Source organism: Pelobates fuscus, chromosome 10, assembly GCF_036172605.1.
Source record: "Pelobates fuscus isolate aPelFus1 chromosome 10, aPelFus1.pri, whole genome shotgun sequence".
Lineage (NCBI taxonomy): Eukaryota > Metazoa > Chordata > Amphibia > Anura > Pelobatidae > Pelobates > Pelobates fuscus.
The window spans coordinates 123,737,703-124,026,060 of NC_086326.1; positions in this window are offsets into that span (position 1 = coordinate 123,737,703).

The window sequence follows — 288,358 nt, forward strand, 5'->3', positions numbered from 1 at the left end:
AATAATAAAAAAAAAAAATGTGCGATGCAGGATAGTAGACAATGTTTAACTTAGACATAATTTTATATTAATTAAAAACTTTTTTTTTTTATCTGTATGGGTGTATAATTAGGCATAGTTAACCAAGTAATTAGCCATGTTTACAGCGGGGGGATATTAGAAACACTAAGAGTCAGATTGGAAGAATTGTATTATACCATTATTTGTTTGTATTGAATTTCTGAAAACAATGGTGCAAATAGACTGGAAGGTTGTTAAATAAACAATCTTACCATATTAATAAAACAACAAAAAAATAGTAATAAAATAATATAAGAAAAAATAATATTAAAATAATAATTAAATAATAATAAAAAAATGCCCACCCCCCACCAATGCTCTCCATCACACACACACACACACACACACACACACTACCCTCATACACAACACACACTGCACTCATACACAACACACACTGCACTCATACACAACACACTGCACTCATACACAACACACTGCACTCATACACAACACACTGCATCCATACACACACTGCACTCATCCATACACACACTGCACTCATCCATACACACTGCACGCATACACACACTGCACGCATACACACACTGCACGCATACACACACACTGCACTGCATTTATACACACACTGCACTGCATTTATACACACACTGCACTGCATTTATACACACACTGCACTCATACACACACTGCATTCATACACACACTGCATTCATACACACACTGCATTCATACACACACTGCATTCATACACACACACACTGCATTCATTATATACACACTGTAAATAAATATTCAATTAATATAATTTTTTTAGGATCTAATTTTATTTAGAAATTTACCAGTAGCTGCTGCATTTCCCACCCTAGTCTTATACTCGAGTCAATAAGTTTTCCCAGTTTTTTGGGGTAAAATTAGGGGCCTCGGCTTATATTCGGGTCGGCTTATACTCGAGTATATACGGTACTTTTGCAGCAGGTTTAAGTTACCTCAATGATAACATGGCAATCTCCTATCTGCCAATCAAGTTGTTTAAAGTGACCCTGGCAATAGCTAGCCAGCTAGATCATAAAGTAAGCAAAACCTAGTCTTACACTAGAATCAGAGACCCAGACTATCAGAGACACACACTGGGCTTGGCCAGTATGTTTGTCTCTTTAGTCAAGGGATGTACCCTGGCAACTTCATCTAGATTAAACTTGGTTAATTTTAACAGGAGTTTTTACCCTCTCTATTTATGTTTCATATTTACATCCTCCATGCCAGGCATTACTCCTTCAATTCTTATAAGTGTCACTATGTCAGGTGGGTTAATTACAATCATGCCCAGTAACTACATAGTTACATAGCTGAAAAGAGACTTGCGTCCATCAAGTTCAGCCTTCCTCACATATGTGTTTGCTGTTGATCCAAAAGAAGGCAAAACACCCAGTCTGAAGCGCTTCCAATTTTGCAACTTGACCCCAAAATAGTAGTCAGATATCTCCTTAGATGAAGCATTACCAGGGGCGGACTGACCGGTCGGGCACTTCGGACGTGGTCCGAGGGCCCGGCCGGGAGGGGGGCCCGCCGCAGCCGTGCACATAATGTGCACGGCTGCAAAGTTATTCAGTGTGGAGATCGGGGCCCGGGCCCGGCGCTATAATATTCACTTACTGCTGTATCAGGAGGAGGAGGAGGAGGGGCCCGGTCCTGTGCGCGGAGGCGCGTCGACGTCACTACGTGACGAGATGATGTCGACGGGCGCCGCCTGCACGGGACCGGAATCCACATGGGTCGGCCATCTTCACATCGTAGGCCCAGCAACCAGCCAGGTAAGCCACAGACCCCCCGGCCAGCCACAGACCCACAGGGCCCCCGGCCAGCCACAGGGCCCCCGGCCAGCCACAGGGCCCCCGGCCAGCCACAGGGCCCCCGGCCAGCCACAGGGCCCCCAGGCCCCCAGCCACAGGGCCCCCAGGCCCCCAGCCACAGGGCCCCCAGGCCCCCAGCCACAGGGCCCCCAGGCCCCCAGCCAGCCACAGGGCCCCCAGCCAGCCACAGGGCCCCCAGCCAGCCACAGGGCCCCCAGGCCCCCAGCCACAGGGCCCCCAGGCCCCCAGCCACAGGGCCCCCAGGCCCCCAGCCACAGGGCCCCCAGGCCCCCAGCCACAGGGCCCCCAGGCCCCCAGCCACAGGGCCCCCAGGCCCCCAGCCACAGGGCCCCCAGGCCCCCAGCCACAGGGCCCCCAGGCCCCCAGCCACAGGGCCCCAGGCCCCCAGCCACAGAGCCCCAGGCCCCCAGCCACAGAGCCCCAGGCCCCCAGCCACAGGCCCCCAGCCACAGAGCCACAGGCCCCCAGCCACAGGCCCCCAGCCACAGGGCCCCAGGCCCCCAGCCACAGGGCCCCAGGCCCCCAGCCACAGGGCCCCAGGCCCCCAGCCACAGGGCCCCAGGCCCCCAGCCACAGGGCCCCAGGCCCCCAGCCACAGGGCCCCAGGCCCCCAGCCACAGGGCCCCAGGCCCCCAGCCACAGGGCCCCAGCCACAGTAAGCGCACAGCCTTCCAGCAAGCCCACAGACTGCCAGCCAGCAACAGTAATTAAGGTAAGAGGAGCCAACTTGGCCTAGGTATCAGCGAGCTATGTTGTGTTGCTATATTGTGAATAGGAACCAGAGTGTTGGAGAGACCCCCCTCCAGGCCCCATTGGACTCCATTGTAGTCTCTAATGGGACCTGGAGGAAATTCTTTCTAACACACTCTCTAAAGGACACTGAGATAGCCTCTGCTAGAATGCTCCCCCCCTCCATGGTCCATTAGCCCTCAATTGTAGTCTCTACAGGGGCCTAGAGGCGACTGTTTCCAGCAGGGACACTGAGATGGCCTCTGTTAGAAAGACCCCCTTCCAAGCCTATTAGACTCCATTGTAGTCTCTAATAAGGCCTGGAGGGGATTCTTTCTAACACACTCTCTAAAGGACACTGAGATAGCCTCTGCTAGAAAGACCCCCTCCATGGCCCATTAGCCCTCAACTGTAGTCTCTACTGGGGCCTCGAAGGGATTATTGCACTTTTGTTCCTTGTGTCTAAAGATTGTGTAGGGTGTGGATGGAGGCGGGACATGGGTGGCGCTTGCTGCGGAGTATGGGTGGGGCCTGTAAGGGGGCCCTTGATTCATTTTGCCCGGGGGCCCTGAGGGTTCTCAGTCCACCCGTGAGCATTACCCCACTAATTAGAAATTATATCCCTGTATGTTGTTTTGGAAAGTGTTATCCAATTGCAGTTTAAACATTTGTATGGACTCTGATAAAACCACCTCTTCAGGCAGAGAATTCCATATCCTTATTGCTCTTACTGTAAAAAAACCTTTTCTTTGCCTTAGATAAAATCTCCTTTCTTCCAGCCTAAATGCGTGACCTTGTGTCCTATGAATAGATTTCCAGATAATGGTTTGTACTGGTCCCGAATATGTTTGTATAATGTTATCATATCCCCTCTGAGGCGCCGTTTTTCCAAACTAAAGAGATTTAATTTTTTTAACTTAACTTCGTTCTTCGTAACTAAAATGCTCCATTCCTTTTATCAATGTTGTAGCTCATCTCTGCATTTTTTCTAGTGCCATGATATCATTCTTTAGAACAGGTGTCCAAAATTGCACAGCATATTCAAGGTGTGGTCTTACCAGCGATTTATAAAGAGGCAAAATTATATTTTCATCCCGAGAATTTATACCCCTATTTGTACATGACAAAACCTTACTGGCCTTAGCAACTGCAGATTGATATTGCATATTGCTGCCTTATTTGTTGTCTATAACAATTCTCAAATCCTTTTCGTGTGTGGTTATCCCTAATTCACTACCATTTAGGGTGTAAGTTGCTTGAGTCATCCAATCACAAGTTGTCTGCACGTTTGTTGCAGCAATCATTTGCATATCTCTTGCCATAGGATCCTCATTAATATATCCTGAATAAAAATAGTTGTTTAAAATGTCTGCCTTTTCCTCGTCTTCATTAACTAACAGACCAATTTCTGTTTTCAGTGTACCTACACTTTCATTTTTTGTTTTTCTAGAATTGATGTACTTGAAAACATTTTTGGGGTTGGTTTTGCATTCTTTGGCTGTGAATTTCTTATTTTCTAGCTTAGCCACTCTAATTGCCTTTTTGTAAGCATTATTGACTTCCTTATATCTTATGTGTCACTGTCAGGGTAATTAAAATCTCCAATAATTAACGTGTTACCCCGATTTGCAGCTTTCCCAATTTGCTCTAAAAGCTGTTCTTCCTCGTTAATATGTACATTAGGTGGTGTATAACATATCCCAAACAATAATTGATTTCCCTTTGTTTGCCCCAAGCCGATATCGTCACACTTCACATGCCTGAAATTTGACTTTAACTCATGGTTGATATACAAACATACCTCACCACCCTTCATGTTTTTCCTATCCTTCATAAATAACATGTACCATTTAAGTTAACTGCCCAGTAATGTGTCTCATCCCACCATGTTTCTGTTATGCCTATTGTGACAAACTGCCATTTGCCACTGGGCATTGGAGAGGACTTATCGCTAGCCTCCTGCCCTGCGACTATGGCCCTGGAATGTATTGCCCTTTAAGACTTACATTTATGCATAATGGATTTGTGTATGCTGTTCCTGGCCCTTTAAATGCTTTGGAGCAGGGTTACAACTTTTAAACTGGCACTTCAAATGCAGTCGAAGTGCCGAAGTCGTCGAAGTGCGGAAGTTGTCAAAGTGGCCGCCATTCAACAAACAAACACGTGGCGGTGGCCATTTTAACTTGCTCGAACGCAGTCAGCGGTGTGTGCAGCCAAATCTATGGAACTGTTTGCAGCTACCCAAATGCACGAACACCGCTGACCCGTACCTACTTCGACATTGCGGCTGGAGACTAAATCCCGTTCGAAGATTCAAACTCTCGTTCGAATGGGACTTAGTCGTTTTCTCGGTGTAAAATAGACCGACCGCACAGCCCAAATCCATGGAACTGTTTTGGGCATGAAAATGTGCTTGCGGTCGGTCATAAAGGACTTATACCTATCTCCCGAACGGCTGGACAGATTTGAATGATTTTGGGGTATGTTTGTATTTGGAATGTGCTGATTAATAATATGTAACTGTTATTAATATTGGATGTATAGTTTTAGAGTTATGAAAGTTGGGTAAAATGCATGTTTAAATTGTACGTTATAATTGGGTTACCTCTCAGGCTAAGGGGAGGGAATCTGTGGGATGTAACCATTGTGTGATTGGGTAATGTTTACTTGGATGTGGGCGTCTCCCTTGCAGGGGAGAATTGCATAAAAGCAGAGTGTGTGTAATTAAACCAGAGTTCTTCTTGACCCTCAACACGTATTTTTGTCTCGTGATTGGAGGGGACAGCTATATTCACACTGGGGATTGCTATGCTCTGCATACTCTCTTGAGCTTTAATCACTTGGCTCTTTTGAGAACTTGATCCTGTTACGCTCTCCTTGGAGGAGAGGTCTTCCCCACACGGTCCTGAATGCTGGAGGTTCATTCCAGGGTGGACGGAAGACGGCGCGGCTCCAGTTAAGCTACGGCGGTTGTGGAGTCTGCGGTGGTTGTGGTGTCCGGTGCGGTGCTTGTGGTCCTCGGCACAAGCTAGGAAGCATCCATCAATGGAGGGTACTCAGTCGGAGTATGGGGAGCTCCGTTACACCTATTATATCATATTGTTTAGTGTATGCTATTCCCTCTAGTCCCCCCATTTAGTTATATATGCTTCTTGCATTAGTAAGCATACATTTAATATTATCATGAGTCATTTGTACTTTTTGTGAATTGTTATCAATATTACATACCTCTTCTGTTCTGTGCTTTCCCTCCTCCCATCTCCACCCCCTTATACTGAGCTAAAGCCCATCTCCTTTCTATTCTATTTCCATTTTCTTGATTGTTTTCGACCCTTCCCCTTACTATTAGTTTAAAATCTCCTCCAACCTTCTAGCCATCCTATCCCCCTGCACAGCAGACCCTTTTCCATTTAGGTGCAATCCATCACGGCTATACAGGTTGTACCCAAGCACAAAATCATCCCAGTGCTCTAAAAACCCAAGACCCACTTTCCTGCACCAAGACTTCAGCCACTCCTTGACCTCTCTAATCTCCCGCTGCTTTTTTGCTGTAGCACACGGCACAGGTAATATTTCTGAATATATTACTAGTGATGTCCCGAACTGTTCGCTGGCGAATAGTTCCCAGCGAACATAGCTTGTTCGCGTTCACCATGGACGGTGAACACATGTGCTGTTCGGTCCACCCCCTATTCGTCATCGTTGAGTAAACATTGACCCTGGCCTGTACCACACATTCCAGCCAATCAGCAGCAGACCCTCCCTCCCAGACCCTCCCACCTTCTGGACAGCATCCATTTTACATTCATTGTGAAGCTGCATTCTTAGTGAGAGGAGGGACAGTGTAGCTGCTGCTGATTTGATAGGTAAATTGATAGCTTGACTAGTGTATTCAGTGTCCACTACAGTCCTGAAGGACTCATCTGATCTCTGCTGTAAGAACAGCACCCCAAAAAGCCCTTTTTAGGGCTAGAACATCAGTCTGCTTTTTTTTTCTGTGTAATGTAATTGCAGTTGCCTGCCTGCCAGCCAGCCTGTGTGTCAGACTCACAGCATATACTGTGCCCACTTGCCAAGTGCCACCACTCACTCACTGGTGTCACAATAGCTTGCATTTAACAAAAAAAAACTTTTTGGACTGTAATATAATAGCAGTCAGTTTCCTTCACGAGTGTGCGTGTCAGGGCTGGCCAGGGCACAGTGTCACACCAGTGCAACTCATATCTGGTGTAACAGTAGTGTACATTTAAAAAAAAAAAATACAATTTTGACTGTAATTGAATAGCAGTTAGTTGTCTGCCAGCGTGTGTGTCAGGCTCATAGCGTATACTGTGCCCACTTGCCCAGTGCCACCACTCACTCACTGGTGTCCCAATAGCTTGCATTTAAAAAAAACAAAACTTTTTGGACTGTAATATAATAGCAGTCAGTTTCCTTCACGAGTGTGCGTTTCAGGGCCTGCCAGGGCACAGTGTCACACCAGTGCCACTCATATCTGTTGTCACAGTAGCTTGCACGCATAGTACCACTAATCGAAAAAAAATGACAGGCAGAGGCAGGCCACCCCGCAGGAGCCGTTGTGGTAATGGTGTTGTGATTCCCTTTGGCCCTAGAATAATGCCCAGTGTTCAGAGGCCACGTACCCTGAACTCGAAAAGTTCTGAGGACATAGTTGACTGGCTAACACAGGACACCCAATCTTCTACAGCTTCCGCTTGGAACCTTGACGCACCATCCTCCTCCAGCTTAGCTTCGGGCACCTCTCAAGTAACCACTCGCCCGCCTGCCACCGCCACCAACACTAGCACCACAGCCGCTTTACTTGATCTGTCAGAGGAGTTATTTAGACATCAGTTGGAAGAAATGAGGGATGCGCAACCATTATTGCCAGAGGATGTAGATAACAGGGATATGTCTCAGTCAGGCAGCATTACACTCATGGACGTACGGTGTGATGATGATGATGTTGTACCCGCTGCTGCTTCCTTTGCTGAGTTGTTAGATACAAGTGAAGCGGTTGATGACGATGCGTCCGTGGATTTCACGTGGGTGCCCGCTAGAAGAGAAGAACAGGGGGATAGTTCAGATGGGGAGAGAGAGAGGAGGAGACGAGTTGGAAGCAGGGGGAGGTCGTCGCAAGGAACTAGTGGCACAGTCAGACAGCATGCATCGGCACCCGGGGTCAGCCAGACAGCACGCCAATCAACGCATGCTGTTGCCACCACCAGAATGCCGTCATTGCAGAGCTCAACAGTGTGGCATTTTTTTTTAGGTGTCTGCCTCTGACAACAGCGATGCCATTTGCAACCTGTGCCAAAAGAAACTGAGTCGTGGGAAGTCCAACACCCACCTAGGTGCAACTGGTTTGCGAAGGCACATGATTGCACATCACAAAGGCCTATGGGATCAACACATGAGTACAAGCAGCACACAAACTCAAAGCCGCCATCCTCCTCCTGGTCCAGCATCTTCAGCCACGTTAACCACTGCTATCCTCCTTGCTCCTCTCAAACATCCGCCCCTCCGTCTCTTGCCTTGAGCAGTTCCTGCTCATCTGCCCACAGTCAGGTGTCTGTCAAGGACATGTTTGAGCGTAAGAAGCCAATGTCACAAAGTCACCCCCTTGCCCGGCGTCTGACAGCTGGCTTGTCTGAACTCTTAGCCCGCCAGCTTTTACCATACAAGCTGGTGGAGTCTGAGGCATTCAAAACATTTGTAGCTATTGGGACACCGCAGTGAAAGGTACCCGGCCGAAATTTCTTTGCACAAAAGGCAATCCCCAACCTGTACTAGATTGTGCAAAATGAAGTAATGGCATGTCTGGCACACAGTGCTGGGGCAAGGGTCCATCTGACCACAGATGCATGGTCAGGGCAGGTATATCACCTACACTGCGCATTGGGTAAACCTGCTGACGGCTGCCAAGCATGGAATGCGTGGCTCTGCAGAGGAGTTGGTGACACCGCCACGACTTGCAGGCAGGCCTGCTGCCACCTCCTCTACTCCTCCTACTCCATCTTCTTCCATAACCTACTCGGCTGAGTCCTCTTCTGCTGCTGCGTCTTGCTCCACATCAACTGCACCCCCCCAGCTCCCCAGGTACTGTTCCACATCCCGGATACAGCAGTGTCACGCCGTCTTGGGGTTGACTTGCTTGAAAGCAGAGAGTCACACCGAACCAGCACTCCTGTCCGCCCTGAACGCACAGGTGGATCAGTGGCTGACTCCGCACCAACTGGAGATCGGCAAAGTGGTTTGTGACAACGGAATAAATTTGTTGGCGGCATTGCATTTGGGCAAGTTGACACATGTGCCGTGCATGGCACATGTGTGTAATCTGATCGTACAACGCTTTGTGCATAAGTAAGCAGGCCAGGAAGTTGTGTGGCCATTTCAGGCGTTCCTACACGGCCATGGCGCACTTTTCCGATATCCAGCGGCGAAACAACATGCCAGTGAGGCGCTTGATTTGCGACAGCCCGACACATTGGAATTCAACACTCCTAATGTTCAAACGCCTGCTCCAACAAGAAAAAGCCGTTAACGAGTATTTGTATGACCGGGGTGCTAGGACAGCCTCTGGGGAGCTGGGAATTTTTTTGCCACGTTACTGGACGCTCATGCGCAATGCCTGTAGGCTCATGCGTCCTTTTGAGGAGGTGACAAACCTAGCCAGTCGCACCAAAGGCACCATCAGCGACATAATACCATTTGTTTTCTTCCTGGAGCGTGCCCTGCGAAGAGTGCTGGGTCAGGCCGTAGATGAGCGTGAAGAGGAAGAGTTGTGGTCACCATCACCACCAGAAACAGCCTTATCAGCATCGCTTGCTGGACCTGCGGCAACGCTGGAAGAGGATTGTGAGGAAGAGGAGTCAGAGGAGGAATGTGGCTTTGAGGAGGAGGAGGAAGAACAACCACAACAGGCATCCCAGGGTGCTCATTGTCACCTATCTGGTACCCGTGGTGTTGTACATGGCTGGGGGGAAGAACATACCTTCAGAGAGATCACTGAGGACGAGGAACAGGACATAAGTAGCTCGGCATCCAACCTTGTGCAAATGGGGTCTTTCATGCTGTCGTGCCTGTTGAGGGACCCTCGTATAAAAAGGCTGAAGGAGAACGACCTGTACGCTACTAGACCCTCGGTATAAGCAGAAAGTGCCTGAAATGTTACCGATCTACAGCAAGTCGGAAAGGATGCAGCAGTTCCAAAATCAATTAAAAAGTATGCTTTACACAGCGTATAAGGGTTATGTCACAGCACAATGGGAATCTAACAGGGGAAGAGGTGAAAGTAATCCTCCTCCTCCCACGACCACGCCGGCAAGGACAGAACGCTTTACAGACGTATTGTTGATGGAGGACATGCAGAGCTTTTTAAGTCCAACGCTTCGCCTCAGCCCTTCGGGGTCCACCCTCAGAACGACTCGACCGACAGTTAGCAGACTACCTCGCCTTAACTGCAGATATCGACACTCTGAGGAGCGATGAACCCCTTGACTACTGGGTGTGCAGGCTTGACCTGTGGCCTGAGATATCCCAATTTGCGATAGAACTTCTGGCCTGCCCCGCTTCAAGTGTCCTGTCAGAAAGAACCTTCAGTGCAGCAGGAGGTATTGTCACTGAGAAGAGAAGTCGCCTAGGTCAAAAAAGTCTAGATTACCTCACCTTTATTAAGATGAATGAGGGATGGATCCCGAAGAGACTGACAGTGGGCGATGCATTCAACTAAAGGCCTGAAGAGGGGGACTACTTAACACACCACTCCTATCTGGTGGCACATTAGATTGCACGCGCAGTGCCCCAAATTTGAAGTAGGAGGACCAATCAAGCATCCTTTTTCCATCTCCCGCTTCCTAAAATCGATGCCATATACACGTCCCCTGATAGGGGACGTAACAGGGATTAAACTGATAGGAATAGTACTACTTAACACACCTTATAATAACGCAGAGAGAGGCAATGCAGAGAGAGGAGTCAGAGGAGGAAGGTGGCTTTGAGGCGGTGGAAGACCAAACACAGCAGGCGTCCCAGGGGGCTTGTTGTCACCTTCCGGGGACCCTTGGTGTTGTACGTGGCTGGGTGGAGGAAGAGACCTTCAATGACATCAGTGAGGACAAGGAACGGGACATGGCTAGCTTGGTATCCAACCTTGTGCAAATGGGGAGTTTGCGGTTGTGCAAATGGACTGTCTGCGGTTGTTTGCGGTGCGTTAAACGGGAAGTTTGGTCTTTCACTGTGAAGCGGGCGTAACCCTTACACTACCTGATCGATACAACATCATACCTGATGTTTTAAAGCATGTTATTCCAAACAATTTAGGAATGTTAGGTGATTTATGCCCTTTATGGATTAAAACCAGACTCTGCATCAACTATGTAATTTTCCATGGGAGTTTTGCCATGGACCCCCCTCCGGCATGCCACAGTCCAGGTGTTAGTCCCCTTGAAACAACTTTTCCATCACTATTGTGGCCATAAAGAGTCCTTGTGGGTTTTAAAATTCGTCTGCCCATTGAAGTCTATGGCGGTTCGCCCGGTTCGCCCGTTCGCGAACATTTGTGGAAGTTCACGTTCGCCGTTCGCGGACCGAAAATTTTATGTTCGCGACATCGCTATATATTACCTTGGAGGTCCTTTTCTTTAGCTTACTTCCTAGTTCCCTGAACTCATTCTTTGGGACTTTCCAGCCCCTCCCAATAATCCCTCCACTCTGTCGGCAACATGCCCGACCCAAACATCCAGGAGACAGCAAACTGTCCAGTTGAGATAAGAGTGGCAGATTACCATATCTACTCTCTTAATAATAGAGTCCCCTACCACCACAACCTGTCTAGCCTTCCTTACTCTCTCAACCCCACCCGTACAAGAGGGGCTGTTCCCACTGCTGTTAGAAGGAACAGCTTCCTGCAGTACAGCTACTCCTGCTTCCAACATCTTCACTCAAACGGGCAAATCTGTTAGGCTGCACTAGATCAGGACTAGCTAAACCTTCCCTCTTCCCTTCCCCTTTGCTTCCTCGCCCCACTGTTACCCAGCTACGTGCCTGCTCACCAACTATCTCATCTCCTCCCACTCCACTACCTGCACCCACTAAACTCAGCAGACTCCTCTCAAGATTGTCAATCTATCTCAGTGTTGCAATTTGCCAATCCAGATCTTTAATCTGAGCTTCCAGAAAAGCCACTCTCTCACACCCACCACAGAGGTGTGGACCCTGGACAGCAGGATGTGCACTGAGTAAAACTCGCAATCTTGGTAGCACTCATCCCGAGTTACCAAAAACACAAGTGAGCAAAACAAAATTTACCCTCTTGGTTTAAACTCCCTTGTAGTTTAAACTCCTGTTGTTTCAACTCCTACTTAAAAGAGACTACTTTTAAATAGCCTACTTTCAAGCAAACTCCAGTGAGCAAGCTCTGTGAGTCAGTCGTGGGCTTATATTTTCAATACATATCCCACACAGGTGGAAATTAAGCCCCTAATTAGCTCAGCAGCAGCACCCACCAAGAGGGGAATATAAACAACAAGAGAAAAAAAAGAGGGAAAAGGTTTTAAATAAAAACAGCAAGGAGAAAAATATAAATAAAAAAAGAGACAAAGTTATAAATAAAATCAGCAAAGATTAAAAATATCTATAAACATTTTTATAATATCTATAAAAAAAATTGAAATAAAAAAAATTAAACCTGCTTTTTCACTTGGTATGAACTAATACCAACCACAGACCGCCAGTTCTCCGAGAAACTCCTCTTGTTTCAACTCCTACTTAAGGGACTACTTCAAATAGCCTACTTTCAAGCAAACTCCAGTCCTGTACTATTAATTACCGATTTATAGTCCAACACATACTATTAAGTTAAGTAATTTCACTCTTCTCGTATACAGTTATACTTGCAGGTCTGTTTATACTCACCTGGCCAGGGGGTCAAGATGATTTTGAATGGCAGATGGTTACTTCCTGCCTCTCTCTTAAATCAACTCCTCCATAGGCGAATCGTCTTTCACAGGTCCACCTGCACATCAGTTTCAGGTACACCTCTATCCATCTATCTATTAAGAGAGAGATGCATTCTAAATAGTCACAATTGTACAACATCTTAAAACCGTTTTAGTGTTTCTTTTGATGTATAGTACACCGGCCAATCCAAATAAAATCTAATATAATGAACCAGATTAAGCACTGTCTCAGAACAAAGATAACATTGCAGCTAAATTACAGTGTTTCAGCCCCGTTGACATTTCCACACTTTGGATTCTATTAATCCAAGGTCTTAACGAGAAATGCTATTGAATAGATAAATGTGAATTGGTTCAATTGTACTAATTGAAATCTGGCCTCCGAAGTATTAGCTCCCATGGTTCTCATTGATAAGAAAGAAAACATTATATTTCATGCTCACGTCTCAACTAAGCTGCTTATCATTTATATAGTTTCAAACTTAATGCCATTTGGAAGATAGTCAATTAAGAAAATAAAATGTAAATTAAAAGAATACATGTACATTGGGAAATCAAGTTTATAGACTTTGCAATCAGATTAGCACTCTTTTGCACATTTAGTAGAATTCTTTGCTGAACATTAAACTACACATTGAACATTAAAATATAAAAAAATCCTACAAATACATTTATAATTATAGTCATAAATGTAATGATTTGGTAGAAAGTGATGCAAATATCTGGTTGAGGTGTTTTATCACGATGAATATCTCCTTTTCAACTGTTGTCCCAGTCAGGGGGTATTGACAGGGGCTATTGACAGGGGCCAGGCCTGTGCTCTACAAAAAGTCCAAATTAACTGCAACATAACTGTTCAGTTTTTTGTTACTTTTTCAGTTTTTTTGGGGGGTATCTGCTGTTAAAGTGACATTCCACTTGTTATGTATGTACACATATCCATATCCACTGCAAGCAATAACCATCATTTTCACCAAAATCTTACATCAAGACCTTAGAAGCCTCACACAAATATTTATATTTACTGCAAGCAATACCCTCTATTTTCACCAGTATCTTCCTTTAAAACGCCAAGGTGCTGAGGGCTGCTTTGAAGACACCGAACTGGATGTGACCTGGACTTTGATTACCCTAGAAGGCTGTGGTTACGGTAAGATCTGTGACAAAATCCTACCTCTAAAAGAGGTGGTTTGTTACATATGGTGGAGGATGCGGGCAGCCATGTAAGCCTGAGAGTAGAAGCCATTTAAAGCTCAACATGGAGGATGTTATCAAGACTCTGATCTAATCTACCTCTGTGCAACAGAAGGCTAACAGGAGAGCTGCAGAAAACAGTGAAGCCCTGCAGCAATTGGTGCTGGGCCAGGCATAGTGTGCCAAAGTCCTGGCCAAAACACAGATGGAGTGCACTTAGTCTTTGGTGAAACAGATTGCTGTGACACAAGCTGAGATGTTTAAAGTAGCCCATGAGGAGCAGCAAAATGCCACTCTGGGACTACAACAGGAAATCCAAGCTATCTCTGAAAAGCTGAATGGAGACCCTGATGGAAGATACCAGGGGCCAAAGGTGATTTGGGCGAGTCACTACCTTCAGAAAATGACTGCATCAGATGATGTTGAGGCATACTTTCTGGCAATTGAAGGCACTGCTGAGAGGGAGGGATGGTCGGCTGATGAGTGTGCAAGCATACTGGCACCCTTCTTAAGTGGTGAGCCGCAGAAGGCATATCATGACCTAGAACCAGCGGATACAAGTAACTACAGCAAATTGAAAGCTGAAATCTTGGCATGACTGGGTGTAACCTCTGCAGTACGTGCCCAAAGGTTCCACTAATGGTCATATTCTTCTGACAAAAGCTGCGCGTTCCCAAATGTTTGACCTCATACACCTCGCACGGAAATTGCTACAACCTGAAATCCATTCAGCTAGCCACATTGTGGAAACTTTAGTAATGGACCAGTTTTTGCGTGGTTTACCAGCTGCCCTGTGCCGCTGGGTCAGTCAAAGTGATCCCCATACAGCAGACCAACTTATTGCCTTGGTGGAAAGATATGTGGCTGCAGGAGAACTGCTACGTCCTACTTCACAGGAAAAACCCCTGCAATCCCAAGTCCCAAGATTCTGCAAGACCTGGTAAGACTGTTCAAGGTTTAAGGGGAGCTGAAGAGCTGCAGCTCTATACAGAAAACACCAGGGGGGCATCCAGGTCTAATAGGCCTGGGAAAGGAACTAATTGGTGGTCAGATTATACTGTCAAATGAGGATGTGCAAAGAGGATGGTCATATGGCCAAAGACTGTCCATTGAAGGATGAACCTATGGAATGCAATATGTGCAAAGATGAGGGAGCACATTCATTTTTGCTCAACTGTTATGGTGCTGTTAACAATGACTATGATAATAACCCTCATAAATGCTGTGTAACTGTGAATGGAAAAATGTCTTAAGCATTACTTGATTCAGGTAGTATGGTTACGTTGGTAGCAGAGTCTATAATACCTTGTGTAAAACCTGATCATGTTCAGAAAATAGGCATTATCTGTGTTCATGGTGATAAAAAGAGAATACCCCACTGCGGAAGTAAATATTGGAACCCAGTATGGGGATTTAAAGTACCGAGTGGGTGTAGTACCTAGATTAGCCCATGAGGTAGTGATCGGTAGAGACTTTCCTCATTTTCTAGAATTATGGGCAGCTGTACAAAAGACAGACCAAAGTTTATCTGAAACTAGTCAATCTGCCGAGGATAATGTGTTCCCTTTTTCCGATATTGACTTGGGTTTTAACCACTGTGACAGAAAAATAAGAAAAAGTAAAAGATACTGCCCTAAACCAGTATTAATAGGAGATAACCCAGCTCAAACTAGTGAGGAGCCTACTAATACTGCAGACAAGGATAATGACTTAATTGATATTGGGATCAGTCCGGGTAATTTTAAAAGATCCCACTTTGGTGACAGCTAGAAATGATATTAAAGTTGTAAATGGGGTTGCAATCAGCCAGGAGAAGCACTGCTGTTCGCCTATTTTGAAGTACAAAATGACCTAATTTACCTTGTAGAAAGGAAGGATTCAGATATTAGTAAGCAGCTGTTGGTTCTCCAGACTTACCAAAACACAGTACTAATGTTGGCTGACAGCCACATATTAGGGGGACATTTGGGAGTCGAAAAAATTAGAAAGAGAGTCCTTAGAAAGTTTTACTGGCCTGGAGTTTTTGCTGCTATAACAAACTATTGCTCCTCATGTCCTGAGTGTCAGTACAGGGCTCCTTTCAAGACGTTTCATAGTCCACTTCTACCCTTACCCATAATTGATGTGCCTTTTGAAAGAATCGCTATGGACTTAGTGGGGCCACTGGTAAAGTCCACTAGGGGGCACCAGTATATACGAGTCATCTTGGACTATGCAACTCGCTACCCTGAGGCCATCCCCTTGTGTAATACCTCTGCAAAATTAATAGCTAAGGAACTTATGTTGATGTTCAGTAGGGTGGGTATCCCTAAAGAAATCCTGACAGACCAGGGGACCCCTTTCATGTACAGAGTCAGAAATGAGTTGTTCAGGCTCTTACAGGTTAAACATCTTAAGACCTCAGTATATCACCCACAGACTGTTGGTTTAGTAGAGAGGTTCAACAAAACCCTTCCGAGTATGCTATGTAAGGTAATTGATGCAGATGGGAAAAAGTCAGATTTCCTTTTTTTTTTGCCATATCTACTGTTTTCCATTAGGGAAGTTCCACAGGCCTCCACAGGCTTCTCCCCTTTTGAATTGTAATATGGAAGACATCCAAGAGATTTCATCAAAAGAAATAGTAGTTCCAGGAAAGACTAAGGTGATCAAACATGACATAATAACCGAACCAGGGAAAAGAGTTAATCTCAAACCCTATAGAATTCCTGAGGTCTGGAGGGAGGTTATAAACTTAGAGGTTGAGATCATGTTAAAACTTAGAGTCATTGACGAATTCCAGAGTGACTGGAGCAGTCCTATTGTATTGGTGCCAAAACCTGATGCCACATGGAGGTTCTGTAATGACTACCACAAGTTAAATGCCATCTCAAAATCCAATGCTTACCCAATGCCCAGAGTTGATGAGTTAATAGAAAGACTGGGTAAAGCTTGTTATGTGACAACCTTAGATGTAACAAAGGGTTACTGGCAGGTCCCTCTCACTGAAAGAGCAAAAGAAAAGACAGCCTTTTCAACACCCAGTGGCCTGTTTCAGTACACTGTATTGCCTTTGGGTTACATTCCAAGGAATGATGGACATAATTCTTAAACCTCATGATCGCTATGCTGCAGCATACTTGGATGATGTCGTCATCAACAGTGCAGACTGGGAATCCCACCTCCCCAAAGTTCAAGCGGTGCTTGATGCTATCCGCTCAGCGTGCTTAACTGCCAATTCTTGTATGATTTGGTTTAGAGGAAGCAAAGTACTTAGGATATTCTATTGGGAGGGGTTTGGTTAAACCACAGGAAGCCAAAGTGGAAGCCATACAAAAATGGCCACAGCCCCTCACAAAAAAAAAAAAAGTAAAGGCATTTTGGGGTTTAATTGGTTACTAGAGGCGATTCATCCCAGATTTTGCTACCGTTGCTGCACCTCTAACAGACCTTGTTAAAGCAAAGTCCCCAGTTATAGTTAAATGGTGCCCTGAGGGAGAAGTTAAACCCACATGAGAAGAACTACTCTATTTTTGAAAAAGAGTGTCTTGCTATTAAGTGGGCATTAGACTCTCTTAAATACTACCTGCTAGGCAGAAAGTTCCAATTGGTAACGGACCATGCACCTCTGACATGGATGTATCAGAACAAAGAAAATAACTCCAAAGTAACCAGATGGTTTTTGAGTTTACAATCTTTTAATTTCACTGTCGAAACACAGGGCTGGTCTAAAACAAGAAAATGCTGATGGGCTTTCCAGGGTACACTCTCTGATTTCATAGACATCATTTCGGAGGATCGCCCCTTTGTCCTTCCAACTCTGTTTTTCTTGAGGGTTTGCTGCAGCTTGCTGTTCTCTGAGAAGCTTGAGATCTGTAGGTAGGGTTTGCATAGTGTAAATAGGGGTCTCTTCAGAGGCCACTCTTCTGTCCACTTTCCATCCTTGTCGTGCTGCTTCTTTAGCAGCCTGGTCAGCTAGATGGTTGCCCTGAGCTTCTGTTGAGTTCAATCGGCCATGTGCTTTCACCTTTAATATAGCCACCTCTTCAGGCAGTAACAGGGCATCCATTTGCTCTTCAATAGCTGCCCCATGTTTCACAGGGGTGCCAGTAGCTGTAAGGAAACCTCTGGTTTTCCAAATCAGGCCAACGTCGTGTGCTACGCCCAGGGCATATCTTGAATCTGTGTAAATATTAACACGTGTACCTTCAGACAGCTTACAGGCCACAGTAAGTGCTGTTAACTCTGCCTCTTGAGCTGATTTTGATGGTGGGAATGCAGCAGCCCGTAATATTTGGCTTTCTGTAGTGACTGCATACCCAGTATGGTATTGTCCTTGTTCATCAGCAAATCGGGAGCCATCCACAAACAGTGTACAGTCTGGATATGATAAGGCGGTTTCATGCACGGTTGGTAAGTGGGTGGTTTCCATCTTCATCTGTTCAAAACAATCATGGGGGGCCTCTGGGTCCTGCCCCGTGGGAGGGGGATCCTCACATATCTCAGTGTGATAACGAGGATAACTGACTGTATTGCAGTTAATGATCCTTTTATTAACTCCCATCAACGTGAGTTGTTCTTGGGTTGCGGTGCTCCAGGATTTGGCCAATGGGCCAATGTAGATTTGGTGAATGAAACGTGAGGAACAGCCACATCCCAGTGGTGGTAGAGGTGTGACTCTTCCATTGGCAGGTGAACCAACGAGACCATGTTGCCGTTGGAGTCCCATAATAAATCTGTCAGTGTGATTTGTATTTCCACCAAGTGGAACAACTCTTTCTCATAATATGGGTCAGGTCCTGGAGTATCTTTAAACCACGGGGTACAGTACAACAGGTTCTCAGGTTGCTCATCATGTGGAGTTGTGGACATCAGGGTTGATGTCTAAGCTGTACCAGTAGTGTGGCACTCCCCCCTTGGGAAGTGGCAGAAGAGTGACCGGATTCAGGGAGTAACATCTTTGGAGAGTAACGTTGTCATGGGAAGTGTGGCATGAGTAGAATTAGATCCGAGAGCAGCAGTAATGGCAGAAAGAAGTGACAACAGTGCAGTAGGGGGAGAAGAGGTGGGAATGGGAGGAGGAGTGGGAGGACGGGCCAAAGCGATGCAGGTAGCAGAGAGGGGTGGCGGAACAGGAGGGAGTGGAGGGGCGTCAGTAAGCATGACAGAAGCTTGTGGGACGGGGTCGGGGACAGTGTGTATGGGACTGACGGGAGAACAATAGGGACAGGTGGAGTCTGTGGGAGAGGGGGAGAGCAGGGAGGTAGCAATGGGGATGAGGGGATATCAGAGGGGAATGGAGGATGGGGCATTGGCGAAACCAGGTCGGGTACAGGGGGGAACTGGAGAGGCAACTGGACTGGGGATGTATGAGAGAGAGAGTGCAATGGGATGGGGTAATAGTAGGCTCCATCAGCTCCGAGTACAGGACACAAGGGAGTCGGGACGTGCCCCATGCATGTGGGGGGCGGTGGCTGGGCGTTGATGGGGGAGGCGGGGCGTGAGTCATTCAGTATGCTCTGGGCGCCATCATAGGGTGGTGGCCGCGGGGCAACTGGGGGTACATCATCATTACTCTCATTTTGGTGATGCGCATAAATTGTTTGACCCTCGAAATCTAGCTCTTCCTTTGTCCAACTCTCCCGTTTGAGTCCTCTAGAAACTCGATACCAAGCTTCTACAGCTTTAGTTAGCCCGTTGTCTAATAATAAACCCTCCTTGTCAATGAGTAACTTCCTCCAAAACTCTGGTTGCAATCTACCGCTGGGTGACATTTGGAAACCGCAAACCTTAGCTATCTTCTTCATTTTCAAAACTGCCTCCTCTCCCGCCCTCTCCTTCACAATATCACAAGCCAAAAATCCCTTAGCAGGTCTAGCATGTTCCTGACGCATTTTAACCAAACAAAGTGCGCCAGAGGGAGTGACAGAGACAGAGGGAGGGAGAAGAAGAAGAAGAGTCTACAGTGCTCGACTGCCACGAGGACCGGAGTCCTGTGCGTCTTCCCTAAACGTAGACCAGTCACAGGGAGTCCATTCACCCAAGATGGTGGTCACGGACTGGCACGGGCGAGCATGGGTGACTAACACAGCTCTGGGCAGCAAACACAGGAGAGATATAGTACAAAGGAGAAGATGATCGTGGCCAGGCTGAGCAAGAGACATTTACAGAAATCACATACATAGAGATGCGTGTAAACCCCAGAATCTAGAGCAAACCACACAACACATATACACACACCTAGGGTACCCACACTGTAACAGCAGTTGAACAGGATCCACAGAATAGCAGAAAGTAATATGGCCATGTACATATTAGCACAATGTACATAAAACAGTGAAACACAGCAAATAACCCCTGATCCAGTCAGGTCAACACATGAATAATCCCAGCCTTTCTCTAGGCTGTCACCCGACCCTTCACCGGGTCGCCAACAATAATACAATAATAATACAATAACCCCACCCTTTACCAGGTGGTCCCCAGCCTTAACCGGCTGTCACAAAATAAAACCCCAACCCTCTCACTAGGGTGGTCCCCAGCCTTTACCGGCTGTCACAAAATAAAACCCCAACCCTCTCACTAGGGTGGTCCCCAGCCTTTACCGGCTGTCACAAAAACCCCAACCCTCTCACTAGGGTGGTCCCCAGCCTTTACCGGCTGTCGCGTTCCCTGCCCGCTAGGCTGTCAAGCTAAAATTTTTAAAAAAGGACAAACCATATATACTGGCTATCATACTTAAGCATACTAACACTCAAGAGGTAGACAATCGACAGGTTTGTTTAAAGAGGCACCGGATAAGAATTTACCTGTCTTGTAGCCTTGTTGGTTTCCGGCCCTCCGAACCGGCAAATCCGGAGCTCCACGTTGGGCACCAAATGAAGTGGAAATCAATCAATCAATAAATTGATTATTTTGTGTATCTGCCCCATGTCAAATTAAAGAAACCGTGCGTGCCTGCTCCCTGAAGTAATTCACACCAGACACAAGTTTCGGGTCAATGAAGAACTTGAGGAATGTTTATTAGAGGGGGTGGCATGTCCCGTATAAAGCAAAATTACATCATAAGCATTGTCAGAGATAACATTGATTTATACATCAATAATTGGTTTGGGGTTAAGTGGTTGATTCATTGCTCGTCCTACCGGGTGTGATGTCACTGGCATCTTGCGGGTCTCCCCCAGATTCCAGCGCCATCTTGTTAGTAAGGGTGTTATTCGATGACTAAGGGAAACTCCCTGGCCCTAGCGGCCATTTTAGGTAAATCATGTGAAACGATAAATGCTGATCAAAGCTATATTAAGTAAATAGACATTTTACTAACTAAAAGAAATCAGGATAATATTTCATATCCACAACATATAATACAAATCTAGTAGTATAAATAAAGCTATTAAGATGAATAAACCTATATAGCTAAATGGGCAGCAGATAAAAAAAAAAAAAAAAAAAAAGATTGAAAATAACTTAATTTAAGGTATATTAAACAAAAAATTAATCAAATAAACATATAGGATTATCTGCATATTTACAAGAGAAGGTGAATATAGTTTTGACTGACAAGCGTGAGTGGTAAATGGTGGTGACTGTGGATTTGCTTGCTTCTTTTACAGGTTTGGATGATCTAGAGTCATACAATGGTTAATGAGGTGGGGGGAGTGTCAGGATTACTGCTGATCCAGCACGCAGAATTGTATCACACCTAGGACTAAGGATAAAGTCTAACCGGACCTTAGAATGGCCGGACTTAATGTACCAGAGAATATTAAAAATACTTGCCGAGGTCAGGGACACAGAACGAGGAACAGCGATAAGGAAAAGCCAAAGGTACCAGAAATCAGGGAAGTCAGAACGAAGCTAAAATAAAAAATCAGATATACACGATCAGGTACACACTCTCGGATAACCATCAAAGGGAAACCACGACAGGGCACTTATAGAAAGGTAATTTGGGTTTAAATATCCATCTTTTGGCTGTAATTGGCTGTCTCTGACCTCTGACCCCAAAAAGTGTGTGCGCGTCTATGACGTGATGTCGCACGCACGTTGGCGCCATCTTTGGTGTGGGCAAAGGTTTACAAAAAAAATCTGAACCGCAGCGATCGGCGCTCCTAAGAGCATCGCACCTGCTGGGGACCGGACCGGAGGGAGATCGGGCAGTGGTCTGCCGCGAGCAAGGTAGTATGAATTGTTTCTGTTGGCGTGGTTGCTTACTTTATGTGCAACCACGCTGGCAGAATCACCAGGAGCCGTGGCAGGGAGGCGGTTGCTCCTCTTCTGCGCTGGAGTGTGTGCTGCATGAAGATGACAGGGCTGCTGTAAAGAGACTCTGCTGTGGCCAGGGTCTGCTCTTGGGGTAGAGGCGTATTACCATCACCCATGCAGTTTCCTCACTTGCTGGAAATGCCCCTCCTAGACCCCAGGAATCTCTGCAGGAAGTAGTCCCATAGATGGAACAGAAAAGCTGTACAAATATACTGCATCCAGCAAGTCCAGCCTCCAAGTAGGTGCCCAATGTGCATATGTGGCACCTTTGTTAGCCAAAGACAGAGGGCTACTGACACTTATAATTTAATTGTAAGTGGCATTGTGTGACCTTCTGGCTCACATGATATATATATATGAAGTGGTTTTATATGTGCCCGCAACATCCAATTTATCTGCATGTGATTATTTTACCATTGACAATAGTTCCTTGTTACTGTGTACACATAACAATAACTCTTCATATACTTGCAGTGCCTTCTTAGTGTAAATATGTACATATATGTAGTAATAATTGCTATTCATGTAGCAATTTCCTCTAATTTCTATGCAATGTTCATCATATAAATGGGAATTGTAAGCGTAATAACCCCTGCATGCCATTATAGTACTTATGGCGCTTGTATTCTGCAAACACCATCTTACCGTTAAGAGTGAAATTGTTTAAGCAGTTTGGTCTGCATGTTTCTTCTATAAAAACATCTAATGAGAGCTCTCAACCTAAGGGCTGTCTTGGCACTCTAACCACAACAGCTCACCATGATGGTGGTTCCTTTAACACACATTTAATTTTGTAATTCTACTTTCAGGTGAGTGTTGGATCACGGTATTATCTTAAGTGAAGGATATTTTTATGTGCAGTCGTTAGTTGGTAAGTTAGAAAAGTTATTGTCCCCATGTAAGCACATGTACGGCAAGCTGCATACAAAGTACTTCGCAAATATAATTCTTCCTGTTAAATATATAGTTACATGTTTTGTGGACTGCAGAGCCAAGAAAGTATTTGAGCATTTTCCTTATTTTGATGTTTGATGGGTTGCTATTGATTAATTTGGAACAGAACAGCTTGTAAACTTCAAAGTCACAGATGGATACATTGTGAGGTTATAATTCATAACCAGGTGTGTATAAAGAAATATTTCTCAGTGTATTTACACATGACAGATGTGGCAGAAATCACTAAAAATGTGAAACTCTATGTCTAACTCAGCAAAACAAAATGATTTGGGTTATTGTCTTACAGATTAATACATTAATTTTCCATAATGTCTTTTAACAGATGGTTATCATAGTCGTATCAATCTGCTTATCTGGTTCCAGAATATATTTGTCCAGGAAATATCTGGTTTTACTTTCTGTTTTTGTTTTGCTATGTAGCTTACTAATATATGATTAGTAACAAAAATCTTGCAACCGAAACTCAAATACACACACACACAAATAAAAGGTGTGTAAATGGCCGTGCACAACTATTAGAAAAAAAAATGTGAGTTTATGTATACTGAAAGGTGATCTAAATTTAGAGACCTTTACTAGGACACCCTTGTAATATCATGGCAAGCATCCATACAAAATATAATATTGGCTTACGGCTTTAACATAATAAAGGCAGGTGTACTTCTTGAGTGTAAGCGATGAAATATGTACGTTGTTCCTAGTCATTTTTTTTAATTTTTTTTAATGGAAGTGCAAATGAAGTTTATTGAAATTTTAGTTATTTTTTATGGAATGAATGTGATTATATATGTATACAAATCCTTTAAATTCCTGTATTGTCTATATTGCTGCTGCTTTAGTGCTGTGACGTTTTCCCTTTTTAATTTATCCTACTCTAAATGGTAAAAACTAAATACAGAATCAACACTTATAATACACAATAATTTGAGGCAAATGATTAATTCTCTAAAAAAAAAATAAAAAAAAATAACCCAAACTAAGCTTTTACCATCATCCAGTGAGACACCAAGCAATATTTTAGTAAAAAAAAATAGCAAGTAATGAAAAAGATCTGACAATGTTCAACAAAAGCACACATGCTAGTTAATCATTTATTTGCAGCAGTAATAAAATATGACAAGGATTTCTCATAGGATAAAATACTGCTGCAATAGGTCATAGGTAATATCATACAAACCATTGGTCAGACGTATTGCAATAAATCAATGTGATAAGGACAGGTTTCACTAGAATATACCTTCCCTTTAATCAGTTAGGTAAAAAAACACTGATACATACTTACACAAATATACATAAAAATAAACACACAGATACACATATATAAACACACTGACACACACACAAATTTATATACACATGGACACATGCACACACCATGACACACAGATACACACTAACATATACACACAGATGCTGATGCACACCATGACACTTGATACATGCATACTGACACACACATACACACCCTGACATACAGATACAGATACACATTCTGACTTACACAGATATACATTAACATTAACACACAGTTACAAATATATACACACTGACACATATAAGCACAGGCACAAAGATACACACACACTATGACACAGGCACACACAGTCTCATATAAACACATAAATATTTGCTGCCACCCTCCTGTTAACAACCTTTAGTTTCTAGGAGGGTGGCTTGGTTGCTCCTTCTGAATGAGGGGATAGAGTGCTGCAGCTCCTGCCTCTCCCCTCACACTGCCTGTGTATCTCCTCTTCTGCAGCTATCTACCTAACACACAAAGCTTGCTCTATGTAGCTTGGAGGAAGTGATTGGCAGTCACTTCCTCCCAGCTGGCAGATATTACAGTGGCCCGGTTAGGCTCTTAAAGGGCCACGGCACCCAACCGGGCTCCTGTTCACAGAAAAAACATCAATACCCATTGGTTAGCCATAAGTCTCTGGGCCACCTAATGGGCCTCCTGAACCGGTGGGCAACAGTGCAGCAGCACCGGCTGCACCAGTGGTAGTTCTGCCAATGCCACTGCCTCACTTCCTGCCAGTTGGCCAATTTTACTGGAGCCCTGTCAATCTCCTAAAGGACCGCGACACCTGACAGGGCCTCTGTTCAGTAATATCCATCAGATGGCCATAAATCCCGATGGATCCCTCCAAATTGTTGCTGGCAGTGAGGTCCTCACCAAGAGTAACTGGGCCTGGGGCAGCTGTCCCTTTTGCCTCATGTTAAAGAAGGCCCTGCTTACTCATGTAGAAAAAAAGGAATTTGATTGGAAAATTTGGTTTCAGATTAATTGCAATTGGCCAATTGTCTCTCCAACACATATTAACCTAGAAGGGCATTTGAGAACATAAACCACAAACTAAGAATTCCACTTGAAATATTCATGCATTTATATCTGTAAAGGTATCCCCATGTATAAAAGATTTGCAATAGTTACAACTTAGACAAGCAAAAGTTTCATTTGTGGGGTGGATATAAATCTTATCTTAAAACAAAAGAATTTGTCTTAATAAAGACATATCTTCTAATTATATTTCCTATAGGATGAAAATAGTGTGGGGATTATGGAAAAAAAGGTATTATGCTTATGTTTCAGGATGGTTCATTAAATGTTATTGCTATTGGGAGTATAAGGAAAAATTAAAGGTATTCTTTCCATCTTTTCTGTACACAAAGGTACAATTCCAAAAGGGTAGACCTGCTCTCTTGTTTGACCCTATCTTTTTGTTCCTCAGACAATCCGGGGTCTTACACCCTTTTTTAAAAACTGGAACTTCAATTTTGCCTCCACTAATTCAGGTTATGAAACTAACCTTTTGACTCTTGGAATTTGATGGTATGGAAGCCCTTTCTTTAGATAGTCCAGGCAAAAACTGTTAAATAGTGGATTTAGTGTAGAGAGCAACAGGGCTGGCTTTGCCCAAGGGCCATGGCTACAGCCCCTGTCACCCTAGCATAGCCCCTGTCACTCCTCTGTAGCCCCTGTCATCCCAGTGTAGCCCTATCACCGCATTATAGCTATTTTAGTCCCACTACAGTCCCTGTCACCTGACTATAAGTACTGTGCACACCACAATAGTTCACAACCTCCCACTACAGCCCAAATTTCCCTGATACAGGCCTTATCCCTCCACTACAGGTCGTATTCCCCACTATAGCCACTATCCTCTCACCAAAGACCTTATATTCCCACTATAGCCAAAATCTTCCCACTACAGCCCCTTTTTCCATACTAGATTTGGATTTCAGTCTATTGTATTTCCTTCATATTATTTTTGACCCCTCCTTTTTTGTTGTCTTGCACTTGTTCTTCTTAAAATTAAAATAGCGGGAGACATGTTGGGATGTCTGTTTGCACAGTTCTGAAGAGGTAAGGCAGTAGGCAGATATAGAGGAGGGGCATTGCTAACCCAGCACTTTATAGGTTTTTTACATGGGCAGTTGGCCTGTGCTCTAGGCTTCCAGACTATTTTAAGTATGTATGTATGTATGTATCATGTCCCTGGAGATTCTGACCTGTAACCACAGAATGAGAAAAGACAGTGAACATGTTAATCATAACACATGCCTGTTTTAATTGGTGGCAATATCAGTGGGAAACAGAGTCTAAATCTTTTAGGCATGAACTGATCTCTTTAAGTGTTTGTAGACCATGCTAATAGAGTATACAGTGATATATGATGACACGCATAGCAACAATGGGCTCCACATTTTTATAAAACCCATGCTAGGACCAACTGTATAAAAAATAAAGGCAGTTTATGCTTGTCCCCCAAGTAAAACATTGCCAGGCCCATAAGGCTAAAAAATAAAGTACCATTATGATTGTTTTCACTTTTACTGTTCCATTGGCCTTTATATAACGTCAAACCATATTTGTTCATTATGACATGGTAGCCAATCTTGCATGCATTATTTCTGATTGATTTTAGCTGAAACATGCTTATTTGCATATCCATCATTGCTTGACTTGTTGTATCCATGAGGATGTTTAAAAAGTGCAGAATGCCATAATGTAGATTTTATATTTAGCATTGATTTGCATTTTATTTTTTTCAGTGGGGAAGATGCATTGATAATGTGTATATGTAGTCATTCATAGGTATGAAGAGCCTGTAAGCTATTTTATCAAAATAATTGAATGAACCTAAAATTCTGATTACTAAAGTTTTGATTTAAAAAAAAAAGTAAAGAGTAAGGTATAAAAAACCTTAATGTCCAAGGCTCAATATGATGTATTTTATCACAAAATTATGAAAAACTATCTAAAATATTAATGTTTTGAAAGGCAATAATACATTGACAAGTCATTTTGCACATGTAGAAAAAAATGAGTTGAATCTCTGGTTATCTAGTTGTGTATCTAACATTTATTTTGCTATAAGTCTAAATGATGTAAATTCTATAAGGTATCTAAAGGCATCCGACTCTCTTTCAAATTAAAACGACTTCGGGGGGCGGAGCTTGCCCAGCGAGCAGAGAAGACGTGCTCTGCAACAGCTCCTGGAAAACCGGCACGAAAAAATCAAATAACTCGGGATAAAGTGCGCTCACCCTCCTGCAAGTGGGCTCACCGGATCGGGGTGGTCGACCCGAACCCTAAGATGCCAAATCCAATGTCTGGGACAAACGGGTACCGCATCAGCGGATTGAGGCCTACCGAGGGAGGTGGCGGAGAAAGGCGGCCGCTTTCCCGCCAGACGCACTCATCCAAAAGTAAGCTGGGAACACTACCCTCCCCCCCCCCCCTATGGACCGGTGGGGGACATCCCGGTCCCCGCCAGTCGGAGAACCCAACACCCGGCACTCTCCGGACAAACCTGCGGCCTCCACAAGCAGTACGGGGGCAGGGGCCTCCAAAATGGCGGAGAACGCACCTCAACCCTGCGACTCAGTCTCGAACCTGCATGGTCGGACACTACTGCCCGATCCCCGCCGGTAAAGTTGACCCCTATACGACTAAAGGGAAATACAAAGCCTGTGACGAACCGCACGCTCCACCAACCGCCCAAGAACACAGAGGAGTTTTACGACAAGCTCTATGCCAATCTGTGGACTAAACTTTCGGCCCGAAGACAGGCCTTCAAGATGGCGATAAAAGAAATGGCGGCATGGATCCGCCCGGCAACCTGGCGCCACATAGGCGGTACTCCCCCTCGCACCCCCAAAGCTGCCCCCAGACGGAGCAGAAAACGGAGACCTACATGGAGGGAAATAACACCACAGTTTGTGGGCGCCAATACTCACATCCCCCTGCCGCAGAATGGGACTTACCAACAAGCACGACCTGCATATCCCTCAGCGGCTCCAAACGCTGTTCCCGAGCAAGGCGCTATCTCACGCGGGAGAAGTGGACGGAGGTCCCTCGCACGACCCGGGGGAAAGACGGCGTGCTCCGATGGACGAGAGGTCCTGCCACTGAGACCCCCACAACTGGACTTGTTGCCGACACACTACCTGCACGCCCTTGATGACTGCTTGCCACGAACCGGCATGGGCTGAACGAGACTGGTGTGAGGACACATAACCCACATAACCCTCTTTAAGTCTTTCCCCTCACTTCATGTCTAAAAGGTTTAAACGTTGAAATGTTGAAATGTTTTGCCCCCCAGTATAGTCTCAATTGCAACCAATATTAGCTTCTGACAATACCCTGGCACTAGAGAGGGGAATGGGGTGTAATCAAATACAATTTATTAACGTGCTTTACCCTTCATGTCTAGCCAGCCTCTCTGAGTTACCTACATAAGTTCCATAGCTTAGACATGAAGAACTAGTCTATATTCCCTGGCTACCCAACCTAATCTTACTGTACTTTTACCCAGTGTAGCGCAATTAACCCACCAGCCTGTATCACAACAGACAACCGAATTACTCACACTAAAAGGTACAATACACCTAGAATCATATGCACGACTAGTTGTGGTGAGCGCACACTTAGCCTAGCATGATTTACTGCAATGATTATATATTGTGCAAACTCTAAAGAAGCAAAATGTTACTATATCCGAAGCATGTATGGTTCGTATAATTATTTTATGTTTGACTAGCTTCTGACACAACGTAAAAACCCACTATCCGGAAAGTTACAAGCAATGTTATTTTGTGTTATTTACTAAAATGCCTAAGCAACGTGAATATATATTGTTCATAACCTAATCAACCTAAAAAATGTGCTAGACCCACTGTTTACCCCTATGTTTACCGCGCGCTAGAGGACTGCCTTTGGGGTACCTCACAAGCGACTGTTATAATTAAATGCACAACTAAAATAAAGAATTTAAAAAAAAAAAAAAATTAAAACGACTTAAAACAAAAAATGATCAGATTTTTTTTTTTTTAAAAATCTTTGTTCCCTTTTGTTAAATAGTTTGAAAGAATCTCAAGGGCATTAAAGTTTGTGACATATGTATTTTGCATTTTTTTCCCCATCAAAACTGTGTCTCACCTTGTACGTATCTAACCAATTAAAAACACATTCATGTTTTCATAAAAAGTTCTAAGCCCACTGCAAGTTGTATTGTGCAACATCAAGGCCATTTTCCTGGAGGCAGATATAACATTTCTAAAACATTTATTTTATTTATCATTGTATTAAACACTTACTTGTTGCTTGTGTGAATGCTTCTGTTTAATTAACTGTAGACACACCATTGTCTTGGGAAGCTATTACAGACCATCTTTTCTGTGTATGTGTAAAGCAAGACAGTCTAACACAGGAACTATCGAAATTAAAGGGACACTATAGTCACCAAAACAACTTTAGCTTAAAAGGAAACTAAAGTCACCAGAAAAACTACAGCATATTGTAGTTATTCTTGTGAGGATAACCAGTCCTTGCAGACTTTCTGCTGTAAACACTGTCTTTTTAGAGGAAAAGCAGTGTTTACATTAATTATACCCTAGGAAAACCTCTAGTGGACACTCCTCAGACGGCCACTGGGTCAGTGGCGGCTCCTGGGTCAGTGCTGTTGAACTTTCCCCATAGAGATACATTGATTCAATGCATCTCTATGAGGAGATGCTGATTGGCCAGGGCAGCATTTGGCTCTGCTCTCCCCCCCGGCCCGCCTCCTTGGCTGACATAATCAGAATTGACAGTCTCAGTCAATCCAATCAGTATCGTACATGCCTGAGATCATCCATTGCCATCTTACATTAAGCGGAAAGATGTCACAGGTCAGAAAATAGTGGCTACAGAGTTAAAAGGTGGAGTCAAACTCTAGGGAAGGAGTCTGTTGCCCCACCATCTTAAAACTCCACCAGCCATCAGTGCTCCCACTCCCCTGTCTTGTAACACATTTAGATTTTATTGTGCTTGTTTTTTGTCTTTATGCTACACAATACTCTCATGATTTATGTATTGTTTTACATTTCTCACCATGAGTTAAATGTGGAGTTGTAAAAACCTAGACCCAGTTTTAAACATGAAAAAAAAAAAAGTTAAGAAAAACTTAGAGAAGAATAAAAGACCATGGGAATGGAGTGCTATCATTTCTTAATGCACTATCTTCTACTAAAAACCACTAAAGCATAAAAGGGCAATTCAATAAAAAGACAATTAATAAGGCAGGGAGTTTTTGTTTATGGAATCATAAGATTAACAAATACCTTGCAAACTAAATTTTATATCTTGTCTTGACTGTATTATTCTAAAGGTTTTCAGATGTACTTGTAAATGACCAATGTCTTGCTACACTGTAGAAAATGTGTTATTTTATTCCTGTCTTCCAGTTCAGGTATGTGGAAACTAATATTGTACACTACTGCTCCAGTAATCTGGAATAGTTCATATCAGTATATCATTTTTAAATTAATACCTTTTGGCTATTAATGTGAGCTTTATGCACTCTGCTTATCAGTTAGAGCTGTAAACTGCAGTGCATTAATGGGATATACTTTACTATTAAAGATCAAATTGATCATACTGTAGAGCACCATATATTTTCCATTTAGTATTTTCACATTACTTTAACAAAATACAATATATTACAAGTTTTATTTTGTTGCTGGTCATGCATAAACCAAAATTATTGCATAGTAAGTTATTTTTAATATATATTTAAGCAAAAATGATTTGAAAGACAAAAAGAAATAACATAATAAATGTAAAAAATAATAATAATAATAATAAAAAATGTGTTTGTGTGTGTGTGTGTGTATATATATATAATTATATAATATGAATGAATGAGGTGGCAAAAGGATATGCACGCCACCAAGGAATTGATGGACCACGGATTGACAAAAAGGTGAACCGAAGTGTACTTTGTCAGAAATGGTCAAAGCTCTGAAAATTAAGCCAGCCAATTTAAGTATGCGTACAAGGAAGGTTGCTGTGTTGTGAGTCCAGAAGCTTTGCAAGTTACAGCTAACCTGTGAGTGAGGAAGAAGTTACATTGTTTCTTATGTGGGAATAACAGGATGTGGAAAATAGACATGACTTCCTGTGAGAAAGTAAGTTCAGCCACCTGAACAGGTCTGCTAGAACTGGCATGATGAATGTCGCAGCGTAATGTCGGTATGTGACCTGGGGGCGGCTAAGTAGTCTGAGTTAGTCGTAACCTTACAGTATGACATGCATGACAAGGTTTAGAGAACCTAGGAGACCTTGGAGATTCCTATAATAACATGCATTTCCAAAGACTGACTCTACGCTACCTGGCACGCCTGACCTACTGCCTTCGGGGAGGCAGAACTGTATCAAATTGCCCGGTCTCATTAACCTGTGTGCAAGGGCGGAGGAGCAGAGCAGAGACAGTTTCCCCTGCAGCCGCCATCAGAGCTCCCCATGCGGCCGCCATCAGAGCTCCCCATGCGGCCGCCATCAGAGCTCCCCCTGTGGCCGCCATCAGAGCTCCCCCTGTGGCCGCCATCAGAGCTCACCCTGTGGCCGCCATCAGAGCTCCCCCTGTGGCCGCCATCAGAGCTCCCCCTGTGGCCGCCATCAGAGCTCCCCCTGTGGCCGCCAGCACAGCTCCCCCTGTGGCCGCCAGCACAGCTCCCCCTGTGGCCGCCAGCACAGCTCCCCCTGTGGCCGCCAGCACAGCTCCCCCTGTGGCCGCCAGCACAGCTCCCCCTGTGGCCGCCAGCACAGCCAGCTGTCTGCCCTGCATGACCCCCCGGCCGGTTGCCCACAGGTAACAATAATGTGTGTCAGTGTGAGTGTATGTGTGTGTCTGTCTGTCATGGTGTGTGTGTGTGTGTGTGTGTCATGGTGTGTGTCTGTCATTGTGTCTGTGTCATGGTGTCTGTGTCATGGTGTGTGTGTCTGTCTGTGTCATGGTGTGTGTGTGTGTGTGTGTGTGTGTCTATATAAAAAAAAGAGAGTGCACACTACTGCAGTAAGGTGAGATCAGGCTCTACACTTAAGTGGAGGATTCCCTTAAAGGAACACTATAGTCACCTAAATTACGTTAGCTAAATAAAGCAGTTTTAGTGTATAGATCATTCCCCTGCAATTTCACTGCTCAATTCACTGTCATTTAGGAGTTAAATCACTTTATTTCTGTTTATGCAGCCCTAGTCACACCTCTCCTGGCTATGATTGACAGAGCCTGGATGAAAAAAAAACTGTTTTCACTTTCAAACAGATGTAATTTACCTTAAATAATTGTATCTCAATCTCTAAATTGAACTTTAATCACATACAGGAGGCTCTTGCAGGGTCTAGCAAGCTATTAACATAGCAGAGGATAAACAGAACTTTCAATAAAGAAAGCCTAAATAGGGCTCTCTTTACAGTAGGTGTTTATTGAAGGCTGTGCAAGTCACATGCAGGGAGGTGTGACTAGGGTTCATAAACAAAGGGATTTAACTCCTAAATGGCAGAGGATTGAGCAGTGAGTCTGCAGGGGCATGTTCTATACACCAAAACTGCTTCATTAAGCTAAAGTTGTTCAGGTGACTATAGTGTCCCTTTAACCTTCACAATATAACACATGCAAAAGAACAAAATATAAGTGGAGCTCTGAAGTACCTGAACAAACGAATGCGTAGTATATGTTGATAGAATTGCTATTACAATAATCTGTAAATGATAGACAACCAAATCATAGTGCAGATATTTGTTGCAAAATATGAATAATAAAACAATGTAAATTGGCAACTCACAAATATAGAGCCAAGAGGTCACCTGGCTCTAGTGGTAAACGCCTTGGGATCTTTTGAGGGGGATCCACTACCCTTTCTTTGTCTCCTCCTCATCTCCTCCACTCCCAATAATAGAGTTGAAGTATGGATAGGGAAGCTCCAAAAGTAGTTGAGACGAAATTTATTGAGTAAAATATAAAAATTCAATATAGAATAACATAAAAGATTTCAATGAATCAAAGTAACATAAAATATGTCATAAAATGAGTCCAAAACGCGTTTCGCCAATGATTGGCTTCCTCAGTTGGTGTATATGTCCTGCTGTATCCTTCTCCTATTTTATATGGCCTTGATTTGTAAATTGCCGGCATCTGTGAGGTCGGAAGTTCGTTCCGTGGAACGCACATGTAGCTGGTTGGTACGTGCGTCGGTCATGTGACTTGGCTTCTTACTTCCTGCTTCCTTTTCCACTTCGTTCTAATAAGTTCTATTGTCCATTGAGTCTCTTACATTAATAGTAAAGCAGTCCTCACATTAAAGGACGAAGAAAGGAACAATAAATAGAGACATAATTAGGCACAATACTAAATATATGATAACTTGCTTTGTACTATATAATAAACATTAGCAGCATTTAAGTGAAACTTAACCCATTCACATGTGGTTTCACTCTAATATGTTGTAAGAAAATGGTGGAAAATAGTATAAAAAGGTGGAGAGGGTGGTGTGAAGCAAATAAAATTATTAAAAAAGATTATAAAACTGTCAATGTGAGAAATAACAAGAAAACTGATAATTGGAACAAATTAAATAGGGGAAGAACACATAGTCGTCAGAGAAAATATAAGAGAGAGAACCCCAAGCCAACAGAGGTATTACCAACAGAGAGAGACTATCAACAGAGAAATAAAGGGAACAGAGGCCAACAATACTAACAATCAAAATGACCACCATCATACCTATAGGAAAATGGAAGGAAGAAATTAGTATACATTCCATCGAGAACTTAAAAGGCAAGAAAGAAAAGTTGGAGATCAGAATGAAGCCACCACTCTCCATATACCCAATACTTCTAGACAAAATATAAGGAATGAGAATAACATTAGAAGTTATAGTAGAGTAGTCGCTAGTCCCTCAAGGAACCATCAGAATAGAAATCCTCCACGTAACATCCAGAAGTCCACCATGAGGAGACGTAAACCGTCCGACGACAGACCGGAATGTTACCACTTATAACCGCTTCCAGATACTAGAACAAAACACCTCCCCTAGGTCTTCTCCTTTTCACAAGAGCCCAGCCCAACCCAGATTCAAACAACTACAAGAATCACGGGAGTGGGATTCCCCGGGGAAAAGGAGAAGATCATGGGAAGAGGGAGAAATAGAAGACGAGGAAAAAAATTACAACAGAGAGAAAAGAGGACGGATGTAGATCATAAGGGGATTTTCAATCTCTCAGATAAAGAATTGAGTAAAAATGAACTTGACATTTTAAAAAGAGGATTGAAGTTTGCTCCAACAACAGACTTCAAACCCTTTGAATTTTTTATAGATCTTAATCGTTTTACCATACATCTATGTCTGAAAAAGTTTTTTTATAATAAAAAAACTCAGTAGAACAAAACACCACTTCTCCGTACATACATAGCAATCTTAAAGAAAAATCTAAATTCTTTCCGAAAAATATGATCTCAAGTGAGATCCAAACGTTTGAAACTATGGTGATGAAAGAGGTTAGCAAAATAAAACATACAAATAAGTACCAAAAAAATCTCTCACAAATTGAAACAAAAGCTTTAAAAAAACATGCAAAAAAAAGACTTTATCATTAAACCTGCCGATAAAGGAGGGGGAGTGGTGGTTTTATCTAAGGAGAAATATGTAGGTGAAGCTGAAAGACTTTAATTAGACACAAAAACATATAAAAAATTAACATCTAATCCTAGTCGGGAAATTACAATTAAATTTGAGGGATATATCATTGAGGGATCAGGCAATAATATTCTATCAGACATAGAAGCTAAATACTTTAATATTCAGAACCCCCACATCCCAGTCTTCTATTGTTTACCAAAAATGCACAAGCACTTAACTAACCCACTAGGTAGACCTATAATTTCTGGAGTGAACAGTATCTCATCAAGGGTATCAGAATACATTGACATTCTTCTTCAACCAATAGTAGTGAAAAATATAACATACTTGAAGGATACAATACATATTTTACAGATCTTAGGAAATATCAAATGGGAAGAAAATTATATATTGGTCACTTGTGATGTCAGTTCCCTTTATAGTATCATTCCACATAATAAAGGAATTGAGGCGGTGCAATATTTTTTAGAAAAATCAAATTTTAAACAGGAACAGATTTTATTAAGAAGGTATATTCTTCATTTTAACCAACATTTTTTTCTGGTTCAAAGACAGTTTTTTTTTTATCTACAAATCAATGGGACGGCGATGGGGACCAAGTTCGTACCCATTTACGCTAATTTATTTATGTTAAATATTAAGAGATGTTTATTTTACATAGCCACTTTGTTGCGAACTTGGTCACCTATCGCCGTTACATTGACGATATATTTTTTATTTGGAAAGATGACGGAACAAGTCTTAAGGACTTTTTAAGTTTTCTTAATTGTAACGACTGGGGGATTAACCTCACCTCCACTCAAAGCAAAACAGGCATCACATTTTTAGATTTAAAATTTTTTATAGAAGATGGGAAGATCCATACTAGAAATTACTTTAAAGAGGTACATTGTAACGGGTATATAGATTTAACAAGTTGTCACAATACCCCGTGGCTCACAAACGCACCCAAGAGCCAATTTATGAGGCTGAAAAGAAACTGTACACAGGAAAAAGATTTTTTTAAAACAAACACAAGTGATTAAAGACCAATTTTTAGAAAAAGGATATAAGGACAAGGACCTTCAAGCAAGTATAGAAGAAATAAAAGAACTTAAAATAAGCGATTTACTTACCTATAAAAAAAAAGAAAACACAGGATATAGAAAATAATACGTTTAATATCCCTTTTATTTGCAATTTCTCTGCTAAGAATAAAAAAGTACGGTATGCCATCAACAAATATTGGCACCTGTTACAAGATGACCCAATCCTTAAAGAAGTCCTACCATCAAGACCTAAAATAGTACATAGGGGGTGTAAAAATAGAATTTTTTTTTTTTAGTAAATAGTAGTCTAAAAAAACCCTCTAATAGTAATGAAAATCTCTTGTTAAGAAGTAAAGGCTTCTACGGGTGTGGAACATGTTTGGCATGTAGGGAAACAAATAGCAAGAAAAGAAATATTAAAAACACCAAGGAAATTACCAATAAAGACTTCGCTATAAGATACCAACTGACATGCTTTTTTAAAAACATCATATATCTCCTAATATGCCCATGGAACAAGATGTATATAGGGCGGACGATCAGATGTCTGCATGTCAGAATTTCTGAACATGTAAGAAATATTAAAAAGGGAGTAGAAACACATAGTGTTCCTCAGCACTTCAAACAGTATCATAACCAAAATCCACAGGGTCTCACATTTTGTGCACTTAAACTAGTTAAGAAAAAATGGAGAGGTGGAGATTTCATAAAACAAATTGGGATTGAGGAAATGACATTGATCTATAATTTTAACACTCTAGTTCCTCGTGGATTAAATGTAGATTTTGAGTTATGTCATTTTTTATAGAAATTTTATATACAGGTTTTATATAAGAATTTTTTTTTTAGATTTCTATAAAGTATCTTACTAATCATTTTATTTGCTTCACACCACCCTCTCCACCTTTTTATACTATTTTCCACCATTTCCTTACAATATATTAGAGTGAAACCACATGTGAATGGGTTAAGTTCCACTTCATGCTGCTATTTTGCACCTTTAGGTTTTCCTAAACAATAAATAAATTTTACAACATAATGTTTATTATATAGTACAAAGCAAGTTATCATATATTTAGTATTGTGCCTAATTATGTCTCTATTTATTGTTCCTTTCTTCGTCCTTTAATGTGAGGACTGCTTTACTATTAATGTCAGAGACTCAATGGACAATAGAACTTATTAGAACGAAGTGGAACGCATACATTTCGTTCCACGAAGAGAAAGGAAGCAGGAAGTAAGAAGCCGAGTCACATGACCGACGCACGTATGTGCGTTCCAACCAGCTACATGTGCGTTCCACGGAACGAACTTCCGACCTCTCAGATGCTGGCAATTTACAAATCAAGGCCATATAAAAGAGTAGAAGGATACAGCAGGACATATACACCAACTGAGGAAGCCAATCATTGGCGAAACGCATTTTGGACTCATTTTATGACATATTTTATGTTACTTTGATTTATTGAAATCTTTTATGTTATTCTATATTGAATTTTTATACTTTACTCAATACATTTCGTCTCAACTACTATGATTTGGTTGTCTATCATTTACAGATTATTGTAATAGCAATTCTATCAACATATACTACGCATTCGTTTGTGTGTGTCTGTCTGTATCATGGTGTGTGTCTGTGTCATGGTGTGTGTCTGTCTGTCATGGTGTCTGTGTCATGGTGTGTGTGTCTGTCTGTGTCATGGTGTGTGTGTGTCTGTCATGGTGTGTGTGTCATGGGGTGTGCCTGTCATGGTATATGTGTGTGTGTCTGTGTGTGTTTAAAAATAGTGTTTTTACTCACCTTCTGCCCCCCCCCACCACCCCCCACCATGCTTGTCTCCCCTCAACTGGCCCTGTCTCTATGGCTGAAATCATCAAGTTTGATGATCTCAGCCAATCCAATGCTTTGGCATAGGATTGGCTGCAAAATGCTACAGCAAGCAGCATCTCCTCATTGAATCAATGTATCTCTATAGGGGAACATTCAGCGCCTCCAGAGCACAGAGGCTCTGAATGTAGGTGCTGCACACTGTGCAGGAAGCACCTCTAGTGACCGTCTGAGTGACTGTCACTAGAGGTGTCACTAGGAAGCAATGTAAACACTTCCTTTTCTCTGAAAAGTCAGTGTTTACGTTGACAAGCCTGCAGGGACAGACTATAGACACCAGAACCACTACATTAAGCTGTGTGTGTGAATGCTAGTGAGTGAGTTTGCTTGCATGTGTGTGTGTCTGCTAGTGAGTGAGCGTGTGTTTTTATTTCAATGAGCTTATGTATATCTGTGAGATTGTTTGTCTATGAGGCTGTGTATCAATGAGCTTGGGTGTGTCAGTGAGATTGTCTGCCTGTGTCTGCATGTATGCTTACTGTATAATTATGTATATAATGTTTTACTCTGAAAGGACCAATATTTTATGTTAGAAAAAGCAATATATATGAGGTGTGTGTGTGTGTGTATATATGTGTATGTATGTGTATATATATATATATATATATATATATATATGTGTGTGTGTGTGTTTGTATAAACAAAAAGAACCTCTTGCACTCTTACTTAAATAATGTTGCCAGGTCCCAATAATATATAAATCAAAAAAGAATTACCGGCACTCTTGGAATAAATTAATCCAGTTTATTTGTAGGTAGAACCAGTCAGACTGGTTCTACCTACAAATAAACTGGATGAATTTATTCCAAGAGTGCCGGTAATTCTTTTTTGATTTTTTTATATATATTTATATATATAATTACTCAATCATCTGGGGTGGCAAGACATAGCCTTACATATTACATGCGACAATATATGGCGCAATGACTTATGGGGCTGGCATAGATTTTTTTTTCCAGGGCTGTTTTGTATCCCCAGTCCGGCCCTGGTGAGAGTTTCCACTGTGCATCCTGGAATAATCTATGAAATATGTATGAAAGTATGTGGGACACCTCTAGTTTACTAGCAGGAATCTAATATTGGAGATCCAGTAAGTGTCTGTGGCTGGAGTTGTAAATGCAGAGAGAGGGCTGTATAAGAAGGAATTGAGTGGCCTAACGTGATCGTGTTCATATGTAATTGCCCAAATAAGGGGCCGAAATTGAGTTGTAGTGGATTGCCCGCAGTGGGCAACATTTATGAGAGTGATGGCCTAGTGAGGGCCACGTGCAGAGGCATTGCTGTGGCAGGCTGTGTGTCAAACACTTGCATGCGAGTTTGCGGATCAAAGGAAGTATGATTCCCAAACCCTAACCTGTGCCCATTGGGCAGCGCTGCTTTTCCTGTGGATTTGATGTGTACTAGAGAATAAAACAAGGCTTTTGAAAAAGATTCTGTCCATGAGTATAGTCATTTGCTATATAAACATAGGGAACAAAATCAAAGAGTAAAGGTGTCCCTTCCTGTAGTAAAAGCCCCTGGGGTTTTGTATGCGTTTGTGTGTGTGGTGTTGGTGTGTCTGCATTGCGTGGTGGGAGGCCATCATGCTGGTTGATGGGTCAGCACTCACACTGGCTTCAGAGTCCCTTACAGTGTGTGGAAAAGTGGCACCATTCACCCTGGTTTGGAGTAGCAAGGCAGCTAGACTGCTGTAAGTAACAAAAGTAGGACATCATCCTATACTTAAACGCTTATGCATGCATGTCTCAGGCTCTTAAACTATTCCCCTGTCCCCTGGGGTAGTGGGGGGCGGTGTGGGGGGCAATATCAGAGGGGTTTGAGTAGGGGCATTCGGTAGCTGATTATTTGGTTTGCCCTTTGATGTCGTGCAAACTATAGTGTCAGGAGCATTATAGGAAATCAGTAATTAAACCTTCAGTGAATAGAACAAAGCTGCGTACATAGCAGTCAAAAGAGCATTAACATGCGTAAAGGCAAAATGTGAAACAACGTAAATGTTAAACTTGCAAAGGTATGTGAGCATGTTCAGGTTACTGAGTCTCGTTCCCCTTCAGAAATAAAGGGAGTTATGCTGTCAACATCCCAGACTCGTCGTGAATGTGTTGCCGGATCTGGCGCCAGGAGACCTAGGGATTGTAGAAATTTTGGCCCCTCCGAGGGGTTTGTGGCTTTGTAGGTCTTCCCATCCTTGGTACACACCAGCGATCTTGGGTTAGTTCATCTGTAGAGTAGGCCGGCTGTTTGTACTGGTTGCGTGATGGGGCGCATTGATTTGCGCCACATTAGTGTGGCCTTGCTTAGATCCTGGTAGAAGGTAAGTGAATGAGTCTTGAATAGGAATGGGGTTTTCTGCTGCATCGCCTGTAGAAGCCTTTGTTTGTCCGCATGGGACTGGCAGTAGAGTATAATGTCCCTCGGAACGTTATTCGGTGTTTGCGAGAATGTTGCAATGCGGTAGAGTCCATCATATGCGAACTGTTTAGCATGTTTGGCTGGAAAGATAGCTGTGATAAGTCATGGATGAGATGTGGTAATTCGTCAGTGGGGATGGAGTCATCCACACCTCAAATTTTGTTGTTCTTTCGTCGGCTCTTACCTTCTAGGGTATCCATTCTGGCAGCTAGTGGAGAGTGGGAATCTTGCAGGTGCTGTATTGATTCCCCTTGAGTCATCATGCCTTGCCGCAGATCAGCAGTGTCCTCCTCAGAGGCGTTCTGTGACTGCTAGTTATTCAGTTTTTACCAGGTTGATTTCTGCAAAGAGCATATCCTGGAAGTGTGCAAGTAAGTTGTGTATGTCCTGCTTTGTCACAGGTGTTTCTGCTTCAGGCGGTATTTTCTTTTTCATTGTAAAAATTATTGTTATTGTAAAAATATATCTCTTAAAATATATTTGAAGAAAAAAAGGCCTTAACCCCTTAAGGACACATGACATGTGTGACATGTCATGATTCCCTTTTATTCCAGAGATTTGGTCCTTAAGGGGTTAAATGAATGATTCTACTTACCAGAACAATTGCAATAGGCTGTAGTTGTTCTGGTGACTATAGTGTCCTGTTAATGTCTCCATATGTGTGGATAATGGTGCATTCATTTCAATGCCTCAATATCTGTATCGTTATAAATGTGTTCATGCATGTGTCTCAAACACATTTTCTATATGTGTGTGACACCATCACCCTTTCAGATTACAACATAGTTATAGATTAGAACACTAACATATGCCCTTGTCAGACATCATCCCACAAAAAGACTTTCCTACATGTGCAATATTGTAGTTTAGAGGCCAAATAAATGTGAAACTTATGGAATTGTTCTGACAACTTGTTATAAACTTATTTTTGTCTATTTTACTAATTCTTATATTGAGTAAAGATTATTTTTTTCTCTTTTATTCAGTCACAAGATCCTGCAATTTCACTTAATAATTTAAGCTTCACTGTGGTCGAATTAACAAGGCGACACAGGTTCTATTTTAGGTTCATATATGTTAAATGTCAGTCTTCTGGTTACCATGGTGATCGGTCCTTATTTAGCATTTTGCTCCCAAATAACACATGTTCTCGCCTTTTATAAATCTACCCTTATGTGGAGATAAGTAATATTGGTGATGAAGACTTCAGAGAATGTCTGTTAATATGCTTCATTTGTTTAAGTTTTATTTTAAGGGGCCCATTGTGTAACTAAATAATACATTTTGTGTAACTTTTAATTAACATTCGTGTACCCAAGATTTAGCATTGTCTTCTTAGTTATGTAGGTTTCTGCTTTATACCTTTTTATATTCTTCCAATTGTTCTTGCAGCTTCAGGGAAAAAGCTAAATAAGGTTTTGTTTTAGTTTAGTTCAGAAATTATTTGTTTATTTGCGTTCTTGACATCTTAACTGTATTTTTTAGAGTATATATTCAAATTGTATTCACTTTAACTATATACATTCAGCCGGCATCTGGTTAATTGACATTCAGGTGTATATTCATTAGGCAATCCTAAACTCAAAGTTGTTTATCATGTCAGTGAAGTAACAGAGAAGCCATCTACTCATGAGGCTTTAAACAGAAATGATTAGGTACGATGACATTGTAAAGGGAACTAGATTGAATGACAGGGTTGAGATATAAATGATGAAATGTTTCAAGTCAGGTGAACGTTATTAAGACTTTCAACCATCCCCGCAGGCTACAGCCTGCCTGTGTAAAATGTTCTCATAGGTTTGACAAGGATGAAAATATAAAGAATACATAACCATTAGTTTTCAATTCTCATTTAGTCTGGGAATTAACTAATTAATACAACATTAAACTGAGAGAACTGTTCACTTAAAGAACATTTCAAGAAAAACATTTAAAAAGCTGCAACTGGTACACTTTGTTTTCCAAAATGTTAAAATTAAATGTTTTTTTTTCATCGTTAGACAGTATCCTTAGTCTTCTGTCCTCGGGTTTCTTCTTGTTCAACTGTGAACCTTCCATGTCCAGTGCTTCAGTAAGTAATGATTTTTTAGACCAATGCATTAAACAAAATAACAAAAAAAGAAAACATAGTAGCCAAAATGCAATTAAATGTACCATAATTTTTTAATAAAATGTTCAACATCATACCATTAATCATGTCTGCTTTATGTACAAGATGGATGGCAAGGCCTAAGGTTGTAGGATGAAAGAAGAGCCCTTGGCTAATGTAGTATCTGAACAAAATGAGTATGGGGATTCCCACATCTTAGTGATACCAGAATCATAGAAGTGTTTTGAGATATCTGTTTAGGATCTTTTATTTTGTAAGATTGATCTACACATCCTGGTAAAAAAAAAGATAACTGATGGCTTTTTAAAAGTGGTAGGGTTTCCTGAATAGTCTCTAACACTGCTGCCTTGTCAGTAATGAATTTAAAGAAAATAATATCCTTAGGCACAGATCCAGGATCTCTGGTGGATTTCAGCTGCCAAAAGACTCCATAAAGATGAATCATTTGGCTTGTTTATGTGGCAAGGTAGCCACAACTAATCTAAAAAAGAGCTAAGGGTGTTCACAAGCATCACCATCCTCTGCCATACCTTTAATCTTAATATTTTTTTTTATATTTTTGTCTATAAAGTCAGGTCAATGTGGAGGTTATGTAGAGAAGCCATCTGAGCAGCAGTAGATACCTGCTGTGAATGGATACACAAGATATCCTCTCCCATAGCTTTAATCAAGGCACTAATGTATACTTTCCAGCATTTCAATTGGATGAAGACGCACACTTTAATTTTAGGGGTGTGAGCAGTTTGAGGGTGCTTTGCAACAGATTTGCACTATAATTTTTTTTGCTGTGCATTTTGGTAAAAATTTTCAAACTAACTCATATAACAGGTTTCACAAGTTAACTGTTTACTAAGTACCAATTTGAATGTCAGTCTGCTTACTTGTTCATGTTAGATGTCTCTGATTGCATGCTCCTGATGAGTCATAATCGCAATAACTGCACAATGATAAACAAAGAGAAGGGAACAAAGAAGCACATATAACCAGTACCAAAAAGGGCATATTACAATAGAAGCTGTACAATTCTATAAATTAACCAGTCAACACCTTCCTGGCTGTCAACAGGAAAGCGACCACCCAGATCACCTGCCTCAAAAAGATTCCTCACCCTGGAAAAAGTGTTGCAGCCATAAAAAAAAATGGGGTTAGAAGTGGAGGAAAGCAGACAAGAGAACTGCAGCCCCCACAAGCTGACCCTAGATCTAACCCTGATGAAAAAAATGCTTAACCTAATGCATGAAGTTTTCATCTGTGGTACATCGAATAAACAGTGCTTTCCATCCATTTTGCACTTGTGCAGTGGAGTGTCCTCTTATTGCCAGGAATAGTATATAACCTCTACATAATATAGAGGGCCTTTAATATTAGTAACTATAACATACATTATGTACACAAAAGCTGAAGGGTGAATAGATGTGTCAGCCCTTAGGCAAGTTGGACTTGGATGTCTAGGTAATATACGATTAATTTAGCTTTGTGTCTTACTGTGGCAGGACAGCTGCTATTTGTGGGTTTTGTCCTTCTTTAGTATGTGTGTTGCCTGTATATTCGCGTGCTGTGCCTGCTCAGGAGTGCTTCCACAAAGGGAATCCATTCACCTCCCGGACGGGGACCACCTCTAGGGACCGCTTAGAATGTCGCTTATTATGTTCACACTTCGTAACAAGGTGTCAAACCCCTCGTTGGCCGTCATTTTGTATAGACAAACGCCAACCAGGGGGAGCATTCGCGGATGGTGTCTCACCTCGTTTGGTTCACGAATGAGGACCTCCCCAGTACCCATTGGAATGTTCACGCCAATTAATTAGAATGTTAACAACTCGCAACAGTGTGAAACCGCAAGGGAAGTAATTAATGAGTGCCACCCAGGGGGAGTATTCGTAGCCTGAAAGGAGACGCATCCCTTGCCTGGTTTCACACAGGAATCCCGCGAACGGAGGTGGTTCAAGTCAGGTAACGTTTTGGGGGTCCCTCGGATTGGTGTGGGCATCCTTTGGGGACAATGGCTGGTTTGGCGGGCTTTCTGTAATTGGGAAAGGGATGCTCTGTGCAAAGAACTGGTCTGGCCCTGGAGCTGAACAAAGAGACTCCCTCTGAAGAAGCCATGACTAAGATTCTCTCCGAGGCACAAACATATGTACTGGTGCAAAAGAATGGAGTGAACCCCATGCAACCCAAAGAACAAGGTGAGGGAGAGAGACCCCTGGGAAGCCCTGCAGCCCCGGTTAAGAAGTTACCCTTCGACACTTTCAAGGATTTCAAGGAGGCAGAGAAGGGCATTGACAACTTCCTGCAGGATTTTGAATGGTAGTGCCTCCTGCAAGAAGTCACCCCGACCTATTACCATAACCCTGAAGGCATACTGCAAGAAGTTCATGGAGACAAACAATGGGGAGGAGGACTCCCATGCGGAGTGGGCATGCCGCATCACCCGAGCCACACAGAGCTGGATGAACTCGCAGCAGGTGAAGTGCCCTGAGGAAATACTCCAGCATTTCATGCTGGAACACTTTTATAACTGGCTCGCTACTGAGATACAGGAATGGGTGCAAGAAAGGCAGCCAAAGACTCTCACAGAAGCAGCCTAGTGGGCTGATGAGTATGCCGACACTCGGCGGTCCCAATGCCCTGAAACTTTCCCCAGCTATCGACCCCCACCTGCGCCTGGCAGCCCCGACCTTCCCTCCACACAGGAACCCAACGGCCCCCGGGTCACATCTGAAGGGACCAGGGCCGGACTGGGAAAAGAATTCGGCCCGGGCATTTTTTTATTACAGTGGCCCACTAAGAAGGGGGCGGGGCAGAGAGGGTGTAATTTGTCATCATTAATGACAAACACGCCCCCTCTCAAAGTGAAGAGTATACTGGTGCCCCTAAGGGAACCGTGGGTGTGTGTAGGGAACACAACAGGGGGTAACCCTCACAAATGTGTGATAAACTAGCGAATGATCCCTGGAGGGAAAGAACAACCGCCAGGGGTCACGGAAAAGGTCCCTATGGGATCTGTGTTATAATTTACAATTCTGTAGTGTGATTAAAAATTTACTTGCCTAAGTCAAACGCTGTGGGCATTTAGATTGTGAAAAAATAATAATAGGGGCTAACCTATCCAAATCAACCGTGGCTTCTTCTAGGGAAACCTGGGTAACCAATTGCTCATTCACTGACCGCAATTATATTAAAGGGAATGCTCAAAATATGTGCAATAGGAATGGGCTATTGAATATGTACACTATATACAGCAAAAGTGGGCTCAGAGGTAGCTATGATAACCTGATCTGGGGACCATAAAAAGTGTACCCTGTAGTCCAATTGTGGATATAATTGTGGATTGTGTGTGAGAGTGATGTGTGCGATGGGTGTGAGGGTGCTGTGTGCGATGGGTGTGAGGGTGCTGTGTGCGATGGGTGTGAGGGTGCTGGGTGTGAGGGTGCTGGGTGTGAGGGTGCTGGGTGTGAGGGTGCTGGGTGTGAGGGTGCTGGGTGTGAGGGTGCTGGGTGTGAGGGTGCTGGGTGTGAGGGTGCTGGGTATGAGGGTGCTGGGTGTGAGGGTGCTGGGTGTGAGGGTGCTGGGTGTGAGGGTGCTGGGTGTGATGGGTGTGAGGGTGATGGGTGTGAGGGTGCTGTGTGTGATGGGTGTGAGGGTGCTGTGTGTGATGGGTGTGAGGGTGCTGTGTGTGATGGGTGTGAGGGTGCTGTGTGTGATGGGTGTGAGGGTGCTGTGTGTGATGGGTGTGAGGGTGCTGTGTGTGATGGGTGTGGGTGCTGTGTGTGATGGGTGTGAGAGTGCTGTGTGTGAATGTTAGAATGGATTGTGTGTCAGGGGGAATAAATAAACAAATAAAAACACTGAGTAGCGATAATACCCCGCCCCCCCCCCCCTTCTTACCTTAAACCTGGGAGGGGGGGCCGGCACGGTGGTGAGTGGGAAGGGGGGTTTAGTCACTCGCACAGCATCCCTGGAGGTCCAGCGGTGAGTGAACTCTAGCCTAGGCTAGAGTTCACTCTCGCGAGATCCGGATCTCGCGAGAGGAACCCGGCGGAGCTGCAAGATAGAGCTCCGCCGGGTCCTCTCCCTCCCCAGCTGCAGGTCTATTTAAATGGGCCAGTGAGGGAGAGCTTTGATCTCCTCACCGGCCCTCCATGGCACGCAGCGGGGCCGGCGCTCGGATAGTGCCGGCCCTGCATAGACCGGCAGAGGAGATCCTGGGACCTTCCCTGCCGGCCTCGGCCCCTGGCCACCGCGGCCCACCGGGCATTTGCCCGGTGTGCCCGATGGCCAGTCCGGGCCTGGAAGGGACCAGCGCAGGCCACTTCAAGAGGGAAAGCCCCCAGCTCAGAAGCCGACCCCAGTTTTTGCGCCCCATGGCCGCCCAGGCCCTACGAGCCACAGCTCACTGATATCAGGCTGCTCCCAAGTGCCCACCGATCCCCAGTGAAGATGCCTGGCTCATATTGCAAGAGGCGGACCACTCCAAGCTGCCAATGACAACAGGGCCCACCACAGGCAGCCAGTCCGGTTGAACGGGCGCACTGCTCAGGGGCTACAGGACTCTGGCGCCATCCTGACTCTGGTACAAAGGCCAGGAAGAACGGTGGAACCGTCATGGTCTGGGTAGCAAGGGGACAAGTCTACTAACTGCCCATGGCCCACATCCACCTCGACTGGGGCAACAGAGACAAGAAGGTGGAGGTTGGGCTCATGTAGGATCTACCTGCAGAAGTATTACTCAGAAACGACCTGGGCCATCTTACCTCCACTTCTGTGCAACCCTGGACCCCAAAGAAGACCTATCCCGTAATGATCAGGCAGCAGGCTCGCACCACCTGGCACGGCTCACACTCTGAGGCTCAGGTAGGCACACCAACTCATAACTACTCCAACTCCCTGCAGCCACCCCGGTTGGAAAGGCCCCCGAACTAGTCCCCAGAAACCCCTTCCCCATAGCCAAACCCATAGAGAGGCTACCCGTGCCACTCCCCGTGCCATTCCCCGTAAGCAGGAAGATCCCCAAGCAAGCTCCTGGTCCCCGGTGCCCAGTGACCTTCCCCTTGCCATGGGATAACTCCACTGAGTTTGAGAGGGAGGTAGCCGACCCTCCAGGCATACAGAGGTAGGGCCGACACTGGCCAGGTAGGGAAGGACGGTGAAAAGTTTATCTGGGAGGGGAGCTTACTATACCGCATAGAGGAAAAGAGAAAGTCAGGGACAGCTCGTACTACCACCAAGCACCCAGGAAATATCGTCATGAGCTGTTGAAGATAGCTCACGATATTCCCCTGGCAGGGCATTTGGGAAGCAGTAGTACTGCGCATCAGCTCTGGCATTTCGAAGGGTCTGAGGCAGTATTTATGGCAGTTAACTGTGTGGTGTAAAAAACAACCCCAGTCAGAGGTGGAGCACTCAGAATAAAAAATCTCACTCCCCCTTGATCTCTTCATAACCTGAGGGAGGGTGGGGGGATGAAATAGCAAATTGTATAGTACGTTTGGAGTAGGAAAAAATTTGAATAGTTCTTAATTGGATTCACTCACATGGTTCTGAACCTAAGTGAGACAGAATCAGATCACTCTTGCGGGCGTGTATTTAGGATCATGAATCCTTTGGGTGATATATCCTGATTTTCCCTCTAAAAATTATAAAAAAGCAATATCTGGTGTAATATGTTTAAGGGTGTAGGGGAATGGACAAAATAAGTGGAACCGCTCACCTTGATTAGTGCCCATAAACCTGGCTCTAAGTATAATAGCTTGTGTGTCAATCAGGGGACACAAACCCTTCTTTTAGATAACTGGAACACTGGATACTGAAGTCCACAGAAGAAGGTATAGTTGCGGAGTAAAATAAAATTTATTATGATAAAAATACTTTAAATATAAAACAAAAAATATAAAACAATATTCAAACTTCAATCCTGTGGGTGGTCCCGAGACGCGTTTTGCCGTATCGGCTTTTTCCATCGGTGTGGAGATCCAGTGTCCAGTCTTCTTTTTAAATGATGAATGGAGTCTTTATTGGGTAATTGGTGTGTTGTTTCCGCCAACCCGTGTGTTGATCACGGCTGTGTTTCGTTACTGTGTACTTCGCAGGTTCCGGTTACGTCACCCGGAAGTGACTGGCGCTCTCCTTGATCATGCATGCGGCTGTGTCCGTGATTGACATTTTTCTTAATGGCAACAAGGTCTATATAAGCATAAAGCCTCTCCCATAAGAGGTAATGGATAAAAGAATGGGAACAGGTAACGGAAAAAAAACGTTAAATTGGCAATATGATATTGATAATGTTACAGATAAAAGTAATTCTCATCCTCCAGTTTATATGTTAAAAAGTCCAATACTAATCAGGAAACATACAGCCTAATCAACATATTAAAAATGTATAACATAGTATTCTGAATATGGATATGGATTTGGAGATTTGAATTAAAAGGCATAGTAATTTACATAATACCTAACAGAGTGAAACAGGGAATAATATATAAATAAATAAAAATGCATATTAGCAATCATAAATATGGAGAAGGTACAGTAAAATACAATGTTAAAATCTTATAAAAAGTGACAGAGTTCAAAATTATTATTTAACCCATGAGGTATCATTGTATTCAAATTAAAAATCCATCTAATTTCCATCTGACCTATTCGTTGTATCAAATCTTCACCTCTCCAATTTGGTGTAATTTTTTGTATACCCATAAATTTGGTTACTTGAATTTTTATTATGCATTTTTATAAAAAAAATACTGTGACTGTGCTTCTCAAAACAATTTTTAATGTTCCTGGTATGTTTTTGTATACGCATATGTAGGGGGAGAATGGTACGTCCAACATAAAAAGACCATGTGGGCATACAATGGAATATAGAACTTTTTTGGAATGGCATGTGATTCATTCATTTATTTTGAAAATTTGTTATGGATTTTTTGGGTGGCCAAAGTCTTTGACATGTCTTTTTTTTTTTTTTTTATTTAAGGTGTTTTTCCACAAGTTCCACAACCAAAAAAAACCTTTTGACTAATTTAGAAAATGTGCATTCTCCTTCTCTTTTATGTGGTTATGTACCAACGTCCTATTCAAGCTAGGGACTCCTCTGTATACAATGGTCTGTTTTTCAGGAAGTGAAGTATTTAGTACATCATCCTTTTTTAGGATTGGCCAGTATTTGTTCAAGATTATTTTAACTTGCTTATTTTTAAAATTAAAATCAAATATAATAAACTAAATCATTCCCATTTTCAGTTTTATTTTTCTCCTATGCTTCAGTTAATAGTTCATCTTTGTATCACTTTTACATAAAATCATATATTTTCTGTGCTTGGTCTTGGAACACTTGCTCATCTGTACAGTTATGTCTGATCCTAAGAAGTTGTGCTTTAGAAGCATTAATGAGCTAGGGTGAAACATGACAACTATTCTCTTGTATGTAACTGTTTACATCCACTTTTTAAAAAACATATTTGTTTTTAAAATTTTATTTTCTATATATATTTTAAGATCCAAGAAATTTAACTTGGGATTTGCAACAATTGGTGCTAAATTTAATTCCCCAATCGTTGTGATTGAGATGAGCTAAAAAAGATTGCAGAGATTCTTCATCACCCCTCCAAATGAAGAACAGGTCATCAATGTATATGCGATAGATCACAAGGTTCGTCCCCCATCTACTATCTCTATGAATAAATTCTTGTTTCCAATGGCCATTGTTGGGGAAAATATTATATATATATATATATATATATATATATATATATATAATTTTCCCCAACAGCCATGACGAGATTAGCGTAGCTAGGGGCAAACCTTGTGCCCATCGTAATACCTTATACCTGAAGATAAAAATTATCCCCAAACCAGAAGTAGTTGTAGTGAAGTATCCAATCAATCCCATCTATGATAACGTTGATCTGGTCTGGATGGAACTTCTGAGATTTGTCTATAAATTCTCTTGTTGCCAGGCAACCTCTATCATGAGGGATTATTGTATACAGGGAAGTTACATCGGATGTCACAAGATAAGTCATCCTCCCACTTAATATGTTCTAAAACTTGTAGAATACTGATCGTGTCTTTGAGGTAGTTAGGGCATTGTTTAACAATTGGTTGTAAATTCCAATCTATGTATTGGGACAGTCTACTCGATACTGATCCAATACATGATATTAGAGGTCGCCCTGGAGGATTTTTCGTATCCTTATGAATCTTTGGGAGATAATAGAACACTGGTATTTTGGGGTGTGATATACTCAAAAAAACATATTCCTTTCTGTTTAGTATGTTCATAAGTTTTCCTCTGTCTATCAGTTGATTATAAATTTGATGTCATTAGTAGGATCTCTCTTGAGTTTGACTTTGTATGGGTTTGTATCACCCAAAATTCTGTTTGCCTACTTGACGTAGTCAGTGTTTTCTAAAAGGACTATCGCTCCCAGTTATCCACTGGTTTAATGATAATTTTTTAACTGTTTGAGGGCTATTCTCTCTTTATAAATCAAATTATATTCATATTTATTCAGTACCTTGATCTTACTAATATCTTGCATTACCATTCTCTCGAATGTTATAATTTTTTCAGAAATGCAAAATTTGGGGGAAAATTTTGATTTCTCTTTTAAATCTGTGTGGATAAAATGTGATGTCTGCCAGCAAGTAGGGAAGCAGGGCGATCGGTATAAGGCCAAGATCCAGCATCTCCCCATCATTGAAGACCACTTCGGCAGAGTAGCTGTCAATATCATAGGCCCCTGGCTGGGCCTAGCACCTCTGGGAAGAAGTTCATTCTGACCATTGTGGACTACGCAACTCGTTACCCCGAGGGACACTATCTATGTGATCGGCCCATGCTTGGGTTCCGGAGTCCGACGCCTGTTGCATGTCTACATGCTGGAGCCCTACCACGAGCGGACGGAGGATGTAGCAACTATATGCATGCCAGGCTCAGAAGATTTTGATAATCTTCCCCTGCCTGACCTCCTGGAGGATGGAGTTCAGGCCGGGTCAATAGACTAAGTCCACCTAGGGGATCGTCTAACTGAGGAGGGGCGCAGATAGGCACAGCAGATGCAAAGAAAGAGACATTGTCCAATCTGCCTGGGTATACCACACTGGCCACTCACCGGGTGGAGACCCCTGACCATACCCCTCTATGGCAAACCCCATACAGGGTACCAGAGGCAGTGCAGTGCAGGAAGGTTTGAGCCGAGAGATCCAAGAGATGCTGCGGCTGGGGAGCCGTCCAAAAGTCCTTGGGCTTCCCCGATAGTACTGGTCCGAAAACGGGATGGGTCACAAGGTTCTGTGTAAACTTCAAAAGGCTCAATGACAAGACAGTATCCGATGCCTACTCCATGCCTCATATAGATGAGCAGCTGGATAGAATGGCTAGGGGCCGGTACCTCACCATGATAGATCTGTGTAAGGGACACTGACAGATCCCTCTAGCGGCCATGGCTGTTCCCAAGTCGGCCTTCATCACCCCATTTGGCCTGTACCAGTTTAAGGTAATGCCATTTAGGATGAAGAATGCCCCAGCCACCTTCCAACGGAGGTGGATCAGCTGTTGGAGGGTCTCCAGGACTCGGCCTGTGCATACCTGGATGACATTGCCAAATAAAGCGACACTTGGGAAGAGCATCTGGAACATATAGGAGCTGTACTAGACCGGATTAGGGATGCAGGGTTCACCCTAAAATGCAGCAAGTGCCACTTAGGGATGGCAGAGGCACAGTACCTGAGACACCGGGTGGAGTGTGGGAAACAAAAGCCCGAGCCAGCTAAGGTTGAGGCAGTAGCAAGTTGGCCCCGTCCCTGCACTAAGACCCAGGTACTGGCTTTCCTAGGGACCACAGTCTACTACAGAACATTTTTCCCCAATCACAGTGCCCTAGCCAAACCCCTCACAGACTTGACCAAGAAAAACTTACCCAGACAGGTAGCCTGGACCCCAGATTGTGAGCAGGAGTTCCAAGCCCTTAAGAACGCCTTGGTAAATGCCCCTGTCCTGGCTGTGCCTAATCTGAAAAAAATATTTTCTCGTTCACACAGATGCCTCTATGTTTGGATTAGGAGCAGTGCTGAGCCAGGTCGGGGACGATGGCGGAGAACACCCCATAGCTTACCTCAGCAGGAAGCTATTACCCTGGGAAGTAAGCTACGCCACCATCGGAAAGTAATGCCTGGCAGTGGTGTGGGCACTCAAGAAGCTGCAGTCCTACCTTTATGGACAGCAGTTTACCTTGCTCATGGATCACAACCTGTTGGTGCGGCCATAAATCCCTATGACTTCACTATCCACTACAGGCCCGGTAAGCAGAATGCGAATGCTGACGGGTTGTCCAGGCAGACTGCCCTAGAGAAGTGATCTGTGAGCACTCCCCTAGACATCCCCAAGCTGATCAGTTTGGATCTGACTGTGTATGCCGGCTTGTGGTTAAGGGGGAGCTGTGAGGCGGGACCGCCGCTATTCGTGGGTTTTGCCCTTCTTTAGTGTGTGTGTTGCCTGTATATTAATGTTCTGTGCCTGCTCCCCATTCGGGAGTGCTCCCACAAAGGGAATCCATTCACCTCCGGAACGGGTACCACCTCAATGAACCACTTAGAGTGTTGATTAGGACATTAACGCTTTGCAACAAGGTGTCACACCAGAAACTGCCAGAGAAGCCATCGGCGTGTGCCGCCCCTGGGTGGTCGCCATTTCGCATAGACTAACACCAACCAGGGGGAGCATTCACAGATGATGTCTCACCTCATTCAGTTCCTGAATAAGGACCTCCCTGGTACCCATTGGAATGTTCACGCCAATCAATTAGAAGATTAACAACTCACAACATAAGTGTGAAACCGCAAGGGAAGTAATTAATGAGTGCTTCTATGGGTGGCCACTGTTCAATTAAGCGAACGCCACCCAGGGGGAACATTCATAGCCTGAAAGGAGATGCTTCACTTGCCTGGTTTCCCACAGGGACCCCGCTAATGGAGGCAGTTTGAGTCAGGTACCATTATGGGGGTCCCTGGGGAATCCCCTTTGGGGACAATGGCTGGTTTGGCAGGCTTTCTGTAACTTGTAGACAAGGAGGCGGGAAGCTTTCCCACGCTGTGTCTCCCAGGTGCAGAGAATCATGGGATGAGGACCCTATATTTGGGTGGCAGGAACAAGGGACAATGGGGCTCCTGGGAAGAAGACCCTCTGTCACCAGAAGTGGGAAGCCCCGTGGTTGGGTGGTGGGAACAGGGATAAAGAGACTGAAGTTCCATTTCCGCAATACGACCCCTGGGAGGGGGAGGATCCAGGGGAGTGGACACTGTCGTTGTGGGGTGTTTACATAAAAAGGGTTGTTGTATCTCCAGAACTGTGTCTCATCCTCCAGAACTGTGTCTCGGTTACCAGACGGTCCGCTACACTTACTATACTTCATCCTTACAGGTTGAGCCCTCAAAATTAAATTAATACTTAAATTTAAGGATTTGCCAGGATTAGTCTTAGTTTTTGATTTCAGCAGCATATACCCACTGCATATTAACTAAATAGTAATGGAATATAACAATCTGACTTTTAATTTGAAAGACATTATGTATACCCCATTTTCTGATAAATGTAGAAACGTGGACGTTGAACGTATAAGTTTCAAATGAATGGCATGAAGGAAAAACCTTAATTCAAATCTTTAGACTCAAATGTTTGATTCATATAAGGGGTACTCAGGGACAGTGGTAGTTGTAGCATGACTAGTAAGTATAGAGATTGCAAAATGTAAACTGTGCCGTTTGTACCAACAGAAATATAGGAACCTGGTTAAAGCAAATAGATCCAGAAACAATATGGACTTTCAGTATCTGGTGCAGAGGTGAGTCTCAAAAAAGAAGAAAAGTAGTAATAGTAGATTTTTTACTACCTACTACTAATGCATAGTATTGTGCTACTGTGGATGAGCTCCTCTTCTGTCTTCAGTAATTTCTTCAGCAACCAACCTTTCAAGACCGTGACATAGACATTGAAAGCAGCAATTCTAGTTTGTCTAGGAGCATGAAAAAATAATTTTCTCACTTAAATCTGACAATAAATGGTACCGATCTGACAAGCACTGCTTATTTTCTTACAAGCCAGTACCTACATCGTTGGAAGTGAGGCAAGCAGAGTTGAAAATAAAGAGAAGAGTTTGACAAGAAAATGCATAGACTCATTTCAGCCTTTTGACAAACAACATTGCTTGCAATAAATTACTTTAATTTAATAGCATTGGATTGGGCACCTCCCAGAGCAATATTTCACGGTGATGAATATGCATTGTGAAGGCCAACACCGATGGTGATTTTAGATCTATATTTTTTAAGTAAGAGGTTTGTCTTTTTCAAACATAATAATGCTGTGCGTCCTCATTCTCAAGGATATTTAAATGTTTCTCTTGCAGTCAGAAGCTGCCTCTGTAATGAATTGTTCATTTCATTTCTGTTTGAAACCTTTGTTGAGAGATCTAATCGCATATTTTGAACTGCCTCCAATTTTTCTATGCTTTTATCTACAGAAATGGATCCAGAGTAACTATATCACTAAGTTACATCAGAAATATACAGTAGCCCCATGGAGAAACTATGTGAAGTGTTAGCCAGCTGCTAACACACGCTTCAGAATTTATTGTTGTGTTTGTAGAGTTAAATCAGTATTGATTATATCTGCAGCTGTAATTGAACCTTGAGGTCTTTTGGGAGTCAGAGTAGTGAGAGGAGATACAGGTACATGACACCAGAGAATAAATATGACTTCATGAGCAAAGAGAGATTAAAGTGAGTTGTCTTTAGGGGATAAATAGGATGGCACCTGCTAGTCCAGTTTCTCCCCCTCCCCTCCACCTGAACACAGATTGTTTTATGTTTTATATTTTTTCTTTTTCTACCAGCTTGGAATGACTTACTCAGAAAAAAAGTGAGATTAGACCATGATGGTTTATAAATTTGAATATAAAATTTTATATTCTAAATCTTCTTTCTTCCAGTCTAAAAGCGTGTCCAATGTGGAGTCCTGTTTTATGAATAGATTTTTCAACAATGGTTTGTACTGGCCCTGGATATATTTATATAATGTTATCATATCCTCTGAGGCACCGCTATTCTAAACGAAAGACGTTTAAATTTGTCAATGTTTCTTCATAGGTAAAATGTTCCATTCCTTTTATTATTTTGTAACCCACCTCTGCACTCTTTCTAATGCCATGTTATACTTCTTTAGAACAGGTGCCCATAATTACACAGCGGATTCAAGACACAACACTAGGTTGAATTAGATGGGCTAACTCCAGATGGGGAAATGTGGTACTGTTGGGCAAATGCCTTAATTAGGTTACCGTGCACACTACCACCACAGAACTGCAAAATCTCTGGCTGAACCCTACAAGGATGTCCAAGTGTTCGCTGATGTTTCTTCTGCTACACTGGCCGCCAGGCGACTTTTCACCCCAGTCACTACGGCCCTAAGGAAACACCAAATCCAGTACAGATGAGGATTTTCCACCAGGCTGTTAGTCACATGGAATGGGCAAACATCCACAGTACTCAACCCAGAAAAAGGCCTACAACTCCTAAGAAAATGGGACATTCAACTGACGAACATACCTACCACATCTCAAGATCTACACACCCTGCTTCCTGAATGGAAGCAAGCGAGACGCTAACCGTTATACGTAACATGAACTCTCGCAGTTACCACAAGTTTTTCTTTCAAGTTTTATTGCACTCTAAGGACTTTGTTTCCCTACCACAAGTCTCCCAAGACAGACAAGTACCCATTTCGACTGCTTTACCCAACCCCTATGTGCTCTGAGAAGGTGATGCCAATACCCTGGAGCCCACACGACACGACTGAGTGTGCGGTGTGCTGAGCCGCTGGGAGTGGCAGTTTATCTCTATTCTCCATGCTTTGGTAAGCTCTATCAGTGCATTTTTTTTCACGGCCCTCACCACTGTGTACCTGTTACCTAGCAACCATATTCCCACGACACACCACGTTGTCACGTTACGTGACCCTCTGCAATCACTTCAGGGTCAGCACAGTACAGGAGAGGTTCACTCACTATTGAACTTGCAGATTGTACAGAGGGGAGTAGTTGTATTTTTAAGCTCCACCTATTGTGTCATTTTTTTGTTTAAGTGTAAGGTGTGGATGAGGGTATACCCCACAGGTGTTTTGAGCTTACATTCATTGAATTTTGTATTTTGTATCTGTGTGACATGCAGTAAATCCTGCCCGAAAATCCCTACAAACTCTACCCTTCCCCCATAGCCCCTGAAAAGCCTACACATTACTGCAATTACGCTACAGCAGACACAACACTAGGTTGAATTAGATGGGTTAACTCCATATGGGGAAATATGGTACAGTCGGGCAAATGCCTCAATAAGGTTACTGATGCCCTGTATGAGAGGTCAGGTACAAGGGGAAATGAATGGAAAGTTAATTTCAATATGTTTTTTTTATGTTTTACTCTGTTAAACTACGTATTCACAAGTTAACCGACATATACAATGTCGAGTTGGGACCTGACAAAATTGTTGATATGTCCATTGATCCGCCTGTACAGGGTGTGGCAAGCGGACCTGAGAACTCACACAGTATACCTCGACCCCCAAAAGGAACTGCGTGTCACACTCAGTACAGTCGAATCCAACTATTATTCACTGGAGGGCGAAATTGGCTGATTCCATGAGGAACAGCCTTGGGCTATCCACAGGTGCCCACTTCTACGGAACCTGTCCTTTATATTTAATTTTCTATCTTTCCTTCTTCTATCCTATTTTTCTTTTTCTTTGCGGGTGGATTGGAGGGAGAGGGGAGGAGGGAAGGGGTAAGACTATATGGGTATTTTTATCTCACCTGACTGAGAACACGTTATGCGTATAGTGTCACATAATGTTAAAAGGTTGAATACCCCTTCAAAACAACACACTCTCTACAAAGAAATTAGACAGCTACAGGGAGACATTGTATGCTTGCAAGAGACAAACTTTTGAAAATCTGACCCATGCCGTTTTGGTAAACAATTCCCATATCAATTTCATGCAACCTCTGACACAAAATCAAAGGGAGTGTCAACACTTATTAGTGGCCAAGTATCCTTTTCCTTAATTAAAAAAGTGGCAGACCCAAAAGGACGCTTTTTAATATTCATAGCTCTGATTAACAACGTCATGTATACAATAGCCAACGTGTATGTCCCAAACGATCAACAGAGAGACTTCTTAATCAAGGTCCTACCAAAATCGATAGTATACATCAAGGTTTCCTTATCTTGGGGGGGAGATTTCAATTATGTCCAAGACCCTATACTAGACTCTACATCTGACAAAACACCCATGAGACTCAAAACACTATCAAAGTGGCCAGTCAACTAACCTCCCTCTTTAACTCCTACAATCTCTACGACGTCTGGAGTTCACAAAATTCTTCAGAAAAAACATACACATATTACTCCTCAGTACACAATTTCTACACTAGGATAGATAGATGCTACACCAAAGGCACACACCTATCACAAGTCACAAAATGTGAGATAGGAAATATTGACTAGTCGGACCACGCTCCTGTTATCCTCACAATATCAGTCAAATTTGCCTTCAAAAACAAACTCAGACTCTTTGCAGACAATGTCCTCCTCACCATTACACGACTTGAAACATCCTTCCCCACACTCACAGACGTTCTGCATAAATATAGCAAATTTTCATATTACAAGTTGAACAAAACCAAAACACGGGCCATGCCGATTAACCTAGACCACAAAACAACACACAGCTTCAAAACATACCACAACTTCAACTGAAGAGATGACAATATGTTTTCCTGGCTAAAGAGCCCAAACGACCTTGTCAAAGCCAACTACCTTAAAGTAGCCTCTGAAATCCTCTCATTTATGGACAAATGGAAAGACAAATTTCTATCCTGGTTGGGCCGAATCGCGGCCTTCAAAATTATGTTGCTCCCAAAACTGGTGTTTTTTTTTTTGCTTCCTCGATGTCTCAAGGTTAGTGATGTCGCGAACATAAAATGTTCCGTTCGCAAACGGCGAACGCGAACTTCCGCAAATGTTCGCGAACGGGCGAACCAGGCGAACCGCCATAGACTTCAATAGGCAGGTGAATTTTAAAACCCACAGGGACTCTTTCTGGCCACAATAGTGATGGAAATTTTTTTCAAGGGGACTAACACCTGGACTGTGGCATGCCGGAAGGGGATCCATGGCAAAACTCCCATGGAAAATTACATAGTTGATGCAGAGTCTGGTTTTAATCCATAAAGGGCATAAATCACCTAACATCCAAACATAAATTGTTTGGAATAACGTGCTTTAAAGGGATAATGTATAATAAACACAGGTTACTGGCTATGGGAGGATAATGTATAATAAGCACAGATTACTGGCTATAGGGGGATAATGTATAATAAACACAGGTTACTGGCTATGGGAGGATAATGTATAATAAACACAGGTTACTGGCTATGGAAGGGATAATGTATAATAAACATAGGTTACTGACTATGGAAGGGATAATGTATAATAAACATAGGTTACTGGCTATGAGAGGGATAATGTATAATTAACTCAGGTTACTGGTTATGGGAGGATAATGTATAATAAGCACAGGTTACTGGCTATGGGAGGATAATGTATAATAAACACAGGTTACTGGCTATGGGAGGGATAATGTATAATAAACACAGGTTACTGGCTATGGGAGGATAATGTATAATAAACACAGGTTACTGGCTATGGGAGGGATAATGTATAATAAACACAGGTTACTGGCTATGGGGGGATAATGTATAATAAACACAGGTTACTGGCTATGGGAGGATAATGTATAATAAACACAGGTTACTGGCTATGGGGGGTAATGTATAATAAGTACAGGTTACTGGCTATGGGAGGATAATGTATAATACACATGTTACTGGCTATGGGGGTAATGTATAATAAGCACAGGTTACTGGCTATGGGAGGATAATGTATAATAAACACAGGTTACTGGCTATGGGAGGATAATGTTTAATACACACAGGGAGGATAATGTATAATAAACACAGGTTACTGGCTATGGGAGGATAATGTATAATAAACACAGGTTACTGGCTATGGGGGGATAATGTATAATAAACACAGGTTACTTGCTATGGGAGGGATAATGTATAATAAACACAGGTTACTGGCTATGGGGGGGGGGTAATGTATAATAAACACAGGTTACTGGCTATGGGGGATAATGTTTAATACACACAGGTTACTTGCTATGGGAGGGATAATGTATAATAAACACAGGTTACTGGCTATGGGGGGTAATGTATCATAAACACAGGTTACTGGCTATGGGGGGATAATATATAATAAACACAGGTTACTGGCTATGGGAGGATAATGTATAATAAACACATGTTACTGGCTATGGGAGGATAATGTATAATAAACACAGGTTACTGGCTATGGAAGGGATAATGTATAATAAACATAGGTTACTGACTATGGAAGGGATAATGTATAATAAACATAGGTTACTGGCTATGAGAGGGATAATGTATAATTAACTCAGGTTACTGGTTATGGGAGGATAATGTATAATAAGCACAGGTTACTGGCTATGGGAGGATAATGTATAATAAACACAGGTTACTGGCTATGGGAGGGATAATGTATAATAAACACAGGTTACTGGCTATGGGAGGATAATGTATAATAAACACAGGTTACTGGCTATGGGAGGGATAATGTATAATAAACACAGGTTACTGGCTATGGGGGGATAATGTATAATAAACACAGGTTACTGGCTATGGGAGGGATAATGTATAATAAACACAGGTTACTGGCTATGGGAGGATAATGTATAATAAACACAGGTTACTGGCTATGGGGGGTAATGTATAATAAGTACAGGTTACTGGCTATGGGAGGATAATGTATAATACACATGTTACTGGCTATGGGGGTAATGTATAATAAGCACAGGTTACTGGCTATGGGAGGATAATGTATAATAAACACAGGTTACTGGCTATGGGAGGATAATGTTTAATACACACAGGGAGGATAATGTATAATAAACACAGGTTACTGGCTATGGGAGGATAATGTATAATAAACACAGGTTACTGGCTATGGGGGGATAATGTATAATAAACACAGGTTACTTGCTATGGGAGGGATAATGTATAATAAACACAGGTTACTGGCTATGGGGGGGGTAATGTATAATAAACACAGGTTACTGGCTATGGGGGATAATGTTTAATACACACAGGTTACTTGCTATGGGAGGGATAATGTATAATAAACACAGGTTACTGGCTATGGGGGGTAATGTATCATAAACACAGGTTACTGGCTATGGGGGGATAATATATAATAAACACAGGTTACTGGCTATGGGAGGATAATGTATAATAAACACATGTTACTGGCTATGGGAGGATAATGTATAATAAACACAGGTTACTGGCTATGGGAGGATAATGTATAATAAACACAGGTTACTGGCACTGGGGGGATAATGTATAATAAACACAGGTTACTGGCTATGGGGAGGATAATGTATAATAAACACAGATTACTGGCGCTGGGGGGATAATGTATAATAAACACAGGTTACTGGCTATGGGGAGGATAATGTATAATAAACACAGGTTACTGGCTATGGGAGGATAATGTATAATAAACACAGGTTACTGACTATGGGGGGATAATGTATAATAAACACAGGTTACTGGCTATGGGGGAATAATGTATAATAAACACCGTTTACTGGCTATGGGAGGTATAATGTATAATAAACACAGGTTACTGGCTATGGAGGGATTATGTATAATAAACACAGGTTACTGGCTATGGGAGGATAATGTATAATAAACACAGGTTACTGGCTCTGGGGGGATAATGTATAATAAACACAGGTTACTGGCTATGGGGGGATAATGTATAATAAACACAGGTTACTGGCTATGGGGAGGATAATGCATAATAAACACAGGTTACTGGCTATGGGTAGGATAATGTATAATAAACACAGGTTACTGGCTATGGGGGATACTGTATAATAAACACAGGTTACTGGTTGTGGGGGGGATAATGTATAATAAACACAGGTTACTGGCTATGGGGGGATACTGTATAATAAACACAGGTTACTGGTTGTGGGGGGGATAATGTATAATAAACACAGGTTACTGGCTATGGGGGGATACTGTATAATAAACACAGGTTACCTGGTATGGAGGATAATGTATAATAAACACAAACACAAAAAGAAAAAAATAATACAAAAAAAAAGAAAAAAAAGAATGCAGCTTCAGAATTAATCTAAATTGTATGCTGTCTAGGAGGTGGGAGGGTCTGTGAGGGAGGGTCTGCTGCTGATTGGCTGGAATGTGTCTGCTGACTGTGAGGTACAGGGTCAAAGTTTACTCAATGATGACGAATAGGGGGCGAACCAAACATCGTATATGTTCGCCATCCGTGGCGAACGCGAACAAGCTATGTTCGCCAGGAACTATTCGCCAGCGAACCGTTCGGGACATCACTACTCAAGGTCCTACTTCACCCAATTGCAAAGACACATCGACAGGTTTATTACCAGCCGCTGCAAATTCTGCATCCCAAATTCCCCAGCACTAGGAAACTGGGTGATGGGGGAGTGGGTAGACCAGACATTCGTACAGACATTCGTACCTACTATACGACCACACTACTCAATCATGCCATTGAAGCTCAGGATACAAAATACAAAACCCTCTGGTGGGCGATTGAGTCACACTGGTCTTTGGTAGAGGGGCTCTTTTTTTTATTTTGGATTCCTAAGTCCTTATGATCAAAAATGTAAAACATACTGCCCACTACGTCTTTGATGCTAAAGGCTCCTGGAGCCCGATCTCATTAGCTACACCAATTAGATGCTTCAAATATTTTTTGACAGCAGGGGGTGGGAAAGCAGGGGACTAAAAGTTTCTCCACCAACTATGGAGCGGAGATGGTTTGACTCCTTTCCCCTAACTCAGTTCAACATATGATCTACCCCAGTCGGGCTGCCTCTGACACAAAATCAAAGGGAGTGTCAACACTTATTAGCGGCCAAGTATCCTTTTCCTTAATTAAAAAAGTGGCGGACCCAAAAGGACGCTTTTTAATAATCATTTCAATAATCTGTTGAAATCCCTACTGAAAAACATTAACCAATCTAGATATCTCACTCTGCCCACAGTGCAAACCACGTCCATTATAGAGAAAATGTGTACATGTATGACACCAAAGAGGAAGGCTATATCAACTTGTTATGTGGGATGCCAAACTCCCCATGCCTAAGTACACCAAAGAGGGGGGAAAATACTTGGGCAATGCGATACCCGACGCCGCCTGGTCTCGGGCCTTTACGATACACAAAGCATTTACGAGATGCAACTCTTACGTAGAATTAATTAGGAAGATAGCTACTATATGGTACCTAACACCACCACGGTTGGCACATGTGTTCCCAAACACTTCTGACAAATGTTGGAAATGAGCCACTGAAAAGAGATCCATTATACACGTCTGGTGGGAATGTTCGTGCGTTAATCAGACCTTTCTCAGAAGTAATAAATAAACCAATACAGCCAGTGGTGTATCCTGGTTTTGTGCTGCCCTAGGCAGGACAAAACTCAGGCACCCCCCCCACCCCCCCCGCGCCACCCCCACCCAACCTTTACCCCGTCCCGCATTCTAAATACACACACACACATTCACTGACAGATACGCATACACTCGCTAACAGACACACTCACACTCAGTAACAGACACGCACTAACAGACACGCACTAACAGACACGCACTAACAGACACGCACTAACAGACACGCACTCACTAACAGACACGCATTCACTAACAGACACTCACACTCACTAACAGACACTCACACTCACTAACAGACACTCACACTCACTAACAGACACTCACTAACAGACACACACTCACTAACAGACACACACTCACTAACAGACACTCACACTCACTAACAGACACTCACACTCACTAACAGACACACACACTCACTAACAGACACTCACACTCACTAACAGACACTCACACTCACTAACAGACACTCACACTCACTAACAGACACTCACACTCACTCACTCACATTAACACTTTTTTTTTTTACTTCAACCCCCCCCCCCAGCCTCCTTACCTTTGGGAATGCTGGGGGAGCATCTTTTTTCCCTGGTGGTCCAGTGGCTGCTGGGCGGTCGGGCGGCGCTCTTGGGCGGCTGGCGAGGGAGCACTTCATCTGAGCTGTCTGCTCAGCTCCCTCGCGCGCCGCACAGTGAGGCTGGGAGGCGGAGCCGGAATATGACGTCATATTCCGGCTCCGCCTCCCAGCCTCACTCTGCGGCGCGCGAGGGAGCTGAGCAGACAGCTCAGATGAAGTGCTCCCTCGCCAGCCGCCCAAGAGCGCCGCCTGACCGCCCAGCAGCAGCCCAGCATGTCTGTTAGCCGCAAGGCTAACAAGACATTTGCCTTGGGCATTTGGGGGGCGGCTTTTTTGCCGCCCCCTAGAAAATGCCGCCCAAGGCAAATGCCTTGTTTGCCTCGCGGCTAATACGCCCCTGAATACAGCCAAACAATAAACCACTAATAAAATCAATCTTGTTGTAGACAATATTAGTATAGTATATTAGTTGTATATTCCTCAAGGAATTATTTTATGTCCGTTGGATTTTATACCCATTGGTCATGTGTGTATTTAAAACATCCCCTTTAATCTGCTCCAGCTTAGGTCATTCCTTTCATATGAGACAGAGCATGCTACAATTTTGACTACATCTCAACAACTAGGAATTATCTTGTCAAACTTATTGATATGTGAGGGGACAAGGTAAGCCCAATGAAGTAACTTATAATTAAATTAAATTAATATAATGTTCACGTTTTCTAACCATTATCCACATCCTCCACCAGCTATCTATTGTAATGGTCCTATTTAATTATAGAAATAGTTGTTGTGATATGCTGACAGCATTCTGACAGCAAACGTCCCCTCTCTCCATGCTGCTCAAGCCCTCCCCTCTGCCTGGCCTTGCTGATAGCATTTTCTTGCTTTTTTGTTGGAGTAAACCTTTAAATGTGGCATAATTGCTACTGAAGCACTACACATTTGTAGTGATCATTACTTGCTTCAAAGTGTACTTGTAAGTATGATGTTTCAAAGAGAATTTTGAAAAAAGCTCAGAATGTTTGTGTTTGTCTACTTTATAGAAAAATGTTAACCTTCTATTTTAATGTATTTTTCATTCTGTACATGTTTTTTTATTGTATGTACTTCATTTGTAGTTGTATTTCTTCACTATATAAACATATATTGTTCTTTTCTTCTGTATACACTTTGTGGCTACTTAATTAGAAACATGTTTGCCCTGCATAAGTTAAATGCTTCAATACATGCTTCAATAATAAGGAGCTAGAAATATTCGGCAAACTAATTGATCAAGATCATGATTTGGATAAATTGCACTAATAAACAAGCTGAGACAGCTTACCACCTAACAGATGTCCAACTTAGCAAAACTAAGCAAAGGCAAATCAGAACAGAACCAGTCTCCAGGGCCGGCGCCACCTGTAAGGCTACCTAGGCAGCCGCCTAGGGTGCACCTTAGCAGGGGGCGCCGGATCCCTGTGTCCGGAGTCCCCGCTGCGGCTCCTCATGCTGCGCCGCCTGAGCACTTTAGCAAGCCCCAGGCGGCGCAGCACTGCTGTGTGGAGGGCGGCCCCTCCTGCCGGTCTCTTAATGTAGCGTGGCCGGGCGGTGCGGGACAGGAACCTCTGTTTCCTGTACCCGGCCGCCGGCGGAATGACAGGAAGTGCTCACTGAGTGAGCACTTCCCTTCAGTCCACGGGCGGCCGGGTACAGGAAACAGAAGTTCCTGTCCCGCGTTCCGCGCCGCCCGGCCACGCTACATAGGCAGATAGGAGGGTAAAGACCATTGGGGGTGTAAGGACCATGAAGGGAGGGGGGTGTAAGGACCAGGGAGGGGGGTGTAAGGACCATGAAGGGGGGGTAAGGACCATGAAGGGAGGGGGGTAAGGACCATGAAGGGAGGGGGGTAAGGACCATGAAGGGAGGGGGGTAAGGACCATGAAAGGAGGGGGGGGTAAGGACCAGGGAGGGGTGTGTAAGGACCATGAAGGGAGGGGGGTGTAAGGACCATGAAGGGAGGGGGGTAAGGACCATGAAAGGAGGAGGGATAAGGACCATGAGGGTAGGGGGTAAGGACCATGAAGGGAGGAGGGGTAAGGACCATGAGGGTAGGGGGGTAAGGACCATGAGGGGAGGGGGGGTAAGGACCATTAGGGGAGAGGGGAGGGGGGTAAGGACCATGAGGGGAGGGGGGGTAAGGACCACTAGGGGAGAGGGGAGGGGGAGTAAGGACCACTAGGGGAGGGGAGGGGGGGAGTAAGGACCACTAGGGGAGGGGGGGAGTAAGGACCACCAAGGGGTTTGGGAGAGGGAGGACCACTAAGGGGGTGAAGGACCACCAAAGGGGGGTAAGAAGGGAGGACCACTAAGGAGAGGGGAGGAGGGTAAGGACCATTGGGGGGGAGATTACCACTAAGGAGTTTGGGAGGGGGAGAACCACTAAGGGGGAGAGGGGGGAGTGAGAAGACCACCAAGGGGGACTGCAGATGGACAGGGGGCCAAGGGAGAGCACTAAGGGACAGAAGGGGAGAACACGGAGGGACAGGAGGGAAGGGGAAATCAATAACTGACAGGAGGGGAGAGCACTATGAATTTTTTTTAAAAAAGTAAAGAGCTGCTCCCCTCTCAGTCCCTATCCTACCCCACAAACCCTCTCTTTTACACTACACACACACAGAAACATACAATGCATTCCAACTCACACACAGACACACCCGAAACACACAATGCATCCCTTACATTCACACAAACACTCATTCTCTTACACACAGAAACAAAATGCATCTCTTACACAATCAATGCAACCCTTATAGACACACACTGCATTCAATTACATACACAGAAACACACCTTGCACCCCTTACACACACACACAGAAACATACAATGCATTCCTTACACGCAAACACACACTGCCTCCCCTATAAACACACTACATCCCTTACACAAATTGGTATCCCTACACACTACATTCCATAAGAACACACACACATTGCATCCAGTCTACAAGAACACATAAAACATCCCCTACACACATACACTCCACTTCCTGTGAGAGAACTCATGGGTGGGCCATGTAGGTATTTATGGGTGGGCATTGTAGGCATACTCACAGTCAAGCCCTGGGGGCCCAGACCTTGAGCTGTGTAATGGGCCCTGTTCGTTAATTGTTGTCTCCAGAGAGCCTCTTCTACACCAGACCTGTGGAGCCAGACTGAGCCCATCATCAGCCTCTTGTCCACATCTGGTGGTAAGTAGGCAATCCAATATATTATTAGTGGCGCTAATCTCTAATTTACCTCACATTAAATGGATACTATAGTCACCAGAAGCACTACAGCATAATGTAGTGGTTCTGGTGTCTATAGCCTGTGCCTGTAGGCTTTTAAATGTAAACAGTCTTTTCAGATAAAAGACACTTTGTGAAGAATGACATGGCCCATATGGCAGAGCATATGGGCGGGGCATTGTGATGCCACATGGTGGGCAGAACATATGGAGGGGCGGCAATTTTTTTTTTGCCTAGGGTGGCAAAAATCCTTGCACCGGCCCTGACAGTCTCCATATTCTTTGTGTGTTCAAATACATGATACAAACTGTATTACTGTTCTTAAAGCAGGAACATAGAATAGCAACACGGGGTAGCCAAACATCTATCATGATTCAGATTATACGTTATAATTCATAAAAATTAACCATGTGTTACTATTCTACGTGCCTGCTTTAAAAACACTAATAACATTGTACTGTGTGACTTTGAACTCATGTGTACAACAGTATGTATCTTGACATGTGCACAGTCGTTATTCTGCATGTGCTATATAAAATCTTAACTTGAATAAGACACAGACACCGTTTATTCTGTTGGAGTATAAAGTCCACAGCTTTGATAAATTATTATATATATAAATAAATTAACATATTTAGGGTCATTGTCACAATTGAACATTAAGTTACTAACTCCCCGCACAATACCCCTGTCAATGACCCTACTACTTGAACAATAAATAACATCCAGATAACACTTAACTTATAACACACAGCCTACCAAAGAGACCCCAGATCCATAAGGTTAACTGTAGGGGTGTACCCAGAAATTACCTCAAAACCTAGGAAGGGTGGGAGGGATTAAAATGGCCACGCTCTAAGATGGCTGCTATTTAACTAACTATACTCCACCCCCAAGCTGCATTAACCTAATCCAGCCCCTAACTCAATAGCACCTGCCCACTCCCTGGCCCTTTCAAGGCCCACTCCCCCACTGCGTTGCTCTATGGGCTTCAGTTCTTGTTTGCCTGTGCTTTAAATATTCTGGTTCATGTTGGCATAAAATAATCACATAGTTGCTGAATATTCATACTACATGTCTACAAAAACATTCCTGGCACCAACAATGAGTCCTCAGTTGAAGTTACTAATATCACATTTCTTGCCATTCTGATGTTTGATTTAAACAATTGAAATCCTTGATAACATGTTCATGCTTTTATACTTTGATTTGCTTGATTGGTTCATTAGTTTACTTAAATAGCTACAGTGGCAAGTATATATGCATTTAACCCTAATAAAATGGCCACTGCGTGTATAGTTACATGCGTATAATTACCATAATAGATACATCCACCCGAAGCCATACAACCACTGGAAGGATCAGACAGCCAGGGAGGTTTACATCCTCTTTCCGTTAGCTTTATTGAGCTATTGGAAGTGGCTGGTGTACTGTACTTGAGTACACCTGCTTCTTCCCCCATTACTCCTTACAGACCTCACACAAGGTGAGCATTTTTCATTGAGAAGCCTCTGATTGGTTATTTCCCTTGAAGAGACTGAAAGTGTCTTCTGTGGAAGAAGGGGTGACCTTGCAAAAGCTGCCATTATAAGAACTGCAGATTGTTAAAGCTATTTTTAGATATAACCCCAACAACATTCAGCAAAAATGCAGATGTGTTCATTGGGGATATATCTACTAAATAGTGATTACCCCACCTCCATTTTTTTTATTTGCAGCGTTCCTTTAAACTACCTGTGGTAGAAGAAACTTAAGTGCCAGGTGAAGTTGCATCACAAGCTGTTGCAAAATGAAAAGGTTTGTTAAAAATAATTGTTTGGTGGGTAAAGGACATGTTGCTAATCCCTAGACATAAAAATCATGCTGCTAATCTCACTCCCTGGAAGATGACAATACTACTTATAGTGGTGGTGGCAGTGGTGGCATCAGCAGTCTTCATGTTGAAGGTATTTCAGCTCTCAGTGTCACGTTTATAACCCAACACGCAAAATATAAACCCATCAAATAGAGACAGAGAAAGTACATATACCGGTTCTTAGAGTGGCTGGTCTAAAATAAATAATATCAGGAATGTCAGAACAAGCCAATATCAAAGGGAGCCAGAATATCACAAGAACGAAGGTCAAAGCCATGTCGAGGGAGCAAGAGAAACAGAATAGTCAGAGAAAAGCTGGGTCAATACCAAAAAGAAAGAAGACAGATATATAACTCACTCTTGGGTCACTAGGAACCACAACAGGGCACTGTGCACTGGGCTAAGTGAACTTTTATATGTTTGGGGGCATTTCTGGTATAACCATGCCCTTAAACTGTGAGAGTGCATTATCTTCTAGTGTAATTAGCCCCACTGATACGATGCCACATTTATTATCATTTTCATAGAGGAGATATTTGATATGCATTGTGAGTATATACAGCAAATCACTATCACTTCAACTGTTTAGTTTTGACACTGCATTTTTTAAATTGAGTTTAGCACATTATGTATAATCACAACACTTTAACAACAGATTATTAAAATACACTTTTGATTATGTAGCACAAGCACTATTTAATGTGTCTCCCACATTGGAATTAGTGTAGGACCCACCAATATTGGGGTACTGTGAAGTAGTGGTGGCCGTAACACAATATGGCCATATGTGGAATTAATCCCCATATTTGTTTGCTGAGATAGGAGATGCTAAGTAGCCTTATAAAATGTGAAAAAATATTTTTATGTGTGTGCTGTTCCTTAATCTGTATGATTTATAGACATGGAGGACTCATTTAAAACACCCATGGCCTGTCATTCAATGGACCTTAGGCTCTAGAGCTGTTTGGCCTTTCAGCACAAGATAAGTGGAGATGACCCCTCTTTCCACAATACATTCCTTTTATGCAATCTTCCTCCCTCGGACAATCTTGTCATACCTAACTGCATGGGCAGTTAGCAGTTCTTTGAGTTATGCTAGAAAAGTGGGTTGGACTCACAGCTGTACACAAGGGCTTTTTAAAGAGTAATGTGGGAGCCAATATAGAAAAAAAAAATCAGACATGGGAACTTTATCAGTGTTGTCTGTGCAGCCCACTGGACCCAAGAATAATAGGCAATCAGGTTGACTATCCATATCTACAGGTTAAAGGACCACTATAGGCACCCAGACCACTTCAGCTTAATGAAGTGGTCTGGGTGCCAGGTACAGCAAGGTTTAACCCTTTTTGCTGTAAACATATCAGGTTCAGAGAAACTGCTATGTTTACAAATGGGTTAATCCAGCATCTAGTGGCTGTCTCATTGACAGCCGCTAGAGGCGCTTCCGCGCTTCTCACTGTGATTTTCACGGTGAGAAGACGCCAGCGTCCATAGGAAAGCATTGAGAAATGCTTTCCCATGGACTGGCTGAATGTGCGCGCGGCTCTTGCCACGCATGCACATTCAGCCAGGGGCGTCAGAAGAGGGAGGAGAGTCCCCAGCGCTGAGGGAGCCTGGAACTGGAGAAAGGTAAGATTTTAACCCCTTACTCCCCCTTCAGCCCGGCGGGAGGGGGACCCTGAGGGTGGGGGCACCCTCAGGGCACTATAGTGCCAGGAAAACGAGTGTTTTCCTGGCACTATACTGGTCCTTTAATGCAGATATTGATTGCAGAGGAGTCATTAGCCCACAGCTTAAATGCTTTTTTTTTGTTTTAGAGGCGTGACCGCCACTTGTTCCCTGAGCTCACATCCAAACACTGCTGCTGTTCTGAGTTTTTTTAAGGATTGCTCATTTAGTGAGAGGGTGATTGGGCACTCTCTGGTTACTTTATGTTTTGGGGCAACTGATACTCTTCTCATCTAGAAATGCGGTTGTAACAGAGTGGACCTTGTTGGATGAAACACCAGCAAAGTAAGTATTTTTTGCAGTTTCTTAATTTCCTCAAGGTATGAGGTTATAGGTCATCATTTTTTTATACAAAGCATATTCAACAAATCTGTCATATACACAATAACTGAAATGATAACCACAATCTCACTGCTATCAACTTATCACTAAACTTAAAACCCGGCTCCTGGGAGCTGCCATTGTACTGCATGAGATTCACAAAATTAACCTTCACTGCCTCTTTTAAACAACAGTAACTGCTAGAGCAAGAACTAAATAGCATCGGACTGACAGACAGCCTCGGAAAACCACTTATACCCACCATTACATTGGTATACGTTGAATTCTACATTTGAGTAATGTGGCCAATTATACTGTATTAGCTCCAATATTTTTGTGTACTTGCTAGTACTATTTATGAAGGCTACCATGTTTCTAGTACATTCTTGTGACATACAAATATATAAAAGAACTCCCCAAGCCTTATAATCACAACACCCCATTGGAGTGCAGGCCAAACAAACCAGGGTAAATTGTAAAACTGTTCTAAACTGTTATGACACACTGGACAGGGAGGGCATCAGAAATGTATTGGTTATGGTGTTAGTGTTCCTTTAATTGGTTAGAGAATTACATATATTCTGACCCATTTCTTTAATACACATAGCCCAGAGAAACAGGAATAAAAGGGGAGTCGAGTTAGAGGACTCAACATTACTTTTTGTTAACACCTAAATTACTTTAGCTAAATAAAGCAGTTTTAGTGTATAGATCATTCCCCTGCAATTTCACTGCTCAATTCACTGTCATTTAGGAGTTAAATCACTTTGTTTCTGTTTATGCAGCCCTAGCCACACCTCCCTTGGCTATGATTGACAGAGCCTGCATGAAAAATAAACTGGTTTCACTTTCAAACAGATGTAATTTAACTTAAATAATTGTATCTCAATCTCTAAATTGAACTTTAATCACATACAGGAGGCTCTTGCAGGGTCTAGCAAGCTAGTAACATAGCAGGGATAAGAAAATCTTAATTAAACAGAACTTGCAATAAAGAAAGCCTAAATAGGGCTCTCTTTACAGGAAGTGTTTATGGAAGGCTGTGCAAGTCACATGCAGGGAGGTGTGACTAGGGTTCATAAACAAAGGGATTTAACTCCTAAATGGCAGAGGATTGAGCAGTGAGGCTGCAGGGGCATGTTCTATACACCAAAACTGCTTCATTAAGCTAAAGTTGTTCAGGTGACTATAGTGTCCCTTTAAATTAATTGCTGCAATGAAAGTGGTTTCTTCATATTTGGTAATGTGATTGCCGTTATGTAGTCAAGGAGGATTTTCACCCTTTTTGTGATGTAATTTACATTCTCTGTAAATTGAGTTGTTTACCTTCTTTTGGGGTAACCGCATAAAACAATGTGCTTACAGGTGGGACTTGATTGAATCTTTTTTCAATCTACAGTAATGTGTGACTGAATACTATGTAACATTTTCTGCAGTGCTTTTCAATTATAGGATGAGATATTTGAAAATAAGTAAAGTAATTGACAGAGACAAGAGGTGAAGAAGGCCCTGCTCAAACAAGCTTACGACCTAGGAGATTTATGCCTCGTGCTGTTTATCTATCAGCTTACAAGACTTTATAGACGACTGACATGTTAGCTCAGGTGTGAAGTATAAATATATATAGTGCTCTTTAGATTTTGAGGCTCATTTTTTGTCTCAAGCTAATGTAGCAGTTTCTTCTTTTTATATTATTGTACTTAAACAGAGAATTTGCTTGAAGGAACACTATTAGGAACAGAAACACGTGTTCTACACTAAAACAGCAGCCGTGCCTCCCGTGCTGAGATCAGTCATCCAATGTTTCCCCACCATATGGAGCATTGGGAAGTTAGGGCACATGTACGGCCAATCAAGTTGATGTTTCTCCATGGGGAGTTTTCATTGTCTCGGTCCTGCAAAAATTGAACCCAGGAAGTCCCTCTAATGTTTCCATAGACAGCACAGCAAACATGGTCTTTTTCAGAAAAGGCAGAGTTTACAATGTTCAGCCTGCAAGTGCAGGCTATATGCTCAGAATCAATACATTGAGCTGAAGTAGTTCTAGTGCGTCTTTGTCACTGTCAGGCAGTTTAGGTTATATTATTTTTTTACTGAATTGAATTTTGTTGTTAAAGAAATAAATGTATCATGATGTCTGCAGTATTATGCTCCACTGAGGATCCTTGATAGCTCTACACTTTAATCCGTTCACATAATTGATACTAGATTTCTAAGTATATCATACCTAACTGTGACAGATCCATCTGTATAGACTTATATTGCTGGTTTGTCTGTTTGCCTTTATTTTCGCTGGATTTCCTGTCCGTATGCCCCTGTTCGTGTGATGCTGGAATACCGATTGAAACTACCGAACAAACGGCCACCCACGAGAGGAGTGTGCTGCTGGTTAACCTCTTGGCCCCAATTAGAACGTTGTGGTTAACCGCAGACACCTCTCCATTCCATTCGTACGGGTGGTCGTCGTTCGTATGCTGACCACGAGGCGGCGGCCATTTTGAGACACGAGGAAAATCAGCGGTGGTCGTGCAAATCCTATGGAACTAAAAACGGAAACCTTATCTACCGAACACCGCTGGAAGTTGCCGCCCACCTTCTATTTCGTCGAGGCGTATGAACACCGGTCAGTTCGGGAGTTTCTAACCTTTGTATGGACTTTACCCAGATAGCCGTCCCATGGAGTCATTCGTATACCGAAGGACTTGTGAAAGACTTTGACTCCATGGCGATTGAACTAGGTACATCGAATCTGAGCGCTATTCGGTAGAACACCAGCACACTGGAAATACTGTAGCAGTGAGGGTAGCAGGAGGTGCCGTATTCCGTCTACCTGTTGCCCGGGTGCATTTGGATTGGGGAGTGGGCTCTGGACATGTGAATGTGGGGGTCATGAAAGACCTACCTGCTGATGTTTTGCTCGGGAATGACCTGGCCCCTTTGGTTTCCGCTTATGCTCCAACCCAGTGACTACCCGGGCTCAGACCTGTGCTTCTGGAACCAGCCCACCTGCTGCTGAGACCCAGGTAAGACCCGATTCCTTGACTGGTACCTTAGAACAGACCTTTGTTAGCTGGGATTCCCCAGAGGAGTTTGGGAGGGAAACTCAGGCAGATCCGACTCTCCAGAAGTACAGAGACAGGGCAGATACTGGAGAGGAAGGAGTAGATGGGGAGCAGTATGAGTGGGTGGGGGACAGGTTGTATAGGATCCCTAAGCCTTCCCAGAAAAGTGTTGCCCCTCCGCCGAATCAACAGCTGGTGGTGCCCGCAAAATACCGGCAGGAGATTCTGCGGATAGGGCATGATGTTCCGCTAGCTGGACATCTAGGGTCCCGCCGCACAGCCTATAGGATCATGCAGAACTTTTTTTGGCCAAATTTTAATCAGGCTGTGCGGATATATTGTAGTACGTGTGACACTTGTCAACGGGTAGGAAAGCGGGGGGACCACCCAAGAGCCAGGCTTATGTCTATGCCTATCATTGGGGAGCCCTTTGCCCTCATAGCCATTGACATTGTGGGTCCACTGGCCAGGGCTAGTCCATCCGGAAAGAAATATATTCTCACCGTGGTGGACTATGCCACTCGCTATCCAGAGGCAGTAGCGCTGTCTAACATAGAGGCAGAGACAGTTGCTGATGCCCTGGTTAGAGTTTTTACCAGGGTCGGGTTCCCTAAGGAGATTCTCTCTGACCAGGGAACCCAATTTACCGCTGTGCTCACCCAGCAACTGTGGAAGGTGTGCGGCATTAAACCGCTGCTTAGCTCACCTTACCACCCACAGACTAACGGTCTCTGCGAGCGATTTAATGGTACCCTCAAACAGATGTTAAGGACCTTTTCAAACACTTGCAGAGACTGGGAGCGATTCCTGCCTCATCTGTTGTTTTCCTACAGAGAGGTGCCCCAGGAATCTACTGGGTTCTCCCCCTTTGAGTTGCTGTATGGGAGAAGGGTCCGCGGACCCCTAGATCTCATTAGAGGCCACTGGGAGGGGGAGACAGAGCAAGAAGGGACCCCCATCGTACCGTATGTCCTGGAACTCCGGGACCGCATGGAGAAACTGTCTCTGATGGTAAGAGATAATCTCCAGGTGGCCCAGGGGAGACAGAGGAGATGGTACGATCGGGGTGCCCGGCAGCGGGTCTTCCAAGTTGGGCAGAAAGTGCTAGTGCTCAAACCTGTGAAGGCGAACAAGATGCAAGCATCTTGGCAGGGCCCGTATAAGGTGTTAGCTCAGGTGTGTGATACTCCCTACCTTATAGCCAGCTGTTCAGATGAAAGGATCCAGCGATCCTTTCATGTGAACATGCTAAAGGAGTATCAGGAGAGGCCGGAGGATGTCGCTGCAGTATGTGCCCTGCTGCAGACTATACAGAGAGTTTACCCTTACCCGATTTATTAGAGCGGGACTCCCAGACTGACCTTACTAGCCTTGTACAGCTAGGGAATAGATTGAGCCCCACAGAGAAGGGACAGGCAAGAGAGCAGGCAATGTTCTCCCAAGAGCCCGGCTACACTACCCTAGCTGTACATAAGGTAGAGACCCCTGGACAGAACCCTCTGTGACAGCCCCCTTACCGTATCCCTGAAGCAGTCTGAGAAGGAATGTGGAAGGAGATACAGGAGATGACCCAGCTTGGGGTCATCGAACACTCTGATAGCCCTTGGGCCTCCCCTGTAGTCCTGGTGCCTAAGAAAGATGGGACCACCCGGTTCTGTGTGGACTACAGGCGGCTCAACGAGCGGACCACCACTGATGCCTACCCGATGCCCCGGGTAGACGAATTATTAGATCGCATTGCCAGGGGACGCTATCTGACCACCATAGACCTGTGTAAAGGCTACTGGCAGATTCCCCTGGCCGAGGATGCTATCCCCAAGTCGGCCTTCGTCACCTTATTTGGCTTGTACCAATTTAAGGTCATGCCATTTGGGATGAAGAATGCCCCGGCTACCTTCCAGCGTATGGTGGATAGACTTCTCGATGGATTCCAGGAATTTGCTTGTGCATACCTGGATGACATTGCGATCTACAGTGGGTCCTGGGAGGAACACCTGGTGCATGTAGGGGTAGTTCTGGAAACAATTTGGGCCGCTGACCTGACATTAAAGCCAGAGAAGTGCCATTTAGGCATGGCTGAAGTGCAATACCTGGGTCACAGAGTGGGGTGTGGGAGCCAGAGACCGGAGCCAGCCAAGATAGAGGCAGTAGCCAACTGGCCCACACCTATCACTAAGACTCAGGTGTTAGCCTTCCTAGGGACAGCAGGGTATTACAGACTCTTTGTCCCAGACTACAGCACTATTGCTAAACCCTTGACTGACCTGACAAAGAAAAATCTCCCTAAGCAGGTCCTGTGGTCTCCAGCTTGTGAAGCTGCGTTTCAAGCACTTAAACAGGCTCTTGTAAATGCCCCTGTCCTGGCTGCCCCAGTCCCTAACAAACGTTTTACACACAGATGCTTCCATGTATGGACTGGGGGCTGTGCTGAGCCAGGTCGGGGAAGATGGAAGAGAGCACCCTGACGCATATCTCAGTAGAAAGCTGTTACCCCGAGAAGTGAGTTATGCGGCAGTGGAGAAGGAATGCTTAGCCCTGGTCTGGGCATTGAAAAAGTTAAGCCTTATTTGTATGGACAGGAATTTTCCCTTGTGACGGACCACAATCCCCTTGTCTGGCTTAACCGGGTCTCAGGAGACAATGGTAGACTGCTGCGGTGGAGTTTAGCATTACAACTATATAACTTCACCATCAGCTACCGACCCGGTAAGCAGAATGGGAATGCAGATGGATTGTCTCGGCAAACCGACATTCTTACTACCTCCTAGTCCGGTCATCCCCAAGTTGACCCGCCAAAGGGTCAAGCCGGGTCTGCCGGAGTCTCCCACAAGGGGGGAGCTGTGTGACAGATCCATCTGTATAGACTTATATTGCTGGTTTGTCTGTTTGCCTTTATTTTCGCTGGATTTCCTGTCCGTATGCCCCTGTTCATGTAATGCTGGAATACCGATTGAAACTACCGAACAAACGGCCACCCACGAGAGGAGTGTGCTGCTGGTTAACCTCTTGGCCCCAATTAGAACGTTGTGGTTAACCCCAGACACCTCTACATTCCATTCGTACGGGTGGTCGTCGTTCGTATGCCGACCACGAGGCGGCGGGCATTTTGAGACACGAGGAGAATCAGCGGTGTTCGGTGCAAATCCTATGGAACTAAAAACGGACACCTTATCTACCGAACACCGCTGGAAGTTGCCGCCCACCTTCTATTTCGTCGAGGCGTATGAACACCGGTCAGTTCGGGAGTTTCTAACCTTTGTATGGACTTTACCCAGATAGCCGTCCCATGGAGTCATTCGTATACCGAAGGACTTGTGAAAGACTTTGACTCCATGGCGATTGAACTAGGTACATCGGATCTGAGCGCTATTCGGTAGAAATATGCACTCAGATCCAGGCTATCTGGGGATATGTTACATGAACCATATTCATTCGGTATTTCTTCAGTTATGCATTTTACTGTATTTTTCTTATTGTATTTTAAAATGGCGATTGTCTCTATCCTGGGAGATAATTAGGTTTCTTCCTAATTATCTCTGGGATAGAGAAGAAGGGTTTATGGGTAAGATTGGAAGGGCTTATGTTGAAGCCACTGCGATTGGCTACTGTCCAATATGTTTTGCAGTCTTCCACAAGGTCCCCTAGGGGAGTGTCCACCTTGTGGAGACCTGCATAAATACCGGGCAGGTAACCCCCATTAAACACATTCCTGTTTGACCCTCAAGACGGAGCTTGGTCTCGTTTGTGGGGGAATTATTATTGGGACAGCGCTTTCGTTATTTCTAGCTGTGGAAGGAGTTCGACTGGTTTGCTGATCGGGAGTTGCCGCATTCGTATGCTCCGTTCGGGAGTTTGACGATCGGCTGGATTAAATCTGCATTTCTGGAGAAGGGGATTATCTACTAAACGGCGGCTTCATCTACCTGGCGGTGAGTGTCGTAACACTAACCATTTCATAATATATCAGCATTATTAAATTAGCTAATGGCACTGATGAGCTCTGGTGAGAGCAAAATGTCCATCAGATACTGTTATTCCTCTGTTTGTATAATGGGCAAGATACGTCAGATATGCATTTCACATTAGGCAGAATAGCAACCTGCCTATATGTGTCTTACCACTACGGGACACCTGCTTTCAGCACTTCTAATGTGCCTTTTATGAGCTTAAATAGGCTGGTGGGAAGAGACAAGGAGCTTGGGCCAATGTCCTCTGCAGTCCAGCCATCCTAAATACCAGATCTGAAGGAACAGTTTTAGAAGGTGTGTCCTTAGCTCTTCCAGTGTCTGTGTGTGTAGACAGGAAGTGGAAGGAATTACTTCCCACCTGCACACTAACAACCTCAAACATAGGAAAACAGGGAAGCTGTCTATGATACACACTGTGTAACTACTCCTGCAGTTCTAATAGAATCAATCTGGCTGGTCTACAGAAGACACAGGAGCGTGAGTACTTTGCAAATCACCCTTCAAACACCAGCACTCAAAGCCTAATCCTGAAAATAACCCTTTATTCTTAAAGATGAAACACTTAATATACCCCAGTAGTAAATTTAATCCAACTAAAGCCCTACACTCAATAACCTAAACAGCCTTTATACTACAACTTTTACCCCACACGAGCTGTTGTTCTTCTTGATAATAAACACCATATGTAGTCTATCGCTGACATTAACCTCTCTCTAATCTTAGCCGCATTTTATTCTAACCACTCCTAACATTATCGTTAAACCCTGCATGCATTTACAGAGCAGGATGCACTCACTGTACCCACAGATTCAAACATATTACATAACGAACAGATAAAAAACGATGCGCATACATACATTTATACATATTCCATTGTCAAATATGAAAATGTTTTTAGATGTTTTTAGGCCTGCAATGTCCAATTAATAAATTCATTATACCTACTTTACCTATCTCTTTTGGAGCAGTGGAGCAGAGGGGAAGCTTAGAATGATGTGCCTACAGGCACAGGACATGTAAACCCGGCCCTTCTGATTTGTAGGATCTATTGTTATTATCATGTTGATCTCACGGACAGCTTTGGGAATAATTTCACGACCACCATTAACTACAGTTGTGCTTAGTATACTATCGGAGATAGTTTAGATTTCAAAAGCAGTAGAGACTATTTTGGCCACTTGGAGCTAATGTGTCATACAATTATTTTGAGTGGCCATATTAAATTAGACCCTTAGATTTTTAGATGGCTGGATGGAGTGAGGGACCTCATAGAACATTTACTGATGTTATCCTGGAAATGTATGTGTTGGACTATTTTCTGTTCTTTTGGTCTTCACGCACCACAGGAATTCCCCTAGTCAACTGAGTTGATGAGCATCCATCTCCCTCTAGTGGTTATTGCTTTCATTTTTTCTATAGCACAGCAGGTAGAGGCTTCTATTTCCCTAAAGCACCGGGGAGACTTGAACTGTACGGTTTAATTTTCTTGGGAAATATCAACAGACCTATTTATATCCACAGTCCAACTGTGACTGATAACCGGTTATTACTATTTCAAAAAGCAACCACTTCTCTTTTTCTAGTCTTTGTTGTTACACTTCAACAATGTGAATATTATTTTTGTTAAATTATGTGCACTTGTGCACTTGAATATTAAAGGAACACTCTAACAGTATTAATAGATAAATTTTATTGATAACATCAGCGGGTTCCTCTGTTTATTTTAGTTTATTGAACTAAGCTAAAGATAATAAGCAGTGGTAAACCTTTTATCCAGCACATCCAGGAATCAGTGTTGCATCAGCTCCTTGTGCTGGGAGATCAACCCGATGGATACTATTGGGCTATTCCAATTCTTCTCATAAAGCAGCATTGAGGCTGTACTGGGCAGGTATGCTCAGTAAACCAGATTATGCGTACACAGAAGCTTGATCAGCCAATCACATTCTTCTCCCATTGAAACATATGCTTCTCATTGAGAAGCATTTGAAATTATTGACAGCATCATGCTTTGTCATGCCACTGAATGTGAAGACTAGGAAGTGCCTGTAGGGGTTTTCAGCATGCTGCTGTGGGTACACTGGCCGATAAAGATAAGAATTGCTACTTCTTAGAAATGTCAATGCCTATATTTGTCAGCATCAAGAAACAGCATCAAGGCACCAAGCTGTAGTGGTTTTGGTGCTTAGAGTGTCCATTTAATACAAGTTATATTTTAATTTAATCCAACTACATCGTTTGCTTTTCTGTTTTCATTTGGACCAGATTTGGCTTTCTCTGTTTTCATTTGTACTCGATTTTATGCTTTACACCATCCTTCCTGCTGATTCTTGGTGCCAGTATAAATTGTATTCCTATGTTATTGTCAGGGTACCTGAGGTCTCTACCTCTGAGAGAGGTAGAGACTTAGTCGTTTATCCATCTAGACGAGCCGTTTCCTCCGTTCCTCGCGGTTCATCCGGTCACTTAAACGCTGGCCGCGAGGGATCCGCTTCCTTTTCTAACATGACGCTCGGTACGTGACGTCATGACGCCATCCCGAGTGACCTGTCACTCAATTGTCCGATATCTAATCAGGACTCGTCGGAGGCGTGTCTACTCTCGGAGTCAGGGTATTTAAGCTTGCTTCTCTCATCAGCTCATTGCCCTGTCGTGGTTCTAGCTTGTCTAGTCACTCAGTGCTCCTGTATTCTAGTATTTTCTTTGGTTCTGACCCGGCTTGTTGTTCTACTCTGCTTATCTCTGTTATCCTTTGACCCGGCTTGTCTCTCGCTTACCTGTCTTCTCGTTCCCTCGACCTCGGCTTGTCTCTGACCATTCTATACGGTACTACTTACGTTAGTCCGGCCATTCTAAGGTCCGGTATACGTATCTGGCTACTGTTTGTACTCTGCGTGTTGGATCCCTGTCCCAATCCTGACAGTTATTATTAATGCACCTTTGTAATATCGCAGACTTCCAGGAAGCCTGTACCCATTTACAGGATTCATGGAAATTTTATTTTTCATGAGTGTGCCATTTTCACGCATCTGTGTCAGAGAGCCCCCCCCCCACACACACACACCGCCCTCCCCCCCTCATAGCAGAGTTTTTACAAATTCCATTAACATAAGTCCTGTTATGTAGTAACTGTAATTTCATCCCACCTCAATCAAATCAATGTTTTCATGTTTATAGAAAACCGGCTACTGGCATGCAAATGAAGGTTATGCTAATTATTCTTCTCAGCCATTCGGTTTTGTCCTCTTTTTCTAATGGAAATAACATCTGGCAGAAACTAGCCTCCACATGCTTCTCCACAAAATCTATAAAACACTCATCTGTTTTGTGCAATGAAGCACACCTATGTTGGTTAAAACTGTTCAGGTGGAGCACTCCCTGTTGTCTTCTAATGTTTAAAATGCACACTCTGACAAATGGCTACTAAGCTAGCACATGGATTACGTTGGCACAAAACTGCAATTATCTCTCTGCTGGCCATGTCAGCTTTTTATTTTGGTGAATAAATTAGAGCCTTTGGTTGTCTTAATGTAGCTCAAGAAAGCACTGTCATGAAAAGTATCGGCCCCAATAGATTAGCTTACAGTCAGTAATCTTGTTTAATGTGTGTAATGTCTTTTGTTCATGTAAGTGTTTACATGTATTTATTTTCCTGCCAAATAATCAAGCGGCTTCAGCATTTAAAGGATTAGGATGAAATTAAGAAGGTTGTCACAGTACCAGTTCTAAGTGTGGGCAGAAAGGTCTTTTTATTGCTTTATGATCAGTTCTGCATATTTCATTTTTTTCTGATATGCTTTCTGTTATAAAAAAAAAAAAGCATATTGCAAGGCCATTCCAAACTGACATTTTATGGAAAACAAACTGTCTCTGCGTTTTATATCCATACAAACAAAATCATAAAAGAAAATATATCATTTGGAAAATAATAGACTTGGAGATTTGTTTTGCTATGGACTGCCTTTCGTTCGAATTTGAGCCAATCAGGTAATTGTTGGAACGTTCAAACTCCAAGCTGTAGCTAAATCACAATCCAAAAATGAAATGCGTGATATATGAGCTTGTTTGTTTTGATTTGCGATATCAAATTCTGCACGTGGCACCAAAAAAGAGGTTATTGAAGTGAAAAAAAAGTATAATAGATTGCCAGGGGACAATCATTTAATGTTAATTTTATTCACAGATCAAATGAGAAGTAACCAGTAGAGGGAAAATGTATTGTATATATGTATATATATAGTGATTTATCCTGCAACTGAGAAAGGGGTATTGAGGTTAACATGGAGGTGTATTTCAAGTCATCCTTGTACATTTTGATGGTATAACCTGATTGAACAATACAATATAAATGCTGAATGGTTAGACGTAGATAGATATCAGCTTCTGATGAAGTGACATTGCTTAGTCACGAAACGCGTAAGGCTTTACCGCAGTTGCCGCACAAGCATCTCGATACCGGGTCCCAGTGGAATGCAGGTCTGGAAACTAAGTGGAACGCACACAAAGGAATTCACATCTCTTCCATTGCATCTCTATCTCCAAGCTGGCCGGAGGGAGGTTTACCACTATACCATCGGTTTTTTACTTGAACCTGTGGACTCCAGGGACCCTCTATTTGCTTGATACCATTGCACCTTTGGATTGCAGATTACAGAGAAGATCTTGTCACTTTAGATCTGTATCTGTGAAGAGTGACTTTTGGGACATTATACTTTGGGAAACAAGATGTAACGGTACCAGAGCATCTCATACTGATTTTGGTTATAATATATCAGCTTTTGATACACCATAGCTTCTGTTACTTTACATTAACAGTAGTGTATCTTGATAGCTGTAACATAGTTGCTAATAGACTCTGCTTCAATCTATCTCATAAATTGTTGATTTACAGACTTTCACTGGATGATATTCACTCTAAGACTCTAGATCAGGGCTGTCCAACCTGCGGCCCCCCAGATGTTGCTGAAATACAACTCCCATGATTCCCTGGCTATCTATTTAATTGAAAGAATCATGGGAGTTGTAGTTTAGCAACATCTGGGGGGCCGCAGGTTGCATAGGCCTGCTCTAGATCTCAAGTGGGACTAGATATGATTTCCCATGTGTTTGGTTATTTTGCCAAAAATAGTCCACTTCTAATCCATTCACTGGTTAGTTAGCAGGTCTAATTTTTCTCCTTTCTTTTCAATTTGTGTCTGTTTGTAGGGGCAACACCTTTCCTGGACATTTCCGATCTAGTCCATGGTGCATTATATGTACTTCCAGTAATTTATATATGTTTTCTCTGCCATTTATTTGTACATTTAGGCTTTAGCTATTTATTAGCTGACTGCTCACTAAGTGCTACCAGGACTGCCTGCAAGGGTTGAACTTCATTACTGTGCATCAGACAGCATTTTTGCAGAGAATTAACATTAGGCAGCTCGGTATGCTAAGTCACTTGTCCGAGGAGTTCAACTGGCCCCATGTACAAAATTGCAACTATTACTGTATGTGCAATGCTTTAAAATAAAATGCTGCACATACAGACAGACTCCTTGTAAAGCATGTATGTATTATGCATGTTGCAGATGTATGTTTTACATTACAGGGTTATGTATTTCCTACCTGTTCTATGTAAAATTTTGTATATATATTGTGTATTAATATTGTTTTTGTATTTTATTGTACCATAATGTATCAATGCAATGTTTTGTGGACCCAGGACATACTTAAAAACTAGAGAAATCTCAATGTATCTTTCCTGGTAAAATATTTTAGAAATAAAATGTTAAATATGAAATGTGGGTAAAGCCTGTGTAAGTTGTTTGTGTGAAACATGTATGTTATTTATTTAAAGCACACAAATGTATCTAATATATCTATGTAATGTATATCAACAGCAAAAACATATGTGAGGAAGGCTGAACTTGATGGACGTAAATCTCTTTTCAGCTATGTAACTATATGTAAAGCATGTATATGCTATGGGTGTGGTGTATGTATGTTATATGCCGGTAAAGCGCATGAATGAAATGTGTGTAACATATGTGTTTTATTGTTATACATATTCGGATCTGGACTACCCATATGGGTGGGACCAGTCTGATATGTCTTCTGATATGCTTCAGTCAGTCTGATATGCTTCAGATATATACTCTCTGTAATGGCACAAGTGAGCAAAAACTATTTTGAGACCTGAGCGGGACCCACCGAAGGGCAGGGTAATGAGTCTCTCTAAGCTTTTGCCCGTTCTCAGAGTTCTCTTCCTTTCTTTTTTTATGATAAGACAAAAAAGTATATACACACTAAAGATAGAATAGTAATATGTCAAATTAGAGTCAGCCCGGGTGTACCTCACTGACACCAAATAGAAAAATAACAGACCGAAAGTGGGGAAACACCCAATAGACGTATAAAAATTCAAGTACAACCTGGAAAATTGAATCCAAGGCAAAGAAAATTCTATGCAACAATTATAACGAATCTAGGATAATAAAAATACATATCATAGCGTAACACAATATAAAATAAATGTGGAAATGTGGTGCTAGTAGCAAACTCACAAACAGAAGTTGAAATCAGGCTTCTCACCCCACTGGGTTTAAGTATAATCTGGTATTGATAGTAGATCTTGATAATAAGGATATCTTCAAATGAAAGAATGGAAAGAACCATACATGTGAACCATACATGAATGAATGGAAAGAACCATACTTCTGTTTGTGAGTTTGCTACTAGCACCACATTTCCACATTTATTTTATATTGTGTTACGCTATGATATGTATTTTTATTATCCTAGATTCGTTATAATTCTTGCATAGAATTTTCTTTGCCTTGGATTCAATTTTACAGGTTGTACTTGAATTTTTATACGCCTATTGGGTGTTTTCCCACTTTCTGTCTGTTATTTTCCTTTCTTTTTTGGTCTGGGTTTAGTGACCTTGTCCCCTTAACCCTGCAATGTAAAACAGCCACTTCCAGACAGCCACTAGAGGCACTTCCTGGCTTTTCATGAATTCCAGCCCAGACAGGAAGCAGCTCAGTAATAGAGAAACAGGAAATATGATAGAGTGTCATATTCCTTTTAGCTCTATCACTGTGCTGCTTCCACAACCTTGCTGTCTTCCTACACTCATTATGTAAACCTGCAAAAAGTGTTATCCCTGCCTCTACCCTACCTGACTCAAATAGTTTAAATGCTCTATTCTTAATTCTTTCTTGACTGACTAGCATTTATTATGGTAAAATCATATTACTGGATATCTCCAAAACCTTATTGAAATGATGTTCCCTTAATATATGCTTTGGTTACTGTTGGGGCTAAGGTTAGGGACAGGGTTCTTTAAATCTGGCAACAGAAAAGGGGCATACATGTCTCTGTCTTCACAATATTTTTTTTTTAATTCTTTATTTTTGTAGTACAAAAAAATTACATCAAACTCACAATGCCACAATAGCTATTGCAAGCATTTCAAAATAGACAACTGTATGACATTTGATACAACTGCACATTTTTACATTATAATAAACATGCTAGATCTACGTAGGAATATATGGTAAGGTGGCAAGGCACAGGTTAACATGCTTCAGGTGCACAAGTTGACAGATATTTCCCATCTCAAAATATATCTACAGGCGGGTGCATGCACTACAATCTATCTCCCAATGCCCAAATACACCTAGCCAGCAGTGCCACTGGGTAGAGATTATGACTTACAGATTAACAAAATAAACAAAAATGTCACTTGTTCCGTGTTAGATAAAGAATAAGTCAGGCCAAGAAAGGCTAGCAAGGCAACTTATCCGTTTTAGGAAATAATGTGAATATGAGTATTTAGTGTGCTGACATAATACTGGCTGCAAATAGCATAGAAGAGACATATGGGCTGAAAACACAGTAGTAGTTTGTTACTAGGTGAACATTTTGCCCAAAGCCATGAGATTACACAATCCTCTCTTTATGTTAGAATATTTAAATTAAACAGTGGTCGCTAATTATGCTTAGACAGGAATAGGCTATACATGGCATGGATGTTATGCAACACTAAGTAGCAACAAAAAGGTTAAAACATAGGTAATATATTTCAGCTCTCTAATGTAGCCAGCTTCTTCGAACCGCGGATCAGGAGGCTCTGACAGTCCCAATATCTTTCAGCGTCGATTGCTTCAGAAAAAGTTGGTCTCCAGCGAGATTGCTGCTGTTCTGCATGGTGGTTGTTGCTTGAGGTCTTGACAAGCCGCCATCTTAGGTGAGTATTGCATATATCGGCCAGGGAGGCGCGTGTTGCAGGCAAAGGGTCCGGTGGTTCTCTTGGTCCCTTCGCTCTCCAGCCGGGGTTCACTGTGTGCCCGCTTTGTCCTTTGGTTAGGTCAGCTGCTTGGTTCTAATTTGCCGGAGCGTTTGGTTAGGTGCTCTGCGCCGCCGCCATCTTTGCTTGTGGGACCTGGGTATTCAGCGCTCTTTAGTCGGCCCTTCAGTCGGCCCTTCAGTCATCCCAGTGGGGACCGGGATGACCCTCCCCGGCCCAGAGGGGGGCAGAACAGGGCCGGCGAGCCCCCATCCTTCTAGCGTGTGGCAGTGTGGTGGGGAGACAGGGCAGCGGCCGTCCACCCCGCTCCCCCCGGGTAGGCCGCAGCCCCCGAAGTCTCGTGCTTCCCGTGGGGGGTCCGAAACTCCCGATCTCGGGGATCTGCAGCCTCTCCCACAGCTCTGTGGGTATTGTCAGGTTCCGTTCAGGTGAGATTATCTGCTTATTGTGGCTTAAAGGCCCGGCTCCTCCGGAGCCTCTCCGCCATGTGACCGATCAGCATGGCGGTCCGGCCCTGCCCCCCCTGTCTTCACAATATTAATGGTAGTTTTATTTAAAGCGGCCATCATTAACTGTTTCTTTCCCTAATACTGAGCTGTCAGAGGAAGAGCTGTTCTTTTAGCTGAAGCAAAGAGCACATCTCCCACTAATTTAAGGACAAACATGTTCAAATGCTGAGATGTCCCTGAGATAGTCCCACGTCTGCATAATGTTAGTGACGTGGGGGGATAAAAACATGATTTGCCTGTTAAATAATTTGCAGATCATGTAATATATGTGTGTATCTAAGTGTGTATGTATATATTGCTCTGCTATTTACCATTACTTTTTTCAAAGTGTCAACCCTTTCCGTAGCATTTAGATGTGAGTATATATCTTTATAGCAGAAATTCAATTACAAAGCATGTTTTTATTTAAACCACATTAAGAGTGTGGAAAGCTTTTTCCAGATAATGTACATAGCAATACAATGCTGGCCCCCTCAGGCAAAGAAGGGATTATTGTATTGATTTAAATGGCTGCTTCTCATTGCTGTGTTTGCATGACAGATTTGAACTGGGTCTTCAATAGAAGGATTGATCTGGTTTATTTAATTCCTGCAGCTTTCTGCAGCAGGAAATAAAAGCCAGCAGATATACATCCCAGTCAAATAATTCGGTTTTAGTGACCTCTAACTAGCTAAGTAAATGTCACAAATTAAAATTTTGTTTTGACACAGCAAACTATAGTCTTTTGAAATGGCCTGAGTGGGATTGGGTAATTATTATTTATATAGCGCCAGCAAATTCCGTAGCGTTGCACAATCGGTGGACTAACAGACACGTAATTGTAGCCCGACAAATGGACGCGCAGGAACAGAGGAGTTGAGGGCCTTGGTCTAGCTTACATGCCAGAGGGACTGGGGTACACAAAGGGTATAAGTAGGGCTAATGAAATAGGTTGCTTGAAAAGTATTCACTGAGAACTTAGTTATTTTTGACAGTTGCAGGAGAGGAGTCATGGGGGGGAGGGGGATGAAAACCTGCTGTTTTCAAGGATTTTTTTTGAAGGAGTGGAGACTGTGTGAAAGTCTAACGGAGAGGGGAAGCGAGTTCCACAGAAAAGGTGCAGCCCTGGAGAAGTCTTGGAGGCTAGCATCAGATGTGGGAGTATGGACAGAGGATAGACTTACTTAGAGCGCAGGGGCCTCGACAGGACATACTTGTGTATTAGGGAGGATAGGTAGGCTGGAGCAGCATTATGTAGGGACTTGTAAGCAAGCACCAAAATCTTGAGCCCCATATCTAACTGGAAGCCAATGTAGGGACTGACAGAAGGGGGAGGCGTGGGAGGTGCAGGCGGACAGGAAAATGAGCCCTGCCACCGCATTTAATATAGATTGCAGTGGTGCAATCTGGGAACACGTAAGACCACTGAGAAGGTGATTGCAGTAGTCAAGGCAAGAAAGAACAACGGCATGGACCAGCACCTTAGCTGCGTCTTGTGTTGAATAGGGGCGGACGCGAGCTATGTTTTTGAAATGGAAGTGGCAGTTGGAGACAGACACGGGAGTAGCAACACTTGAAGGAGGAAAGACCAGAAGTTCTGTTTTGGACAGGTTGAGTTTAAGGAAGTGAGCAGCCATCCTGTTGGAAATTGCAGGGAGGCAGTCAGAGACACGAGTCAAGATGGGCAGAGAGAGATCAGGAGAGGATAGGTAGATTTGTGTGTCATCTGCATATAAATGATAATGTAAGCCAAAGTAGCTGATAAGTGTATTGAACATCTGGCAAAAAAAATAAAATATTCTGAAGCATTGTTTGGCAGCTGCTTTGAGGATATGTAAAGAAAATATTGAACAATCAAGCTGAATTTCTTTTCTTTATCTTGTTTCTATCACATACTAATGGATCAACATATTTAAATCCAGGCATCTGTAATTCCAAGTGTTCCCATCTGTATCAAACACAGACTTGGGGTGAGTTTGCTTGGATGTCCACTCCTGGGAAGATTGGCAACTGTCTTAAATGTTTTCCACTGTTGAATAATCTTTCTCACTGTAGAATGATAAATTTTAAACTGTTTGTAAATGGCCTTATAACCCTTGCCTGCAGGACCAGCACTACCATAAGGCAGCACAAGCATCCAACTTGGTGCGCGTAGGCCCTGATGGCGCAGGATTTGAGTGATCAGCAGGAGGAGAGTGCAAAACAGCACTTAATTCCTGCTGGTCTATGCATGTAGAGTGGCTGAGCCCAGATCACAGGAGAGGAGTCAGAGGAGGGACGTAAGCTGGCAGATGGTGGGGGGGAAGCAGGAGGCGATATTGAGACACATGGGGGGCTGGCGATATTGAGACACATGGGGCTGGCGATATTGAGACACATGGGGGGCTGGCGATATTGAGACACATGGGGGGCTGGCGATATTGAGACACATGGGGGGCTGGCGATATTGAGACACATGGGGGGCTGGCGATATTGAGACACATGGGGGGCTGGCGATATTGAGACACATGGGGGGCTGGCGATATTGAGACACATGGGGGGCTGGCGATATTGAGACACATGGGGGGCTGGCGATATTGAGACACATGGGGGGCTGGCGATATTGAGACACATGGGGGCTGGCGATATTGAGACACATGGGGGGCTGGCGATATTGAGACACATGGGGGGCTGGCGATATTGAGACACATGGGGGGCTGGCGATATTGAGACACATGGGGGCTGGCGATATTGAGACACATGGGGGCTGGCGATATTGAGACACATGGGGGGCTGGCGATATTGAGACACATGGGGGGCTGGCGATATTGAGACACATGGGGGGCTGGCGATATTGAGACACATGGGGGGCTGGCGATATTGAGACACATGGGGGGCTGGCGATATTGAGACACATGGGGGGCTGGCGATATTGAGACACATGGGGGGCTGGCGATATTGAGACACATGGGGGGCTGGCGATATTGAGACACATGGGGGGCTGGCGATATTGAGACACATGGGGGGCTGGCGATATTGAGACACATGGGGGGCTGGCGATATTGAGACACATGGGGGGCTGGCGATATTGAGACGCATGGGGGGCTGGCGATATTGAGACGCATGGGGGGCTGGGGTATTGAAACACATATGTGGCTGCAGATTTTCAGACACATAGGGTGGCTGGGAGATTGAGACACATGGGAGGCTTGGGGATTGAGACACATAAAGAGGGCTGGGGGAAAGAGACACAAGGAGTGCTGGGTGATTAAGACACATGGGGGGCTGGAGGACTGAGACATAGGAGAGGCTGGTCTGATGAGATAGAGATGACTAATGGTACATGTCAAAGCTGTCCCTTTGCTTTTTATTTTAACTATGAATCCTTTCATTAATGCAATTTGGAGAAATGAAACTATCCAGGGTATTACATATAAGGCAAGAGAATAAAAACTTGCCACTTATGCAGATGATATACTCTTTTTGTCTGATCCTTTTTCATCATGTAAAAGCCTACTGCATGAAATTTCTAAGTTCAGTGCTTTATCCAACTTTAAGATGAACTCCTCAAAGAGTGATGTTTTTAATTTAAATGTGGTAGGAGAGGAACTGACTTCAATTCAAGGAGTATATAATTGTAAAATGTGCTTTTCTAATCTAACATATCTGGGTATCAAAGTAACAGCAAATTTTAAAGAACTATATTACAATTTTATGCTCATGTTGGAGAGGATTAGAAATGATTTATCTTTGTTGCCCACTTAGAAATGTATCATGTTTGGGAAGAGTAAATGCCATTGTGATGGATGTTCTAGCCAGTATAGCTTATCTTTTTTAGACTTTGTCCATTCACATTCCTAGATCGTTATTTTTCAACTATTTGACATATTATTATTTACTTTATATCAAAGGGGAACCCCTGAAGAATACCAAATAAGTATTTAATAAGATTACGAGATCAGGGAGGCATTGGTTTACTTGATATTTATTATTATCATCATTCTTGAATTAGTCTACTTCTGCCACTAAGCATTGGATTTCCCTAGAACAAGAATACTAGAGTGACAACCTACTGGTTGGTTTGTTTGGAGAGGTATTCATTGCAGACATGACCTTCCCAGATGTCTGAGAGTGATATGGAAACCTAGAGATCTATGAAGGCATGGTTGCCTTTATTTACAGAAGAAGCAATGAAGCCAAAAGGGAGCAGGACAGGAAGCGGTGTGAGGCGGTCTGATGGTGAGGTTTGGTAGCAGAGATGGGAGGTCAAGAGTCAAACTAAAGGTCAGAAGCCATAAAATCCTTAAATAGGGAGCAGGGTGCCAAAGGCCAAAGGTCAGAGACAAGAAACGGCAGTCCGGGTCAAATCCAAAACGTCTGAAGCCAAGAAATTTTACTGGGAATTAGAAATCAGAGACCATGAAGAAGTGGAGTGCTGCCTCCAGTCTGCTGCGGGCTCCACTGGACAGGTAAGTGCATAAGAGTGTCTCGAATAGAGGGAATGTGGGGGAAGTAAAATTTAATGTAAAAGAAACTGGGATTTTATCTTTAATGAACCTTTCAACATTGGGACCAACCAAGTGAGTAGGGGACAAGACAACAGGAAAAAGTGGGATAATAAACCTACAGAGCCCTTTGTATCCAGTTACAGGTAATAATACAGTTCCTTTAGGATTAGAAACCAAAAATATTTCTGGAAAGATCAAGAGAAAATTTGATTAGAACTGACGTTAGAGGATCTACTTTGTCATGTACAGCTGTGGCATTTCTAAACTCTTTTAGACCATCTATGGCTATGCCACAAAAATCTAAAAAAATGGAAAAGTTATGTGATCAAAATGAAGATAAAATGCTTTGTTTATCTAGGGCATATAGACTACTAATGGAATCAAAGAGCCCAGATGTGTGATACTAGTGTACTAGAACAATTTAGCTATTTCATTGGACTTATTGCAATGGAAACATGTTTTAGATTGAGCAGAGCTTGTTCAGAGGCAGCTAAATATCATGAACAATCTTAAAAATTATTGGAAAGATTGTATAAGGCCCCAGTGGATATCTTTCAGATTGGCTGTGATCGTATGTGACAATTGTTGGAGGTGTGGGGCTGCATATATATATGCTTTGGAAGTACCCAAAATTTTGTATGCATTGAAGGAAGTTAGAAGAAAATATAAAGGAATTTATGGGTTCAGATTTTGTATTATATATGGCATTAGTAATCTTATTCTATACAAATATTCCATATGAAACTTTAAAAAATTTACGGATTCACTTTATGAACACTACCAAAGAGCTTTTCTTTTTAAATGAAAACACCCAGGTGGTCCCTATATTCGTGTTGTTTGTGAGTAAATTAAGATATTTAGAATATCTTATTCATTATTCTAAGGGGAAAATAGGTGGTGAACAAGTAAGGCAATAGATAAATAAGTATCTGGTAAATATTTAGTGAGTGACAAGTGTAAGAATTTGAAGGACGTGCAATAACAATGAAGACATGAAAAACTAGGGGGGGGGGGGTAAGGAAGGAGAATGTGATTAATGAACATTGTGCTGTCTGTTAAAATATAAAGTGACATTGTTGTTGAAAATAAAGGAGAGAAAAGAGGAAAAGAGAGAGGGATAATGGTTTTATTTTCTCCTTTCTTGCTATGTGTAAATATCCTTGCCATGTTTAAGTACACTCATACTTATAGAGTTGTGTAATATTATTGCATTGGCATTGTAAAAAAACAATAGCATTGATTATATCATTAAAAATGGTGGGATATATTGGGCAGCAAATTAAAAACCAGTCCTTAAATTTCATGTGTTGGAATCAGGAAAATAGGCAAGTGAAAAGATCTGAGTGGCTTTGACAAGACCAAATAGCTATGGTTAAATGATTGGGTCAGAGCATCTCCAAAATGGCTTGTGTTTAGTAAGGAGTGCAATTACCTACCAAAAGTTGTGCAAGAAAGAACAGGTGAATCAGCATCAGGGTCATGGGCATCCAAGGCATTGATGCACATGCGGAGAGAAGGCTAGCCCATCTGGTTCGATTATACAGAAGAACTACAGTAGCCTAAATTGCTGGAAAAAGGTTATGCTGCCATGATAGAAAGTGTCAGAACACCTGCATTGCAGTTCGCTGCGTATACCAGTTAGAGTGCTCGTGATTGCTCCCTGTCCACTGCTGAAAGTGCCTTCAATGAGCATCAGAAATGAACTATGGAGCAATGGAAAAAGATTGCCTGATCTGACGAGGATCTAATCATGTGCTTTTGTTTAGGTCAGGTGAATGGCCAAGTTCATGTGTGTCATTTACCTGGGGAGTAGATGGTAGAAGGATGCACTATGGGAAGAAGGCAGGCTGATGGAGTGTTATGCTCTGCGGAGAATCCTTTGGACCTGGCAGTCATGTAAATGTTACTTTTACACATACCATCAACCTAGATATTTATGCAGACCATGTACACCACTTCATGGCAATGCTGTTCCCTGATGGTAATGGCCTCTTTCAGCAGAATAATGCACCATTTCCAAATTTATCTTCCTCACAGACACATGCCATCACTGATGCATGCACCGACATACATTCACTGACAGATACACAGTCATTGTCCCACACACTGTTTAACCAACACACACTTTCACTGAAACATACACATTCACAGACACACTCACTCATTCACTGTTACACTCACTCACAGTTACACACACTCACATTCATCGACATACACAACAGACACACACACACACCGACAGACAGACATTCACTGACAGACACACATGCACACTCACTGACACACACACACACTGGCATAAATTAATACACACTCCCTGAAAGCAACCTGTGCTAAAAGAAACGGAGTCGTGGGAAGTCCAACACCCACCTAGGTACAACTGCTTTGCGAAGGCACATGATCGCACATCACAAACGCCTATGGGATCAACACATGAGTATAAGCAGCACACAAACTCCTCCTCCTGGTCCAGCATCTTCAGCCACGTCAACCACTGCTGTCCTCCTTGCCCCCTCTCAACCATCCGCCACTCCGTCTCTCGCCTAGAGCAGTTCCTGCTCATCTGCCCACAGTCAGGTGTCTGTCAAGGACATGTTTGAGCGTAAGAAGCCAATGTCACAAAGTCACCCCCTTGCCTGGCGTCTGACAGCTGGCTTGTCTGAACTCTTAGCCTGCCAGCTTTTACCATACAAGCTGGTGGAGTCTGAGGTGTTCCAAAAATGTGTAGCTATTGGGACACCGCAGTGGAAGGTACCCGGACGAAATTTCTTTGCACAAAAGGCAATCCCCAACCTGTACTCGATTGTGCAAAAGGAAGTAATGGCATGTCTTGCACACAGTGTTGGGGTAAGGGTCCATCTGACCACTGATACCTGGTCTGCAAAGCATGGTCAGGGCAGGTATATCACCTACACTGTGCATTGGGTAATCCTGCTGACGGCTGCCAAGCATGGAATGCGTGGCTCTGCAGAGGAGTTGGTGACACCGTCACGACTTGCAGGCAGGCCTGCTGCCACCTCCTCTACTCCTCCTACTCCATCCTCTTCCATAACCTCCTCGGCTGAGTTCTCTTTTGCTGCTGCGTCTTGCTCCACATTAACGACACCCCCCCAGCTCCCTAGGTACTATTCCACATCCCGGATATGGCAGTGTCATGCCGTCTTGGGGTTGACTTGCCTGAAAGCAGAGAGTTACTCCTGTCCGCCCTGAATGCACAGGTGGATAAGTGGCTGACTCCGCACCAACTGGAGATCGGGCAAGTGGTTTGTGACAACGGAAAAAATTTGTTGGCGGCATTGAATTTGGGCAAGTTGACACATGTGCCGTGCATGGCACATGTGTGTAATCTGATCGTACAACGCTTTGTGCATGAGTACCCAGGCTTACAGGGTGTCCTGAAGCAGGCCAGGAAGGTGTGTGGCCATTTCAGGCGTTCCTACATGGCCATGGCGCACTTTTCAGATATCCAGCGGCGAAAAAACATGCCAGTGAGGCGCTTGATTTGCGACAGCCCGACACGTTGTAATTCAACACTCCTAATGTTCGACCGCCTGCTCCAACAAGAAAAAGCCGTTAACAAGTATTTGTATGACCGGGGTGCTAGGACAGCCTCTGCAGAGCTGGGATTTTTTTTGCCATGTTACCGGATGCTCATGCCCAATGCCTGTAGGCTCATGCGTCCTTTTGAGAAGGTGACAAACCTAGTCAGTCGCACCGAAGGCACCATCAGCGACAGCATACCATTTGTTTTCTTCCTGGAGCGTGCCCTGCGAAGAGTGCTGGATCAGGCCGTAGATGAGCGTGAAGAGGAAGAGTTGTGGTCACCATCACCACCAGAAACAGCCTTATCAGCATTGCTTGCTGGACCTGCGGCAATGCTGGAAGAGGATTGTGAGGAAGAGGAGTCAGAGGAGGAATGTGGCATTGAGGAGGAGGAGGAAGACCAACCACAACAGGCATCCCAGGGTACTCGTTGTCACCTATCTGGTACCCGTGGTGTTGTACGTGGCTGGGGGGAAGAACATACCTTCAGTGAGATCACTGAGGACGAGGAAAGGGACATGAGTAGCTCGGCATCCAACCTTGTGCAAATGGGGTCTTTCATGCTGTCGTGCCTGTTGAGGGACCCTTGTATGAAAAGGCTGAAGGAGAACGATCTGTACTGGGTGTCCACGCTTCTAGACCCCCGGTATAAGCAGAAAGTGCCTGAAATGTTACCGACTTACCGCAAGTCGGAAAGGATGCAGCAGTTCCAAAATCAGTTAAAAAGTATGCTTTACACAGCGTATAAGGGTGATGTCACAGCACAACGGGAATCTAACAGGGGAAGAGGTGAAAGTAATCCTCCTCCTCCCACGACCACCCCGGCAAGGACAGGACGCTTTACAGACGTGTTGTTGATGGAGGACATGCAGAGCTTTTTAAGTCCTACGCATCGCCACAGCCCTTCGGGGTTCACCCTCAGAGAACGACTCGACTGACAGGTAGCAGACTACCTCACCTTAACTGCTGATATCGACACTCTGAGGAGCGATGAACCCCTTGACTATTGGGTGTGCAGGCTTGACCTGTGGCCTGAGCTATCCCAATTTGCGATAGAACTTCTGGCCTGCCCCGCTTCAAGTGTCCTGTCAGAAAGGACCTTCAGTGCAGCAGGAGGTATTGTCACTGAGAAGAGAAGTCGCCTAGGTCAAAAAAAGTCTAGATTACCTCACCTTTATTAAGATGAATGAGGGATGGATCCCGAAGGGACTGACAGTGGGCGATACATTCAACTAAAAAGGCCTGATGAGGGGGACTACTTAACACACCACTCCTATCTGGTGGCACATTAGATTGCACGCGCAGTGCCCCAAATTTGAAGTAGGAAGACCGACCAAGCATCTTTTTCCATCTCCCAGTTCCTAAAATCGATGCCATATACACGTCCCCTGATAGGGGACGTAACAGGGATTAAGTTAGGAATAGTACTACTTAACACACCTTATAATAACGCAGAGAGAGGAGTCTGAAGAAGAGGAGTCAGAGGAGGAAGGTGGCTTTGAGGAGGTGGAAGACCAAACACAGCAGGCGTCCCAAGGGGCTTGTTGTCACCTTTCGGGGACCCTTGGTGTTGTACGTGGCTGGGTGGAGGAAGAAACCTTCAATGACATCAGTGAGGACAAGGAACGGGACATGGCTAGCTTGTTATCCAACCTTGCGCAAATGGGGAGTTTGCGGTTGTGCAAATGGACTGTTTGCGGTTGTTTGCAGTGCGTTAAACGGGGAGTTTGGTCTGTCACTGTGAAGCGTGCATAACCCTTACACTACCTGATCGATACAACAGTTTTGTTGTAGTTTTGCCATGGATCCCCCTCCGGCATGCCACAGTCCAGGTGTTAGTCCCCTTGAAACAACTTTTCCATCACTATTGTGGCCAGAAAGAGTCCCTGTGGGTTTTAAAATTCGCCTGCCTATTGAAGTCTATGGCGGTTCGCCCGTTCGCGAACATTTGCGGAAATTTGCGTTCGCCATTTGCGAACGGAAAATTTTATGTTCGCGACATCACTATCCCCCACCTCTTTAAAAATATGCCATTGTGTTATAATAAGTCACTGTATGTTGCTGTGAGGAACTGACTCTGCTGGGTTTCAAACCCTGGTTTACATGCTGCTAAACCTCTTCCTTACCAGTACACCAGCCTGCCTTTTGCAAATGTACCTGAGATCTGGTAACCTATACTCTACAAGCATTGGTATCAGTGACAAGTCTCTTCAGCTGTGTCTGGTCATGTGTCTGGTTCTTGGCCTATAAAAGCCACTTCCTGTCTCTGTATCTTTGCCAGATTATTGTGGTTCCTGTACTCTCTAATCAAGCTTGTTCCTGTTTCTCCTACCTGTTGCTGATTTTGGACCGTTTTGACTTTGCTGCTTCTCCTTCCCACTGACCTCGGCTTGCCTCAATACGATTATCATCTCTCTGTTCCAGTCTCCCATCTCTGCTTAAGACCAGAAGGCCACTCAAGGCTCAGGGGCTCAACCACCTGGGTAACGTGTGGCTACCTCTGGCAGAAAACATTGCTGATCTGGCTACTGGACTCCAAAACGTTGTAACATCAATATCATTACAGTTGCCTGCTATGATTTGACTGTCTTTAATTTTATTGAGCTTTTACAGCAATCCATGTTAATGTAATGACCATATAGGCTAGTCCCAAGGAAAATAAAGTTTTAGACAGTTCTTCTTCACCCTCCATCTAGAGTCCTGTCTCTTATTGAGGGAATTGCTATATCACTACAAGGGATTGCTATGCTCCGCATGCTCCTTTGGATAATACCTTCTAAGTTCTTTTAAGAGCTTGTTCCTGTCTTGCTCTCGGAAGGAGTCTACGGTGGTTATGGTGTCGGCTGGAGTGCTTGGAGCCCTCAGGAAGTGCTAGGAGCATCCAATAATGGAGGTACCCAGTCGGGGTTCCAGGTGATCCATTACACTCAACAACAGCCTTTGCTAGATGGGTCTGGCATTTTGTCAACAGTTGTCCCTGGCTACCGTCAGGGTGCGGCAACCATTTCACTACACTCGGTGACTTGATGCATGAAGTTGGATTTGTCAAACTTTAATTCCATTTTATCTCAGTACAATGGTGAAAAGTGTTGACAATTGAAAAAGGTGAGTAACTTGGATCTTGATCTGTTTACCAATGCATCTGGATTGGTAGGTTTTCTGCACATATTTTTATAGCCAGTGGTGTGCAGCGTCGCTGGATTCCAACGACTGTTTTGACCTTCTCAGAAATTTTACATTTCTAGAACTATTCCTAATTGTTGTGTCCCTTGAGCAATGGGGTCAGGAGTTGGCTAACAGTTGAGTTGGTTTTCACACAAAAACATGAGCGTGATCCATGTGATTAACAGATCTACATTGGCGTCCTGTCAGGTGTTGGCTTTGCTTTGGCATTTGGTTCTTCACTGTATTCAGTATAACTGTCACGGTTGTGAGCAGGTCAGACAAGAGACTTATACCGGTGTTGACTTTATGTTCTTTATTTGAATTATTTGACATGTTTTTGACTTGAAATAATAAGTGAAGCAAGACTTAAAGTGAAATGGAAATAATACAGACAAAGCGGGAAGTAGAACCTATAAACAGGATTACAGGTAAATATAATGGAAGATAACATAAATAGTGGCTTAGACAATAAGTCCCAGACAGGTTATTTTATAAATGAGATTATAGACAGAAGGTAGATGGAGAACCTACAAACAGAATTATAGGTTAGAGGGAGAACCTATAAGTGGAATTCTGACCAGGCCCCCTGATAGTCCATATCCATCGGGTGGCCCTGACAGCATGGGCCACCCGATGGACCCCTCCTTTTGCGGCCCCGGCGGTTTGCCGCATGGGCCAGGGCCGCAAAACGTGGTACCCGGTCACGGGGGTCCGCAGGGCGGCAGGGTGGCAGGGCTCCCTGGAGTTCCGGGCCCGGTCGCAGCTGCGACCCCTGCGACCCCTGTGACCACAGTATTTACGCCGCTGTATAAATGGAATTATAGGTTGAAGGAAAGAATAGAAATAAGAGTTAAGCAATATTCCCCAAGCAAGTTATCAGGTAACAGGTAAATCAAAAACCTACAAGAGAAATTATAGGTTACTGGCAAACATAAAAAAATAAAGACAGAACTAAATAACACATGAAGGTTTAACAAATTCAGGTAGTTTACTTTTTAGTTGATCAGTCTCTTTTGGTTGGAGGCTGTAATGCAATAATCAGATAGTTGCAGCAGTGTTAATCAGGATAGATGCAAATAATAAGGAAAAGATTGTATTATTCAGGTTGCAACAAAGTAAAAAGGTAATAGAGTCCAATATGACATAAAACAGGTTGGTATTGATGATTCCGGTTGTTGTAAAAAATAGGGATGCAATAAAGTAAAAAGATAATAAAGTCCAGTATGAAATAAAGCATGATGTTATTGATGACAAGGTTTAGTTACCAAGCTTTTTGGGAAAGAGCAGACTGGAAACAATGTAGGTTGGTTGGATAATTCAGGATCGTTCAAAGGTATTCAAAGTTGAACAGGTTTTCTCATTATGAGCCAGGATCAGAAGTTATGTCAGGTTCAGAACAACTATCATTGTGAAGGTAACTTGTGCAGCAGGGTGTGGCATCTTATAGCAGATTTTGGAGGATCATGCTATGCAGGTGAGAGAAACCTTTGATAGACTAGTGACTAGGTGAAAAATTGTCATTTATGGATATAAAACAGAAGAAGAGAAACAATATTTTGATTGTAAGGTTAGAATCCTGATTCTGTATTAAGGCTCATTATGTTCCTGGAGTTCTTAATGTTATAGCTGACTCTCTTTTTCACTTTCAGTGGAATCACATTCTGTAATCAGTGCCGGAAGCAGAGAACTTGGGGAAGTCGTTTCCAAATTTCTTATGGATTGAATGGTTTTGGAGGGTTGAGGAATTTGGTCCAGGGATCTCTGTTTATTCAATCATGGGAAACATATTCTGGGGTTTGGCTTTGGTGGATGCAGGTATTGGGTCAGGTAGATAGTTTTTAATCTGATGCAGGTAGGCTCACCTTTACACTGTAGCGGAGGTGCAGGACTCAAAGAAAGAGGTTTCGGTTGTAGAGCCCTGTCTTGCAGCTTTATCAGTCTTGTGTTGCTTTATGGATTGGAAGGACATCTCGAGGTGTCACAAATTTTGTATGGTTGGCTCTGTTTTTAGAATATGAAGGGCTGTTTTATCGGGTAGCATTTGCAATCTGTTTTTCTTTGTATCAGTATTTTCTTTGTATCAGGCTCAATCTCTGAGTTCCTTCTTGTCCTTTTTACTTCATTTTGATTTCTCCATTTTGACCCATTATCAGTGTATTATTATTCAGTCTGGTTTAGCTGTGTACAGTATCGAGACCCCCCTCATGACGTGTCGCCTATTGGTGCATAACTTCTTGAAGTATGTGAGGTACCTATGGAAATGGTGTTTAGTAGCTGAGGTGGAGTAGTAGGTATTTATTTAAGGTAACAGAATATTTCTAGTTCTTTTGGGGTAGTGTTGCAAAGCATGTCGGCCAAAGTTTTAAGGGTGCCACTGTCGCACCATTGGCGCATGTAAATCCAGTCAGTCTGTGCAAATTTGTGGTGCCCAATCTCTTTAGCTGAATCTCCTGTCCAATCAAGAGGTAGCAAAAAAAAATTATTGATGGCTAGTGGAAAGCCACTAAATGTTGATTTTATTCACAGATCAAGTGAAATGACAAATAGATGGGAAAAATGGAGGAGTAATTAAACCATTACACTTCCAAGAAAGATTCTCCTCGACAATTTGACTTCAGCTACTGAGGGAGGGAGACCGTGATCCTGTGTGTTTACCCTTGTTATGTCTGTGTGAGAGTGGGAGCTTGAAAGCATGAAACGATTTTAAGTGGGAGATAGGAGATTGGTATTTTTCATTGTTCCTAATGTGGGACTAGGTTGTTCATATATTTTTGTTTGTATAGAGTTTGGAGGAAACTCAATCCTTCTTTTGGGGACTGTGGTTTGTTCAATTAGAAAGTAGATAAAAGTTACCTTTTCCTAGCCTGGGACATTGATTCATGCCAGAGGCTCTTGCAGCAAATTTGAGGGGGCAATCATTTATTGACAGGCATTTTGTTATTGAATCTAGTGTAAGACTATGTTTTATATATATATATATATATATATATATATATATATATATATATAAAGAGAGCACTCATTGGATTAAAAAAATTAAATCGTGTTGTATTAAGCGATCAACGTTTCGACCCGGACTCTGCGTCAAAATGTTGATCGCTTAATACAACACAATTTCATTTTAAAAAATCCAATGAGTGCTCTCTTCATTCATATGTACTATATTGCTTACACTGCGTGGTCCATTGACACATTGCTCCATTAGAGGTGGAGTGCCAGATTTTACTTTTTTGTTTAATTAATATATATATATATATATACAGGGAGTGCAGAATTATTAGGCAAGTTGTATTTTTGAGGATTAATTTTATTATTGAACAACAACCATGTTCTCAATGAACCCAAAAAACTCATTAATATCAAAGCTGAATATTTTTGGAAGTAGTTTTTAGTTTGTTTTTAGTTATAGCCATTTTAGGGGGATATCTGTGTGTGCAGGTGACTATTACTGTGCATAATTATTAGGCAACTTAACAAAAAACAAATATATACCCATTTCAATTATTTATTTTTACCAGTGAAACCAATATAACATCTCAACATTCACAAATATACATTTCTGACATTCAAAAACATAACAAAAACAAATCAGTGACCAATATAGCCACCTTTCTTTGCAAGGACACTCAAAAGCCTGCCATCCATGGATTCTGTCAGTGTTTTGATCTGTTCACCATCAACATTGCGTGCAGCAGCAACCACAGCCTCCCAGACACTGTTCAGAGAGGTGTACTGTTTTCCCTCCTTGTAAATCTCAAATTTGATGATGGACCACGGGTTCTCAATGGGGTTCAGATCAGGTGAACAAGGAGGCCATGTCATTATATTTTCTTCTTTTATACCCTTTCTTGCCAGCCACGCTGTGGAGTACTTGGACGCGTGTGATGGAGCATTGTCCTGCATGAAAATCATGTTTTTCTTGAAGGATGCAGACTTCTTCCTGTACCACTGCTTGAAGAAGGTGTCTTCCAGAAACTGACAGTAGGACTGGGAGTTGAGCTTGACTCCATCCTCAACCCGAAAAGGCCCCACAAGCTCATCTTTGATGATACCAGCCCAAACCAGTACTCCACCTCCACCTTGCTGGCATCTGAGTCGGACTGGAGCTCTCTGCCCTTTACCAATCCATCCATCTGGCCCATCAAGACTCACTCTCATTTCATCAGTCCATAAAACCTTAGAAAAATCAGTCCTGAGATATTTCTTGGCCCAGTCTTGACGTTTCAGCTTGTGTGTCTTGTTCAGTGGTGGTCGTCTTTCAGCCTTTCTTACCTTGGCCATGTCTCTGAGTATTGCACACCTTGTGCTTTTGGGCACTCCAGTGATGTTGCAGCTCTGAAATATGGCCAAACTGGTGGCAAGTGGCATCTTGGCAGCTGCACGCTTGACTTTTCTCAGTTCATGGGCAGTTATTTTGCGCCTTGGTTTCTCCACACGCTTCTTGCGACCCTATTGACTATTTTGAATGAAACGCTTGATTGTTCGATGATCACGCTTCAGAAGCTTTGCAATTTTAAGAGTGCTGCATCCCTCTGCAAGATATCTCACTATTTTTGACTTTTCTGAGCCTGTCAAGTCCTTCTTTTGACCCATTTTGCCAAAGGAAAGGAAGTTGCCTAATAATTATGCACACCTGATATAGGGTGTTGATGTCATTAGACCACACCCCTTCTCATTACAGAGATGCACATCACCTAATATGCTTAATTGGTAGGCTTTTGAGCCTATACAGCTTGGAGAAAGACAGCATGCATAAAGAGGATGATGTGGTCAAAATACTAATTTGCCTAATAATTCTGCACTCCCTGTAGACTTTCTGTGGCTGTTCAATCTTAGACTTCCCAATGCAGCTCATTGAGAAGTCTTGGCAAGGCCCAAGTAATTACCTACCTCATGATTTGAACAGAACCAGTTGTCTGGTTGGCAGCTAAGGTGGTGTAACAAGGTTAATTTATAAAAGTGTCAATTTCTATTGAAACATGCTTGCCATTATAAAGTTGTTCAAAGTTGCATACAGTTATGCACCAGCATCATTGTTATGTCCTTATACCAAGAAGAAGATGAGAAAAGGATAGGGGATGGGGTCATGTTCCCCAATACAAGAAAAAGGAAAAAGGTGTGTAGGCGCTTCTATTGTGCAGAATAACAAGAGGTAACACAAGGTGTATCCCCCAACACCCTATTATTATTATCGCCATTTATATAGCGCCAACAGATTCCATGGCGCTTTACAATATTATGAGAGGGGTATTTAACTATAAAGGACTATATAGGACAATGACAAAAAACAATGACAAACAAAACTTACAGGAACGATAGGTTGAAGAGGATCCTGCTCAAACAAGCTTACAGTCTATAGGAAGTGGGGTGTAAAACACAATAGGACAGGAAATAGCAATCAAATAAGGTGGGAGTGAAGCAGAGCTGGATGAGAGAGTAGAGTGCTGCCCTTTAGGAGAGAGCAAGAGACAAGTATGTAAGGTAGAGGTTACCCTGGGAGGCCATAAGAGATGGGTTTTAAGGCACTTCTTAAATGATTGAAGACTAGGGGAGAGTCAGGCTATTCCATAGGAAGGGAGCCGCCCCTGAGAAGTCCTGCAAGCGTGATTTGGTCATACGGGTGCGAACAACGGACAAGAGAAGATCATGGACAGTGCGGAGAGACTGAGAAGGGGCATACCTATGGATCTGTGAAGAGATATAAGAGGGGCTAGAATTGTTCAGTGCTTTATATGTGTGAATTAGTACTTTGAATTGAATCCTATAGGATACAGGAAGCCAATGTAAGGACTGACAAAGTGGTGAAGTATGAGTCAGTCTGGTGGCAGCATTCATTATAGACTGTAGCGGTGCAACGTGGCTTTTGGGAAGACTAATCAGGAGAGGGTTGCAATAATCCATGCAGGAAATTACTAGAGCATGGACAAGCTCCTTGGTAGCATCTTGTGTAAAAGAGGCAGAATGTGGGCTATGTTTTTAAGATTGAATCTTCAGGATTTGGCAACATACTGGATGTGAGGCCAGAATCAAGTGTGACTCCAAGACAGTGAGCTTGCAAGGATGGACTTATATGGATACCACTAACTTGAAGGGAGAGCGAAAGGGGAGGATCAGTATTAGGAGGAAGAAAGACAAGGAGCTCAGTTTGAGAGAGATTGAGTTTCAGAAGGCGGGAGGACATCCAGTCAGAGATGGAAGAAAGGCAAGCAGTGACACGTTGCAGGACTGCAGGAGAGAGGTCCGAGGAGGAGAGATATATCTGGCTGTCATCAGCATACAGGTGGTAGTGGAATCCAAAAGAGTTAATAAGTTTGCCAAGAGAGGCAGTATAAAGAGGAAATAGAAGGGGACCAAGGACAGAGCCTTGTGGGAATCTGTGACGAAGTGCCCTTCGCCACTTTGTCCTGGAGAGGCCTGCTTGCCTGCCTCCTCCCCTGCGACTATGGCCCTGGACTATATTGCCCTGTAAAACTTACATTTGGGGGTGGCGAAACCGACCTCGCCAAGTGTCCTTGGAGGGGGCTGATTGCCCGCCTCTTGCCTTTGGACTATGGACCAGACTTTATGGGAATGTGATACCCCAGATAGCTATACCATGGAGCCTATTCATATAATTGGCAATTGTACTGTGTGAATAGGATCTGCGCGCCTTTCGGTAGTTTTGTGCGCTCAGATCCCAGCTATCTGGGGATATGTGAAATGTCTGTGTGTTATGGATAAAAAGTAACTTTCTGTATTTTAAAGTGTTTTATGTCTTTCTGTAACCATGTGGTTAATGGAGTTTGCTTCTAGCCCTGGATAATTGGATTACTTTCCTCTTTGTCTCCAGGATAGAGGCCTATGTAAAACCTTTCTAAACCCATTTGCCATGCGGCTAGTAAGGGACAAAAGATACTTTTAGTAACTTTTGAACCCCTGGTCGGATTCATGCCATTTTTTAATATGTTGTTCCCCTGAATGGATTGATTGTGGATATGTATTTTTTTTTTTTTTTTTTTAAGTTTTTTATTTTATTTTGCAATTGATATATAAAGCATTAAATTGTGTCACAGAATGCACTTTCATCCATTGAGTACAATACAGTAGAAAACACAGTGCTTGAGTTTCAAAGTATAAATTTTCAGAGCATGAATGCATTACAGTCGGGGACACAGTAAATGAGTTTTAAAACAGAGTAAGTGAGTAGGCTTATCAATAAACTGTCATGGCAAGGTAGTTACTCAGGTAATAAACACGTTGGACAGATAGAAACCATAATCTAAAACAATATTCAAAATTCAACTATATAGAATTAACAGGAAATATCCTAACGAAGAAGAGCGGCGCAGTTGTTGCAGTGTTGCCAGTTATGGCAGGGATTAAATGAGTAAATCAATGAAATCGTTTGGACAAAAACATTGGGTAGATTCAAGCATTACATTAAATGTGTGTGTAGCCTTACTGAGCTAGGAGAGTGACATTAGAATGTGTGTAAAGTGGGCGTTAGGATGGTAAATAGCATGAGTTACGTGGGGGGGGGAGGAGGGGGGGGGGAGAGGGGAGGAAGGAGGAAACTTAGGCAGGTTGGGGCTTTGAGTAGTCGATGCCTTTAGTTGCAAGGAAGTGCAGCCATGGCTTCCAAATTTTTGTAAAGGTTTGATAATTTTTAGTTTGCGCATAGGTTATTTCTTCCATTTGCCTGACCTCGTCTACTTTACTAATCCACTCTCTGATAGAGGGGATCTGCGTCTGCTTCCAGTAAATAGGGATAAGTTGTGACGCCGCCATTACTAAGAAGTTGAACAGCGAGGCTTTGTTTTTACTCATACCTGGAGGGGCTAAGGAGAATAAGTAATGTTGCGGTGTAAGCGGAACGGTAGTAGCAAGTATCAGCTGTGTTATGACCTGTATCCTTTTCCAAAATGGTGCTATTTGTGGACAGAGCCACCAAATGTGGGCATGATGCGCTAACTCGTGTTTGCATCTCCAGCATGTCTGTTGTGTTAGCTTATGTATTTTTTGAAGTTTGGCTGGGGTGTAATGCCAGCGGGTGATGCGCTTATAGTTGCTTTCTTGAGCTGCAGTGGATGAAGTGGATTTGTGTGCTGTTATAAAAATGGTTCTCCAATCTGTTTGAGGTATGTCTATTCGCAGTTCCTCCATCCAATGGCCTGTGCAAGTGGGTAAAGATATATCTCTAGATTTCCTTATTAGTTTATACATGGTAGAAAGTAATTTCTTTGTGATTGTGTGGTCAGTACAAAGTTGTTCAAAGTCAGTCATTGGTCTTTTCTCCGTAAGAAGGAGGTTAGCGCTTTTAATGAAATGGGTCAGTTGGGCATATTGTAATCGCTGGTTGCCTGTTGGGATCGTATTGGGTAATAGTTGAGTTAAGGCTTTTATGTTATTGTCGGTGTCAGTGACGTCTTTAAGTTGCAAGGCCGCACCAGAATGGTAGAGGTCGTACGAGTTCCCTGATTGCCCTCTCTGGAAATCTGGATTGTGTGTGAGAGGGTAGAGGGGGGAGGGGTGCGGGGCAATTGATGATACTTTGATTAGTTTCTGCCAGATTTGAAGAGTGGGCCTAATCGTGGGGTGATTATCAATTGTGAGATGGCGTTGGGCTGGGTTTGTGAATAGCCAAGGTCTTAATTGCAAGGGTATCAGCGAAGCTGCGTTTTCAATCTGTACCCAGTGCAGGTTCGAATTAGTTCGTGTCCATTCATAAATTCGGGCCAGGTGGGTTGCTTTGTGGTATGTTTCAAGGTCCGGGAGATTGATTCCTCCTTGTTCCCTAGGGTTGTTTAGCGTTGAGAGGGCTAAACGTGGATGCTTGTTGGTCCATATAAAGTTATTAATTAAGGATCTGATTGTTTTGAAAAACTTGTTTGGTACTGTGATGGGCAATGTTTGAAGCGGGTATAACAGTCGTGGCAAGATGTTCATCTTTATTATATTAGATCTGCAGAACCAGCCAAAGCAAGGCTTCTGCCATGATTGTAGGTCCCGGACAATGGATTTCAATAGGGGAGGAAAGTTAAGATCGAAGAGGTTGTTTAGGTTTGACGGAATGTGAACTCCTAAGTATTTAATTGAGTGAGGGGCCCAAGAGAAATGAAAGTTTTTCCGGAGTATTTTATTGTGGGAGGAGGGGGAGCATATGGGCATTAGTTCACATTTAGACAGGTTGGCTTGAAAGTTGGAAACCATACCATAAGTCTTCATTTCTGCGAGGATGTGTGGTAAGGTGGTAAGAGGGTTAGAGATGGTGAACAGGAGGTCGTCTGCAAACGCCGTAACCTTGTATTCACAGTTTGCAATTCGAACTCCTTGGATAAGATTATTATCTCTGATCCCTTGTAAAAAGGGCTCTAAAACTAGGACGAACAAGAGAGGGGAAAGAGGGCACCCCTGTCTTGTACCGTTCGTAATTGTGACTGGGCGAGAGAGTTGGCCATTGATGCGAATTCTTGCCGTCGGAACTGAGTAGATGGTACACAGCCAAGTCATCCATCGGGCACCAAAGCCTAAGTGACTCATTGTATGTGTAAGCAGTGCCCAGTTAACCCTATCAAATGCTTTTTCCGCATCTATGGCCAACAGTGCACTGCTTATCTGGTGTTTCTGTGCCCAGTGAATGATGTTTATAATTTTCGTTGTGTTGTGTTTAGCTTCTCTAGTGGGGATGAAACCTGCTTGGTCTTGGTGTATGAGTAGAGGAAGAAAGGGTTTTAGTCTAGTGGCAAGTATTTTGGTTAAAATTTTTAAGTCAATATTAATTAAAGAAATTGGCCTATAATTTCCACAAAGTGAGGGATCTTTGCCTGATTTAGGAATTAAAGATATATTAGCCTCCAGTGCCGAATTGGGCAGTGAGGATGCTAAGTTTTGTACGTTAAATGCTGCAATGAAGTGTTGGGCTAGTGTTGAGGAGAGTAATTTATAATATTTCCCAGTGTACCCGTCTGGACCAGGGCTTTTACCCATTCGAAGCGATTTGACAGTGTTAGTGAATTCTTCTACTGTAATGGGTTTCTCTAGGTATGCGATATCGCTTGAAGGAAGGGTTTGTCTGATCCTGGGACTCAGGAAGTGTTGGATATCTTCCGAAGAAGGCATTGAGTTATTAAGGTTGTATAAGTTAGTGTAGTACTTATGGAAGGAATTAATGATGTCTGGCATATGTCTGGAAATAGAGCCATCTTCTGTTTTGATTTCAGAGATGAATGTGGACTGTTTTGGTTGTTGTAGAGTTTGTGCCAAGAGTTTGCCTGCTTTTCCACCCTTTGTGTAGTACGTATGTTTAACCAGTGAGATTTTACGTTTGGCGTGAAGATGTAGAAGTATAGTCAATTCGGATCTCTTTTTTAGTATGTTTTTATAATCATCCAGGCCTTGGGGACCTTGCTGGTGTCTACCTTCAAGTAATTTTAGTTCACGAATCAATTGCGTGATTGTATGTTCTCTCTTCCGCTTTAATTGGGCAGCTATTTTAATCAATTCGCCCCTTACTACCGCTTTGTGTGCCTCCCATATTAGAGCAGGTGAGCTGTCTGGGTGTGCGTTGTCTGAAAAATAGGAAGTAATGGTGTGATGGAGCTGTGACATTACCTCATTGTCGTTTAGGATCAGGTCGTTAAGTTTCCATTGGGATGTCGGGTTAGGTATGGAGGGGATCAACAGATCCAGTGTCAGAGGTGCGTGATCCGACCAAGTGATCGGCCCGTAGGCAGCTGATTTACCTAAGTGGAGGAATCTGTGTTGGAGGAAGAAGGTGTCAATACGGGAGTATGTCCCCGTGGGGGGGGAATAAAAAGAAAAATCTTTCCGAGTAGGGTGAATAGTTCTCCAACTATCGAAAAGTTGGGCTTCGAAAAGTGTTGAGTTAATTTGTTTCCGTGTTTGTGTTAGGTGTAGTTGAGATGTGGCAGTGGAGTCAAGGTCACCGTCCAATGAAATATTTATGTCACCGCCTACTATAAGAATGCCCTCATGATAAGAGGTTAATTTGTGTAGTATCTTTTTCAGTGTTGCGTTTTGTTTTCTGTTGGGGAGATAAATATTAGCTAAGGTTACCTGGGTGTCTCCTATTTTCCCTTTTACAAAGACAAACCTCCCTGAGTCATCGGAGTGGTGGTCCTGATAAACAAACTGGGTACGGTTTCCTATCAAAATCGCCACTCCTCTGGATTTGGAGCCTGTGTAGTTGCCATAGTATGATGTCGGATAGTCCTTATTTCGCAAATTGGGTATCGAATCAGCTCGGAAATGTGTTTCTTGAACAAATATAATGTCAGCTTTATGTCTTTTGAAGTCAGATAAAGCTATGCTTCTTTTTTCAGGGGTATTTAGACCTCTTGCATTTTGTGTTAGTAGTTTAATAGTTGCCATTTTAGGTGCCTTCAGGAGAAGAAAAAAGAAGAAAGGGGAGGATGAGGGGGGGGGGCTATATATAATCAAAGTTGAGAAAACGGGGTATGGCGGTGATATTGGTTAAGGTTAAGTGAAATCTCTTCCTAGTGAATATGGAGTGGTATCAGTCTTTTTAAGTTTGCTCGATGTGATTTAAATCTCCAAGAGTTGTAAAAAGAAATGTGTCTTAAGCGGTTGGCTCAAGCTAAGTATGGTGTAAGATTGTGCGTGTATGTTGCTTCTGTAACAAATGAACCCCAAAGATGTCCTAATAAAGGCCTATCTTATATCTCTGCTTTGTTCCCTGCAAGTAGATGAGTTCCCTTTGTTTTTATCTTTTTTGCTTTGTTTTTTTTTTTTTTTATATTTCTATTTATTCCTTTATAATTTTAAGTTATTTATTTTTTTTTTGTATTTTTTTTTATATGTTTTTTTTTTTGTTTGTTTTATTTTTTATTTTTTATTATTAATCTCTTTTTTTTTTGTGTGTGTGTATGTGGCTAAGTGCCTAGCAAGCTGCGGACAACTAGCGCTTTTATTAACTGTGTGATAAGAATAGAATCAAACTGAGGAAAATAAATAAAAGTAACAAGGTTAGGTAAAAGTATTAAGGATAAATGACTGTAATCAGACGGCAGTGTGCCCGGAAGCAGCAATGTTCGTCTGATGTATGTCTGGTGGTTGCAAGAGGGGCCCCGGACTGTATGCCCCCCTTTGAACAATATTAAATACCCAGACAGTGGTGATACAACTGGTGCCTACCTGAGGCGTGTCACGCTGTATAGCGGTGACAGGGGTGCTGGTTCTCTCTCCGTGCACAAGAGGAACAGCTAATTTCTTGGGCGGGTGGTCAAGAAGAAGTGGCCCTGATTAGTGAAATCCACTATTAGAATATGATTTTTTTATTTTGTTAGGAGACAAGTGAGTCTTTGTGTTAGGGGATGCTTAAAATATACCCAAAAGTGAGTTTTCTAATTTAGTTGTAACGCAAAACTCTTCAATAAATGTGGGGTATGGGGGGAGGGGAGGATTGGAGAGAGGAGGGGGACAGGTGTGAGTTCCAGGCAAAGCTTAGGTAATATATACATTATATACAGGCATACATCGTAAAACATTATAATATAAAACCATACAATCATTTCAAATACAAATTGGGTGATAAAGCTATAAAACTTTCGTTGAGTGTTTGTATCGTGACCTAGTGGTGTGTGTTTGGTACTAAGATATAGAAGGGGAGAGGATAAAGGGAAAGAGGGTGGGGGGGGACGGGTGATGTAGGGGGGCGAGCATCGCAATCTTCCCCCTGCGGTTGATGAATTTGAAGGGGGGAGGGGGGAGGGGAGGGGTGATAGGAGGTGGGGAAGGCGAAGAGAGGAAAGGAGGGATTCGTGTGGTAGTTAGACAGCATTATATAAATGTCTTGAACAGAATATACCTTGAAAAAAAAAAAAAAATATTGCTATAATTGACTTTGCTGCATTGGGTTAGTTTAGTTGAAGCATGGGTATAAATTCAACACCTAGGTAGGAGGGGTATTAAGGGATTGGTAATGGTAGGGAAGATAGGGGGAATTATACCAGATGTAAACCATATAGTAGACCGTATATTACAATCGATATGAAGCCTCTACGGCTGGGGATAATACAACCTGACCGGAGATGTACCAACAACGTCCCCATATTCATATGTTTAAGAAGGTTTTTTTTTTTTGCGGGAATCCAAGCCTCTGTGAGAGTCATTTGCAAGATCCCTTTGGGTGATGGCTCCCTATAGGGGATATGGAGTAAAAGTTTATAAGTCCGGTATCTTCGCAAGAACAAGTTGCATCTCGGTGTAACCTCGGAAGAGTTGCGAGTAGGTGAAGAGCATGTTGTGGGTCTTCTAGGAAATGAAAGCTGGAACAGGTCGATAAGTGGTGTTAAGCAGAGAGAAAGTTCTTAGAGTTTGCGTGTGGATAAGGGGATTATGATGTCGATTCCCATAAGATTAAGCAATTGATACGAGAGTGCTGGGATGGGATGAAGTTTTACTTTCTGTTCTCTCTATGGGCTGTTGTAGCTCGTCTGTTGGGAGAAAATAGACGGATGTCTGGTCGGCGTTTCTTCAAAGGGGTATATCCCCGCTGTGCTGGAAGAACGGAGGAGCTTTCTGCAGATGTGGGGGGCGAATTCCAGTCCATTACGCCCGTGTCTGGGAGATCCAAGGCTCTTAAGAATGGTTTGACGTCCAGATAAGAGGTAATAGTGAATAGGGTGCCTTTGTGCTGTACAATTAGGGCAAAGGGGAAGCCCCAGCGGTATTTAATAGAGCGTTGACGCAGTAGTGATGTAATTGGTCTCAAGCATCTCCTTGCTTGGAGAGTGTACCAGGTCAGGTCTGGAAATATTTGAATTGGTGATTCATGAAATAGAAGTGGTTGAGATGTATCTCTCAGAGAGTGGAGGATGTCTTCTTTAACGGAAAAGTAATGTAGTCTGCAAATTATGTCCCTGGGTGCGTCTTGCGCCAGGCCCCTGGGTCTAAGGGATCTGTGTGCCCTGTCAAATAAAATTGGGCTATCTCCTGGTTTGTTTAGGAGTAGGTTAAATAACTCGGTAAGAGTAGAGGTTACGTCTTCCCCTTGTAGTTCCGGCAGGCCTCTTACTCTTAGATTATTTCGACGGCCTCTATTGTCTAGGTCGTCGACATATCTCTGAAAGCCTGCCAGTGTGTTGCCTTGTGATTCCACCATATTAGCTAGGTTGGTGATTTGTGCCTGGGTGACGTCTCTCTCTTCCTCCAGGTCTGAGACACGGTTGGTCACCTGTTGCATTGCGGCCTCGACGGACTCCATTTTAGCTTCCAATCTGCCCATCATGGAGGCTAAATCCGACTTGGAAGGTAAGTTTTTGATTAAATCTCTAAGATCAGCTTCCTTCCTTGAATCAAATATTTTAACTGATTGTTCTGAGCCCGATGGGCTGGAGGGATTCTGCTCCGGCCCCAGTTCAGGCGCGGCCATTTTGTTGGATTCAGTGCAGAGGTCGCTATCCAAATTTTCTTTGAAGAAATGATTTAGGGTGCCCGTTTTCGATAGAGGGGTCTTCCCCGTTTTCTCCTGATTATTCCCCTGTTTTCTGGGATTCCCCATTTTCGATTAAGTCTCCGATGCACGCGGATACACAATCGGGCCTGGAGGAGCTGAGTTAAAGCACGTCCATACAGCTCCGTGGTTGGCCACGCCCCACCGTGGATATGTATTTTTATGTGAATGTGATGTATGGTTTTAGAGTTATGAAAGTTGTGTAAAAAGTATATTTTAACTGTATGTATAATGGGATTATGTGTCACACTAAGGGGAGGGGATGTGTGGGTTGCACCCATGATACTATTGGTTATTTTATGCCTCCCCCTGGGTGTGGCCTGTATGTGTACACTTGTAATAAAAACCAGGCTGGGTGTTCCAGCACCTCAGACCTCTTCTGACCCTCAATAGCCTCGTCTCGTTATTGGAGGGAACTGCTATATCACACTGGGGATTGCTATGCTCTGTATATTCCCCTGAGCTGAATCACTTAGCTCTTTTAAGAGCCTGTTCCGGATACGCTCTCCTGGAGGAGAGGTCTTCCCCACATGGTCCTGGAGGACAGAATCCGATCCAGGGTGGAAGGAAGACGGCGAGGCTCCAGTTAAGCTACGGCGGTTGTGGAGCCTGCGGTGGTTGTGGTGTCATCTGCAGTGCTTGGAGTCCTCTGTAAGCGCTAGGAGCATCCATCAACGGAGGGTACTCGGTCGGAGTACCCGGAGCTCCGTTACAGAATCCAACTGAGACAGGACGAGGGGAGGAGGTATCATTAGAAAAGGAGACAGTGAATGAGCGTTGGGAGAGATACGAGGAAAACCACGAGAGGACAGAGTCACATAAACTGAGTGACCCTACAATCAATAAAGTTAAAACCAGAAAAACAGTTACCCTCTGTGGACATAAAATATACCTTCTGATGATAGCAGGACATATGCATGTAATTGATAATAGCAGGACAAATGCATGTAATCCAGAAAATTTAAAAACAAGAAAGCATAGTGCAGACTGTATAAAAAGTGCTCTAAATGGAGTATTGACAGTAACTCACTAGATCCAGAGCCATCCCAGGCTCTGTATATAAGGCTTCAGGGTGCCTATACAGGCTACAGATGATAACTGGATCAGGACACAGCAGCATTCACAAAGGACTCAGTGAAGTAATATTTCAAAATGTATTATAATTTTTTTTTTTAGTATACACTCTATAAAGGAGTCTTCTTCAGTGCTAGTATCTTCATCTTAGTCCTGACCTTAAAAAGTGTGCTTAAAATTCAGATCCAATTCACCCGGCTTATGTCCTAGTGGACTCATTATTTCTTGGACCACCAATATTTGAAAAATATTGTTTTTATATATTTGTTTTTTTATTTTCTAGAAATATATTTTTATAGTAATTGTATACATATTCTGTAATAAATTCCCTTATTTTATCCAATCCACTGTATCCTGCACAAGTGATTCCAGGGAAGGGGTAGTGTCACCCCACAAATTGACAATAGGCTTATATACTTAGAGCCAGTTACCAAAAGGCTCTAAATAAGGTGAGCTTTAATTTAATTTTATCTATATAAAATTATAGATAAATGTAACTTTAATTAAATTTTATCTATATGAAATTATTATCAAAGATGCTACACTTAGTTTTAAATATCTGTGTCTTTGACATACGTTGTGGGGAGGAACATACACACTTTTCCTTGGAGAGAGAGGTCGTGTGATCTACCCTAAAAGACACAGACGCTTAAGTTTAGAGCCTGATAAACTTGAAAAGGCTCTAAAAAATGTGAATGTAGATACATCTGTTACTCACTTAACCTTTTAATATAGTATTTAATATACTGCACAATTATTTGTATATTTTTTCCGTTTTCTTTTGTGTGGCGAAACCAACATCGCCACTATGAACTGGAGAAGCCTGGTTGCCCGCCTGCTGCCTTTGGACTATGGCCCTGGGAGATTGGACCCTTTAAAAAACGTATTCGGCCCTAACAGAGTGCATGTCACTCATTCTGGCCCTTTAAATACAGTGGGGCCATTCGGTACTTGCCCTGTGTGAGCGGTGATACCCCAGATAGCTATGCCATGGAGCCTATTCATATAATGAAAGACTATGGGAAAGACTTTAGCTCCATGGCAATTGAACTGTGTGAATAGGATCTGAGCGCTATTCGGTAGTTTTGTGCGCTCAGATCCCAGCTATCTGGGGATATGTGAAATGTCTGTCTGTTATGTGTAAAAGGTGACTTTATGTATTTTAAAGTGTTTTACTGTCTTTGTGTCCCCATGTGCATAATGGAGTCTTGTCTCTGTCCTGGGAGGTAATTGGATTACTTCTCCATTGTCTCCAGGAGAGGGCTCTGTAAAACCGGTCTGAGCCGGAAAGCCATGCTGGCAGGGGTTTTTAAAAGATACTTTACTTACTTTTGAACCCCTGGTCTGATTCATGCCATTTTTTAATATGTTGTTCCCCTGAATGGATTGATTGTGGATATGTATTTTTATGTGAATGTGATGTATGGTTTTAGAGTTATGAAAGTTGGGTAGAAAGTATGTTTTAACTGTATGTGTAATTTAGTTTCCTCTCAGGATAAGGGGATATGTGGGATGTAACTGTGATGTGATTGGTTGTTTTATACCTCCCTGTGGGCGGACCTGTATTTGCAACAACTGTAATAAAAACCAGGCTGGGTGTGCCAGCACCTCAGACCTCTTCTTGACCCTCAAAACGAAGTGTAGTCTCGTTATTGGGGGAATTGGATTGTATGCTGACTGCCAGGAGTGTAAGCGGATTGTATGCTTTTCCTGTTCAGCTATTCCAGGGTTCGTGTGTTTCCAGTTCGGGAGTTGGAAGATTTGTACAGTTTGCAGTTTGGGAGATTGGTGCTTGCAGTAGCTGTGGGTCTATGGGAAAGGGGATTATCGCCTAAATGGTTTTTATCCACTTCTGAGCGAAACGGTCCGCAACAATTGGTGGCAAGCGGCGGGATCATTTCCACAGCCCAGAAGGACAGCTACAGGGCAACACCATTCCATGGATTACAAATTGAGGGCAACGCTAGTACCCGTACAGCGACCCTATCTATTAAGGAACCAACTTCCGCAGAGCAAGCATGGCACCTAGCTACACTCAAGAGGCGTTGGACAGAGAGGTCACCGCGCTGATGGCTTTATGCGGACCCAACCCCTCGGAGAGTATAGTGCAGATTGTGAGGAAAACAGTGGGAGAGTACTTGCCGTGGGAATAAGAGCGGGCAAGGGGGTTTGCCGTCCTTCCTCCCCAGCGGCAGTGTGTACCCCAGGGAGCTGATGGTGTCGTCCGTCCTCCCCAGCGGCAGTGTGTGTCCCAGGGAGCAGAAGGTGCCATCCTTCCTCCCCAGCGACAGTGTGTACCCCAGGGAGCTGAAGGTATCGTCCTTCCTCCCCAGCAGCAGTGTGTACCCCAGGGAGCTGAAGGGGTCGTCCTTCCTCCCCAGCGGCAGTGTGTAGCCCAGGGAGCTGATGGTGTCGTCCGTCCTCCCCAGCGGCAGTGTGTGCCCCAGGGAGCAGAAGGTGCCGTCCTTCCTCCCCAGCGGCAGTGTGTAACCCAGGGAGCTGCTGGTGTCGTCCGTCCTCCCCAGCAGCAGTGTGTAACCCAGGGAGCTGAAGGTGTCGTCCTTCCTCCCCAGCGGCAGTGTGCACCCCAGGGAGCTGATGGTGTCGTCCGTCCTCCCCAGCGGCAGTGTGTGTCCCAGGGAGCAGAAGGTGCCGTCTGTCAGGGTACCTGTGGTCTCTACCTCCGAAAGAGGTAGAGACTTAGCTGTTCCTCCATCCAGACGGCCTGATGGCTCCCTTCCCCGCGGTCTATCCGGTCATGCTAGGCCGGCCGCGAGGGAGTGACTGCCTTTTACAGCATCTAGGCAGGAAGTAGTCATCAGGACACTCCCCCGGAACGACCTGTCAGTCAATTGCTGCAGGACCAATCAAGACGCCTTGGAGGCGTGGTTACTGCTCTGAACAGGGTATTTAACAGAGCTTCTTTCATTAGCTCATTGCCCTGTCGTGGTTCTAGCTTGTTCTAGTCACTCAGTGCTTGTGTATTCTATTATCCCTTTTGGTTTTGACCCGGCTTGTTTACCTTACTCTGCTTATCTCTGTTACCCTTGATTCGGCTTGTCTCTCGCTTACCTGTCTTCTGTTACCCTCGACCTCGGCTTGTCTTTGACCATTCTATACTTTACTACTTACGTTAGTCCGGCCATTCTAAGGTCCGGTATACGTATCTGGCTACTGTTTGTACTCTGCGTGTTGGATCCCTGTCCCGATCCTGACATTACCACAGGGCCAATGGATCCTGCAAGTACAAACAGTAAGCTGGCTGCTCCTGATCCTAGGTTTGAAGCCATGGATCACAGAATGGATCAGATGGCGCTTGCGCTACAGGCTCTATTAGCTTGTGCCAATAACCCACCAGAGGAGATACGTAATACCCCTGTTTCTCCTGTCGGTTCAGGTCTAGAGGTAGCCACAGTGGGTGCTTCTTCTCACATTACCCCCCAGTACGCTATGGTGGGGCTCCTGAGAAGTGTCGTGGTTTTTAAACCAAATTAGTATCCACTTTGAATTGCAACCTCGCTCTTATCCTACAGATAGGGCAAAAGTAGGATTTATTATCACCCTACTCATTGAGAAAGCTCTGAGATGGGCCAACCCACTATGGGAGAACGATAACCCATTAGTTTATAACTATAACGCATTTGTAGCTGCTTTTAGAAGAACATTTGACCCTCCAGGTAGAAAGGTTAATGCAGCCAGATTACTGTTGCGCCTGAGACAGGAGAACCGAACACTGGTGGATTATGCACTAGAGTTCAGGTCTCTGGCGGCAGAAATCAAGTGGAATGAGCAGGCGTATATGGATGTATTTTTGAATGGCCTATCTGATGTAATCCTTGATGAGGTTGCTACCAGATAACTCCCTGAGAATTTAGAGGATTTAATTTCGTTCATCTCTCGTATAGATGAACGTCTAAGAGAGAGACAGAACACTCGAGAGAGGAACCAGATACCTTCTTTTAGGTTAGCTCCCGCTGTTCCAAGTCCTGACTCCACGATATCTTTGCTTACTGAACCTATGCAGATAGGGTATACCCGCCTCTCTGAGGAGGAAAGACAGCACAGGAGAAGAGAGGGTTTGTGTATGTACTGTGGGGCCAAGGGTCATTTACTCTCGAACTGTTCTAACCGCCCGGGAAACGCTCGCACCTAAGTCTCTCTAGAGGACAGGCCTTGGGTGTTTCTATTTTGTCCTCTACTCCTAATTATAAAGATCACAGGCTTCTGCTACCAGTTTCCTTAACTTGGGGGAAGGAAGTAGTAAGGGCTATGGCATTGATAGATTGCGGTGCTGCTGAGAATTTTATCGACCAAGCCTTTGCTAGTAAGAACAATTTCCCATCCCAGCTAACGGAGACACCTTTGGCCGTTGAGGCCATAGATGGTAGACCACTACTAGACCCTGTTATCTTTCGTGAGACCATACCCATTGATTTAAATGTTGGTATCCTACACGTGGAGAAATTATCTCTTATGCTCATTTCGTCTCCTTCCGTTCCCATAGTTCTGGGGTACCCATGGTTGAAAAAACATAACCCTATTATCGATTGGGAGTTAGGAGAGATACTCTCGTGGGGCCAGGGCTGCCAGGATCGGTGTTTGTGCAAGGTTTCTCCATTAGCTAATATTAACATACCGGAGAATCCTACTCAGTCCACAGAAAGACAAATACCAGACCTTTACCTAGACTTAAGGGCAGTGTTTGACAAGAAGAATGCCGATTCTTTGCCTCCACACAGGTCATTTGACTGTAAGATTAAGCTTCTACCCGGCACTATGCCTCCGAGGGGCCATGTATATCCTTTGTCTGTTCAGGAAAACTCGGTTCTAGAGGAGTATATTCGGGAGAATTTAGAAAAGGGATTCATCAGGAGGTCTTCTTCTCCGGCCGGGGCTGGGTTCTTTTTCATTAAGAAGAAGGATGGCACGCTGAGACCATGTATCGATTACCGAGGCTTGAATAAAATAACTGTCAGAAATGCCTATCCTATCCCACTGATTACCGAGTTATTTGATCGTCTTAAGGGCTCCAAAATCTTCACCAAGTTAGATCTCAGAGGGGCTTACAATTTGGTGAGAATCCAGCAAGGTCACGAGTGGATGACGGCATTCAATACCCGGTATGGCCATTACGAATACACTGTTATGCCATTTGGACTATGCAATGCGCCTGCAGTATTTCAAGATTTGATTAATGAGGTACTTAGGGAGTTTCAGCATGATTGTGTTATTGTTTACCTGGACGACATACTAATACACTCTAAGGAGATTGAGACTCACCATAGACAGGTCAGAAAGGTATTACACAAGCTGCTGCAACATGGTCTATATTGCAAATTGGAGAAGTGCAGTTTTGATCAGTCTCAGGTAGACTTTCTTGGATACGTGATTTCTGGGGAGGGTTTTAAAATGGATCCTGTAAAACTCCAATCTATTTTAGACTGGCCCTTGCCCAAAGGACTCAAAGCTATCCAAAGGTTTATTGGTTTTTCCAACTACTATAGGCGCTTCATTAAAGGATACTCCTCTATCATTGCGCCTATTACCAATATGACCAAACAAGGGGCTGATACTAAGTTCTGGTCTAAGGAAGCTCTTGGTGCTTTCAAGACTCTCAAGGAACTTTTTGCCTCGGCTCCCATTCTAGTCCATCCTGATACGACTCTGCCTTTCTTGCTTGAGGTCGATGCCTCTGAGACAGCAGTTGGGGCTGTTCTGTCTCAAAGGTTAGGGGTGGATAAACCGTTACACCCTTGTGGTTTCTTCTCTAAGAAATTTTCTGGGCCTGAGAGCAGATATGACATCGGGGAAAGGGAACTGTTAGCAGTCATTAAAGCCTTAAAGGAGTGGAGACATTTGTTGGAGGGGACCCTACACCCTATTACGATTTTGACGGACCACAAAAACTTGTCCTATATTGGGGAGGCTAAGCGCTTATCCTCTAGACAAGCTCGTTGGTCCTTATTCCTGACTCACTTCAATTATGTACTGACTTACAGACCTGGTTCTAAAAACTCTAAAGCCGATGCATTATCTCGCCAATATGAACCTTCTACTGTACCTGAACCAGTTCTTTCTTCTATAGTTCCGAAATGCAATATCATTGCTAATACGAATCTCAGGATTCATTCTCCATTACTGGCCGAGATCATTAAGTTGCAACATCTAGCACCTAAACAGACTCCTGCGGGCCGTCATTTCGTTCCTCCTGCTCTTCAACTGGAACTTTTACAGTGTTTACATAATAGCAAGATGGCGGGACATCCTGGTATTCGCAAAACTTACGCGTTGATCTCTAAGGACTTCTGGTGGCCTGCTTTACGGAGGGATATTGAGGAGTTCATCGCTGCATGTGAAGTTTGTACTAAAACCAAACAACCCCATACGCTTCCATGTGGATTCCTGCACCCCTTGGAGGTTCCAGAAAAACCATGGTCCTGTTTGGCCATGGACTTTATTGTCGATCTACCTATCTCTAAAAGACAGACTGTTATCCTCACCGTTGTTGACAGGTTTATTAAGATGGCACACTTCATTCCCCTGCCTAAACTCCCGTCTTCTCCCGAATTGGCAGAGATATTCGCTAAGGAGATTTTTCGCCTACATGGGATACCCTCTCAAATTGTATCGGACAGAGGCTCCCAATTTGTTTCCCGCTTTTGGAGGTCCTTCTGCTCTCAACTTGGTATTAAATTAAACTTTTCTTCTGCCTATCATCCTCAGTCTAACGGAGCTGCTGAACGTACCAACCAGAAAATTGAACAATATTTACGATGCTTTGTTTCTGAACACCAGGATGATTGGGTCGGTTTGATTCCTTGGGCGGAGTTTGCACACAACAATCTCGTTTGCGATTCTACTCATTCAAGCCCCTTCTTCATGAATTATGGTTTTCATCCGTCTATTCTTCCTTCGGATTCTCCTTCCCAGGGGGTGCCGTCGGTTGATGTTCATGTTGCCAATTTGAGGAAGTTGTGGGATCAAACTCGACAAATCCTTGTGCACAACTCTATGTTGGTTAAGAAACACGCTGATAAACGTAGAAAGGCGGCTCCGGTCTTTGTTCCAGGTGATAGGGTATGGCTGAGCACGAGGAACATCCGTTTAAAAGTGCCATCCATGAAGTTCGCTCCTCGTTATATTGGACCCTACAGGGTGCTGACCCGTATCAATCCAGTTGCGTATCGTTTAGCTCTTCCTAATACCTTACGCATCCCGAACTCGTTTCACGTTTCATTGCTGAAACCACTCATATGTAACAGATTTTCCTCCACAATAGCCCCTCCTCGCTCCGTTCAGGTGGAGGGTCAGGAGGAGTATGAGGTTAACTCTATTATTGATTCTCGAATCTCCCGGGGGAGAGTACAATATCTGGTTGATTGGAAGGGATATGGTCCTGAGGAGAGGAGTTGGGTACCTCAGGAGGATGTTCATGCTCCCCGTCTCCGCAGGGCGTATCACTCTCGCTTCCCATCTCGTCCCGGTTCATTCCGCCCGGTGGGCGTATCTGAGAGGGGGGGTACTGTCAGGGTACCTGTGGTCTCTACCTCCGAAAGAGGTAGAGACTTAGCTGTTCCTCCATCCAGACGGCCTGATGGCTCCCTTCCCCGCGGTCTATCCGGTCATGCTAGGCCGGCCGCGAGGGAGTGACTGCCTTTTACAGCATCTAGGCAGGAAGTAGTCATCAGGACACTCCCCCGGAACGACCTGTCAGTCAATTGCTGCAGGACCAATCAAGACGCCTTGGAGGCGTGGTTACTGCTCTGAACAGGGTATTTAACAGAGCTTCTTTCATTAGCTCATTGCCCTGTCGTGGTTCTAGCTTGTTCTAGTCACTCAGTGCTTGTGTATTCTATTATCCCTTTTGGTTTTGACCCGGCTTGTTTACCTTACTCTGCTTATCTCTGTTACCCTTGATTCGGCTTGTCTCTCGCTTACCTGTCTTCTGTTACCCTCGACCTTGGCTTGTCTTTGACCATTCTATACTGTACTACTTACGTTAGTCCGGCCATTCTAAGGTCCGGTATACGTATCTGGCTACTGTTTGTACTCTGCGTGTTGGATCCCTGTCCCGATCCTGACACCGTCCTTCCTCCCCAGCGACAGTGTGTACCCCAGGGAGCTGAAGGTATCGTCCTTCCTCCCCAGCGGCAGTGTGTGTCCCAGGGAGCAGACGGTATCGTCATTCCTCCCCAGCGGCAGTGTGAGTCCCAGGGAGCTGAAGGTGTTGTCCTTCCTCCCCAGCGGCAGTGTGTAGCCCAGGGAGCTGAAGGTGTCGTCCTCCCTCCCCAGCGACAGTGTGTCCCAGGGAGCAGAAGGTGCTGTCCTTCCTCCCCAGCAGCAGTGTGTATCCCAGGAAGCTGAAGGTGCCGTCCTTCCTCCCCAGCAGCAGAGTGTCCTGCAGGGGCAATAAAAACCAGGCTGGGTGTGCCAGCACCTCAGACCTCTTCTTTTTTTTTTTTTTTTTAATTCTTTATTTTTGACAATGCAGCATGAGGTAGACAATTTTCAAAAGACATGTATACATATATACGTTATGAGGCATACATTCAGTTAATATATAAGGTTATCCATACTGCACTGTTTTTTTTTTAGTTTTTGTTCAAGAAGTCAAATAGGTCAAGCGTGAAAAAGTCTCTACCAGCGTAGCAGCACCCGGGGGTCACAGTCCTATACTGTGGGTGATTGGGTCAGAGAGTGGGACTGCGGGACTCCCCACGTGTCGGCCAGCCGTGGGAGAGAGTATTTAATGTACTGGCGTGTTAAGGCTGTCTATGTTAGCAGCTTAATTTAGTGTGTAAGTGGTGTCGGAGCGGGGTCTTATTCAGTAATGTCTCTAGGGTACAGATGTGTCTTGCTGACGTGGGTCATGCAGTGCCCTGTCAGGGGTAACCCTCCTCCTGGTTTAATTAAGGAGACACTTCTGTGTTGCGCTGTACCGTCCAGGGTATGGGGGGGGGAGGAGGGGAGAGTGCTTCTTACACGGTGTGTGGAAATTTGAAGGGCGTGAGTGTCATCGGGAGCCAACTCGTGCAGATACCAGTTATGTCGGTCTGAACATAATGACCGTTGAGACACAAGTACTAGGCATAAAAAAAAAAAAAAAAAAAAAAAAGGAAAACCAGAAATAAAATGAGCAGTTAGTTTGTCAACCTTATTTAGCTATGGAACAATGTACATTCAAAGGAGCCTGATGGGTCAGTTGTCTAAGCGTCCAATGGTGGTGGAGTTGGAAGGAACCTAATATGTCCCTTAGGCGGGTGTCTCCGCAACTCTGGATCAGGGCATTATCGTGGGCAAAACTCGCATTAGCAACAAATCAATAAAATGTTTAAACCAAAGTAAAACAGAGTCATGCTTAACTGGTGCCCCTGTCAGGAGCGTTCAGGTAGGGGCCGCAATCCGTGAGGCTCGGGCCGTGTCTCTCGGTACAAAAGTCTCTGCTGTGGCAGGGTTCCATACGTGGGTCGTGGATTGTGTGCAAGGTTGTCGTAGGGAATCCGGAGGGAGGCCCAGAGGGACGAGGTGCGACTTCGCCTCCTGTAGGTCCGAGATAAGGTATGTTTTCCCATCCTTTATCACCTGGAGCTTGTGCGAGGGGCGCCAGTGGTAAGTAACGGTGTGTGCGCGGAGCAAGGCGGTAAAAGGCCTCAGGGTTGCGCGCCAAGCCACGGTCCCCCTGGAGAGGTCAGCATATAGCGAGAGGGTCATATTTTCGAAGGAGAGGGGTGTGTTGCCCCTGGCACTGCCATTACCACCATCTTGTCCTGCCACTTTTGAAACTTGACGATTAAGTCTCTGGGTGCTGTCTGAGGGGCTGTGGGTGGTTTCGGTATTCTGAATATGCCGTCCAGCACCACTCCCTTGGCCTGTTTCGGCGGGAGTAGTTTGCCGATTAGGCGCCGCATGAGGTGAGGAAGTTCAGCTTCTGGGACCGTCTCCGCGATGCCTCTTATCTTCAAGTTTTGGGCCCGGCGTGAGTCTTCCATTGTCGCCATTTGTTGTTCCATTTGCAGGTGCCGTGTGTGCAATGTTTGTACCTCCTGTTGGAGCGTGGTTACGAGCCTCGAGTGGTCTCGGCTGTCTTGTTCCACCGTGTTCATGCGGTGCGTTAGGCCCTGAATGCTTTTTTTCATTTCGGCCATGTCAGATTGAATGTTGCTGCGAAGTTCGGCCAGCAGCTCCCTCATTTCTGCCTTGGTGACCGGGGCAGTGTCTGGCTTTGGTTGGGGTTGCGGCGGGCTGCGCCTTGCGGGCGGGCATGCTTCTTCAGGGTCAGAGAGACCTTCTTCGGAGTCGTCTAAGCCCTCCATGTAGGAGTCTAGGTCTGGTTCCAAAGCGCCACGTGCGCGCCGCCATGGGTCCCCTATGCTTGCACCCGGCCGGGGCATGTCTGGTTTTGGTTTTTTGTTTTTTCTGCCCATTAGTGCGTTTCTTGCTGTGTCTGCAGCAGTGGGTCAGCTTTGGTAGCCTTTTTTGGGGGGTAAAATAGTCGAATTTTGCTCGTTTTGTGGTTGTGGATCTCGGAGCTCTCATGAGATGCGACCAGTCATTTCGGCTGTTGGCTCCGCCCCCCTCAGACCTCTTCTTGACCCTCAAAACGAAGTGTCGTCTCGTTATTGGGGAAATTGGATTGTATGCTGACTGCCAGGAGTGTAAGCGGATTGTATGCTTTTCCTGTTCAGCTATTCCAGGGTTCGTGTGTTTCCAGTTCGGGAGTTGGAAGATTTGTACAGTTTGCAGTTCGGAAGATTGGTGCTTGCAGTAGCTGTGGGTCTATGGGAAAGGGGATTATCGCCTAAACGGTGTTTATCCCCTTCTGAGCGAAACGGTCCGCAACATTTTGTATGTACATTACACTGGAGAATATAGAGGATAAGTGTCTTTGAACCACAGGTAAAACATTGTGTCCTCACAGATTATATAGCGCTGCACTCTTAAAGACAGAAGACCTAAGAGGTGGCAACACCTATTAGGCCTGAAGTCTTTATTGTTCTTTGGTGATTAATATTGTAGCCATGTTTGCTGTTCTGTCTTTCTGAATTTCTTTTTGTTCTGAAATTTGTCTAAACTAACAAATGACTAAATTCTGCTATCTCAAAAAAATCAAAAAAAAATCTGCCAAATTGGTTCAGAAGAACTAAATGTTGCTTCCTGCACAAGTCAATTACTGCCACGACTACTATAAGATCCAACACGCAAAACTATGTAACATCTACATAGAACAGAAAAAGAGACGAATGTAAACCGGTCCTTAGAATGGCTGCTTTAATACTTTGAAAGATTGAGAATAGTCAAGGTGAAAGCCAAGGTCAAGGGAGCCAGAAATACACAAGGTCTATTAGAAAGCCAAGTCAGGGAAACCAGAAATTAGAATAGTCAGGAATAGCCGAAGTCAAATACCAGGAATATCAAATACAAGAACAAGAAAATGCACTCTTGGATACCAGGAATGTAAACCATGACAGGGCAATGAACTAAGGTATTCTGGGGTTTAAATACCCCTCCTTGGGCTGTGATTGGTCAGAGCTTGGCCCCTGACCCCAGAACGTGCATGTATGTAGACATCCTGACGTCACACGGGCGTTTGCATGATTTTTGGCGGTGGGGCTACAAATGGCTGTGACCTTGCGGTCGGCGCCATCTTGGATCCCGTGTGTTCAGGGAACGAATGCCCCAGCGGGTCGGCTCCTGATTCGCTGCTGCACAGGTAATTTATTTAACCTGTTTGTGTGGTCGCACCGATGGGGTGTTACCACGTGCAGCCGCGAGCCGGGGGCCGTGACAATACAGAGTGGGTTTAATGGTTGCTTATGTATGTGTTCTATGTGTTTGCACATCATAGTATTCAATAAAACACCAGTATTTTATTTTTTGGGACACATTGTAATTCTTGTGTCTGTAATTCTTACAGTAATGGCTTAGACATAATGAGGTGAGATCCTTTTGTTTTGTTATATAGTAATAGTTTGGTATTTTTTGTGGGCCTTGGCATTGATGAAATGTATTTGTGGGATTTTTTTTTTTTATAAATATAGGTTTCTACAGGAGTTTTGGTGATCTAAGTCTGTGTTTTTTTTTTTTATAATGTATGAAAATGAGTTTTCAAGTGAAAGAACAGCTACTGTAGGTAATTTCATTGTCTGACGTCTTTTTCGTCTCTCTCGGTGAAGTTAAATTCCTAGCAGAATTGTTAGATGAAAAAGAACTTGTACTTAAGAATTGCTGGACCGGCACTTATCTAGCTCCTATTGCTTAATGGGACAGATGCCATACTCTGCATAATAAACTCCACACAGAATAATCTTCATTTCAAAATTCTACAATCAGGTCTGACAGAGTCCAGCTGTGTTTAAGAATTATTTGAAAGCACAATTTACTTAACGTTCTTAGGATTATCCCTAAGGGATACTTGGATAGACTGCGTGCTGTTATTAATTCTGCCAAACAACCAAATGTCATTATTGTCACCAACAGCACAGTCAATCAATTACTATAAAGGGTGAGCATGGTTCATAATTAACCACTTTGTTTTCATGTGGATATTTATACTACAGGTGTCTGTACTTAAATGGATTTTGTATTTACTGTAAACATTTTCATGCAGGTGCAAGGCAGGGTATAATAAAAAATAAGCATGCTTCAGCCCATATATTAAAAGGTTCTAACAAGCTATAGTAAAAAAAAAATAAGATGATTCTGAGAACTAGTATTTTGAGACACCTCACAAATCACTGATTTTATTAAAGACACGGAGGCTCCTATTATGCTTCTCTTTCTTTAATTTTCCCTCAGCAGCGAAGAGAGAAATGAATGTTAAAGAGAAAATTAGCATATCGTTAACATATATACATATTCAACAGTGCTACTAATAGGAACCAAACCCTTTCAGTATATAAGGTGTAGCACTCTCTTCCTCTTCCTCTTTCTTCGCTGCTCCCTCAGACCAGCTAAGTACATTTTACTCTCTTGCTTGTTGTAGATTTTGTCACTTGGATTACAGTTTCTATCCCCTTTTGCCAATAAGGGTTTGTTGCTGTTCTTTTCCTACATTTGTAGATTTGTCCTTTATACTGTGTTTCTATTCTGTATGTTCCTGGGCCCTGCAGTGGGTCCAGGGCTGTTTCTATTCCCCTCCGTTATTGGGTTGCCTTGGCTCCCTCCCTATACCAACCGGGTCCATCCCGTGTCCCCCCCCCCCACCCATCCTCGGCCGTTTTCCGGCCCCCTCCAGGCTCCCGCCAGCTCTACAGCCCAGCGGTTACTTTCGTACAGCCCTGCGGTTTCGGTTCTGTGGAGGCTGCACACGACACTGCTCCTGCCACCCACACAGGATCCGGGTATTTTGTCTGCTACTCTGTCCTGTGCTTGGATTAAGCAATCCAGCACCTTCTTTATTTATTTATTTATTTATTTCATACCTATTGCCTACTCTGTTTCTGCTATCATGCAGTCTGCTAGTGGTGATTTAACTGACCACCCTAACCCCCTAGGGGCACCACAAGCTCTGATCCCCAGGCTGACCCTAGCCTCATAGGCTCAGAGGATTTCCAAAACCTCCTGGACGCTACTATATCCAATTCCATCAGTAAGGCCATCTCCTCTGCCATGGGGGCTATGTCCTCCAGTATTTAACAGTCCATCTTCCAGGCCCTTAGGCAGGCCCTCCCTGCTCAGTCTGAGTTAGTACAGTCTCATACTCCCTCCAAAGGGACTACCTCAGGATGCAAGGCAATAGGCAAGCGCAAACACGCTCATGACCCCCCCACACCCAGGTAAAGCCTGGTTTGATTGACACGCCTCAGGCTGTCTGTGATGGCGCGCAACAAGCGCGCAATAGAGCTACTGGCCAGCATACGGCGACCAGAGAGTGGAAACGGGCACGGGCCCATGATTTACTGTCTGATTCAGACGAAGATGGGGAGGAAGGGTCAGATGACCAGTATTCGGATCCCTACGGGGAGGAGACCTCCGGAGATGAGGATCTCCCGGGAACACAATTCCCTTCTAGACCGGCTCAGGCAAAAGTACAGTCGGGGACTCCTGGGGCAGAGTCAACCCGTGACGCAAAGGATACCCTTGCGTTTGATCCTCCTGTGTAGTTCTGGGCTGATTCCTCACCATTCTCATGATTATTGAAACTCCACGAGGTTAGATCTTGCATGGAGCACCAGACCGAGGGAGACTGACAGTTATTTTGTGTTTCTTCCATTTGCGAATAATCACACCAACTGTTGTCACCTTCTCACCAAGCTGCTTGGTGATGATTGTGTAGCCCATTCCAGCCTTGTGTAGGTCTACAATCTGGTCCCTGCAAAAAAGAAATTTCCAGGCACTAAAGCTGCAGACCGATTTTAATGCAACAAAAAGAGCGATTTTAATGGAACAAAAAGAGCAAATGTTTCGACCTTCACAGAGGTCTTTTTCAAGCTAACACCACAAACCAAACATTAGTGCATATATAGCAAGAAATGCCAAAAAAGGTTCAAACAATAATTAACTTAAGTGAAAGTCATTAGCACAAATCAATAACACAGAAAAGTACAAATCATGTTGTCAGACCTTCCGGCATTCGCTAACCGTGGACTTCCGGGTTCTCGGAGCGCGGCCACTCCCCCTCCTATGACGTGGTCGTTCCCAGGGTTCATAGAGAGTCCGCGCCAACACCACAGTGCTTGATCAACTCGAAAGCTCCCGCGAACTTCAAACTGGATATTTACTTCTACTGTGTATCGGACCCGGACTGTTTAATCATTTACCCTCCTTCTCCTCTCCTACGACCTCGGACTGTTTCTGGACATTCTCTTGCCTGTTGCAACCTCGATCCTCTGTGGAACCTCCATCACCAATTTGGATTATCTCTCCTTCATAAGTTAAGTAAACCAGATTGGCTCAAGTTTAATATATAACCATCTCTAATCTAAGTGGTTTGCTATCTGCTCCACTTATTAATTATCTGCATCCTAATTTGGAACTTCTCGCTGGTTGTGTTAAAGTTACCTTATCCTAAAACAACTTCAAACACCGCTGCTGGTTATAACCTGCCAGGAATTAAAGAGACAGTTCAAATTGATTATCTTTTTTATTTTAAAGTAATAAACGTTATCAAATTCAGAAATCTGCAGTTGTTTCCATCTTATCAACAATTGAGCGTTACAGATTGATCAAGCCTAATTAATGGATACAGCAGATCTCACTTCTGAAATCACCAGATTAAACCAAAGGGTGGATACTCTCACTCAAGGCATGCAAGATCTACAGATCACCAATGAAAGAATCCTTACTTATGTAAGGGACTTGCAAACCCATACTCCTCACACAGTTACACACTCGGCTAGTGACCCTGCTGTCTCCAACCCCGAAAAATTCTCTGGAGACAGGTCCCAATACCGAGAGTTCATCAATTCCTGCAAGTTGTTGATTGCGTTAAAACCCCGATCATATCCTACAGAAAGATCTAAAGTTTGTTCCGTTATTTCATTTTTGAGAGGTGAACCCATGGCCTGGGCTCATTCCTTTCTTGAGAATGATGATCCCATATTGGATTCTCTGGATGAATTCTTTGAAGCCATGTCTCTCCTTTACGAAGACCCAAACAAACAAGCGACTGCAGATTTAACCATTAGAACACTGCAGCAAAGAAACCGGCCTGTTGAAGATTACATTGCTGAATTCAAACGATGGGCACCTGAAACTCAGTGGAATGACATAACTCTACGTAACCAGTTCCGTATTGGATTATCTGAAGCTGTCAAAGATGAGCTCTCCAGAACTGAACTACCTACTACACTGAATACACTTATTCAACTGGCAATCAGTATCGACAGAAGACTTAGGGAAAGAAAAGCTGAGAAATCACTCACTAGCTCTCTATGGAAAAAACCCTTCACCTCTTCAAAGGCACCGGAGAAACCTATAACTTCCGCTGAACCTATGGAAATAGGGGTTGTGAGAAGTCCTCTTACTCCAGAAGAGAGAACCAGAAGAAGACAACTGAACCTCTGCATGTACTGTGCTTCGCAAGAACATGTGGTCCCAGACTGTCCCCTATTGAAACGTCCAAGAGGCGGTAAGCATGGTTCTACCACGACTATAATGAGTGTACTTCCTTCCAAACCAACCTCTCATTTCTCCTCTGTCTCTCTCATATTACAGTGGGACAAAGAAAGAATTACGACTAAGGCCATTATTGATTCCGGTGCTAATGGGGTGTTCCTGGACTCATCCTTTGTTACAAAAAATAAAATTCCTTGTGTTCAAAAACGTAATTCCGTCTCTGTCAGAGTTATTGATGGCTCCTTAATCTCCTCGGGGCCCATTCGCCTTGAAACTGTCCCTTTAAGGACTACTACTAATTATGTCCATTCTGAATTTCTTGTTTTTGATGTCATAAATTCTCCTCTTTATCCTATAATATTAGGGATAGACTGGTTAAGGACTCACAACCCACTTATTACCTGGGCTCCTTTCTCTCTCACGTTTAACTCTGCATATTGCCAGAAAACATGTCTACAACACATCCCCATTTTGCATGTTACTAGGGAATCCACTATACCTTCCAGCTATTCGGAGTTCGCTGATGTGTTCAGTAAAAAGGAAGCAGAGACACTTCCTCCTCATCGACCCTATGATTGTCCGATTGACCTTGTTCCTGGTGCTCCTATCCCTTTTGGACATATTTATCCCCTCTCTGAATCAGAGCTAAAAACCCTCAAGGAATACCTAGATGAAAACCTCCGGAAGGGGTTCATTAGACCTTCCTGTTCACCAGCCGCTTCCAGCATGTTTTTTGTGAGGAACAAGGACCAGACTATACGCCCCATCATCGATTACAGGTCTTTAAATAAAATAACTATTAAGAATCGTTACCCTCTTCCCCTGATCAATGAGTTGATTGAAAGATTAAGAACAGCTACCATCTACACTAAACTTGACCTTCGTGGGGCATATAACCTTGTTAGAATCAAGGCCAATGATGAATGGAAAACGGCATTCAGAACCCGATATGGTCTTTACGAATATCTTGTCATGCCCTTCGGACTATGTAACGCCCCTGCAACCTTTCAGCATTTCATCAACGATATCTTCCGTGATCTCCTAGACGTTTGTGTCATCATTTACTTAGATGATATTCTCATCTACTCCAACAACCTTGAAGAACACAGAAAACACGTGAGATGGGTATTATCCAGATTAAGAACACACAAATTATACGCAAAACCAGAAAAATGTATATTTGAAGTCAATGAAATCACTTTTTTGGGATATGTTATCTCCCCTCATTCAATAAGTATGGATACCTCCAAAATAGATTGCATTGTCAACTGGTCTACCCCTACTAATACTAAAGACTTACAACGTTTTTTGGGATTTGCCAACTTCTATAGGAAGTTCATTAAAAATTACTCTAAGGTTGCTCATCCCCTCAACCTGCTCAATAGCAGTAAACGGTCCTTTGCTTGGAACGAAGAGGCTCAAGCAGCCTTTGATGAATTAAAACGGAGATTCACAAGTGCTCCCATTCTTCAACTACCTAATCCTGCTTTTCTCTACGTCATGGAAACGGATGCTTCTGATACAGCTATCGGGGCTGTCCTCTCTCAACACCAAACGCCTCAAGATCCTCTTCATCCAGTAGCTTTTTTTTCACGATCTTTGTCTCCTGCTGAACGAAATTATCCTGTAGGAGAAAAAGAATTATTAAGCATTAAAGCTGCATTCGAAAACTGGCGTCACATACTTGAAGACACACACACTCCTGTAATTGTTTATACCGACCACAGGAACCTTGAATATCTTCATTCCAACAAAACACTCTCTGCCAGACAAGTACGCTGGAATCTTTTCTTTTCCCGTTTCAATTTTCAAATCATCTACAGACCTGGATCCAGAAATAAAAAGGCAGATGCCCTGTCCAGAATTCACCAAGATCTTCCTGTAAACGAAACTCAACCTCCTAAAATCATAGGTATTATTTCGTCATTAACTGATGATATTAAACATCTTAAGGAAGAAGATCTTGAACTTCCCAAACAAGGCAATCTATCAAAAAAGGACGGGTTGTACTACTTCAAAGACAGGTTATACATTCCTCCCTTGTTTAGGAATAAAATACTCTCCTTGATTCATGATTCCCCTCTGGCTGGTCATCCTGGTACAAGGAAAACACTGGAGCTGTCTAAAAGATATTACTGGTGGCCTCGCCAGGACAGAACCATAGAATCTTATGTCAAAAACTGCCCAACCTGTCTGAGATCAAAATCTGACCATCATCCACCATTCGGTCAATTACTGAGCCTACCTGTTCCAGAAAGACCTTGGCAGTCCATCTCAATGGATTTCTTGGTAGAACTCCCTCCTTCGCAACATCATACTACCATTCTGGTGGTGGTGGACCGTTTCACCAAGATGTCCCATTTTATTCCTTTAAAGAAATTACCCTCTTCATCTGAACTTGCAAAAGTATTCATCAACAACATCGTGAAACTCCATGGCCTTCCTGAAGAAATCATATCAGACAGAGGAACTCAGTTCACCTCCAAATTCTGGAATGAGATGTGTTCCTCCCTCAACATTCAACGTAAACTATCTTCAGCCTATCATCCTCAAACTAACGGACAAACAGAGAGAGTTAACCAATGTCTTGAACAATACTTGCGGTGTTATTGCTCTCATTTACAAGATGATTGGATCACGTGGTTACCAATGGCAGAGTTCTCATACAACAACTCGGTACACACTAGTAGCAAAATGACTCCATTTTTCTCAAATTTTGGATTCCATCCTTCTTCATTTCCCGATCAAGGACTTCCTTCTTCTAATCCATACGTCTCCAACCATAACTCGTTCATGTCTGCCCTCTTCCTCAAGTTACGTGATAACCTTAAAAATGCATCATCTGCTCAGAAAAAGTTTTTCGATACTGGTAGACGACCTTCCCCTACTTACAAGGTTGGTGATCTCGTATGGCTCTCTTCAAAAAACATTGTTACCAACCGTCCCTCAAAGAAACTAAGTTCACTCTTCCTTGGCCCTTTTCGTATATTGTCACTCATCAACGAAAACGTGGTTAGATTGAAACTTCCACCTACCATGAAACTGCATCCAGTCTTCCATGTGTCGTTGCTTAAACCACACCACTCCGACCCTTTCATGAGGGATGTTCATACCACTCCTGATCCCATTCTGGTACAAGGTGAAGAAGAATACGAGGTTCAGAGGATTCTCGACTCACGAATCCATCGTGGTTCCTTACAATATCTTGTCCGGTGGAAGGGCTACGGTGTTGACGAAGACTCATGGGTGTCGTCCTCCGCGGTGCATGCTCGTCGACTTATCAACGCGTACCATGCTCGCTACCCATCCAGACCTCGTTGACAGCATCCGGTGGCTGCTTCTTATGAGGGGGGTTCTGTCAGACCTTCCGGCATTCGCTAACCGTGGACTTCCGGGTTCTCGGAGCGCGGCCACTCCCCCTCCTATGACGTGGTCGTTCCCAGGGTTCATAGAGAGTCCGCGCCAACACCACAGTGCTTGATCAACTCGAAAGCTCCCGCGAACTTCAAACTGGATATTTACTTCTACTGTGTATCGGACCCGGACTGTTTAATCATTTACCCTCCTTCTCCTCTCCTACGACCTCGGACTGTTTCTGGACATTCTCTTGCCTGTTGCAACCTCGATCCTCTGTGGAACCTCCATCACCAATTTGGATTATCTCTCCTTCATAAGTTAAGTAAACCAGATTGGCTCAAGTTTAATATATAACCATCTCTAATCTAAGTGGTTTGCTATCTGCTCCACTTATTAATTATCTGCATCCTAATTTGGAACTTCTCGCTGGTTGTGTTAAAGTTACCTTATCCTAAAACAACTTCAAACACCGCTGCTGGTTATAACCTGCCAGGAATTAAAGAGACAGTTCAAATTGATTATCTTTTTTATTTTAAAGTAATAAACGTTATCAAATTCAGAAATCTGCAGTTGTTTCCATCTTATCAACAATTGAGCGTTACACATGTACAATATATCTATAGATCTAATATATGCAATAATCTATAACTTACCCCTGTGTGCCAAAGGAGGGAGAGACCAAAGTTGAAAAAATAAAGAATAAAAAATAAAATAAAATAAATGAAAAGTCTACAGTGAATAGACGCTTGTCAGAGAGCTAAGAAATAATTTCCGGTTAGTTGAAACGCAGAAGGGCTTCAGGAACGCAAAAGGACCGCCCCTTTTACGGATTTATGTAGGTGCCAAACAAAATAGCAGTTTGTGTGTCCAAACACACGAACAGTAACAGGGGAACACGCAGACATGCGCACAAATGGGCTATACACTCAAGAACACTCAAGAACAATCAAGATAAGTGCCTGTTCGTATGCCAAAATTCACGAATGGCACCCCATGAAAGGTGCACGCATGCGCACGAACGAGATATAAATGAAAATGCTGAAAATCAAAACCAAAAGTTTAAAATTAGGTTTTCCAAACAAAAGTCCACGATACGCACTGGACTGACTGATTTAACTCTTCCTGCGCATTTTTTGGAAGCTAGCCATGGTGTCTCTCAACTAAGGTTCCAGATTTTAGTACAGATCATGGAATCACAAAGGAAGGGCTATAGGAATAAGAGCTTACTATTACGTAAGGCCTATTGGATTCAGGAACTTGATACATTATATCCCAAAGATTTGAATCATGAATATGATGTGTCTATGCTTATTTTAGTAATGATTGCTTTTATTGTTTTTTTTATGGTTGCTATATGTAGCCTAATTTTTAAATCTTCTATATTTTACAGGTTTCTGGGTAGAAATTTGGTGCTGGTTCTTCTGTTTTCACCCTAATACCTTGAGCATGACATGAGATTCTGGATATATTTGGGACCTCTCTAATTTGGACACACTATATGGCTCCTTTAATTACACCATAAGTATTTAACTGTTGTAATGATAATTTTAGTACACTCTATAGATATATTATGACACTCTGTCCAATACATTTTGATTAGTATTTTTGACTTTTAACACTTGGTCACTTTATATATATATATATTGTCTGACACTTGTTCACTTTATACTTACACATGCACTTTATTAATTTTTGCTTACTATTTAAGCTATATTATGACATTTTTGCACTTGCACTTTATTATATGAACATATTTAGCATTTTTTGCATTTATTGCATCTTTTGCATATATTACATATACATTATGTTCACCTAGTGGCATTTGTTTATCTTTTTTTTTTATACTATTTTTTTTATACAATTTTTCACTACACTATAGGCGATTTATGCACATAATGATGAATTCTATACTTTATTTGTGCTATGTTTTATATATACAGAGATTTTGATCTTTTATAACTATATCATTAATTGTCACCTGTCCATCAGATTGTCCATTAGTCTTGGTAACAATTGTTATAAATTATGTGCCAGCTCAATTTAGTTCACTGATGTTGATAAGGTTTTGAAGAATTATTTGTTTTTTTTTGATTATGCATTATATATGTATTTTTTAGATTTTTCATGTATTGTTTGTTGCCTCTTTTGTGCCTTGGTGGGAGATTGACTTCCTTCTTTTTTCTTTGTCTATATATTTATTTTGTATTCATATCATTGTTATTTCTTATTATTTTATTTATTTTTCTTTTCTTTTTACATGATGATACAATCATCACTAGGTGGTATTAATGGTATAGGAATATAATTCATGAATACAAATGACCTAAAGATTTTAAGGTTGCTAGAAACCATATGATTCATGGAAATATAATTGGACAGGATATTATAGTAATACATGTATTAGTACTTAAGTAATATCAGGTATTGAGAATGAAAATACTATGCTATATGTGTCTGTAGCAATATGATAGTGATACACAGTTATAATTTAGAAAGTTATCATCTTGATTTTGTTATCTATAAAGACATGACTGTACCTGAGCAGGTTGATCTTTCTGATTGCTTTACATTGTTTATTGGATCAACATTTGTAAATATTTTATTTTATTCATTTATAATTGTTATATGTATATATATATTATTTTCAAGTAGTTATGATGTAACATGGATATGGATATCAATACATAGCTGAAACAGAGGGAGTTTGAAGTAAAGTAAGCAGTATGAGGGATAGAAACTCGACCTTCTAAGAACTCTTATATAATAGAAAGTTGTGACTACATCTTGTTCTATGTTCAATGACTGTGATACGAGTGATGTATGAATGGTCAGCTTAGTGACATTGTGCTATGGTTTTAAGACAAACCATAAACAGAGGGAATGTAGAATATTGCATATTCTATGTTTCTATTGATTATATATGGATGTGTGGATTGATATAAGTCACAAGGCTTTCTTTGTATGAGAGCTCTGGAATGTGGATTTGGGGTTTTTGTCCTTATATGGCTAGAGTTATGCTCTGACGTCAGATGGGCACTTCTATATAGTAACTGAACAAAGATGCACAAGGTCTCTCTTGTCTCGCTCTCTTGGCTCTTGCCTCTCTGTCTCTCTCTCGATGTAAGGATGTAAAGAAGTCCAATTACCATCTGCTGTTGAATGTCCATTATCCTGTAACATTATTTGTTGTTTTATTATGTATCCGTAACTAAGAATAAACCTGAAGAAACCGTAAGTCAGATTGCGTATTAGTACTTTTCAATAATATAGACATATATTATTGTGGCGAGCATCTGGCCCAAGACTATATATACAAAAGACGTATCTATATCAATCAGCTGAAGACAAGAAGAAATTAAGAAGATTTAACAGTGACGATTCCAACCAGATTTTACACTGTCAGGACCAGGAGATCTAGTTCTGTCCTCTTGTAGGGTCCATGTCCCTGAGTAGTCGCATGTTACCCTGATCTCTCCACCACAGAGTCCGGTAGCTGGGGCTGGGTCTCCAGGCCATCTCCGTGCCCGTGGGTGAGTGCGCCATAATTGGGCTCCCCAGGTAAGCGGCATCCTAGTGTAGAGTCTTCTCCCCTTTGAGTGCCTCATAGTAGTGTAGGTGCGAGGGGGTAACCAATGCAGGTAGGTGGCGTTGTACCGCTGTGTAGTTCCGTGCTCGGGGGATCCGCCGGCGGGTTTGTCGGCGAGCATGTTGCTTTGCTGTATGCCCTTTGGGCTGAGTAGCCTCTGCTTCAGCCTTCTTTCCCTGCGTGGTTGGTATAACAGAGTGGGTGTTGTTTTGTTCGATGAGCCTCCAAAAGTTCCAGCATATGAGGTCAAATTGGGCTTCAAAATGCTTTCTCCATGCCCGTGTTTCCAGGCTTTCTTGGAGGTGCAGGGCTTGGTGCTTGGAGGTCATCTTGGGCCCAACATGCGGTCTGCAGTCCGGGCGGGAGACGTCAGGGCGCAAGCCTGCTAGTTTCCCCAGCAGGGACCGGGATAACCCCCACGGGTCCAGAAGGGGGGTTGCAGGGCAGCAGATTTGCCACAGCAGGCCCTGCACCAGGGGTTCGGCCATCTACCCCAGGTGCCTGGACACCATTCTTGGTAGGCCGCATGCTCGGACGGTGGATTACTTTGGTGCTGAGACTTAGGAAGCGCACCCACGTGCGCCTACTCATTGTGCTATTCATCCACTATCTGCTCCTTTCTGAGTTTTAGTCATTTAGAGTGTGGTATTCTTTAGTTTTATGCTCAGATTTGCAGGAGCTGCTAACAAACACGACAAGCTATCTTGGCTGTCAGGCCCCGCCCCTATTTTTTTTCTAGTTATATATATATATATATATATATATATATATAATTTTCATTGATTTTGTTTTCATCTCTTTATTTTTATTTTCTCTTCTTTATTTTTTTAATTTTATTTATTTTTTTATATTTTATTTTCTCTAGTATTTACTTTATTCTATTTCTACCCATCTTCATCTACAGTTTCCTATGACTCAGTATTATTCTGCATGCTTACATGGTTACGGTGTTTACATTTATTCTGACCTGAGATTAAATCTCTTGCTCGTGCGCATGTGCACACTTTCTTTTAGTACAGTTCGGCATTTCCATTTATATCTCGTTCGTGCACAGATGCTCACTTTTCATGAGGTGCCGTTTGTGCGCATGTCTGCCCGTTCCCCTGTTACTGTTCGTGTGTTTGGACACACAAACTGCTATTTTGTTTTGGCTTCTAATCTCGGCTCTTTACCTGTATAAAATACACCTGGGAGCCAGAAATCTTGCTGATTAATATGGAATCAAATATTTATTTCACTCATTGACATGCAAATCAATTTATAACTTTTTTGATATGTATTTTTCTGGATTTTTTTTTCTTTTTGTTATTCTGTCTCTCACTGTTAAAATACACCTACCATTAATATTATAGACTGATGATTTCTTTGTCAGTGGACAAGCATTCAAAGTCAGCAGAGGATCAAATACTTTTTTCTCTCACTGTATGTGCAAATGATTGCTGCAAAAAACCCTCACTGTATCTGTATGCTGGTACTCACGTCCTAAATCTACGCATTTCAAAGTCAGTGAGTGCCTAATTTTGTCTAAACTATGGAAACAATGCAGTATTATAGGCAATTAGCAAGACAATTAGCAAGGCAATTAGCAAGACACCCCCATTAAAGGAGTGGTTCTGCAGGTGGTGACCACAGAACACTTCTCAGTTCCTATGCTTCCTGGCTAATGTTTTGGTCACTTTTGAATGCTGGCGGTGCTTTCACTCTAGTGGTAGCATGAGACGGAGTCTACAACCCACACAAGTGGCTCAGGTAGAGCAGCTCATCCAGGATGGCACATCAATGCGAGCTGTGGCAAGAAGGTTTGCTGTGTCTGTCAGCGTAGTGTCCAGAGCATGGAGGCACTACCAGGAGACAGGCCAGTACATCAGGAGACATGGAGGAGGCCGTAGGAGGGCAACAACCCAGCAGCGGGACCGGGGCGCTACCTCTGCCTTTGTGCAAGGAGGAATAGGAGGAGCATTGCCAGAGCCCTGCAAAATGACCTCCAGCAGGCCACAAATGTGCATGTGTCTGCTCAAATGGTCAGAAACAGACTCCATGAGGGTGGTATGAGGGCCTAACGTCCACAGGTGGGGGTTGTGCTTAAAGCCAAACACCGTGCAGGATGTTTGGCATTTGCCAGAGAACACCAAGATTGGCAAATTTGCCACTGGCGCCCTGTGCTCTTCACAGATAAAAGCAGGTTCACACTGAGCACATGTGACAGACGTGACAGAGTCTGGAGACGCCATGGAGAATGTTCTGCTGCCTGCAACATCCTCCAACATGACAGGTTTGGCAGTGGGTCAGTAATGGTGTGGGGTGGCATTTCTTTGGGGGCCGCACAGCCCGCCATGTGCTCGCCAGAGGTAGCCTTACTGCCATTAGGTACCGAGATGAGATCCTCAGACCCCTTGTGAGACCATATGCTGGTGCAGTTGGCCCTGGGTTCCTCCTAATGCAAGACAATGCTAGACCTCATGTGGCTGGAGTGTGTCAGCAGTTCCAGCAATATTGATGCTATGGACTGGCCCGCCCATTCCCCAGACCTGAATCCAATTGAGCACATCTAGGACATCATGTCTCGCTCCATCCACCAACGTCACATTCCACCACAGACTGTCCAGGAGTTGGCAAATGCTTTAGTCTAGGTCTGGGAGGAGATCCCACAGGAGACCATCCCCCACCTCGTCAGGAGCATGCACAGCCATTGTAGGGAGGTCATACAAGCACGTGGAGGCCACACACACTACCGAGCCTCATTTTGACTTGTTTTAAGGACATTACATCAAAGTTGGATCAGCCTGTAGTGTGTTTTTCCACTTTAATTTTGAGTGTGACCAAATCCAGACCTCCATGGGTTGAAAAATTTGATTTCCATTTTTAAATTTTTGTGTGATTTTGTTGTCAGCACATTCAACTATGTAAAGAACAAAGTATTTCAGAAGAATATTTAAATCATTCAGAATCATGTGTTATTTTTGTGTTCCCTTTATTTTTTTGAGGTGTGTATACATACACACACATACACACACACACACACACACACACACACAGTACAAAAAGTCCTGCACTTATAATATGATGAATTCAGCACGGTGCAATACTAAAAACAGAAAATCCAAGATAAGGCAGCTGTCTAGGACTTTAGGAAAACAGTCTTCTTTATTCCAACATAAATAGAACTTTCATCAGGACATAGCTATTAGAATGTTCACTTGCTGCCTAGTAGAGCCCAGCCCTTGGCAGGTGCCATTAATGGGAAACTATAGTGCCAGGAAAACAAAATTGATTATATGTCAGGATTATATTGATCCAGCACACAGAATAGTATCACACCTTAGAACTAAGGGTAACGTCTTACCGGGTCTTAGAATGGCCGGACTTAACGTAAACGAGAATAGTCAGAAAACTAGCCAAGGTCAGAGACAAAGAACGAGACACAGCGATAAGGAAAAGTCCAAATTCAAGGGTATCAGAAATCAGGGAAGTCAAAACAAAGCCAAAGTCAAAAAACAGAAAAACACGATCAGGAACACACTCTAGGATAACCATCTAAGGGAAACCATGACAGGGTAATGCGCTAAGGAATAAGTGAATTTAAATAACACTCTTGCAGATCCGATTGGCTGTACCTAGCCCTTGACCCCAAAACGTGTGTATGTGTCTTTTGTGTGACATCACCCGCACGTCGACATGGTCTTTACCGTGGACGGATGTGGGGATATATAATTGCGTGGGTCCGCAGCAACCGGCGTGCACCGACATGCTAAACAAACCAGGCATTATGGCAGAAGGCTGCCGAGTGGCACTCCCCTCGATCTTCAGAAGGTAACTATCTCTGTTTTTTGCAACATAGATACCCCCCACCCATAGTGCACTCTATGGTGCAGAAGTGGTTAAAAATGTCTCTCGGCGCTGGTTCAGGTTCTGCCTCCACTCCTCTCCCACCGATGTCAGCCAGCAGGGAACATCTATTGCGCATGCATGGAGATGTGCACGCTTTAATTAGTAATTCCCCCATAAGGATTACATAATGCTGGATGTCCTCATGCATAGCGTGAGGGTGGCCATCGTCCGTCTGGTGACCAAAAGTCACCTAACGACCTGGAAATCCCTCTAGTGGCTCTCTGGTATACAGCCACTAGAGGTGGAGTTAACCCTCAAAGGTAATTATTGTTAATTATATTATAATTAAAAATTATGTTTATTAAAAACTGAAATAATTACCTTTGCAGGGTTACGGGACCTGGAACAGTACACTCAGACCACTACAATGAGCTGAAGTCGTCCAGATTCCTATAGCGTCCCTTTATAATTATATAATCAATGTTATTCACTTTACCTGTTAGTAGTTTTAAAGTTGTGCCTGATTAGTATAAATATTTGTATACATATTCTAAGAGGCATATCATGAAAATATAAAGGAATAAGCAAACAAAAAGTTAATTCTGCAAGGCTAAAGGTATATGGCTAGTAAATGTATTCAGATTAGTTGATTCAAGGTCATCTAGCTTATTGTGATGCTTGTTGCTTTTAAACTCTGGAGCAGTAGAATTTTTTTTTTCTGGAGTGAAGAATTGCACTTCGCCATCTGGCAGTCTGAAGGAGAAGGGACTTTTTCCTGTTCCAGCATAACAATGCACAAAACAAGGTCCCTACAGAAAAGAATTGCTTTGAAATCAAATCTTTCATTAGCAGATGTCCATATACGTTTTTCTGTGTAATAAATCTAAGTATAAATGAAAAATATTCTTTAAGTGGGAAATTCAATAATATACAAAATTTTCTTGTGTAATAAGTAACATGTACATCAATATGTTCACAAGTATATTTTAGAACTGATTAAATCTTTCTAGGCTGGTTCTACTGCAAACTAAAATTAAATCATGATTGCTGCATTTAAAATATTTCTAAAATACTATGAGCAAAAACTTGATATCAAATGAACACTCTTGCACAACCAAAGTTATGTTTCACTTTTTTTCTGTTTTATTTCTACAAATTCCAGTTTTCCACCACGAGTGACCTCCCTCACCACTAGTCTAATCCATAGTTTATCTCACCTGCCTGGCGTGATCATTAAATCTGCTATAAGAGACCAAACCCCACTGAAAAAAATGGCCTTTACATTGAATTAATTAAGTTGATCTTCAACCTGAATAAACGTCTGATCCTGGTTCCCACAGAGAAAACCTGCTTTATCCTGAATAACATTGAACCCAACCTGATTTATGGGAACAACCTGCTTCATTTCCAATCTGCTTACTACTAAAACGCTCGGGGACAAACCTGATCTACAATACCTACCTGCTTAAATCCACACTGGACTTCGATATCTTCTTGCGTTGTTTCAAACCTACTTTCCACCTTCCTTATCTATGCTACCAACCTGCATAATACCAACATTCCTGTTATTTTGCAACTGTCCTGAATGACCCTGTTACAATTATCTGAAATATGCAGTACTTTATCCAAATTAAAGAGGCTGATTAGCTAAACGTCTATTTATCCTGTATTTCTAAAACCTTTTATATTCTGTTTAGTTCTGTCTTATTATATTTGTTTACCTGTAACCTATATTTTCACATATAAGTTTTCCTGCTACCTAATAACCTGTCTGGGGCATATTGCCTAACTCTCTATTCTTGTTATTCCTATATATACATAACTATAATCTCACTTATAGGTTCTGCTTTCTCCCTTTAACCTATATTTTCCTTTTTATAGGCGCTATTTCCTAAGTAACCTGTTCTGGACATATTTCCTAACCCTCAATTTAATATTCTCCTTTTTACTCTCATTCCTCTATATTATTTCCACTTACCTTTAATTCCTTCTACATTTATTATTACAAGAAAACCGTGTCAAAGATTATAAATAAAGAGCCTCTTATGTGACCTGATCAAGAACCTGGCACAAACCACTTCATCTCAATAAAGTGGTTATGGTGTCTGGAGTCCCCTAGTGCTGTCTTACCTCTTACTGTTGAACATTTTTTTAAGTAGTTGAGCAGCATTGGGGCAGCAGTGAAAGTCATCCAGAGTATCAGCATTTGCGAACAATCTCCTATTTTCCATAACAAACCCAGCCACTTCACTCCCGCATTTATTGGAGTAACTCTCCCTATATATAGTTCCACTTGTAATTTTAAGATGAATTTAGATAAGAGTAAAATCCTAAACCTATATATTCCCAAATTACAAATTCCAATTCTGAGGAATTCCTTGTCCTGAGCAAGATCTAACATCAAATATGTGAGCATATATCTCTCTGCTTCCCCCAGCTCATTATACACAGATTTGCTTCTGCAACATATAATATATGACCTCAAGAAATGGAATCCAGCCCAGTTCAGGTGGGTGGGTAAAGTTATGAACATTTTACCTCACCTCCTTTATACAATGCAAATTCTTGCTATTAATGTGCCAAATTCAGAAAATTTCCTCATAATTACCGTAATTTTCTTTTCCTGGATACGTCCATGGCAGCATCACGATAGGGTTAGCTCCTCCCACTTGGAATGCATCTGGAGACATCTAGAGTGTGCCACCTCTCTTCCTCTGGTGTAGAAGGAGACTGAAAAAACGATGGAAGGAGAATCTCTTCATTGAAATGAAATTCTGACATAACCTTGGTCTGGAATTCCGTATTTGTTCTTAGTACCACTCTATCTGGATAGAATTTCATGTAGGATTCTTCCGTAGATAAGGCCTGAATTTCCGATACCCTTCTCCCGGATGTAATAGCAACAAGAAGAAGAACTTTAAGAGTAAGTAATCTAGAGGTTCAAATGGAGGAAGAGACAAAGCTCTTAGTACTAACGGAAGGTCCCAGGGGGGCGTTAAAGATCTGATAGAAGGCCCAGACTTTTTCACTGCAGTTAGAAACCGGACCACCATGTTGTCCAGACCCCACCTGTAGCCAGTAAGGGACGATAAAGCCGAAATCTGAACACTTAGAGAACTGAGGCTTATACCCCTATCCAGACCTGTCTGCAGAAATTCCAAAACGTTAGAGACTGAGGGAGACAAGCAAGAGACTTTATTGATCTTAGCCCAATCCGCAAATACTGTCCAAATGCGGTAATACGTAGAAGAGGTAGAATGTCTTCTAGACTTCAAGAGAGTGTCAATTACTGCAGACGAAAAGCCTTTGTCTGCTAAACACCTCCTCTCAGTTTCCATGCCATCAAATGTAGAGTCCTTGGCGAAGGGTGCACAGCTGGTCCCTGAATCAGGAGATCTGGAATGTCGGGCAATTTCCATGGTTCGGCGATCACAAGAGACCTGAGGACGGGGAACCATGGTCTGCGAGGCCAAAATTGAATAATCGCTATCACTCGGAGATGTTCCTTCTTGATTCTCTTCAATTTTTTCCATATGAGAGGAAACGGGGGAAACACATATGCCATCTTGAACTCCCAGGGGCTGGATAGGACATCCGTGTTCAGAGCTCTGGGATGAAAAGTCCTTGAAAAGAACTTTGGAAGTTGAGCATTCTTCGCTGAAGCCATTAGATCTACTTCTGGTCGTCCCCACTTCAAGACCAGTTGACGGAATATCTTTGGATTTAATTGCCATTCCTTGGGATCCAGATAATTTCTGCTGAGGAAGTCTGCTCTCGAATTTTCTGGTCGTGGAATATATACAGCTGACAGACCCAACGTTCTTCTCTTGAGCACACAAAATAATTGGTTCCAGTTCCAGAAGAAGATTCTTGCTCCTGGTACCGCCTTGCTTGTTTATGTAGGACACTGCGGTACGATTGTCCAAGTGAATTCTCACCCATCTTCCTATTAGTACATCCTGAAAATGTGTCAGGGCTAAGAAGACTGCTCTTAGTTCCAGAAGGTTGGCTGGAACATGGGAGGCTCTTTTCACCCATCTTCCCTGGGCATTCCATTGAAGGAGATGAGTGCCCCAACCTGTACCACTGGCATCTGTAGTTATGTTCAGCCAATCTATTTCTCCTAGAGGAAACCCCCTGCAGAGGTGAACAGGATCTCTCCACCAGTCCGGAGGCCTGCAGAAATGACTATCTTCTTGGACCACCTGTCTCTGTCTTGATTGAATCTTTCCAAGAAATACCTCTGAGGATAACGCAGGTGCCACTGAGCCCATTTTACTAGACCGATTGTTGACGAAAGGTTTCCCAACATGCTCATATACACTTCGGCCGTGACCCATTCTGAGTCTATCATCCTTTGTATCTTTGACATAACCCGAACTCTTCTTTCTTTTGAAAGGAAAACCATGGCTAACTTTGTGTCGAACCATGTTTCCAGGAAGCATAAACTCTGGGAGGGGTCCAGATGACTCTTCTGGTAATTGACGACCCAACCAAACCTTTCCAAAGTTCTTATAGCCTGGTTTCTTTGAGTCAGAAGTTTTGCCCTTGATCTCTCTACCAATAAAATATCGTCCAAGTAATGATATATCTGAAGACCCTGAAGTCTCATCATAGCTATCAGAGCCAGAAGGACCTTTGAAAATGTTCTTGGAGCGGTACTTAGTCCAAAGGGAACTGCCCTGAACTGGAAATGTTTTCCCAAAATTGCGAACCTCAAATACCATTGATGATGATCTGCTACAGGAATGTGGAAATAGGCGTCCTTCAGGTCTATTGAGATCATCCAATCTTCTGGCTGAATTACTGCTATTACGGAAGACAAGAATTTCATCTAAACCTTTGGATGTTGAGGGAAAGATTCAAACTGTACAGGTCTAAAATCGAACACCAATCTCCAGATCGTTTTGGAACCAGGAACAGATTCGAGTAAACCCCTAAACCAATTTCTCCTTGAGGAACTCTTGTAATTACTCCTTCTTGCAGAAGATTGGAAATATCTCTTATCAAGGCTTGTTTTTTTCTCTGGCAACCCTGGAGTTATTGAAATAATGAATCTGTTTTGACAGGAAATACTTTGAACTCTAGTCTGTATCCTTCTTTGAGGACAGAAACCACCCAGGGATCCAACTCTGCTTGAGCCCAGGTTTCCCAAAAGGCATGGAGACAAGCTCCTACTCCAGAGACCTGGGGTCTCCAACCTTCAGAAAGGTCTGTTTGAGGCTCTAGAACTGGTTGAGGATCTACCTCTGGTAATTCTTCCAGACTGCCCACTTCTCTAGGTTGAACCTCTTGTAAATTCTCTCCCTGGCTTATAGGATCTAGATTCTCGAAAGGACTGTCTGTCCCGAAAGATTCTTCTGTCCTGCCAGTTCTGGGAAAACCTTCTACCTCTGCGAAATTGGGGAAGAAAGACTTTCTTGCCTTCGACAGCTCTTTTGATGGCCTCCTCCAACTGCTTGCCAAACAACAATTGCCCAAGATATGCCCTAGGTTCTTAATTATATCCAGAGATGCGTATGAGATAAACTCAGTTGCCCATTTAATTTCTGATAGAGATTGTAATAGAGAAGGCCTACTTACACCCTTCTCAATATCCTCTTCTAGACAAAGCCATTTCATAAGTGCCTTAGAGACGGAAGTCATAGCTACTGCAGGTCTACAGGCCACTCCAGCAGAAACATAATTCTTACAAAGATTGATGTCAATCTTTATATCCATAGCCTCCTTGAAGGAGGCTACTTCATCCAGTGGTAGGGCTGTGTTTCTCCACAGTCTAATAATGGCCGCATCTACTTTGGGTGCATTATCCCAATCAGCAGTGTCTTCTTCCGAAAAGTGATATATAGAGGATAACTTCCCTTGAGCTGAGACCCTTTTCTGGGGTTTTCTCCATTCCTTGAGCATTAGCTCCTTAATGGCTTCATGACTTGGAAAATAAGGTTTCTTCTTCATCAATTCTGGAAATATAGATGAGGAAGGCTTAGAGGTACTAGGTTCTTCAAGCTTTAACATCCATGTGTTCTTCCACTAAGTCTGAATCTTCTGAGGAATACATCTCTTCACCCTCCTCCGACTGAGCTTCCACAAATGAGGCATCAGAGTCTGAATCTGCTCTATCTCTATGAGAAGTTGTTCTTGGCCTCTTATTAGCTCTCTACTGTTCCATGGACTTATCTACTGCCATCCGGATCCACTTCATAATCTCTGGAGATGGATCCTTAGGAGAACCAGCTGCTTCGGACAAGCAAGTACCTCATAGCTTCTTTCCTTCCAAAGCCTTAGCATCACATGCAATACAACAGGCAGACTTCTTTCCTCCAACAGATCTTTCCGATGTGTCAAACTCATGGATACTAAAACCAAATGGAAAGAGGAGGATTGAAAATACAATTTCTTGCGCTCTTTTTTTTTTTTTTAATTATTTTTTTTTTTACAACCTATAAAGTGTTTATTTTTTATTTTTTTAAAGTCTTTATTTTTTAGTGCACGGAACAACATACAGGCTTGTGATCCCACAACGGCGTTGACAAGCATAATGCAAGATCACAAGTTAATACAGTGTCATGGCAAGTTAAGAACTGCACATTTTTTATGTTATAAGTAAACAGGCTGAATCATAGGTCTGCGCTTAAGTCCTGAGAGAGACTATAGAAGTGCTCGCAGATACTAAACAAGTTTGCTCAATTTTTGAATACGCTGACATAGTGTCTAGGCACAAACTTATACATTTCTACGTTTCTAGTGCAGCTTGGGATGTGTACTAATCTAACTGGGTCTAGACATGGGATATGTTTTTTGATATAAGATAGGTGTTCAGGCTGTATATGCTGTAAGCTGCACACACTCAAAATATACAGGCTGTGTCAGTGTGCCTGTGCTTAATACCACTGGGTCATGAAGGCAACAAATAATAATGCCACTGGGTTGTGAAGGCAACAAGTAATAAGAGAAAACATGTGTAACTAGAGAGAGCAAGAAAAGAGAAAAAAAAGACATGAGGTATCAAACATTTCTGATTCAGTCCACTCTGATCAGCCGATGCCGGCTCTGGAGGCTTGACAGGTGGGCCAAGGATAGTAGCAGAGTTGGTGCCTCAGCAAGATTCCATCTCCGATGGGCCCTGGAGGGGCTCTCAGTCTGCGTCTTTCGCCGGTAGGAAGCTGTGCTGCATCCCGGTGAGCTTCATGGCTGCCTGCATGAGACCTTGAGTGCGGGATTGCTCTTCGCTGGTCGGAGGACTTCATATGGGCCGGCATCTGCGGGCCGCGGGCATGGAGGCCTCTAGAGTCCCAGTACTTCCCCTTTTGGGGGGTACAGAGTGCCTTGTTAATCCTGTGCCTCTTGCGGCGGACAGCCCTCCGCCTGAGCGGGTGATGCTGTAAGGTTGTGCCCCTGGTGGCCTTCGGCCCAGGTGGGCTACTGTAAGGGAAGGTGGTTCTCGTGTTGAGGGTTCTGCCTGATGGGGATCTGCTCACCTTTTGTCTGGCTGTCCACTGTGTACACTTATGATGCAGTGTAGCAGAGTCCTGCGGTTGAGTAATGCGAGTGTGGCATGTGGTTGTAGGTATGTCTGCTCGATTAGGTTGATCACCCTGAAGAGGCCCACATACTGTCGGTCTCTCGCTTCTCCGGTTCCCTTCTAGGTTCTGTTGTGCAGTAGCTGACTGTCGTGCCACCAATGTTTTCCAGAAGCGCTCAAAGATGTCGTCGAGCCTCTGCATAAGGTAATCAGCGGCATGCGAGTGTCCCGGAACAGACGAAGGCTTCGGCAGAGTGGTGCTGAGTTCAGACGCCATCTTGCGTGATAGTGCTTTTTGGGGCTTAGTGAGTGTTGCCGCTGCGATGGTGCAAGCTTCTTGCCAGTGGGGCTGAGATAACCCCCCCGGTCCAGAGGGGGGGGGGGGAAATGAGGTTAATGCTTGAAGGTACAGGGGTCCTCAGGTCGGAAGAGCGGCCGCCTCTCCCGCCGAGTAACTCCACCAGGCCTCTCCTAGATTACCGCGATAAGTACGGAACAATAACAGATCGGCCAGCTCAGGGTTCAGCTACCGGCTCCTGGGACAGGTAAGTCCCAGTTTTAGGCTTTGAAGTGGGCTGTGTAGCATAAAAGTTAGTTTAGAAGGGAGATCAAGCCTGGAGCTCAGCCAAAGCACGTCCAGCCTCCATGAGGCTCAAGCCCCGCCCCCGTCTTGCGCTCTTTTAATCCAATAAATGAAAAGGAAAAAGTTTACCTTGAGTGCCTAGAAGGAGACCCTCTTGAATACCTAGACGCTGACATTAGGGCAGCTGTATGAAGGAATACCCCAGAATTAAAAAATGAAACATACCTATTAAAAGAATAAACCTAAATGTTAAAGGTAAAAGAATGCTTCTTACCTGCACTAACACAGAATAAACGCCATAGAAAGTATTCTTAAGAATTTTCAGCTAAATCCAAGGAGAGAGAAAAAGAACACCCTGTCTCTTTAAATAGCAACAACCAAATGAGCATTACCCTGAACTACCATCAATGCGCATGCCCAATCAGCCAAATTAATAAGGGAATAAAAAACATTCAATTTACAAAAAAACAAACATACCTTTCGTTTGCCGAACTGATACTAAGCATATGAAGACAGGAAAATTCAACCAAATGAAATTTTCACACGAACGCAGAAACAAATGCTACCCGAGCCTATAAGGAAAACGCCGACCAAAGTGGCGAAAATGGCGGGAAACTGCCGAACACAACTACCAAACGCAGCTACCAAACGAATGAACACTAAGAACACAGGAAAAGAAACCCATAAGAAGGTCTCCCATTAAAATCTACTACTAGCAAAAACTGTGAAGGAATGCAGGTAACATACATTTTGCAGAAATGTTTATACATTATACTGCTACCATTAGGATCACTGCGGATTACATATATATATATATATATATATATATATATATATATATATATATATATATATATATATATATATATATATATATATATTTATTCAATGTGTGTTTACTACATGCACCGCTACCATAAGGATCACTGCGGCTATAAATCCCTGAAAGGAAAAGCAAGAGTAACACATTATGACCGCTACCATTAGGATCACTGCGGACTTATCATAGGTATAAAGTGTATACTTCCACGCACCGCTACCATTAGGATCACTGTGGTTAAATCTCTTATGCGTGAGATCACTTAACAAAAAACGCTACCCTAAAATCACTGCGGTACAATTTCCATCACATAATACCCATTATATTACCGCTATTATTGCTGAATTCTTCTAATATTAAGGATATCTGCCTTGTATATTTTTCTTGTTTTAATAACATTTAAAATTTCAATTTCTTCCAGGAGAGAGAGGCTGAACTCTCCTGGGAATTAAAGAGGTAAACTTAAAATAAAATAAAGGTAAGGTAAATTACCTGAATCATGTCCACAGCCAAGAGGACAGGAAAAAAGACTGATGATACAAGGTAAGGAGGGCCTATTTGTAAGTATGTCCTGTCCTAAACAGCCAAGGGGGAGGAGCTAACCCTATCGTGATGCTGCCATGGATTAGTATCCAGGAAAAAGTATTTTTTTTCCATCAAAACTGCATTCACTAAATGTGTATGTGCTTTAAAAAAAAAACGAGAATGCCATTTTCTTTATGGATTTCACCTAAAAACCTTGGAAGGGCTGCCTGCCAGACACCAACCATTACTGCCTTGTAGTGCATCTTGGTAGAGTAGCTGACACTACTATTCTCAACTTAAAAGTAGAAAAATCCTACAGTTTATAAAATTGTACTGCGCTATTAGAGGGGGAAGGATTAAAACTTCCAATGATTCTAGATTCCACTTTGCAATAAAATCAGCTTAAAAATATATGTTCATATAAAAATACATATATTAAAATAAACACTATAAATAAGGAAAAAATATTCAAAGTGTTAAATTCTCTTAAAATGGACTACACACAAAAAATGGATGTAGCGGAGGCCTGGTATTCCCCAGGTTAACTCCACTATAGATCCCAGTGAGGCTCAGGAACAAGTAGTAAAAACACCATGAAGCAAGAATTCCAGCAAACAAGTAATCCACGAATATCCCCATACAGATCCCAATGACTGGACAACACACAGCATCAGGAGCAGAACTAACTTTTAATCCACACAGTCTCCTTATAAAGCATTCTCCCATGCAAGGGAGGGATTCACAGTAATTAGGACAGTATCCAATAGTGTAACCGTTACCTCCCACACATCTCCTCCCCTCAGTATGACATTTAATCCCATTATACATACTGTAGTTTTCCCCAAGTTCTGAATGTACCCCAAAACAAGCAGTTACAATAATACTGTGGGTACCCCCTGGTAGCCCTGATCTGGGTGACTAACATATCCAAAATTCACCCAGATCGGACCAGGGGTTCGGTAGTTAGGTGGAGGGTGTAATTTGACCGACCGCACACGATGTGGTATCCGAAAAGGGTTCCATGGGTTTTGGCCCTGCGGTCGGTCTTCATTCAGGAGGTAAAACACACATAAAATACTGCCATCCACGATTAATCTTGTATTCGTATGAATACCCTTGTTCGGTACTTTGAACCTACCGAACGGGAGGCTGATTAGCCTTCCCGTTCGGGAGTTACGGAGCCATGAAGGTCTCAGCGGTGTTCGGGTAATCGAGTGTCCGATTTGAGTTCCAGGCACTCGACGACCAAATACCGCTGAGATTTCCGTGCATAAGATGGCCGCCGCCACGTGTTCGTATACCGAACGGCGGCCACCCAGATGCATGACTAAAGTACCGATTAACCTGCGGTTACAGAAGTGTGAACGCTTAATAAGGTACACACTTCTCTCTGGGGTGGTCTATTGGTTCGGTAGTTTACATTCGTATGGAGTACGGATTGAAACTACCGAACAATCATACAAATCCCACATACATTTTAACTATAGAAGCAGAAACAACACATAAATTGCAATATTATTACAGTCTTTTAGGACAGCCCTGGTACCATCTGCTACAATGGACTACACACACATAGTCCTTATTGCCATATTAAGATGTGTCCTTATTTCCAAATAAAATTGTACTGTATAAATGGTTGTTATGGGAAAATGGTCCTGTAATCAGAATCTTGGATCCTCAGTTAGATACGCCCCAAAGTAGTAGTCTTCAATAAATAATAAATACATAATAAATAGAAAATAAATGTTGACCCAGGCACTCAAGGGTAAAAGCTAAAATAGCTTGACAAAAGGCCCTGCTGGATATGAAGAATGTATGAAGAACCATTGAAGTATGAAGAACTTCAATGGTCCTTAGAAATAAGTATGTGGGAACGTTGGAAAAGCACCCATCCCTCCACACCAGCCCTCCCCGTAACCTAAGGTACTCTTAAATCTTGAGGTGGTGCATTGCTGACTCCTTCCCAATTACCCAATTACCTTATCTTAAGGCCTTCATGAAATTTGTGTTAATAAGGGGAATACTCTTTACACAAGATGAATAACACATCCCGTTTACAATAGTAACTGAATCATCCAGACACTTCTTCTACAGAGATCGCTATTTTTGTGTTTTGTAGGGACATGCTGTTTAATAACCTGTATTCGGTTAGTATCTAAAAAGTAACTACCATGGCATTCAATACTCACATACTTGCTTTTTAGATTTAAGATTGTGGGAAACTGTTTATTTCTTCTGGAGTAGGTTCTACTCCATTCAGAATTAGGTATAACCAGAAGAGTGAAGCTAAAAGCCAATAACTGAATAGAAATGTGTCTAATGGTCAGAGACCAATACTTCCAAATTGAGATTCCAGCAAATTAACTCCCATACCATCAATTAAATGCATGTAATTAGCCCATAAAGCTTTGACACCACTTGATTACAGAGGTCTTGAAAACCTAAATGATTATCAAAAAGCACATACGCGAGCGTATTGATACAGGATTTGCTGTGTTTATACTCTTTATAAATCCATAGATAGATAACTACCATTGCAACACAAACCATAACCATTGGAACACAAAAATCAATTCAGCCATATAATTTCTGTCCATTGTTCTATAACAGCTACTATATGTGATTGAACATTATAATATTTTACAAAAGACCTCTCAAAAAGGAAGCTGAATAACATTCTGGTGTGAAACCTTGCCACAATAACCCAAATGGCTGTGTGCCCATGCTTAAAAAACAATCAGATGGCACTGTGGCAATGTAGAGAGGCCTTCTTACATATGTTTTAAAGCAATAGAGGAAAGTATACTTTTGCAGATGGTAGGTATATCAAGCAATGCTGGGTTTTAAGTCTACACATATATATTATTATTATTGGCATTAATATAGCGCCAACTTATTCTGCAGCATTTTACAATATCATAAAGCAGGGAGTTAAAGTAACACTATAGAGTCACGAATACAAACATGTATTCTTGACCCTATAGTGTTAAAAACACCATCTAGGGCGCTTATACTCCCTTAAAAGGTAAAAAATCACTTTATTTCCAGCACCATGTAGGTCTGCTGATGCTGGTCCCACCCCCTGATCTGCCTCTTTGGCTGACATCATCACAATTAATGATTTCAGCCACTCCTATCCTTTCCCATATAAAAAACACTTTTGATTGGCTGAAATCAACATGGAGGTGGGGCAGGTCCAAACACCAGCCTGGCCAATTAGCATCTTCTCATAGAGATGTATTGAATCAATGGAGTTTCAATGGAGATGCTGAACATCAATGCTGCACACTGCAGCACTGACCAGGAAGCACCTCTAATGGCCATTAGAGGAGTGACCACTAGAGGTGTTAATAGGCACTAAAAGGCAGTGTTTACATGAAAAAGCTTGCAGGGTCAGGATATGCTCAAAAGAACAACCACATTAAAGGGAAACTCCAGTGCCAGGAAAACAATCCGTTTTCCTGGCACTGGAGGGTCCCTCTTCCTCCCACCCCCCAATCCCCAGTTACTGTGTGGTGGAATCTTGGTAAAAATAAATTTAGTAGGCCGAGATTACCACGTGGCATGTGTACGTGCATATGCTGACGTATCGATCAGTTGGTTGCACGAGGCAAGATACGATCAGTAGTGTACGGAGCATGTGCAAGAATACAGGATGTAGTATTCCCCCTCCTCCATTGTGCTGGACAAGCCATGCGGTCAAACAGGAAGTTAATTCTTATTTGTGTTGATTGGTTAAGAGAATGTGCGGGTGGAGCTTAATATGGGAGGAGTTATGTGCCTATATAAGGAGCCTGCACTATTGTCCGGGGCTCAGAACTTGCTGTATTTTGGTGACATTAGTCCCTCTGAGTCCCGATCGGTGATCCAATAAAGAATCTCTTCCTTCCTGAAGAAACCTGTGTCCATCTCTCTGTGCTTGGCTTCCGTCAGTTTCTCCGGTATCATTTGGTGCATTGGCCGGGAAGCTCATCGTTCAACGGTAGCTGAGAGGCAGAGGCGTGAGACGGTCTATCTTTGCCCACGTTCTCTACGGCTGCACCCCTGAACTTCTGCGTGGACCTCCCTTTGTCTCGGCGCCACTGGTCTGTTGTCCAGGAGATCATCGGCCTCTACGTGAGAAGTGCTGGGGTGTCCCCGTCAATGAGTGTGAACTCAGGTTCAGGAACGAGGAGGTAAGACAACTGCTGTTTTAGACGGCAGGACCCACTAGGGGTATACCGATTGTGCGGTAGGCCCAAAGGGGTTTTGAATCTGTGTATCTGCCCCCTCTGTCGGAGGGAAGGAGCGAAGGCGCACCGCTCGATCGAACGCTCTTTAGTCAGACCGTTTGATTTGGTTAGTCAGGCGGGGTCCTGGTGTAAATAGCCCTAGCCGGACACCGGTGTCTTGTCTAGACTAGCGTTCTAGGGTGTATATTACGTTCGCTAGGTCGGAGGGACCGGGAGACTAAGCGGCGCCTGTGTAAATTCGGTTCGCTAGTTCTCATCCTATCTGGGCTAAGTGGGAAGGCGTGTAAATTTGGAACCCACTAGACTTTTGATAGTGCGACTAAGAGGCGCCTGTGTAAATTCGGTTCTCTAGCTCGCTATATATGTGGTGATTGGGCAGTGTGGCTAACCAAAACGGGTGTATATAGTTTTAGGTAGTCCATCAAGGTACTGGCCAATAGTTTAGTTGGGAATTGTAAATGTGTTAACGATTGTTTAGTAAAGTGTATATCTTGTTAGATAGCGCGAGCTCAGCCGTCTAGCGAGAGTGTTAATAGTGTGTTGCTGTATTATAGTTCACGGTACCATAACCCTGTATATTTACTGACATTGTATATAAATACTAATCATTGTCGTCCATTGCATGTTTAACACCATAACCACTAATAATTGTATTGTGACCTTAACTTGTGCTTTGACCTATGCTAACCGTACTGTAACCGCTATTTGTAAAAGACGATGTTACTGGGGTGTGTTATAGACGGGTAATTCGTATATAGAGAATTATAGCGTGGGTGACTGTATAGTTACGCCAAAGGGCATAATATTGATTATATAGTGACTGGTGTAACAGCTGTGTGTGTACGGGAATTCCCTGAGTGTTTATTGTGTTATTGTGTACGTTTCACTTGGTAACCGTACCACGTGGTGCTGTTGCCAGAGGAAACGGGTGTGACTGTTGAATAGTACGCGTGTATAGTATTCGTTGTCGACGACGTTCCATTGTTAAGTATGGGTGCGTCGCAGTCAACGATCCCGGATACCTTAGGTTGTATGGTGAAGAATTTTAAAAAGGGATTCAAAATTTGTGATTTCGGGGTTAAAATGTCTCCTGTACGTTTGGTCACTTTGTGTACTAGGGAGTGGCCTACTTTGGTTGCGGCATGGCCGCCACGTGGCAGTTTGGATCCAACTCTGGTACAGCGCTTACACGTGGCTGTATCAGGTAGGCCTGAACTTTACGGCCAGTTTCCTTATATTGACTGTTGGAGACAGGCCGTAAATGACTCGCCAAAATGGCTCCGGACATGCCACGAGGAGCAATGTCGCCTCATGGTAGCTAGGACTTGTTCGTCCACTAGGACTGGTGTTAGGCCCATTTTGGACACGCCCCCTGAGTCCGAGATCCCTTTGCCGCCCCCTTACTTTCCGTTAAGAAGAAGTGACGCAAACGCAGGAAGTCCTGCAGCCCTCCCCTCATTACCCCCATCCACTTCCGCTTCCTCCTCCAGTACAGGATCCACCCCCCCTCGTACTAAATCTCCCCTTCCGGAATCTGAACCAACCCCCATTAAAAACGAATATCCTGATTTGGCGCCACTTCAGACTTCCGGTCAAGCTTCATCTAGCTCGGCTCGAAGTGTTTTATTTACTACCTTTTCCCAAAACCAAGCTCCCACATCCCCATACCCTATTTCTCCCCGACTGGAACCCATGACTGACGCCCCTCCACGTAGCCCCATACAGACCCGACAGTTGACCGGTGCCCAACAATTAAGACACTATCAGATGCCTCTTCGTCTGAATCCCGGGTCAGCCTATATCGATGCCGCAGGTCAAATGGCACACGCTGACCCTGTCTTCGTATATGTCCCATTTACTACAACCGACCTTTTAAACTGGAAGACCCACAATTCCTCGTATACCGAGAAACCACAAGCTATGACTGATCTGTTCACCTCAATAGTACAGACACATAACCCGACATGGGCTGATTGCCAGCAGTTATTAATGACTTTGTTTAACAATGAGGAAAGGACAAGAATAAATCAAGCAGCCATTAAAGCATTAGAGGATAAAGCCCGTACTTTAAACCAAGCCAATCCATCAGCATGGGCCGCAACACATTATCCCAACACCGATCCCGATTGGAACGTAAATGGTGCTGATATGGTTCAACTCAGAGCCTATAGAGACGCTATAATTGCTGGCATGAAAGCCGGAGGAAAGAAAGCCATTAATATGTCGAAGACAGTTGAGGTGATTCAGAAAAGCGATGAAGCGCCCAGTGTCTTTTATGACCGATTATTGGAGGCATACCGCTTGTATACCCCCTTTAATCCGGAAGACGCAGACAATTCCCGAATGGTTAACTCCGCCTTTGTCAGCCAAGCTTACGGAGATATTAAGCGCAAGCTACAAAAGTTAGAAGGGTTTGCAGGTATGTCAATCACCCAACTAATGGAGGTAGCTAATAAGGTTTATATGAATAGGGATACAGAAAGTAAGAAAGAGGAAGAGCGCAAGATGCGTAAAAAGGCTGATATGCTAGCGGTAGCGATCGCAGGCGTAGATAAACGGGGCCCAGATAGAGGCAATAATAGATGGAGTAGGGAGCCTTTGAGTAGGGATCAGTGCGCGTATTGCAAGGAAGAAGGGCATTGGAGGAACGAATGTCCGCAAAGAGAGCAGTACGAGAGAGACCAACCCAGGGCAGGCTACGGAAACTTTAGAGGCAGAGCGAGAGGTAGAGGAGGCCCCGGAGGGAGTAATGGTTATAGAGGGAGTAATGGAAACAGAGGAAGTGTTAGGGAAGACAGGTATATTCCAGCAGCGCAAAGGTCCCGCGATAGAGAAAGTAGGGACTTCGTAGGATTGGCTGACACGGTCATGGAGGACTATTGATACCGACCGGGCTCCATCCCCCTTGGTCGAGCGGAGCCTATGGTCGATGTATCAATAGGGGGAAAAAGGAGTGCGTTCATGATCGACACTGGTGCTGAACATTCAGTGGTGACTAATCTAGTTGCTCCTCCATCTGGAAGGACTATTACTGTGATAGGAGCAACTGGAAGAAGTGCTGAAAGACCGGTTCTTAAAAGTCGACTCTGTACATTGGGAGGCCACGTAATCAAACATCAATTCCTTTATATGCCTGAATGTCCAGTCCAATTGCTGGGACGTGATATGCTATCAAAATTACAAGCGCAGATTACATTCCTACCAAATGGAACAACATCTTTAAAGTTTAATGGACCCTCAGGTATTATGACTTTATCTGTACCAAAGGAAGAAGAGTGGCGACTTTATACAGCGTTGACTAGCCAAAACCCTAGGAGTGATGAGACATTATTTAACATACCAGGAGTTTGGGCAGAGAACAACCCACCAGGACTGGCCCGCAATATTCCACCTATAAAAATTGAACTGAAACTTGGGGTTTATCCAGTGAGCCTAAGACAATACCACATCCCGCAGAAGGCTAAGAAGAACATCCAATCCTATCTGGATAAGTTCATACGGTATGGTATCCTAAAATTCTGTACTTCCCCCTGGAACACCCCATTGCTGCCTGTTCAAAAGCCCGGTACAGATGAGTATCGACCTGTGCAGGACTTGAGAGCAGTCAATGATGCGGTTGTTAGTATACATCCAGTTGTACCCAATCCATATAACCTGCTTGCTTTAATTCCGGGCGGGGCTACTTACTTCACAGTCTTAGATCTCAAAGATGCCTTCTTTTGCCTCCGAATTGCCGCAGAAAGTCAATGTATTTTCGCTTTCCAATGGGAGAACGCTGTAACGGGCTCAAAACGCCAAATGACTTGGACAAGACTGCCCCAAGGGTTTAAAAATTCACCTACCCTATTTGGTTCAGCCCTAAGTCAAGATCTACTGGATTTCGAGTCCATCCCAGGAGAGTGTGTCTTGTTACAATATGTAGATGACTTGTTGATAGCAGCAGTTACAAAAGAAATCTGTCAGCAAGCAACGCACGATCTACTGCACATTCTCTGGAAGGCAGGATACAAGGTGTCTAGAAAGAAGGCTCAGTTGTGTTTGCCAACTGTCAAGTATCTGGGATTCCATATCTCTGAAGGTCAAAGAATTATGGGGCCAGAGAGAAAAGAGGCTGTCTGCCAAATACCAATACCCAAGAATAGAAGACAAGTGCGAGAATTCTTGGGGGCAGCAGGCTTCTGTAGGATATGGATTCCCAGCTATGCGATACTAGCAAAACCTCTGTACGCAGCTATCAAAGGTACAGAGCACGACCCCTTCTTATGGACCCAAGAACAGCAAACGGCATTTGAAGATGTGAAGAAGGCTTTGATGAGTGCCCCAGCATTAGGTCTACCTGATCACACACGACCATTCTACTTATATGTACACGAGCAAAGAAGAATGGCTGTGGGAGTATTGACACAGTACTTGGGATCATGGCAAAGACCTGTTGCCTACATGTCTAAGCAATTGGATGCAGTGGCCAGCGGACTTCCACCTTGTCTAAGAGCCGTAGCTGCAGCCGCCCTGCTAGTAGCTTAAGCCGATAAACTCACTCTGGGTCAAGAACTTTATGTACGAGTCCCACATGCAGTACAGACGTTGTTGGATTACAAAGGAAATCATTGGTTTAGTAACAGCCGTATGACCAAGTATCAAGCAATGTTGTGTGAAAACCCCAGAGTGCATTTAGAGACTGTAAACACCTTAAATCCAGCTACCCTTTTGCCACAACCTACTGAAAGTCAACATGATTGTTTGGAAGTAATGGATGAAGTATTCTCAAGTAGACCAGATCTTCGTGATTTTCCCATCCAGAACCCCGATGTTCAATATTATACCGACGGCAGTAGTTATGTGAAAGAAGGGATCCGCTATGCAGGATATGCAGTAACAACAATAGACAAGGTGATAGAAGCTCGGCCACTGGCGAAAGGAACATCAGCACAAAAGGCAGAATTAATAGCACTAACACGAGCGTTACAATTGGCTGAAGGTTTAAGAGTGAATATCTATACGGACTCTAAGTATGCGTTTTTAACCACTCATGCCCACGGAGCTTTGTATAAAGAAAGAGGACTACTGAATTCAGAAGGCAAAGAAATCAAATACGCAGCTGAAATCCTACAACTATTGGAAGCAGTGTGGGAGCCGAAAGAAGTCGGTATCATACATTGTCGAGCGCATCTGAGAGGGGATGGTGATGTAACCAAGGGAAATCGGATGGCAGATAGTGCAGCTAAGCGTGCTGCTGAATCAGGAAGACAGGAGTATGTGGGGCATATAGCTGCTCTTATACCAACTCCACTGTCCCAATGGACTCCAGTTTATACAGCTCAAGAAGAGGAGTGGTTAAAGACTGAACCGGGAAAGTATCTGGAGAACAAGTGGTATCAGCTAGAAGATGGAAGAATAGTCATACCAGCATCACTAGCAGTAGAAATTGTCCAAAATTATCACAACGGGACACATTCTGGGAGAGACAGTACTGAAGAATCTCTCAGAAAACATTTCTACATACCAAGATTGTCCAACTTGACTCAGGCCATTGTACGAAGATGTGTAACGTGTGCTAAAAATAATGCAAGACAAGGACCAGTAAAGCCACCAGGAGTCCAGTTTATGGGGGGACTCCCCATGTCCGATCTACAAATAGACTTTACAGTGATGCCTAAATCGGGTGGACATCGTTACCTGTTGGTAATTGTGTGCACCTATTCAGGCTGGGTAGAAGCATGTCCTACTCGTACAGAGAAAGCAGGAGAAGTTGTAAGATTCCTGCTACGAGAAATAATACCCCGATATGGACTACCCTGTTCTATAGGATCGGACAATGGTCCAGCTTTTGTTCATCAATGCCTACAACAACTGACTCATATGCTTGGTATAAAGTGGAGGCTTCATACTGCATATAGACCCCAGAGTTCTGGTAAGGTAGAGAGAATGAATAGAACTATAAAGAACCAGTTGGCTAAAATGTGTCAGGAAACCCAACTTAAGTGGAACGTTCTCTTACCTATAGCCCTATTGCGAATCCGCAGTACCCCTACCAGAAGGATGGGTCTCTCTCCTTTTGAAATTATGTATGGGCGACCACCTCCCGTACTTGGTAACTTAAGGGGGGATTTGAGTCAGTTGGGAGAAGGAATTACCCGGCAGCAGGTTGTAGAGTTGGGTAAGACTATGGAGGAGGTACAGAAATGGGTACAAGATAGATTACCTGTGAATATTTATCCCCCTGTTCATAGTTATCATCCAGGAGATCAAGTGTGGATTAAAGAGTGGAATAATGTACCGTTAGGGCCCAAGTGGAGAGGTCCTTATGTTGTTCTTTTGTCTACCCCTACAGCGATAAAAGTAGCAGAAGTGACTCCGTGGATACATCACTCCAGGGTTAAGCCAGCAGCAGTCGATTCTTGGCAAGTTACAGCAGATCCAGAGAATCCCTGCAAGATCCGGTTAAAACGCACTACTCAGTCGGAGTAACGAGGAATCGTGTGGATTACAAATTTTATTGTTACAGGTGTGAGTGAGAAGGCCATAATAAAGCCTGTCCTCTTACCAACACATAGTGTATAAGCCAGGAAAGTCTCGAAGGGACACCTGTGAAGACGAGCAGAACTCCATTCCCTGCAGCCCTCACATCCTGGAAGCTGAGGCTCCATCGCACGGACGAAGACTGAGGATGACGGCGAAAGATGTGCTTTTGATATTGTTTATTTATATGTGTTTTTATATTCAGGAAGGTAGAGGTACCGACACTCCTAGCTGTGAGGTATGCATTAAGACTACAAGAACAGGTAACCATATTTCCCAAACCCTAATTTGGCATTCACAATACGAGTGTAAAGGAGATGTATCGAGATGTAGATACTTAAATATAGACTATAGTGTGTGCCATTTAGGAGTAGGAGAACCTAAGTGCTTCAGTCCGGAGTATCAACCTCGTACAATTTGGTTGACTCTCAGGAATGGAGATCCTCAGGGGACCCTAATTAATAAGACGGTGTTAGAATCCGTACATTCTTCGGGTGTTCTGCTATTTGATGCGTGTAAAGCGATATCAAGTGGTAGAAAGCCGTGGAATGTATGTGGGGATCTTAGATGGGAGAGGACGTATGGGTCTAATGATAAATATATTTGTCCCAGTAGTAAAAATAAATATGTAAGTCCTAGATGCCCAAATAAAGACTATAACTTTTGCCCATATTGGTCTTGTGTGGGGTGGGCGACTTGGGGACAGACAGTAGATAAAGACATGATAGTGACTAAGTTGCCGACTAGCCCATATTGTAAGTCTATGGAATGTAATCCCATCCATATACTTATAAATAACCCCGACAAGTTCTTAGACAAATATGGCAATTTATTTGGGTTTCAGATATACGGGACGGGTTTAGATCCTGGGACATTATTGTTTATAGGGATAGAGACTGATACGGTATCCTCCCAAACTCAAGTATACCATTCCTTTTATGAAGAGATGAGTATAGATAATAAGATCCCCCATAATGCTAAAAACCTGTTCATCGATTTAGCCGAAAGTATTGCCGGTAGTCTTAATGTTACCCACTGCTATGTGTGTGGAGGTACTAACATGGGAGACCAATGGCCTTGGGAAGCAAAGGAGGTAATGTCCGGTTCTGAGGCAGTTGACCAACTAATATCTACACAAGCCGATTATCATATGAGTGTTAGAGGTAAATCTGAGTGGAGATTAAAGACCTCCATCATAGGTTATGTTTGCATAGCAAGGAAAGGAATAATGTATAATACTTCTGTAGGAGAATTAACTTGTCTAGGGCAAAAAGCTTATGATGATGATACAAAGAATACAACTTGGTGGTCGGCTTCAAATGTCTCAGAACCATCAAACCCGTTTGCTAGATACGCCAATTTAAAGGATGTGTGGTTTGATCTATCCATCACATCTACCTGGAGAGCCCCAGCAAATTTGTACTGGATCTGTGGTAAGAAAGCCTATTCGGAGTTGCCACAGGACTGGGAAGGGGCATGTGTGTTGGGTATGCTCAAACCATCCTTCTTCTTGTTACCTATTGAAACAGGTGAGACTTTAGGTGTTAAAGTGTATGATGTGAATCATAGGAAGAAAAGGGGACCCATAGAGATAGGCACCTGGGAAGATAATGAATGGCCTCCCCAGCGTATCATAGATTATTATGGGCCAGCCACGTGGGCTGAGGATGGTACCTTTGGTTACAGAACCCCTATTAATATGCTCAACCGAATTATAAGGTTACAGGCGGTGGTTGAGATTATCACTAATGAAACATCACAGGCGCTCAATCTTCTAGCGAAGCATAACACCAGGATGAGGACAGCAGTCTACCAAAATAGATTAGCCTTGGATTACCTTTTGGCAGTAGAGGGAGGTGTATGTGGGAAGTTTAACCTGAGCAATTGCTGTCTTCAAATAGACGACGAAGGGCAAGCAATAGCTGAGCTTACTAGCCATATGGTTAAACTAGCGCATGTGCCTACTCAGGTATGGAAAGGGTATAATCCAAGTAGTTGGTTTGGTAGCTGGTATGAGTGGTTTGGAGGGCTTAAGGCAGTGGTAGGTGGAGTCCTACTAATTTTAATGTTGTGTCTACTCCTGCCGTGTCTTATACCCTTAGTAGTCAGGTCTGTGCAAAGCCTGATAGGAAGTATAGCAGAGAGGAAGGCTGCTGCACAGATCATGGCGATTTATAAGTATAAGGCTTTAGATCAGGGAGAACCAATGCAGGAAGATGAGTGTTAAAAGATTCACATCATAAGATAAGTCTGGTCTGGTTCAAGGTAACTTGCGGTGTAAGCAAACCAAGGTTAAGTGATGCCTCAAGTAATTGTAAAATATCAAGAGGCATCAAAGGGGGGAATGTGGTGGAATCTCGGTAAAAATAAATTTAGTAGGCCGAGATTACCACGTGGCATGTGTACGTGCATATGCTGACGTATCGATCAGTTGGTTGCACGAGGCAAGATACGATCAGTAGTGTACGGAGCATGTGCAAGAATACAGGATGTAGTATTCCCCCTCCTCCATTGTGCTGGACAAGCCATGCGGTCAAACAGGAAGTTAATTCTTATTTGTGTTGATTGGTTAAGAGAATGTGCGGGTGGAGCTTAATATGGGAGGAGTTATGTGCCTATATAAGGAGCCTGCACTATTGTCCGGGGCTCAGAACTTGCTGTATTTTGGTGACATTAGTCCCTCTGAGTCCCGATCGGTGATCCAATAAAGAATCTCTTCCTTCCTGAAGAAACCTGTGTCCATCTCTCTGTGCTTGGCTTCCGTCAGTTTCTCCGGTATCAACTGAAGGGGTGAAAACCCCTTCAGTCACTTACCTGAGGCAGCAGCGATGTCCCTCGCCGCTGTCTCCTCCTCCGCGACGCTCCTCCTCTGTATTGCGTCGGCCGGTGGGCGAGACTGATCCCGCCCACCGGCCGAGGAACAAAATTTATATCAACAATTAGTATCTGACTCTTACATATTTTGATTCATAGGAAAGCATTGAAAAACGCTCACACAGCGTGAGGACGTCCAGCGACGCTCTAGCACAGGTTTCCTGTGCTATGAAGGAGGAAGTGACCTCTAGTGGCTATCTAGTAGACAGCCACTAGAGGTGGAGTTAACCCTGCAAGGTAATTATTGCAGTTTATAAAAAACTGCAATAATTACAGTTGCAGGGTTAGGAGTAGTGGGAGTTGGCACCCAGACCACTCCAATGGGCAGATGTGGTCTGGGTGCCTGGAGTGTCCCTTTAAGCTTGTGAATATAGTGTCCTTTAACAATAAATGAGACAGTTATAAAATGTACAGGAACAATAGGTTGACAAGGACCCTGTTTAAACGAGCTTACAATCTATATGAATAGTGGTTCATTGGCACTAGGACGATCTGAATAGGGATAGGAAGGTATATATAATAAAATATCTGTTATATGATGTTTGCAATGCCCATAGTGCATTACTATTCACTCTATTTCCAAACCTCAAATGCTATACAAAAGGGATACAGGTGTAGATTTATCAACAGGCACTATTTTGAGACAAAGTGCTAACCATGGTGATTACTCCTTATTTAGCACTCTGCCTCAGAATAGCACCTCATTTTTCCTTAATAAATAACCTTTCGCCCCTCCCCCCACCCACAGTGAAGCCTCTAAATATCAAAGCACAATGATGGTTTATGGAAAAGAAATCTTTTGGACAGATTTATACATTATTCCAAGTTAAGTACATCTTCTCCATGGTGTTCATGGAGTCAAATGTGCACTTTCAACTGTACAATACACCATTAGCAGTAAAACACAAAAACGTGAATAATGCATTTATTAAATTGGTAAAGAATATGTTAGAATACTTCCGTATCATTATTGTTGATATTTTTGCACCGTTGGAAATATATTCCTATGTATGTATTCTCTAACCTCCTTTGTAATAACCATGTTGCAGAGCGAACATCACGTATAATCATGTTTGTACAAATGTATTTGTTCCCTAAAATGTTAGGATCACATTACATATGGTAGTGATAAAATTCCATTAGTTGTTCTAAAGAAATGGCACCTTGACAATGGTGACATTTGAAGTAAAGAAATGCTAAAGAAATGGTAATGTAATGATACAGTACTTTGCATCACATTTTCCACTTTGTTCCTACCTATTAGATGCAAGTAAAGATTTGGAATAAAAAAACAAAAAACAAGAATGAATAGAACTGCCAAGTGCACATTGTGTAGATTTGGTGATCAGGCATGAATTGGATGTCTAACTTAGTGTGACGCAAATCCAATTATCATAAATTTGTTCTAGGTGGATATCAAAGCGAAATCAGACCAAGTATTGCAAACAGTGGTTAACCTTTTATGGGCTGATCTGAATAAAACAAACAAGAATGAACAGAACTACCAAATGCACATTGTGTAGAATTGGTGATCAGGTATGAATTAGCGATCTAACCTACTTTTTTGGCAAATCCAATCACCATAGCTATGGTCTAGTTCAGGGGTTCTCAAACTCGCCCCGCCCCCCCAAGATGTTGCTGAACTACAACTCCCATGATTCTCTGGCTATCTATGTAATTCAAATAATCATGGGAGTTGTAGTTCAGCAACATCTGGGGGGCCAGAGTTTGAGGACCCCTGTTAGCTGGATAATAAAGCGAAGCCAGACCAAGTATTGCAAACAGATGTTAACCCTTTATGGGCTGATCTGTTTAATAATCTATTATAATTTACACAAAGTAAAACAAAAATCACAATGCAGAATGAGCTCTAAGCATTGAGCAAGGGCTTACTAAATATGCACAATTACTGATAGTATATATTAACTGTACTTGCTTATTTGTCCACATAAAGGATGGTGTTAAATATCAAAGTCACCCCATTTACATAACAAAGTAGATATGAACATGAACTAAACCCAGCCAAAAGAAGGTCAGAGCAAAATTTATATCAACAATTAGTATCTGACTCTTACATATTTTGATTCAGCATAGCATAAGTGACTGGCCAAACTTCATGAAATTAATTTTCTTGTTAGCAAAATAGTTTGCATCGTTAGTTAGCATAACTGCTAAGAAATACTAGGACAGCAGAAAAGTATTATTGCATTAGCATAATTGTAGTCAATGGAGAAGCAGACATAGTAGTGTAGCTGTGATATAGGTTTAATGTTGTAATTAATTCATTAATAGTAATAATAATAATAATAATAAAACATAATCATGTTAAAGAAGCAGTTTTTCGATCAACATGTACAAGGCTCTCTAGAGGTCAATTAAGGCTTAATTACACATACCTCCCAACTCCAGCATCCTTTGCAGTGGAACACCAGTGCAAGAGGGGATAAGGGGTGATGTAAAATCACATCCAAAAAAGGGGGCAGTGGGGGGCGGAGCCGAACAGGCAAGCTAACCAGATGCACACTGCTTGAGCTCCTGCAGTGTGGGCCCGAATTTTGCAGAAATCTAGAATTTAACTGCCGCAATTTTCCCACTAACCTGCCTGTGAGCTGGGAGAAGCAACCACGAACACGCCGGTACCTGACTTGAAGCCTGACTCGACCGGGAACCGCGGCGGTGCAATGAGGCCTACTGGGAGTAGGGGGGAAGGACGGCCGCCTTCCCGCCGGAATCCGACTGCGGCGCATAAGAACAAAACATGCACCCCCCCCTATGGACCGGTGGGGGATATCCCGGTCCCCACCTGACGGGCTACCCCGAACCCCGCACCGACAGACAAACCTCACGACCGCCATAAGGATTGAGGGGACGGGTGGGCCCAAGATGGCGGATCACTCAGAAGCGACAGTACCCGACAAGAGACAGCGACCTCCAGAAGCAGAGAACATCAGGGACCACGCAAGAGATCCCATCACAATAATCTTTGACCGCTTCTGGGCTACATTGCAGGCACGCTTACAGTCTGCAGCTCCCTGCCAATCATCACCCACGCGGGTAAGAGCAAATGGCGGACGAATGCATGGGAGTCCTCCTCAGGGCCACATCAAGACCCTCATATTAAAACCCCACATTGCAGGCCCTCCCGAGCTGAGAGCAAGAAGGGGTATACCCCAGAGGCGCGGGCCACACATGCGGAGAGAAGCAAGGCAAATGCACAAACGACTCGATCACACTCCCCGCACCACCCCGAAAGGGCCGACCCTGGACCGAGACGGTTCCCAGGCTCGTGGCATACGAGCGCCAGCTCTCCCAAGGCTCAGGGGCAAGAGAGGAATCCCGCAGCTAAAACACCGCGGCGCAGCATTGCTGGGATGGATCTCGGGCATGAGACCCAAGTCTAGAAAGCAGCCGATCACAGGGGGCCGCCGGGCCTACAGCAACAGGACTCTCATCCTGGTACAAGCTCAAGGGATGATCTCCCTCCTTACCAATGCGGTCTTCAGTGACGGCCTGGATGTTCTTATCCACAGTAGACATGCGGGACTCAACACAGCGAGGCAGCGAGAGCAGCGACAGATGACCCCCAGGGAAGGTACGGACCTACCAAGCCGGGGCATCGGCTGACAGTGCCACATGCTCCCGAGCGAGGTACCCGTGCCCCCCTCAGGACTATAAGCCTCACATATCTACATGTTGGGACTCACACTTATCATTTATCAGTTCTCATTTATCTGACCGAAGCTCGTTTGCTTAGCAGCCCAGCTTAGCACTAACCACAAGCATATTTGTATTACACAGAGTAGAAAAGCCTGTAACCTATCTAGCGGAGAATCTAATATACTGCAATATACATAGCAATGTAATCTTTGACTGTCTCCTATTGTGATGACCTACCTATACTACTTATCATCTATCATTTAACCGATAGAAGCTAACTTGTCTCGCAGTCCAGCTTAGCACTAACCTCAAGCATACCTGTACTACACAGAGTAGACAAGCCTGTAACCTACCTAGCGGAGAATTTAATATACTGTAATATACATAGCAAGATAATCTCTGAATGACTCCGGTTGTGATATCCTACCTGTACTACTTTCTTATACAAAAAATAGTGCACGAACTCGCAATCACCCCATTGTTACCGATGTCTCAATATTGCGTGAGGATTGCCGTTGGGGTACCCCACGCACGTATGTTAACTCAATATGCACTGCAAAAAAAATAAATAAAAAAAATAAAAAAAAGGGGGCAGTTCCACCCAAATTACTGAACGTTCAGCCTGGACTGAATGCAAGCCAAGCTGCCAGCCAAGCATGTAAGGCGAGCCATTTTGTAGGCAAACCCCTCAGTGAGCACTTTTTGATGCGTTTGCCCAAAAAGCAAGACACTAGAGAACTATGTCAGGATGGCAGGCCAAGACCTGAAAATATGGACCACCCACCAAGAGAAGACAACCTCTTTAATCTAGTAACAAACAGCAAAATATGGTAATGATTTGCCAGGATTTATTTTCCCTCGCAATTGTTTTTATTTTTGTGTAAATACTTTATTTGATATTTTCATACACTTATTTTGATTACACTTTATATACCATTCTGTTTTAATTATCATTATGTTCCTATCTTATACCTGCAGGAAAACCGTAATTAAAAACTGTAATTTAGTTTTTACATTTTTTACCCAGACTCAACGCTTTTCAGTGCCCCTGAAAAAACAGCCATGATATATTTAATTCATCTAAAAATCTGGCCACCCAGATGCTGATGTCATACAACTCTCATAATTCTCTGAATTCAATAGACGTTCAAAGTCCTAGTTCAGTAACATCTGGGGGCCAGAGAGAGATGTCTGATAATGATAGATAGACGGACAGATTGATTGAAATGTGCAGTTTTGCAACATGAAATAAAGCTCTGCTATATTTGTACTGCTTGAATTACTTTAAATCAACTTTTATTGCAAACTTTGAAAGACTATTTTCAATAAAGACTACTAATTAACAAAGCAGGGTGGCTAGACCAGGGGGGAAAGTAACGGCTGCAGGGTGGAGGGGGTTCTGATAGGAAACAACGCTGCAGCTGTTACTTTCCCCCGGTCTAGCCACCCTGCTTTATAAATTTATTTTATATTTAGACAAGTAGTAACCTATGACTTTTCGGCAACATTTTTCTTAGTAGTGGGGAAGTGGATCCTGCTGTCATGATGGCATTGGGTGATGGTAGTTGGGGGATAGATTATTCGATTTGTTTTTCTTATGAATGGATACTATTTAAACTTTTACCCCGTAATACCTGTGCCACAGGTGCTACCACCCGACAAGGGTAACACAAGGACAGCAAGAGTCTCCCTCTTGTGGTGTCTCCTCCTGGTGTCTATTATAGATTTATATATATAGGTTTTTTTTTTTTAACCTATTTCTATAAAAAGTTAAGTTAAGTTTTATGTATTTCGATTAGCAAACTTGGGGTCGCTGTTATAGTACAAGAGCTCTAAGGGATACTATCTTTATCTATTTATTTCCCTTCTAGCTTTCTTACACTCTCTCCTTCTAGTTATAGAAAAATACAAACAAACATACAAAAAGGATCCGTCAAAACAAAGATTTTTTTTTTATGGTGTGGCAGTCAAACAACTTTGAGGAGCCGTGTAAGTTACTGGCATGACTAGGATATGAATGGGCAAGGTATTAATATAGACATAAGAAAAGGTTATAAAACTTTGCACCATATGAAATAGTTTACAAAATTAGCATTGACTGCAAATGGGCTTTCTAACGCTGCAAACATGCAGGACTAAGGTGCAGCATGAACAAGAGACATGTACTATAATAATCTGCAGTGCACACGTTTATACACATACATAAAGCAGTAATGTATTTCATTTATAGTGTCCCTTTAGATATGCAGTAAACCTGTTTTTCCAATCGCAGACCAATTATTATGATATAGTGCGTAATATATATTTCTTCAATGTCCTTATGTTCAGGGAAATGTTATTTAATGAATCTGTTCCTTGATTTTGCACAAGGGAAATGATGATACATGACCCATAGTTTTTGTATTAAGATGGAGAAAGCAAATGGTTACCTTTTTAATTCCTTGCCAAACATGATTCTTCACAGCTGCTAGAAAATAGATGCTCTAATTAATGTCAGATTGAGAATTATTTTGGATAGTGTCAAGTATTTGTCTGAAAAGATAGAAGTTTACAAAGGAGGCCAAAGTAGCTGTGAACACTGAAGCATAAAACTGATTCATTTTTGAGGAAGCGTTTGTTTGTGAGCAAGTAAACATATGGTGGCAAGCAAAAGGCTTCATATTGAGGAAAATGCTAACAATGAGGGGATTTAAGAAAATACCTTTTTTACCTTCATTTACCTCAGAAAATGCTGTCAACATCAACTTCAGTTTACTAAGTAAAAAGATTTTTTTAAAAAAGTCCGATCTGGGACGAATGGCTAACTAAATTCAAACCAAGTCAATAATAGATCTCAGACCAAAAGACTGGACATAGAAATGTAGGCAGGCTGGGCTTGCCCAATATGTTTAATTATTTTGTAGCAGTACTTACTAGAAGAAAAGATTGGACTAACAACAATGGTCATGGTTTTCTCTGGAGCACAGTTTTATAGATATAGCGCTTTAACTATTACCATGGGTTGCTTGCCATACGCAAAGATTAAACCCATTACATCACCCTATAATTAATGTATGGACATTATGGAGGAGATATAAAGACTTATGGAAATATCGTACCCATTTGAGGGGAAACCTCATTTTTTGAATGGAAAGGGATCACCTATTTTAATCAGACTTTATGGGCCCTCCCAACAAACTTTATATAATATATTAAAAGGGAACTCTATCCCAACACTCCATGAGATTCTACGCTCAATTAGAATCCCAACCTCAATAGAATTTTTCATTTACAGCTCGCTAGCTTTATAAAAAAGAATGTATTTAAAAAATGGATTCCCAGAGAGCTGTCAGCATTTGAACAATTATGTAGTTCTGATAAACAAGGGGTCAGAGCAATTTCCATAATATATGACATGATACAAAATGGGGTAACTAAAGGGAAATTAAGGCTTTTTTTAGGAAAAGTGGGAAGGCGCCCTTCATATACAAATTACAATTAAAGATAGGTAATTTATTTTCCAAAGAGTAGTGTATTATTCAGTAAGTCAAGCTAAAAGGGAAACATTTTACAAAAGAATAGCACGTCGGTATAAAATACCAGCACATCTTAATCTATATTTGCAGAATATTAAAAAAGAATGTTGGAGATGCGGACAGGAAATTGGGACATATGAACATAGCTGGTGGTTCTACCCTTAAATTCAAGTGTTCTGGCAACAAGTAATAAATTATATAAAACAAGTTCTACCCTTAAACGAAGCGAATGCCTTAATACCTACCCTTTGGGGAAAAAAGTTATAATACCGACTTTATTTTAATGGGTGGAGAGAGTCGAGAGTACAAGAGTGATGGAAGAACTACATTGGGGAGCGCTTAATAAAAAAACAAAGACACTCCAATGTTTGGAAACCCTGGACTAATTATTGGAAATCAGGAAAAAGGAAGTAGGGTGGAACATTCACAAAAGGCTTTTTTTTACTTAAAACTTAATAGGGGATTAGCGGTTAGTTAACTAGGATAACAGTAAATCAGAAGGATAGATATCACTGATAGAGCTCTGATAAGGTTTTTATAGGCACCACAGCCGAAGAGTTGAGCATGATTTGTTCTTTGACCCCTATCTCCTCTCTCCCTTTAATATATTGCTCTTAAGATCTCCTAGGGAGACTGAAGCTATATAAATTAGGATCTTTGGGAGGTGAGGGATAGTTGGATGGAAAACTGAATCAATTTTTTTATAACATTGATACACAGCTTGGAATAAAATGTTGATTTATTTTTATGTTAGGTTTTTTTCCTTTTTTTTTGTTTTGTTATTTATAATTTACTATTTTTTTTTTTTTTTACTTATTGTCTTTACTCCTGGGAAACTATGAATGAACATGAAGAACATTAATGTGAAATGTAATGGATGCATAAAATGTACAGTACTGTACCCCAAGAGAGTGTAAAACTGTATAAAATATTATATATACTTAAAATAAAAAAAATACACATACATTGAGAACCACGAAAAAAAAGGGGGTGGGAGGGTAAAGCAGGAAGTATTAAGGAGCAAAAGGAAGTTATATATATATATATATAAAAATAGATAGAAAAAAAGAGTGGGTGAGTGTAGTTGGACTAGCCAACTCCCACACACTCCAAATGGGTTACTGGAGGTATATACGGGGCTTAACCCCAGATAATGTCAAAAGAAGAAAAAATTATGAAAACTGAATATGGAGGACACTCATATGCAATGAGTGTAGACCAAATTTGCCTTCAAATATATATACCTCAAAGTTATGAAAGTCACATATAGAGGGGGGGGGGAGGACAAAATTGGGGTAAACCTTTATTGAAAAAACAATTATAATTAAGGTTAAAACATGGCCATAAAAAAAATGGCCACAAAATTCCAATACACACTAGGACCTAAAAGGTAGGCAACAGGAGTATCTTAGGACAGATTGTGAATGAGAAGCCGAAAGCTCTAAAGTATAAATTCTTGAAAATATTCAAAGTAAAAGGGATAACCCCAGGGGGCAGGAGAGAGAAGAAAAAAGAGGCAAACGATGTCAATAAAGACACTAAGAACCCCTAAAATCGAGGTATTAACTCAGAAGGTGTGTAAATAACACTATATGCATGGGGGTGTGTAAGCTTATCCTGGGGAGGACAAGGGCTATAGTTTCTGCCAAGGGCAAATGTGTGGGCAGTGGGGTACACAGGAGCGAGGGAAACGCACCAACAAGAGGAGACACAGGCTTATTACTACACAGCGTAGCTAGTGTCCACACCTCTCCCACATGACACAATACACATAAGACACACAGAACACAGAAACGTCTCAAAACTTGCCCTAGGCTAGCTGTCTAGATCACATCAGTGAGTGTCAGAACTACCTGCTACTTCGAGGCAGCCTCAAGGTGTCCCTAGCTCCCCAGACAATATAACATGCAAAGATGTATCAAACTCTCTCTCACCCCTTAGTGGATAAACCCCATAACGAAAAATTCCCAAAATACAAAGTGTTAACCCATCCAGATAGGAAACCTAGAGGTGTAAATAGAATAAAGTATGCACTCAGACTTAAACTTAAAGAATTAGCATCGGCTAGAATCATTCCCAGTTAGGAGTGCAAAGGCTAGGAGTGAGCATCGGCTCAAATTTAAATGCTCAACGCGCGTTTCGGCGTATCTGCACGCCTTTGTCAAGAGCTGAGGAGTCAGGGGGCTAGGTGCCGGTTTTAAAAGGGCACAGAAATGCTCCCATTGGCTGGAGACCGCCAATCACAATGTAGGGGGCGTTCCCATAGTGCCCCACGTGGGTTCCCTTTCGGGTGCCTGCCCAGTGGCGGAAAAACCGCCAATCAGAGTATAAGGGGCGTACCAGGGCTGCATCACGTCAATCCTGTTCCCTCCTCCCTTCGATATCAGCCACTCCGGGAGAAAAGGGGAGGGGCGGGGGAGGAGAGACGGATAGGTCCGATTAGATCCAGAATGGGTCCCGATATTAAACATGCTCATATTAAATAAAAAACACATTAGGTACCTATTAGACCCGATGTAGATAGGGCCATAGGGGGAGTCTAGATGTATAGGTACTAATCCGGAGAAAAACGGACCATAAATATACATAGCCGAAAAAATCCCAGACAATGCTAATCGAGCCAAACCTCCGAAAATATATTTATTAGCTCTTTAATAGATTAAGTCTTTTCTGGGGAGGACGAAATGGATCCATATGCTGCCTTGTGCTATCGATCTAATGCTATATAAATTTAAGTACCCCGATGTATAATGTGAGCGGTGTTTAGTATACTGTGGAGACCAAAAGGTTTTGATGAATATTCATAGAAATTATACGAATGTGTATCAAATTTATGCACATAAATCTCCAGACCCATAAAGCTACGGATACATAGTATTATTCCCATGTTTATTCTTGATTGTACTTGTGGCAAGAAAGTGATAGTGGTAGTCTAAAAGGAACCAGTAAGAAATATATTGTATTGCCAGAGAACAAATATGGGAAAAGGGAACCAAAAACAGTCCGGTCAAACATAGTCCCACTGGTTGGTGTGAGAGAGGGAAAACCCCCCTCCTCCCCAAAAGAAACCGAAAATATGATGTGTACAACAGTTCATATGAAAAGACACTAAAATTACGTTGACTTGGCTTGACGGGTTTTCTATCAGAGAAAATATATATCTGATAAGGGTGTTAGATAAAATGCACGAGAGGGGAGAAAAATGAAAAATTGGAAAATAATAAATAAAAAATGATAAGTAAAAAATAATAATGATGATAAACAATAATCATGGGTGGAGATAGAAAAATGAGAATAGATATGGGTATATCATTCAATGAAATAGTATTCCTAAAGGTAGGCATATGCCTACCTTTAGGAATACTATTTCATTGAATGATATACCCATATCTATTCTAATTTTTCTATCTCCACCCATGATTATTGTTTATCATCATTATTATTTTTTACTTATAATTTTTTATTTATTATTTTCCAATTTTTTACTTATCATTTTTTATTTATTATTTTCCAATTTTTCATTTTTCTCCCCTCTCGTGCATTTTATCTAACACCCTTATCAGATATATATTTTCTCTGATAGAAAACCCGTCAAGCCAAGTCAACGTAATTTTAGTGTCTTTTCATATGAACTGTTGTACACATCATATTTTCGGTTTCTTTTGGGGAGGAGGGGGGTTTTCCCTCTCTCACACCAACCAGTGGGACTATGTTTGACCGGACTGTTTTTGGTTCCCTTTTCCCATATTTGTTCTCTGGCAATACAATATATTTCTTACTGGTTCCTTTTAGACTACCACTATCACTTTCTTGCCACAAGTACAATCAAGAATAAACATGGGAATAATACTATGTATCCGTAGCTTTATGGGTCTGGAGATTTATGTGCATAAATTTGATACACATTCGTATAATTTCTATGAATATTCATCAAAACCTTTTGGTCTCCACAGTATACTAAACACCGCTCACATTATACATCGGGGTACTTAAATTTATATAGCATTAGATCGATAGCACAAGGCAGCATATGGAGCCATTTCGTCCTCCCCAGAAAAGACTTAATCTATTAAAGAGCTAATAAATATATTTTCGGAGGTTTGGCTCGATTAGCATTGTCTGGGATTTTTTCGGCTATGTATATTTATGGTCCGTTTTTCTCCGGATTAGTACCTATACATCTAGACTCCCCCTATGGCCCTATCTACATCGGGTCTAATAGGTACCTAATGTGTTTTTTATTTAATATGAGCATGTTTAATATCGGGACCCATTCTGGATCTAATCGGACCTATCCGTCTCTCCTCCCCCGCCCCTCCCCTTTTCTCCCGGAGTGGCTGATATCGAAGGGAGGAGGGAACAGGATTGACGTGATGCAGCCCTGGTACGCCCCTTATACTCTGATTGGCGGTTTTTCCGCCACTGGGCAGGCACCCGAAAGGGAACCCACGTGGGGCACTATGGGAACGCCCCCTACATTGTGATTGGCGGTCTCCAGCCAATGGGAGCATTTCTGTGCCCTTTTAAAACCGGCACCTAGCCCCCTGACTCCTCAGCTCTTGACAAAGGCGTGCAGATACGCCGAAACGCGCGTTGAGCATTTAAATTTGAGCCGATGCTCACTCCTAGCCTTTGCACTCCTAACTGGGAATGATTCTAGCCGATGCTAATTCTTTAAGTTTAAGTCTGAGTGCATACTTTATTCTATTTACACCTCTAGGTTTCCTATCTGGATGGGTTAACACTTTGTATTTTGGGAATTTTTCGTTATGGGGTTTATCCACTAAGGGGTGAGAGAGAGTTTGATACATCTTTGCATGTTATATTGTCTGGGGAGCTAGGGACACCTTGAGGCTGCCTCGAAGTAGCAGGTAGTTCTGACACTCACTGATGTGAGCTAGACAGCTAGCCTAGGGCAAGTTTTGAGACGTTTCTGTGTTCTGTGTGTCTTATGTGTATTGTGTCATGTGGGAGAGGTGTGGACACTAGCTACGCTGTGTAGTAATAAGCCTGTGTCTCCTCTTGTTGGTGCGTTTCCCTCGCTCCTGTGTACCCCACTGCCCACACATTTGCCCTTGGCAGAAACTATAGCCCTTGTCCTCCCCAGGATAAGCTTACACACCCCCATGCATATAGTGTTATTTACACACCTTCTGAGTTAATACCTCGATTTTAGGGGTTCTTAGTGTCTTTATTGACATCGTTTGCCTCTTTTTTCTTCTCTCTCCTGCCCCCTGGGGTTATCCCTTTTACTTTGAATATTTTCAAGAATTTATACTTTAGAGCTTTCGGCTCCTCATTCACAATCTGTCCTAAGATACTCCTGTTGCCTACCTTTTAGGTCCTAGTGTGTATTGGAATTTTGTGGCCATTTTTTTTATGGCCATGTTTTAACCTTAATTATAATTGTTTTTTCAATAAAGGTTTACCCCAATTTTGTCCTCCCCCCCCCTCTATATGTGACTTTCATAACTTTGAGGTATATATATTTGAAGGCAAATTTGGTCTACACTCATTGCATATGAGTGTCCTCCATATTCAGTTTTCATAATTTTTTCTTTTTTATATATATATATATATATATATATATATATATTTTTTTTTTTTTTTTCAAGCATAGGGATTTCATGTTCCCCATAATAGATATTAATTAGATTTGGTTATTTGTGTACAATTAGCCATTAGGTCAGCCACTAGGTAGTAATTTGAATACATCAGAGTTCCCTTTAAATATTCTATTCATTAGTGATAGTATGCTAGTACATGGGTCGATGGCTGCATTTGGTGATACACATCTACATTTAAGAAAAAAAAAAGAATAAAAGAAGATGTTTTTTTTTTCTCCCCCAAAGTGGCTACTAGATAGTAGTGTTCATTATTCTATAGCTTTCCCCTCCTAACTACATTTTTTGCTTTTGACTCTATTATAATATATAGGTGTACATATACATTTTGGCATCCTTACCATGATGTTATTTAATTGATGTACTTAGTTGCATTGCATCCTTGTATAGGAGATGTTCACTAAATGTCTCTCTTGCTATTTGTTCTGTTTGCCATTAGGCAGCTGTAAGTAGGAAGCGATAGCTTATAAAAAATGTCTATTTTTTTTCTCTTCAGTTATAACAACATAGGAATATATCAGGACAATAGATAAATGGTAGCTCCTTAATATTTTTGGAAATACCTTAGATATATCATACTCTCTAGTGGGGGTATTAAATAGATATTATATATATGAAAATGTGTTACATATTCATAAATACATGCTATTTATCAATAACACTATTTTCTTGTGTAATGTAACTATTTGAATAAAAAAAAAAAGTTTTTTCAAAGGTTTTTGTCTCCAAACACAGTTTTTTGAATATGTTGAAACATACATTTAAACATTACTTTCCAAAACACCCAAAGTACTTGCATTCCCCAAAACTGCTTGGTAGTGAACGTTTTAAGCAAAACTGTATTTTCTCTGTGCTGTAGTGACATCTCTGACACTGTGAAGAATCTAATTAAAAGGTTTTCTGAAAAAGTTCGTCATAAACATTGTATTGAAGACTGAGCTGCTGAGGTAATTCTGTCCCTCTCAACAATATTTATAACTGCCTAATTAAAATGAACCTGTTACAAATAACTTAATTTACCTGAAATTGCTGCCATATACATTGAATATACCACATATCACAAAAAGATACATGTTGTATTCAATGTAAATATAAATATTTATTCACTTTTCCTCTGTTTCAGTGCCACTTCATAGATGCTACTTCCGTGTAACACCCACCTCCAGATAGTCCTTTGCTCCTCCTCCACTCGACCTCCACTCCGCCTCTGTTCTTCTTTGATATGCCTTGGTTGGGATGCATCCCCAAGCAGGGTAAATCTTGTCAGTGATGTTGGCACACTGACTTTGTTGCCAGCGTCAGTCTGTTCCTATATTTCCTAGCCACAGCTAAAAGCACCGGCTAGGTAGTTTCCATAGCAACTTCAGTGCATGCTCTGAGGTTACTATAGGGGGAAAGCAGAGAGACTTCCTGACAGAGGTCTTGTCTACTCTCCCGTGTCAGTCAATACCAAAGCCAATGCTTTGACTAACAGCTGGGAGAAAAACATGTTTAAATAGCTGCTAGCACAATGTGTAGATAGAATCGTATGCTCAATCTAATGAGCATCAGGTGTTTGTGGTATGACAGGTGCGCTTTAAATAATGTCAATGTTCAACATTATTATGGAAGCTCTGTGTGTGCAATTGCAATGTTTAGATGATTAATCAATTATGATATATGGCTTTCCTTTCTGTGTGTATTAAATGACTGATGGAATAATACAAAAAAAAGTGTTTCATATAAAGTGTTTTAAGTCTAGTGTTTAACCCTTTAAGACTGGAGGGCGTACAATTACACCCTATTTTAAGCGGCGCTAAATGCCGCCGGGCGTAATTGTACGCCCTCCGGTCTTTTCTTACTTACCCAGTCGCCGGCGATCCCACGCCGGCGATCGCGGTTGGGGGGACTCCCAGGGAGCCCCCCGCGGCACATCCTTCCTCCTGGGAGCCCCCCGGCCATGTGAGAGTGAGGTCCTTGGGAGGACCTCACAATCACATGGCCGGGATAGCTGGCTCAGGCATTGCCAGCAGGGGGACTGCCTGTAATGACAGTTAGTCCCCCTGCTGGCTGGAAATCAGATTAAATTAAATTAAAATAAGTTTAAAAAAAAATAATATATACTTAGATCATATACGTGTACATTTGGCTCAGTCCTAATGTACAAGTTGTGAACAAAACAAAACGTAAACAAAACCTGGCATTTGCGCTATATGTCTGTCCAACCGTAATTCACCTCTTTCATATTAAATGCACCCCCCCTTATTATATATCATTTTATTCAGGGGAAACAGGGCTTTCATTTAATGTAATGTAAAACAGTACCCCCTATGTACAGGTTTTATGGTGTTTTGGGAAGTTACAGGGTCAAATATGGCACATTACATTTGAAATTGAAATTCGTCAGATTGGTTACGTTGTCTTTGAGACTGTATAGTAGCCCAGGAATTAAATTTACACCCATAATGGCATACCATTTGCAATAGTAGACAACCCAAGGTATTGCAAATGGGGTATGTCCAGTCTTTTTTAGTAGCCATTTGGTCACAAACACTGGACAAAGTTAGCGTTAGTATTTGTTTGTGCGTGAAAAATGCAAAAAACGTCAATTTTACTGGCGATATCATCGTTGTAATACATTTTACTGTTTTGAAACACTAATATTTGTGTTCAGCGAAGTCTCCCGAGTAAAACAGTACCCCCCATGTACAGGTTTTATGGTGTCTTGGAAAGTTATAGGGTTAAATATAGCGCAAGCAAATTTCGGCATGGGTTGTCAGGCAGGTCCCGCTAATTGTAATTAATTAGGATACCTGATTTGGTAAAAATATTACATAAATATATGTGTAGAATTAATATATGTATATATATACATATGTGTAGAGAGATAGTCTTGGCACTCACCCTTCACAAAGATATATTATCAATATTCTTGCCTGGGTGCAAACCTCAGCGTAGGTATGAATATTCAGTTGAATATATTCAACTGAATATACATATGTGTATATATACGTATATATATATATATATATATATATATATATATATAATTTTTTTTAAATATTTTTATTTATATATAGGTATATATATATAGTGATATACGTATATATTTATGTATATAGATATATATTATTTCGTTCTATGTGTATTTTGATATAAATATATATATATATATTAATATCACAATACAGTTAGAACAAAATAACACACATCTATATATTTTTAATTATTTATTTTTAATTTTTTTTTTTATTGTTTTACGTATTTACATATTTTTTTTATATTATATATAAATATATATATAACAATAATTATATATATATTTAATCAGTATCAGTCTACGTGTATTTTGATAATATATATATATATATATATATATATATATATATATATATATATATAATTATATTAATAGTCAAATACACCTAGACAGTGTATGTGTGTGTATGTATATGTGTATATATATATATATATATATATATATATACTTAGATCATATATGTATAATATATATATATATATTTTTTTTACACTTATTTTAATTTATTTTATTTTATTTACAGCCAGCAAGGGGACTAACTGTCATTACAGTTAGTCCCCCTGCTGGCATTGCTGCTGCCAGCTATACCGGCCATGTGATTGTGAGCTCCTCGCAAGGACCTCACTCTGAGGGGGGCTGAAGAGGGCGGACGTGCCGTGGGGGGCTCCCTTGGAGTCTCCCCAACCGTGATCGCCGGCGTGGGATCGCCGGCGACCGGGTAAGTAAAAAAAAAAACGGAGGGCGTACAATTCTGCCCGGCGGCGTTTAGAGCCGCTTAAAAAAGGACGTAATTGTATGCCCTCCGGTCTTAAGGGGTTAAGGGGTTAATGTACAAACTGTGTTTACATCCCCCAGCAGCAGTCTCTTATAGGGTGCTTATATGCGTCTTTTCACAGCCCTCTACTTTAGACGTCGGCAGACGCTACATTGCGTGCCGACTACATTTCCCAAAATACATTTCGGCAATTACGGAAGTCACGTGACCATTTTTAAAATATCATATTATATCACCAAACCCTCGTTTTTAATAATAAATCAAAGTACTATGTTCACAAAGTATTATATTTTTTAATAAATATAAGTTAAAATCTGTTTTCATTTGTTTTAAGTTATTCGTTTGTTATATGCATTCTGATTGGCTGACCTTAGTTTTGGCGCCAATTTTAATCACTTGTACTCTAATTTAAACCTTTACTGCCAGGTTCGCCATTTGAAGAAGCCCTGTAAGGTGAAACACGTTGTGGATATTTTATATTGTGTATTTTAGCCCATTAAAGATTTTTTGGTCACTTTACCTATGCCAATCATCTTTTTATACACTTTATACTGATTTTATTTTTTACCTGGCATTTTATCATCTTGATCCCCAAGTAATCCTACTCCATATCCCATAAGAGGGGATTGTACCGCTGTACACCCTTCACACTAGAGCTAGCTATATATGTGAGTTTATTACCATCTTTTTATCATCTTTTTATCATCTTTTATATTAGACTGAACATATAACACTGTTTAGATCTCTATATGCTTTTTCTTTTTATATGAGTGGATCTGCCCAGACAAGGACAGCAAGGACATTGTTCCTTACCAAGCACTTTATAGACTATATGATCTGAGTAAGATCATTCCAGTTAAGACTCTTTTATTTGGACTATCTTCAAATCCTGATTATCTAATGTTATAAGGTCGTTTGTTACAGCCATTATCTCTCTTTTTCTATTCTTGTTGTATTTTAAGGTTTTTTTGAGGGATTCCCTTACAGGGATGCTGCCCTAGTTGTTACTGAGCGCTTACTCATCTATCTTGTTGTATACTGTGTTATTTACTAAACTGAGAATTGTCCAGAATTAAATGTTCATTTGACGTAAATTTCCAATTTAACGTCAATGCAGTTAAACTGGCAACATTCTCCAAGACAGTTATGCTTATAGTGCACCTACTTTGGCCCTGTATGTGAAATTCCCTTTGAATTCATGGCAATTCTCACTATAGTAAATAAGCCTGTATAGGTATTAGTAATACACTGAAAAGAGTTAAATAATTATTATTATTTCTAACTGCACTGCAAACTGCGGATCAGAATCTTGGATAATAACTCAACCCTATATTAGTAAATGTTTTGGTATAAACGATCGCTTCACTCAGATCTTTCACTAACCTATGTAGATGTAACTACTATATTTATGCAAAAAATCCACCCATAGGTCCATCACCCAGCTATATACCTGGCATATTACTAAAATAACAATTCAATACACATAATATACATGAACATTAGATGTGATGTGCAAATTAAATAGATTAGAGAATAATATCAATTGATCTACATGTTACTTCCATTCTTGACATATCCTTATATCATTAAACCATACATCAAACATGACATATAAAAGCATCAAATATAGATTTTATTTTTCTTTGTCCCAGAGAAAGCTAGAGGCCGCTGGCATGACGTCATTTAAAATGAATGGATTATGGCTGTAACAAACACTAGCGGAACATAATAGAATAGTTATTTTTCACATTGCACATCACACATTGAATCATGGACCAATATGTTCTACAATTTATGATTATTTAATGTATAGACTTGAACATGGGATTAGGTGCAAGACATCTGATGGCTTGCTAGTATAATCTTGCAATTTGACAAAGTTTATATAAAAGAAGATATATTCACTCATGAATTTACTCATATTCATTAAGGGAACACATTAATTTAATGTGATCTCATGTCACAATGTAGATATGTGTGTGTATGTTTGTGTAGAAAAACAGAAAAGTTGGAGACTGTTGAGGTGTAAATGTACTCTATAAGCACTGAGTTCAGCCTTGGAAATTAAGAACCAATTTATGTTAATGCCTGGATTAACCTCGCAAGTACAGCTACACTGAACTCTGTAACAAAATGATGGAAAATCTTTTTTAAATATGGAGATCCACAGGTGTCACAACCTAGAGTGAAGGCAAAATAGAATATTTATTGAAAATCAAAAAAGGACACAAAAATACAACATTTCAGCTGTGACGTCTTAATCATTGTTTATTAATCTTCAATAAATATTCTATTTTGTCTTCACCCTACACTGTGACGCCTTTGGTTCTCTATACCGTGAAGGAAAAAGTATTTTATCCCCTGCTGATTTTGAACGTTTGCCCACTGACAAAGAAATGATCAGTCTATAATTTTAATGGTAGGTATATTTTAACAATGACAGACAGAATAACAAAAGAAAAAATCCAGAAAAACGCATGTGAAAAAGTTATAAATTGATTTGCATCTCAATAAGTGAAATAAGTATTTGACCCTTTTGTCTTAGTAATAGGTGGCAAAACCCTTGTTGGCAATCACAGAGGTCAGACGTTTCTTGTAGTTGGCCACCAGGTGTGCACACATTTAAGGAGGGATTTTGTCCCACTCCTCTTTGCAGATCCTCTCCAAGTCATTAAGGTTTTGAGGCTGATGTTTTTCAACTCGAACCTTCAGCTCCTTCCAAAAATTTTCTATGAATTAAGGTCTGGAGACTGTCTAGACCACTCCAGACATCTTGAGCCACTCCTTTGTTGCCTTAGCTGTGTGTTTTGGGTCATTGTCATTATGGAATACCCATCCTCTTTTCATTTTCAATGCCCTGACTGAGGGAAGGAGGTTTTCACCCAAGATTTGACGGTACACCATCGTCCCTTTGATGCGGTGCAGTTGTCCTGTCCCGTTAGCAGAAAAACACCCCCAAAGCATAATATTTCCACCTCCATGTTTAAGGGTGGTGATGGTGTTCTTGGGGTCATAGGCAGCCTTCCTCAAAACGACAAGTTGAGTTGATGCCAAAGAGCTTGATTTTGGTCTCATCTGACCATAACACTTTCACCTAGCTCTCCTCTGAATCATTCAGATGTTCATTGGCAAACTTCAGACGGGCCTATACATGTGCTTTCTTGATCAGGGGGCCGTTGCGGGTGCTGCAGGATTTCAGTCTTTCACGGCGTAGTGTGTTACCAATTGTTTTCTTGGTGACCATGGTCGGAGCTGCCTTGAGATCATTAACATGTATAGGTTGGAGGAAAGACGAGGCAGGGGGATATGATAGAAACATCATAAATATATAAAGGATCAAAACAGTAAAGGAGGAGACTATATTTAAAAGAAGAATAACTACCACAACGAGAAGACATTATTATTATTATTATTATTATTATATTTATATAGCGCAATCAAATTCCGCAGCGCTTTACAATGGGTGGACGAATAAACATGTAGTTGTAACCAGACTAGTTGGACACACAGGAACAGAGGGGTTGAGGGCCCTGCTCAATGAGCTTACATGCTAGAGGGAGTGGGGTAAAATTACACAAAAAGGTAAGGATAGTATTAGACTAGTGACAGTTGCAGAAGAGGGATCAGTCAGGAGCTATTAATTAACAGTTTAATTGATACGCTTTTATGAAGAAGTGGGTTTTTAACAATTTTTTGAAGGAGTGGAGACTGGGTGAGCATCTAACGGAGGAGGGAAGCGAGTTCCACAGTAACGGTGCAGCCTTCGAGAAATCTTGAAATCTTAAGACATAATCTTAAATTAGAGGGGCAAAGGTTTTAAAATAATATCCGGAAGTATTACTTTACTGAAAAGGTAGTGGATGCATTAAATAGCCTTCCAGTTGAAGTGGTAGAGGTTAACACAGTGAAGGAGTTTAAGCATGGGTGAGATAGGCATAAGGCTATCCTAGATATAAGATAGGTCCAGGGACTAATACGAGTATTTCGAAAATTTTGCAGACAAGACTTATCTGCCGTCACATTCAATGTTTCTATGTTTCTTTATTAACAAGATCCTAACATGTAGTTCTGGGTTGATTCCTCACCGTTCTCATGTTCATTGAAAATCCACGAGGTGAGATCTTGCATGGAGCACCAGACTGAGGAGACTGACAGTTATTTTGTGTTTCTTCCATTTGCAAATAATCACACTAACTGTTGTCACCTTGTCACCAAGTTGCTTGGCAATGGTCTTGTAGCCCATTCCAGCCGTGTCTAGGCCTACAATCTTGTCCCTGACATCCTTGCATAGCTCTTTGGTCTTGGCCATGGTGGCGAGTTTGGAATCTGATTGATTGATTGCTTCTGTGCGTCTTTTATACAGGTAACGAGCTGAGATTAGGAGCACTCCCTTTAAGAGAGTGCTCCTAATCTCAGCTCATAACCTGTATAAAAGACAACTGAGAGTCAGAAATCATGCTGATTGATAGGGGATCAAATACTTCTCTCATTGACATGTAAATCAATTTATAACTTTTTTTACATGCGTTTTTCTGGAGATCTCCACAGTGTTAGAGCGTTGCCTTGTTAGCCCTCGATAATGTGCTCATACAGGGCAACCCATTGCCTAAACCCACTCATGGACCGAGGACCCAACAGATCCCTAATGCAATTTAGGCATTTGCGAGGCCCCAGTCAGTGCAAGAGCCAAGGCGGCTGCTTAAATCGCCTAATTAGAGAGATGTCTCTGCTGGGGGCAGTTAGAATTTACACTATATAATGGATTTTTCCCATGACTTTCCAGCAAATGTACATTTTTTGGTAGAAAAATTACCTGAATATTTGTCAATGAATATACAATCATCACGCACTGAACTATTAATCAAATGGTTTAAAGTAAGTTACTAAAATGTATTGAATGTCTTTATACCACAGTGTTTAAATTGTGAATTGATTGAAACAATGATTGATGAAGTGAATTGTAATTTTGACAACCTTAACGAAACAAATGGAATTTGTACAAAACAAAATATATTGACAATTACCAGTTTCATGGGTCAAATCACACAAATACGTCTACATTTCCATCATTGTTCATTCTTTTCTCATTGATTTGCTGCATATTGTTTTTTTGTTGACACACAAGGTTAATGGACCAAGCTATATTTGATTGTGTATTAACAAGTTTCAATATAAACTTTCATAAAATTACTTTGAGGGATTGTTCACTCATCAAAAAAGTTCTAGTGAAAAGACAATCAACTTTTTACTTACAATAGGCCAGCTAAATTTCTTAAATTGAAGTTCTGCTCTTTTACTTTTTTCAGTCATTCATTCATTGCTGTTTAGTAAATAAACACAGTTATTAATCGTTATGATTGTATAACAGAAATCACATTTTTTTTTTAGCCAGGCAAAAGAAAATGTAGTTATAAAATAATAGTCACTCAGAAAGACTCAAGGTCATGTAGTTCAATCTTTCGCATGTATCTGTTTCTGTGATTGATTGAAAAGAAAACTAAATTAAAAAAAACAATTTGGTTCGATTTCTAATTTTCCCACAAAAGGAAATTCAAAACCTCCTGACTCCAAAATGGCAATCATATTCCCAGTGGGGTCAATAAACTGATTTAGCAGTATATTATTATAGAAATACTTTATAAAACAGTTTCTAAATACTGTCAAAATCAGAACGGTTATCTAAAAAATATGTGATGGCTAAGGGATAAAAAACAGTGGGCTAGTGGAAATATTAAATATGGGAAAATTTTTACAAGCCCTGTTCACAAGGGCCTGACAAGTGTGGTGAGCATAATCAGGATTCAACAGATGGAATTTGCTATTCATACATGCGGTTCTAAAGATATTTCATAGTTCCTCTTAATATTTAGTAATAGTAGTGGAAATGGTGTTGCTTCTGCGCTCTTCGAAATCACAGTGTCCTACAATATGTCTGCTATTAGTGAACATTAGTGGATTAAATGGACACTCTAGTGCCCAAGTACAAATCATAATACATTATATAAATATATTTATAGTAGATACCAATACTATTATGTATTTATTCATTGGGAAAAGATGCAGATCTCCTATTTGAAGCTGTCAGATGGGGTATAGACCAAATCACACAGACCTAGAACACAACAAAGGAGAGACTTGCCAAGTTTTGGTCCTTAGAGCTAAAGGAGAACAGAGTCAGAGTAACAGTGAGGTTAAGTATACAAGCCATGGTCTAAGGAGTACAGAGGTCAGGATAAACAAGTCAAGAGTCCAATACCATGGAAACTGTATGTAAAAGAATGCACTATTGGGCTAACTAGAACCATAACGGGGCAACAATGAGTGAGAAAGATGAGTATAAATAGATAATGCTTGTTTCCTATTGAAAACATAATCTTAGAGATACAATTGACTCACAAGCAGGACAAAGTTGACGCTCTAAGCCAATCTGCAGCACCCATGCCTGACGTCAATCTGCACTTCCTGGCACTCCGTTTCAGAAGCCGAATACCACTGAGCGACCCGGAGATCTGGAGCTGGAGGAAGCATTTGAGGTTAAACCATTTGAGAGCATTTTAACCCCTTAAAGGAATGAGAGCACCCAGGGGCTTCCTGGCATCATAGCATTTTTATTTAGATGAAGTTGTTATGGTGACCAGAATGTTCCTTTCATTTGTTTAAAAGAACACTATAGTGTCAGGAATAAAAACATGTATTCCTGACACTATAGTTGTGAAAACGCTATTCACCCTGGCTTCATATGATAATGACTATGCCCCTTCCCTTTCATGACACTGTCAAAAAGGGACCAAGCATGGATTTCTTTACAATTATGCCCGCTCCCTACTGCCCCCCAGAAAAATTCCTGTGGACACCCAAGATGCCATGTCAAGGCAAAATCTCTTAGGTGAGGCCTACACTAACAATTCACCTTGCTGCTTTCAGCTAGAAGGTAAAATCTCTGAGACAGGGGTATTTTCCTGAACCCCTACTCACTTATTAACCCTTAATAAGGAACACATGGGGTGGGTGGCAACCCTGTAACATGGCTGTGTAATAGAAAAGCAAATACAAACATACCACGATAAGCCCTGTACTCAAACTCCCACTACTCCTGGGCAGCAGCAATGACTATAGTACACACAGCTTAAAAACATACAATAAAAACCAAATAAAAAAAAAATACTTGCCCACTATCCCAAATCCCTATATAAAAGCCAAAGTCTAAGGAGTAAAGTGTTCAGAAGTAACAATAAACAGGCCAAGAGAAACTGAATGTACAAGAATGCGTTATTGGGCTAACTAGAACTACAACACAGCAAAGAGGACTTGTTTCCTATTGAAAATGTCATCTTAGAGTCCCAAATGACTTGTAAGCAGTACAAAACCTTATTACTCTTATTCAGAACTTCACTGGAGTGCACAAGATTCAATCCGACAAATGCATAATTCGGACCCAAATTCAGACACAAAGTTGAGGGCAAAAAAAAAGGACGCGCTGAAAGAGCTTGTAGCTTCTGGGAGAATACAGGAAGAACTAGGTAAAATGCCACCAACACTAAAAGAAGCTTTTGCAAGCCTTCTTCTAACTCAGCTCAAACTTGTTGTGGTTGTCCACCCATAGACTTCCCAATGCAGCTCAATAAGTCTTTGCAAGGCAAGTGCTCTGGGCAATTGCCTGCTTCTTGAGTTTATCTCCACTGAGGTAAGCAACCAGAATTAACAGGACCGGTTGTATGATTGAAAGCCAGGAGTGTGTAACAAGGTTAATTTATAAAAGTACCAATTTCTTAACCCCTTAAGGACCGCGGACGTACTAGGTAAATATGAGAGCTAGAAATCATCGTGATCACTTCCAGCCACTCTGAGGGTATTGCAGCGATGCCTCGAGGTCGAGGCATCCTGCAATACCTCTCCTGACTCCCGTCTCCTGAGTGATTGCTCCCCAGGAGTGATCACTGCCGGGTTGCCCCACATGGCGCCTGGCGGTGTAACAGAGCATTGGAAGCTATTGGACAGGCTTCTGATGCTCTGCATGTGTGCTGAGTGCCTCAAGGGGTCAAGGCACTCAGTGAAGACTTAACTAAATAAATAAAACTGGGTCACCAAAATGAACACCAAGATAAACAATATGTGCCACAGTAATGCCCCCTTCTTCCTCCAACCTGTTTGTAAGGTGGAGTAAAGTGGACAATATGCTAAAAAGAGGCCAGTGAATAGCTCCTATACTTTCCTCCTGCATGTCAAGCTGTGGAGGGAATATTTCAAGTTATTGGCCTTTAGTATCACCTCTATTCTTTTGTCTGTAGGGTTAGGGGCAATAATACTATAATAAGGATGGGATCGGAGTCGCACAAGTCAGCTAGTCAGTGCTATTAATGCCTTAGTGACCGAGACACCGAGAGTCAGAGCTATTTATTAACCCCTTGATGACGGTGACACCGAGAGTCAGAGCTATTAAATAAAATCAATTTAAAAAAAATAAATAAATGTATTAATCTCTTCCCCCACCCCCAGCCATGTGGCTTCCAATATGGCGCTGCCTTTCTACAGACAGTGCATCATGGGACTTCATCATAGAGGCAGGCTAGGGTCATCCAATCAGAGTTTGCCCGTATAATAATATTTATAATAATAATAAGATCACCATTTGTCAGTAAATTCTGACTCTGATCAACGTGGATCTCCCTCCCTCTCATTACGTGTGTTTTAGTGAGAGAGAGAGATCTGTATTTAGGTAAAGAGGTTTAGGTAGTTTTAGGCAGGGATTTGTAAAATTGTGAGACCCTAAGGCTCTATTCAGAGCCATTAACCGCTATCATGCCAGTGATCACTATAAATCACTGGCTCTTGCACAGCACCACTTTTTTGCTGTGTGTGCATTTTTTAAGGGGTTAATTTTTTTAGTGATTTTTTTGTGAGTCCCAAAGGCTCTTTTCAGAGCTATTAACCCTATCATGCCAGTTATCACTGTATAGTTCACTGGCTCTTGCACAGCAGCACTTATTTTGCTGTCTGTGCATTTTTGGGAGGAGTTTTTTTTAGTGACTTTACTTAGTGATCTGGTGGGGACAGATCACTAAGTAAAGTAATTGTGATCATGTCACAGATATCACAAAGGTTGTATAGTGCTAAGGAGGCGAATGCCATCCTTGCGTTAGAGTCTGACATGTCTATGTCTGACTTCGACCCTGATTTTGACCCTGCCAGGTGCTCAGCTTGAAAAATGGTCTTGTCACTAAGGGGTTAAATCTGCACTTTTTGTAAAATGAAAAGCATTTCAGCAAGCTAAAGTAAAAGACAAAACAAAACCAAATAGTACTTACTGCATACAATTTATTGTGGTTAAAGAAACATTAAAAATACAAAGATAAGTAAAAGTAGATGTATCTGGAAACATGCCCCCCAAATAGTGATGTCCTCCTAGACTTCTTCCATGTCTGTTGGACTGACAGTATGGTGTTTTGTGCTCTTGGAACTAGATGAGCCATCAAAACACTCTTGTTTGTGGGACAAATGGAGACATCTCCTTGTAGAGGTGGTGGTGGGACCAGGTGGGAAGTAATAGACTGAGTCTCACACACATAAAATGTCATACCCTACCTATTTTGTGATGTTACTATCACATCCTTAGGGCTAACCTGTTAGCTGGCTCATAAGATAACCAATCTTTGACCTGTCTGTTGGGAAGGAGCCAGGGGAAGCCTCAAAATAATATTCAATTTGGTTCAGGAAATCTCTGAACTCCTTAGAATCACTTCCAAAATGAGGGGGAGGAGAAAGGGTTATGGATGGAGGTTTGTATGCCACAGGTGCAGGAACAGGTGGCGGAGCTACCGGTTGTACTGGGGGTGCTTCAAGATAAGCAGTTCTCTGTAACAAGGTCTGGAATGCTTGGGCAAATTGATCTAACCTGTGGTCCATATCCTCCACCCTGCCTTCACAGGCTATCGTGTGCTTACATAGTTCTGCAGGATCCATGGCCCTGTCATAATGTCACGACTGCTAGTGTGGTCCAACACGCAGAACTATGTAACATCTACATAGAAAATAGAAAGGAAATAAAAAGGATAGAACATAAACCGGTCCCTAGAATGACCAGACTAATACGTTAGAGACCGAGAATGGTCAAGGGATAGCCAAGATCAAGGAAGCCAGAAATACACAAATACCATTTAACAAGCCAAGACAGGGGAATCAGAAATCAGCGTAGTCAGGAATAGCCAAGGTCAAAATACCGGAAATCACAATAGCAGCAAGGATAAAAGCACTCTCGGGAACCAGAACAGGAAACCACAACAGGGCAATGTACTGGGGTGAATCAGGAATTTAAATATCCCTCTCTAGGCTGTAATTGGTCAGAGGGTGAACTCTGACCCCAGAACGTGCATGTGCGTTGGCGCTGTGACGTCACACGCACGTTTGTATAACCCTGGGGGGTGGAGCCATTGATGACCGAGACCGCATGGTCGGCGCCATCTTTGTTTTGGGCACACTGCCCAGAAGACGCGGAGGATCAGTTCCCGGCTCACCGCCGAGCAGGTAAGCTCAGCTTGTCGGCGCGGTCGTGTTTGAAATAATGTTTCACAACTTGGAAACATTATATACAATCAATGGCATTTCTCACAATTGAGTTTGGTTAATGGGTGGTTAAATGATTCTGAGTGTGCAGACACCTAACTGAAGCAGATTAGCTAGAGGTAAGAAGTAAACTACTTGCTGATGTCACTCACTTTGCAACATATGCAAAACTAGACTTTAATTCAAGGGTCAGCATTCTACAACAAAGTCTGAGTAAAGAAGTGGTGGGATAGAGACCTCTTTAGAGGATGTTACATTGGCAGCAACAGAGTGAATGCGGCTGAAGAATGATGAAGGAATGATGAAAGAAATGTGAGTTGCAATTGAGGTGAAGGAGGAGAAATGTGGTTTGGTGGCTGAGTATGAACTTTTAACTAGAGAAAAGTTTAACTAGAGAAACTTTGGTGAGGTAAGACTAGGGAACTATTGGGTTAGGGAGAGGCTGTAGGATGGACAGGGACTTACAGGAGGCATGACGTGAGTCTGGACAAAAGACCTAAAGAAGGGGAAAAATGATTACCCATGAAAAGTAATTTGAGTGATGAGTATTGAGCAAAAGCTTTTTCTTGAAGATTAATGAAAGTATTTAGAAAATTGGGCAGACTAGATGGGCCGAATGGTTCTTATCTGCCGTCACATTCTATGTTTCTATGTAAGATGAAATGTGTCTGGAGCTAGAAAGATTTGATAGGTGTAGGGGGAGTCTTGGGCGTATGGTAGAAACTGTAGATTGTAGGTTCATGGAGAAAATGTTGTTGGTATTATAGGAGGAAACTAAGATTTAGAAAGGAAAGTATAATATATAAAAGCTGTTAGCTACATGAAAGATACAGTAGATAGCCAATATACACAGGGAGGGAGAGGATATTATATGGCAAAGATTAATTTTATCACATGAAAGGAGGCTTCTTATTTTGCATAATCTTTCTTTACTAACTCCATAGCAGCAAAGAAAAGAGTGACATAAGTGAGAACCAATCCCAATGCAGTATAGAGTATAAGAGGTGTAACATATGACATCATTTCCTCTTTCTTTGCTGCTCCATCACAAGATAAGTACAGATTTGGTTTATCCTCTCTGTCCTTTCATTGCTACTGCATTTCATACTTTTTTGTAAACTACTGTTACTTTTATAATATTGCTTATCTTCTTTTTCCTTTTGTGGACTTCCCCCTCTGTTCTGGTGTTCTTCCCCTGGCTCTGGGAATGTCTATTGTGTCCCTTTCCCTTTACTAGAGGTCTTACCGGATTTTTCACCATCTTCACCTCTAATTCCCAGTGTCAGTTTGTTCTCGCGGTATTTCCCGCCCTTTCTTTGCATTCGCACGTTGTATTCGTTTTTCGAACACCACTTTGACCGTTCATTCGTTTAAATTTGTTTCTTTTGCCGAACGCCTAGTATTAGGTGCTCGTGTTCGTTTCATGCGCCGAACGCCCACACCATCTATTGGCGCACGCGTTCGGCTAATTCGTGCGCACGAACACCCAGCGATCATGTAAATCCCTTTTTGCCATCTGACACCTAGGGGAGGTACTAAAACCTCCCATTTTCACTGTCTTTAGTCCGGTGGCCATTTTAAACGGCTAATACTGCTCTGCTACAGACTCCTGTGAATTTCTACAGCCAGATATTCTGGAATATTCTCCTGAAGCCAGTTTTTCTTATCTCTGCTCACCGTGGGACCAGTATCAGGTTAGTGCTTTGCACTTGGATCTCCGGGTCGGTTTAAGCCAGTTGGTGTATCCTTATTCTGGCAGGGGTGAGCCCCCATTCATGTGCTGCTGAACGGACCTGTTTATGCAGGATTCCTAATTCCTGGGTGAGCCCCAGTAACAGCCCTTATCATCTAATTTGACCTACCAGTCACTTAATCCTCTCAGGTTAACCATACCTACATTTATACACCCCCTGGTCCCCAGGCCTCTCCAAGTTTTTGTGCCACAAGTGCCCTCACGCATAATTACCGGGTGAGCCCCGAGTGTGAGTTATCATGGAAGAATCACAAAACCCTTTAGATCTCCAGGCCATGATTGTGGCAGCGGTAGCTGCGTCCATGGAAAAGGCCTTTGCTAAGTAGTTCCAAATGGAACAAGAGGCATCTAAGCCCACTCCCAGAAAGGCTCATTATGGGGCAGATTATGAGGACTCCGATTCCTCCAGGGAGCGCTCCCACCCCCCTAAGCGCCATTGGAAAGGCGAAGCCATGGGACTGCTAAATGCAGAAGAGACACGTGCAGGTCATCTAAAAAAATGCTCAGGTTTCCTCTGGAGAAGAGGATGCAGGACCGTCACACACCCTAGCGGTGGTGGACGAATGGCAGGCGGCTGCCTCCGACCAGAAGGAATCCGACTGGGACTCTGCTGCCAATTCTGACCCTTATCTGGTAAGGGAACAGACCCTGGGTGAGCACCAGGATTCTGTGGCCACATCTTTGGATACTCCACAAGAGGGTTCAGAGATATTTCTGGATAACTCTGGCCACCGAATCTTCGATCCAAGGAACATTCACCATCCCCGGTCGGAAGAATGGACACCACCTGAACACTTGACCATATTCATGCACTTCTGGCTCCGGAAGTCTCTCGACAAGGAAGTGAAAAAACGCATGAGATCTGAATGTCCTCGCCCGAGCCTACCAGACAAGGTAGCACACACTCCCGAATTCGACCCGCTTATGTCCACATTTATGTCCCGCGGGGGTCGGGACCCACACAAGGGAGTGGAACATGGCTTCAAAGGACCCCAAGATAAATTATTGGATGCTATCGGTCCATTGGCGAGGATTATGGATATGGCAGATGATGCCTATGAAAGGGCTGATGATTTCACCTCAGATATGGTGCGTGAGTGGGCACGAGATACCCGAGAGTGGGCACAGAGGTGCTTCTGCTTCCTTAGGAACACTAATGTGGCCCTCTCTTCAGAGAGACGCCGAGCAGCACTGTTCCAAATTGATGACAAGCTTGTCGAACTGGGGGATAAGGAATTAGGCCCCTTGGCACAGGGCAAACTGTTTGGAGAGGCCTTCCTTACTGAGCTCAATAAGAGGGTCAATATCTTCACATCCCTCAATAAGGCGCAAACGTCCATGCGGAAATTATTCTGCGGATCCAACACTCAAGGTGTTTTGGGGAGGGCTGGTCGGCAGAGGGGCCGTGCCACCAGCCATTTCCGGCCATCCGGCCCCCGCACAACCAGGACACAGCCATTCTACATGGATTCATCTATCCGCCATTGATTCCACCAGTTTAGGGGATCGGACCGTGGCCGTGGCGGCCGAGGATGCTCAAAAGCGAGATTCTCCAATGGTAAGTCACCATTCTATCCTATCTCTAAACCCCTGCCGTATTGCAGGACGTGCTTCTCTTTTTTTTCCAGAATTGGGCAGACCTATCCTCAGACACATGGATACTGCAGACGGTACGGGGCTATCAAATAGAATTCGAGATGACGCCGCTCCAACAGACCCCACCTCGCCCGATTCAACTATCACAGGCAGACGCTGGTGTGATAGACTCGGAACTTCAGGACTTACACTCCAAAGGTGCCATCCAACCGGCTCCGGACCCCTCCGGATTTTACAGCAATATTTTCCTGGTCAGGAAGAAGACCGGAGAATTCCGACCCGTCATCAACCTCAGGGAACTCAATTCCTACGTGGTATATCGCCACTTCAAGATGGAAGGTATCCATCTCCTCCGGGACCTACTTCGAGACAATGACTGGTTCACGCGTCTAGACCTCAAGGACGCATACCTTACCATCCCCGTGCACGAAAGAAGCCGATCATATCTCCATTTCTACTGGCACGGGATGCCTTGGCAATTCACCTGTCTCCCGTTTGGCCTCAGTTCTGCCCCATGGTGTTTCACCAAAATTATGAAACCGGTAATGGCGAAGCTGAGAACCCAAGGCATAAGATGCATCGTCTACCTCGACGACATCTTGATATTCGACGAGGATGTAAGGACCCTAATGATTCATACAGCCTACGCTGTACACCTACTCGAATCTCTGGGCTTCGTTATCAACGGTCCCAAGTCATCTCTGATCCCCGCTCAGGTGATCGAATTCCTAGGGATCGAGACTCAACATCGTGTACTCTACGCCTTCCGGCAGCAAAGATTGCCACCATCCGCAGAGAAATTCGGAAAGTACTTTGACTGACATTCATACCTTTACGACTACTAGCACGGATCGTGGGCCTTCTCTCCTCCTCCATCCAAGCCATCTTTCCCGGACCCCTACATTACAGAGCCATGCAACGCCTCAAGGCGAGGTTCCTTCGCAGAAACCCGACTTACGAACAACCGGTCCCTATGTCGGACGAGGTTCGGGAAGAATTGCAATGGTGGCTGAACTACATGCAGGCTTGGAACGGCCGGGCCATATTCGGAAACCAACCAGATTTCATACTGGAGTCAGACGCCAGCTGCTCAGGCTTGGGGAGCAACGGACGGCACCTCCTCCACCGGAGGAGTGTGGACTCCCAAAGAACTTTCTATGCACATCAAAAATAAAAAATAAAAAGAGCATACAAAAAATAATAGTGCAGTATGTCAAATACAGTAAATATGTGATTGAATAAAGCTAATAATATTCCACTCACATATCCCAGAGCTAACCTAGAGCTCTGCCGTTAGTACGCCTGGACGGAACAATCCCCGTCTAAGGATATATATGAGGTAGTAGTGGTCCCAGTCGTCTCGGATGGAGTAGTATGTGGAGAGACAGGAGAATCCAGATAGTGCAATATATATTGATAAAATAATGAATAAGTAAAATGATATAAAATCAGTACTCACATTTACTAGAGCAGAACTTGCTCTAGTTTCTATAGCGTAGGTGGTATAATCCCCACCAAGGAGCAGGATAATAACCAGGATGGAAAAAAATAAATAAAATTCAAAAATATATAAATACATTCATTTAACAATAATTGAATAAAATAAATAAAAGTACTATATAGAAAGTCTTTCAAAGTCCACTTAAGGCGTTTCGCCTATCACAAAGGCTTCTTCAGAAGTGTGGATATGTCCTGAAAGAGTCCGTTTATATATGGGATTCCTTGATATTAATTCCGTCCTGGTGAGTCTTGATTGGAGTTTCCTGTTTCCTGTGTCCATTGGTGAACAGCACACGTCACACCAGAAGTGACGCGGCATGGAGACACCGTGGTTTACTGTGCGTTCCACCAATGGAGCGCATACGTTACCAAAATAGTAACGCTGCGTTCCAGTAGGATCAGGTGGTGGAGTAAATGTAGTTATGCATATAAAAATTTAAAAACGAGCTGAGTATAATACTATTTGGCAATGTAGAAAACGGCAATATATGACGCGCCGGAAGTGACGCGGCGCTGTTAGAGTCAATCTAACTATGCGTTCCATCTATGGAACGCAAATACAATCATACATTGACTACTATAATGATACATATATATACTAAATAAAACAAAATAATTTTTTTGATGAGATCCCCACCTCTCCAGTGATTCTTTACTGTGGCTATGCCCGTAAAAGTTAATTGTTTAGGATCATTATTATGTTTGTGATGATACAGAATGATTAATATAGTTATTTTTTATGTTCCTACAGTGTTCAGCTATTCGTATCTTTAGTGATCTAATTGTGCGGCCAATATACTGAAGGCCGCATGGGCATTCTAACAGATAAATAACATTTTTACTTTCACAGGTGATGGTTTCTTTTATTGTGTATATTTTACCTGTGTTATTTGATTTAAATGAGGTTCTTTTTTCAGTGGGGTTTGTTTGTTTACAAGCTATACAGCTGTTACATTTGTAAAAACCTTTATTTAGAGATAAGAAATTGTGGTTGTGTTTCTCATCTCTAGTATAATTCTTTGTCAGGTGCATTTTCAGATTTGGTGCCCCCCTAAATATAATTTTTGGTCTTGTTGGGACAATATCTTTTAGGATAGGGTCCTCTTTCAAAAGGTGCCAGTGCTTATTTACAATTTTTCTTAGGTGTCTATTTTTATCGTTATAATCTAATATAATAGGGAGTGTTAGATCTTTCTTTTGCTGCTGCTTTTCTTTCTGTATAAGGTCTTTTTGGCTGACTGTGAGTGACTGTTGTATAGTTGCTTCAATTAATTTCTCGTCATATCCTCTGTTCACTTGACTATCTTTTATTTCATTTGATTGTTCAACAAAGATTTTGTTATCAGAGCAGTTTATTCTCATTCTGATGATCTGACTCTTAGGGATACTATCCAGCCAGATTTTATTATGGCAGCTTTTGGTGTCTATGTAATTGTTGACGTGAACATTTTTTAAATGAGTTTTGGTATTAATGACATTATCTTTAATATAGATATTTAAATCCAAATACATAATTTCACTCCTGCTAATTTCTGAGGTTAGCACGATACCTTCTTGATTAGAGTTTAAAAATGTAATAACATTTTGTGCATCAGTAGTGGAACCTTTCCAGATAAAAATAAGATCATCAATATATCTTGAATAGGACACCAGATTCGCTGCCCAGCTATGGTCACTCCAAACATACATTTCTTCCCATTCTGCCATGTATAAGTTGGCATAGCTGGGTGCGAATCTAGTGCCCATAGCTGTCCCTGTATTTTGAAGATAAAAATAATCTTTAAACCAAAAATAATTATTATTTAAAATTAATTTGATACATTCTATTAAAAAATTAATTTGATCTTGCATCATGGATTTGTCTCTTTCTAAAATCTTTTTTACTGCTTCACATCCTTTGTCATGTTGAATAATAGTGTACAGGGATTGTATGTCACATGTAATGAGCAGATAGTTTTCTTGCCAAGTAATACTTTCTAATTTTTTTAAAAGATCTATCGTATCTTTGAGGTAGGATTTTGTTTTGGTGACATAAGGCTGAAGTAAAATATCTATATACTCAGATAAATTAGAAAGTGCAGACCCAATACCAGAGACGATCGGTCGGCCTGGGGGTTTTGACAGATTTTTATGGATTTTCGGGAGAAAGTAAATCACCTGAATTTTTGGATATATAATATTAATGTATTGAAACTCTTTACTATCCAAAATACCTGTATCAAGCCCTTTGTCTAGAAATTATTTTAGTTCTTTTTTGATATTAGTTGTAGGATTGGCAGAGAGTTTAGTGTAGGTGGTGTGGTTATTTAACTGATTATAGGCTTCTTCCTCGTACTGTTCTTTTGATAAAATGACGAGGCCTCCGCCTTTGTCGGCGGGTTTGATTACAATTGTATCATCATTATATGAATCCTTAAGGGTCTGTTTTTCTTTTTTAGTTAGTTTAGTCTTGTCTTTATATTTATTATTATTTTCTAAGGTTCGGATGTCTTTGGCGACCTTCTTTTCAAATATGTCTAAGGCGCTAGATTTGCAGTGTGCTGGATAAAATTTTGATTTATTTTTTTAAATTGCTATTTATATATTTATTAGGAATATTATTAGCATTAATTTGATTTTTGTTGACATTGATTGAAAAAAATCTTTTCAATGTAGCGTTCCTAACGAATTTACCAATATCTATGAAGGTCATAAAGGAGTTGTATGGTTTAGTTGGAGCGAATTTAAGACCCTTTTTGAGAACATTCATCTCTGTATTGTTCAAGGTTTTATTAGACAAATTAAAAATACCTGTAGGGGAGTTGGTTTGTGGGTTACCTAAAACCTTTCGGTTCTGCCTTTCTTGTTTTCTTCTCCCTGATCTGCATCCTCTAGATCTCGTTTTCGACTCTTTATTGGGGAGATATTTAGTTGGTTGGTATGACGCTCTCTGTTTGAGGGGATCTCTAAAAAAGATCTCTAAAAACTATTTTATATATATATATATATATATATATATATATATATTTACCTTCATGTTTAGCCCTCTGTATATGCCCTATTCCATTTTTATTTAGTTCTTTTTTAAATATATATTTTTTTATTTATTTTCATTTTCAATATATGCATTTTTTTATATATATATATATATATATATATATCTATCTTTTTAATTTATTCTTTACATGAAATGTACATCTTACTGTCCTATTTTTTGATTATATTCCCTACCCCATTTACAACAATTGGGTTCTGTATTTTATGTTATTTATTTTATGTACAAATGTATTTTTATTTGTTTATGGGTTTTTTCATATACTAGTCTAATATAGTATATTACTTTTCATATATGTTATTATTTTATGTATAATTATATATGCCTTTAAATTATTTGGGTCATTATACTCTTTGGCTGTATACTTTTATCTATTAAGACTTTTCTCAATGTGTTTTATTTATCCTCATAGCCCATAATGCTAATTTTCAGCCCCCTATTATTTTTTCTTTTGTTTTATTTAGTATATATATGTATCATTATAGTAGTCAATGTACGATTGTATTTGCGTTCCATAGATGGAACGCATAGTTAGATTGACTCTAACAGCGCCGCGTCACTTCCGGCGCGTCATATATTGCCGTTTTCTACATTGCCAAATAGTATTATACTCAGCTCGTTTTTTAATTTTTATATGCATAACTACACTTACTCCACCTCCTAATCCTACTGGAACGCAGCGTTACTACTTTGGTAACGTTTGCGTTCCATTGGTGGAACGCACAGCATATCTCTGTGCCTGACTCTAATAGCGCCGCGTCACTTCCGCCGCGTCATATATTGCTGTTTTTCTACATTGCCAAATAGTATTATACATAGCTCGTTTTTTAATTTTTAGATGCATAACTACATTTACTCCACCACCTGATCCTACTGGAACGCAGCGTTACTATTTTGGTAACGTATGCGCTCCATTGGTGGAACGCACAGTAAACCACGGTGTCTCCATGCCGCGTCACTTCTGGTGTGACGTGTGCGGTTCACCAATGGACACAGGAAACAGGAAACTCCAATCAAGACTCACCAGGACGGAATTAATATCAAGGAATCCCATATATAAACGGACTCTTTCAGGACATATCCACACTTCTGAAGAAGCCTTTGTGATAGGCGAAACGCCTTAAGTGGACTTTGAAAGACTTTCTATATAGTACTTTTATTTATTTTATTAAATTATTGTTAAATAAATTTATTTATATATTTTTGAATTTTATTTATTTTTTTCCATCCTGGTTATCATCCTGCTCCTTGGTGGGGATTATACCACCTACGCTATAGAAAATAGAGCAAGTTCTCTAGTAAATGTGAGTACTGATTTTATATCATTTTACTTATTCATTATTTTATCAATATATATTGCACTATCTGGATTCTCCTGTCTCTCCACTTACTACTCCATCCGAGACGACTGGGACCACTACTACCTCGTATATATCCTTAGACGGGGATTGTTCCGTCCAGGCGTACTAACGGCAGAGCTCTAGGTTAGCTCTGGGATATGTGAGTGGAATATTATTAGCTTTATTCAATCACATATTTACTGTATTTGACATACTGCACTATTAATTTTTGTATGCTCTTTTTATTTTTGAGGTCATACTGTACAAGAGAACTATTACTTCAATTATTGTGTAGGTATACTTTATTGTATATTTATTTAGTTCTTTATACTTAAGGCGCGGTTCCCTCCCTTTCTTTTTCACATCACTATTCTACAAGGTTGGGGTTCCTTGTATTGGGTACTGCAGCCTATTATTCTATATAGCGAGCACCTAATTCATCCATCTTTTTGTACACACAAGAGGGAGCCTACGCATTCCCGCCATTCTCGATGATAACGAGGGTGCTGCACAGACTCCGGACACAGAGGGTGACACTGACCCTCATCATGCCACTGTGGCAGAGCCAGCCGTGGTTCCCGGAGCTTCTGGAACTGTCGAAGAAGGATCCCCTCCTCCTACCAGATACTCCGACCATTCTCAGGAACCCGATGGGACTACCCCATCCACTAGTCAGGGACGACCGGCTTCCTTTAGTGGCCTGGACTCTTTCAGGGGTTCCTGGTGAACCTAGGATTTATCGCAGGAAACTAGGGATCTCCTATGGGATTCATGGGCACCAGGTACAAGGAGGTGCTATCTATCGGCATGGCACTGCTGGACAACTTGGTGTCTGGGATGGGATCTCAATCCCTTTACGGCACCTATTCCCTTCATCATGAACTTCCTCACATCCCTATTCACAACTGGGAAATCGTACCGATCCATCAACGTGGTACGTTCGGCCATCTCGGCGGCCTATACGCCGACTCAAGGAACACCAGTAGGCCAGAACCCGCTCATCTGTAGACTCCTCCGCGGCATGCGCCTTTGGCGCCCCCCGGAACCCAAATACTCAAGACTCTGGGACGTTGGCATAGTTCTACAGTTTTTATTCGACTGGCCTTCTAATGAAAATTTATCACTTCGCCAACTTACGGCAAAATTCACTTTCCTACTCTGCCTAGTCTCCTTTCGTTGGGTCTCCGATGTACGCACTTTCGATGCCGATGCATTTACCTTTTGTCCAGCGGGAGTAACCTTCCAGGATTCTCGGCGCACAAAATCTGACTCTTCCTCCGTTTTCTATCCTTTTTTCCCTTCAGAACCCTAACTCTGTGTGGTCACTACTCTCCGTCAATACGTGGAAGCTACCGCGACGTTGCGGACTACTTCCAATAGTCAACTTCTCATCTCCTACGTCCGCCCCTACGCTCCAGTCTCGGTCACTACATTGGCCAGATGGGTTAGATGGCTCTTGGCCCTTGCCGGGATAGACCAGGGTTTTGGAGCACACTCAGTTCGTGGGGCCGCAGCCTCTTCCGCCTACGCCTTCCAGATATTTTGCGAGCGGCGGACTGGACTAGGGAATCCACCTTTTGGACATTCTATTTCCTCCATCTAATCCGGCTTTTGCTCTACTTTCTCAGCGTTGAAATTTCAAAATACGAAGCCTCCTGTCATGTGATAAAATTGAAGATTATGCTAGCTTTAGTGTACAGATAATCTTAATTTTAATAATGACAGGAGGCGAGTATTTTCCCTCCCTGCTCTCTCTCGCTCTTGCCTCCCTCTGTTTCATGCATATTCTATTTCTGTATTCCTTTTATTACAGTTCTATTGCCTATGTTGGGTTTGCTGCACAGATGCAAACAGATGCAAGAAGACATTACAGACTCCATTCAAGGTGTCATCATCGCCTTGCCAAGGAAGATCGTCACTTTACTCCAATCAGTCTTCCCTTGGAGTCTATCTGCTTATGTTCAATTGTTCATGTTTGAGTTATCGTTAATATTTTCCGCATTGTAACCTTGTGATGTTGCTTGTTTTAAAGAGGAAATGATGTCATATGTTACACCTCTTATACTTTATACTGCATTGTGATTGGTTCTCAGTTATGTCACTCTTTTCTTTGCTGCTATGGAGTTAGTAAAGAAAGATTATGCAAAATACTCGCCTCCTGTCATTATTAAAATTAAGATTATCTGTACACTAAAGCTAGCATAATCTTCAATTTTTACTTACCCTTGATCTGAGTGAATATGCAAGCAGGTGATGTTCCTGCTCCAAAGCTGAATTTAGTACACTAATTAATAACACTCCACACTCTCCAGGGATAATCTCAGTGAAGACTTTTCAGTCATCAAACCATGCCGCATCTTGTTTTGATGCTTGGATAAACTTCACAGAAATTATACCTATGGAGTGCTGGGATCATCAATCAAGACACAGGATGACAAGGTGAAAGACACATGAGACATTGTGGGTAACATTACTTGAAAGACGAACCTGGCCTGTAAAGTAGTAACACATATATGCTGTATTGGAAAATCATACATTATGATTTGTAAATGTGACTGCATTGTTGGAAATAAAATAATACATTTAAAATTATAGAAAAATATATAATAATTAGTGATGTCCCGAACTGTTCGCCAGGAACCGTTCGCCGGCGAACATAGCTTGTTTGTGGCGAACGCGGCGGGCAACATATGCGATGGTCGTCCGCCCCCTATTCGTCATGGAGGTGGGAGGGCCTGGGAGGGAGGGTCTGCTGCTGATTGGCTGGAATGTGTCTGCTGACTGTGAGGTACAGGGTCAAAGTTTACTCAATGATGACGAATAGGGGGCGGACCGAACATCGCATATGTTCGCCCGCCTCGTTCGCCACAAACAAGCTAGGTTCGCCGGCGAACGGTTCCCAGCGAACAGTTCGGGACATCACTAATACTATTTTTTTTTGCTGTTCCCGGAGGCATAACTGGAAATTACCTGCTTTGGCATAAAATGAATTTGCTTTTTTTCAATAGAAATGCCAGGGAAGTGCAAAATGCTGATTTTCTTTTTTTACCTCATTATATATTAAATTCAAGGATTTGGTTACATGTTTTCTTTTCGTTTATAAATGCACGTTTAATTATATATTTTTACCTTTGTTTTCCTGCCTTATATGTAAAATCAGCAAACGATATACAGTAATATATAGTCACAACTGGGCTAGTAGTAGTAAAATCTATTTTCCTTTCAATGTATCTCTATAATTATGTGATATTTTATGATCTTCAGAATTAAGGCATTATGGTTGCATAAGGAGGATGCATAACTGCCAATATCTGTAATAACGTAACTTATGCTAATTCAAGTAGACTACTTTATTTATATTTCCACTTCTTTATTTACCTAGCATATTCTCTCGAGTACAAAACTGTCTCTGAAGAAAATACTCTAAATCTATGCACAGTGTCCAATTTTAACTATTCTATAATTGGATCAGAATGTAATATATAACAGTATTGGAGTAAAGTGGAGTTAACTGTGCTTGGTTCAAACAATGATCATGAAAAATACTTTCTATTAACATATGACTACTGCCACTGAAGATTGACATAAGTTACTGTCAAGTTTGCACATGAGGATGGAGAAAGGGTATGTAAGGGTCTTTAGTGGACCTTACTGAGTCAGTAGGGTAGATAGTTTTTTTGTTTTTTTAATATATTTTTGCTGGCATAGTAGAGGTCCCAACAGTGGTGGAATTAATGTAGATTGGGGGAGTTATTTTCAGTGAAGACTGAAAAGTCTTCACTGAGATTATATCTGGAGAGTGCAGAGTGTTATTAATCAGTGTACTAAATTCAGTTTTGGAGCAGGAACATCACCTGCTTGCATATTCACTCAGATCAAGAGTAAGTAAAAATGAGTCTTTGTCATATCATATTCTCTACCTCCCTGTGTATAATGGCTATCTACTGTGTATCTTTTGTGTAACTAACAGCTTATATATATACATATACAGTTGCAAGAAAAGGTATGTGAACCCTTTGGAATGATATGTATTTCTGCACAAATTGGTCATAAAATGTGATCTGATCATCATCTAAGTCACAAAAATAGACAATCACAGTCTGCTTAAACTAAGAACACACAAAGAATGAAATGCTGCCATGTTTTTATTGAACACACCATGTAAACATTCATAGTGCAGGTGGAAAAAGTATGTGAACCCTTGGATTTAATAACTGGTTGAACCTCCTTTGGCAGCAATAACTTCAACCAAACGTTTCCTGTAGTTGCAGATCAGACGTGCACAACGGTCAGGAGTAATTCTTGACCATTCCTCTTTACAGAACTTTTTCAGTTCAGCAATATTCTTGGGATGTCTGGTGTGAACCGCTTTCTTGAGGTCATGCCACAGGCAGCATCTAAATCGGGTTGAGGTCAGGACTCTGACTGGGCCACTTCAGAAGGCGTATTTTCTTCTGTTTAAGCCATTCTGTTGTTGATTTACTTCTATGCTTTGGGTCATTGTCCTGTTGCAACACCCATCTTCTGTTGAGCTTCAGCTGGTAGACAGATGGCCTTAAGTTCTCCTGAAAAATGTCTTGATAAACTTGGGAATTAATTTTTCCTTCGATGATAGCAATCTGTCCAGGCCCTGATGCAGCAAAGCAGCCCCAAACTATGATGCCCCCACCACCATACTTCACAGTTGGGATGAGGTTTTGATGTTGGTGTGCTGTGCCTCTTTTTCGCCACATATAGTGTTGTGTGTTTCTTCCAAACAACTCAACTTTGGTTTCATCTGTCCACAGAATATTTTGCCAGTACTGCTGTGGAACATCCACGTGCTCTTGTGCAAACTGTAGCAATGTTTTGTTTGAACAGCAGTGGCTTCCTCTGTGGTATCCTCCCATGAAATCCATTCTTGTTTAGTGTTTTACATATTGTAGATTCGCTAACAGGGATGTTAGCATTTGCCAGTGACTTTTGTAAGTCTTTAGCTGACACTCTAGGATTCTTCTTCACCTCATTGAGCAGTCTGCGCTGTGATCTTGCACTCATCTTTACAGGACGGTCACTCTTAGGGAGAGTAGCAGCAGTGCTGAACTTTCTCCATTTATAGACAATTTGTCTTACAGTGGACTGATGAACAGCAAGGCTTTTGGAGATACTTTTATAACCCTTTCCAGCTTTATGCAAGTCAACAATTCTTAATTGTAGGTCTTCTGAGAGCTCTTTTGTGCGAGGCATCATTCACATAAGGCAATGCTTCTTGTGGAAAGCAAACCCAGAACTGGTGTGTGTTTTTGTGTTTTTATAGGGCAGGGAAGCTGTAACCAACACCTCTAATCTCATCTCATCGATTGGACTCCAGTTGGCTGACATCTCACTCCAATTAGCTCTTGGAGATGTCATTAGTCTAGGGGTTCACATACTTTTTCCACCTGCACTGTGAATGTTTACATGGTGTGTTCAATAAAAACATGGCAACATTTCATTCTTTGTGTGTTATTAGTTTAAGCAGACTGAGATGATGATCAGATCACATTTTATGACCATTTTTTGCAGAAATCCATATCATTCCAAAGGGTTCACATACTTTTTCTTGCAACTATATATATATATATATATATATATATATATATATATATATTATACTTTCCTTCCGAAAGCTTATTTTTTTGGTCGCCCTCTAGTGCAAGATGTGCCAAAAGGTAGATTGCCATCTGTTGTACAACTCCCACAATGCTATGCCATATAGAGATCTACCATTTGTCCATCCTTGCAGGATTGTATTTGTGAGCAGTGTTTGTACATTTGAAAGTAAGGGTGTTTTGGTATAGAGTATGTGTGTGCATGTAGTGGTGTATTTGTATGTACTGTTGCCATTGGAATGCAGTGGTGTAATTGTGTGTAGTGTTTGAATGCAGGGGTATGTTAATATGTAGATTTGAATTTTAAATGCAGGTGTTTCAATGAACGGGTGTTTGTATATGATTCTTATATTTTAATACAGTGGTGTGTTTGTATGTAATTTTGCATTTGATTGTAGAGGTTGTCACGCCAAGGGTGCATAATTCATTGTTGCACAATAAAATATTGCCATTTAATGTCATTTGTGTAGTGCATATATGAATTGGCCACTAGGTTGGTGTGTAAATGGTATAGGAATGTGAAGGGGCAGGTGATTTGCAACATGGATTGATCTTTGCAAAGGGGAAAAAGTTGTCCTAATGATGTTCCTAATATAGGGATGTTCGTTACCGAAAAGATCTACCTAATTAGTTAAGAACCAAAGTATTCTTAGGGTAAGGCACCCAGGAGAGTTAGGTGTACTGAAAAAAGCGTTAAAAACTTGATACTTTAATAGGGAGATAGACGATCCTAACATAAACAATCACCAATTTAAAGTCTCAGTAGTATGCTGGCTAGCTATTGGCTAGTGTCCAGACTTACTATCACAAGAAAAATCGGGGTGTGTAGGTAGGGGGATAAACATAGAGGGAAAAGACACAACATAAAATGTGGACACAGGTGTATGGTGGTCCAGCTTAGTACGTACAGCTATCGTTATTCCTGTAGTATGGGTCTACTCGTGGAGTAACTTATTTACTGTACTTCAAATGGATACACGTGTCAACATAACATCGTTATTCCTATAGTATGGGTCTACTACTGGAGTAACTTAAATGGATACAAGTGTCAACATAATCAAGTTTAGCATGATGCACTTGTGACCAAGTATATGTGTCAATATAAGTTCCGGACGGGGTAGTGTCAACAGACCTTGCCCGAGAACAAATATATCGCCACTTTCTAGTGCTTTAATTTAAGAGGGTACACAAGTACAGGTCACCATGTGTAGCGTAATACACTTTAAACCGAGTTTCTCTTTCACCATGTGTTTTGGGTAAATGCTTGCCGATGTCAAATCACCCTGTATAACACAATGCAATCTTAGCCACATATATTTTATCAACATGTGTTCCGGATAAGACAATTTCCTCCCAGAGCACAATTTATGTGGTTACTTTCTTTTACCATTAACCTCTAAGGATTAGCTTATCGTTCTAGGTCATAAGAGGCTATAGAGGAGAGTGCTCAGTTATTATTCTCTCTAGAGATGGGGTCGTCTCACCTAGAGAGTAGAGGAGAGATTTGGCTACTGCTGTAATCAGAATGGTAAGGAGTAGATCTCTTGCACAATTACCGTAAGTGATTACAAGTGGTATGGCAGGTTTCCCGTAACTCAGCGGTGCTTGGGAGATGTTGGTGACACTCAAATGGCCAGCACACGCGGTATCGTAGTCTCCCAGTTCGGAGAGATCTGTGGATTAGGTAACCGCTTTAGTGCTGACGGGTGTTTCTCTCGTAATGGGCAAGTAGCGGGGAGCCGGCACTGGAAAGTGATCAGATGTTTAGTCTGGTCGGTGTGCCGTATCCCTTGCTAGGTTGCCTCTTAGGATAGTGCCTGCCGTTACGGATACCAATAGCAATTAAATGCCGTTTTGCGGCTAGGCGGGCAGCCCAGTTACTTTCGTCAGATTTTCTCCTACAGCTGATAGTGGAGGTTTTAAAGAGGAGAAAGAAAGATGCCTTCAAGGGCACCTAGTTATAGTAAAGCAAGAGTGAAGGTAATTTGCTAGTGAGTCAAGTAAATTCGTGCTAGAAGTGGCGATAGTAAAGTAATTAAATAATATGTGAAGACCATCAGTCGGTCAATCAATTATTCTGCACTGTTTTTTCCGCTGGCCCAAGTGCCCTGATGCCTTGGTCGGTATCTCAAACAACTCAAGAGTTTGTTTGGAGTTAGTCACAGGAGCAGTTGGGTATGTAGCATAGTATAGAATAATGTCGGAGGAACCCGACGCGCGTTTCGCCCTGTTTAGGGGCTCGTCAGGGGGAAATGACTCCCTCCAATGGTGGGGTTTATAAATCCCGCCCCGGCAGCTGATTGGTCGAATCTCGGCTGTCAGGGAATGAGAGGCTACGGTGGCTCAGTAGAATCAAAATTGTTGGTTTGATTAAGCACACGAAAATGCCGAAATTCTTGTGTACATTTGGTTCTCAAATTCGTCACTGAGAATAGGAGCATATTATTAATATGTGATGATAAGCGCTCAATTCGTCATTATCTCTTGATAGAGTGATGGTTTAAAAATTGTCCATCTATAAGATGATACAGTAGGATTAGAAGGGATGATCTTTTCGGATTGGTGTTATATAGGGATCAAATGGTGGTATTATTCCGGTATTTCCTGAGAATAATGTCAGTCCACCGGGTAATTTTCTCATCACAATATAATGTGTGGGAGCATACAAATGTGTAAGGGCACCATTTGGAGTGTTCCCAATTTCTGGTGAAAAAAACCAGTGGGTAGAGAGCAGTTGTCGGTTATACACCGTTATCACAGGTTACTGGTGAATAAAAGGTGTATAGTTAAAGTCTTCGTTTAGGCCATGAGGGGCTAAAGTTTTGAAGGTGAAGATCCAAAGAGATTCTTTTTGTAAAAGGATTTTGTTGAAGTCACCTTTCCTCGGGTTGGGCATCAATTTTTCGATTGCCTGAAATCGTAGATTATCGCTATTTCCATTGTGAAAGTTAACAATGTGTCGCGCTACTGTAGTTGGGGTAACAGTGTTTTTGATCGAGTTAATATGCTGCAAGACCCTTCTTCTGAACTGTTGGAAGGTCTTGCCTATGTACTGAATACCACAACTACATGTGATGAGGTATATCAGGTGGGTGGTGCCACAGTTTATCAAGGCGTTAGTAACTACCTTGACTTGTGTTTGAGTGGAGATTACTGATTTAGTGGGTAAGATGTACTGGCAGGCCTTGCAGTGGCCGCACTTGTAGGTGCCTTTTAGATCAGAAAGCCAGTTTGATGGTACTGAAGGGGAGGAGAGATGACTGTGAACCAACTGGTCCTGTAAGTTGGGTGGTCTCCGTGCTGTCATGGATGGGTGGCTGGGTAGTATTTTTTGAAGGGCCGGATCATGTCTTAGAATGGGCCAGTTCCTTTTGAAAATGTTTGTCATGCAGTCCCAACCTTGGTCAAAGGTGGCAATGCAACGGGGGGTCCTGGAGTCCTGTGTAGGTCTAGTGAGGTGGAGACTCGTGTGACGGTCGGTACCACTGGCTCGTTGAAAAGCCCGCTTAAGAACCCGATTGGGGTATTGGAGTTCTTTAAAGCGGGATTTCAGGAGTTGGCATTCCTTATAGAAGGTCTCATCTTTTGAGCAGTTCCGTCTTGCCCTTAAATACTGGCCATATGGGATGGATGCTTTAAGTCGATAAGGATGGTGGCTGGTCCAATGTAATAGGCTATTTGTGGATGTTTCTTTCCTGAACAGTTCGGTCTGAATTGTGCCGTCTTGTTCCAAAATGATCTTGAGGTCCAAGAACACTAGCTCGTGCTCGTCAATCACGTGTGTCAGGCTAAGGTTAATGTCATTGTTATTTAGCATCTTGACGAAGTCCTCGAACATGGTGACGGAGCCTGTCCATAGGAGCAGCATATCATCTATATACCGATGCCAGGTTAGAATGAATTCATGAAATTTGCTAAACTTGGTGGTGGTAACGACATTTTGTTCCCACCATCCCAGAAATAGATTGGCGTATGTGGGTGCACACGCTGTCCCCATAGCAGTGCCGGAGATCTGGAGGTAGTAGGAGCCGTTGAACACAAAGTAGTTGTGTGTCAAGACAAACTCGAGTGAGGCCAAGATAAAGTCCTTTTGAGCGTCATTGTATGAGGTGGTATTTAAGAAGAACCTGCAGGCCCTTACCGTCCACACTGGATAATCTCATGGGCCAACCCACTTCTTTATTATGGATTGATCTTTGATTAATCAAAGGCTCTGCAGGGTGTAGGATTCTACACTTGAGATGCCTGGATGTCTAGTTCCAACGTAAACTAGCTGACTTCCGCCATATGGCCTGTACCTCTTAATTTATGAGTTGATTTCTTTGATATGTTAATGATCATTAGTGTCAGAACTTAACTGCCAGTTTCTCGCTATTCCGACACTTCCGGGTTGACAGAACAACAACACGCCCCCCTTCTCTGACGCGGCTTCCTCACGCTACATAGGGGAACCACGCCAGTTTCAAACTGCTTGTTTATTTTGAAGCTTCCTAGATCTTCTGACCGGCTACAAACAATTCTCTCGCTAAACTTCTCTACACGTGTACCAAACCTATACTGTTAAACCGCTGATCTCCATTCTCCTTCCCTTGACCTCGGACTACCTGTGATATTGTTCCTACTTCCTCTAGTCGGATTACATTACTGGAAATCCTTCCAAGGAAACGGCAAGTTATATTAATTGGATTGTATCATTCTTCTTGCATTTCAATACTATTGCAAATCTATTTCCTCGTCTCCAACTAATGAAATATCTAATCTTTGATATTCCATCTATAAACTGGTCTTTGCTTACCTAAACCATCTGCAGCAACCACTCTGCTTAATTGTTCCAGCTTCTACCTTCACATCTTATTCCTTAAAGCTACAGGAACTCTTCTCAACATACTATTCTCATATTGTATTCCTAAAGCTACAGGAACTCTTCTCAACAAACTATCTTCATATTGTATTCCTTAAAGCTACAGGAACTCTTCTCAACAAACTATCCTCATATTGTATTCCTTAAAGTTACAGGAATTATTCTCAACAAACTATCTTCATATTGTATTCCTTAAAGCTACAGGAACTATCATCAGCAATCCACCTTGGAATCAAATGCCTTTATTAGGAATTGTTCTATTTAAATTCTAATTCTGATTCTGAACATCATTTAAGGTTTGTCCTATTAACAATTTCTGTAGAGGAGTTCCACTCCAAATCCATAGGTAGCATAACAATTAGCTTTCAAGAAAAAATAATGAAAAACACGCCTTGTGTTTCCAAAATAAATATTAATTCTAGTCCACAGAATAATCATTGAGCCTCAATTTTGTTATATTTAGAATGGGTCTTCTAATCAAGCCTAAACATGATTTGCGTAACTTACCCATATGGGAAGGGATGGTGATTTCCGCTATATTGGGTCACAAGTGTGACATATCTATGGAATGGAAAAATTGAACAAATTCATTGATGCAATTATTATTTCTGTGGCAAGTACATAAGAGGAGATAGCACCAAATGTTTCCATTTGGATTGATGTTGGTCTGGAACACAAGCGGGTGGTCACTTATTGTTTCTACAGATACTCCACCCCTGGGCAAGACTTGGTAACCCACAGGGGATATATCTAATGATTCTACAATGTGTTAGGATTTGCTTGGGGACCAAAATCTGATTTTGAGTAAGTCACCATCTTCCTTGCCAGAGACACTGGGCAGAAGTTTTACTTTGAAAACCTGAGTAAGTGATTAGGACTTCTGTTATTTTATCATTTTTGTTTTTATCTGTTGTTGGTGTAAATAATGTGTTTATCATCTTTTTTTTGTATGTAGTATGACTATTTTTTGGTCATAATAAATATTCCTTTATTAAGTTCTGCCTTTGTCTGGTAAAGAATCACGTTACCTGAAGAGAATAATTAGTGTTTTGCAATTAAGTTGTATTTGGTGGGTTTTTATTATTAAGTTACCTGGGGGGACCAAGGCACAACATTTATAAATTGTCTTGGTGGTGGCAGCATTAAAATAGAAAGTGTGGGTAGTGTTAAGGGGGATTTTTAGCATTATTTACAGTCTAGTGCAGACAAATAGTGAACTTTAACCCTTTCACCACCACAACTACATCGCGCACACTCTTGAAGTAGGGTGCGTTTATGACAGAGGTGTTTGTATGTAGTGTTGGCTTTCAATGCTGGTGTACATTTGTGTGTAGTATTGGTGTTTGGATGAAGGGTGTGTTTGTATATAATTTCGGAGTTTAAATGCAGGGGTTTGTTTGTATGTAATTGTGTTTGACTGCAGGTGTGTGTTTGCATGCTATGTTGGTGTTTGATTGCAGGGATGTATGTGCATACAAACATACATTAAACATACATACTTACACATATATACCTTAACACACACAGCCACATTCATAAACACACTGATACACGCACATGCAGATTTACATTGAAACATACACACACATAGATATAAACAGAAATGCAAAAGAGTTGAGAAAATGGGAATATCTAAGTAAATGTTCCCTTGATCTGCAGAAACATTGTGGGCATTTCGATAGACATTCCCCTTTTTCTCACAACTCTTTTGAATTTCAGTTTATTTGTAGTATGTATTTTTTAGTTGTTTTGGTATCCTATGTTTTAATTTATCTGGCGTGAACTTTACAATTTTTTTCTGTGTTTTTTTTACTCTTATTTTTTATGTTTTATTTCACATTCCTTGTACTGATATATGGTATTCATGTATATGCTCTTTGTTAGATGGATGAATATTTAGCACTATATCATCATTTTTTGTTTCAATGTTGTTCATGGGTACCATTGGCGGAACTACTGTGGTCGCAGGGGTCGCAGCTGTGACCGGGTTCCTCACTCCCGGGAACCCAGCCACCCTGCGGATCTCTGCAACCTGACCATGTAATGAGGCCCTGGCCCTCATGGTGCAACAGCCGTGCCTGCATTAAAGGGGCCCATCGGGTAGCCTATGCTGTTAGGGCCATCTGATGTCAATGAATTTCCAGGGGGCCCGGTCAGTGCTTTAATAGTGCCTTGGTCACTTCCTCCCAGCTATCATAGAGACCTGCGTGGGAGGAGGAAGGAGAGGAGGGAGTCAGAGTTCCCACTCAGCTGGAGCCAGCCACTGGACCCCATGGAAAGTCACCCTCCTGCACCTAAAAGGTAGGAAACAGGCAGGTGACTAGAACATTTTGCATTTAGTGTGTTTGTGTATGTGTGTCTGTGTGTATTTGTGTGTGTGTGTGTCTGTATGTATATGTGTGTCTGTATGTATGCCTGTATGTATGTGTGTTTGTATGCATGTGTGTCTGTATGTGTGTGTCTATATGTATGTCTTTTTATGTCTGTATGCATACGTGTGTCTGTATATGTGTCTGTATGTATGTGAGTGTATCTGTTTGTATGTGTCATGTATGTGTGCCTGTATGTGTCTCTGTGTATGCATGTATGTGTGTTTGTCTGCATGTGTGTCTATATGTGTATCTGTATGTCTGCATATCTATGTGCCAGTGTCTGCCTATGTATCTGTATGTGTGTCACTGTTTGTATCTGTATGAGTGTCATACTGTTTTGTATCTGAATGTTTGTCATTAGGTGTCTGTGTATCTGCATGTGTGTCCATGTATGTATCTGTATGTGTTATATGGTGTGTATCTGCATGTATGTCAGTGTGTGTTTGTCTGTCTGTCTATCTGCATGTGTGCCTATATAACTGTCACCCCAACACACACACTGTCACCCCCCTTCACCCTGCCACACTCACAATAACTCTCCCAATCCTGTCACTCACCCATGCCATACTCACCTCCCATCACTCTGCTATATTCACCAAATCACAATCACCTTCTCTAGCGTTCTGGCACGTATTCTCCACCACAGTGTCACACTCTCCCCCTTTCACTCTATTGCATGAACCCCTCCAATTCTGTCATACGCATCCTCCCAACTAAGCCACATTCACCCTGTGGGGCGTGAATGAAACACATGGAAGGGCTGGGGGGTTTGAATGTGACACATGTAGGGAAGGGGGGAATAAGTATGTGGGGGGGGCAAGGCAATGTTGGAACCGGGGCCCTATGGTTTCTAGTGACGCCTCTAATGGGTATCATGGACATTTGATTATAAAATATTTATTTTTACTGGTTGTGCTCCTCATTCAGTATTGAATGTACTATATTTCATGGTTCAATGGGGAAAAGGGCTGTTAAGTGAGCACCCTGATACTTTACTTATTTTTGCAGATATTTTCTGTGGTTTAACTTGAGTAGTGTGCCTGCCTTTGTAATTTTTTTGTATATACACACACACCTTGACACACATATACACATACACACAGATATACCGATTGCCATATAGATAAGCCCTGACACATACACATATACACACTGACACACACATACACAGACTGCCATAGACACACAGATACACACAGAAACTGACACACACACACATACATGTCATAAGTTTTATATTTGCAGCAAATCTCCTGTGAACATACATTTTGTATGCAGGAGAGTGGCTTGCTTGGGGTCCTGCTGCTGGCAGAAAATGATTTGACTGTGGAGTCTGGAGCAGCTCTCTCTTTTTGATCCTCTCGTCCCATGCTGCCTGTGCCCCTGCCTCCTCCCTTCCCGCGTGCTATCACATTTTAGCTGGGAGCAGGCCCGGACTGGCCATCGGGCATACCGGGCAAATGCCCGGTGGGCCGCGATGGCTGTGGGGCCGAGGCCGGCAGGGGAGATCACAGGATCTCCCCAGCCAGCCCCTGCAGGGCCAGCGCTACCTGAGCGCCGGCCCCACTGTGTGTATCCATGGGCCGGTGGGGAGATCAAAGATCTCCCTCACCGGCCCAGAGGCAGTTACAGTCGGCCGCCGGCAGGAGAGGGTGTGAGGGAGGGAGGCAGGAGAGAGGATGGACCGGCAGAGCTCTAGCCAGCAGCTCCGCCGGGTCCTCTCGCGAGGTCTGAGCGTTACCGTGGTTACCGCGGCAACGCTCAGATCTCGCGAGAGTGAACTCTAGCCTACAGGCTAAAGTTCACTCACACCACTGGACCACCAGGGAAGGATGGCACGGAACCCCCCCAACCCCCAGGCAGAACGGATCCCCCCACCCCCCCAGGCAGAACGGATCCCCCCACCCCCCAGGCAGAACGGATCCCCCCTCCTTCCAGGCTAAAGGTAAGAAGGGAGGAGGGGGATATAACTTTTATTTTTTTATTAATAAAAAAATACATTTCAATTTAAATAAAATATACATTCATTCATACATACAGACACACACACAGCACCCTCAGACACACACAGCACCCAGACACACACAGCACCCAGACACACACAGCACCTTCAGACACACACAGCACCCTCAGACACACACAGCACCCAGACACACACAGCACCCTCAGACACACACAGCACCCTCAGACACACACAACACCCTCAGACACACACAGCACCCAGACACATACAGCACCCTCAGACACACACAGCACCCTCAGACACACACAGCACCCTCAGACACACACAGCACCCTCAGACACACACAGCACCCTCAGACACACACAGCACCCAGACACACACAGCACCCAAACACACACAGCACCCCCAGACACACACAGCACCCCCAGACACACACAGCACCCCCAGACACACACAGCACCCTCAGACACACACAGCACCCAAACACACACAGCACCCTCAGACACACACAGCACCCAAACACACACAGCACCCTCAGACACACACAGCACCCTCAGACACACACACAGCACACTCCCCACACACACACATATATATATATATATATATATATATATATATATATATATATAATAACCCTCAGTGAGTTAACAGGCAAAGAAAATTAGAAACATAGAATGTGACAGCACATAAAAACACCCTCACACACAGCACATACACACACACTGCGCCCCTCACACATACAATACGTCCAAATCTATATATATATATATATATATAGATTATATATATACACACACACACACACACACACACACTACAGCACCCCTCACACTGCACCACTACACACATTACGCTCCAGATCCCTTACCCTATATGCACTCGTAATCCTCTACACACACACACACACACAATCTCCTATACACACTCTGGGTCCTATACACAGTAGATCTCCTACACACACACACACTGCACCACCTACACACACTACATTCCTTGTCAGCAAACACATACAACATTCTCTAAACACACCCTCTCTACAACCCCTACACACACTACGCCACCTATACACCCGCACACTACAGCCCGTAGGCACACACTCGCTACATCCCCTATAACACTATGCCCCCTATACACACACTCTCTACAGCGCCTAGCCTAGCCACACATATTACACCACAAACACAAATTAAATTGACCTATTTACACAATACCACACCACACTCTACACACACGCAATCCCACAAGCAGGCTCCAAACATATGCACCATGCACTTTCCTGGCCCTTTTGTCCTCCGGCATCCCACTTGTAGAGACACCAGAGACAATTTAAAAGCAAACATAGCGCAAGCATGTTATTAAATTTGCTTGCGCTGCGCAGAACAAATTCAGGGCCTTTTTCTAATGCCAGAGCTATTTAGCGGGGCTCTGCGCATTGAACCAACATGCTCACTTTGAGAGGGGGCGTGCTTGTCATTGGTGATGACAAAACACAACCTAGCTGGCCCCGCCCCCTTCTTAGGGGGCCGCTCTGATTGAAAAATGCCCGGGCCTAATTTTTTTCCCAGTCCGGCCCTGGCTGGGAGTAAGTGACAGACACTCACTTTCTCCCGGCATTAATGATACTACAGATGCCCCATCATGCTCTTAAAGGGCCACAGCGCCTGACTGGGCAATACCAATCTTGTGGCCCTAAGTGCATGGGCCGCCTGAGCTTACAGACCCAGATGCAGCCGCACTAGCTGCTCCAGCGGTAGTTCTGCCGCTGATTCCCAAAGGCAAAAAGTCCCACAAGGATATAAGGATATATTTCTGAAGAAAATCTACTACTTAGAATCTCTTATCTGTGTACCCTCTTTCTTTTCATTCTTCTTATTATAATTTATAATGACCATTTATTTTGATGTTATCATATGGTATTAACAGAGTGACAGACTGTCAGGGATAGAGTTATCCTAACATACAAACCTAAAGGAAACAGTAAAGGTACACGTAGCAGTCCTTAGAGTGGCTGGGTTAGTGCCTGAGACAGATATATGAATTGTCTGCAAGCAGACAGAGAATAAACAAGAGACAGGCCAAGATCAGGATAGCAGAGAGCGAGAATAATCAAACAAGATCCAATACACTATATAAACACACTCTCAGGTAACAAGATCCCCAACAGGGCAAAGAAACAAGAAAAAACAAGTATATATACCCTGTGCTGGGTTGTGATTGGTAACAGAGGACCATGATGTCACAAGTGTGTATACATCATCAAAAAGCAACAGATAGGCTGACACTATTAAAGGAGACTAATGATCCAAATCATATAGGATGTCATAATGAAGCACTAGGAAGCTAGGCATGTGTGGGTGTGCTTCAGAACTCAAATAGTACATCATTTTTGGGGTCGCACAGTGCCACATGTGGCAGATATTGTGACACAGATATCAAACTTTTGTTTTTAAATAATCAAGTACAAAGATTACACATATTCTGTGGTGAAAATGAATATTACAGGTTCAGAAATGTAATTGTTCACTATATTTGGAGGAGAAACATTCTGTGTAACATACTTGTATAGATTGTACTTTTATATAATTGCTTAAAGGGATATTACAGGCACCCAGACCACTTCATCTCAATAAAGTGATCTGGGTGCTGCGTCCCCTGCGATTAAACCCTACAGAAAGGCAATGTTTTCATTGCAGAGTTTAAATGCCTCTAGTGGTCAGCTAGAGGTGCTTGTTTTAAAATAGCTGAGTAAAACTTTCATAAATACCATCTGATTGGCGCAGCATGTCGTTTTGCCATGCAAACGCACTAGCCTCCCAATGTTTTCCTATGGGAGGCCGCATAGAGACCGACGCTGCAGGTGGAGGCCAGGGACCGGGACACTACAGCATTAGGAATACACCTAATGCTACATTGTTCCTTTAATATCTCATGACAATCGGTTTTAATTAATTAATTATGGGGTATTTTTCCCACTGTTAGAACTAAGTGAAGAAAGTATAACCATAACAGGGGGGGACTGAGAACGCTCAGGGCCCCCGGGCAAAATAAATCCAGGGCCCCCTTACAGGCCCCACCCATACACCACAGCAAGCGCCACCCATGTCCCGCCTCCAGCCACACCCAACACAATCTTTAGACACAAGGAACAAAAGTGCAATAATCCCTTCAAGGCCCCAGTAGAGACTACAATTTAGGGCTAATGAGCCATGAAGGGGGGTCTTTCTAGCAGAGGCTATCTCAGTGTCCTTTAGAGAGTGTGTTAGAAAAAATACCCTCCAGGTCCCATTAGAGACTACAATGGAGTCTAATGGGGCCTGGAGGGGGGTCTCTCCAACACTCTGGTTCCTATTCACAATATAGCAACACAACATAGCTCGCTGATACCTAGGCCAAGTTGGCTCCTCTTACCTTAATAACTGTTGCTGGCTGGCAGTCTGTGGGCTTGCTGGAAGGCTGTGGGCTTACTGGCTGCGGCTGGCAGGCTGTGGGCTTGCTGGCAGGCTGTGGGCTTGCTGGCTACTGCCGGCAGGCTGTGGGCTTGCTGGCTGCGGCTGGCAGGCTGTGGCTTGCTGGCTGCGGCTGGCAGGCTGGCAGGCTGTGGCTTGCTGGCTTTAAGCCTAACTGGTGGCCTGTGGGCTGGCTGGCTGGCTACTGGCCAGCCTGTGGGCTGGCTGGCTTGCTGGCTACTGGGGCACTCGTAGATTATTTAAAGAAATAATCCATGCACAATAACCACTACTGCTCTGTGTAGTCGTTATAGTGCCAGGAGGGCCGGGCCCCCCTCCTAGAGTAAGTAGTCAAACCGTTTAAGAACAGTTTGACAACTTACCTGGGGTCTGCTGGGATATGAGGCTGTAGTAGGGTATAGGAGCAGTGGCGCAATGTGTAAGGGGTGCAGTATGTGTGTGAAAGGTTCAGTGTGTGTGAGGGGGTGTAGTGTGTGAATGTGTAGGGTGTGTGGGGCAATGTGTGTACGAGGGGGCTGTGTATGTGTGTGGCAATGTTAGTATGGGGGCTGTGTGTGTATGGGTGGGCAGTGTATGTGTGTGTGTGTGTGAGGCAATGTGTGTAAATGTGTATGGTCTGCGTGGGGGCAGTGTGTGTGTGTGTATAGGGGGCAGTGTGTGAATGTGTATGGTGTGTGGGGGCAGTGTGTTTATTGGGCTAGAGTTCACTCTCACCACTGCGACCACCAGGAATACCTGGTGGTCACAGTGTTGAGAGTGAACTCTAGCCCGTAGCTCCAGGGCTAGAGTTTACTCTCGCAGGGCCGTAACGTTGCCGTGGTAACCGCGGCAATGATCTGTGCTCGCGCAAGAAGGACCCAGAGGAGCTGCAGGCTGAGCTCCCGGGTCCTCTCTTCCTCCCTCCCCTGCCCGCACGGTGCCTGCGGACAGGGAAGGGGGCAATTGCCCTCCTCTTACTCCCCCCTCCCCCTCCTCTTACTCCCCCCTCCCCCTCTTCTTACCCCCCCTCCCCCTCTTCTTACCCCCTCCCTCTCTTCTTACCTCCCTCCCTCTCTTCTTACCCCCCTCCCTCTCTCTTTTAACCCCCCTCTCTCTTTTAACCCCCCTCTCCCTTTTAACCCCCCTCCCTCTCTCTTTTAACCCCCCTCCCTCTCTCTTTTAACCCCCCTCCCTCTCTCTTTTAACCCCCCCTCCCTCTCTCTTTTAACCCCCCCTCCCTCTCTCTTTTAACCCCCCTCCCTCTCTCTTTTACCCCCTCTCTCTCTTTTAACCCCCCCTCCTCTCTCTTTTAACCCCCCCTCCCCCTCTCAACCCCCCCTCCCCCTCCCTCTCTCAACCCCCCCTCCCTCTCTCAACTCCCCCTCCCTCTCTCAACCCCCCCTCCCTCTCTCTTTTAACCCCCCTCTCTCTTTTAACCCCCACCTTCCCTCTCTCTTTTAAACCCCCCTCTCTCTTTTACCCCCCTCTCTCTTTTACCCCCCTCTCTCTTTTACCCCCCTCTCTCATTTACCCCCCCTCTATTTTAACCCCCCTCCCTCTCTCTTTTAACCCCCCTCCCTCTCTCTTTTAACCCCCCCTCTCTTTTAACCCCCACCTTCCCTCTCTTTTAACCCCCCCTCTCTCTTTTAACACCCCCCTCCCTCTCTCTTTTAACACCCCCCTCCCTCTCTCTTTTAACCCCCCCTCTCTCTCTCTTTTAACCCCCCTCTCTCTCTCTCTTTTAACCCCCCCTCCCTCTCTCTTTTTACCCCCTCCCCTGTAGCGTGGACGAGCAGCTTTCCGGTCCGCGGCCGGAGTGATAGGAAGGTGCACACTGAGTGTGCACCTTCCTGTCAGTCCGGCCGGGTACAGGAAACAGAAACTCCTGTTCCGCGCGGAACAGAAGTTTCTGTTTCCTGTGCCCGGCCGGACTGACAGGAAGGTGCACACTCAGTGTGCACCTTCCTATCACTCCGGCTGGGCACCGTGGACCGGAAAGCCGCTCGGCCACGCTACAGGGGAGGTGAGAAGCTGCAGCCGCCTGAGCGCTCTTAGAAGAGCGCTCAGGCGGCTGCAGCATTTAAAGGGGCGGCCGGGCCCCCTGATGGCGGGCCCCCCTCCCGGCCGGGCCCTCGGACCATGTCCGAAGTGCCCGACCGGTCAGTCCGCCCCTGAACCATAACATCCAACTTCTGACTACTTTAATAAAATCTTGACTTTCAATCACTCTGTCAGGGAAATCCTTTCATTTTATAAACTATGTTGAGCAGCTGAACAAATATGATAAATAGAAGCAAAGAATCTTTTTGCTAACTATAACAGACCAGATGACTGTGTGTGAATCACACATGTCATTCTGTAAATTGACACAATGAATCAGACGTTGATCATGAGAGCTTCACTTTGCCATTTTTCTGACCCCTAATGAAGACTCATTTATTTCAGCTGAAGAAAGGTCTCGTCTTCTGAAATGATTTCAATCAGAAGCAAATTGAAAATTCTTTTGGGAAGCCACATTCTGCATATTGTATTTTTCCCTTAACCATGGCTTTATTGATATCATGTTTTAACTTACTTTCAGCATTAAATGTCACACATATTCCAATTATTTTTTTCTGTATAATTACTGAGGTCCATCAAAGAACCCCTTCTTTTAAAAGATAAGAAAAACATTTGCATTTAGATATGTTTGAGATGCAGATATGCTTCAAAATGTTACTTTAAATGGCACTTTAGTAAAGTTCACACATTTTCAGTTTGTTTCAATTATTTTATATATTGATTGTTCTTTTCTGAAACGATGAAAAACTAATATTTTGCGGTTGGTTAAAACTCCAAATGCAAAATCAGGGTGATTTCTTAATCCTATCAAAAATAAACTATAGACAAGTTATTCTATAATTTAATTTTACAACTATATACATAGACAACAAGCACAGAAGCGGATATAGAGGAAAGATTAATCGTCAGAAGTCGGCCAAATAAGACCACTAAATCTGCACACCAGTGGGATATTCCAGGGATATCCCAGGGCATAACCCTATAGCGTAAATCAGAAAAAGAAAATAGCATTTCTCAAATGAGAATAGCCGCCCGGATATGGAACAATATAAATGCTAAATAACCATAAATAAACTAGGGATAAAGAAGTAATAACCTTACCAAAATTAAAAAGATTCAAGTTTTATAAGGCTACTCTATGCCAACATATAGACGTATAGTAAGGTAATGGATATATAAATATGAAAAATAAAAAAGCTTTAATATAGTCTTAACAATAAAAACCTATACCATACTACCTCCATCCAATTATTAGAAGCAAGAATACCAAGTTTGGGAGTCACCCTGAGGCTGTATAACATCCAAATTAAATAAATACAGATTATATACAGAAAGTAAGAAGGAATAAGACACAGCCTCTCTCCCTGGTAATCTTGCTAAATAGACATAAGGAGAAAAAGAGTAAATAGAAGATAGGCTAGATTAAGCCATAGATATCTATATATCTATATCTATATCTGTAACAGATCCCCTATACTCCGGCTGAGTATATGTCGGGAACATTCTGGGATCCTACACGCGGAATGCAAATATTAGTAATGTATACCAGGCCTTAGGATGGCCGGACTAACACTACATGCACAAAGAATAGTCAGGTAGCAAAAATAAACTATAAACAAGTTATTCTATAATTTAATTTTACAACTATATACATAGACAACAAGCACAGAAGCGGATATAGAGGAAAGATTAATCGTCAGAAGTCGGCCAAATAAGACCACTAAATCTGCACACCAGTGGGATATTCCAGGGATATCCCAGGGCATAACCCTATAGCGTAAATCAGAAAAAGAAAATAGCACTTCTCAAATGAGAATAGCCGCCCGGATATGGAACAATATAAATGCTAAATAACCATAAATAAACTAGGGATAAAGAAGTAATAACCTTACCAAAATTAAAAAGATTCAAGTTTTATAAGGCTACTCCTATGCCAACATATAGACGTATAGTAAGGACGTAGTAAGGTAATGGATATATAAATATGAAAAATAAAAAAGCTTTAATATAGTCTTAACAATAAAAACCTATACCATACTACTTCCATCCAATTATTAGAAGCAAGAATACCAAGTTTGGGAGTCACCCTGAGGCTGTATAACATCCAAATTAGATAAATACAGATTATATACAGAAAGTAAGAAGGAATAAGACACAGCCTCTCTCCCTGGTAATCTTGCTAAATAGACATAAGGAGAAAAAGAGTAAATAGAAGATAGGCTAGATTAAGCCATAGATATCTATATATCTATATCTATATCTGTAACAGATCCCCTATACTCCGGCTGAGTGTATGTCGGGAACATTCGGGGATCCTACACGCAGAATGCAAATAATAGTAATGTATACCAGGCCTTAGGATGGCCGGACTAACACTACATGCACAAAGAATAGTCAGGTAGCAAGCCAAGGTCAGGGGTACCAGAAATCAGGATCAAAGATAATGCAATAGCCGAGGTCAAAGGAACACAGAATGAGGAATAGTCAGACAAAGCCAAAGTCAGAATACAAGAATACCAATAAGGAATATACGCTCTTGGGTCAAACAAGAACCACAACAGGGCAATGAGTCTCTCCCTGGTTTCTCTTTAAGTATCATGTTCACTTAGGTAGGTAACCATGCCCCCAAAATGTTCTCGTTCAAAAACCTTGGCTGGCCATGGCGTTTTTAGCGTCATGACGTTGACGGTCATTAGCCGCATCATAAAAGGAGGTGGGTTTATCTCGGCTGGCATGAGAGACTAGAGACAAGCTGAAAGTTAGTAGGAGTGTCCCCAGTACCCTGCAATGAGATGCCAGCCTGTGACATTGTAATGGAAGATGATCGGATGTACAGTATGTTTTTACTTTCATGTTATGCTTTGAACTTTTAGTCTAGTTTAAGTGTCTGACAAGTAAGCATACATTTTTGACTTGTGACATTCTGTGTTTTCTGCAGCTTCGCCCTCAGCACCCCTTCTTATGTCCTAATGAGATATATATATATATATATATATATATATATATATATATATATATATATATATAACCATTGAAATATGCTTAGTGCTGCAGCAAGGTGAGAAAGAGTGTTTATTTTTCTACCTATTACCTTCACTCTCAGAGCATTGCTTATTCTGTGTCCGAGTAAGTTTTGGACTTCAAAAATTGTTATTTCCCAAGAACACATTTACATACTATGTTCATGTGGAATGTCTTGTGAAATAAATCTTGGAATCTTGAGATAGTAGTATATCTGTGGGGCTCAAGTTTGTTTGCCTTGTCATTTGTTTTATAGTTTTATAGTTAATCATAAACTACAACCTGGAGATTGGGTAGTGATAAAAAGACACGTGAGAAAAGGGCTTAAGCCAAAATTTGATGGTCCCTTCCAAGTGTTGCTAACCACAACCACCTTGGTGAAACTAGAAGGAAAACCAAGTGGATACATGCCAGTTACTGTAAACAAGTTACTCCAACTGATCCGCCGACATTGAAGCTGTTCTTATCCTTTACCATTTTATGCTCTGTTCAGATATGCTACTCTGACTTGAGACCAGAAGATAATAATGCATGCCAGGGAAATATATGGATGCAGATTGCAAAGGCTTTTAATTTAACCTCAACCCTCTCCTCAGTACTGAAAACGCCATACAATCTTGTCTTATAGCCGTCTCTACCCCATCTCACTTTTGAGGAAGTACCTACATACCCACAGACCCCATAAATCTCTACAACTACATTCTTATGCTCTCAACCCACTGGTAGGCAAGCATAAGAATGTAGTTGTAGTTGTAGCCCTAAAGACAATTAAGGTGACAGCCACTGAACTATGTTGGTCTTTCACATGTAATTGTTCAAGCAATCCTACTACTAAATCCCTGATTTACCTCACATGGTGGAAAATACCACACATTGTAGAGCCCTGAGTACCACTATGAAATGTAACAAAACTCACCAAGTTACGAGTTACCACCACGTCTATCTCCCTAAAGGATGGACTTTCTCCTGTGGAAATGTCACTTATGCTTATGTCCCAGGTAACATTACAGGAGGTCCCTGTACAATCTAACGCCTAACCATGACCATGTTTTCCAAATCTGACCTGATCTCCACAAACCGCAGAGAGACAGGAGAGATGTCGAAAACGTCCTTACTTCAGATTGTAACCCTGAAATCACTCTCTTATCTAAATCGGAATACACTGCCCTTGCATACTCTATGTTAGGAGTACCAGGCTTAGCACTGTATAATACCTGAGAAATTAATGGCCTACCCTGTTCCCTTGCCAAAGGTTTATATGCAACATCCCAGGCCCTGGAGGAACTTCTAATGGATACCCATGTAAATAAGAAAGTGATCCTTGAAAATAGGGCAGCTATTGACTATTTGTTAATGAAACATGATTTAGGTTGTGAGGCAGTAAAGGGCATGTGTTGCTTTAATCTTTCGGATCATAGGACCATGATCCATGAGAATATACAGAATCTGCACAATCTAGTGAAGGAAATAAAACAAGATACAGGGGTCTTTGGGGATTGGGATTGGACCTTTGGTCTTGGTACATGGCTCAGTATGTTAATTAAGTAAATATTGTACTTCTTACTTATCACAGTATTTATAACAATTATGATTGTTCTGACCTTTAAGTTCTTCTCCTGTCTTCTGTCATCCTTGGGTAAATCAAAACCTCATGTTTTATGCCAGCTTCCTCAACCCTGACACCTACAGCACTGTATAACTGACAAAGGAACATTCCTTCTGTGACCCCTGGCTTGCCCTATCTGAGGGAACAGTGGTGAAGACAGGTTTTGACTAGCATACCTGGACATACCTTCAGACACCTGGGTGAGCCTTGGGGTCAAAAAGAGGGGAATTGTAATGGAAGGCACCTTGACCCCAGACTCAAGCTACTAAGATGACCGGATGTCCAGTCTGTTTTTACTTTCATGTTATGCTTTGAACTTTTAGTCTAGTTTCAGCGTCTGACAAGTAAGCATAACATTTTGACTTGTAAAATTATGTGTTTTCTGCAGCTTCACCCTCAGCACCCCTTCTTATGTCCTAACGTATATCCTAATATTATATATATATATCCATTGAAATATGCTTAGTTCTGTAAATTCCTACGGAATAACAAGCATCCTGTTTTTGTTGCGCAAATTACAAAGCTGTTTTTACAAAGTTGTAAAGAATCTGTAAGCTTTCACAATAAAAGAGGTAATCTTTGAATCAAACACTGCCTGGTCTGATTTTATTGCTTCTATGAGTGGCTCGAACATATAACAATTTGGTTTCCCCTGAACATATCTATGGGTAACTTTATATCCATATCAACATGCTCCTGACTGATACATAAGGTAACCTGACACATGATACCTAAGGTAAACTGTCACACCATCCCCTTACTACATCCTCTATATGTTGGCATAGGAGTAGCCTTATAAGGCTTGAATCTTTCTAATTTTGCTAAGGGTATTACTTCTTTATCCCTAGTTTATTTATGGTTATTTAGGCGGCTATTCTAATTTGAAAAGTGCTATTTTCTTTTTCGGATATATCCATAGATATACTGAATGTCAGATACTTTATGGTTTACATGGAAATTGTTAAAGGGATAAGGTTGATACTGTAACTGCTTCATCTCATTGTAATGGTTATATTGTCTGTAGTCCCCTGGTGTCATCATTCCTTCCACTGTTAAATGTTTTTTAATGTTTTAGTTAGTCCACAGAAGCCCATCCCCTCTGTGTTGCTTGGACTGATGATAAAGTCTGAGCAGCAATGTCTGAAGAGCAATGAGAAACTGTGATTGGCTGAGAGTGTTAGCTTAAGACTCACAGCCTATGAGAGCTGTTACTAGTGTCAACTGGGATACCTAGAAGGAAGTGTGTAGTCTCTGCATAAACAATACCTCCAGTAGAGGCCAGGTTGTGGGTGGCAAAGGATGATCATTTATTGTTAAACTGCTCAAAAATGGTGTAACACTGAAGAAGGGAGAGTGCCATTTCATTAATGATATAAACTAGTTATAATGCTTACAGTATCACTTTAAAGGGGAGTTGTCCAACCCCAGGATATTTAATATTTTGTTTATGTATCACCTATATTAAGAGACATTCTAAATTCCAGAACAATGTTATCTTAGCAGTTTTGGTGTATAGATCATTTTCCTGCAGTATCACCGTTTATCTGCCTTTTTCACCTGTTCCATGCACACCATGTGCAGTGGAGCCCTTTATTTTCCATCTCTGGAACTGTTATATGGGACAGGGCAGCCATAACCCATTCAGCAGGGTCAGTCATTAATTTCCTGGAACTCTAAATCAGACAAGTACGAGGCAGCTGCCCGGTATAATTTACAGCTATTGCTGCTCAGTTACCAAGTCACCCAGGAGAGAAGAGATAACTTGAGGTGAGATGAGGCATGTGAAGAACAAACGAAGAGGGTTCTCTCTTCTCTAGATTCAGGAGTGCTATTTATTTTGGGGACTGGTACTAAGCAGCAGCCTGGAACTCTGTGCTTCACTCTATTACTCAGCCTGGATTTTGGGGTTACTGTTGTAGCTTCCCTGTCGTCTGAAAATTAATTATAACCCCCACAGACACAGCAGAGCCAGGGAGGGAACCTGTTGTCATCAGTGATGACCTCCATTTTGACTATGTATTTAAATATGTGACTGTGTCCCAAAGTGGTGTTGTTTTACCTCTTCACCAAGTGTTGTCTAGTGTTTCAGGACAGGGTTATAGTCACTTCAGCACTTTCAAGTGAGAGGGAACTCTGACGAAGGAACTTAAACCTTATGCCCCCACCAGCCATACAACAAATGCAGGCATATATACTAAACAATCAACTAAATGATGTGAATTAGAGATGTCGCGAACCAGGCGAACCGCCATAGACTTCAATAGGCAGGCGAATTTTAAAACCCACAGGGACTCTTTCTGGCCACAATAGTGATGGAAAAGTTGTTTCGAGGGGACTAACACCTGGACTGTGGCATGCCGGAGGGGGATCCATGGCAAAACTCCCATGGAAAATTACACAGTTGATGCAGAGTCTGGTTTTAATCCATAAAGGGCATACATCACCTAACATTCCTAAATTGTTTGGAATAACGTGCTTTAAAACATCAGGTATGATGTTGTATCGATCAGGTAGTGTAAGGGTTACGCCCGCTTCACAGTGACAGACCAAACTCCCCGTTTAACGCACCGCAAACAACCGCAAACAGTCCATTTGCACAACCGCAAACTCCCCATTTGCACAAGGTTGGATACCAAGCTGGCCATGTCCTGTTCCTTGTCCTCACTGATGTCATTGAAGGTCTCTTCCTCCACACAGCCACGTACAACACCAAGGGTCCCCGAAAAGTGACAACAAACCCCCTGGGATGCCTGCTGTGTTTGGTCTTCCACCTCCTCAAAGCCACCTTCCTCCTCTGACTCCTCTTCTTCAGACTCCTCTCTCTGTGTTGCTTCTCTCTGCATTATTATAAGGTGTGTTAAGTAGTACTATTCCTATCAGTTTAATCCCTGTTACGTCCCCTATCAGGGGACGTGTATATGGCATCGATTTTAGGAACCGGGAGAAGGGAAAAGATGCTTGGTTGGTCCTCGTACTTCAAATTTGGGGCACTGCGTGTGTAATCTAATGTGCCACCAGATAGGAGTGGTGTGTTAAGTAGTACTATTCTTATCAGTTTAATCCCTGTTACGTCCCCCTCATCAGGCCTTTTTTAGTCGAATGTATCACCCACTGTCAGTCCCTTCGGGATCTATCCCTCATTCATCTTAATAAAGGTGAGGTAATCTAGACTTTTTTGACCTAGGCGACTTCTCTTCTCAGTGACAATACCTCCTGCTGCACTGAAGGTTCTTTCTGACAGGACACTTGAAGCAGGGCAGGCCAGAAGTTCTATCGCAAATTGGGATAGCTCAGGCCACAGGTCAAGCCTGCACACTCAGTAGTCAAGGGGTTCATCGCTCCTCAGAGTGTCGATATCTGCAGTTAAGGCGAGGTAGTCTGCTACCTGTCGGTCGAGTCGTTCTCTGAGGGTGGACCCCGAAGGGCTGTGGCGATGCGTAGGACTTAAAAAGCTCTGCATGTCCTCCATCAACAACACGTCTGTAAAGTGTCCTGTCCTTGCCAGCGTGGTCGTGGGAGCAGGGGGATTACTTTCACCTCTTCCCCTGTTAGATTCCCGTTGTGCTGTGACATCACCCTTATACGCTGTGTAAAGCATACTTTTTAATTGATTTTGGAACTGCTGCATCCTTTCCGACTTGCCGTAATTCGATAACATTTCAGGCACTTTCTGCTTATACCGGGGGTCTAGTAGCGTGGACACCCAGTACAGGTCATTCTCCTTCAGCCTTTTTATACAAGGGTCCCTCAACAGGCACGACAGTATGAAAGACCCCAATTGCACAAGGTTGGATGCCGAGCTACTCATGTCCCGTTCCTCATCCTCAGTGATCTCACTGAAGGTATGTTCTTCCCCCCAGCCACGTACAACACCACGGGTACCAGATAGGTGACAACGAGCACCCTGGGATGCCTGTTGTGGTTGGTCTTCCTCTTCCTCCTCAAAGCAAAATTCCTCCTCTGTCTCCTCTTCCTCACAATCCTCTTCCAGCGTTGCCGCAGGTCCAGCAAGCGATGCTGATAAGGCTGTTTCTGGTGGTGATGGTGACCACAACTCTTCCTCTTCCTCTTCACGCTCATCTAGACCTGAGACAGCACTCTTCGCAGGGCACGCTCCAGGAAGAAAACAAATGGTATGATGTCGCTGATGGTGCCTTCGGTGCGACTGACTAGGTTTGTCACCTCCTCAAAAGGACGCATGAGCCTACAGGCATTTTGCATGAGCATCCAGTAACGTGGCTAAAAAATTCCCAGCTCCGCAGAGGCTGTCCTAGCACCCCGGTCATACAAATAGTCGTTAACGGCTTTTTTTTGTTGGAGCAGGCGGTCGAACGTTAGGAGTGTTGAATTCCAACGTGTCGGGCTGTCGCAAATCAAGCGCCTCACTGGCATGTTGTTTCGCCGCTGGATATCTGAAAAATGCGCCATGGCCGTGTAGGAACGCCTGAAATGGCCACACACCTTCCTGGCCTGCTTCAGGATGTCCTGTAAGCCTGGGTACTTATGTACACAGCGTTGTACAATCAGATTACACACATGTGCCATGCACGGCACATGTGTCAACTTGCCCAAATTCAATGCCGCAAATTCAATGCAGTCACAAATCACTTTGCCGATCTCGAGTTGGTGCGTAGTCAGCCACTGATCCACCTGTGCGTTCAGGGCGGACAGGAGTGCTGGTCCGATGTGACTCTCTGCTTTCAGGCAAGTCAACCCCAAGACGGCGTGACACTGCCGTATCCGGGATGTGGAATAGTACCTGGGGAGCTGGGGGGGTGCCGTTGATGTGGAGCAAGACGCAGCAGCAGAAAAGGACTCAGCCGAGGAGGTTATGGAAGAGGATGGAGTAGGAGGAGTAGAGGAGGTGGCAGCAGGCCTGCCTGCAAGTCGTGGCGGTGTCACCAACTCCTCTGTAGAGCCACGCATTCCATGCTTGGCAGCTGTCAGCAGGTTTACCCAATGCGCAGTGTAGACCAGGTATGGACCCTTGATCAGATGGACCCTTGCCCCAACACTGTGTGCCAGACATGCCATTACTTCCTTTTGCACAATCGAGTACAGGTTGGGGATTTCCTTTTGTGCAAAGAAATTTCGGCCGGGTACCTTCCACTGCGGTGTCCCAATAGCTACAAATTTTTGGAACACCTCAGACTCCACCAGCTTGTATGGTAAAAGCTGGCAGGCTAAGAGTTCAGACAAGCCAGCTGTCAGATGTCGGGCAAGGGGGTGACGTTGTGACATTGGCTTCTTACGCTCAAACAGGTCCTTGACAGACACCTGACTGTAGGCAGATGAGCAGGAACTGCTCAAGGCGAGAGACGGAGTGGCGGATGGTTGAGAGGGGGCAAGGAGGACAGCTGTGGTTTACATGGCTGAAGATGCTGGACCAGGAGGAGGATGGCAGCTTTGAGTTTGTGTGCTGCTTGTACTCATGTGTTGATCCCATAGGCGTTTGTGATGTGCGATCATGTGCCTACACAAAGCAGTTGTACCTAGGTGGGTGTTGGACTTCCCACGACTCAGTTTCTTTTGGCACAGGTTGTCATCGCTGTCATCATCAATGTCATCGCTGTTGTCAGAGGCAGACATACAAAAAAAAATGCCACACTGCTGAGCTCTGCAATGATGACATTGTGGTGGTGGCAACTGCATGCGTTGATTAGCGTGCTGTCGGGCTGACCCCGGGTGCCGATGCATGCTGTCTGACTGTGCCAGTAGCTCCTTCGACAACCTCCCCCTGCTTCCAACTCGTCTCCTCCTCCTCTCTGTCTCCCCATCTGAACTTTCGTCCTGTTTTTCTTCTTGCCGAGCGGGCACCCACGTGACATCCATGGATGCATCGTCATCATCAACCGCTTCACTTGTATCTGACAACTCAGCAAAGGAAGCAGCAGCGGGTACAACATCATCATCATCACACCGTACGTCCATGTGTGTAATGCTGCCTGACTGAGACATATCCCTGTTATCTACATCCTCTGGCAATAATGGTTGCGCATCACTCATTTCTTCAAACGGATGTGTAAATAACTCCTCTGATAGATAAAGCGGCTGTGGTGCTAGTTTTGGTAGTGGCGGCAGGCGGGTGAGTGGTATCTTGAGAGGTGCCCGAAGCTAAGCTGAAGGAGGATGGTGCGTCAAGGTTCCAAGCGGAAGCTGTAGAAGATTGGGTGTCCTGTGTTAGCCAGTCAACTATGTCCTCAGAACTTTTCAAGTTCAGGGTACGTGGCCTCTGAAAATTGGGCATTATTCTAGGGCAAGAGGGAATCACAGCACCACGACCACGACGGCCCCTGCGGGGTGGCCTGCCTCTGCCTGTAATTTTTTTTTGGATTAGTGGTACTATGCGTGCAAGCTACTGTGAGACCAGATATGAGTGGCACTGTGCAGTGGCAGAGGTTGGCAGAGTACACACTGTAGGCCTGACACACCGGCTTGAAGAAAAGTAACTGCTATTCAATCTATAACAGTGAAAACAGTTTTTTGGTTTTAAATGCACGCTATTGTGACAACAGATATGAGTGGCAATGTGCACTGGCAGAGGTTGGCAGAGTACACGCTGTAGGCCTGACACACCCGCTTGCAGACAACTAACTGCTATTCAATCTATAACAGTGAAAAACGTTTTTGGGTTTTAAATGCACACTATTGTGACACCAGATATGAGTGGCAATGTGCACTGGCAGAGATTGGCAGAGTACACGCTGTAGGCCCGACACCCGCTTGCAGACAACTAACTGCTATTAAATCTATAACAGTGAAAAACGTTTTTTGTTTTTTAAATGCAATCTATTGCGACACCAGATAAGAGTGGCAATGTGCACTGGCAGAGGTTGGCAGAGTACACGCTGTAGGCCTGACACACCCGCTTGAAGACAAGTAACTGCTATTCAATCTATAACAGTGAAAACAGTTTTTTGGTTTTAAATGCACGCTATTGTGACAACAGATATGAGTGGCAATGTGCACTGGCAGAGGTTGGCAGAGTACACGCTGTAGGCCTGACACACCCGCTTGAAGACAAGTAACTGCTATTCAATCTATAACAGTGAAAACAGTTTTTTGGTTTTAAATGCACGCTATTGTGACAACAGATATGATTGGCAATGTGCACTGGCAGAGGTTGGCAGAGTACACGCTGTAGGCCTGACACCCGCTTGCAGACAACTAACTGCTATTCAATCTATAACAGTGAAAAAAAATTTGGGTTTTAAATGCACGCTATTGTGACACCAGATATGAGTGGCAATGTGCACTGGCAGAGATTGGCAGAGTACACGCTGTAGGCCTGACACACCCGCTTGAAGACAACTAACTGCTATTCAATCTATAACAGTGAAAAAACTTTTTGTGTTTTAAATTCACGCTATTGTGACACCAGATATGAGTGGCAATGTGCACTGGCAGAGGTTGGCAGAGTACACACTGTAGGCCTGACACCCGCTTGAAGACAACTAACTGCTATTCAATCTATAACAGTGAAAAAAGTTTTTGGGTTTTAAATGCACGCTATTGTGACACCAGATATGAGTGGCAATGTGCACTGGCAGAGGTTGGCAGAGTACACGCTGTAGGCCTGACACCCGCTTGCAGACAACTAACTGCTATTCAATCTATAACAGTGAAAAACGTTTTTGGGTTTTAAATGCACGCTATTGTGACACCAGATATGAGTGGCAATGTGCACTGGCAGAGGTTGGCAGAGTACACGCTGTAGGCCTGACACCCGCTTGCAGACAACTAACTGCTATTCAATCTATAACACTGAAAAAAGTTTTTGGGTTTTAAATGCACGCTATTGTGACACCAGATATGAGTGGCAATGTGCACTGGCAGAGGTTGTCAGAGTACATGCTGTAGGCCTGACACAACCGCTTGAAGACAAGTAACTGCTATTCAATCTATAACAGTGAAAAAAAAATTTTGGTTTTAAATGCACGCTATTGTGACACCAGATATGAGTGGCAATGTGCACTGGCAGAGGTTGGCAGAGTACACGCTGTAGGCCTGACACACAGACGCTTGCAGACAACTAACTGCTATTCAATCTATTACAGTGAAAAAAAAAATTGTTTTTAAATGCAAGCTATTGTGACACCAGATATGAGTGGTGGCACTGGGCAAGTGGGCACAGTATCCACTGTGAGCCTGACACAGCAGAGATCAGATGAGTCCTTCAGGACTGTAGTGGACACTGAATACACAAGCCTAGCAATACATTTCCCTATCAAATGAGCAGCAGCTACACTTTCCCTCCTCTATCTAAGAATGCAGCTTCAGAATGAATCTAAAATGGATGCTGTACAGGAGGTGGGAGGGTCTGGAAGGGAGGGTCTGCTGCTGATTGGCTGGAATGTGTCTGCTGACTGTGAGGCACAGGGTCAAAGTTTACTCAATGATGACGAAAAGGGGGCGGATCGAACCGCGCATGTGTTTGCCCGCCGTGGCGAACGCAAACACGCTTTGTTCGCCAGGAACTATTCGCCAATCGAACAGTTCGGTACATCACTAGCGGGCACCCACGTGACATCCATGGATGCATCGTCATCATCACTTGTATCTGACAACTCAGCAAAGGAAGCAGCAGTGGGTACAACATCATAATCATCACACCGTACGTCCATGTGTGTAATGGTGCCTGACTGAGACATATCCCTGTTATCTACATCCTCTGGCAATAATGCTTGTACATCACTCATTTCTTCCAACTGATGTGTAAATAACTCCTCTGACAGATCAAGTGAAGCGGCTGTGGTGCTAGTGTTGGTGGTGGTGGCAGGCGGGCGAGTGGTAACTTGAGAGGTGCCTGAAGCTAAGCTGGAGGAGGATGGTGCGTCAAGGTTCCAAGCGGAATCTGTTGAAGATTGGGTGTCCTGTGTTAGCCACTCAACTATGTCCTCAGAACTTTTCGAGTTCAGGGTATGTGGCCTCTGAACACTGGGCATTATTCTTGGGCCAAAGGGAATCACAGCACCACAACCACGACGGCCCCTGCGGGGTGGCCTGCCTCTGCCTGTCATTTTTTTTCGATTAGTGGTACTATGCGTGCAAGCTACTGTGACAACAGATATGAGTGGCACCGTGCACTGGCAGAAGTTGGCAGAGTAGACGCTGTAGGTCTTACACACACGCTTGCAGACAACTAACTGCTATTCAATATATTACAGTCAAAATTGTATATATTTTTTTAAATGTACACTACTGTTACACCAGATATGAGTTGCACTGGTGTGACACTGTGCCCTGGCAGGCCCTGAAACGCACACGTGTGAAGGAAACTGACTGCTATTATTTCACTGTCAAATTTCGAGGATTTTTTTTTAAATGCAAGCTATTGTGACACCAGATATGAGTGGTGGCACTGGGCAAGTGGGCACAGTATACGCTGTGAGCCTGACACACGCGCTGGCAGGCAGGCAACTGCAATTAGATTACACAGGAAAAAAAAAAAGCAGACTGATGTTCTAGCCCTAAAAAGGCCTTTTTGGGTGCTCTCCTTACAGCAGAGATCAGATGAGTCCTTCAGGACTGTAGTGGACACTGAATACACTAGCCTAGCTATCGATTTCCCTATTAAATCAGCAGCAGCTACACTGTCCCTCCTCTCACTAAGAATGCAGCTTCCGAATGAATCTAAAATGGATGCTGTCCAGGAAGTGGGAGGGTCTGCTGCTGAGTGGCTGGAATGTGTCTGCTGACTGTGAGGTACAGGGTCAAAGTTTACTCAATGATGACGAATAGGGGGCACACCGAACATCGCATATGTTCGCCCGCCGTGGCGAACGCGAACAAGCTATGTTCGCCAGGAACTATTCGCCAGCGAACTATTCGGGACATCTCTAATGTGAATATAAACTAGCGACTTTAAGCTCAACCATTGCTACCTCTAGAAAGGGCCTATCCCTTGGGAATATGGTGTGTAAAATAACAAAGGGACCTCCCCCTCACATGCCTCTAACCAACTTAAAATGAAATAATGGAGGGTAGACAGATCTATGTTTCCCCCAGAACTAACCTGTGATCAGTGGGTTTAGTGGTTTATTAAGTGGAGGGGACCTCGTGACCCCCCAAACCCTCACCCATAGGTGGTAGATGGATAAATTATAATTTTATACTTAGTGAGATCTTGTTCCCCCAACCCCCAGCAGCAGTGTGTTGAGGTTACTTATAACATATGCAACATAATAAGCATATATGGTCCATCCCCCAAATATGACATTACTATTAAAATAAAAAATAAAAAATGAAAAACCTGATGCAACAAAAAATAGATTAAAAAAAAAGATTCCACTATATGGTCTTCCCCATCAACTAACTTAACTGTGTGCTATGCATTAGTGAAAAAAGTGGGCGAACAGCAGGGCTAAAACGTGCCTTGCAAAAAATGTAATAGTCCAGAAAACTCATATCAAAGTACAGCACAGAGTGATAAAAAATTTTATTGAGCCCTCAGTAGGGAATTGAACACTAAACTATGTACAAAATGAGGATATAGATTTATTGGACATAGATGAATTTGAAAAATAGGGTGCTCTTGAAGAGCTATTGCTTGCACAGATCCATTGAATAAACAGAGAAACAGAGTGAGAAATCCATATGTTTTATGGGCAGTTCTTTTAAACTAGGTAAGATCTGGAAAAAAAAAATCTCACTTCACTGCTTCTCAACAATAATTACATGTTATTGAGCAAAACATGTTATATAATAGGTCACACTGCAAAGCGGAAAGATTATTACTAGAGTAATCAATACAGTCAGCAAGAACTGACTAATTAGTAGAATCTATAATTTCACCTAAAAACTTTTGTAGCTAAGCTTGCAGTTACATATAGTGTTATTTACATGGATTTACATTTTAAAGAACAAACTTGTAAAAACAATTCACTTGCTCATGGAAATTTGCTCAAGGAATTATTCACTGGCATTTGCTAGGTAATAATCACAAGTACTAAAATTGTTGAGATCTATCGTGCAGCTAATAATAACATGACTGCCCAAAAATGTTTCTATTGTGCACAAACATTTGCATTGCTAGGGTTAGGAAACACCCAAAAAAAATAATCTGGTGTCCCCATACCTGTCCCCAATTCCACTGCTTAAAACACCTCTTTGTACAACCTAAACATACACAAATATATCACAACAAATAGACTTTCTGTGTGCCAGTCCTTAGAGTGGCCGGACTAACGGTGGATAGTGCCAGAGAGATTAGGAGAAAAGTACAAGGATAGGAGAAAATCGGATAAACAGCAAACAAGCCAAGGTCAAAAGAGTAAAGAGATCAGGATAAACTTTAAACAAGCCAAGAATCAGATACCAGAATAAGGATACACAAGAATTTGCTATTAGAACCACACTAGGGCACCACATGGAGTGAGAGAGTTGACCAAGAACCAAGTCATCTACAAATGATTCAGCACCTGGTTCCCTGCGAACGTTTAGTGCGTTTAGTGCGCTGGGAAAGAGATGGCATGTCGTTGGTCATCTGCCTACCGCTCTCTAAGTGAGCTGCTCCGCCCAGTGGCTAATAATCTGGTGTCCTTAATTCCACTGCTTAACACACCTCTTTGCACAACCTAAACATACACACCTATTTCACAACAAATAGACTTTCCGTGTGCCAGTCCTTAGAGTGGCCAGACTAACGGTGTCATGTCATTGGTCGTCTGCCTACCGTTCTCTAAGTGAGCTGCTCTGCCCAGTGGCTAATAATCTGATGTTCCCATACCGGTCCCCAATTCCACTGCTTAACACACTTCTTTGCACAACCTAAACATACACACCTATATCAAAACAAATAGACTTTCCGTGTGCCTTTCCTTAGAGTGGGTGGACTAATGGTGGATAGTGCCAGAGAAATTAGCTAAGGACAAGGATATGACAAAAATCGGATAAACAGTAAACTAGCCAAGGTCAAAGGAGTACAGAGATCAGGATAAACTTTAAACAAGCCAAGAATCAGATACCAGAATAAGGATACACAAGAATTTGCTATTGGGCTAATTAGAACCACACTATGGCACCACATGGAGTGAGAGAGTTGACCCAGAACCAAGTCATCTACAAATGATTTAGCACCTGGTTCCCTGCGAACGTTCAGTGCGCTTGGAGGAAGATGGCACGCCGTTGGTCATCTGCCTACCGCTCTCTAAGTGAGCTGCTCTGCCCAGTGGCTCACCCCACGAAGGGGGGCACCGGCTTTCGCTGGCTCACAAAGGCTCCTCAGTGCTGTGATATCATCAATTTTAGAGCGGATTCTAACTTGGAGGCAGTCAGTCATAATTCCAGAGATGTTAGCTTCACCCCATTGGCTCCTCAGCCAAGCCCAAACACCAAATGTCTGAAAATGTCATAAATAGGTTGGACTTAATTTCTATCGGCCTATGTCACTCTAGAATTCTATGTAATTCGTTGGTGATACAAAACCCTGTTAGACTGCTTAGTAATGTCATAAGAAATAAACAGAAACAAAGGTTGCATCACAAGAATACAATAAAATACTGTTGTCAGTAATCAAATGAAATAGTCCAGAATAAAAAGGAATACCCCTTTACATGTCATATAAGTTCTTGGGTAGATGGTAGTTGTAGATTGTATATTTTTCTACTGGAAAGAAAGTTCCTTGGTAAGATCTGTATGATATGTAAAACAGAAAGAACAGGAAATCCAATAGTGCAATCAATCAATATAAGCATGGTGTATATAATAAAATATCGGTATGTTACGCACAATTAATGGAGCTATGACCTCCCTCCTTCAGAGCACCCAATGCTAAACTGCGCTATTAGTGCCTTCATAACCATTAGCCTGCCTTACTTAGAATGGAATGCATCATTCCAACACATCTTACTCACGCTGGAATGGCGTGTGGCTAGGCGTTCTCCCCAATACGTCCTAAATATCTTGCTTGTATGTTCAGCAGTGTCCCAAGATCTTATAGTTAGCATATTTATGAAACTTATGTCGAAATGGAGATAGGAAGTAGAGATCTTCTTAAATACAGAAGAGAAGGCTGTGGTCAGAACCTTAAGGGGACTCAAGAGAGAAAAGTAGCAGATAAGTGTCACTAAACAATTATCACTAAATAAAAAAATGAAAATAAATTGTTTGCAAAAGGAGGTGGTGATCTTCATTGTCAGTGTCAGAAGATGGGTCCAGAATGACTACAACTATTGTTTTATGTTAAAATATGTTTCTTTGTTCCTCTTTATGTAGATGGAAAATGCAGTTCCCATTTGTTGTTACAGCTACTACCAATACTATAATGCTTAGCCAGTCGATCAGACTTTAAGCAGCATTTTTTTCACAGACAAACAAATATTCTAATTTTAATATATACCTTTAAAAAATGATATGTTTTACAGTCACGCTGTCAAAATATATAGTTATAGCAAGAGCCTCTTACTTCTGAATACAAGACGGTACTTAATCATGTACTAAATATAAACTGTACTAAAATATGTACTAAATATATCCACTTACTAAGCTGAAAAGCTCATTATCTAATTTTCGGAATACTTACTGACACCAAATACATAAATCAGATAAAGAACCAATAAAGGTAATTAGTGACCTGGGTGCACTGGTCCTTTAGTTTAAACCCTGCAATGTAAAGCATTGCTGTTTAGGAGATGCAAATAAAATGCTTACCTTGCAGGGTTACATATGTCTCTAGTGGATGTCTACATAGTGGACCAGTGGTTTTCAAACTCCTCCTCAAGGCACCCCTACCAGTCCAGGATTTAGGGATTACCCAGTTGTGTAGAAGGTGGATTTAGAAAGAAAAAAAAAACATTAGACACAACTAAAACACTTTAGACATAACTGTACCCAGTTATGTCTAAAGTGTTTTAGTAGTAAATCATGTAGTAAAAAACAAAGAAAAAAAGTTACCTGCGCTCTCTCCTTAATCCCTATGTATATTTAAACAAATGGAGGTAATTTAGTTACTCCAATGGCCACAGGAGGGAATGCCCGCCTGCCAACGTCAAGGCAGACCCCCCTAGACAGGTCCTACACTGACCTTTTACCTTGCTTCCGGCAAAAATATCTCTAATGAGACAGAAAGGGGTATTTTTTATATACACCCCCATATACTTATTCACCATTAATAGGGAACACATGGGATGGGCGGCAGCATTGTAACCAAGCTGTGTGATACAAAAAGTGAATACAAATATAAAACAAAAAGTCCTGCGCTCACTCCCATCACTCCTGGGCAGCAGCAATGACTACAGTACACATCAGCTAATACATATAGTAAAAACCAAAGAAAAAAAGTCACCTGCGCTCTCTCCTTAATCCCTAAATCATGGACTGGAAATGGTGCCTTGGGGGCTGGTTTTAGAACCACTGTGATAGACGATAAAGATGCTTCCACTGTGAGAACGGAGTCAGCTTTGGGACTTTGGGGGCTCGACCTTGGGTCTGGAAAAAAGTAAAAATATAATATCTTTCATTTCAGTTTTTTATATAGATTTAGGGGGAAATCTGAGAAGAACACTATAGTTTTAGGTTTATATTACAAACGCTATAATACATTAAAGAAGTTTGGAAAACTATACTTCGACCTCTTAGTTCTTAATAAACAGTAACTGTAAGGTGAACTTTCAGGGTGCATGTATGTTAAATACTAATTGTTTTGATTATCATACTGAATGTGCCTTTTAAAAATGTAATATTAACATCATTGCTATAGAATAGTGAAAAACAAACAGTGGAATGTATTATTTTCTTGGATACCACAATTAATCTCCTACTAAAAGATTATGCAGGACATTTTAGCCATACACTTATCTACTGTGATTAATAATAAATGACGACGAATACTTTTCACGACTTAAAAACTAATTGGTTGGAATAAAGGGGTTGTATGGGTTGATTGTGGGCAGTTGAATCAGTGTTGTTAAAACAGCTGGTATTTTTCTTGTGGTTTAGAATTATTTTTTTGTTTGTTGTTTATTTGTTGTTGTTGTTTTTTTTTTTTTTTACTATTACTGCTAAGTAATGCAGAACCTCAAACATAGAAAAGGGAATATTTCTGAATTGGATAAATAATTTATTTGTCAAAGTGAGAAAGTGATTTATAGTACCTTTCTGCCCGCAAGAAGATAGAGGTAGGCCAAACATTGCTGATAGGGTAATGCAATTAATTACGACAAATGTGGCTGCTGACATAATAGATTATAAAGGGAAAGAAAGCATTCTCTGAGTAATCCATAGGTGCTCTAGATACGTAAGCATTATAGATCAATATAACCTACCCGTTGGCTAATAGTTTACTTCTCCTTTGGGAATCACCTGTAGATCTGTATTCATCCGGTGATCTAATACTTGGATAGAGCATTTAGTGGATTATTTGTCAGTCTTGCAGTTCCGAGGCTCCAGAAAATGAATGGTGAAACATCACATCACATCCATCAAATAGTAAAACCCATTTTGTTTCCATGGATATATAAGTTGTATTTAATAAATCAAATGTGATGTTTTTTTTGTTTTGTTTTTTTCCTGAGCAGAAATGTACTGTTGTTTAAAAGGGCGGATATCTCAATTAGCTCTAACTGAGAAAATATATAGCGTAGGAAATTCATATACAGTATTAAGTAAAAAATGCAAAACAAAAGAGGGGGTGTCTGCATTTAGCTTAATGATTTCCACCCTCAATTTTTATTTAGCACAGTATGTTCCTAATTCCCCATCATTATAACTCATTGGCACAAATACAACTGTGGGTAGAAAATAGAGAGGAAATGCTTGAGTGAATTGGTTTAATTTCAAATTATTTTATTATCACTATGACAACAGGGGCTTCAGATTGAGTTGATTTATGCAAAATATGTTTTCACATTGTAATGTACCGGATTAATATTTTGCTCTTTCATTCTGCCTACAACATGTTTTGTTTTCTTCTCTCTGGGAGTTAGCTGTTTGTTTTTCTAGGATTCCTATCTTTTTTTTTTTTTACCTCCTATTTCGCTATAAAAATCTCATACTGTAAATGTATTAGACATTTTTTATTGCAGTGCCTCTGACTCCACATTATAATTAAACATTCTTAATATCAGAAGTTACTCACATTGAGAACTAATGTTTAAATGTGTGGGAGTGAAAAATTTACATTTTGGCAAACAGCAGATCCGTAATCTGAATTTTATAAATATATTATTCCCAATAGTAAGCAAATTTAATGTGTTGAAAAAAATATGCTCAAAAGGGAAATTTTACTAAAGGATGCATTGTGCATTGATTTAGAAACTACTTTTATGGCAGCTTTTCCTATTATCCAGGGCAGGTAATCTCAGTACTGGATGTGAATTACTATTTTTGTCATATTATTATATTATTTTGTTTAATTATTGTATGCGATTGACTATCATTACGGTTATAGGGGAACTCTTGTAGTTATGCGTGTAGCTGCCAGCCGGTGTGAGGGGGGGCGTGCTCACACCGGCTAGCGTCTACGCACATACCGTATATACTCGAGTATAAGACGAGTTTTTCAGCACATTTTTTGTGCTGAAAAACTCCCACTCGTCTTATACTCGAGTGAGTGTCTGTATTATGGCAATTTTCATTGCCATAATACAGACTGGGGGGAGAGGGGGGCTGGCAGAGCTGTAACTTACCTTCACAGCAGCTCCTGTCAGCTCCCTTCTCTCTCCTCCGTCCGTGCAGCTCCCAGGTCGGCTTCCTCTGCAACTCTCGCGAGAGCCGCGGGGTCAGAGCGTTGCCACGGGTTACCGTGGCAACGCTCCGCGCGGCCGCGAGAGTTGCAGAGGAAGCTGACCTGGGAGCTGCACGGATGGAGGAGAGAGAAGGGAGCTGACAGGAGCTGCGGTGAAGGTAAGTTACAGCTTCCTGCCAGCCCCCCTCCTACAGCCCATCCACTGGACCACCAGGGAGTGAGAGCCCCCCTCCCTGGCCAGCTAACAGGCAGGGAGGGGGGACGAAAAAATAAAAATATTAATAAAACAAATAATAAGAAAAAAAATATTAAAATAATAATAACAAAAAAAAATAATACAATTAATAATAAAATAAAAAAATAATTACCTAAAAAAAATAATAAAAAAAAAATATTAAGATAATAATTAAATAATAATTAATAAAATGCCCAACCCCCACCAATGCTCTGCACACACACACACACACTGCATTCATACACACACTGCACTGCATTCATTATATACACACTGCATTCATACACACTGCACTCATACACACTGCACTCATACACACTGCACTCATACACACACACTGCACTGCATTCATTATACACACACTACACACACACTGCACTCATACACACACACTGCACTCATCATTCATTATATACACACTGCACTCATATACACACTGCACTCATATACACACACTGCACTCATATACACACACTGCACTCATATACACACACTGCACTGCATTCATTATACACACTCATATACACACTGCACTCATATACACACACTACACTCATACACACACTGCATACACACTGCACTCATACACACACTGCACTGCATTCATTATATACACACTGCATTCATACACACACTGCATTCATACACACTGCATTCATACACACTGCACTCATATACACACACTGCACTCATACATACACACTGCACTCATACATACACACTGCACTCATACATACACACTGCATTCATACACACACTGCACTCATACACACACTGCACTGCATTCATTATACACACACTGCACTCATATACACACACTGCACTCCATTCATTATATACACACTGCACTCATACACACTGCATACACACACACTGCATTCATATACACACTGCATTCATTATATACACACGCTGTAAATAAATATTCAGTTAATATAATTTTTTTAGGATCTAATTTTATTTAGAAATTTACCAGTAGCTGCTTCATTTCCCACCCTAGTATTATACTCGAGTCAATACGTTTTCCCAATTTTTTGGGGTAAAATTAGGGGCCTCGGCTTATATTCGGGTCGGCTTATACTCGAGTATATACGGTAACTGCATTTCCCAAGGAGCTTAGCTCCAAATTATGTCGGTCATGTGATGCCACATTTTTAATAATTTGTCAATACAGAAGCCTTGTTTTAAATGTGTATTTATACCATATAGGTTTTATTTGTTTTTAACATGTCCCATTAAGTTTTTTTACAATCTGTTTCCTGATTGGTTGATCGAATATTTGGCACCAATTTAAAATTTACATATCCTTATTTAAACTCTCCATGCCAGGTATGATGTCTTATACCATTTTGAAGAAGCCTTGTAAGGTAAAACTTGTTAATGGTTTTTACTTGTGTATTTTAGTAATAAAAGTTTTTTGGTTACTTTTTTTCCTGTACCAATTCTCTTTTTATTGTATTTTATATGCACTTTTTACTATTACTCTCCCTGGCATTTTTATTGTATCCTGTACTCAGGCAATGCGAGGTGGGGATTATTCCACCAACGCTGTGTTAATAGAGTAGTACCTTCTGCTCTATATTTGTGAGTATATTTTATATAATATTTTATAACTCATTCTTTATATATTAAGAGCACTATTGCTGTTTTTTTATATATCCTGAAGCATTGAAAAATCAGACCAGATTGACGGACGCACCTCTCCACTATATCCTCTAGCGGGGATTATACCGCTATATGCCATTCACTCCAGAGCTGGTTAGAGCTCTCACAAATGTGAGTTTATTACCTTCTTTTTATCCATTTTACCATTGGATCTTGACTATATTACACTATCGGTTGTTTGTCGTATTTCCCCTTTGTCTCTCCACACATACAGATATTTTAACCATCCGGATGGATCATCTCCTGAGGATTGTACCCCTACCTTAACCTGATATATTAGTGAGACTTTTATATCACTTGTATATGAATATTTTATTATCCGGACAGATCAACTCCTGAGGATTACATTCCTATTTTATTCTGTTGTCTTAGCAAGACTTTTTTTTTATTATTTGCATAGGCCTACTTGTTGTTGTATCTCTATTTAGACCATTTGGTCTGTTTTGTTACTGTTATAGACTACTGTTATTAGCTCTGAGCGCAGCCCTCACCTCATTTTAATCTTTTATCTTGTTTTAATAAGGGTCTTGAGGGATTCCCTTTTTTGGGGGTTGCTGCCCTTCATTTTGTCATTTAGCGCTGACTCTTCCCCCCTGTTCTTAGTAAGAGGCATAAGATAATAATAAAAACTCACCTCCTGTCATTACTAAAATGAAATTTTTTAGTACACGAGTACATTAGTACACTAATCTTCAATTTTACAACATGACAGGAGGCTTCATATTTTGCAATTGTAACGCTGAGAAAGGAATAGAAAACCAAGGAAGAATCTGAATAGTGTGATGAGAGACATGGACCATAACCCTGTCAGGGAAAAAGGAAAAAACATCCATGTCAAATGCCCGAACATCCGATACATGACGGAAAGACACCAGACCAACCATAATGTAAACTCAGCCGATAACAGACATCATTAAATGCCCAGTCCAGTAGAAAACTCAGAACGATCTCCACATCTCATAAGCTGGAGATATATATCACTGAGTTATTGGCACACAAGAGGATCTTTGCCCACCGGGGGTCCCCAGATCGGGACGTAGGCCATTGAACTGACTGAACTTACCACATTAATGGATCAAAGTTCTGTTGCAAACACCAACAAGATCGGGAATGCCACGATGGAGAGGTAGCATTGTTACGTCCCTGGGGACCAAGAGTCCCATAAGAGGTCCCTAGCAACCTGTAATAGTCCGCTGAACTGCTAAGAACCCCAGAAAGAGTTCAGTACCCTCCAGGAGTAGAAGGTGTGGGTGAGAAGTGTCGGGTATGAAGGCAGGAGGAGGAGATCCTCAGCAGACAGTCCCAGAACGTCTGTGAGCCAAGGTAGGCTCTGTCACATTGGGGTGACCAAGGATGGTGTTACTCGCTGAACACAAAGGAGATGGAGAACTCTCGCAATCATTACGAAGGAGGGCAAAGAGTACGCCCCCAGGGGAGGCCCAGCTTGCAGGAATGCGTCCACCATTGTGCACTCCGGATGCAGCAGTCAATTAAAGAACACTGAAGTCTTGTGATCTCTCTAATGGTGGGGGAACCAATCTGTGGTAAGATGTGTCACCGGTGAGGTTGTTCGCCCTCAGGGGGATCCTGTGATGGTGGCAGAAATCAAAGATGCCTTTTGTGATGTCTGATAGGAGATGGGAGCAGTTTCCGTCCAGGCAATTGACATACCGGACTGCCGACGCTCAATCTATCTGGAGTGGGATGCAACCATCGGATTACTCCTTCACCAGGCTGTGGATAGTGAAGGATCCCGTTAAGAGTTCCAGACAGTCAAAAAGCTACTAACTTAAAAAACAAATTAGCCCCTAGCCTCCTCCCATCAAAACTTCAAAACACAATTTTTTTGCTATTCCACTACAAGATGTCTTTAGTTATGGTAGGTGCTACACATGCAAATTTCAGAAAAGGAAAACTCAACAGTTCATGGGTACATATACTTATCAGAGTGACAATATTAAAACATTTATACAGTGCTCCTGTATAAACGTTGCAATGTGGGTGTGGAGCACAGTATATTGGGCGTGCTACCCGCAAGCTACCCGCAAGCTACCCGCAAATATAATAACCCACTAAGTAGAGCTTAGACTCAATATGTCCAAGAATATAGCAAAGGATTGTATTGTATTTCCCGACCTTATGGTGACACAGTGCCTATAGTAGATCAAAATAGCAAGGTCAGAGAAAAAGCTAAGATCAGAGATACAAAAGAATGAAATGCTAAACCAGGTCAAGAAGTACAGAAGAGAGCATAGTCAGATAAAGCCAAGTTAGTAACCAAGGAATCACACAACACAATCTCACAGCATGCTATTCTGAGCCACAAGAAACCACAATAGGGCACTGAGCAAGACAGGTCATTCTATAGGTCTGGAGCCTATAGCTTGCTCACATCCCTCCTGTGCACCCTCAAAATGTTAACCCTCATATGTAAAATAACATAGTATAGTAGTGGTTCGCATCATTTTGGCTCAAGATTGATACTAGACTCACCCTCAGAAACTCCGCTATCAAAGCCTGGAGGGGAGACCCCGACCAGCTTGTTGCCAGTCTACTTTCTGGATGGCCCAACACCTGCTATCGCATTACTGGGATGAGGGTCCTGAACGGAAAACTTCCCAAGCAAATCTCTCACCCTATGCAGATGTGCTTACAACCTACTGGGACATCGCTTGTGGTATAAAAGGTGACAGGAGCATTAGGAAAAGCCTGTGGGCTCATGTGATGGCCTGGGGCCAGCAGAGTAGCCAGTGCTCTATGGCCGGAATCTGGTCTCCCTATGTGCCTCTCCTACTGAGAATGGGTACCGAGTGAAGGCAAGAGAGCAGAGTGACACACAGTCCCCTCAGAACATTATTTATTTGTTATTATAGCCTTGAATGCTTTCATGCTTGACTTTTCAGTTTTGTTTACTTGCTTTTGACTTTGATACATGTGTTGGCCTATAAAGTCTCAGACAAAGGGTGAAAATATTCACCTCTATAGTCACTATAATGGCTTCACCAGCCTATCGATCTAGTATCAGATGACATATTTGCTAGTGTTGAGAGTATACTATTTAGCATATGCGTCCCTTATCCGTCTGTTTCATTAGATTTTTTTAGCACTCCTTTCTTGTAATGCTTGGATAGGACTGCTTATCCAAGCATTATCCAATCACACTACTTAGTCAGATCCAGTGCAACAGTAGTGTGTGCAGTGTACCATCTTGTTCTCTATACCTTAATATCTAAAAAATGCCATTTTACATATACACTAACTGTATCTCATGTGCCAATTATTTGCCGAATATTCGGTGTATATTGCACAGTTTTTCTTTTTAACATGCACAACAAAAATAAAGATTGACACTAGTCAGGAATTTATATCTGAGTGGCTTCAATGTTGGTGTGTATAGTAAGCAAGGCCAGTGTCACTTTTGACCTGAGTAAGTCACAGAGTTGGTTTTATTATAATTACGGAATATTTACTATATTGATATGAGCTTGAAGCTTACTTGAGGGAGCAACTGCAGGTAACCTTACATTAACCCCCCAAGAATTGCCATGTTTGGTTACCTCTGTAGAAAGAGGAGGTGCGGTAGATACATTGATAGTCAAAAGGGGACTAGCAGAAGTAATGCAGCCTCCAAGACAAGATGTACTCAATTTAGCTATCTGTCCGTCTACTCAATCTATTTTAGGATTATGCTTCTGTAACCAAGATTGGGGAAGATATCCCCAATACAACAGGAAAAGAAGTATAGAAAATAACCTATAATATAGCTACTTCCTTGTGTAAAATGGCAAAAAATGGATGGATATGAATGGTGCAATTGTAGAAGTCTGAGGTAATCTACCATCAATGGCCTTCATGTCCAAGGGTGTCTTTTTTTCTCTTTAGAGGTAGATAATGTCTGTCATCAATGTTACAGTGAAATCTATTGAATCTATTAGTGCTTTAGCATAAACGTTATGACCCTCCCAAGATACATTCAGAGGGAGTAAAAGCTGCTTTTTATTAAAGAATATTCTGGAGGACATGAAAAAGGGTAGTACTAGCGCTAATCTTTAGAAGTGAAAAAAAACGGATAAGCAGCTTAAACACCAATTCTTATCTTTAAAATGGATCTAGTGGTAAAGTGCTGGTGCAGCGCTATATTATTTATAACAGTCGTGAATATGCTCTTAGTGTATAAATATGAATAAACAGTACCTTCTAGGTATACACAAAGTGTCCTAAGTTGATATTCAATACCTTAAAGATAAACAGAATATACCAAACATAGTGTAAACTGTGACAATAAAAGTTATTTGAAATAAGAGTGAAAAATTCCCACTCACACTTTAGAGAGCTAATAGTGTATAGCTCAATTTAGTAGCCCACGGGGTCCGTGAAGGCGACCCTATCCCTTCTTTTTACTGGATATTCTTTCCTTTGACTTCTGAAATGTTGAAAAGCATATATGGTGCAATACGTTATGGTTCCAATAGGGTATAAAAAGAACAAGTTTGTACTTACAAACACAGAGCCATCCACATCGGTTCTGGTCAAGGGTGTATGTGGTTAAGGCCCACACGCCTTCTTTTAAAAGAGCAGGAACAATGCCAGCAGTGTTGAAAAAATATATAAATATACTTTATTTACATAAAACTATATATAACAATATAAAAACACTGACTAGGCATATAAAAAGTCCAAAAAAATAAAGACCGATTTTCTCCAGATTCCAGGACGCGTTTCGCTGTAGCAGCTTCTTCAACTGGATATATAAAAAATCAGAAAAGTCTCTATTTCTTCTGTGGGACCGGTTCCTGCTTTTATACCTCTTTAAAAGTCCAATCTTTGATTCTAAGTCCGTGATTTCGCGGGCTTTCACCATGGGAACGGTGACGCCCTGCAATTCACGTCTCGTTTTCGTTTATTTCCTGGTTTTCGCATCACTTCCGGTCACGTGTCAGTCGGCCGATACGTCATGCGTTCCACCTTGCGGTTCACTCGGCCGATACCCGGAAGTGTGTAGTATAGTAGAATGACAATGGGAGGTAGATATAGAATAATTTTTAGACGCATAAATACAAAATAATAGGAATAATTACCTTCTTTTTCTTATATCTATAAAGGGAATTGATGGGTATGTTATTGCTATATATCTCTCTACCGAGGAATATTAATATACTGTTTCTATTCCTCTGTTATAAATAAGCCTAAATAAGTTTTAAGTATATACAAGGAGGAACTTATGTGGCATAAGGAGAAACATATCTTAAACATATATATGTCCATAACTGTAGTTTAAATAAGCAATTCCATAAAAAAACATAACCTTAAGCAGCAAATGGAGGCCTTTTTTATACATCTATATAGATAAAATGTAACATATAATATATAAGAACCTTAAAAGCCATAAGAAACTCCAATACAAGAAGAAATTAAGAACGATGCTCAAATCAATTTGAAATAAAACATATATTCATTTTAAAAAAATTACACATCTCAAAGTCCGTGTTAAGACCATAAGGGATGAGTGTATTTAATTTAAAAATCCATTCCATCTCGTTCTTGCTCATTTTTGTGTCGAAATTTCCTCCTCTCCAATCTCTATCTAATTTTTTAATCGCAAAAAATTGGGTACCACCCATTTCGCAATTGTGGTGGATTTTGTAGTGAGCTGAGACGCTATGGTTCTCGAAACCTTTAGTTATATTTCTTCCATGTTCTTCTATTCTTGTATGTAATGCCCTTGTGGTTTTTCCTATGTATTGTAAACCACAAGGGCACACAATACAATAAATGAGGTTGTTGGAGTGACAGGTTAGAAGTTCTTTGATATTTTGTCCCATCTTTGCTAAAAAAATGATTTATATGTCTCTTTCTGCTTGTGGTTCTTTTGCATGCTAAACAGCTTCCACATCCGAAATTTTTTTTTTCTAAATTTAAAAATGTATTATTAGTTTTTCTTTCTTTTAAAAAGCTGGAGGCAGAACTTGGTCACCTATGGCCGGTACATTGACGACATCTTTTTTATTTGGGAAGGAGAGGAAAAGGATCTTATTACATTTTTAAATGATCTTAACAATAACACATGGGGAATAACTCTCACTAATAATTGGAGCAAATCGGAAATCATATTTCTGGATTTGCAGATATATAGAAGAAGAAAGCATTAAAACTAGAAATCACTTCAAGACTGTGGAAGCAAACAGCTTCATAGGAAGGGAAAGCTGCCATTTTGCTCCATGGCTCGAGAATGCCCCTAGAGGACAATTCTTACGTATTCGCAGGAACTGTACTGACCTTACGACCTTTGAAACCCAATCAGATAAAATTAAACAAGAGTTTTTAGAGAAAGGCTATGAAGAAATAAAATTGGAGAATGCTAGAAGAGAGGTAAAAATAATGGAAAGAGAGAATCTTCTAAAATATAAGGAAAAAAAGGATAACGAAATTAAAGAAATTCCCTTTATATGCAATTACAGCACACAAAATCATAAAGTCAGAAACATAATCTCTAAATTCTGGCCCATTCTTCTTCAAGACCCTATAGCAAAGACCTTCCTTCCAGAAAGACCCCAATTCATACATAGAGGAGTTAACAATCTACGTACAGCACTTACATCCAGCTTTTTAAAAGAAAGAAAAACTAATAATACATTTTTAAATTTAGAAAAAGTTTTTTTTGGATGTGGAAGCTGTTTAGCATGCAAAAGAACCACAAGCAGAAAGAGACATATAAATCACTTTTTTAAGCAAAGATGGGACAAAATATCAAATTAAAGAACTTCTAACCTGTCACTCCAACAACCTCATTTATTGTATTGTGTGCCCTTGTGGTTTAAAATACATAGGAAAAACCACAAGGGCATTACATACAAGAATAGAAGAACTTGGAAGAAATATAACTAAAGGTTTCGAGAACCATAGCGTCTCAGCTCACTACAAAATCCACCACAATTGCGAAATGGGTGGTACCCAATTTTTTGCGATTAAAAAATTAGAAAGAGATTGGAGAGGAGGAAATTTCGACACAAAAATGAGCAAGAACAAGATGGAATGGATTTTTAAATTAAATACACTCATCCCTTATGGTCTTAACACGGACTTTGAGATGTGTCATTTTTTTAAATGAATATATGTTTTATTTCAAATTGATTTGAGCATCGTTCTTAATTTCTTCTTGTATTGGAGTTTTTTATGGCTTTTAAGGTTCTTATATATTATATGTTACATTTTATCTATATAGATGTATAAAAAATGCCTCCATTTGCTGCTTAAGGTTATATTTTTTTTATGGAATTGCTTATTTAAACTACAGTTATGGACATATATATGTTTAAGATATATTTCTCCTTATGCCACATAAGTTCCTCCTTGTATATACTTAAAACTTATTTAGGCTTATTTATAACAGAGGAATAGAAACAGTATATTAATATTCCTCGGTAGAGAGATATATAGCAATAACATACCCATCAATTCCCTTTATAGATATAAGAAAAAGAAGGTCATTATTCCTATTATTTTGTATTTATGCGTCTAAAAATTATTCTATATCTACCTCCCATTGTCATTCTACTATACTACACACTTCCGGGTATTGGCCTAGTGAACCGCAAGGTGGAACGCATGACGTATCGGCCGACTGACACGTGACCGGAAGTGATGCGAAAACCAGGAAATAAACGAAAACGAGACGTGAATCGCAGGGCGTCACTGTTCCCATGGTGAAAGCCTGCGAAATCACGGACTTAGAATCAAAGATTGGACTTTTAAAGAGGTATAAAAGTAGGAACCGGTCCTACAGAAGAAATAGAGACTTTTCCGATTTTTTATATATCCAGTTGAAGAAGCTGCTACAGCGAAACGCGTCCTGGAATCTGGAGAAAATCGGTCTTTATTTATTTGGACTTTTTATATGCCTAGTCAGTGTTTTTATATTGTTATATATAGTTTTATGTAAATAAAGTATATTTATATATTTTTTCAACACGGCTGGCATTGTTCCTGCTCTTTTAAAATAAGGCGTGTGGGCCTTAACCACATACACCCTTGATCAGAACCGATGTGGATGGCTCTGTGTTTGTAAGTACAAACTTGTTCTTTTTATACCCTATTGGAACCATAAGGTATTGCACCATATATGCTTTTCAACATTTCAGAAGTCAAAGGAAAGAATATCCAGTAAGAAGAAGGGATAGGGTCGCCTTCACGGACCCCATGGGCTACTAAATTGAGCTATACACTATTAGCTCTCTAAAGTGTGAGTGGGAATTTTTCACTCTTATTTCAAATAACTTTTATTGTCACAGTTTACACTATGTTTGGTATATTCTGTTTATCTTTAAGGTATTGAATATCAACTTAGGACACTTTGTGTATACCTAGAAGGTACTGTTTATTTATATTTATTCTGGAGGACATGTCTATCACATCCTCCTCTTTGCCTTAGATACAGGAGTTTTACTGATGACTAAGATAGGATGGAATATGTCCATTTTTTTTTTACAATATAAACAAAGGAGCTCATTTCTGTGGTATGGTTTTCAGCTTCAGACGGTTTAGTGAACCCTGATTGTATTGGCTTAGGTTATTTAAATAATTATCTGAAAGCACTAACCAAATCATAATAGTTATACACCAAAGGTCTGTTCTACTATTCTTGGGGGTTAGCATGTATCATGTTTTACAGATTATGTGAAATTGTTCCTTATGACCCTTACATGAAAAGGCATTGACCTGCATCAACAGCAAGATTAGAAAGGCAGGATTTTACCATATTATCAGGCCTTAGAATGGCCCAACACAATGTAGTACCTATAGCAAAGTAAAAAAGTGAACCCACAAGCAGATGGGATAGTCAAAGTCCAAGCTTGTAGAATGGAAGTCAGAAAAGACAAAAGGACAAGTTGAGTGAAAGTTACAAATAACAAAATACATGTAGTCAGATCAGGATATCAAGAGAACAGTCATAATGCAACATACTACTGGGTGTATGAAAAAAACAACAACTGACAAGTGAGGTTCTCCTGTTGAGGCCTAGCTGGCTATGGTACTGCTCCATGTAAGTGAGGTATGGCCTTTCACCTACCTCATCTCCCCCCTCCACCATGCAACACCCTAGGGATAATGAAAGTGAGAGGTACTTTTCATTTGATGGCTCTAAGATACATATCCTTGCAGGCTCGTCACTTACACTCAGATGCCCATACAAGACACCCTCAAAAACTTGTAGCCCAGGATTACACTACAATAAACATATACTTAGTTTTGTTTTAGAACACCATGACCGCCCTACAGTCTAATTCACTCTCACGTACTTGTCTCCAATCACAACTGTGTAACTACTTAACTCATTAATAGGTATGTACCCACTGGTTTTCTAAGCAATCTTTGGTAACATCTGCCTATCATCACATACTATAGTGAAACAGGATCTACGTTAAATTAATTCTGTTCCCGGAACCAGCCCCGCCACTTGTGCCTGGAGAGAACTGTTTGCCACCCTCTTGCCCTGTGACTATGGCCCTGGGATGTATTGCCCTTCTAGGAACTGATTTGGGCATGTTGTATTTTATTATGCTGCTACTACATACTGTAGAGTTACTGGGTGGCCACCATTTCATGTATCAGAGTCACATGGTGAGAACAATGGATGAAGCATATGGTGAGAACAATGAATGGCGGCCATTTTAACCCACAGACACTGTTGTGACTTTTCTACACGGTGCCATCTCGCCGGTATTTAATGCACAAAGACATCGTGCAGTAGTTTTAAACTACAGAACAGGGGACACATTTAACAGTTATTATTTTTCATCCTGTATATGTTCTGCGGAATCTGCATTAAACCGTATCTGCCAAACTACTGAACGGATCTGGGTGAATTTTGCATATGTGGTTCACCCAGATCCCCCGGTTTCCGAGGATTATTGCATGTTTTGGGGTCCCTGTGATATGTTTTATAAAACTGGATTTCTCTGCCTGTGATAATTATATTACCCATTGTGTTCAGTAATCATATCACAGGCAGAGGGGAGGATTTTGTGTGGGAGTGTCTGTGTGTATTGTACGGATTGATTGGTTGTTCTGTAAAACCCTGTGGACAGTACTAAGTTTGTGGATTGGGAATAAAAGAGGCTGTATGTGCCAGTAAGTCAGATTCTGCTTGACCTCAAAACGAAGTGTCGTCTCGTTATTGGGGGATTTGGATTGTATGCCGATTACCAGGAGTGTAAGCTGATTGTATGCTTTTCCTGTTCGGCTGTTTCCAGTGTTCATGTGTTTCCTGTTCGGAAGTTGGAGGATTCGTGTAGTTTGCAGTTCGGGAGATTGGTGCTTACAGTAGCTGCCTGTGCTTCTGGAAAGGGGAATATCGCCTAAACGGTTTTTAACCTCAGTGTGCAAAACGGTCCGTTACAATTACCATTGTTCAATGGAGAAAGATTACTATTTAATGAACAACAAACTGAATCTATATATAAAAATACGGGATACATTCTAAACATCTTACTTTGCTAATAAGAGTTAGAAATTCCTAATAAAACCATAAAAGAGGAAAGCCACTTAACACCAAATTATTTTTAAGTAATAGAAATTCAAGGTTCGGTCCCTGCCCCCTTACCACCTCCCCTGCGTCACAATGAATGTTGGATGAAATATGAGTAATGATCGCAATGTACGTAGGTTTAAATTTACAATATTGGATGTATTGATATTGTTACTAAAATATTTATTATAATAATGTATTTTTTGTATACATCAATATCTCAATAAAGAAGATATAAAAATATATAACTCTGTTCTCCTATGTTTTCTTGTTTTTTTACTAAAAAGGAAAAAAAGAGGTATTTATGTATAATTGCTGTTTACCTGCTACAGACTAAACACATTTGTGTACTTTGCTAATGTGTATTGCACAGTTTGTTATGAAAATCTATTTACATCTATAAACAATAGAATTACAAAAAAAAAAAGCAAACAAAAAAAAAAAGCAAACAGAGCAAGATATGTTCTGAAATATTTAAATAGGCATTAGTAATGTCCAGTATCTTTCCTATACTCCCATAATGTGATTGCTTGTCAGGCATTGAATGACTCTATAGAACATGTGTTCAATAAATGACACTAGCCAGAAAAAGGTCAAAGGGGATAATGTGCATCCCCAGACAGAATATCAGGATTCAGGATGACCACAGTATCGAGATGGAGGCTAGTATGTGATGTGACTAATGTTTTGGGGAATTATAGAAAAATCCAGTATTTAATTGTTGCCTAGGAACCTTCTAGCTGCAACTGAACTGAGAAACATTGCATTGTGAGTCAGTATGCAGAGGATTAAGTAATTATACATGGAAGTGTTACTTTTTTATATGCTTTTGACAAGACTCACTGTACACTGCATTTGTAATGCTCCCATATATGCTGCTGATTTGGTTTTACTAAGAGAGAGGGTACTGAGATACATTGCCCTCCTCCTGTGTCCATATAAAGTCCATATGCCATTATATATACTGATCAGACATATACAGTATACCATATGGTAGATAGGGAGCAGGGGCACTGTGTTAGATAGGAAGCAGGTACAGTGGTGTAGATAGAGAGCAGGGCAGGGCACTATAGAAGTAGATGGTGGAGCAGGGGCACTGTGGTAGATTGGGAGCAGGGGCACTGTGGAAGATAGGAAGCAGGTACAGTGGTGTAGATAGAGAGCAGGGGCACTATAGAAGTAGATGGTGGAGCAGGGGCACTGTGGTAGATAGAGAGCAGGGGCGATGGGGTAGACAGGTAGCAGTGGCATTATAGCAGTAGATGAGGGAGCAGGTGCCCCGGGTCAATAGGGAGCAGGGGCACTGTGCTAGATAGGGAGCAGGGGCACTATGGTAGACAGGGAGCAGGGGCACTGGGGTAGATGGGAGGGTAGTAGGGGCATTGGGGTACATGGGGAGCAGGAGCACTGGATTAGATGGGGAGCAGGAGCACTGGGTTAGATGGGTAGCAGGGGCACTGGGCTAGATGGGGAGCAGGGGTACTGGGGTAGATAAGGAGCAGGGACACTATTATAGATAGGGAGTAGGGTAACTGGGGTAGGTAGGCGAGCAGGGGCACTATGGTAGATAGGAATTAGGGGTGCTGAGGTAGTAGGGGAACTGGGGTAGATGGGGAGCAGGGGCACTGGGGTAGATAAGGAGCAGGGGCACTATGATAGACAGGGTGTAAGGGCAGTGGGGTAAATGGGGTATTAGGGGCACTGGGGTAGATAGGGAGCAGGGGCACTGGGGTAGATGGGGAGTAGGGTCACTGTGGTTGATAAGGAGCAGGGGCACTAGGATAGACAGGGAGTAGGGGCACTGGGGTAGATGGGGTTGTAGGGGCACTGAGGTAGATAGATGGGGAGCATGGAAACTTTCCAGCTTACCCCACACCTACCAGTTCGGGATGCATTTAGCCCACCCCCACCTCTCACTAAGCTCCGTATCACCACTCTCTAAGCTCCGCCCCATTGCCTTCTCTGATACAACTGGGTAGAGGATAATGAATTCTTCCACCCGGGTGCTGCGCGGCCATGCTCCATAGCAGGACCTGCAGTGTTGGGGTGCTCTGAGCACACCTAACAGCTGTCACTTGACAAGACATAGAAATAACGTAAACGATGAACAAGCCACTGGTCAAGGAATGGAGATATCAGAATAGTCAGGAGCCAAGCCAAAGGTCAAGGAATACAGAGATCGGATAGTCAAAAGAGTAGGAGGAGCCACCACTATGGGTGAGTGACAGGCGGCATTCCCATAACCACGTGGGAATGCCGGGACCCATGCCACACGGCGCCCCCTGCTGCCACGGCGACCACACAGCTTGTACACCCCTAGTAGCCTGCAGGACCACTAACGGGAACGGCGTTCCTGCTGTGGAAAAAGTGCAGGAACACTGTTCCCACGTTTTTCTGCAGGACTCGAGCCCTGAGTATGTCTATATATATATATATATATATATATATATATATATATATACACGTCAGAATAGTCGAACTAGAGACATTGTCTTCTTCAACTTTATTTTCAGTGTCTTAACCTCAAATTTAAAACTCACTTTCAATTCACTTTCAATTCCAGACAAATTACAATTTAGTAAAAACCTGTATGTTCAGTCTTTATATCTCTAACACTAATACACATGTATGTGAAGAAATGGCCCTTAAAGGGACAGTCCAGGAACCCAGACCACTTCTGCTCACTGGAGGGGTCTGGGTGCCAACTCCCACTGCTCCTAACCCTGCAAGTGTAATTATTGTAGTTTTTAATAAACTGCAATAATTACCTTGCAGGGTTAACTCCACCACTAGTAGCTGTCTACTAGACAGCCACTAGAGGTCACTTCCTGATTTCTAGCAAAGATTTTCTTTGCTAGAGCGTCGCTGGACGTCCTCACGCTGTGTGAGGACCTCCAGCGTCGCTCATTTCCCCATAGGAAAGCATTGAAATGTGTTTTCAATGCTTTCCTATGGGGAGACCTAATGCGCATGCGCGGCATTGTCGCGCATGAGCATTAGGTCTCCCCGGCCGGTGGGCGGGATCAGTCTCGCCCGCCGGCCGACAGAATCAGAGGGAGGAGCGGTGCGGTGGAGGAGACAGCGACGAGGGACATCGTCGCTGCCTTAGGTAAGTGACTGAAGAGGTTTTGTTTTACCCCTTCAGTAACCGGGGATTGGGGGGTGGGAGGGAGAGGGTACCTCCAGTGCCAGGAAAACTGATTGTTTTCCTGGCACTGGAGTTTCCCTTTAACTCTATAAATATAGTAGCTGGAAGGATTCACTATCACATCTGCTGATCACTAAGCAAAATACTGCAGTTTAACAGTTTGCCAACTTTGCTGATCCTTAGCATACTGTACATATAATCTTTTTTCTGTTTTTTCTTTCTTGCCTTGAAAAGTACTCCCTCTACTTCACTTTGTTTTTTTTATTTTTCTTGTGCACTAGTATACCTTCACTTGCTCTCTCTTTCTCCCTCTGTTTTATTAGATCACAATGTCATCTAATAGATCCTCGCCATCTGATAGATACTCCCCCCTTACTGATTACGAACCTTCTAGTATATGCATTATCTATATATTGCATTGCACGCTTGAAGATGTCATTTTTAAGCTACCACGATCAAATGTAATTCTTTCCTGATCGCCCTGATTTCATTTCATCGAATCAGTCCATCGGTGTTTGTGGCTTATATTTCTTATGCATTTTTTTTTTATCTTTATTGCTTATCTGAATCATGTCTGCAACTTAAATTCAACAGTAGAATCTGCTTTATCTTCAATTTCCTGTGCTTTTTCAACACTATTAATATTTTCCACCTTCATACATTTGCTTTACTATTCTGGAGAATACTCTCAGGCTCATGCACTACCTATTAAATGAATAAATGTGTCTTGCGTTTGATTTCTTACACTTTTTGTTCTGCTTTTCCATAGCCACTCGGAAATGTGTTTCTATTCCTATAACATTTCTTGGCCTAAAATGGACAAATCATCAGATTATTTATCAGAAGTACTTATCTTTGGCCCTTATTCTATCTTTTTCACGCTTAATGTGACTTAAAATTTGCATTAAAAAAAAGGATGAATTGTATTATGTTGGAACATTAACTTAACTGTACTAGCTTCAAAGACAACCCTTTCATTGTAGTTTTACAATTGTATAGGTTCAATTCTTCACTCCGTATCTACTATCATAGCGTAGTTTGATTTGAAATGTCATTGCAGATTTATTTTGCTTGCTAAAAGATAAATAATGTTTTATAAAATGGCAAGTGTAAGCAACAGGTATTGTCAACGGAAGGTGAATTATCCATTATCACTTTGCGATCAGTTAAAAACAAAGAAAAAAATTAAAACTGACTGTACTTCTGTTTGACTATGCACTCACCCTTATCAACTTCTGATTTTATTTTCTTTGTTGGCAATCTTAAAAAGAGTGAGAGAGAACATAACTTGCCTTGTTGGGCTGTGTCTAACATATTTGACACGGACAAATTATGTGGACACTGTCTGGTTCCCTAGGGGAGTGTCCACTTGGTGGGAAACCTGCATAAAAGCCGGGCAGTTAGCCCCAGTAAAACAGTTTCTGCTTAACCCTCAAAATGAAGTGTTGTCTCGTTATTGGGGGGAGTTGGATTGTATGCTGACTGCCAGGAGTGTAACCCTTTCGCATTGTTTTCCTGTTCGGCTGTTTCCCGGGTTCGTGTGTTTTCAGTTCGGGAGATTGGTGTTTACAGTAGCTGTCGGTGCATCTGGAAAGGGGAATATCGCCTAAACGGTTTTTAACCTCTGGTGAGTAAAACGGTCCGTTACAATTGGTGGCAAGCGACGGGATCATTCCCACAGCCCAGAAGGACAGCTACAAGACAACACCAGTGCCTGGATTACAAATTGAGGGCAACGCTAGTACCCGTACAGCCACCCTATCTACAAAAGAAGCAACTTCAGCAGAGCAAGCATGGCGCCCAACTACACCCAGGAGGCGTTTGACAGAGAGGTTTGACAGAGAGGTTACCGCGTTGCTGGCTTTACAACCCCCCGGAGAGTATGGTGAAGCTCGTGAGGAAAACAGTGGGAGAGTACTTGCCGTGGGAATCAGAGCTGGCAAGGGGGTTGGCCGTCTGTCCTCCCCAGCGGCAGTGTGTATTACAGGGAGCTGAAGGTGTCTTCCTTCCTCCCCAGCGGCCGTGTGAGTCCCAGGGAGCCAAAGGTGTCGTCCTTCCTCCCCCGCGGCAGTGTGAGTCACAGGGAGCCGAAGGTGCCGTCCTTCCTCCCCACCGGCAGTGTGTACCCCAGGGAGCAGAACATGCCGTCCTTCCTCCCCAGCGGCAGTGTGTCTCCCAGGGAGCTGAAGGTGCCGTCCTTCCTCCCCAGCGGCAGTGTGTATCCCAGGGAGCTGAAGGTGTCGTCCTTCCTCCCCAGCGGCAGTGTGTATTACAGGGAGCCGAAGGTGCCGTCCTTCCTCCCCAGCGGCAGTGCGTATCCCAGGGAGCTGAAGGTGCCGTCCTTCCTCCCCAGCGGCAGTGTGTTTCCCAAGGAGCTGAAGGTGCCGTCCTTCCTCCCCAGCGGCAGTGTGTATCCCAGGGAGCCGAAGGTGCCGTCCTTCCTCCCCAGTGGCAGTGTGTATCCCAGGGAGCCAAAGGTGCCGTCCTTCCTCCCCAGCGGCAGAGTGTCCTGCAGGGAGCAGACACCGTTGGTCTTGCACCCCAGCCATGGGACAAAATATTGAAAGGGGAGACAGTCACCCCCTCCACCAGCAGAGAGAGTGTCAGGGAGAGGAACCTGCTACCCCCTCTCCCCAGCGGCTGAAAGTGTTCCAGGGAGAGGAGTCGGTGCCCAACTCTCCCCAGCGGCAGCTTATTTCCCAAAGGGGAGACCCTAGTCTCCCAGATGGGGCAGATGAGGCAGTCAGGACAATATATTGAAAGGGGAGACCGCCTGTCGTGCCCTCCAGCAGCAGTACTGGGTTCAGAGAGAGGAGTCTACTAACTCCTCTTCACAGCTGGGCTCCAACCAGCCTACTCCAGCTGAAGCGCTGGCATCAGGGCAGAGTACCGCTGGTCTCTGCCCCCTCAGCAACCCACAGACCCGAAGTACCCATAACCCACAAAGCCGTGATGGAACCCCTGGACAAAGACTGGCGACACGTTTACCCAGGTGCAGTAACTCTTTATTGTGGGTGGGCTGTACTGCTGATTGTGTTCTGTGGGTGGGTTGCTGGACTAACCAGGGCACTGACCGACAGGAGGTCAGATACCCTGTTAGCCTGGATGGTAAAGGGGAGAAGTGTGGTGAAACCAACCTCGCCAATGTGCACTGGAGAAGCCTGGTTGCTCGCCTGCTCCCTTTAGACTATGGCCCTGCAGTTCAAACCTTTATTTTCCCTGCAGAAAGGCTTATTCGTGCCTTTCTGCCGGGGTGTTCGGTAGATTCAATCTACCGAAAAAAGTACCAATCTAGGCACCACCTGGGAACTGGAGTGTGCCGTCAATTGACCACCCAGCAGCTGCGGTTAACCGCAGCTTAATTGACCAATGCTGGGTGGCCTTTGTTCGTTTGCCGAACACGTGGCAGAGGCCATTTTAGCTCCCGAACGGCCAGCGGTGTTCAGCGCCCAAACTATGGAACTGAAAACGGACACTTAATTGCGCGAACACCGCTGAGCCTCCAGCATCCTTACCTCTGCATTCGGTAGTGGAACCGACTGACTGTTCATTTGGTAGTTTGACCATATGAACAGCATCACCCCAGATAGCCATGCCATGGAGCCTATTCGTGTAACGAAAGACTATGGGAAAGACTTTGGCTCCATGGCGATTGAACTGTATGTATGTGATCTGAGCGCCATTCGGTAATAATGTGCACTCAGATGTAAGCTATCTGGGGATATGTAGGAGGTGTATGTTTTATATGTTAAATGTAACCGTATGTAATTTTATGTATTTTTGCTAACATGTGGTTAATGGAGTTTTGCCTCTGTCCTTGGAGATAATTGGATTACTTCCCAATTATCTCCAGGACAGAGAGGAGGGATTGTAATGCATTGTGGGATTGGTGAAATGTGTAAGTCTGTGATTGGTTCTTGTATCCTTTGTGTCCCAGTCTCCCATCTGGTCCCCTAGGGGAGTGTCCATCAGGACACTCCCCTAGGGAACCAGATGGGAGACTGGGACACAAAGGTATTCCACCAGGAATACCAGATATTCCACCAGGTACAATGCGCCCATCGCAGACACCAGTCTGTAGCTCCGCAGTGTGCAGAGCTGCAGACCATGTGTCTTGTGATATCTGATCCGAGCATTGCTGTGAGTTACCACGCTCTGACTGGGTCTCGAGGAACTGCAGACTGGATATTATGCCAAACGGACCACCAGGGGATTAAGGTATTTAGTCTCCCTCTCACATCACCCTCCTCCCTCACACATCACCGCCCCTCACTCTCACCATCACCTCCCATCCCTCTCACCATCACCCCCTCTTACCATCAACCCCTCCCTCACACCATTATCCACTATACAAGCACACACACTGCATTCACTACACAAACACACATTGCATTCACTATACAAACACACTACATACACTATACAAACACACATAGACACACACTTATACATGTGTCTGTGTATCTGTATGTCTTTGTATCTGTATGTGTGTTGGTATATGTGTATCTGTATGCGTCAGTGTGTATGTGTATCTGTTTGTGTGTCTGTGCTAAATACGGTGATTTTGAGGGGTAGATGATGGGAGCTATCTTGGACTGAGTCATGCACACTTTCAGCTGCAAAGCAAGTTGACCTTCTCTGTTGCTATAGGCAAAAACAATTATGTTTGCATTTTCTAAGCATATAAGTCGCTTTGGCAAGTTCCATTTCTTGTAGTCTGTTCTGTAATAATTTGGCCTGGATTTCTGGTGAGTGGTCATGTTTGTTTTTGTGTGTAAGGTCAGAGAGACCCTGGATCGTCTCTGTGTATAGTTTAGTTCTCTTTTTTTTTTGCAAAGCTAGATGCTTTTATAAAGCTACCTCTAAGTACTTCCTTGTGGGCTTGCAACATGGTTTATATGCTTGTGTTTGACGTGGTGTTCAGTGTGAAATAATCAAGGAGATCTTTTCGTATAATTTCCACAATGGAGGGATCATGTAAGAGAGTGTGATTAAGTCTCCTAGACCCTGAACCTAGAGTAGGGAATTTATTGAGATTGAAATTGGGGCATGATCCAACCACGTTATCATGCCAATTTGGGTATCCATGACTTTGGCCATTAGTGGAAGGGGGAAGTAGAAATCTATCAATCCTGGTATAGGTGTTGTGTACCAAGGAATTAAATGAGTAAGCTTTTTCAGTTTGTGTAAAACCCAGTTGTGTAGTTGTGTTGGAGTTTGTGTCTTAATTTGGTGTAAGATGCGTTGTGTTTTTTACTAGTAGTTTGCCCTGCTTGCTGCTGAAGTGTCGAGAGTGTGATCCAGGAAGAAGTTGGTGTCTCCACCTATGATCCCCTCTCTGAATTTGTGAAGAATTGCCAGGGCAAAGCTTTTGTCTAAGAAGGACTGTTGGTTGTCATGTGGGCTATATATGTTAATGAAAGTTCACATAACATTGTTGACATAACATTGCAATAACAGGTATCTACCCTCTTTGTCCCTGACCTTCTTGACCAGTTTGAGACAGCTCTGCTTATCAGCACTGATACTCCCTCTTTTTAGTCTTGAAACAGAAATGGAAGTTGTGGGGGTGTTTCAAGTTAAATCTTGGTCTGTTGCCCCATTTAAAATGTGTTGTTTGACAAAAGAACATGTAGGCATTATATTTTTTTTTTGCTTCTGCTTGAGCTAACCTTCACTCATTCGGGGAGTTCAACTCTTTTGCATTGATTGAATGCATTGATGTTAAGCGCCATTGGTGAGGGTGAGAAGGGAACAGAATCTTCCCTTTGACTGGCTGTTTGCATGCTGAAGCTTTGAACTCGTCCCCAACGAATGCAAGATTTTATTTGTTTACTAGAGTTTTTTTGTTTTTTTTTTTTATGTAAAAAAACATTCCCGGGTTTTGTAGTCTTTTTAGTTTGATATTTGGGATTTGAACTTGCAGCCTTCTAGGGGTGGAAGTGTGCCAGGTCCGTGGGGAGGGCAGACCTTCATGGGGTAGCTGGTAACTACCGTAGCCATCTCTCTCCCAGCCAGCCTCCCCTGTTGCCCCAAACTCACAATTCGGTCCCCACAAAAATGCGTCACTATCAGGATAGATAACATTCCCAGTCTGACCATCAATAAACCAATCTATTTGCCACACGGCTTTTTGCCCATTGTTTATCCGCATAGGGCGAACTGATTCCTGGCCTCTATGTTGGGCATTGACCTGGATGTTGCAGTAAGAGCAGTGCCGGGTTTCTGCCTCATTAAAAAAAATTGTATACCCATAGACTAGCCATTTACTGGATGTGTTTGTTTACTGCATTATTTCTCTAAACCAAAGACATGTAGTGCATGAAAATCCTAGGGGGTTGGCTGTTTTTGAAGCTGCAGCTACCACTACTCTACCTATTTCTGACAATTATCTCATTGTAAGTAACATAAGTCTTGTGTCTTAACAATTATAGTGATTTATTAAAAAAAAAAAACTAATACTCTGAAGTCAATTTCTTTTACATGTTCAGTTGCCATTTAGCATTGTTGTCACGTTATTTGCTGTTTTATTCAGTTTTTGTCTATGTATTCGTATGAGGAAATGCAGGCAGTCCATTTAATAACTAATGACAGAAAACATTTTAGAAAACAGATGCCTGAACCAACTTTAATTCTACCATAGAGAAAGCCAAAATTGTTTTTCAAATGCAACAAACTAACACAAAGTAAGACATCTGGCATACATTCTAATATAATAGATCATATCACATTTTCTTTGTTCTTAAAAAAATAAATAAAATCCCAGCTTATATACAGTATTTTCCTGAAAAGTAATGTTATTGTGTTTGTTAAACGTATTAATGGTTTTATTTTTAACATTCTGTTGCTAGTCTGTGAATAAAAATGCATTACTATAATGCTTGGAAACATTTCAAAAATCTCTTGAAGCTTTTGCAAGAATAAAAATTGAAACGTATCATATTATTACAGTACTAGGAAATATTACTGTATATATTAACTTTATTGAACTTGGTAATAAACTTTATAGTACATTCAAGAGAAACTGGCAACAAAAAGGCATGACTTTTGCAAGAAATGCCTTAACTATAGCTAAAACGTGTGTAAGAGTGAACTCCTTGTTAAGCCCTAAATGACCAATTCTCATTATTTATAATTATTACCTTATTTAGGGCTCGATTTTATTAGGAGAAATCTATTGTAATTGAGAAACATATCTCTTATAAGTAAATAGATCAGAGTGGTGCCAACTAAAAGGAAACTGCAGGGAGGACCTAATGCGCATGTCGGCAAATGCTGCAATCGCATTGTGACTATGCATTATGAATCAATGCTTTCCTATCCGGTTTTAGCTGATGCTGGATCTCCTCATACAAAGCACGAAGATGTCCAACGTCATTTAGCAGACCAAAAGTCTGCTAAGACCCGGAAGTCCCTCTAGTGGCTGTCTGGAGCCACTAGAGGTTAAGTTAACCCTGCAAGGTAATTATTGCAGTTTCATAAAGGGAATTGCAGCTCTAAGTTTGCCCTCAGTGGCTGTCTACCAGTCAGCCACTAGAGGGCTTCCTATATCGAAACGGACCTTTGGTCCGGTATCTGACACTAGACATCCTTACGCTCTGCATGAGGACCTCCAGCATCAGATTTTTCCCCATAGGAAAGCATTGATTCAATGGTTTCTTATGGGGAGGTTTAATGCGTGCGCAGCATATGCATCTGCTTCTCGTGTGCCGTTGAAAGGGGGCGTAGCATCGACCCAGCACTGAGGGACATTCTAAAAATACTACTGGAATATATATACATAATGTCTGTATATGGGATTATGCCTACAGCCTACAGTATAGTTACACCAATTAATAATACTTTCCAGAGCAAATAATCTGACCTGCACATGTTTCTGTAGTGTGGGAGAGAACTTACTATCCCTTCACGGAAATGTTTTCAAAATGTTATCATTAAGTGTAAAAATAGCAGTGAACTAAAAATGCAAAAGAAAGAAAAGAAAAGTGATTTTTATGGACTACATTTTGTGATGCAAAATGGAAAAAAGAAGTTATAAAAAATGACATCTGTACATTTCACCAAGCATGGGAACCTAGACATAGTTAAGGCTGGGCTTTAAGCTGTTGGAGGGTCTTGGGTCCCCTGTATAAGGGCATCCAATCCTCCCCCACTTTTCCGTGGTTGGCCTGGTGAGTAACACTTACCTGGGTTTCACTGTACCGTCGCTTTGCGGAGGTCCTGCTGCTGCTGCTGGGTGTCTGCCAGTTTCGTGGGATCCGTTCGTCGAACGGTGAGTTGGCCTAGCGGGTGCCTCTCTGCACGCCGTCGGGTCCAGTACATCTTGCCGGGTTCCCCCATTCGTCTCTGCCCCACCCCACACTACACTGCATTGCCAGTGGTACCTGGGCTCCTGCTGGGTTGGCGGGGTGGTCTGTCGACGCTCTGGTGCCTACCTGTGGGTGGGGGTGGCAGGATTCCCACCTGGTGGTGCGCCACGCCATTCCTTGGGGGTCGGGTGGGGATTCCCTGGTGGTGGGGGACCCTCTCACTCTCTGGGTGGGTCTCTCCCTCCCCACTGGTTGTCGGCGCCTCACCCTCCGCCGCTGCGCCCCTTCCTCCTCCTCTGGTGGGGATGTTGGTGGTCTGGTTCAGGCTGCTGATTAGATGCAGAGATTGGCATCTATAATTTGTATCATGGTACAGACTCCCCACTTCTCACCACCCAGTTTATCACTGGTTCCTCATTGTCATCTTCTGAATAGTGTCACTTGTCATTGCCACTAGTTATCCACACACTGTCTGCACACTGGTAGCCACACAAGCACTTATTGTATGCCCCGAGCCCTGGTGGAGACATCATTGTCACATATAAACAGAGCCGTTGAATGTTGTCACAGGTGGCCTGATCACAAACATTCTTTCTCCCTCTGATCCCCGGTTTTTGGACTGTACTGTCCAAGGTTCTCTCTCCTCCTCCTCTAGTTCTCCCTGCATCCCTTCCCCCTTCTCTCACACTATCCCCACCTTCTCTCCCTCCCCAACCCCTTCTTTTTCCCTTCATATAGTGGAAGTACTCACAAGTGGGATGTTCCTTACGGTCTTGGACAAGAAGCTCCCCCTTCTTTGAATCTTATAGCTGTGGAGATTACATGGCAAAGTTAGATTTTAAAGATGCTTACCTCCATGTACCGGTTTCAGAATCTTCCCGGAAGTTTCTCAGATTTGCGGTTCTAACAAGAAGGCAAAGGATTCTCCATTTGCAATTCAAGGCTCTTCCCTTTGGCCTGTCCTCAGCTCCTCGAGTTTTTACAAAAATCCTGGCACCCATAGCAGCAGTTTTACGTCTGAAAGGTATCTCGATTGTTCCATACCTGGACGATTGGTTCTTGAAAGCCCAATCAAAACAACTGCTGACATTTCATCTCAAGATTGCTATGAAGGTTTTAAAAGATCACGGTTGGATCCTGAACCTGAAAAAATCCAAGTTGACTCCGTCACTGAGTCTAGAATTCTTGGGTCTTCGGGTAGAATCACAGTCCCTGTCTCTTTTTCTACCAATAGAGAAACAAATGAGGATTTTAAAAGCCGTATCAAAGCTGCAGAAAAACCTAAGCTCAATCAGGGATGCTATGAGTTTACTGGGCCTCCTCACTTCTGCAATCCCGGCAGTTGCCTGGGCAAAGGCAGAAGCAAAACCATTACAATGGGACATTGTTTCCCAATGGACACGAAAACAGGAAGATCTAGACTCTGCCTTCCACCTATCCGAAGTGGTAAAAAAACAACTGAACTGGTGGAAAGACAGAAGCAACATTTCAAAAGGCCTATCGCTTGCACAAAAACAGTGGATTACGATAACCACAGATGCTTTCCAGACTGGTTGGGGTGCCCATCTAGGTTCTCAGTTCCATCAAGGACTTTGGAACAGGGAAGAGGCATGCGCTTCCTCAAATTTCAGGGAATTAAAAGCGGTTGCTTATTTAAATCACCAAGGAGGCTCAAAGGTAAAAGCTCTACAAGATCTCTGCTACCGTATAATGTCTTGGGCCCAAGCAAATCTTCTCGCAATATCAGCTACCCATATCAGAGGGTCTCTAAACGTTATTGCAGACAACCTCAGCAGAAGTCATTGGTCTCAGGCAGACTGGGCGCTACCAAACCAAGTTTTCTTGGAGCTGGTTTCACGCTTCGGCAGGTCAGAGATAGACTTGTTGGCCACAAGGAGAAACAGAAAAGTACAGAGATTTGCTTCTCTCCAAGCAGGAGATTACCCAGATGTCCTAGACGGTCTATCGATACCTTGGAACTTCGATATGGCTAATGTTTTCCCTCCTATCGCTCTTATACCATGGATTGTTCAGAAAATAAGATGGGAGAAGGCAAGAATTTTAGCAGTCCTGCCCTTCTGTCCGAACAGAAGTTGGTTTTCAGAAGTGGAAAACATGACCATCTCACGTTGGCCTCTCCCAGTCTCTTCAACCATATTAGAGAATGTGACTCTTCCCGTAGAAACCCTGGAAATGTTTCACCTGACGGCATGGTTGCTGCAAGGATGATCCTTCAAGGACATGGTCTTTCAGACCATTTATGTGACGTTTTGTTGTCTTCTGTCCGCTTGTCCACTTCGAAAATCTATTTCAGGGTTTGAATGAAGTTCAGAACCTGGTGTTCACTTTGAGGTTCGGATCCTGCCAAAGCATCTGTCCCGGAAATTCTTTCTTTTTTGCAGGATGGGTTTGAAGCCGGCCTAGGGGTATCTACCCTCAAAGGCCAGATTTCAGCTCTAAGTCACTTCCTGGTTCGTGACATTGCCTCAAACATGCTTGTAAGAAGGTTTATTAAGTCCATACGGTTGAAGAGGCCTCCCAAGTTAGTACCTTTTCCTACCTGGGATTTGTCTCTGGTGCTTCAAGCCCTTTGTGAACCACCGTTTGAACCGTTACTTCAGGTCCCCATCAAGCTGCTTACCTTCAAGATGGCTTTCCTGGTGGCTATCACCTCCGCTAGGAGAATAGGTGAGATCCGAGCTCTATCTTCTTCTCCGGAGTTCACCATATTTCATCAAGAAAAAGTGGTCCTGCATCCCAGGCCTTATTTTTTGCCTAAGGTTATCTCAAGTGCTGCGATTAACCAACCTATTATTCTGCCGGCCTTTTGTCAATCACCTACATCGGATCTGGAAAGAAAGTGGCATCTCCTGGATGTTAGAAGATCCCTGAATATCTACTTTCAGAAGACTCAGGGGTTTAGATCCTCAGATCATCTCTTTGTCTACTTTCAAGGCAAATACAAGGGTTGTGCTGTCTCCGGACCCTCGTTGGCTAGATGGCTGACAAATACCATCAGGTTGGCCTATCACTCCAAAGGGATTCCTCTTAGATTCCCATTAAAGGCTCATTCCACTAGGGCTATGGCGACCTCCTGGGCTGAAAGAGCAGCAGCATCACCTGAAGACATCTGCAAAGCGGCTACTTGGTCTTCATTACATACCTTTATCAAGCATTATAGGCTGGACATATTCCCATCATCTTAGGCTGCTTTTGGGCGTAAGGTGCTGCAAGCTGTGGCCTACTGAGTCCCCACCCTTTATTTTGTTGCAGATATCTTGCTATATTCCACTTGTGAGTACTGCCACTATACGAAGGGAAAAACAGTAATTTTACTTACCGTAAATTCCTTTTTTCTTAGTATAGTGTAGTACTGGCTTTCCCTCCACTTTCATATGGATTAAATGAATTTGCATTATTCAGTCTCTGTTTAGTTATTTTTTATTACTGGTGTGTGATTCTGGCTTGCAGGTTTTATGGAGGCAGCAGGCGGAGCACAGCTATAAGATTCAAAGGAGGGGCAGCTTCTTGTCCAAGACCGTAAGGAACATCCCACTTGTGAGTACTGCCACTATACTAAGAAAAAAGGAATTTATGGTAAGTAAAATTACTGTTTTTTCTTTTTTCTTTCTTTGCAGAGGCATACGTGCTCAGTCACTATTCTAAATGGATCCACAATCTGACCACGCAGAGGCATTCGCTCTCGGACACCATTCTACCATGGGTCCACGATCTGGCCCATGCTGAGGTCCCCTATTAGCAGATAGTACTGGTTGTTAGGTGCCCACTATGAAAGTTCCTGGCCTCTATGCCATAGTCTAGTGGTCCCGCAAGACCAACACCCATCCTCATGCTCGGAGGTACCTCTTATACTTGGAGGATGAAGCCATTGGACCAATGCATAGTTATTCGCCTCGCATTGTTGCATAGGGAGGGCCTCACCTGTCACTCCCATTCTATCTGATGCTTTAGTAGTCACCGAGAGGCCATCACCCTGTCAGCAGTGGTTTGGTGGCCTCTATATCCCCTCGGGCCAACGCATAGATAGATAGAGCCTCTAATGCCACTTGGCAACTAGCAGGGCCTCAACTGTCACCCTCATTAGTTAAATTCTATGACACTTGGCAATAGCTAGCGTGCTGGCATGTTATAAGGATCATACTAATGGTGGATTTCTATAAAACATATGTCTCGAGTTCCCAAGTCACTGGGGGACTGTCTCTACCCAACACCTTTGCAAGGTCTGGTGCTTCATCTCGCGATGCTATAATATATAGAAACTTGAAAATCTATCACAAAATTTTGACATATTTCATACAATTATGAAGCATTTTGCAAAAAAATAAAGTCTCATGACAAATCTACCACGAATCTGAAGTATGTATTCTATAGTTACAGAATACACTTTTTTCCATCCTAAACAAAAATGCACCTCTTAAGAAAATGAATTATTACAGGAGTCAATGTAAGCATTGTCTATAGTGTTTATTTTAATTATTGTAGCAAACCTGTTTTATTAATATTTGATGAAACAATAAAAAAAAAGGAAAAAATCTAAACAAAACAGAGAACACAGATTAAAAGAAATGTTAAAACTATAAAAAGCTTAGTCTAAGGAGACATACTGCACAGACATAGATTTCCATTAACTAAACCTCTGTGTCTCTGTGGCATATATATATATATATATATCTATATATATATATATATATATATATATATATATATATATATATATATATATATATATATATATATATATATATATATATATATATATATATATATATAGATATATATATATATATATATATATATGTATAATGGTTATAAAAAATACAAAGCAATAGTTATAAATACGATTTATTCACTAAACAGTTAATTGTGGTGACTTGAAACATGGACAGTGGACTTGAGGCCAAATTAGTCAGGCCGACTAAAACTAAACTGGATAATTATCATAATCAACAATTTTATCCTACATTTTGTCATATAGTCTTTAATTCACTGCAACTTACTGTTTAGTTTATAATTCATCATTTTATGTTTTTAAGGCAATTAATATAAATAATTTCTACAATAAACATTAGGTGGCAGTAGCACAGTAGCAAGCACCTTTATAAAAGTAAAATCAAAGGAACACTATAGTCACCAGAACAACTACAGCTTAATGTAGTTGTTCTGGTGAGTATAATAGCTCCCTTCAGGCATTTTCATGTAAACACTACCTTTTAAGAGAAAATGCATTGTTTACATTGCCCCTACGGACACCTCCAAGTGGCCACTCCTCAGATGGCCACTGGAGGGGTTTCCTGGCTCAGGGCTGCACAGTAAGCAACCCTTCCATTCAGGGTCCCCACACTCTGCATGTAGACGCTGCATTTTCCTCATAGAGATGCACTGATTTAATGCATCTCTATAAGGAGGTAATGATTGTCCAAAACGCCCCCTCCTATGGGAAAGCATTGGATTGGCTAAAAATCGGTCATTTTGATAATGTCACAAAGGGTGCGAAGCCAGCGCCGGCGGACCCACACGGCACTAGAAATAAGGTACATTTTAAACTTTTATAGGGGGACAAGCCACCTATATGGTGGGTTTAGCCCTATAGGATCAGGAATACATCTTTGTGTTCCTGACTTATAGTGTTCCTTTAAAGACTACCAGAAGAAATTTGCAATGCATGATTAGCTTGTTACAAGGGCTTTTATCATACTAATTTTATTTCCACTATGTTTACTATGTTTGCACAATGACATCATTTGTAATTAAAGTTGTTTTGTTTATTGATATTTTGCTATTGTTAGCTGTGCAATCTATAAATACCTCAGTGACCCATTTTTCACCTGATACACTATATATAACGACATTATTTTGCTAAACACTATCATTAGACTTTTTTCAGTGTTATAGAAAATCTATGGTCCTGAAAATAATATATTATTTTCTTTTGGGACTATCAATTACCTGCTATTACCAAGATCACCCCGTTGTATGTTGAAAATGCAATTATATGAATTTAACTCTGCTTGTCTCCAGCCTGGTTTCAGCTGTCTGCTCAGTCTCCTTCTAGGTAGGCAAGCATGCCAACAACTTTCCTTCAAATCTAATTCACATAAAGAAGCATCAGGAATGAGAAGCACATTGTTAGCCACGCTCTTCAAATCAAACACTTCACATAGCAATGCATTGAATACAAGGCTTCCCTATGATCAGCACTGATGCCATTTAACATCAAACATCACATAACCGAGTCACACTTGGTCGTCATAGCAGAAGCACTCTCTAGTCACTGTCAGGAAGACACCCACTATAGCTGTGTCTAGTTATGCAATGTACATTGCAGGATGTAAGCTACAAGGCCTCTGCACCAAGACAACTTAATTGAGCTGAAGTGGTCTGGGTTCTTACATTGGTTCTTTAAGAAGTCTCCATTGCACTTAGGAAGGCCATGCTGCTGCTATGGTAACAAGTGTAATGCGAGTAATTACCTGGGGCCAGAAAATAATAATATACCTATTTCAACCCTTGAGGATCCAATAAAGTAGCATGGTCATCAAATTATTTGGCCAGGCACAGAGTTCAGATACACTGGCTTTTATAATCAAAATATATAAATCTGTAAATGACATTGGAACTAGTGTAGGGTACAAAAATCAGAAAGTAGATCAGCAAATAGAAGTATGGTAAATACCCAGTGATAATGTGTGTATCAAGTGCCACAAGTATATACCAGTATATAGAGTGATGATGTGTGTATAAAGTACCAGTAGGATTCCAATCTAGTACTAGACCCTGAAATGTCCTATTCTTTTAGCAATGGTAAGTTAAAGGTTCATGTTAGCATTTATACATAACATTGACACTAGTGGTTTGGACACTCTTTCCATAATGATTTATTCTTATGGCATTTATGATTCGATATACACCTTTTCAGCAGCCCTCTTGATGTTTGCAAAAAAATGTCTTTCCAGGCCTGGCTAAGTCTCCTATATTTGTATAATCTGAAAGACTGAAACATTACTTTTCTATAAAAACTATTATGGAGAAAATTGAAGGCTAGATACCAACATTCGTCTCCTTGCATGTACAAACATATGGTTAATTTCTGCTTAAACATTGCATGTTTTTATAAAATTGAGTGAGACTTTTATTGTGTAGCCAATTTATGTATTGATATATAAACTACTTTTATTTTCTGTTTTGAATTATTAAATTTTACTTTGTGGGTGCATTGTTATCATACGTTCCATTATTTCTAGATTAGCTAGCATGATATAAAAATAAAAACACATTTTTGAACTTTTCATGCACACATATATGACTGTACTGATCATCCTGTCTAGTCAAAGAAGGAATTGGTAGTAGTCAGGCCCGGACTGGCCATCGGGCAAACCGGGCAAATGCCTGGTGGGCCGCGATGGCCACGGGCCGAGGCCGGGGAAATCCAGCCGGTCTATGCAGGGCCGGCGCTAGCCGAGCGCCGGCCCCGCTGTGTTGCATGAAGGGCCGGTGGGGAGATCGAAGATCTCCCTCACCGGCCCACATGCTCTCACCAGACCTTGCAAACGGGGGAGAGAGAGAGAGGGAGTGAGCCAGCCTGGAGAGGCGGACCCGGCGGAGCTCTAACTTGCAGCTCCGCCGGGTTTCTCTTGCGAGATCCGGGCCGTTGCCATGGCAACCGGCCCGGTCTCGCGAGAGTGAACTCTAGCCCGTAGGCTAGAGTTCACTTACCACGAGGACCACCAGGGATGGATGTCAGCGCCCCTCCCCCCCCCCTTCCAGGCTACAGGTAAGAAGGGGGGGGGGGGATATAATCTATTTATTTTTATAATTAAAAAAAAAAAACTCAATATTGGCATTTACCTTCCCCCCAATACACAATCCTTGCAAACACACACATCACCCTCACCCAGCACCCTAACACTCACACAGCACCCTAACATGCTCACACAGGACCCAGCACCCTAACATACTCACCCAGCACCCTAACATACTCACACAGCACCCAGCACCCTAACATACTCACCCAGCACCCTAACACTCACCCAGTACCCTAACACTCACCCAGCACCCTAACATACTCACACAGCACCCTAACATACTCACACAGCACCCTAACACTCACACAGCACCCTAACATACTCCCCCAGCACCCTAACACTCACCCAGCACCCTAACATACTCACACAGCACCCTAACATACTCACAGGGCACCCTAACACTCACACAGCACCCTAACATACTAACACAGCACCCAGCACCCTAACATACTCACCCAGCACCCTAACATACTCACACAGCACCCTAACATACTCACACAGCACCCAGCACCCTAACATACTCACCCAGCACCCTAACACTCACCCATCACTCTAACACTCACACAGCACCCTAACATACTCACACAGCACCCTAACATTCTCACACAGCACCCTAACATTCTCACACAGCACCCTGACATACTCACACAGCACCCTAACATACTCGCCCAGCACCCTAACATACTCGCCTAGCACCCTAACATACTCACACAGCACCCTAACATATTTACACAGCACCCAGCACCCTAACACTCACACAGCACTTAACATACTCACCCAGCACCCTAACATACTCACCCAGCACCCTAACATACTCACACAGCACCCAGCACCCTAACATACTCACCCAGCACCCTAACATACTCACCCAGCACCCTAACGTACTCACCCAGCACCCTAACATACTCACCCAGCACCCTAACGCTCACCCAGCACCCTAGCTCAAACAGCACCCTAGCTCTCACACAGCACCCTCACTCACAGAGCACCCTCACTCACATAGCACCCTAACACACACACACATCACCTTTGCACAGAACCCTAACACATAGGACCCATACACAGTGCCCTCACACACACATACTGCACCCTCCCACACACACAGCACCTTCCCACACACACTATACTCCTCACAAATGCACACTACACCCCTCACACACACAGCAGCCCCCAAACACACTGCACCACTCACACACACACACTCACTAGATCTCCTATATGCACTCCTTCATACACACTAGATCCCCTACACACAGACGCAGCACCACCTACATACACACTGCATTTCTGACATACACACTCTGGATACCCTATGCACACACTAGATTCCATTTAAGCAAACACATAGTGTCTCCATAAATGGGTTACCGTGAGTATCCCAATTATGGAAACCCCTGAGACATGTTTCAAGCAAACACAACGCAAGCATGTTATTAAATTTGCTTGCGCTGTGCAGAACAAATACAGGGCCCTTTTCTCATGCCCTGGAAGAGCATTGAACCAACATGCTCACTTTGAGATGGGGCGTGCTTGTCATTGGGGATGACAAAACACACCCTATCTGGCCCCGCCGCTTTTCAGTGGGCCGCTGTGAAAAAAAAATGCCCGGGCCGAATTTTTTCCCCAGTCTGGCCCTGGTAGTAGTTTATTAAATTTAAAAATGGAAACAATTCAGTAAATTTTGTTTGCCTAGTATAGCAAATCTACAACTAGAATAATATTTGCAGATTTTTTAACTTCCATTTACAGGGTAATTATTAAAATTGGAATTAAAAGTTGAAAGCAAAGTTGACTTAGATTTTTTTCCAGTTTGGATATTTTCACCAAAAATATTGAAATTCACTTTTAATTCACCTTGAATTCTCACTTTAATCAATAATCCTGTTGTCCAATTAGTCATATTCTCATTTATTTTTTGGGGGTTTTTTTGGTCACCTTTTTTTATATAACACGTTTACACGTTTCATCATACAGTTGTAATCAAATGTTTGCAGCCCTCATTGAAAATATGTTTTATTGTCAAAATGTACAGACTGTCAGCTGTTTACAATGAACAAATCAAACAATAGCAATTGAAATAGCTCAACACAAAAAATTCAACTAAAAAAAAACAACTTTTAATGACATCTCCAGTATAACAATTATTCAACCACCTGAATAAAATCCCTCACAATCGCACAAATATTCAAAAGAGGTATTGCCTCAAACACAGCTGATGCAACTAATCAAGAGCTTCATTAGCTGCACCAGGCGTGCTTGATCTGGAACACTTGAAATACCTGAACTGTCTATGGGTTTGTTGAGTGTCATGTTCAACTAGAAATTTGACAAAGTCAAAAGAATGGTCCACAAAGTTAAGAGAAGAGATCATCTCCCTTCACAAACAAGTAACAGGATACACAAAGATATCAAAGGCACTGAATATACCTAGAAACACTATGGGAAGCATAGTTTGCAAGTATAATGTTAAAGGCACAGTGGTTCACCACCTGGTCAGGGCAGAAAAAGAAAGCTATCAATGGCTGCAACCAGATTTGTGTCAGTGAGCATAGTAAGGTGTGTATTAAACGCATAATGATTCCATGCCAGAACTCCAAGATGTACACTACTACTGACTCAAAAGCACAAGAACAGTTTGCTTCAATATGCTCAAAATCATACAAAAATGCCATAAGGGTTTTGGGATTCTGTTCTGTGGGGCGATTAAACAAAACTGGAACTTTTAGGTCCAATAGATCAGCAGTATGTCTAGAGGAAGAAGAAAGAAGCATACGCTAAAAATAACACTCTGCATGGTGGTGGTTTGGTGATACTCTGTGGCTGCTTTGCATACTCTGGCACTGGAAACCTGCAGTGTGTGGAAGGCAAGATGGATTCATTGAAGTATCAGGAAATCCTAGGAGGAAACATCATGCCGTCTGTGAGGAAGCTGAAGCTTGGGACTTCCATAAGGACATGATCCCAAGCATACCTCAAATTCCACCAAGGCTTGGTTACAGAAGTAGTCCTGGAAACATCTATAGTGTCTATCACAGTCACCTGACTTGAACACCATAGGAAATTTCTGGTAGGATGTAAAGAAGGCAGTTGCAGCACACAAACCCAAGAGTATTACTGAACTGGAGGCCATTGCTCATGAGCAAATGGCTAAGAATCCTCAGGAATGCTGCCAGAAGTTGGTGTCTGGTTTTGCATAAGAGCAAAAGTGTGCTCTACTAAGAAAAAGATGCTTGCCATGAAGGGGTTGAATACATTTGAAACTGGAGAAGTCATAATATTGCATTTTAAGTTGAATTTTGGAAAACCACTTGAAGTATGTGTTGTGTGAGCTATTACAATTGCTTTTTGTTTGATTTGTTCATTCATTGGGTTGTATAATTTTTATTACAACTGTAAATGATGCATCAAAGGTCTATTGTCACCTCGATACTATTTTTTAATATAATAAGATTTGTTTTTAAATAAACTATATATACAACATAAGAAAAGCTAATCCTTGCGCAGAAGCAGGAAAGACTGTAGAGACTGTTGAATTTCAAACACTGTCTGACCCAAGTATATGTAAGTATATGGCTAATGGATTATGTCATATACTAACGATTATTATTATTATTATTTATATTTTTGCATATACTTAAAATTTACAAACAAATCTATTTCCTTTACAAAACTCACTGACAGGATTATTATAATAAAAATAGTTTTGAAGTGACAATTGTCTTTTTACTTTTGAAAACCACTCTTACACTTGTACGTCTATTATATGTTCGGCTGGCTTATCAACAAATGGTTCCTGAAAATTTTAATATTTCTTTGTTTAAACTGGCCAAAAGCAACCCATTATAAAACTTTGTTAAAACAAGCAGTTTTGATCTACTCATATTTGATACTGGAGAAAAAGTGTGTTAAACGTATTTTGATATTACAACTGAAGACATGCAATAGATGTTAAAACACATGCCTCTGTGTGACATCTGGAGTGAACACAAGGACAAATAGCAGTAGACTGTGACCCAGTTACTGAGCTGCACTTCATCTGCTTTCAAAGACCCAGCAACGATCTCAAAAACACATTTGGTAATTCATCTAAGGTACAGTACACTTGAAAGGTCTCTTCCCTCTGAATTTCTAAGCATATCATTTGAAACTATTCAAGAGCAAAGATACCTGTTTGAACAGCAAGTAAGAGCTGCTAATAATGCAATGTATAGCTTTCTATATCACAAGGGACTTAAATATAATTGTGATGTAAATATGAATCACTAGGGACTTACATGTGACTGTAATGTAAATAGCAATCATAATTTAAAGTTTTCTTGTGAAAGCTATCCTCTGTTAAAGCTTCCTTTTCTTTTACATGCATCGTGTTATGTTTGAAACTTTTTTTAGCTGTTATAGCGTCAGTTTTCTGTTTTACAAAATAAATATTATCATAGAATTTAATTGATGTTTTTTATAATTGTATAATTAGATGGATGTTCACAAAAGATATACACCAGTTGAAACTGTAAATTAAAAAAAAATGCAGAAATCCAGAACTTACCTTGCTACTTCAGCTGTTACTTCTCTTCTGCCACAAATAGACTGCCTGGGGCATCCACATCATTTATTCTGGATAAGGTCTTGTCCTCCACTGGAACTGGTGTGCCCTAAGTCTAGATGTATACACACAATATAACAGTAGGTCAGCACTAATTAACAGGCTGTAGCGGATTGGTACTGGGCTGTCCTACAAAATTCATGGGAATGATTGTATTGGTCAGAGGAAGCCTGTGGAGGCGGGCGAAACGCGTCACACACACGTCACGAGAGAGGCGGACCCGGAAGTGATCACGTGATCGGGACGGACGAAACCAGGAAGTGTTTTCATGTTAGCATAACCCACCACTCCCAAAGTAAGAGTTTTTAACCATTTATTTTTAATAAATTGCCTTTGATACTATTCAATTGGAGGTCCTGCCTCTCTCTGTCCTATATTGCACAGCTTTATCGGTTTCCAGTGAGCTTGGAGCCTAACCAGTGTGGGAATCTTCCCTCTTAAGTGGAGCATTGCAAACCCAGAGCCAGGGGTGATAGGGCTCTGGTAAATGTGATTTTTTTTCCCCACATCCCCCATTTTTCACAGATTTTGGACCTTGTCCAGATAGTCTGCACTATATGTTGTCATTCTCTATTTACAGATCAGTTTAGCACGCTTTTTTTGGTAAATCTCTGAATGATTGTATTCGTTTATATTGCCAGTTTAATGTGTGTAAACTACTGTATTCCTCTGGTTGTTCGGTAGAATCGTTCGAATAAAGCAAGGGAATGAAACTACCGAACAATCAGACCACCTTGTGTGAAGTGTGCCTTCAATTACCGTTTGCAACAATGTTGCAAACGGGTAATTAGCCATCCGTGCAGTGTGGTCTTTGTTCCCTGGGTGGCCGTCATTCGGGATACGAACACGTGGCGGCGGCCATCTTACACTACCGAACAGCGGTGTTTTGCCGTCGAGTGTCTGGAACCAAAATCGGACACTTGACTAGGCAAACACCGCTGAGACCTCCAGACTCCCAATACTTCGTGGGGAAACTACCGAACGGCCCGCTATTCGGTAGTTTGAACCCCACGAACTGGGGGATTCATTCGAATCCTCTCCAGGCTACAGAACACCAGTAATTCGCCTGTTTCTATTCTCCTGTTTGTGACCGACCGCAGGGCCAAAATGCATGGAACTGTTTTCGGACACTTTACCCCAGCGGTCGGTCAAAACTATACCTAGTCATAACTCCCGAACCCCTGGTCCGATCTGGGTGATTTTTGAGTATGTTGCTCACCCAGATCAGGGCTAACAGGGGATACCATTCTTAAAGGGGTACCCCTACGTTTAGGGGTACATCCAGAAACTGTGGAAATTCATGTACATTATAAGGGGATTATGATGCTAGAGGAGGGGAGGAGATGCGTGGGAGGTTACTATTCACAGATTGGACACTGTATTGATTGATAGAACCTCCTCCCTTGCATGGGAGAGGGCTTTATAAGGCACTGTGGAATAAAGCTTGTCAGTTCTGCTCCTGAAACTGTGTGTCGTCCAGTTATTGGGATTGCTGTTGGGATACTGCTGTATTACTTTACCTGCTGGAAACCTTGCCTGTGGATTTACCATCACCTTGTTCCTGAGCCCCCCTGGGATCTCTAGTGGAGAATAGCTGTGAAAGATCGGCTCTCCGCTAAATTGGTTGGCAGCGCTGGGATCCAGACTCACAGAGGAACAAGCATAAATGGAGTACGGATGGAGATTGATTTTTCTGCGCTAAAACGCTCCACACTAAAGGACCTCCTAGAGGCAAGGGGTATACAAGCCAGCAATAAAAAGAAAGCAGTACTTGTTACAGAACTTATGGCAGAGTACAGAATGGAGGGCGATTCAGTTCCTGCACAGAGGGAGCTGGGAGAAACACCACAAGACTCGGAATTCCGGAGGCAGGTTCGATTCAGGCTATCCCTTTATGGGGAAAACCCCTCAGCGGAAATTATTGGCAGGACGGTGACCGAGGTGCAAAAATTCGTCATGAGGACACAGGCGACAACAGTCCCAGAACAAAGCTCTGCAAATAATGTACCACAAGAAGGTAAGCCTAAGATGCCATACCAGGCTTTTAAAACATATGTGGAGGCAGAGGAAGATATAGACGCTTTTCTGCAAGATTTTGAGAGACTGTGTGCATAAAATTAACACAGAAGACTGGGTACCTATTTTGGCCGGAAGGTTAATCGGGAGGGCAGCAGAGGCATATCGGACTGTACCTAATGACGAAATACGGAATTACAGTAAAGTAAAAGAAATTATACTTTCCAGGTATGCTATAACACCAGAAGCATACCGGCGGAGATTCCGGGATTTAAAGAAAGTAGAGAAAGACTCACACGCAGAGTGGGCATGCCGATTACAGAGGGCAGCACTCGGGTGGGTGCAAGCTAGCGGGGCATGATCTATGGAGGACGTAATACAGATGTTGCTGATGGAGCAGTTCTATGAGGGGGTAACCAGTGAGGTCCAGGAATGGGTAAGGGACAGAAACCCTACCTCCCTCACCGAGGCTGCCAGAAAAGCAGATGACTACCTGGATGCACGCAGGCAACAAAAACCTGCAGCTCCAAAAGCAACTTTTAAAACATTTGGGGGAACCACCTACACCCCAGCTCCACCGAGACAACTACCACCACCCCCACCACCCGCTGCACAGCCACGGTTCCGCCAGCCCACTGCTGGCCCCTGCATACACTGCCAGAAGTGGGGACATTATAAAAGGGAATGCCCACAGCTGCGGGACCGTTCCACCTGGATTCGTCCGTTCCCACCCCCACCAAGGGCAGCCGCAGCCCACCACTACCAGGACCTAGTTGCCACCCCGTATGGTTCCGCAGTTCCCATTACCACTGTGGAACAATGGGAGGTACTGCACGAGGCAGATCCTGTCCAGGCCAATGTGGACAATCTACAGCATCATCGACAGACCGTATATCTGAAAGGTACAGCAGTCCGTGGGTTACGAGATTTGGGAGCTACCATCACTCTGGTTCAGAGCCACCTGATTTCGACAAACTGTAGCCGTCCGGGTAGCCGGGGGAGCGGTGTACCGGCTACCTACAGCAAGGGTACATTTACATTGGGGAGCGGGGGCAGGGCACGTGGAGGTGGGGTTGATGCCGCAGTTACCGGCAGAGGTTTTATTGGGGAACGATCTGGGGAGGCTCACTTCTGCTTTTGAGCCCCAGACGCCCACCACAGGAGAGGTCAACCCTGTGGTCACTCGACAACAGGCCCGCACCCAGGACCACAACACACTGCCGGAGGTCCAGGTAAGCAATCCTACCCCTCCTCTAGAATGTGTCCCCTGGGCCCCACCTAATTAATTTGTAGCGGAAGTAGCAACAGACCCCACGCTTCAGGTGTATAGGGACAAGGTTGTCACGGGCTCCCCCGGGGGGGGAGGGAGAGAGATTTGTCTGGGATAAACAGCTTTTGTACAGGGAAACAGGCAAACAGATTACGGGGTCAGACCCGATAGTGATGAGACAGTTAGTGGTACCGCAGCGGTACCGGGCTGAATTACTCCGGATAGCGCATGATATTCCGCTATCCGGACATCTAGGGGTTAGTCGCACCAGGTACAGACTGACCCAAAGTTTCTTCTGGCCAGGGATTAGCCAGGAAGTACGCAGATATTGCACGACATGCGATACCTGCCAGAGAGTGGGAAAAAGGGGAGACCGCAGGAAGGCTAAACTTCACCCCTTACCCATAATTGAGGAACCTTTTAGCTGAATAGCGGTGGATCTGATAGGCCCCCTCAATAACGCTAGCCCGTCAGGAAAAATATATATTTTAACGGTAGTAGATTATGCCACCAGGTATCCAGAGGCAGTGGCTCTGACCAACATCCACGCTGAAACGGTCGCGGATGCCCTCATGCGGATATTCTCCCGGATGGGATTACCCAGGGAGATTATCTCGTATCAGGGCACCCAATTTACCGCAGAATTCACCCAACACCTCTGGAGGATCTGTGGCATTAAGCCTATTATCAGTGCCCCTTACCACCCCCAGACGAATGGGCTCTGCGAACGATTCAATGGTACCTTGAAGCAGATGCTCCGAACCTTCGCAGAGACCCACAAGGACTGGGAACGATTCCTGCCGCACCTCCTGTTCGCATACCGGGAGGTGCCGCAGGAATCCACGGGGTTCTCCCCGTTTGAACTACTGTTTGGGAGGAGGGTCAGAGGTCCATTAGATCTTATTAGAGAGCATTGGGAGGGAGACCGGAGCGCAGATGGCACCCCCATCATACCATATGTGCTGGCCTTTCGAGACCGCCTAGAAGCATTGACCAAGACGGTAAGGGAAAACCTTCAGGCGGCCCAGACCCGCCAGCGCATATGGTATGATCGGGGAGCCAGGGACCGTAACTTTCAGGTCGGGCAGAAAGTACTAATTTTAAAACCTGTCCAACATGATAAGTTACAGGCCGCCTGGCAGGGCCCATATAGGGTGGTGGAACAAAGATGTGACACCACCTATATTATAGGCCCCTGCACAGGGACTGGAGGGCGACGCATGCTCCATGTGAACATGATGAAGCCCTACCAAGAGCGCGCCGAGGAGGTAACCGCCATATGTGCCCCCAACACGGAAGAGTTTGACAGCTTACCCCTCCCCGATTTACTGGGGGATGGGCAGTTGTCTGGGGATAGGATAAGGGAAGCCGGTTTGACCCTGAAGCCAGCCAAGTGTAGTATAGGGATGGCTGAGGTGCAGTACCTGGGGCATAGAGTAGGGTGCGGCAAACAAAAACCCGAACCTGCCAAAGTAGAGGCTGTAGCCCAGTGGCCCACCCCTAGGACTAAGACCCAGGTTTTAGCGTTTCTAGGGACCGCGGGGTATTACAGGAAGTTTGTCCCCAATTACAGTGCCCTGGCCAAACTCCTCACTGACCTGACCCGTAAGAACTTTCCCCGCCAAGTAAACTGGACCCCGGAGTGTGAGCAGGCATTCCAACATTTGAAAAATGCACTGATAAATGCCCCTGTCTTGGCAGCTCCCAATCCAACTAAACGATTTCTTGTTCACACAGACGCTTCTATGTTTGGATTGGGGGCAGTACTGAGCCAAGTCAGGGCCGATGGCGGAGAACATCCTGTGGCTTACATCAGTCGCAAACTGTGCTGGAGTTTGGCGCTACAGCCTTTTGACTTTAATATCCAGTACCGGCCGGGTAAGCAGAATGGAAATGCTGATGGGTTGTCAAGACAAACTGACCTAGAAAAATTATCCGTGAGCCCCAGGACATCCCCAAGCCGATCCGTGCTGGATCAGACTGTGTATGCCGGCTTGTGGGCAAGGGGGAGCAGTGTAGCGGATTGGTACTGGGCTGTCCTACAAAATTCATGGGAATGATTGTATTCGTTTATATTGCCAGTTTAATGTGTGTAAACTACTGTATTCCTCTGGTTGTTCGGTAGAATCGTTCGAATAAAGCAAGGGAATGAAACTACCGAACAATCAGACCACCTTGTGTGAAGTGTGCCTTCAATTACCGTTTGCAACAATGTTGCAAACGGGTAATTAGCCATCCGTGCAGTGTGGTCTTTGTTCCCTGGGTGGCCGCCATTCGGGATACGAACACGTGGCGGCGGCCATCTTACACTACCGAACAGCGGTGTTTTGCCGTCGAGTGTCTGGAACCAAAATCGGACACTTGACTAGGCAAACACCGCTGAGACCTCCAGACTCCCAATACTTCGTGGGGAAACTACCGAACGGCCCGCTATTCGGTAGTTTGAACCCCACGAACTGGGGGATTCATTTGAATCCTCTCCAGGCTACAGAACACCAGTAATTCGCCTGTTTCTATTCTCCTGTTTGTGACCGACCGCAGGGCCAAAATGCATGGAACTTTTTTCGGACACTTTACCCCAGCGGTCGGTCAAAACTATACCTAGTCATAACTCCCGAACCCCTGGTCCGATCTGGGTGATTTTTGAGTATGTTGCTCACCCAGATCAGGGCTAACAGGGGATACCATTCTTAAAGGGGTACCCCTACGTTTAGGGGTACATCCAGAAACTGTGGAAATTCATGTACATTATAAGGGGATTATGATGCTAGAGGAGGGGAGGAGATGCGTGGGAGGTTACTATTCACAGATTGGACACTGTATTGATTGATAGAACCTCCTCCCTTGCATTCGAGAGGGCTTTATAAGGCACTGTGGAATAAAGCTTGTCAGTTCTGCTCCTGAAACTGTGTGTCGTCCAGTTATTGGGATTGCTGTTGGGATACTGCTGTATTACTTTACCTGCTGGAAACCTTGCCTGTGGATTTACCATCACCTTGTTCCTGAGCCCCCCTGGGATCTCTAGTGGAGAATAGCTGTGAAAGATCGGCTCTCCGCTACACAGGCAATATGTAAATAGGCAGCAACCCTAACGAAGGGAACCCCTCAAACCCTTCAACAAATCGAGAAAGCAATACACAAAAGATGGGGTAGGGCTGCGCCAATAAAGATTAAAAAGTCCCAAATAGAACGTCTCACTAGAGCAGCAGTAGAAGGTCAGGGATACTTGATAGAATGTAGATAAATAAACTCTTCAATAGAAATAGGTGCGTTATCCTGGTCCCCACTGGGGATCACAGACCTGGAGGTGGAGAACACCCCTGACTGACTAGTGCATTGAGAGCCACGAGGCGCAACCAAGATGGCCGCCACATTGGATCAGGTAGTGTAAGGGTTATGCCCGCTTCACAGTGACAGACCAAACTCCCCGTTTAACGCACCGCAAACAACCGCAAACAGTCAATTTGCACGACCGCAAACTCCCCATTTGCACAAGGTTGAATACCAAGCTAGCCATGTCCCGTTCCTTGTCCTCACTGATGTCATTGAAGGTCTCTTCCTCCACACAGCCACGTACAACACCGAGGGTCCCCAAAAGATGACAACAAGCCCCCTGGGACGCCTGCTGTGTTTGGTCTTCCACCTCCTCAAAGCCACCTTCCTCCTCTGACTCCTCTTCTTCAGACTCCTCTCTCTGCGTTGCCTCTCTCTGCGTTATTATAAGGTGTGTTAAGTAGTACTATTCTTATCAGTTTAATCCCTGTTATGTCCCCTATCAGGAGACGTGTATATGGCATCGATTTTAGGAATTGGGAGAGGGCAAAAGATGCTTGGTTGGTCCTCCTACTTTAAATTTGGGAAACTGCGTGTGTAATCTAATGTGCCACCAGATAGGAGTGGTGTGCTTAGTAGTACTATTCTTATCAGTTTAATCCCTGTTACGTCCCCTATCAGGGGACGTGTATATGGCATCGATTTTAGGAACCGGGAGATGGAAAAAGATGCTTGGTCGGTCCTCCTACTTCATATTTGGGGCACTGCGCGTGCAATCTAATGTGCCACCAGATAGGAGTGGTGTGTTAAGTAGTACTATTCTTATCAGTTTAATCCCTGTTACGTCCCCCTCATCAGGCCTTTTTTAGTCGAATGTATCGCCCACTGTCAGTCCCTTCAGGATCCATCCCTCATTCATCTTCATAAAGGTGAGGTAATCTAGATTTTTTTGACCTAGGCGACTTCTCTTCTCAGTGACAATACCTCCTGCTGCACTGAAGGTCCTTTCTGACAGGACACTTGAAGCGGGGCAGGCCAGAAGTTCTATCGCAAATTGGGATAGCTCAGGCCACAGGTCAAGCCTGCACACCAGTAGTCAAGGGGTTCATCGCTCATCAGAGTGTCGATATCTGCAGTTAAGGCGAGGTAGTCTGCTACCTGTCGGTCGAGTCGTTTTCTGAGGGTGGACCCCGAAGGGCTGTGGCGATGCGTAGGACTTAAAAAGCTCTGCATGTCCTCCATTAACAACATGTCTGTAAAGCAACCTGTTCTTGCCGGCGTGGTCGTGGGAGGAGGAGGATTACTTTCACCTCTTCCCCTGTTAGATTCCCGTTGTGCTGTGACATCACCCTTATACACTGTGTAAAGCATACTTTTTAATTTATTTTGGAATTGCTGCATCCTTTCTGACTTGCGGTAATTCAGTAACATTTCAGGCACTTTCTGCTAATAACGGGGGTCTAGTAGCATGGACACCCGGTACAGGTCATTCTCCTTCAGCCTTTTTATACGATGGTCCCTCAACAGGCACAACAGCATGAAAGACCCCATTTGCACAAGGTTGGATGCCGAGCTCCTCATTTCCCGTTCCTCCTCCTCAGTGATCTCAATGAAGGTATGTTCTTCACCCCAGCCATGTACAACACCACGGGTACCAGATAGGTGACAACGAGCACCCTGGGATGCCTGTTGTGGTTGGTCTTCCTCCTCCTCCTCAAAGCCACATTCCTCCTCTGACTCCTCTTCCTCACAATCCTCTTCCAGCGTTGCCGCAGGTCCAGCAAGCGATGCTGATAAGGCTGTTTCTGGTGGTGATGGAGACCACAACTCTTCCTCTTCCTCTTCACGCTCATCTACGGCTTGATCCAGCACTCTTCGCAGGGCACGAAGAAAACAAATGGTATGATGTCGCTGATGGTGCCTTCGGTGCGACTGACTAGGTTTGTCACCTCCTCAAAAGGATGCATGAGCCTACAGGCATTGCGCATGAGCATCCAGTAACGTGGCAAAAAAATTCCCAGCTCCCCAGAGGCTGTATTAGCACCCCAGTCATACAAATAGTCGTTAACGGCTTTTTCTTGTTGGAGCAGGCGGTCGAACATTAGGAGTGTTGAATTCCAACGTGTCGGACTGTTGCAAATCAAGCGCATGGCATGTTGTTTCGCCACTGGAAATCTGAAAAGTGCGCCATGACCATGTAGGAACGCCTGAAATGGCCACACACCTTCCTGGCCTGCTTCAGAACGTCCTGTAAGCCTTGGTACTTATGCACAAAGCGTTGTACGATTAGATTAAACACATGTGCCATGCACGGCACATGTGTCAACTTGCCCAAATTCAATGCCGCCAACAAATTTCTTCCGTTGTCACAAACCACTTTGCTGATCTCCAGTTGGTGCGGAGTCCGCCAATGATCCACCTGTGCGTTCAGGGCGGACAGGAGTGCTGGTCCAGTGTGACTCTCTGCTTTCAGGCAAGTCAACCCCAAGACGGTGTGACACTGCCGTATCCGGGATGTGGAATAGTACCTGGGGAGCTGGGGGGGGTGCCGTTGATGTGGAGCAAGATGCAGCAGCAGAAGAGGACTCAGCCGAGGAGGTTATGGAAGAGGATGAGTAGGAGGAGTAGAGGAGGTGGCAGCAGGCCTGACTGCAAGTCATGGCGGTGTCACCAACTCCTCTGCAGAGCCACGCATTCCATGCTTGGCAGCCGTCAGCAGGTTTACCCAATGCGCAGTGTAGGTGATATAACTGCCCTGACCATGCTTTGCAGACCAGGTATCAGTGGTCAGATGGACCCTTGCCCCAACACTGTGTGCCAGACATGCCATTACTTTCTTTTGCACAATCGAGTACAGGTTGGGGGATTGCCTTTTGTGCAAAGAAATTTCGTCCAGGTACCTTCCACTGCGGTGTCCCAATAGCTAAAAAATGTTGGAACGCCTCTGACTCCACCAGCTTGTATGGTAAAAGCTGGCGGGCTAAGAGTTCAGACAAGCCAGCTGTCAGATGCCGGGCAAGGGGGTGACTTTGTGACATTGGCTTCTTACGCTCAAACATGTTCTTGACAGACACCTGATTGTGGGCAGATGAGCAGGAACTGCTCAAGGCGAGAGACGGAGTGGCGGATGGTTGAGAGGGGGCAAGGAGAACAGAAGTGGTTGACGTGGCTGAAGATGCTGGACCAGGAGGAGGATGGCGGCTTTTAGTTTGTGTGCTGCTTGTACTCATGTGTTGATCCTATAGGTGTTTGCGATGTGCGATCTTGTGCCTTCGCAAAGCAGTTGTACCTAGGTGGGTGTTGGACTTCCCACGACTCCGTTTCTTTTGGTACAGGTTGCAAATGGCATCGCTGTTGTCAGAGGCAGACACACAAAACAAATGCCACACTGCTGAGCTCTGTAATGACGGCATTCTGGTGGTGGCAAAAGCATGCATTGATTGGCGTGCTGTCGGGCTGACCCCGGTTGCCGATGCATGCTGTCTGACTGTGCCACTAGCTCCTTGCGACGACCTCCCCCTGCTTCCAACTCGTCTCCTCTTCCTCTCTGTCTCCCCATCTGAACTTTCCCCCTGTTCTTCTTCTCTTCTAGCGGGCACCCACGTCAACCGCTTCACTTGTATCTGACAACTCAGCAAAGGAAGCAGCAGCGGGTACAACATCATCATCATCACACCGTACGTCCATGTGTGTAATGCTGTCTGACTGAGACATATCCCTGTTATCTACATTCTCTGGCAATAATGCTTGCGCATCACACATTTCTTCCAACTGATGTGTAAATAACTCCTCTGACAGATCAAGTGAAGCGGCTGTGGTGCTAGTGTTGGTAGTGGCGACAGGCAGGCGAGTGGTAACTTGAGATGTGCCCGAAGCTAAGCTGGAGGAGGATGGTGCGTCAAGGTTCCGAGCGGAAGCTGTAGAAGATTGGGTGTCCTGTGTTAGCCAGTCAACTATGTCCTCAGAACTTTTCGAGTTCAGGGTACATGCCCTCTGAACACTGGGCATTATTCTAGGCCAAAGGGAATCACAGCACCACGACCACAACGGCCCCTTCGGGGTGGCCTGCCTCTGCCTGTCATTTTTTTTTTCAATTAGTGGTACTATGCGTGCAAGCTACTGTGACAACAGATATGAGTGGCACTGTGCACTGGCAGAAGTTGGCAGAATAGACGCTGTAGGCCTGACACACAGGCTTGCAGACAACTAACTGCTATTCAATCTATTACAGTCAATTTTTTTTTTTTTA